The 270,733-nt window shown below is 45.9% G+C and overlaps 4 protein-coding genes across 5 annotated transcripts; 2 read left to right on the top strand and 2 right to left on the bottom strand.

The window, feature by feature from the left end:
• Nucleotides 1-51,814: 51,814 nt before the first annotated feature.
• SATB2 (SATB homeobox 2) lies at nucleotides 51,815-158,005 on the bottom strand. The gene is made up of 10 exons (XM_065637905.1): nucleotides 157,822-158,005; nucleotides 141,083-141,259; nucleotides 112,875-113,001; nucleotides 110,880-111,003; nucleotides 106,130-106,232; nucleotides 93,772-94,244; nucleotides 84,902-85,114; nucleotides 81,111-81,266; nucleotides 72,636-72,833; nucleotides 51,815-52,270 (listed from the first exon to the last, which is right to left on the bottom strand). Exons 1-10 carry the CDS (start codon nucleotides 157,988-157,990, stop codon nucleotides 51,815-51,817), a joined length of 2,196 nt encoding a protein of 731 aa, XP_065493977.1. The 5' UTR covers nucleotides 157,991-158,005.
• A 67,749-nt stretch (nucleotides 158,006-225,754) lies between these two features.
• Nucleotides 225,755-231,393, top strand: C6H2orf69 (chromosome 6 C2orf69 homolog). Its single transcript, XM_065637885.1, has 2 exons — nucleotides 225,755-226,100; nucleotides 227,917-231,393. The coding sequence occupies exons 1-2, from the start codon at nucleotides 225,789-225,791 to the stop codon at nucleotides 228,754-228,756; spliced, it is 1,152 nt and encodes a 383-aa protein (XP_065493957.1). The 5' UTR covers nucleotides 225,755-225,788; the 3' UTR covers nucleotides 228,757-231,393.
• A 2,271-nt stretch (nucleotides 231,394-233,664) lies between these two features.
• Nucleotides 233,665-241,759, bottom strand: TYW5 (tRNA-yW synthesizing protein 5). Of its 2 annotated transcripts, none has more exons than XM_065638168.1 (8): nucleotides 241,678-241,759; nucleotides 240,835-240,989; nucleotides 238,327-238,396; nucleotides 237,401-237,445; nucleotides 236,581-236,718; nucleotides 235,601-235,688; nucleotides 235,178-235,294; nucleotides 233,665-234,036 (listed from the first exon to the last, which is right to left on the bottom strand). In XM_065638168.1, exons 1-8 carry the CDS (start codon nucleotides 241,747-241,749, stop codon nucleotides 233,780-233,782), a joined length of 942 nt encoding a protein of 313 aa, XP_065494240.1. In that variant the 5' UTR covers nucleotides 241,750-241,759; the 3' UTR covers nucleotides 233,665-233,779. The 2 variants fall into 2 exon arrangements, with proteins under 2 accessions (XP_065494240.1, XP_065494241.1); XM_065638169.1 differs by lacking the exon at nucleotides 241,678-241,759 and adding an exon at nucleotides 241,584-241,673.
• Nucleotides 241,760-241,851: 92 nt separating this feature from the next.
• MAIP1 (matrix AAA peptidase interacting protein 1) lies at nucleotides 241,852-247,375 on the top strand. The gene is made up of 5 exons (XM_065638170.1): nucleotides 241,852-242,342; nucleotides 244,172-244,243; nucleotides 244,484-244,610; nucleotides 245,631-245,781; nucleotides 247,278-247,375. Exons 1-5 carry the CDS (start codon nucleotides 242,034-242,036, stop codon nucleotides 247,354-247,356), a joined length of 738 nt encoding a protein of 245 aa, XP_065494242.1. The 5' UTR covers nucleotides 241,852-242,033; the 3' UTR covers nucleotides 247,357-247,375.
• Nucleotides 247,376-270,733: the final 23,358 nt, after the last annotated feature.

Raw genomic sequence — 270,733 nt, 5'->3', positions numbered from 1 at the left:
ATATACAACAAATTAATAAATAAACACGCAAACCAAAGCGGCAGGATTTCCAGACTAAGGCAAAAGGTCTTACCTGGGGAAGACAAGTTGTCTATGGTCGTTCCATGCCCGACCAGGAACTGCTCCCCCGGCTCCAGCTGCTCCATTAGCGGCCAATTTATGAGCTGAGTATTGTGGGGACCCTGGGGGACAAAACCCTGCATGGGGGAGGGCTCAGTTCAGGGAGAAGGGGTGAAATGCTTTCAGCAAACTAAGTTGAACAAAAAACCTTACTAGCTCAAAAATCTTTATTCTTCTCCTGCAGACTTTTAGAAATTTAAAGGCACCACTAGTTTATTTGCATTCTCCTTCTCAGCTAATTACTTTGGGCGTTTCTGTATTTGACCTTCATTTTCCCTGAGCTGTTGTCTGGAATACACATTTACCACCAGCCATGCAGCTTGGTACAATTGCGTTTCAACCGATTTCTTTCTTTCTTTCTTTTCTTTCCTTTCTTTCTTTCTTTTAATATATTTTAAGTGTTGGTTATAGAGAGCAGGGTGGGAAAAAACATTTACTTCTGTTTCAAGTTGAAACTTACCTTCTGTTATGGTTCCAGATGCTGGAAGCAAGTTATAGAAGAAGAATATTTTTCATTTTGAGACAAAAAGCTAATAAAACCATCACCAGTTCCACTCTCACGCCCCACCCCCCCTGCCACCCTTTGTTGGATCACACAATCTTGTGTTGTTTTAATTGCTCCAGACGACTGGAATGAAGACACATTGAACTGGAGGATGAGGGTTCTCTTGGGCCCATCACATTAATCTTAGCAGACCTTGTGGCCTCTTGAAACAGTTTTGTTCCCTTCTTAGGTTTAAAACTAGCAGAAGTGGATCTTCAAAGGTGGAACCCACTGCTGAGAAGAAGGAGATAGGGGTATGTTTGCCATTAAAGGACTATTTTGACCCTTTCACGCTGTCTTATAGCATTAGTAGACACACAAAATTACTTGCTCCCTCAGTCATCTCTAGTTCTCTACACCTTTTGCTTAGATCCTGGTGTTGACAGACTCAGGGTTTAGTCAAATTCTGAAATTGAGAAACACAATTTCCCAGCATGCTGCTTCAGTTCAGAGAAATAACTTGACGCAGAGGGTAAAAAGGCCAGAACCTCATTTTCCATCATGTTTAGCTACACAATACTCACGAAATCTGAACTGAATTATATTACACCCTGTGTCCATTCCCACTGGATAGCAGCGTGGCAACCCCCTTGACGCTGAGTGGTTGTTATTTGAATTTATACCAATGAGAAGTAGTTTGAAAAGTATAATGGGAAATGATTCTTCTAACTGATCTTCTAAAAAAATAAATTAGGATGACTAAAAGTGCTTGAGAATTTAGTCAATTTGAGTGACTTTGTCAAAAAAGGAGAAAATTACTGGAAATACCAAAAGTTTCTGCTTTTAGTTTTGAAGCAGCATTTTCCTTTGAGATAGATCTTCGAAAGAAACTAACTGAAGAGGGGCAAATAGACAAAATGCAACAAAATCCTAGAGCAGTGGGGATGGAAGACTAGAACTGAATTATCTGAGCTTGATCTGAAGAACTGGAGTCCCAAAATTTAAAAAATCCACAGCTGCCCAAGATGTGCTGGTGGCATCAAGCAGCAGGAACACGTGGCTTGAAGGAGAAGGTGCCCGGGGAAGCCAGGAAAGCCCATTGCAGAAACAGGATGTTTCTGCTGCGAGAAGAAACGGACCTTTTTTTCTTCACCAGACTGGCCCTTTCCTCAAGTGGTTTGAGACCTTTTTTATCTGCCTTTGTGGCAAAAGCACACGACTGCAGGTCCAAGAAGATTACAAAAAAACCTCCTCTAAATCAAGATAAGTAGAAGATGACTGGGTAATTTTTCACGGTCATCATTACCACGGGCACTTATTTTCAGAGGAAACACAGCCCAGACGGGCAGGATGAGTGCTGGAGACTTTGTCTCGTTATATACCTGGAGCGCTAACACGCAAATACTTCAGTAGGGGGATAACACCCATTCCTGCAGAGAGAATGTGGGCAAAGCTCCCACAAGTTATGCCTAAAGAAGAGCTGATTAGGGATGCCAAGTTTTGTCCCTGTGTAAATTTACAGTTGGTGGCATTTCCACTGTAAGTGCCATTGTCAAGATTTTAGGATTGGATTGGGAAAAAAAAAAAAAGCATTTGACTGAAACTTGCCATTCAACTTCTCATCATCAGAGTAAAATACCATACTGTACCAAGAATGAAAAGAGAGAGAGAGAGAGAAAACAACAACATTTAGCAGGTTTTAAAATTATGCAGATATTTTTAATGGCTTTGGAGTATTCAGACACTCACTCATATGTCAGAAAACAGATTTGATTTATAGGAATGACATTTGGCAGAGCAATTAATCCATACTATGTTCTAATCATGTTTGGTACAAGGAGAGGAAAAAAAAGTCAAACTTAGGTTTAAAGCTGACTGTGCCAGGAATTATTTTCAAAGGAGGCTCAGAAGCATTTTTAGTAAGCTCAAGGACAAAATCTGGTCTTTTATTCCTTCCCCACTCTACCACCCAACACAAGAATGAAGACCACCCCATTTTCTAGTTGAAAATCAACAACTGAATCTTCTCGCCTCCATCAGATGTGAAATAGGAGTCAGGGTCTCTTTGGTTCCTAAGCAGATAAACCCCCTTCCCACGTTATTCCTCAGCCCCAGTGAGACTGTCTAAAGGAAATCTCGGGACAGAAACTACGGATGGTTCATCCTGAATTCTGCAGAGAGGAAGAACAACCCTGTGTTTCTCATCCAGTGTGACAGACATGGCCATTCAGAAAAGCTTCTCTGACAAATCCGTTACAGAATCCAAGTGCTAGATGGTGGTTTCCACGTGCGGACTTTGCAGAAGCTGTGAGCAGCTCTCACCACATCTGACGCAGCACTAGTGCCAGTGTGCTGGGAGAAATCTCTCTTAAAACCTATTTTGCCTCCAGTCTCTCAGAATTAAATCTGACAGCTGTTCCACAACATTCCAATGTTAGATCCATATTTGAGTTTGTACCATGGACCACTCCTCCGATAGTGGTGGGGCATTCACCAACAAATTAAAAAAAAACCAAAACAACTAATGCTTAATTTGATTTTTCTGTTGTTGGGAGTTTTGTAATAATAATTTTTAAAACCATACCTCCTCCCTCCGCTAACACTATTAACTCTCCTTCACACTCCATCTCCAGAAACTCCTGCTTAATTTATTCACAGATGAAAACATATTCTTCTACACTCCTTCTAGGATCGCTTTTAAAATCCAAGGTTATACTTTAAGAGAAATAAATAATTCTTTTAGCAGCTTGGTTTTAGCACCTGCTATGAAGATTGCAAAACCATTCACATTCTACCTATAACTCAATTTTCTCGTGCTCATAACTCAGAAAATATTCGCCTCTGGGTTTAATAGCTTTCATATTCCTTTCTGTCTGAAGATGTATCATTAAATATTATTACTACTGGAGGTATGTTTGGGCAACGTCTTTCAGGCATATTTGAATTAAAGAGAGAGAGAAGAAAAATTCTGACCAGATGCACTATTTTTGGAAGATGAGTACAAAAAACCAGCTGGCCTGAGCTGGCTTTTGCTGAAAATGATACCTCTAGGAAGGACAAGTATAGAGGTAGGAGAGAAAAGTGCATAGACATTGAGTGACTTCTGGGCCTGGTGTAGGAGCTGCGGACTCTTCCTCGTGCAGCCAAACATCCTCTATGGGTTTGTGCAGCTCCATCACCCAGCTGTACCGGCCCCTCAGCCCACAGAGTGCTTGGGGCAGTGGGGTCAGAGCTCCTTCAGGGAAAGTGGGACACCCCATTCAAAAAAACCAGTAAAATACAATACAGTAAAATATCAGTATTAGGAACCAGAGAAAAAAACCAGTCACAGGCAAAGCCATCGATTTCATGACTTGACATCCTTGCCACAAGTACAGCCACGCTCTGCGAGGGTTGTTCCTCGCCAGCACATGCAGATCTCTGCCACAAACACTGCTTTGGCAGCGTGAACTGGTGGGCTGGCTGAAGCCGAGTGGAGGGGTCAGAGGGAACCTCTCCAACTTTGAAACTAAGTAGAGCCCTCTCTCTCAAAGGAGCTCTTGTGCAGGCAAAACCTCCTACCTACAGGGACTCCCATGGGTGTTAATGGGCAGTTTCTCTCTGACACACACGTATGAGCTTCCTCACTGCCATACCTGAACAACTTGGACATTTTGCTTGGATAAATCTGCCCTCAAAACTCTGCTATGCTGTCTCATGCCTGCTAGAGAAGGAAGAAGGGGTTGGGGCAGGTGCTGAGGTTTGTCCTCAGGCCTCCTTGCCCCATGCCAGCTGGGGGGCAGAGCACCCACGCAAGCCCCCCGAGGCTGTCACCCTTGGGTGACAGTGCAGAGACCGATGGTTACGTCCAGTCTTTCCACTGCCTTTCTGTTCGAAAAATCCCTGCCTGTCCAGACTTTTCTCTCCGAGCATCGAGGGCAGTCCCACGCTCACTTTGGCCCTTTCCCAGCAGCCGGTCGTTATTTAAGCACTGACTTTGATATCGGCATGGTGCTACGAGCTGCTCCGCTTGGGCTACATGAAGCCAGCTGGAGGATGGGTTACCCAGGGCAGGAATTCACAGGTGACTTTCAGTGCAAATAGTCTGACACAAAAACCCCCACAAAATACAATTATGGAATAATAACCAAATGTGGCATCTCGAGTCCCTTGCCTTTTCCAGGGGAGCATCTCAGGCTGTTACACTCCCACACAAGTTACTCAGATAAAACTGGAACAGATCAAGATCCCAAAACAAGCAATATTTCATGTGCAAGTACGAGGTCTGATCCAGTGCTCGGGTTTGTCAAGAGGAAGATGCTTATTTGTTTCCCTAGGCCATAGTAAGCATGCTTTTGCCAGAACACAGAGTCTGATTTACACATTTCCCTATATAACACAGTATTCTGCTACAAAAACTTTCCATTATCCCTGCCTGAAGCTTTATCTCCTGGATTTACTACTAATCGGTGCTTTTTCCCTCCACTGACAGAGACAGACAGTGTCTGAGGAGTCATTATTTCTCATATGAGTACACAAAACCGGTGAGTGTTTCAGGTTTGATGTTACAACTGCTCACTGTCACCTCGGTATCTGCTGCTGCCAGTTATTCCCCCCACAAGCTCTTTGTCAGAGCGCTTACGTTTAAGCTGGAAGGCTTTCAAGTTCTCTTTGCGAGTTGCAATCCGCATCACACACAGGCATGCACACACTGCTTTAAATATCATAAACAAATGATACCACAAGGCTTTTCAAAGCCTCTTAAAGAGCTCTTCTCTTTCACAGGATAATGCATATGGACTTTTCTAAGGATGCTTTAAGCACTGGTTTTGCTTGTGGGCTTTTTTTTTTAATAATAGCAAATAGGTGTTTCCTCAGTGCCTGAATTTTGAAATCTGGAGTGTGGGTTCTTCAGTAGATGTGGCAGCATGTGGGTATTCTCTCCTGTTTTTAGAACTCAAGTTGCTATAACAACCCACGGCATCTGTTCAACCACTACCTAAGTACCCTTTTTTTTTTTTTTTTTTTTCCCCTCTTTCTTTCAGGTCTCCCATTCTTCTGAAGTCAACTGCTTTGCTTTGATTTTTATTTAAGGAGCTAGCTTATGCTCCAATGTCTCTATGCAGAATGAGCTGAAAGAAGATAAAATCTGTGCTGAAAAGATCACAACTTTTGGAGAGTCTCTGGCTGAGTGGAACAAGTTCAGGGCTGGGCCTTGTTCCTGCTGAAGAGAAGATTCACCGGTTCCTGCTGCAAGCCTGAAATTCACGGTTTGTGAAAGTGGGGGGTTCTCTGCTGAATGACAGACAAGTGATGAACACTACCAGGGAGCCACTGACAGAACAGGAATCAACAGATGGACAACCTGTATCACTGTGTCTGTATACTTATTATGGTTCCTCCTTATCAACCGCTTTCTTCTCTTCTGGAGAAAATGCTGATTTTTATTGTTTTTTTTTTTCCCAGATTTGGTGGGGGCAGGAATAAAAGAGACAGAATTTTGTCATTCTTACCAGAGCAGCTGGGCCAGTGGGATTTGGATATCACACCTTCCTCCGTGGGTTAGCTGCCCAGGTTTCATACTTCGTCATACAGCACTGCCTGTGAAAGAGAGAAAAAGAGGAGCTCGTCACTGCTGGGAAGGCAGAGCCCAACCACCAAGTCCTACGAACAGAAGAGAACGGGAACACAGCTGCAGTTTGCATGCAGTAGACAGGACAGCAGATTCCAAGGGAATATTTCTGGTTTAGGATGAGACATTTTATCTGTGCATTTTAAAAAATACTTATGATTTCCTACAGTCTAAATCACTTTCATTAAAACCTCAGTTTTCCACAACAACAAAGATGCTCTTCACAAAAGTATTTGCATTCTCTCTTCAGCCCAGCTCCAAAGTGCTGCTGCTGTCAATCAGCAGAGAGCAGCGCTGGGCATACACTGGTCTGTCCAGCTCGTCAGAAACTGTGAAAGGACGTGATGACATTTCTTCGGGTCCTCAGTCCAAGCACGCTCAGAAATGACGGAGCAACGTTCACAACAACCTGCAGAGCAACCGACTCTCCCATATGTAATTCTGCACACAACCAACTTCTAAATGAACTGAGGTATTAACTGCCCTGTCCTGACCCAAACACACCTCTGGATTCACGGCTCCAAGCCAAGGCTCTGCTGAGGGATTAGATGAGGAGACGAGGCTCACTGTGGGTAGGATCTGCAGGCTTTTGACCGCCGTGTCGCTGCAGGAAGGTGGGAGCCAAGCTCCTTGTTGTCTCATGCTGCTGCCCCTGCCCGCGAGGAAGCTCTGCAGCAAAAGGAGGGGCTGCAGCTGTGCTAAAGTGATGCAGCATGTCACCGCAGCCTTGGACACTCCCTGTCCCTTGTGCCTCAGGTATTGAAGGCAAGAGTTCAGAGGGACTAGGAGGCTCAGCTGCGTGCTCGCAGGCGGGAGGACAGTGGCTCTTGGATCACAAGGAGCAGTCCTGGGGAAGAGGAGATGCTCAGAGCCATGCCGGGGACTGGGAGCATGGAAAGCCTCCAGAGAGCTCTGCCCTCCCGCGGGCTCTCCCCTGTGCCACCACTAGACCTAATCTTAATCTTTGCTTGCAGCCAGATATTGAGCAATATCCGTACCTACAAAGGAGAGCCAAACATAGGCAAGGTGTCCTTCACTTCCAGGGCTAACCACAAGTAATCCAGTGCCATGAAAGCTCTCAAGAGGGGCAAGCAACCTGGTTTCCCATTTGTCTCAGGAAGCATGAGATAATTTTCTCTGAAATCACACCTTTCTCCTTCAAAGCTTCTGTGTATATTTGGTAACTTTTACATATGTCATTTCTGTACAACAGCCACAGCTCCCACCTGGAGTTTTGCAACATTGTCCACATGTTACCTTTCTTGCAGGATATAAATGTGTTACTGATACTATTTTTGCACTACAGAGGGAAAATGAGAGGAAAAGAAAGCAGAAGGAATGAAGTTGCATGCCAGCTGCCAAACCGGGGCTCACCTTGTGCTGCACAAAAGAGAACGCAGGAGAGCCACCTTTTCCCTTTACCTTGCAAATGCGCAGAGACAGGGTCCCTCTCTCTGGGCACAGATTAAAATCCCTGCAAATATTTTGAGCGTTTAGTACTTTGGTACCATTTTGAGCTCTTTACAGGATGGTTCAATGGCATTAAAACCTGGAATCTTCCACGCATGTAATCAGCATTGACAGCTTGTTAAGTAATTCTTCTGCAACCCAGCAAGGTGAACAGAAGAGATTGCCTGTGTTCCTTGGGCAGGCTGGGACCATACACAGACCAAGAGATGTTTAAAAGTATTTTCATTAGGCAGCATTTCCAGCTGTACCACTAACACTGTTCAAAATGGAAAGCAATTCTCTTCCTGGCATCATTTCAGAAGATTTAAAATGCATCATTCTAATTACTGCCTGACAAATAATCCTGGAATGCTAGCTGGGAAGTTTGCAGCACAGGCAACAGATATATTATCACCACACTGGTGTATTGAACTTTTGATGATGTCTAATATCTCTAGGTTCGAAAGGAGTGAGAGCACCCTTTGCCACTGGCAGGGTACAGCCCCCAGCACACCAACTGAAGGTTCAAACGGTGTGACACAGCTATAAGCCCAAGGTCATTTTGTGGTAAAATAGTCTAGAAGAGTTGCCCAATCTGTCTTTGGACTACTCTTGATCACATTTGGTATTTCCAGAAATTCATAGAATTCCTCCACATTAAATTAACTCTTTGCAGTTCCGTTTTTGTTACAGAGCAACTGCCCTCAGGAAAACGGGGGGTTCCTTTCTCAAGCCCACACATAGATCTGTATCTGTTCTAGCAGCAGAGCTCAACTCGAACTTCTTTAGAGGTCTGAATCACTTATTCTTTTCCCCCTCCCCAGCTTCCTAACAGCGACTGGGATATCCAGGCTCCAAATGAGCAGCAGGAACTTTGTCCTGGTGACAGCCACAGCCCCAGAGCGGCTCAGGGGCTGCAGAGACCCCGCGGGGCTGTGGCCGCAGGTCGGGGACGCTCCGTGCCGACGTTCCCGAGCGTTGCCTGTCCCTCGGCTGAGGTGCACTCCGACACGCGCAGCCGATTTAAAGCCAAAACCTAAGCGAGTCCAAGTGAACAAGTGTGATTCACGTGTCGAGAGATCAAAAGAAGTTCCGAGTGGGAAGAGCAGCCGTGAAGAGAGGTAAGAAAGACAGATTAAAGTTCCCTGTGCCCCTGCAATGCCTCGACTGAACTGAATACTGTAACTGAAAATGTTGCTAGCAGTAACCTCTGGCAGTAAGTGCTTATCACCCAGGCTAGCAATGTGGACTGATTTCATGGTATTCGATTAATTTAAGCCCCCCTCATTCTCTTTTTTTTTTTCTCTTCTAAGAAATAGCTATTTGACATAAACATCTTTGTTTGACATATCACTAGGAGATCTGCTGCTAATTATAAAGCTGAACCCAGATGCTGGTGGAGGAAATTAATCTATGTCCTGCGTAGTTTCTTGGGCTTGTTTTAGTAGGTTTGCCAAATATTTAGTGAAACCCTCATATGCATTTTATTATCTGGAGATAGATATTAAAGGGCCAAATACTGTTCTTATTCTCACTGGTGTAAACCTAGACAGCTCCATGGAGGGAAATAAATACAGTTACATTACTATGGATTTACATGATGTTAGTCCAGATTTACAGCGCTGTAAATCCTCAACAGTGGAACTAAGAAGCTAAACCCAAATACTCCATCATCTAAACCTGGGCTCTTGTCTTAGCCGAAAAGCGGTTTTGGTTCTGAGCAAAATGCCAATATTCAACATGTACTTTGCTACACTGGTATACAGAAATCACTTTTAGTTTGCAGGTTGTTCTACAGGAAACACCCATGGATTAAGTGGCATCAAGGTAACTCTGTTGAGCAAAGCAAAAACGTTTCATTACACAGCAGCTCAGGCTATGAGCTGCTCATCCTCCTGCTTGGCCCACCGGAGTTTCCCAGAGCACCCGTCAGCCATCGCAGTCCCCGGAGGCACCAAGGGACACTCGCACTCCCCCAGAGGAAATATGGTCCAAGCAAACAAAAAAGAAAACGCATGTTTCAGCTGCATTGCGAATCTCCCCTTCCCCCACCTATTTTTACAACATAATATTTTCCTGTTGCAAAACTGGGAGGTGGGGGAATCATCAAAATAACTGGTAGCTCCCACACAGAAAACAAATGGAAGCTTTCGGCTCTAAGCTTTAAACTAACTAAAAACCAACCAAACAAAAAAACCCCAACAACCGTTAAACCCGAACTCCCCAAAGTCAGCGTTCCCCAAACAGAAGCAAATCTATGTTGTGAAAAGTGTATTTTCCAGGAGAAACAAAACTGACAGAGTATTTCTTACCCTGCTTACAGACAAAACGAAGCCAGAAGAGCATCCCTGTCTGCCAGCTGACATTTAAGGCAGTAGTATCATTTAAGCAATACAGACCTAAAGACAGGAAATTTCCTAGGGAAAAAAGTAAAAACCCTGCTGAGATGATAAGCTCTGGTACAATGAATGGCTATGAACCCCGGCTGGTCGTTGTTCGCAGGAAATGCCACAGCCCTCAACTGAGGGGTGATGATTTCAGAAAGAAACCAGATTTTAGAAAGTAATAATATACATTTTTGACGTAAACAGATGATGTGGTTTCATCGATGGCATTTGCAGTGTGTCGTCAGTTGTGGTTACCGTGTTGGGAAGGCACCTTTCGGAAGAGCAGCAGGTGCTGTGAGCGTGACCCGGCTGCTGCTGGCAGAGGGCGGAGGGAAGGGAGCTTTGCAGCAAGAGCCGTCGGTAAGACGCAATTTCCCGTTGTGTGGAACGGGCTGCAGAGCGCGGCTCACAAGTTAAGAGATCCTCAGGGATCCATGTAGATCAAAGGAAGTTACGGGAGCCTGAGGCTTGCTGTACAAACCGAGCAAAGTCCGGTTCTCAGCCTGACAGTAATTGAGCGGGACAGATTTTAGGCTAAACAAGTTCCTGCTTTGTGCAGCACTTGGAAGGCCTCCCCGGCTGGTCCCTGCCCACGGACAGTAAGAACCAGCAGCAGCAGACCAAGTTCTCTGGTGAGGGAATCCTCTTGTATTGCATATTTGAAGACACTGCCACCAAATAAATCACTCCAGAACATTTATTGTCTCTCTTCCATCCTTTTGCTCCGATATTCTCTGTGGAGCTGTTTGCCACCTCAGTTTGCTCTGCATTTTCCCCAGACTACGCAGGTTTAATTTTCAAGTGTCTTTTCCGAGCCAGGGGAGAGAGAAGTAATTTGATACATTAGCAGGCAGGTTAAGTATCTTTCCATGCAGCAGCGATTCTTCTCCTTTTTGACAGACATGTCTGCAGCAGAGGGTATGTTCACCTTTGATGTGGCTTTGGAGAGCTCCAGTGCTTTGTGTACTTTTTTTGGGCTAAAGCAACAAAACATAATTTACCTTTCTGCAACGCGGTTCCAACTCAAGCTAGAATTTGGCCAAGCAAAACAATGCTAATAAAGCAAGTGTGAAGGAAATCCGAAGATTCATGATTTGCATGACAGTATCTTCTGCACTCCTTTGGACACTGGAGTGAAAACGGGAGCTCAGATCTGCATTATTCTGCTAAAAGCCCAGCTCCACATCACAGGTCCCAGTTAGCACTACCCACAAACCTCGCTGTGCAGAGGAAAGCCTTCAACCAACACCTCGTGCTGCAAGTGCTCACCAGATAAATGGTTCTGCCTTCACAGGAATCCGGGGGACAGAGGTTTTCACCAGAACACCTCCGAGGACAGCGGTAAGAGCACAAGAAGCCCCAGGCTATTTTAATGTATACCCCATACATTCATGAATGGAGTCAGGGTGCAGAGGATGCAGTTTACAAACCAGTCCAGTTACCAGTCTGCAGGGAAAGAGAGAGCCAGAGACAGCACCACCTCTCCCTTCTGAACTGCAACAGGGTTTCCAGAATCACAGAAATCACAGCAGAAATGTGGTTGCCATACATTTAAGAATCCGATTTCAGGTGGGCAACCTGCTCTGACAGATTTTGCATGAACATGCCAAACTGTACTTGCTAACACTTCACATCCAGAAGCAGGTGCACGCATACATGAGCAAGCAGCAAACCAGGGCTCGGAGCCCCGATCCAGTTGGAGCTCGATCCAGGGAAGCATGGGACACTGCCAGGGCTCCAACACGAGGCTTGGCTCCAGAAAGGATGGGAACCACTAGACGACACACTTCTTTGGCACAGGTGGAGCCCAACCCCGGAGAGCTGGAAGACAACCAAGGACAGACAAGCCACTACAGCCGGCATTCAACACAGCTTCACGCAAGCGTCCTCCTGTAACCTTCTAGCTTCACAAGCATTTGCACAGTGAAACAGCAGCAGCAAACTGCAATAAGAAGAGTAATTCTTTCAGAAATCAGTGTGATATACGGCTCTGTAGGATAATTCTTCATACAGGCAAATGTTGTCCAGTTATTCTTGTGGTATACTGTTGATTGACAGTCAGTCCACAATGAATGCTATCAGTGTAGTAAGGTAATACAACTGAAATGTTAACTAAGATTATTGATAGTGCCCTGTATCTAGTCCATTATAATCTCTGCCTACAGATTGTGGAGTTCATAATAGCTAGCAATAAAATATTTTTGTCCATAAGGGAAGATAACCACTGCACGTATACTTTGTTTAAAGGTACTCAATGACTTAAAATTTCTAAATATAAATGCTCACTCCAACTAATACGGCATTATTGTTTTATAGGGATCTCCTTGCGCTGTCCTTTTAGTTACAAATTCTGTTTTTTTCAAGGACAACCTAATACAGAGTCATTTAAATTGCTGGCATCTATATCTCTAATAAACTGTAACCCGATAATCAGGGACTATAAAGGATTATTTTTTCTCTTACATTATCACAGAGCAGCTGTAAAAGTACAAAATCCACAGAACCGTGTGTACCCAGTCCTGATGACAAACACAGGGCTTCATCCTTCTGGCCTCAGCAAAACCCTACAGAGACTGGGGCCTTGCATGACAAGACTCAAACGGTTGTTCCCCTCAAATATTTACTCATACTTCTTCCTTTTTCAAACCAGATGCCACCCTCCTGCTGCCTCTTCACTTTCAAGAGCATTTGGCTCTTTGCTTGAGCTGTTCTCGGGCTCTGTACGAGCAGAAACGCGGTGCAGATCGCGCCCACTGTCACACGTACACCAGGAAGGGACTGGGAGAAGAGCTGCTGCTTCTGTTTTACGAGCGCGCTCTGGGCGTTGGCATGTACGTACACAAAGCGGCTGTTCTACTTCCTCCTCAAGACGTATTTTATTGACTTATTTATTATGCCTTCGTTTTACTTAGGGTGGACAGAAACACCCTGCTTAGATTCACTTTGATACAGAAATCCAGAGCAGGAGGGGAACTCTGTTTCTCTGTGCTAATACCATGAGAACACAAGGATGGCCTCACTGAGTTTACCCTGTGCCCCTGCCAGACCAGGGATCCTTCTCCAAACATTGCTTTAAATGCCACAAATTCCACACCAGGCCAATGAAAATCTTCTTGTACAATTTGCTTTGCCAACCTCATTTCCACTTACCCTGAGTGCCAGCCATCAACACCATTTCCCCCACACCTCTGTAAGCATCTTTTTTCTTCTTCTTGGATGTCTTTTCCCCCTTCCCTTGGCTAAATTCAAGCTACATGATAAATTTATGAGCTGAAGTAAATATTGGGAGGAAAATACATCATGGCCCAAAATGAAGGCAGGACAGGTTTGACAGCAAACAAGACACATGGTCCTGTTAACCTGGAGAGAACAGTTGCTGCCAGGGCATCTGTGGGCAGCACGGGCTGGCCCATGTGCCACCTCCTCGCAGACGGGGACAGCCCCACTCTGCTACCAGATTCTCCTGGCCTTTCCCTTTTGTGAAGGGCAGGGAAAAGAGAGGCCCATGTACAAGCAGTATAAATAAATCCAAACAGACACATAATTAGACTGCCTTCGCAACAATACAAAAACCAGCAAAAACACAAGTCTTTAGTAATAAATGACATTTTTGGTCTTGAACAAATTATAAGCGCTATGGAATTGAAAGTCAACATTTTCTTTCCATTCACTAGCTCACATTTCTCTTACAATGGAGCCCCTTTAATAGCTAATCACAGCCACCACATCCAAGGAAGGAACAAGCAAACTGGCCTCCAAGTCTTCAGCTCTGTGAGGTGGCAGCTGCATGAGGGATTTCAGAGAGAGGCTGGACCCGGTCGCGGCACATCGGGGGCACCATGGATGGCTGCAGTCCTGGGGACATTTGCTACAGAACACCCCCCAGAACCAAGGGCTCTGGGATCCACAGCCATCTATGAAGCCAACAGACTCATTAAATGCCCTAGCAGATATAAAACACATTTTGCAAAGCAAATTTCTGCACTGAGGTTAAAAGAAGTCACTGCCAAGTTATTTCAGAGGAATAATGTTTATAGATTGAGACCGATTCCCTTCTCCCTGTTGGAGCTACAGGTGCTCAGAGTCAGCGTCAGCCAAAGCAGAATCAGGTTCTGGCTAATTTTAAATTACTGCATTATGGAACCACTAACTAGGTGTGGCAAGCAGGTGGAAAAGCTATTAGTAGCAAACAAATAATTTTGGCTACCTGGGAGTTAGGAACTCAGGAAAGAGAATAAAATGGAGAAAACACATCAAACACAATCAATCACAATAAATGGGTCAGAGTTTAGGAATGCAAAAGCTTGCCATATTCTTTTAATTATACGGGTAAGTTTAAGAATAAAAGACGCAATTACAGCTGAAAAAACACCTCATTTAAAGACCAAGTGAATAGTTCTATGTCCTGCATCCTTCCAAAAGAAACATTTCTAAGCTGGAATATATATATAAAATACCATCAGAAACTCAATAACAATTTTTTTAAAAACTTCTGACCCATGGAGCATTCCCTTCCTAAGAATGTATTCTAGGCATGAAAAATCACTTTGTAAACACATAATGATTTTACAAAGGCCGTGTATCGGAGCAGAAGCGTTCTCCGGTCAAGCAAAGATGCAAGACTCATCTGCAGAGCTCCCCAGGTACGGTCACCTGTCCCCAGCCACAGCATCTCCCGTGGGCCTGCAGAGACGGGCTGAGCAGCACGGTACCACGCACATCCCCCAGGAACAGCAGGCCTGTTAGTTAGCCTTCGCCTTTCCGAGTTCTGGATCCCATTTCTGCTCACGCCGGTATGAACAGACACTAGTGAAAAGCCGCAGACACAATGGCAAGGTTACCCAGTTCCCATGGGAGTCACAAGCCCTTCTACTCCAACCGCAGCGCTGGGTCTTCAGAGCACTGAACAGTTTTCTTTGGATCCTAAGAGTTTTGTAATTTTAAAGTCTGGCCTCAAGGGGGAGATGCCAGAGTTAAGGATCTTCATTGATCAGCATTTGCACGTTGTAATAGTCTTAAAATTCTGGTAGTCTCAAATTGCACTGCCAAGATGATCCTTCTCCTACAATTTCCCTTGGCCTTTGAGCTGTGCTTACAGTGACAACTCCCAGTGACCTTCTGCCGGCTGAACCTGACCATTGCTCATGAAATATAAATCCACACCCGTGACTTTGTCCCAGTCAATTCTACAATCCAAATCTAAACCCCATCTTTGTCAGTGGGAGCCCAGAACTGATCCCATTGGCTGGGTCAGATCTTTGCATCAAACACACACTGCTTATAGGCACACCAAGTGCTTTGCAGGATCGTATCCTTGGTTTCCATGAATTTGCAGTGCATCTTTCCACACATAGCTGAAGCAGTAATCTTGTGCTCAATTTTCGACAGTTGGGATCAAAATATAGCTATTTGTTATCCTGCTCTCAGCAGCGTGGACATCAACCCAAACCCGTCTCAGCTAAATTAACCCAAGCTCTCTGCTTCTTCTTGTCGTGGGTTCCCCATGGCACATTTGGCTTCTCATCAGGAAAAGCTTGGTGCTGTGCATTTTGTGCCATCTATTCCACAGGGCGACATATTTACTGTGTTTACAAAACAGAAAATGTTTGCAGCGTTCATTTCATCAGGGCATTCGCATACTCCACATCTCTAATCACACATCACGCACCACCAGGCTGCATTGAGGAGCCAGAGATAATACGGAGGAGCCTTGGCTCAAGCTGAGGTCAAAAGTCTACAAAGTGCTTTCAGATGAATTCACCAAAGTGGGACAGTTGAGGCTGAGTTTGGTTCAAGGCTGATTTCATCGTTTATCAGAAGATGGACTTTATCCTGTCCATTTACCGTGGCAAAGATGTGCTCCTGCCCTTCAAACTACAGCCACATGGCAAGACCAGCTGTCAAATGGCCTTTCCAAGGGAAAAGAGAGTTCTTCTCAAGCATCTGAAAAGTTACGGGCAAATGTATTGCCTCACGTACATTTCTCCAAAGTCCTTTTCCCTTAAATGTAAATCTGTGCTGTAACCATGACTGGTATTCTTATGCACCTTTTCTCAGGTATCCATAAGCAAACACTTGAAGCGTTTGTATAACTGTGCTCTAAACCCAGTCTGACTTGCCTAGGTTTCACATCGCACAAAAAGCTGAGCATTGTATCTAGCTCGGGCATAACACACAAATTTGTTGGGGAGGAGATTGGCAAGCAATTCAGGGGTTAATGTTCTGGTGCTTTTCCAGCAGCTCCCCACAGAACAGGCAGGTTTTCTCCAAACAAAACCAAAGGCAAGCAGTTCATGGGGAGGACTGGTAAAGCAGCTGAGCAAAGAAAAGTCTCAGTACAGTATCACTTGTCCGTTCAAGCTCTCCACAGATACCGATGGGACAGATGGAATAAGTGATTGGGCTCTAAGTGACCCACCTTCTACTGGCTCGAAATGGAGCTTAAAGGTAACATATACAAACTCTGTAATTCTAAAGGAGTTTGACAAAGCAACAGACAATTTGGTTCCACAAAGCCAAGTTATCAGACACTTGCAAAGCCCTAAGCTCACCGGAAGGCACAAAGAACTCAAGAAAGTATCAAAAAAGTTACACAGGGAAAGAGAAAGAATAAAATCAATTCCCCTAATGTACCACAAATATCAAACACCACACACTACCTACAAACCATATGTTTTTCCCATCTGTTCTGTTATCTTCAACTAAATTTATAGTATTTGGGCTATCAGAAGAATTGTCAAGCCTGAGCTGGGCAGGATTATAAAACCTAGGTGTTATTACACTTTAAAAGACATTTTTCCATCCCCCTACCATTCCAGGCACAAGACTATACATTTCTCTTGCCGCCTTCTGGCTCCGATACTACCGAGGATGCTACGCTCGTTCTCAGCTAAGTGGTAGGGCACCCCACACCCCCCAACAAAAGAATAATTCCTCTGCCTTTCAGGTTTTGTGTGTGTCCATCCATGGCACGTTAGCTCTGTCCTGCATGTGTGGCGACAGCGCTGTTAAGAGCACGCACACGCAGAGGGAAACCACGTGGAAAAACCCAACCCTGACTGTCAAGTCAAATAACAGCCCTTTACACTGAACCCTACCCCCTTCGTGCTCAATACTCTCCAGTTTGTGCACCGCTTGCAGTAGCTGTCTACCTCTCAGCACCTCCATCCAGAAAGCAACGGGGCTCACACAGCTCCAAAAGCCTCCTAGGAAGCCCACAAATAAGTACAGCAGGGAAGATTCCAGGTTGGTTTTTCACTTGCAAAGGATTACGGTAAACGTAACGATTTTCCGCACAGAAGGTCTTTAAAGAGTGTGCAGAATTCCAATAGGTGTCTCATTACTGCCAAGGCGTGGAGCAAATGGTGCCGCACTCCTGCTGTCTGGCCCACCTGCCCGCGCCAAGCGGTTCCCTGCAGCGTTGCCTCATCCTGCCCATCGCCAGGAGCGGGGCTCCTGCTGCCCCCACCCGCTGCCGAACCCGCGCTGCCTCCAGGAACTTCTCTCCTTGGCTAAAGAGCTGATTTCTGAACCGTGCTAAAGCTCAGCGGCAATCCCGGGAGAGTCCAGCTCCCGCTTCGCCCCTAAACAGTGCGCACGGAGGAGGTGCTGGCACAGCACCACGGCCCTTCTGCTTCCCGGGGCGGATGGCAGATTGCGATGCCATTTTCCTCCCAGCCCCTCCGTGTTCGTGGCTTTCACCTGTCACAATCAGCAGTCACTTCCAAGCCTGCCGCTGTCACAGAACAGGCAGAGGAGTTCAGAAAGGAGCGAGAAGTGCTGTTTCATTCTTACAAATGTTGCTGCACAAAACAGGATTGTAGATATCAATTCGAACTGCACTTTTTTTAGATTTTTTTCAGTAAAGGGAAGGACTTGCATCAGGGACTCCCACATACAGGAACAGCAGAGCAGGCTACAGAGTCAGTGCCCTCCCTTTCTTTCTCACAATATTCAAGCAAGTCTAAGGCAGGTGGAGGCCCAAGCCCCCTGGAGTGCCCTGGAGGGTGGTAATTAGGGCAGGTGGGCAACGTGGGGGCAAATCCCACTTCTAGGCAGCAATTTCCCTGGCTTTTACTACAAATAGAGCTGCAGAAACAATGGAGTTCAGGTTTCGGTGGCTGAGCAGAAATACTAAGAAAATAAATTTTACAATAAACAGGAGGATTCTTAAGAAGGTCTGCTCTTGATTTTTTAAAAAAGTTTGGTTTTTAACTCTTTATGAAGTACCATCTAGGTTTAAAAAAAAAAAAAAAGGAAACCGCTCTTTCAAAACATTCTGTCCTTCCTTTTCCTTCCTTTTTTCTAGACAGAATGGAAAAAAAATCCATTCATAAATTTGAGTTTGTAAGTTTGAATCATCACTGCAGGAAAAGTGTCCATCTCTGTGTTACCAATGCCCCAAACTGAAATGCTTTCAGAAGTGCAAAGCAGGTTTTTTGATACAGGTATAGCTATATGCATATAATGCAAAATACTTCAAGCATTATAGCCAAAACTATTGACCGCATTTGATGCTGCGTTCGTTCATCTATATGTTCAGGAGTGCACGTATGTACACGTGTGATGCACACATGCAGCTGTGCGCTCTCACACTCTCTTCATCCGAACCTGCTTCATCTCACAATTCCCGCCCCGAAGTAAAGCAACGTGCGGTGATGTCGCAAGGCAGGACACTCGGCCCGTGATCAGCCAGCCAGCCAGAAAGAACACCACCACTGGGGATGCACAGTTTTGCCTTTTCCCACATTGAATGGGGCATTAACTTCAAAGTCTGTGATCCCTTAAATCTTTAACAATAATTAATAGGAGAAAGATGACTAATATTTGTGTTTACCCTTAAACCCCCTCTTGGGGGAGAGAATAAAAGCTCAAAGAAAGTGACATTTTGTGCAAGCAAAGTCAACAATATTAGTTATTCCTGAAATGGTTTGGCTTAACTCCGGTGTTAATGCTTTACTTGGCCTTGTGCTCCCAAGTGAATTGCATTTAGCACTTCAGTTCCTAGAGCATGAAATATTTCACTGCATCGGCCTCCCAGTGCTGACCAGAGCAACCTGAGGGCTGCAGCAACACCTGCCAGTTGCCACGGGCGTCTGCAGCCCCCAGGAACCGTCACAGCCCAGAGGAAATCAGCTCACACCGTTCTTTCACACCAGCCAGAGCTCTGATGGGCAAAGCCAGGTTTATTCCATCCTGTGTGCAACAGCCATTCCAAAAGACGCTGCACAAATAAAGAGTTCAGAGAGACTACATCAGGGGAAAAAATAAACTCTCCAGTTTTTCTGTGTCAGCTCCAAACAACCCATGGAAAGGAAAGTGGTAAGGTTGACAATTTTTTCCTAAGCTTTCACTGCAGATGCACACAAGGCCATTTGAAGATGCGTCCGTGCGCGCCACAACTGGCTTTGCTTTGTGCCAGGACACTAAGCCAGGTCAGCAAACCCAAGGCCTGCTCCCTCCTGAGCCAGGCACTGAGAACTTGTTCAAGTGCCCTGCAGAGATCACCGGGAAGTTGGGCCATACAGGGATACCCTGTGGTAAGGAGATTTTCCCTTCAGCAGCTCTGCTGAGGGCTCTGCGCCCGCAGTAAATCTACAGTCACTCCAAACCAAGGGGAGCCTGGGCCAGAAGGCATGGAGCTAGCAATCCCTCTGTCCTCCAGCCAGGCAAACTTGCTACTATGTTCATCAACATGATGAGCCTCAGGACCCCAAAACTGGCCAGGTGTGTAAACTAGCCCACATTTCAAGGATCACAATTTCCTTTGGAATTCTGAAGCCCACAAATTTCTTGTTATGTGTGCCTTGTTTTAGACCTCACTTTATGGTGGGCTGCCACTTAAAAATTATTTCAACGGATGTGGGAAAAGGAAAAATTTCATTACATTTTGTCTGACCAATTCAGATTCCTACCAATCAATAACGGAGCAAAACTGACACGGAAAACAAATGTCCCTTATTTCAGGAGAGCTCGCTGCAAGGGCCTGATCCAAAAGCCACTAAGCTAAACGGGAGTCCTTGGATTAGGTTCTTAACAAGTTTCAGATGCTCAGTCATTTCCATCAGTCATTTGCAAAGATGAGAATGAACTTCAAAGAGTTTGATGTAGAACTGAAGTTCCAAGACTTTGAATGCGAAGATCCTGGGACTTGTAGGTGTGTTTCCAATCATCTGCAGATGCAGCCTGCAATGAAAGGAAACAGATCCCTAAAGGTTCTGTATTTTGGAGGCAGAAAGGTCAAAAAAGTGTTGTGTTTGCAGGAGATGGTCAGTTCGTTCTCTCACTGATTCTTATCAAACCCTTACACAAGCCAACCCTGAACCACAAAGACAGGAGCCAAACTACTGGAATTTAATGGCTCGTTCTCCAAAATGTATGGGCTCATAAACATACACTGTGTTCTCATTCAGTGCTAATTTACTTTAACAATAAACTTATTGTGACTTGCATTCCCACTTCAAAGAGAGTTTTTATGTGGCAAATGGGAGGGGCATAAGTGGGAGTTTTCCTCTGGTGAATAAAACAACGAAACAGTAAGGTGAAGAAAAAAGCTCAGTAATTATCCTCGGTAGGGTGTAAGCCTATAAAATAGCAGTGCCTCAAATTATTTGCAGACTTGTCCACATTTGAGAGAAATAAAATCTTTCAGAAGACAACACACCTGTGCCACGGGTAATTGCCCTCGCTTGCAAATGAGAACTGGCCCAACAGATGTTTATTCCACCACACACAGACGGCGAAAGCAGTAGGAGAAGCTTTACCTCTTTGCAGAAGTGGAAAATTATTCTTAAAGACTTTCCTCTGGAAGAGCAACCCAAGAGAAGAACGGTTTGCAGGATGCTGGACGGGACAAGGTTGGCCTGACTTGCACCCTCCATGTCACAGCTGCCTGGAAAAATGCTAAAACAGTTTTTCTTGAAAAAGGTCAATATCATTTTGTGCAAACCAAAATGTTTGGGGAAACCTGTCTTTTATGATAGAACTGTAATGGGTAAATTAGTCCAAACATTCCATTGCAATCATATCATATAGTTAATGCTACAGTAAATATTTACATTGACCCTTCGTAGCCATGCATTTCATATTTAATATGACTACTACATTTAACATTAAATCTAATAGAACAATTCCTAGGGAAATAATCAACATTCCCCTGGATTTGCTTCATGTAAGATGCTGAGATTTTCATTTTTCACTTCGATTACAAATGAATTTTAATTTTTAAACACTTAGACGTCCTGCCAGCCAGGAACGTTGGCTCCTCACCAGCAACAGCCCAAGCTAAGTGCTGGTCACTGGAACTGCTGCGACACCTCCAGCTTCTTGCTCCTGACTAGGAGATAGTCCACAGCAATTTTTTCCTATTTTGCCCCAGTTTGTCAGTCTGTCCCTGAAGATATTATTGTTCCCTTCTACCTGTTGAACAAGCTGGTGATCTCCATGTTGCGTCACATACACTCACATATATCTAACTATACAAAGTATGTATATCTATATATATATATCTAAAGTATACAGATATCCATTGTCATTATTTAGCCCAGCAAAATACTTCTGGCACTTTGTTTCCAGCCTTAGTGGTAAACACACACGTAAAGGTGTTTGATCAGAGGCATGTTTAGAGTAAACACTTGAGGAGCAGTCATTGAAGCCAGCCACCCTCTTTCCTAAGAGCCTGTCACACTTTCTTCCTCTTCCTCGCCTTTTAGTTGACTTCAAGCAATTAATTTTCTGAAATGCCAAGTGCATTTTCTTCCATTGCTCAAACTCGCATGTTCTGCCTGGTGTAACCAGCCTTGTTTTCCCATGAGAAATGCTCAAACTGACCCTGCTTTGCATGTGGAGCTTGGACTAGATGGTCTCAAGAGGTCCCTTCCAGCCTCAGCTGTTTCCCATCGCAACAAAACCAAATCAATGTGGGAGAAAAACCTGAGCAATAAAAATAGTTACTTCCAAAGGAACAAACTCTGTTCTTCCTACTTCATTGACACTCTGCCACTGCCCCCTTTTTCAGAATAACCCTAAAGTTGATGCACATCAATCAGCTGGATGCAACTGGGAGTCTTGCCAAAATATTTAGCAGGAGTCTTGCAACATTTGTCAAGCATCTTACAGCACCACCTGTGAGTCAGGTGAATGTGAGAGAATTTTAACCCGCATTGGGTTAAACCACACACTGTAAGCTGCCCCAGTTCTGGAGGGGAGGAGTGCTTAAACAGAAGCCTAGTGCACCTGGTTTTTACTCTAAAGTCTCATCATTTTTAAGGCTCTGGTTTGGTGCGTCTGAATTTTAGTCTACCAATAGCTGGGCTTAAGAATATTGATATTATCAACTTAGAATGTTTTTGGACATCATGATGTAAAATAAATAGCTTTGCCTTATAACTGTAATTTCTGTATATTGCATACAGTACACATTATAAAATACTTTAACTGCATTAGGAAACCTAGGACTCCAAGTAAGCTGAAAAAAAGATGTAATTAGTTTCCTCATATTTGCAGGGTAACTTCAACAGCTTTTCTCCTCTTGCTTCACCAAAGGACCGTAGCTATGCTAAGATCCCACAAATTCAGTACCCTCGAGGGGATTTCTGACCAAACTGCACATATACAATGGTTTGAGAACCCCAGATCTGCTTTGGCCACACTGAAGGCTGACAACTGCCTTCCGGATTTTTCCAAATCCTACTTTCTTTTGTCTCTAGTGACACTTCGTTCAGGAGAGGAATGGAAAGCACGCCTTTTGATTTACGTTTCACTGCACAAACACCTCTGTGCTACTTTTAGACCCTTTTGAAAACGTCACAGTCACCCACAAGCAGTAGGGGCGCCGAAGAGGGAATCCCTGCTGCTTGTGGGTGCAGTCAGGATGTCAGTTTATGAAGACAATTGGGCTGCAATGGTCTACACTGACCATTAAATGGTATTGCTCATTATTTTCCCTTCTATCTGCACTTCCTACTAATCATGACAATCCACAAGTAAGCGAGGCTTGACACTTTTAATGTTATTATCCCAGCTTTTAGGTTTTCTTAGGAAGTTAGAAATAATAAAATCAAAAGCCTTAAAACAACTGGTGTTTGAACTAATTCCCCACCTCAAAAACACATATAGCCCATTTTCTCCATTAGCAACGACGGGTGAAGTGACTTGACTTAGAAACGCCATTCTAATCAAGAATTTCCCTAAAAGCGTTCACAATCTTTCACTGCTGAGAACACGGAGTGTCTGTTCCTGGCACAAATGGGTGCTGTTTCTCTATAATTTTGACCTTATGGTTATTCCTGTGCCATTGGGGTGGGCTGGCCTGAGCAGAGGAGGAGCAAGAGTTCCTTAATTTGGCAAATGAAAAAAGGGAGACTTAAAGGAGATGCTACGGACACTTCTGCCAGCCCTCTGGACTGAAGACGGCAGAGCGGGCTATCAAGGGGCCTTGCAAGGTAAGCAGCAGCTCCAAACCAGGGGACACAGCCTTGGACAGCAAATAATCTGCATCCAGGTCCCCCTGCTGCTGTCAGTGTTCCCATGTGCTGTCACGCTGTTAAGCATGCCAAGAAGCTAATGAGGGTACATATGTACACTTGTGCTCTTCCCTTCAGCTGCAGCATGGATATATCCTCAGGTGCCCCGTGCCTCAGTTTTTCTGTAAATAAAACCCATCTGTAATAGTACTTCTGTACACCATACCTACATCTGAAAGGTGCTGAGATAGCAGGAACGGGGAGGGGGGCGTGTAGGAATACAGCTGTGACATGTTCTGCAGCTGACCCAGGAACTCCAGGGTAATGGTATGAACCACCACCGACTGACAGAATTAGCTTGTATGTTCAGACCTAACCATCAAGGCTACGAAAAAAAAAAAAAAGCATTGTAGTAAGAAAACAATTCAATTCTCTTACACATTTTCCGCTTCCACAGAAAGCTTTATCTAGCATTAATGTCAGTGATAGGACAAATAGGTGTTTCTCCTGGGAAAGGTCCAGCAGCAAAGGTAAAGTGTACCTCTGCCATTTAAAACGACATGCTGTCTGTAGGAGGAGAAAGGAGCACTTGTTGTACCATCAGGTGAACATTTGTTTGCTGCATCTTTAAACTGTGGCACACTGTATCAGAAGACATCCCAGCCTACCTGGGTCTCTCCTGTCACATATGTAGCTTGCTGGTTAATGAGTTACTTAATAGCTCATAAAGTGTCCCTTGGGCTCCCCTCAAAATACAGCCCCTCCCAGGCAGCAAACCAAGCACTGATCACACTTGGAGGTGTTTTTCATATCAAATGTCAGAAAGCAGAACACAGACTGTGCTAAGAACTAATAAATTCATTCCTGATACTTTTTGCTGGGGTCGTGGGAGGGAAGATGTGCAACCTGCCTGCGTGTTCGGGGACAGAGCCTTTGAGAATGCTCTTCCATTTTGTCACTGAAACGTGGAGAGACAAGAGAACTGTGTGACCACCGCACAACATTTCAGCCCAAGCTTTCCGTCAGGTAAACCAAGACCCAGTTTCTATGTTCCTGGCCGCTGGGCACAGCTTGCGCAGCCCGCAGAAGGAGGTGAGCGCGGCAGAAGCTAAGCTGGGTTTCCTGCTGAGCAAAGGCCACAATCCATTGGCACCATAACCCAGCTAAAGTGTCTGGATGGACTTTGAAATGTGCCAGAAAACGCGAAAGTTTGCAAATTAACTTGGATGTTACATCCCAGTCAGCCAGTGTAGAGTACATTAAATGCTACCAGGGAGTGTGTCATGGAGCATACGCAATGGAGGATGTTTAATGTTAACATCTGTACTTACAGGGTCACTGGCAATAACAAGGGGTTATCTAAGTGACTGATGATCCCCAACCCCAAGGTTGCCAGTTCTTTTGGTTATGTCCTACTAATAATACACAAATCCTCACTAAGAAATCTATTAAGACTAGAGCATCTCATCAATAGTAGAATACAGTACAGTTGCAAACTATAAAAAAATGCATAAGAATTTGAAACTATCTAGCATGTACTCTAAGGGTCTTATCATTCTATCCTAAAGGGTCTTATTCCAGGAGAGATTTTGTCCAAATGAGTATGTTGCATGTAGTGACTTATGGATATGCAATGTGTGCCTGAGCAAGTATACTAAGTAATGAATGACATCTTAGTAGGGAATTCAGTGCACTTACTGGAAGAAGGTTTTCCAGATAACTGTGAATTCAACTGTTACGTTAGATTTATAAAATACTTCAAGAGTCAACACTTCTTTACAGTGTATCCTTGCTATATTTCATAGATTCAGCACTGTATGCAAAGCATAGATTACAAATGATGCATGCTCATGAGCAAGTAGCTTCTATGTAAACATGGCAGTCAACATGGCTTCACCAAGGGGAAGTCGTGCTTAACCAACCTCAGAGCCTTATATGAAGACATAACGAGGTGGATAGATGATGGCAAAGCAGTGGCTGTGGTCTATCTTGATTTCAGTAAAGCATTTGACACAGTCTCCCACAGCATCCTTGCTGGTAAACTGAGGGAGTGTGGTCTGGACAATCAGGTAGTGAGGTGGACTGTGAACTGGCTGAAGGAAAGAAGCCAGAGAGTTGTGGTCAATGGGGTAGAGTCCCGTTGGAGGCCTGTATCTAGTGGAGTGCCTCGAGGGTCGGTACTGGGGCCAGTACTATTCAATATATTCATCAATGACTTGGATGAGGGAATAGAGTGCACTGTCAGCAAGTTTGCTGATGACACCAAACCAGGAGGAGTGGCTGACACGCCAGAGGCTGTGCTGCCATCCAGAGACCTGGACAGGCTGGAGAGTTGGGTGGAGAAAAATTTAATGAAATAGAACAAGGGCAAGCGTAGAGCCTTGCATCTGGGCAGGAACAAGCCCAGGTTCCAGTATAGGTTGGGGAACGAGCTGTTGGAGAGCAGTGCAGGGGAAAGGGACCTGGGGGTCCTGGGGACAGCAGGGTGACCATGAGCCAGCACTGGGCCCTTGTGGCCAGGAAGGCCAATGGGACCTGGGGGGGATTAGAAGGGGGGTGGTCAGTAGGTCAGAGAGGTTCTCCTGCCCCTCTACTCCGCCCTGGTGAGACCCAATCTGGAATATTGTGTCCAGTTGTGGGCCCCTCAGTTCCAGAAGGACAGGGAACTGCTGGAGAGAGTCCAGCGCAGCCACGAAGAGGCTGAAGGGAGTGGAGCATCTCCCGTGTGAGGAAAGGCTGAGGAGCTGGGGCTCTGGAGCTGGAGAAGAGGAGACTGAGGGGTGACCTTGTTAATGGTTATCAATATGTAGAGGGTGAGTGCTACGAGGATGGTTGTCACCAAGAAGAGCCTGGCTGCAATGATAGGACAAGGGGCAATGGGTGCAAACTGGAACACAGGAGGTTCCACTTAAACATGAGAAGAAACTTCTTCCTGGTGAGGGTGCCAGAGCCTGGACCAGGCTGCCCAGGGAGGTTGTGGAGTCTCCTTCTCTGCAGACATTCCAACCCACCTGGACACCTTCCTGTGCAACCTCATCTGGGTGTTCCTGCTCCGGCGGGGGGATTGCACTGGATGAGCTTTCAAGGTCCCTTCCAACCCCTGACATTCTGTGATTCTGTGATATGTTCTCTGAACACCTGCACTACACCTGTGCTTGCAAGGCACGCAGTTTGCAGCATTCGATGTTCCTTCACTTTCTGAAGATCTATGGGCTGTTTTAACAAGGGAATTAAATACCCTTTTCAGTAACAATCTCTCCCTCCTCTCAGCTTTCTGAAGAATTTTGCTGATACTTTTTGATTTTTTTTTGCAACCGAGCCATAAAATGCACACAGTTCAAGGCAGTATTAAGGTGGCTTTTGTCTTCGTCCTTTGTTTCCACAAGAACACGCTCCATTGACCCAAGAACCTTCCAAGCAGTAGCAGTTCAGCCCTGTCAGCATGCACGGCTGTGCTGCTGGAGCTGCAGAGGCCTCCAGGGCCAAGCACTTCAGCGCAATGCCAGCAATGACATCAGCCCCCAGCGATCCTTCGGGAGAACCTCAACAAGTCTGGATTGGGCTGAGCAGATCTGGACGAGTGCCGGTGTGTGGTCAGGCAGAGCTTTCCAAGAGCAAGGCAAGAATCCTGTCCCACCGCAGGCTCACGGGACCGCAGCATGCTGCGTGTCTGCAAACGCAGCCCTGGAGCCCGAGTGCACCCGTCTGGAGAGACACGCACCTCTGGTACAGCTCCCAGGAGTCAATTCTTGCTGCTTCTGCAGGGCACCGTTTCAACACTCGCACTTGTGAGTTCCTTTTACCCTTGTGGTGAGGATTGTCTAGAGCAAGGGTGTCAAACTCATTTTCACCAGGGCCACATCAGCCTCGCAATTGCCCTCAAAGAGCCAAATGTAATTTTAGGACTGTATAAAGGTAACTACTCCAGAGTGGAAGAGGTCAATGAGCTGCAGAACCGTGCCACGCAGAGCTGCATTTCCAAGGAAAGAAGCAGGTTGACTTTGAAAGCATCGCGACACATTTAAGCGAATTGACAGAACGGGAGAAAAGAACAAGCAAACAAGTTCAAGGCAAATGGCATTTGATCTGGAAATTATTAATATTTGAGACAATAAAGACAGACCCCCTGAATACTATTTGCATAGAACCCCTCCTCGGAGCCAAACCACGCTTTAAAGCACTTCATCTCGAAAGAGTACTGCGAATTGAAACAGAACTGCTACCAGGACTAGAGGGTTGTGGTGCCAGAAGATGTCAGATTGAACACGAAACAGAATTTTCATTCTTTTGTATACTCCATAAATATTAACAACTTGACACCCCATAATGAAAGCAAACTGCACTTAAGCACGTGCAGAAAAACCAAACTAGCCAACCATTCTTCTTTTAGGATTGCAGTTAGAAATTAGTTGTAGAGGTCAGAGTTTTCCAGCATCACTGTAGGTTGGGATTAACTCCATGGTCATTGTGAGTGCACAAGAGGAGGATTTGGCCTTGCGTGGTGCAAGAGGATTGTAAACACCATGAAATGGCAACCCCGGCTTGCCGGCCCTTTGCTGGATGGAAGCAGCTGCCAAATCCCGAAGTCAGCCAAGGCAAGAACTTCCACCCTCTAAGACATGCAACAAAAAGAAGTACTAACTGTAAGGGGGGGTGGAAATGGACTGTTTGGGTTTGACTTAGAATATCGACAAATCATGGGATGGTCCGAATTCCGTGTTTTGCTCCAAGCATCTTTCAACAAAACTTTTCTATATACCCCTTGGAGAGAGCTGAAGAGGGCAGGAAATTGCTTCTGCGTGTGGAAAGTAGTGGGGAATCAAAATAGGGATATATTTGTTTCAATTATTCCCCCACCCTGCAGACCAGCAAGGGCTTTTGCACACACTATCAGCAAATAAACATTTATAAACCTTTATGTTATTGCCAAACAGAGTGGAATTCCATTCTAGCACTGAGAAGCGCACGAGTTGCTAAAATATAGCTCTGTAGTACCTTGCTGCTCCTCTTAAAAATAAATCTTAAAAAAAGAACATTTGTATCATCACATTTACCAGTGCCTTCACGTATTTTCTTCCACCAATTTCAGAGCCAACTTCAGGAACCAAAATAAGAATCAAAGGGGCAATGGCACATCAGGCAATAAGAGAACTTCCCAGCCAATCAAAAACTTCTGCAACGAGCCCCTAGAAATTATTTGGGGCCGCAGTTACTGCCATAGTCCTGACTCCTTCTTTAGCATAACCTCGGAAACACTGACCTTACCCACACCATCAAACACAGCCCCCAGTACCACCTTCCGTCCAAGTCTCAGACCCTCCTGAAGGGATCCCAGCCCTGCCTGGAAAGTCCTACCATCTCCGACTGAGACAAATTGTACTTTTGTGCGCTGGTAAATACAAACTGTGGGTGTACCTCCCCCAAGGAAGGGTTAGAGCTCTGCAATGCTCCCAATCTCTAAATTGTTGAGGTAATTTCATTTGGCTTTGCTGATAGATCAGGAATGTATTTTGCAGAATCATTTGCTGATTGCCCATTTCGTTCCTTTTGAAGTATTCCCAGAAAGGGGAGGAAAGGACAGGGACATTTTGTTCTATATTGTCTTTACCTGCAACCATTAAGATATTTGGCTTTAGGTCTTGTTCAAATTTCTTCTCCCAGCAAAGGAGGGTAATTACTCTCTCTTTCTCCACCTCTTGCTGATGACCACTGCCCTTCCTGCTCCCTAGCAGCTGCTTTAGGAAGACATACAGGAGCAGCTGCTGTAGAAGCATCCAGGGGACCCGTGACCCCTGACAGAAGTAACTCTCACCAATGGTTCTGGAAGAGGCACGCAAACCACCTCTTGCACTGTCATCCTTTCAAAACTCCTGCCACAACGATGCTCTGAGCTCCCCTCGTTGCCTGTGCAACATAATTCCATACTGACCAATTCCAGAAAGCGCTTCTACAGTTAAGGCTCAAAAAACCCCAAGAAGAGCAACAAAAAGACAGAAAAAGAGCTGTAGAGAATTTTGCCACAGTTGTGCAGGTACTTTACTGCCCAGCCAGTGACACGTTCAGGTTAGGATCTTCTACCTTAACCCCAGCCACTGGAGCGCAGCAGCCTGTCCTACCCAGCAGATGCTGTTACCAGGGCTCAGGATGACTTTATGTAACTTTTATATAAAAGTACATAAGAACGATATAAACACATTTTATGTAAGAGATAAATGCGTGCAGTTTTAAATTAGCTCGTTCCACAAACATAGGCTATTGAACTGCCCCATGTGCCCACGGGGAAGGCAGCAACGGCCAGGTGCGTGCGTAGGAGTGTGTGTCACAAAAAGGGGAGCTGCATCGATAGGGAATCCGTAAATACTCAGTGCCTGGGCTTTGGGCTGCAGCAAAAGCCACAGGAGGATCTCCTCAGGTCGGTCTGTAATGCTCTACAGTTTCATGATATATACCCTTGCATCATTAAATCTTCTGTCTGCTTAGCTGCAGATACTAGCTGAGCACTCCCTTGGAAAACCTATGGTGTTACACACCCAAGCATTTGAAATTCAATAGATGTTGGTCACTGAAGTCCCACAGGGCCCAGCCCAGGAGCATGTTCTCAATTTCTATGCACCTTCACCTTTATGCATGTGCTTAAACTGACTGAATACCACTGGATTGCATTATGAGTGTCACCAAAAATGATGTGTTAAATATGCTTACCCTGAACCAGCCTCAGACAATCCCAGCTTTTTACCAGAGGAAATTTGAGTAAATCAAATTTTAAAAAGTTACGAAACCTTTTAAATAGACATTCAGTCAAATTATTCTATTGAACCTTTTCATATGTACTAAAAACACATTTTTTAAAAAAATTACAATTTGGTAATTTAATTTAAACCATCCATGAAAACAAAGGATTTAACTGCAGTGCAGTTAATGATTCCAATAAAAAGCCCAACCAAACAACCCTAGCTGTTTACATGTTTGACAGAGACTTTTCCTGGCCCCTTTTAGCTGTCCATACAATACATTGTTAAGTTAACACTTAATGACATCAGATTAATATATAACAGAGAGAGGCTGTATTGCAGTCTCATTTGCCCTATTTAGCAAGTTCTATTAAATTCTGGTTTTCTCTCTTGGAAGATCGTAAATATACCAGTGTTCACCTCTGAGAATGAAAGTCTAAAGTGCAACTTAATACGGGCAAATCATTTTGCAAGTAATTTGTGACCCTTGATTCGAAATCCCATTAAAAGTACCTATTCTGCTAAATGGGGGATGTGAGGCCAGCTGGAGCATGAAGCAGAAGAGCATGTTGCCCACTTCCCCCTCTCCAAGGCTGTGAACCCGACCGAGGGGCAGGCTGGTCCCACACAAACACCGCTGGCCATGAACTCCTTGGCTTCCTGAGGAATATCGCTGTGTTGGCTGGCACTTTGGGGAATCTGCCCCTTGCCAGCTTGTGGATGTTAGAAAATTCCTGGACCGAGGAACGCTCTGACATACTGAAACTGCTACGAGTTGCTAAAGGCTAGAGCCCACATGTGCCAGACAACAGGTAACTCTAACATGGACTAACATAACAACCGCCCCCTTCTCCACATGGGAAATAGGCAGCAGAAAATTCCAAAATGCAGGCTGAAGCAGGGATTTTGGAAAAGATCTGTAAAGGAGACCACGGCTCAGGCTTCTCAGGATGCACAAGGACCCTCCACACAGGAGGGAGGGACTTGCCTTTGCAACAGAACTGTCTTTGCTCACCAGCAGCCCAAAGGTCTGTGCAGGGAGCCAGGCACCCAGTGGGAGCATTTCCAGAGGGACCCGGGGGCATCTGTGCTGGAGGGAGCACAGGGTCACATCACAGCCACACACAGAGCTGGACTGCATCAACAAGTCAAGTCGTAGGTGGGACCTCACCAAACTCTCCATTGTTTGTTACTATCCTTTTAATCATCTCCTCAGGCTGTGTTGACTTTCCACATCCCCTCCCCAAACCTGAAAGGCCGTTGGAGATGAACATTGCTACAGCTGCACTAAGGGCTACCGTGCTGCAGATGTGTCCCCAGCCACCGGGCGCACCCAGAAATCACAGTGCAGCCCATTGGGACCACCCTGCTCTGAGCAAGTGGAGCTGCTCCTGGCTCGGTGGGAGATTTCTGCTAGAGTTACTTGGGAGCAGCTACAAATTTAGGTTCCCAGCTTCATAGTGGTCCACAGGGGTAAGAGTATTTTATGCTTTAGTACAGTCTAAACACTAGTTCTCCTGGCAACTCGCTGACATGCTCAGTCCTTAAGATTTAAATCCCATGTTATAGGAACAGGAAAATCAAATCCCCAAACAAACAAGTGTAAGAGGAGAACATACATGGCTAGAACTTCAGCGCGGATACAGTTCTCTTCTTAATACCTGGAGAAACACCTTCAAATATATGAAAGAACTATAAACAAAGCTACAAATATGTCTACATTTGAGTAGCAGTGAGACAGCAGAACTCCTGCAAGTGCACTCCTGACAGCCCTGACCAACATTCAGTGTTTGAGGGGGTGAGGGGTGCATCATAGCTCCTCTGCTAGCATCCAAACTCTGTCACAAGACTGGTTATTGGAAAGCACTTAGTGCCTCAGATTTGTACCTGAACTCCCACAGAACATAGGCACTCTCAGGTATGAAGTTTAGTTCAGGTCTAACTCTAACATGTATACATTTTTGCCAGTTGTTCAAGGTATAATGTAATAAATCATAGCAATTCAGCAGCAATTGAGCATGCATTTTTACACAATATTATAATAAACACAAATGAAGAGATATTTTCTAGTCACATCTTTTCTTTCTAAAACACAAACATCTTTGTGATCTGTTCTAGATGAGGTGAATTGATACAGTTGCAACATGACCAGACCTCTCCTGCCTCATACTGAGGTTCAGCCAGAAGAACCGGAAGCTTTGCTGTGATAGAGCATTAAAAGCCTCCATGCACTTTAATTCCAGGTGCCTATACTACAAATGCCAGATACAACTAAGCACCCATTGATGTACAGCTACCCGAACACGGGAATACATTTCTAGGCCAGATTCTCCACCATCTCAAAGGATTTGTTTGCCCAGAGATTCCCCAGTGTTCCCAGGTGAAGTTTAAGCATTCCTCCCCTTTGCAGGTGCTACCAGTAAAAGTTAATTCCACTTCCCTCTACACACTGCACTTACACAGAGATCCAGCTCTCCAGAATCTATTAAGCACAGCACATAATTTAACAGGGATGTTGTAGATTTAATAAGACACCGATTACACACAATTGCAGAAGACATCCAACTATAACGCTGATATAGGGTGGATCACAGGGCTGCAAAGTTGCAGAGACATTCCATAATCAATTGGCATTTAACATTACAGCTTGCTGGCCTACAGGACCTCTGTCAAATGCATAACTGGGAGCTTTAATCAAAGGACTACCCACAGCTTTGTAAGGAGCTAAAGACCAAAAGCCTGCAACAACTGAGAAGAGATGCGTTTTGTCACATTCTTATTACCCTCAGATACACTATGAGCAGTAGTCACGTGCCAATTACAGGTCTCTTGCAACAGCACGCTGAGCCGTTTTCCAGGCTGGTATCTCCACTGCAACCAGAGCTAAACTGCAGCTTCTTGGACTCTGACTGTTAACTTTGTCCCTGCTGGAGGTGTCCCCACATCTCATCCTCAGGAACTATAATATTTTCTATTTCAGGCACTTAACAAGTCCTATAATGGATACATTGATGAAGTTGCCGTCCCTCGAGATGCCCACGTTGAGGCACCACACCCAGAGCAAATCTTGTCTTGCACAGGCCACACGAGTGATGGTACTGCCAAGAGACCTAGTTCCACTGTCTAGGTACCCAGTAAGGTCACATAAAAGAAGGAAGGTATAGATTTATCCTTTAAGACATTGGTGGATTTTCCCCCCTCTCTGCCCTGACTCTTCTCCCCGTTTATTTCTCTAAGGCTGGAAATGCAGCATCCTGCCAAGGACAAACACTGTTCAGCCAGCTCTTCTGCACAGCCCTGCCAATTAATTAGCAGTTGCACTACAGGATGGGTGACAGGGGGATGTCTTAGGGTTGTGCCAGGGAAACGTGGGCTGCGGTACACCGCTCACTGGTGAGCGGCACACGGAATACCCCATAGCAGCAGGAGGACAGGGGACAAGGCACACTGTTGAAAGCTGAGCCCTGCTCAGGGAAAAGCAGAACCCACTTCTCGCCATGGCATCTTCAAAAAGGTGGCAAGATGGGGCAGTTCCAGGCATCTGGCATTGCCCTTTCCTCAGTTCTAATATGGCAGCATTGCCAGTGATGGGCACAAAAGATGTTTTGGTGGGGCCAGAAAGCTTCCTGTGTTTTGCAAACGAGCTTGACTTCACGCAAGGGAACGTGCAAAAGTCTCTTCTAATGGCTGTTGAGCCTCCAGAGCTAACACAAAGTAATGGCTCTCAGGCACTTTATTGCTGTCACCCCAAAACATGTCTATCTTTTGCTAGCAGTAATAATTCATCAAGTTTAGAGACATGTTTGCAGTTTACTGTATCATCATAAAAGCTAAAGGTGTTATTTGCCACAGACTCGGAAGGTGTCTCTGAAAGCATTTTTGTTCAGTTCCCTTTCCAGCTAGCAGAAATCCCGAGTTCTCTGCATTTGGCACTGTGTAACGTGTCAGAGGAAGAGAGACTGAATCCTAATGTACAAACCAATGAGTATACATTTATTTACCAGTGGAAATTACATATTAACAGCTGTTAATACACAAGTATAGCTGAATAGCTAATTCTGAAGCTTCCCTGTCTTTTCTTGATTTTCAGCTTGGTCCATATCACCTTAGGCACTTGTGCGCTGCTTCTAAAAGGATCCACAAAAGATCCTCTCAGAAAAGCAAAACATGTCAAATTTCAGTCAGGATCCACAGCTCTCCAGAAAAAGCAGAAAAGCCACTTATCCACATTAATAAAGAAGAGAGCTGAGTCTATGTAACCAGGGCTCATATTTCATATTATTATGTATGCTAAACCTACTGTTTATAGCATAGATGTACCTAGAGCCTTGAGTTCTGACCACTGCACATTTGAAGGCATACGGGTTTAGATTTTAAGCAGTTGTAGAACGAAGTTAATCTCACTCTGGAGCTAAAATATTAATATAAGCAAGACTCTCTCATATCAGAAATCCTTCACATGTTTGTTATTACATGAATCCTCCAGAATATTTTCTAGCAGAAATACTTGGCACAGTAAAAAAGTTCCAATGTATTTGTTTAGTTTAAAAAAAGACAAATCAAGCTAAGATCGCAAGGCTAGTGATACAGTCATATCCCCGAATATAACCCGAGACTCAGACAAACCAGTAGTGGGAGGACCATATATACTTAGCGACTAGGTTGTCAGCGTGAAAACCTCAAGTGGGTTGTAAGTGTAGGGTTGACTGGCTTTGGGTTTTTTATATTTGCTGATTCAGCTCTGACGATCAGGGATGTTGCTCAATTTCACTAAGCAGACTAAATCAACTGATTTCATATTTATTTCAGTTTTGTTTGCTTTATCTCAATCCATTTGGCTGATAACTAAGCCTGGCAAGAAGCACTGGCATTTTCTTTAACGATCATCTTCTCCAAATATGATCGCACTCGTTTTCAACACCCTTGAAACCAGACATGCACAAAACCTGACATAGACAAAAGAGACCCCAACTATATCCATTAAAAGTTAGAAATGCTCTGTATGCCATACAAAGCCAGCACTAAAGGCACTTGGTCCACAGGAGAGACTTTTATGCTAGTGTCAACAGCCAAATGCACTTCCAAACAGACAAATAATTTGGGGGTTTGTTTGGTTGGGTTTGGAAGGTTTTGTTAAGTGTTCATTAATAACAAAACAATTCACCCCATGTTTTCCTTCAAGCCTGGCTGTACGCCACACGTTGACCTTGCCCACAGTTACTGGCCACTATTAATCAGAAACAGCTCCTCTTTTCCCTTCCTTCAGAAAACCTGACCCTTAAGTGGCCTTGGTGCCATTTTCAGAGTGCCAGTTGAATAAACTAGGCACTAGATTTTATTTTTTTAAAGATCTAATGCTGTTTTGAAAGTTCATAAGCAGTCAGAAGTGACATCACTTTTCTAACATAGGTTCCTAACCATAAGTGGTGGGAATTTCAAAGCACACTCAGCATTGGTCTCATTTCTTTTCCCACTGAATCAACAGTCAGACTTTCATTGACCCTAACAGGAACTGAATTTGGTAAGTATTGTGAAAGCCTCACTCAAAGTAGAGCAATTAAGGAGTTAGATGAAAGCAGCAGCCTCTCCTGGATTTCAGGATTAAAAGCAGCACAGGACTCTTCACCTTGCTTGTCTTTCCCCATTTTTAACCAGCATTGCCTGGGCTTCTCAGCCAGAATCCATCTCTGCACAGCAAGCAGGTATAGTCAGGGGCTACAGAAGTCAGAGCCCTCCTGCTTTCCAAAGGCTCTCTCACCTTCCTACACAGTATGAAATAATAATAATAATAATAAGGCATTGTTTTGATAGAGACAAAATGGTTGTTCAAATAGTTCCACTAATTTCACAAAGATGCATGATAATGTTTCACATATGGCTCCTTGCCTTTTAATAACAAGAAATTGAACACACATTTCAAGACACAAGTTTTGTTGATATGCTGCTGATAGTCCAGAGTAACTGTTTGCCTTGTGGTTTTAATTATTCTAAAGACAGCCCAGGGATCATTTATCCAGAGCTAATGGGTTTATGGGCTCTTTAAGAAGCATGATAAGCCCACAGATGTGGCAGCAAATGGCATCGGGTCAGTACTACCACGGGGGCCTCTGCTCTGGAGGATGAGAAGGTGGTAGGGAAGGGTTTATCCTGCAGCCTCGGAGTTATCACATGGCAGTTAGAATAGTTGTGCTCTGTGTAAACATCCCTGTGTTCTCTGGAGGGGACTCTGATCTGGAGAGCACAGTCCACAGCCCCAAGAGCTGGTTCCCAGCTTCAGAGCAGCACTGCCAAGGACAGGGCTGGACGCCTTGAGGGTCAGTCTCCTGTTCCTCCTGCAGCAAAAGAGCCTGGCACTTGTCCCCAGCAGTCACCCCACCTGCGCTAGCTTGTCTCCAAACAGCTAAAATACCCCAGGAGACCACAGCTGTTGTGCCGTCCCGATGCGGTGCCTGCCTTGCCAACACCTCACACCAGCCCTGGGCCTGTCTGAGCCGGGATGGAAGCAGAGCAGCTGGAAAAGGACAGGCTGCAACTAGTTACACCAGCTAAAATGACAACACTTTGGCTGTGAAAATAGGTTTCTGTTGCCATTAAGTCTTGTGCCAGGAACCTGACCAAGATGGTGACAATGCTGTGCCACCAACTGCCTTGGGGGTGTGGGGAAAAGTGCCTGTAGCTCATGCATTTATGAAGAGGGAACATGCCTGGGCCCCTCTGGAGCAAGAGGGACCACCCCTCCCATGGGTGCAGCTTCCCAGTCACAGTGCTTTTACCTGGATAACAAATTGGAAAGATTTTAAACTACATCAGGATATTTTAGGCCCAACTCTCACTTAACACTGACCTAGCACAAAGCCACTATTCCTGGATCACACCAGTAAAAGGTGGGTAGGAATCTGGCTCCTTCTATATAGGCTGTGTTACACAACGTTAAGGAGCATTTCTTTTATAACACTACCTGTTATTCATTCTAGAAAACACTTTTTAGAGATTAAACATAACCAAACTTATTGTATAAACCCTGGAAACATCTTGAACGCAGAAGATGATTTTATCCAGAACACGAAAAGTATAGGCAGAGAACACAGGAAGCCCTAGGAGGCAGAAACCAACAGTATCTTAGGTTTCAGAGTTAACAACACATTTGAAGTGCCTGAAAATGCAACAGGTTGACTCCTCCTGCACCAGGAGAAAGTAGGAGGCCAGCAGCTTCATGGACACCAACACAACTGCCCCTCCTGCCAGGGGCAGGAGGAGAACCAGGCTCCCAGCTGCAAAGAAATCCTTGCAGTCTATATAGACCTTAAGAAAGAGATCAGACCTGCCACAGTAGAAGTTTCTCCTTCTTTGCAAGAGACCCTATCAATTTTGCAGAGGTTTTCAGCCCATTATCACATTACAGGTAGGCAGTTGTCATAAAGCATTAGATCTAAGCGAGGCTGACAGCATAACTGCAGGCTAGCTCCAGGCTTGGCAGTCTGTGCAGCACCTGCAGGCGCAGGACCAGAGCTGCTCCATCAAGAGACAGGCTGGCGTAATCTGCTGTGAATCACTTTGAATTGCTGCCCTTAATTGACAGTGCACTCAAGACCTGGCCTGCTATGTAGACAAAAGCCTCAAAGCCCTAGCACACACACAGTCCTGCCAGGAACCTGCTTGCCCTCAGATGATCAACGGCTTGAGACCCACCTTTTATTTTACTCTGCTCTGTCACTACTGCAGGCTCACCATCATCACAAGAATAAGCAAGAACAATGTTTCTCCTGGGAAGTGTTGAAGTTTCTGGCAGGAGGGGAAGGCACATCAACAGCCTGCTACCCTGAGGAAAGGGAGAGGGCACACGCATACCTGACATAGGGTCACGAAAGCCCAGACCCTGATACCCCAACCGGTATCAAAGTGCCCAAGGCTCTAAGGGGAGACAGCAACTGCTTCCCTCTCTGGGGATACCAGCATTCGGACACATCATTCAGGCTTCACAGCAACTTTCCTTATAGAGAACGTGAGGGAAAATAAATCCGGACAATACAGAACACAGAAGTCATGACTGTAATCCTTGCACTTGAGCATGAGCCTAATCCCGCTCCCTCTAAACCAGCAAGCATCTGCTAGAGATTTAAACAGGCAGCTGCTGAAGCTGCCTTGGCCAGGTGAGGAGGATTCCTCTTTTCCTACTGCTGTCTCAAGTCACCTCCTAAGGAAACTTCCACCTCCTTGTGTGCCAAGCTAAACTGTAAGCCGGGCACCTCCTTTGGCTTTGAGGTTTGTTGTTCTCATTGATGTCAGAATTTTAACGGACTTTTAGAACCAAATTCTTATTTATGCTGTGCTGGAAGCATCAAGAAACTGAAAGTGCTGAAACGCCTAGCCCCTGTGCTGCCAATAGAGGAGGTAGAGAGGCCAAAACACAAAGGGGATTCAGGCCTTAGATGTCTTTTTTTTCTTTTTTTAATTAATTAAAGTTCCAAAAACATTTGCTGAAAAGGTTAGGGGGCAACATTGCAGGGAGGGTGGAGGGGGATAAGTTCTGGCTGTTGAGCCAAGCCCATTCTCTGCCACAGATGTAGTTGTTTGCTTCCTGGTGAGAAGCCAGCTGAAAGAAAAGCCATAAAGAGATCCCATGGCCAAAGGAGCAGTTTCGATGACCAGCCAAACCCTTCTCCTCACTCTTCTAAAGTCTGCACGGCCCAGGCTACAGTACCTGACCAGAGCGAGAGCAGCTTGCTCAGAGCCACAGGACCTACCCAGGGCTGGATACTGCATCCTGCACCAGCTCTGCCTCCCTCAGCACCCCCCAGGACCAGCCCAACCTCTTTGGGATTTGTTCAGCCCCGCACATTCATTTCAAGGGCTGATTTGCAAGAGGGACCACCAGCGACCAATGTCAGATCTGGTTTAGGACTTGGTTTGAAGGCATTTAGATAGAAGAATAATTGCACAGGGATGTGGTTTACTCTGGAGAAATAAAGACTGTGTTTAAATGTCCGAAATTCCTGGTGACTCTAATAATTGCAACCTCCACCCCAATAAAATGCACAAATAATGTTATTGAAACTTTTCCAATCAAAAGGTATTATTTTTGGTTTAAAACAGATGCAGTAGTCAGTATTTAAAAGGAAGACGTCTGGGCGGGCTTACCTCTATTTCAAGGGAAAACTACTGGAACGTTGGTTTCGTCTTTCTGTGTTTTTATAGCATTCTTATTACAACATTATAACCTTCACACAGTTCCTCTGTTGCTTTTGCGAACCAACTGGGGAGTAGCTCTACAATCATGCACTGAAGAGGTTTTATGACGTTAAGGTGTGTTTTAAGAGCTGACCTGGTAAGCCACCACATCCCTGGAGAAGCACTATCTCCACAGTAGCTGAGCGCCCTCAGCACCATCCTGCATCAGCCCGACGGGCCCCAGCACTGCTCCAGGTATGGCTATTGCACCAGTCTAGCAGGCATCAAATTAATTCGGGAATTTAAGAGCCCCCTGCCAATTTTAACTTGGAGGATCACAGGCCTACATGACAATGGCTTGTAGGTTCAAGACGATACTTTCAGCAGCATCTAGATGCTTCAAGATGCATTCAGGCACCTACTAGTAAGTCTGAGAAGGTATAAGCTGGTAAAGTGCCCACCTGCAGCTTTAAGTGCTTAAATATCGAGTGCCTGCATCTCCTCTGAAGAGAGAGCTCAGGATCCCCGGCACTCGTGGAATTTTGCCTTGAGCTCTCTGTTGACCTGCATTGCTCACATGAGCAAAGTCAGATGCATCTCACAGAAGCTGGCAGAAATTGGGCCAGTGTTTCATGATTCATGCGCCTATAGGATTAGCTATAATTAGCATCTTCAAGTAAGACAATAACTGTATCATTCTATTGCACTCCATGGATGCCGTATCAGCACATATGGAAGACACTTATTACTATAAATATTCGGGCACTTGATAGTTCTCCAAAAATATAAAATCAGGTTAATCATTCTATCCTATAATCTCTGGCAAGAGATTTGAACTCAGGTTTTTCTGGCTCAGCTTAAGGTTTTACATATATGATCGCTTTTGCCAGCTGGCAGCACTAAAAATCTTAGGCTGAAGTAGTTCTCCAGCAGCCAAATCAGTAATGTTACAGAGCTTAGCTTTTTGCAAGCCGTATACTACCTAAAGATATCTTGCTGTTGCGTAGATCTACGGAAGTTTATGTAGGACAGGTAGAAGAATTACTTTTCTTTTCAGAGTTAATCATTAACATCTCTTAGGGAAATAAACAACTGTGGCTATTGTCTTATTTCCAAAGGTTGCCCTAGGGCAGATTAAATACTGATTGCATTTGCCCCATAATACAAGGGCAGCTGTACTGTCCCTGCATGCATATGTGTAAAATTGTTTCCAAAAATGAGCTGGAAGAAGAAATCTCTAAAGAATGCCTAACTACCCATCAGAGCAAAGGCATGGGAGAATAAACTAACAAACTTCCCTTTTAACAAAACCACTCGGCCACATCAGCACCAGCGGTTATTCAGCTTCCAGTAACACAGCACACCATCCTGGACTCATCAAGTCTCCACAAATGCAATAAAATTCAATGGTCATTTTACAGTCTCCTATTAGGTGTCATAAAAGCCACAAGACCCATGTATTCCTCCCCAGTCCTGCTCTTCAAGGGAAACTACTGGGGTTTCAGTGCACACAGGTCCACGATTCGTGAAGTTCCAGCAAACAGAGGCCCACGCTCAGCTCCTGGACCTCTCCCAGCCCACCTGCACCATCACCCACATGTGTATAGGACGGAGACACTTCAGAGGCCTGGCCACAGCTCCCGAGCCCAGTCCCACCTCTACATAAAGGGGACAGGACAGCTGCTGTCACGGGACACAGAGTCAGAGCCAAAACAAGCGCTGCTGGACCCGTGCCAGCCCAACACAGAGGCAGGCCGGGCACCCCGCAGTGAGCTGCTGGAGCTGGGAAGCTGGCACGGAGCCATCCCAGGGCTCCACAGGACCCGCACGCAGCCCAAGCCTCCAGCAGGAGCCAAGCTGGCTCTTTGCAGAGGCTCTGGGACACAGCTGCGCCCCAGCCTTCGGCGTATCCCAGAGTGGACGCGCCACCCGGGTTATTGCATCACCCATCAGCTTATGGCCAGCTGACGGGAACCGGAAAAGCCGGTGGGATCTTGTTACAAAGGGAGATTACAAAAGAGGAGGGCAACTAGTAGCTGAACACAGTGATGCTGGTGTCTGTCTGGGATGGGAATTCCTCCAGTCACATGTAGTTGCTCAAATGTTCATCTTTAAAACTTTTTTTTTTCCCTGAGTGGTGTCAACCTGACATCTATGAGGAGCAAAACTTCCCTGTATTACCACAGTACAGGTACCATGTAGATAAAACACCCCATCTTTGAACTGTGTGCAAGAAGGTAGAACACATACGAGGTTTCTGCAGTACAGAACACAGGGCCTCGTGCTCTTCCTTCACTGGGAAACCTCAAATAACACAGTTAAGGAGGTTCAAGTTCCCTTACTAGCTTTCATCTACTCCAGGGCCTACGGCTCACCAGCACCTCCTCACAGCCTTGCTCAAGAAGCACCCAGGCTCCTTCTCCTTACCCTGGCTGCTTCCCAGATGAACTCACCAGCATGCTCTTCCGCAGCCATTCCTGCTCCTCTATGAGAGGGCCGGAGGTACCCAGGTCAGCACTCGCCCACAGGCTGCAGAGCTCCTTGTCCACAAGACCTCCTCTTGCTTTGCATGACACTCTTCTCCAAAGTTCTTCACCACCTGCTAATTAAAAGACAGCCCTCTTAAGCCCGGGCAACAAGACAATAAGCTGAGCTAGCCAACCCTCGCCCCTCACAAACACACCTGGAGGCATTTGAGCAAGTGGCCTCATCCCACACACCCACGTGGGTCAGGTCCCACAGCTGAGCAAACCCCACGCAGAACTGGTAGCGGCTGCCCTAAAATACCTTCACCTCCCAGTTCAACACACCTCTCCCTGCACACCCGCCCATGGTGTTTTGGGCAGCAGCGACAAAATAACCGCAGCAGTATATTGCAAGTTCCTTAGCTCAGTTTGGAAGGCTGGATCACCAACTGCGTGTTGCAGTGGTTCATGTATTTGCTTACATGGCTACATATGCACTATACACTGCATTCCACCTCATACATGCATTTGCAAGACAATATCCTCTATTTATCCACAGAACCAGAACTAATATTGCATCAGGAAAAAAAAGAAAAAATTGCAGAGGGTGAGTGCCTGTTAATCATAAGCTAAAGGGGAAAGGAAAAATTTTAAGTGAGATATAAAGGGAGGAAGTGACTCAGTGGGTGGGAGGGAGGGGACAAGCGTTCCAGACAGATGGGACATGAATAACTTTTCCATCTCTCTCTCTCTTCTCTCCCAAGTACTGCAGGAACTGCTGTGTTGAAATAGTCAGTCATTAACTATTTGATGAGGTTTTAAAATCTGAACTGAATTCTCTCGATGTAACCAACTATTATTACAGGGTCTGCATCACAGCAACACAAGTGTTGGAGCCCTTTGGCAAGCCAGAGCGGTGAAGGCAGGACTGAGCACTCTGGAGGAAAAGCCACTAAATGGCATCAGCTGCTTCATTCCGCAGAGCCCTGGAAATGCCGAGGGAATGGGAGCAGTGGTGATTAGTGAGCCTGCAGACCAACTGTGACCGAGCAACAGGGCATCTATCCGTGCAGCCGGCCAAAAAGCCGCGGTTCAGGCTCTGGTGGCGTTGCTCAGCCCGTGGGAGAACCAGGCCCCGGTGCGCACCGGGTGAAGGCCGTGCTGGAGGAAACCGGTGCGGTTCTCCAAAACCCCTCTCGCTTTGGCTATCCTGCAGTGCGGTCCCTGGGGCAGATTCTCCCACTGAACTGCATCCACCTTTCCAGAGTGCCGGGGCACAGGCAAAAATGCCCTTCGGTGCCAGTTCAAAGGCAGGACTCAGACTGCAAGTGCTAATAGGTTCCCCTGCTGCCCACGGGGAACCTCTCCCACTCAGTCCACCTTATGCTATACAAACAGGCTCTGAGAAAACCTGAATGAAGCATTTCCCTTCCCGGATGCCAAAGGCTAATTGACCAGCACAAGACCTGCTGAACTTGGTGGAACCAGGGTGGATATAATCACTCAAGAGAGCCAATAACCAATTAACTGAATGGCTTCAGCAGTTTCGAAGTCTGCCTCTTTATTCAAGAGCAAAAGAAAGATCAATTTCTTAATAAGCTTTGTAATATCTGCTATTCCTTCCCTCTCATTATTATTATTAGCATTGCAGCAGTGTTTTGTGCACGTAATGAAAGAGTAAGACAAGGGCTGAACGGCCTGGCTGGTAGAGAAGGAGTAGGCAAAGTCTCAAGCCAAAAAAACATATATACACACGTACATATATAAACCAGGAAGGCTGTACATGTCCTCCATGGGCACAGGCCCACCAGGTCATGGGGGGGATTCTGACCACAAAGAAAGAAACTACCCCTGCTGATTGCTTTTACCTGTTTATCAGAGCTTTTGCACACGGAAAAGTGAAAACTCCCGATTACGGTCGGCACCACTGCGATGGCCATGGGCTCACCCGAGCCACCGCCACACCAGCCCCGAGAGACGTGCTCCTCAAATCCCACCCTTGCATTGCCCTGCAGTTCCCCTATGCGTTTTGCTTTTGAAATCGCAGGCTCCTACTCTCTCTGCAGCTACGTCACCAGCTGGAATCACGTTCCCTTTGTCAGAAAGCCTCCAGCACTCCTTGCAGTCTTCTCTTGCAGCAAGGCAAGAAACAGCAGAGCAATGTACACATTCCTCCCAACTCCTCCTGTTCTCCTCCCCTGAAATCAGGGCCGCTTGGAGATAACGACCTCACCCACGAGGATGCAAACGGCATCCTCTACGTTTCTCAGCACGCCGCACGTGCCCCATCGCGTGCTCTCAGGCAGCCTTCTGGTGCAAGCGCGGGCTCCTGTTTGGATGCGTGACCCCGCGCGGCCCTGAGAAAGGCGCCTCCGCCACGGCAGCCCCAGCGCTGCCCTCGCTGCTCTCGGGGCAGTGTTTCACCGGGCTGCACAACAAGCAGAACGTTGCAGGAGAGGCCTCTGAAGGAGAAAGCGAGAACTCAGAGGGAGGCGGTGATGCTGCAAGCCCTATTTTTAAGGAGCTGTAGCTGGATAATTGTCCAAGACAGACTGGCTTGTTGACTTTCTCGCAGCAAAAGGCACAGGGCTGTTTAATTGATTTTAGGCTGTAACTAAGCATATACTTCTTTCAATATAATGAACAGCGATGCTACAATACTGCTCTCCTAATGTAAATTGATCCATTACAGATGAGTGTTTAGATCAATGTGTGATGTCCTGATTGGAAATAAAACTGTTTGCTCAAGATCACTATAAAGACAACGGGCACTGATAGATGATATTTATATGACAAGCAATGGCTCTTAAAAAGGAGATTGCCAAGACCACGTCCATCAATTAGGAAACCAACATTCGCCCAGCAGCCGCACACGCATTTTTGAAGATAACAAGGAAAAGATCCCAAGGCCTTGGAGATAAACCCCGCGAGGCACTGGAACAGCAGAGGGTCCTGTCAAAGGCTGAGGGCTTCCCTGCCATACACAGTCACAGAACTCAGCCGGGGGAACAAAACCCGCTGAAATGGCAGGGGCCAAATCCTCTGCGGCTTTAAATAGATGGGAGCTATGCTCACAACCTGGTTTCTGTCATTCTTGCACGTTGAGAGAAAAGCGAATGACTCCAGCGACATTCCACGCCGGCCGCGATTAACACGTCTGCTTCTCTCGCTGGCAGCTGTTCCTTGTGGCCCTTCCTTACCCCACTTGCACGGGGCATTTTGTTTTTCAAGAGCCGGAGCACGGGCTGGATTGCACCCCAGCCACTCCTGACTGGGGCAGCTGCAGGCACTTCTCCTTCTCCTCGGGACGCGCTCCTCCTTTGAAGCACGCCGCCAGGGCCCGCCGGGGCGCCTGCTGGGACAGGGTTGCCTGGCGGCCTTGTGCAGGCAGGAAGGCTGGGCAGAGCGGACCCCGAGCACCCCGTCCCGCGGCAGCGGGGCCGGGCAGCCTCGGCAGCTTCAGCAGCGCGGCCTGTGGGCTAATTGACGCGCCTAAGATGGCCGCCGGGGGGCTAAAATGGCCGCCACAGAGACCACCTCAGCCCGCCAGCAGCGCGCCAGCCCCGCCCACCCTGGCTCGTCCCCGCCCCATTGGCTGGGGCAGCGGCAGCGCGGCTCCCGATTGGCTGTGCCTGCGGTCTATCTCAGCTGCTGGGGAGGGTGGTGTGAGAGGGGTGCGGGCACCCCGGGGCTGGTTTGAGCGTGTGAGGCCGTGGGGCTGGAGGCGCCTTCCCCGCTGCCCGCAGCCTGGGCTGGGAATCACAGCATCACAGGCTGTCCGGGGTGGGAAGGGGCCTCGAAAGCTCATCCAGCGCAACCCCCCCGCCGGAGCAGGAACACCCAGATGAGGTTACACAGGAAGGTGTCCAGGCGGGTTGGAATGTCTGCAGAGAAGGAGACTCCACAACCTCCCTGGGCAGCCTGGGCCAGGCTCTGGCACCCTCACCATGAAGAAGTTTCTTCTCATCTTTCAGTGGAACCTCCTGTGTTCCAGTTTGCACCCATTGCCCCTTGTCCTATCACTGGTTGTCACCCAGAAGAGCCTGGCTCCATCCTCCTGACACCCACCCTTTATATATTTATAAACATTAATGAGGTCACCCCTCAGTCTCCTCTTCTCCAGCTCCAGAAGAGCCTGGCTCCATCCTCCTGACACTCCCCCTTCCCATATTGATCCCCACGAATGAGTCACCCCTCAGTCTCCTCTTCTCCAGCTCCAGAGCCCCAGCTCCTCAGCCTTTCCTCACACGGGAGATGCTCCGCTCCCTGCAGCATCTTCGTGGCTGCGCTGGACTCCCTCCACCAGTTCCCTGTCCTTCTGGAGCTGAGGGGCCCACAACTGGACGCAATACTCCAGAAGGCCCTTATGTCGCCCCGGAATGATTTTGGTGCAAGAGCAGGAGCGCGTGGGCGGCCAGCCGCAGGTGTCCACGGTGGGACGGGGCTGAGCCGCGGGGCCGACTGATGCTCAGCTGCAGTTCTGCCTCTGAAGATACTGGGCCGCCGGCGGCCAGAGGTCGGGAGGGGACGCTGGGTGGGGGAAAGCAAACGAAAGGACAGTGTTGACACTGAACAAATGATGCTAAATGGCTTGTGAAAATAGATCCATTAAGGGAACGATGCTCTGCAACCGCCTTTAAATACAAATAGAGGAGAAAAGTAGCCTTTCAGTACAAACAAGAGTTGGTGTGTGAAACCAGCGGCTGGACCCTGCGGCAAGGACTGCGTTTGCTGGTCCCGTCCTGCTGCCCTTTGTCGCAAGAGTCCCCTCCGCGGCCACGAGGCCCATCTGCTGCAGCTCGCCCTCCCCAAGTGCCAAACGCTTCTGCTGGCCGCCTGCGGTCAGAAACAGCGCAGCCTGGGGCGCCCAGCACCCCGCGGGACGGACCCCCCCCGAGGAGAACACCTGCACCTCTGCTCCCGCAAATCACGCGGACTGGCCGCTAAAATAGTCTCTTTTCTGAGCGCGCTTCACTGGAGATCGTCACCCCAAACCAAGCGACGGCATTTCTCCTGGTTAATAAGATGAGATCGGGAGCTACAATCGCGTAGCACATATGCAGAATAAAACTACGTAACTTAGTGGCAGGTAGTACCTGTGAACTTGCAAGGCTCACAAGTAGCCTGTTCATTAAAAAGCTTCTATTCATGTCATTGTGCTGCACTCAAAAGGAGTACAGGAGAAACTTGGTCACTAGCCAAAGCAGATTTTTCCTTGAAATAGCCACAGCCAGCCTCAGTTGAACACTAAGGCCTCCGTGCAAGAAAACTCATCAGCTACTTTAGAGGGGAAAAAAAAAAATGCTCTTCATTACCTGGGACTTTCACCCAGAAGAGAAAAGCCTCACAAAACAACAAAGCCAGGGAGGGAAAGCCAGACAAATTCCCATTGGAACGTGGTACAGATTTAGCAAGGAGGGAAGGGTGGCCGGCATCTTCTGCCCCCGGCTGCCTTTGTCGCATTTGGCCAAGTCTCAGGCTGCCAGCGTCTCTCCCCTGGATGACTTGGCTCGTGTTTTTTTGTGTTAAAACCGGTATGTTTTTTTAATGGCTATAAATAAGTTAAAACCGCATCTTTAATTAATCACTGCACTTTATAGTGTAAGTGAAGTTTTTTTTCTGTAATGACTCGTTTATGATTTTAAGATGCCATTTGCTCGCTGTCGAATGTGTCTTAACTTTTATCCCTCCATGTTTAACAGGTTCAGGATAGAAACAAAATTTCATCAATGAACGGTTCTAATCCATCTAGTCTGGAGCAAATAATTGGTTACTAAGTAAATGGGAAGAGATTGAGCGGATACTTTTATCTAAGCAACAATGAACTTCAGGCAATAGTATGTTCTTAATCTCAAACTAATCTTAAAATGTTTATTTTTCACTCACACAGGTTTGAAATTGGAGATACATACGTCTGGATGACTAAAACACGAATAACAAATAGGAGCAGCAGCGTGTAAGTATAGAGAAGTAGAAGCATTAATAGAAATATTTCTACTATAGCAGCTATTAACTGATTTTTTTACAGTTTGGAAGAAAACCCCATATGTTTATAGGATTTTCCCCTCAATTAAAGTATGTGTGTGTCTTTATCTAAATATTATTTAGCCACAGACACACAGAGTGCATGGATAAAACTGTCTGGGAGGGGAGCGGGAGCTGCTGCTCCTTTTTGTTTCTCACCCCCCAGCAGGCAGAAAGGGACCCAATGCAGCACCATCAGCATCCTCACAGAATCAGCATCCTCACAGAATCAGCATCCCCACAGCATCAGCATCCTCACAGCATCAGCATCCCCACAGCATCAGCATCCTCACACCATCAGCATCCTCACAGCATCAGCATCCTCACACCATCAGCATCCTCACAGCATCCGCATCCTCACACCATCAGCATCCCCACAGCATCAGCATCCCCACAGCATCCGCATCCTCACACCATCAGCATCCTCACAGCATCAGCGTCCCCACAGCATCAGCATCCTCACAGCATCCGCATCCTCACAGCATCCGCATCCTCACAGCATCAGCATCCTCACAGCATCAGCATCCTCACAGCATCCGCATCCTCACACCATCAGCATCCCCACAGCATCAGCATCCTCACAGCATCAGCATCCCCACACCATCAGCATCCTCACAGCATCAGCATCCTCACAGCACCCGGGCGCAGTGTCAGAGGCCACTCAGTGGCCTCTGTCACCTCCCACAGCCCTGAGGACCAGCTCAGCGCAGGGATATTTTATATAGGATGTGAATAAGCCATGAAAACTATTGCATTGGAACTACGACAACAGAAAAAGGTCTTAAAAATCGCTCTGCCTCAATTCCTAGACAACTCGAGTCTGACGTGCGGTATATGATCTGTCTGCTAGGATTGAATCCAGGCACTCACCACTTTGTTAGCTTAAGAATTTTGAGCAATTTTTTCCGTTTATCTGTATTCTCCCCAAAATCATTTCACACATTTCTCAGATACATCAGCCCTTCCGGCATTCCTCTAGACACTCAGTAGGATGCCCCGCTATAAATATAATAAAGCCTTTTATTATGTCCATTAACCATGGACATGTGTGCTCCAAAAGTTTCCTGACACGCAGTCATTTGTGGCTTCTTAATTGTAAACAGAAAAGATGTACCAGCGGCAGAAGAGGAGCGCGGGCGGGGAGCGGGTCTTGCCGAGGGTTTGCAGCGTGTTCTGCGCCGGGCCGGTGGCACCCGCGCCCTCCGGTCCCGGCAGGACCCCGCGTGTGCCGGTAACGCAGCGCCGGGCTGGGGTGACACGTGTGCCAGCTGTCCCGAGCCCGGCGGCCGCCGCAGCTTTGCAAACCCCGAGAGCACCGATCGGCTCTTTTTTTCGACCCGCAAATATCCCCCCGTCCTCCATTTGTTCCACTCAAACTCGGCAGGAAAGGAAAAAGGCCCAGTAAATTACTTGACAAATTAAGTCATATTTATTGAATGCGTTTTATTTCAACAACCAAAAAATTCTAACAGCCTAACAATGCACATAAGTTAAAAATTAATTATCACTTAGTGATAACAAAGATAAAGTTGATTTACATGGAAAAAAGAACATTTACAATATGTTAATCCTTATTCACATTGTTGATACCGCAATAAAACACAATTTGTTTTTTTGTTTTTTATTTTTTGTTTCACAAAAAAGGCGGAAAATTGTGCTTTGTTAAGAGGCACTACAAGAAAAGTTTCTTTCTCCAAATAGATATTATATGATGGATATTGAATAAATAGACATATATGCATTGTAATTCGCAAAGTTCTGGCAAGACCACAGGCTAAAATGCCCACAGATTCACTTAGAACCACTGCAGAATTGGCAGTGAAATTAAAAATAAAAAGGCAAGACTCAGCATTGAAAAAATACCTAATAAAATTTTTGGTTGAAGTGTAAAAGATACCAAATGTTGATGCCATCATCAGATGAACAGCCTTACGTAGCTTGGCAAAATTCATTTTCCTCTCAAACGTATGGAGTGATTTCAGGTACAGGATAAGAAGACAGTTTTGGAAGAGTAGCTCTGAGAGAAACATAAAGCAGCAGCCACTGCAATTCTGATTAAAGCTGCAGCATACGACGGAAATAAAGGATGAAGAGCAAAAGGGGCACTAAGCAACCCATCATCATTTTGCAAAGGTATATGGAATTTATGCAGAGATACTCTTATGTTTCAAACATTAGTTTTGAAAAAATCCCTTAAAAACTTCAGAGGTTACTGAGCAGCTAGAATTAGCTTGTATTGCAACGTCTTCTCCCTGTATATTGTCTGTTCTGAGTAAATATCTACACATAGAGGTTTGTTTTTCGCTTTTAACTCCTACCTTTTATACCTTTCAAATATATAAATAGTATTAACAGTTATATTACATTGCCTGGTGTAGTAAACAGAAAGTAACTTTCAGAGTGATATTGCATGAGGTCTTTGTCAAGGTTACGCGAAAAGCCCGTGTGAAAAAGGAAGAAAAACCCCAGAAGCCTCGTCGGTGCGGCTGCGATTGCGGTTTGAGCCGGCGTCCGAAATCGATCCAGCTGGGGAGCGGCAAAGGACAGAGAGGTCTCGTCTGGGAAATCACCGCACGGGAGCGAACGGAAAATGCTACTTGGCGTCTCTGGACACGCTGCCGGGCGCGGGAAGAGTCGGTCGCGGTGGCTCTGCTGGAGGGAGCTGCTCGCTGGGCCCCCGGCACCCCAAAACGCATCATCTCAGCGGCACGGAACGCGCGGCACGGGGAAGCCCACCCAAAACTGAGACACGAGGAGGGGGGCCGGCAACGCGAACCCCCGTCTGTCAGCAACTGCCCCGGACGGGGTGGTTGGGATGGTGGCGTTTTGCGTCCCCGTGTCACTTTACACTTGTGTGTTTCACCTCAGGATAAACAAAAAGCGACAACAAGAAGGAAGCTTATAAATTTGAAGATCTGCAACGGAGAACAGGTAAATAAAATCCACAGTAAAATGTGGTTCGTAGTATGAATTCCATACATCAAACCTCAACACGTTATCTTCTCTTTCTATAAAGACCTCATTAACGGACAAGTCTTCTATGCACTGAATTTCAGTTTTAGTCATTCTGAATCCCATGAAAATTCATCTGTTCACTACGGAAAGGACTGTCTGGAGAGTGGAACATGCTGTATCCTCTTAAGTGTGCATTGTGTTTAAAGTACTTTAACTTACTAGTTTTCATTTTAAGGTGCCCTGATTTGTTTTTCCATTTTTCTCTCTCTTTTTTTTCTTTCTTTCCTCTTTTCTCTTTTTGGCAGTGTTGATTTATGTCTTTAAATACATACCTCAAAAATTACCCATCAAGTTGCCAGATAGGAAGCCATATAATAATTAAAAAAAAAAAATCAGGGATAAACATAGAAAATAAATAGGAATTCAAAAATAGTCACCACACCCCGAGAGCAGGCGGCAGTTTATCAAAAAGCCAAAGCAACTCATTGTGAAGTGGTTTTAATACATAAACAAGTCTCGTCTTTAAAGAACTCATTTCACAGTCTATACTTTCAGGTTGTAAAGTTCCGTCCCATGCAATTTTAATATATATATATTTTATGCAAATATATATATATATATACACACAAAATTGTAAATTTTCCTTCATTGATTTCATAGGACTTTTTCTTCCCACTTACTTGCTAGATGTCCCTTTCATAAGTGCAAGATTAATGAAGGCAGAATCCTACGTGATTACGACGATTACTTCAGTCAAACGGAGGACGTGTAACACTCGAGTGTCCGTGTCAAGGCGACGTCTGATCGGGCAACGCTGAACTCATTCGGTTTGCACATGGACCATGCGCAACGGAAACAAACAAACAAGGAGTAAAAAGAGAAAAAAAAAAAAAAAGTTAAAAATAAACCCAGAAAATCCTTGGATCGGTGTATTGCTTTCTGCGCTCCCATCTCGCATTATCTCTGGTCGATGTCCGCCGGGGCCGCCTTGCTCTTCTCGGGGTTCTCCTCCTCGGGCTCCACTTTGTACATCTCCTCGGAGCCCTCCTCGCTGTCGTTCTCCTCCGACTCGGTCAGCAGCTCCTCATCCTTGTACTCTGCCACGTCAACCACCGTTCCCAAGTGCTCTTTTAGCTTCCCGTGGTGCTTCACGTGGTACCGTTGGTTCTGGAAGAACTTGATGATGGTGTGTTTGGGGAGATCCAGCTGAGCGGAGAGGGTGTGGATGGCTTCCTGGTCGGGGTAGAGCCCCACGTCGTGGATAAAGCTCTGGAGGATGCCGAGCGCTTCCAAGGAGATCTTGGTACGGGACCGCGGCTTTTTGGCACAACTGTCCTCGGCGGGTGGCGGAGGGGCCTCTTCTCTGGGTGGGGAATTCTCCTTGGCAGGCTGGGACTGCTGTCTGTGCAGCACCTACGGGAGCAAACAGACACACACTTCATGGACCTGCGGAGCCCCGGCAGCTCGAGGAAACGGCCTTTACCCAGGCTCTACTGTGCTCTGGTGAAGAGAAGTACTAATTACTGTTCATTTTCCGCTGCCTCGCTCACCTGTAAGACAACTGCACCAGAAACCACAGGCTGAAAGGAGGAAGCCGTCTAAAAGGCAAACGACGTCAAGTAGACACAAACCCACAAAATAAACAAATGCAAAATGTAAGTAATGAGAAGAAATACAGCCAAAATAAAAATGAAGTCAAGAGGTGTTAGTGGTCTCAATGCTTGGCCAGTTGACTCGTCTCAGACCACTTGTTCTCTTGCTTTGCTCCTCTTCTCCCCACTCCGTGATCCCTCTCGGCATTTGAGGCCGGAGACTCTCCCCGTTCCTACAAGATGCCAAGTACCACAAGGGCCCACTCACATGTGGGACTGTCAGGTGCTACTTCATCATAAATAATGGTTTGGCATTAAAATCCAGCGCAGCTGCTTTATGGGGAAAAAAAAAAAGTGTAGGGATCTGTGAAGATTTCCCTTCTGTGAAGAACGACATCGTAGTCGGTTCAGTCGCCTCACAGAGCTTGAACAGATTTCTCTGTATCACATCTGTATTAATTTCACTACTTGAGGAGTTCTGAGTTCCAATAATTATATCCCTCAATTCGCAGAAACCCTCTGGGCAAACAGGCTTTTCAGTCTTGCAACAGATTTTCACCAGCAGTATCTGCTTTTCGGCGAGTTTAAAGAAAGCATATGTAGCTCTTCATTTTCCTAACAGCCACTTAAAATGACTAAGAAAGGGCCTTGTGCAGCCCTTATTCCGGGCGAAAAATACCTGCTCGGAATCGTTAGAAACACAGAGGAGCTCCATATGCTTTCTTTAAAACCAAATCTATACAAGACAGATTGCTGGCAAAAAATCCCCTACAGGATTCAGGGCTGGATTTGCCCAGAGGTTTCTTCAGATGCAGAGAAATCATTATTAGAACTCAACGCTACAGAGCTAACAAAATCGATATGGATAATTTTTTCCTTCCACAAATAAGAGGGAATTCTGGTTCTTCACCCGAAGAAGAAAATGTCTTTGCTGCAAACCGTAACAGCCGGAAAATCAACCCTACATCAAAGCTCTCTAAAGGGAAAAAAATAAAGATAAAGAATGGAAATCTGAGAACTTGTGCTGAATTTTATACACAGACTGAGCCCCTAGCACAACGCTACACTAGTCAAGTTATCCCTGCGAGAGGGAAGCCCACTGTGGAATGTTGGCCTGTTGGCAAATAAATAAAACGGCTCTGTGCCCAAGAGCCGCTTCCTCGCTCTCTGTCACAGTGATTTATAACACCCCTGGTCTCCTGGCACAGGGTATGAAAAGCAGGCGGGAGCCCCCAGCGCTGCCCAGCGCACACCTGTGGCCGAGGAGCCAAACCTGGAGGAGATGCCGCTGGAGCGACCTGACCTGCAGCCCGGCCACCACATCGCCCTTCTCCTGCTGCACATCCATCCGTCCACCCATCCATCTCTCCATCCATTCATCCATCCATCTGTCCATCCACCCACCCATTCATCCATCCATCTCTCCACCCATCCATCCATCCATCTATGCCTCCATCCATCCCTCTATCCATCCATCCATCCCTCCCTCTATCCATCCATCCATCTATCTCTCCACCCATCCCTCCATCCATCCATCCCTCCATCCATCCATCCCTCCATCCATCTATCCCTCCATCCATCTATCCCTCCATCCACCCATCCATCCACCCATCTCTCCATCCATCCATCCCTCCATCCATCCATCCATCCCTCCATCTATCCACCCATCCCTCCATCCATCTGTCCCTCCATCTATCCCTCCATCCATCCATCTCTCCATCCATCCTTCCATCCATCCACCCATCCTTCTATCCCTCCATCCACCCATCCATCCACCCATCTCTCCATCCATCCCTCTATCCATCCATCCATCCACCCATCCCTCCATCCATCCATCTGTCCCTCCATCTATCCCTCCATCCATCCATCTCTCCATCCATCCTTCCATCCATCCATCCTTCCATCCACCCATCCTTCTATCCCTCCATCCATCCATCCATCCATTCTTCTATCCCTCCATCCATCCCTCCATCCATCCATCTATCCCTCCATCCATCCCTCCACGCATCCGTCCATCCAGCCGCTGCCCAGCACTGGTCCCCAGGGCAGGACCCGTTGCCGTGTCCCCAGCGCCTCGATGCCCCCGGGTGCGTGCGAGGGCGCGGACGTGCAGACGCACAACTGCAGGTGAGTGAAAAGCGGGTGCCACCCCCGGTGACACGCAGGGCTTGCCACCCTCCAGGCAAGGGCTGCTGGCGGGCAGAAGTGCTGCAAATGTGTTTTGGTGCCAAAAGATTCCTTTTCCTCCCGAGGAGGTAAATACTCAGGGTGCCACAGCAATGGAGCTGAGCAAGGAGCTGGGGGAAAGGAGAAACTCAAATGGAAACGACAGATACCCTGGTTTATGTTTTACTACATCTCCGGTAATAAAAGAGCATCATGTTCTAATGAAGGGAGTCACTCAGCTGCCCTTTGAGGATTTCTTTTGTGTCTGCAGATTGTTTTCAAAGAGAAGAACTGACGTTTGCAGATCCAGGAGTTGCAGACGAGGCTCAGAGCCGCATGTCAGCCCCGAGCAGCGGAGCCGGCACTGCTGACACCGGCCGAGGACACTTGTCACACAGCCCCTGCCCACATCGTCTCCCCTCTCTCCTGTCCCCTGACATCCTGAGGCCCAGAGCAGCCAAAAAGAAAAGGATTTAACGCCACAAAGAAGCTGGCAGGGAATTTACAGGCGGCGTCGCACGAAAAGCCGCCAGCAGCATTGCTAATCAGAAGCTGAATTCAAGTGGCAGCTAACAGAGATAGAAACGCATCCAGAAAGAGTGCGAATGACTCTGCTCGTTCTTGTCGGAGTCGGAAGGCGGCTTTTTTTCTCCCCTTTTCAGTTGACAAATAGCATGAGAAACGATCCAGCCTGAAAAATGTTACAAGACTTCCAATCAAATATAACGATGAAAAAAACCCAACAATACAGGATCGGCAGCAGTAAAATGTTTAATTTGAAGGAGATGAAGAGATGCCTACAGCATCTATAAAGCAATCAACCAAAGAGAGGGCTGAGAGCGGGAGGGAAAGAATAATTCTAGTTAACCCCTCCTTTGCTGGAGTGACCTCTCCAGAAGAGAAAGCGCATAACCCAGGGGCTACCAGTGTAAAATATTAGAAAAAGGTTGTATTGTATTTCAGTTACCATTTTCCTAAGGAATACAAAAACCTAAAGCTACTCTTATAACAGATAAATCTCATTATTTCACTAACTTCTGGGGGTTCGCTCTGGATTTCCAGTGGCATTAACAAAGGATTTCCACGACACAACATTACCAATCTACAGAAAGATGGATAAATGCACAGAATTTCCTTCAGTTTTAGGCTGTGATCGGTTTTGCATCTCCTTCTGATAATATGGGCTATTTAATAGAAAAGAGCGTTCTTTTCTATGGGAAACAGGTCAACTGTTGAGGCACGTGACACAATCTGAAATCTAAATTACCTTTTTGATAGATATTTGCTTCGGACTACCTTTGTAAAATGTTGGTCCATTTGGGCAATTTGCTGCCGTCACGTCCGGCTCTGCGCACCACAGCCTCGCAGAGGAAACTCTCCATTTCTGGCAGTGGTGGATTTTCCCTTTTTGGGGTCACTACGATCCGTGCCTTTCCCCACCACTCCCCGGCCACCGGTGGGACACCCTCCTCCTCCTTGGCCCCCACCATCTGGAGCTGACTTCCCTTCCCCATCTACTTTCCAATCAAAAGTGAAGATAGAGATTTCCTTCCATGCCCACAGGACTTATTTTTTCCACCCCTTCAAGAGTTCTCGTCTTTAAACTCTCCAGGCACGGCCGCCTTCGGAGCGTTTCAGAACAGAGCAGCTTTGGGCTTTACGGAGGTTCGTTCGCGTAGACTTTAACCTCACAGACAAATTCATTTTTTCCAACAAATTGACCAGCCCTGGTAGAAAACTTGCAAGAAAACAAATATGATGGAAGTTGACTTTAAAAGATAAAGCGACTGGTCTGAAATCGCACTGTACTGAAATACGATTTGAAGGCCGCAATGAAAACCAGCTGGAAGCCATGTGTAAAATATAATAGTACATGCCTACAGGGAAGGAAGTGAGATATTGAATGATTACGTTTAGGAGAGTATATAATGTAGTGTATCATTACGGGAGTGATCGGGATTACTTGTAATAAGCTAAGGGTTTGTGGTCTTTCTAAAATCCAGAGCCAGGAGTTATTGGGGGGAAGGGATCGCCGCCCTGTTTTACACGCATCCGCTCCCCACGTCTCAGGACGCTCCCGCAGGACAAACCTGACTCGGGCAGACACGTTCCCACGGAAAAGAGAGGAGAGCGAACCCAAACTGATGATGAACATCAATTAATTGCAGTCTGTGTCTGCACTGCATTTAATTTTGGCTGGGTTCGCCATCCCACTGATGTTTGTCTCCATTTGCACCCCCCTTTCTAGCTAGAACTAGGCAGGTGAGAAGGGTGAGTGGCCACAGGGGGCAAGCAGGATACACACACCAACTGCAGTGAGACACCGTGAAATTCCACCTTTTATTGCCCCAACAGCCGTTGCAGCCGATTAGAAACAGGAACCGCGTTTCTGCGTGAAAACTCCAAGCTCTTTTGTTTCGTGGCGCGGTTCTGCTCTTCCCTTTGCAGACAGGACTAGTCACACGAGCTCCCTTCTCATGGGCTTTGCTGAGACGATGAGCTGCCCCTTACCACGAGAAACACCAAAAATGTCACATCCTCGGAAGGCAAGACTGTGCGTTTGCAGCAGAGACTGTCCTGGTCAGACACCGCATTGGAGTGAGCACGAGCAGGTCCCTCGAGTGGGGTGTGCTGGCCGGTACATCCTCAGAACCCAAACCCACCAGGGGCGAAGCTGAGCGGACTGGCCTTCTCTTCACCAGGGGAGGTTGAGGTTGGATTTAGGAACAATTTCTTCCCCAAAGGGCTGTGGGGCATTGGAACGGGCTGCCCAGGGCGGTGCTGGAGTCACCATCCCGGGAGGGGTTGGACAGACGGAGATGAGGTTCTCAGGACATGGGGCAGTGCCAGGGGTGGGGGAACGGACTCAATGACCTTAAAGGTCATTTCCAACCAAAATGATTCTGTGATTCTCACCTTTTGGCTTTCCTTCCTCTCGTAGCCAGCCGTAACACTCTATCACACCAAGGGCTCTACGCAAACACAGCAAGTTATTACTCTGCTGAAGGAGCCCAAGATGAAAGCCAGAGAAAACGCAGACACCTTACAAAATATAGGGCCAGTGCTGGTGTCTGGTACACGTAAAGAGTTTACTTCCCCATCGCCTTGCAAAGAAATCTTATATCTAGAAGGAGACGCTGCCCCCCTTAGCAGAGCTGGCAGGAGTATCTGCGGGAGACGATCTGTCCTCCCCAGCTCCAGCTCCTCGCTGCTTCTCTTTTCATCCCAGTGCCTGCAGGAGGAGCAGAGCGAGAGCTGGGAGAAAAACTTGCAAGAAAACCCACAGCCGCCCGGCTCCGGGTACGAGCACTCATTACACACCATCGCTGCGCCAACACGCCTTACAGCTTGCCTAGGAATGTCTGTACAAGAAACTGGGGCAGAACTTACTATTTGCACCTGTGTTCATTTCTTTCCTCTTAAAAATGTGGCTCTTAGACTACTCTTTCCCCCCTGCCGCCCCGCCTTGCAAAAATATATTCATTTGGGCAAACGCTGCAGCACTCGTCGCAGCTCCAAATGAATTATTTTCTTTGGGCTCGTTCTCACAGCAGTGATTTCACACCTCGACACCATAAAGCTGTGTTAAAGACTGTGGTTTAGTTTCCTTGCTTTTCTTGGATTATACAGTATCCTAAGGTCAAAACTCAGGAAAATCCAAAACTGTTATTAGAAAAAGTATCTATGAAGTGATGACAAATTGCAGACTACAGGTGTTAGATTACATTTTGACTCCAGGCAGGTTTAATATACTTCAGCTTCCTTTTACATTTGCCCTTAGCAGGTACCGTTATCGGTAAGGGATTTAAAAAAATATATGGTACTCAATAAAAGAAGACTGTGTCAAAAAAAAAATCAATATGAGCGTGCAAAATGGCAGGAAGTCTGACATGGATAAATATGTTCGCTTTCATCTAACTTCAGCCTGAGCTTCTTCTAATTTCATAGCTCAGATGCTAGCCGCACATCTGCGCATTTTCCAGTGCAGCTTAGTAATGGCTTCACAAGAGTAAACACCATTATTAGAGATAATTATAATACATGTTTGTGATATGACGTGCCCCGTCTGACGCGAGCCAGACCAAATCAGCCAGCCAGAGCTGGTGGCCACAGCCTGTAACCCGGCAGCCCAGGGAGCCTCTCCGCTCTGGGTACCAGTCGCCCTCCAGGCCACGCAGAACTGGGCGCCAGAGAGAACAACTGTGAGCAGAGAAGGGGGTTCCCAGGGCATCCAAAGGCAAGTTTGGTTTCCAGACCGGGACGTGAGCTGGTTGAACGTCTCCGGAGCACACTGGCCTCCCCTGGCTCTACAGCGCTCGCCTCGCTTCAGGGCAGGAGACGGCGAGCTGAAAACACGGCACCGAACACACCCCCAGCCCCTGAAACAGCGGCACAGCCCGCAACTCCCCGCCAGGACCAAGCCGCCAGAAATGGTCAAAAAGGTGACCAAAAAAGACAACAGGAAGAAAAAAAAAAAAAAATTCAAACCGCAAAACTTTCAGCCGTGCACAGCTTTTGCCGCCCCACGCAAAGTGATAAGCATAAGCATTGGCGAAACGCAATTAATCTCGAAGGCGTGGGGAAGGTGTCTCCCTCCCCCGGCGCACACTGCTCCCATTAGTGCTACCAGGAGCTTAGCATGCATCAAAGAGCAAATCGGCCACGAAACATTTTTAAGAGCTATCATCACTGGAGATAAAATATGAATTACAGCCTGATTACAGCGCCCTGCTAAGAGGCTGCATGTGCAGCGCAGCTCGCGGGGACGGCTGGAGGTGACCCATCGCTCCTGGCCAGGTCTGAGGTGGCTGTCAAACCCCTCTGCGGAGGAATCGCTCCTGCTCTTTGCTTTCCCTTCAAGAAGCCGTGGCACTGCTGTCCGCACAGTTGTTGGAAGAATGTTTACAAATCAGCTTGACAAAGAGAAGAAAAAAATTCTGCCATCACTTGACCACAATCATGATCTTATTCTTCAGTAATGCGTGGTTTATTTCCCTTTCCTGATCTCTGCTAATAGACAGCACGTGCCTACACAATAGCCACTATTTTGTCTGTATAATGTTAAAAAAATAAATCACAAAACTCTGACAACGGCGAGCAGCGTCCCGGTGTTTCCTGGGGTAACTGCTCTCCTTCAAATGCCAACTCGACTCTTCCCACAAAGGCACAGGCACAACTTTTCATTGCTGCGCAAGTGCCTGAGAACTGGCTGATTTTATGGGGCCGCATAAATGAGCTCGCGCTGATGAATGTTGGCGGATTAGCTCTGAATTTCCCATCTTTGGCTGGTTTAAGCCAGATTCTTCGGTTTTCGGCACAGTAACCGTGGCTGGCAGCGGGCATCCCCCCGTCAAGCACCGACCTGCGGCCTGGGAGGGCTGACAACGGCGCCGGCTCAGCTGGCAGGTGGAGCTGGCACACACCTACCGCACAAATACGCGGCGGGCAGGATTCATTCCGGCTTCTGCCGGCACAGAGCGGGGCTGGCGGCAGCGCGGAGTTGCACGACAGCGCCGCAGCCTCTCTCCTGACTTCTCCTGACTTCCAACACCCGCGTGTGCACCGAGGGCTGCAAAACCTCCCAGTCGACGCTTAACTCCCTTCAAAACACGAGCTCTGTGGGACTCAGCGTGCCCCTTCCAGGCGTCCTGCCGGCCTGGCCAGGCGCTGGGGTGCTGCATCTGCATCTGGATCTGGGCAGGAGCAACCCCAAGGTCCAGTATAAGTTGGGGAACGAGCTGCTGGAGAGCAGTGCAGGGGAAAGGGAGCTGGGGGTCCTGGGGACAGCAGGGTGACCATGAGCCAGCACTGGGCCCTTGTGGCCAGGAAGGCCAATGGGACCTGGGGGGGATTAGAAGGGGGTGGTCAGTAGGTCAGAGAGGTTCTCCTGCCCCTCTGCTCTGCCCTGGTGAGACCCCATCTGGAATATTGTGTCCAGTTGTGGGCCCCTCAGCTCCAGAAGGACAGGGAACTGCTGGAGAGAGTCCAGCGCAGCCACGAAGATGCTGAAGGGAGCGGAGCATCTCCCGTGTGAGGAAAGGCTGAGGAGCTGGGGCTCTGGAGCTGGAGAAGAGGAGACTGAGGGGTGACTCATTCATGGGGATTAATATGGAAAGGGGGAGTGTCAGGAGGATGGAGCCAGGCTCTTCTGGGTGACAACCAGTGACAGGACAAGGGGCAATGGGGACAAACTGGAACACAGGAGGTTCCACTTGAATATGAGAAGAAACTTCTTCCCGGTGAGGGTGCCCGAGCCTGGAGCAGGCTGCCCAGGGAGGCTGTGGAGTCTCCTTCTCTGCAGACATTCCAAGCCGCCTGGACACCTTCTGTGTAACCTCATCTGGGTGTTCCTGCTCCGGCGGGGGGTTGCACCGGATGGGCTTTGAGGTCCCTTCCCGTCCCTGACAAGGTGTGACTCTGTGCTGTGGAGCGCAGGGCCCTGCTCGGCCCTTCCCACACCGCCCGAGCTCAGCGGTGCCCGGCCAGAGGCTCTGCCCCACATTTTGGGTGGATTCGGAGTTTCCCCACCCCGGCCCTGCCATCCCTAACGAGGAGCTGGCGGAACGCCACAGGAACCCAGGATGTGACAAAAGGCTTTTCGGTTCACTCTTCTGCAGAGAAAATACTTCCAGTACCCCCCCCATTGTTTAATTCACACTACGCGTGTTCTCCTTTCCTCTGGAAAATCAGAAGAGTGTTTGTGGGCAATGTGAGCGAGACCTTCCCTCACGAGCCCCAAGCTACAGCCACGCTTAAAGTCAGGCTCGAAACCCCTAACTACGGTGGCACGATCGGCGCCACCATAATCATCTTGTTTTCCAGTTCCTCGGAGCGGGGCAGGCCCGGCGTTATTTCAGGAAGGATATGTTTGGATTAGACACTGGATTTAAAGGGGGTGGGGGGTAATTATTTGTCCCATCAAACTGTTTTAGGTCCCTACAGATGGCTATTTGGGGTTCCAGGAATACCCAACTGCACTGCTAATTTTTACAACGGGGGCAGTTAGAAGTCAGGAGAACCTGACTGTTATGGTTAGTGAAAATAGTAGATCTGTGCTGATAAAACACTACTCAGCATGTTTTTTTGCTTTCTAGACGTAACCACCAAGGCACTTAATAACAGGACTTGAGCAAACTACACTGTGTGAATCAAACACATAAAAGCACAAATAATTCCTTTTTTTAGAAAGCAAGTCTTAAAAAGTGCATTATAATCAACTACCATGGTAAAAAGCAAAATATCCAGCATTACCACACCCGCAACTGGAATAACGCGCTTTATTATACCCTTCGATTGCAAGTGGGTAAATAAAAATCAAACGACCAGTCGGCCGCACAGATCAGGGCACTGAGGACAGGAGGTCTCAGAATTGGCTCTGAAATCCTTTGCCTTTCCTGATTAGGCTCTGGAAAGGGTGAGGACGGCCCCAGGACGGAGGAAGCTACGCTGCCGTCACCGTTCCCACCTGCACCCACTCTGCAGGTTCTGGAAGAAAAAGGTTTTATGGCAAGTAAACAGCACCTGCAGTTTCTATTCACAGTACTAGAAAATATGCAATTGGGGGGAAAAAATGGTATAATTAAATAATAAAATATTTTTAATAAAACGGTTGAATATATGGCCGGCGAGGCAATTTTCGGAGGAAGCAGAACGAGACACCGTCATGGCCCTGCAGCTTGTGCAGGTCTGCGCGCAAGGACTTTTGCGAGACAAGCAACACATCATTCTGCGTGTTGTTTGGGTTAGAATTGTGTGGCATTTTTCAGTCAAAAATCTTTCTTTCGATCAAAAACGTTGACTGAGCGACGCCAAAGCATTGCCTAAATAAAGACCGCTTTGCCAAGCGGGGGGTGTGTGTGTCTGTGTATTCTGACAAAGTTCAAGCCATCGTTTAGGCGTTTTTCATGAAACAGCATATTCTGATTGCTTCTATACAGAACAACTTTTGCACTTCAAATTCATGCTAGTTTCCTTTAAAGCATTACGTCTAAACTGCCAAAAACCTTTTTTTTTTAATAGTATTTTACTGAAAATAATAATCTCAAAAGCACCAACGTATTTCTTTTCTTTCAGTTTGTCAGAAGTGTAAGCAACCCCTTCAACTCAGCTCCAGCACTTCCATACAACGGGTTGTACTGATGGGAGCTCTGCTAGAACGAAACGTAACGCAGTTTATAAAAGGAGCGGGATGTGAATCTTCCCTGTCTCAAAATCCAATAAAGCTTATGATTTTTATTGCATGTGGGAGTCCTTCGGTCTGTGTAATACTGATTAGGAGCCTGGGCAGCGAGTCTGATAACACCAAAACCGCTTTGGGATGTATTTTGGGCAGAGGCACCTGGGAGCGGCGCGTGTGTGCGGCTGATGGCCCAGGGGCTCACGCGGGCCCTGGGATTTCTCCCTCCGTTCTGGTTGTCTCGCCAGCGTTTTGCTCCGTTCTCTCGCGAAAGAACAACTCCAACCCTCTCTCACCCTTGAATCTTCCTCAAAACTGCTCCTCCTCACCTTTCCGACACTCGTGAACCCAGAAAATTCACAACATGCTTAGGGCCAGGGCTCCGGACTGGACTTTGGTGCATCCTAAGCAGGGCAAGGTGGTTTTTAGTCCTGGTGTCATTGCAGCGAGGGAACAGCAGGAATAACACTACTCCAAGTCAGCAATCCTTCCCTGGCGCTAATCAAGGCCGTTAAAAAGGCACAAGCAGTTTGTTTGACGCAGAGGGACAAAGACAACCAGAGAAACGAATCAAAACCCGGGAAAAAAATTAGAGATTAGAAGTGCTACCGCTCCTGCGAGCAAACCGCAGCCTGAACGCACGATAAGCGGCTGAAAGACACCGTCGCTGCAAGATCTAGAGACGGATAAAAAAAAGTCCGCATGAAATGTAAATGAAAGCGGCTCTGGCACGGGAGCGTTTCCTTCCAGGGCAGCGCTCGCTGCCATCGGGAGATCCGGACCCCGATCCCCCCCGAGGAAAACACACGCGCTCAAAAGCCAACAGCTGGAGGGCAAGGAAGGGAAACCCGAACACCGCAGCCTTGCTCCGCGTGTCCGTGGAGGTTCCCTCCCCGTTATTCGGGGTCAGCGCTGCCCGTGTGGTTTCCTGCCTGCCGCTGCAGCTTAGCGAGGTCTCAGCGAGACGGGCAGTTCGGAAACATTAGGATGGCTGAGTACAGAAATTAGGGAAACTAAAAAAAAAACGAGCCCTGGTTTGCGTTTGTGCAGAGGAGCAGAGGGACTTCTCAGGGCCATGGGTTAGTGCCAGAGTGAGGTTACGGTTGGACCCGATGATCCTGAGGGTCTTTTCGCACCGCGATTATTCCCCGCGCCGGGGAGCAAAGCAAAACCCAACCGGGAACGTACGCGGGAGCCGCCATACGGAAAGGGCGTTCTGAAATGAAACCCCGAAACCCAGAGGAGATCCGAGCGAAGGACAGTTTCACTTAAGGGAAATCTCGGAGGTCAACCGGCAATTAACTGAAAGGTTTTGATTGAATACGCTATTGACTGCGCTCACATCAGGCAGCGCCCTGTTTATTATACCTTATGGGCTGTCTAGGTGCCAAGACATTAAACTGTCAATAATCTATTAATACTAAACAGCTCCTCCCTCCGTCCTCCCCCGTGCAGATCCTCTTAGGCTAAGAAACTGCACTAAAAAGACGGAAATTTTGGAAGTGAGATGGAAATGAGCTTTTTAGGGTATTTCTTTGCTTGGTTCCAGCTGAAAGCACAGCGACATTCATAAACAATATAACGCGCAGTCTGTAACTACATGGAAAAAATTGTGTTAAAAAAAATCAGACATGATTGAGACCATATCCTGAAATCTGGCTTTCTTTTCCAAGCCATCTTTAAAGAGCCTAAGTTAAATTTAATTAACAATTTACAGCAAGGAGAGAGAAGTTATTTAAAGAGAGGCCTACAGGTCCTTAACATTCAGTGTCTGGGAAACAGTTGTATATAAAAAAAAAAAAAAGTTTTAATGAATTTAATAGAGAAAAGCACTTTAATTAAATGCTGTCAAAGAGGATTGTATTAACGACTGCACACAAAGGAATTTAAAGCGAGCCAAGTATATTTAGCAAATAGGAAGTAGGCTTTCAGAGGCTGCAACTATTTATGTTTCTGCCATTGCAATGCATCTAGGAGATCGCGTTGCCAATTGAAAGCAGTTATGTTATTAGATACGATTTTATTTATTACGGATTATTAAAATTTCAAATGCTGCAGGGAATACACTTATTCAACTTCTAAAACGAAAGAACAAAGATATTTCCCGCTTGCTCGGTAGGAGGAGAAATAGAAGAGGAAATAAATAATAAATAATAATAATAACTTAGCGCTCCACTAGTGAAGTGCTGTCCAGACGGATCTTTTCAAGGGGCCCGTTGGGCCCTGGTTTTGGTGCGCGTCTCTTCCTTTCTGCTCTCGCTCCTCGGGCAGCACGCAGCCCTGCCCACCTGCCTTGGATCCAGGTCTAACGACAGCGCAACGCGGCGATCTGGACCATCCAGGGGAGAAAAAGCAAGCGCTAGAAACTCCAAGGGTGTCGACCGCTATTTGGTACCGCGACGCTACAAATAGCGTCACACTAAATTTAATCCCAACTGGAAACCGAGGAATGTTTTTTGACACAAAGTTAACGAGGCGGCTGGGTCTGTAATATCCAGGAAGCGCTCTGTGATTTACCACATCCTTTTTGCCATATGTAATGGTAAGGAGTTAATAATGATTTCAGAAGTTTCAAACCTCTCAGCGCTCCACCAGAGGCACCTTGTGCGTGCTCGGATTCCTTCGTTTCTGAACACCAGGTCCCTTTTAAGCTAGGCACCATCATGTGAGTTAGTTCCAAATTGCTGGGTTTAAAATGGTTTATTTCTACTTAAATATAAGGTTTTTACCTTCTAAAACACGAAGAAGGGAGTAGAACTGAAGGAAAAGACACGGAAAGGAGGCACAAAGGGACACCTACTTCCTTCCACGCCACAGAAATGGTGAAGTCCAATTTTCTAAATGCATTATCTGATTTTTGTTTAAGACTTTAATAGAAGTCATGTGTGATGTGTGTTGCGAACGGAGCCTTTGTTGTTCCACAGCTAGGGATCTTGCAAACAGCTTCGCTTTGTCTGTGCCAAGATATTTTGGAATATTCTTTGAAACACTGTAAGCATAGACGACTGTGAGAAAAAATATGTGCTACTGCACTTGTGGATACTTGACGTGCGAGAATAGTGCGTATGCACAGAACCGTTTCCCGTTTCAACCTGCAAATCACGTAGAAGTCCATGCAAACGTGGAACGACATACACAGCATACTAACCCTGAAAAAAAAAACCCCAGCTACATGTATCCTCGCACATATTGCACAGCAAGGCCAGCTGCAATGATCCAGGGCTCTGACTTCAGCCCAACATTTCTGGAAGGAGCCTGAGAATAAAACGTTGCGTTCGGCCGGTACCCTACAAATATTTACACATCCTGATATTATCATTTAGGTACAAGTGCGAGGGACAGGGGGTGTTTAGGGAGCATTAAAATGAAACTAAAAAGAGCCACGTTTTTAACTGCAAACATTTTCAAAGGTAACTGGAAGAGAGGCTTTTCAGCCTTCTCGTTTGCTGCTGCCAGCCGAGCTTCAAAGGGGATGCGAAGGGCTCTGAACAGAGACGGGAAGGATGTTCTCCTTCGACAAGACTGAATCTGCCACCGCAGAAACAAACAAAACTATCCCCTTTACCTGATCTGCCGTTTGCAGGGTTAAACGGAATAGCACTAAAGCTGAACGAACTTGGGAACAGAAGCAGCTTTGCTTTAATTGCAAGTACTCTCCTCACCATCATTTTGAATGGTTCAGATTGAAAGGAGATAATGAAATTGACTGTTATTGCCTAATTTTATAAGAGGGAACGGAACTCCAGGTAGGAAGACAGATATTCTCCACTCACGGAATTCATAGATCTGACACGCATGGTTCAAAATCAAGGACAAAACGCTCTGAGCTTTCGGAGCGGAATGAAGAACCCGCGATACAAGTATCTCTACAAGTCTGTCGAAGCTTGTTGAGTAGAAGATGTTTCGCCAGCCCTGTCTGAGCATCCAGCCACGGAACAAGGAGCTGGGGGAAGCAGAAAGCGGCGGTTCCAGCTCCGCTCTGCCCTTTGGGTGCACAGAAATGATCGGAAAGCAAAACCGTCAGGGTGCGGCCAACGCCAATGCATCACGGGACACACCAGCCCCGTAAAAAATGTGTCTGGCTAAAGCGGTAAGGACCCAAGTCCAGGAGCTGGCACGGTTTGGGAAGGTGGTTTTGTCCCAGTCTCCCAGACCAGCCGGTCCTGGTTTCCAGTACGTGGAACCCCACACAAACACAGCAAAACGCACTGTGCACATCACCCTGTCGATCACTAAGCACGCCATGTTCCCCTACGGAATAACACAGCTCTGCTTCACCCATCATCTCTGGTTGCCTCAGTATTACTAATTAATATTATTTTTTAAGATAGGAAATTACAAGTCTCACTGATTTTTCCATCTGCGTGCCATGCGCTGTGTGACCCATGAACTCCAAGATGTTGTTTAGAACCAGATATTTCATTAGGAAGCACTACTGTGTGTTAATTCCCCTCTTTGTTACTTCTAGAAAGAGAATACGAAATGAGTTTCATTGGATTGCCATCGCCACTTGCCTTGACCCATTTTTACAAGGGCTCCATGTTCTGCTGGTTTGTGTTTCATTGTCATTTCTAAAATATTTGTTCCCCTCCATCCCTCACAAAATGACAAAATTAGTATTTCATTTACTTCTGCGGTATGTTATTTTCTGCATATTTAAAGACAGACCACAATGTTTGCAGTGAATGCACAATACAAAAGAGCTTCCTACAGCTTTCTGCTACGCCTCCTTTTATTTGCTAACGTTCCTCCAGGATTTACGATCTGAACTATTACAAATTGCCGGATTTCTCCGAATCAAAGCTTCTGCAAAAAAAAAAAAAAATAAAGGGCGGCGGGACGTCATTTTAAAAAAAAGCCACAAAAGTAACGGTGTGATCGGAAAGCAGGTGAAAATCATTCCCGTTGCTTTAAAGGCACCACTTGACTGCTCTTAAATCGCGGCACACCTCACAATTGCGTGCAGGGGAGGCTCGGGGAGGTTCACGGCTCCGGGGAACCGACTCATCCAGCCCAGCGCTCCCCGGACAGCGGCTCGATCCAGCGTGTTCCCAGCGGGGTCAGGTTTCTCTGCCCCAGCAATTAACAACGAATTAGCACTGTATTAAAGCGCCAGGCAAGACGGTTACTCTCTGGAGTGGCCACCTCAGACGAAGAGTGGGAGAAGGGGGAGAAATGAGATTTTACTGCATCCCAGTGTGTCTGTAACAAACGCCGTTCCCGGAAGCGTCTGTAGGCACCTCTCAGCATTCACGCTCCAGCAAGGTCCAGCATTCACGCTCCAGCAAGGTCTAACGCCAGCAAACAACCTGGGCATGGTGGGATTTAGCGAAGGACGGAAAGTCAGAACAGGAGGGAGACAGAGCCACGTCGTGCGCACCTGAATTTCCTGCAAACCCAAGCGCGAGGCTGCGGCGAGCTCAGCCTGCGTGCACAGCGACGTGTAGGTGCGGCGTGGATGCTCCGAGCCCAGCGTGCGAGGGAAGATCCCCGTGCCGGCACGGCCATATGGCCACGGCGATGCTGCCAGAGAACACGGCCATGGCACAGGGCTCCACAGGGCTCGCGTTTTATGGCTCTTCAGCACAATAACAAATAAATCAAGCGCGCAGGGAGGAATTTCTTATGCACCGAGCTTCCACGATAGACATTTTTCATTTCAGAAAGAGGAAAATATTTGATTAAATGGGTTAATATATGGCTGACGGGAAGAATCTAATGGAAGAGAGAAAAAATGAAAATGTTTCTTTTCAAAGGCCTGAACCTAAAGCTAAACAGTGAGTGAGGTACAGGCTAGTAATACCAAACTGAGGGCAAGAACCTGCCACAAAAGAAGCAACAATCCCTTAAACATCCAGAGCCAAGTTGTGTCCAGCTGATGTTCTACAGCACTGCAAGAACCGCCCCGCGGGGGACACAAGCGTACCCAACCGCGGGGTGATGTCCTCACCGACCGTGAACCACACAAACCCATCACGGTGACACCTTTGTCATTTCCAAGGAGCCACGCTGGGGAAAAGGCTGAAATTTATCTCCCTGTTATTTGTTGCCTGGCCATGGCCTCTGCTCTGGGGAGACCCTCCTGCAGCGCTGGTCCAGCTCTGGGGTCCCCAGCACAGGACACACATGGACCTGCTGGAGAGGGGCCAGAGGAGCCCCAGAAATGATCCGAGGCTGGAACAGCTCTGCTGGGAGGACAGGCTGAGAGAGCTGGGCTGTTCAGCTGGAGAACAGAAGCTCTGGGGAGACCTTAGTGTGGCCTTTCTGTACTTAAAAGGGTCCCATAAGAAAGATGGGGACAGACTTGTGATAGGACAAGGGCTGATGGTTTTAAACTAAAGGAGGGAGATTCAGGCTGGACATGAGGAAGGAATTGTTGGCCCTGAGGGTGGTGAGAGCCTGGCCCAGCTTGGCCAGAGGGGTGGTGGCTGAACCATCCCTGGAGACATCCCAGGCCAGGCTGGACGGGGCTCTGAGCAACCTGAGCTGGTGCAGATGTCCCTGCTCATGGCAGGGGGGTGCTGGGGGAGCTGGGAAGGGCCCTTCAACCCAAACTATTCTATAATTCTAAGTTACCATACACACATCAAATCCACTAGCACAGAGAGAAGATGGGGTGGGCAGGGAGGGAGCAGTGGTCAGAGCCTCCTGCCCGCTTGGTGTCACAGAATCCCAGAATGTCAGGGGTGGGAAGGGACCTCGAAAGCTCATCCAGTGCAACCCCCCCGCCGGAGCAGGAACACCCAGATGAGGTTACACAGGAAGGTGTCCAGGCGGGTTGGAATGTCTGCAGAGAAGGAGACTCCACAACCTCCCTGGGCAGCCTGCTCCAGGCTCTGGCACCCTCACCATGAAGAAGTTTCTTCTCATCTTTAAGTGGAACCTCCTGTGTTCCAGTTTGCACCCATTGCCCCTTGTCCTATCACTGGTTGTCACCCAGAAGAGCCTGGCTCCATCCTCCTGACACTCCCCCTTTCCATATAGCCTGCTGCTATTCACAGCGTCGCTGCTTCTGTCTTCTTCAAAGGAATGACACCTCAACACCACGGCTGCAGGTGAGGGCAGGACTCACGCTGCACTTTTCACTAGCAAAGCCTGCAAAGCAAAGCAGCTCGGTGACTGCGGCTCTTGGATGTTCCCACCCCCTGCTAAAAGGGCACCGTGGCAGACATTCCGCACCCGCCACCGCTTTGAGAAGGAAATGAGAGTTGCTCTCCCAGCTGACAGTACAGGGGGAATTTCAGATCGGCAGAATGTAATTACTTGGCCTGGAGCTGGGCCAGGAGCGGGGCCCAAGACCCCTACCCTTATGTAAAGTGTCACAAAATCTCCAGCGACTGCAAGTGCGAGGACCTCAGCTTTACATCTCTGGCTGCTGTCATTGATTCTTCATGGCTAATTACCTAATAGTGACCCTCGCGGCAAAGCCAAAAAACAAAACCTTCCTGCTCGAAACAATTCAAGTCCCGGAGACTGAAAACTACGCAAAAATTGCTTGGTGCAGGGTATCTTTTGACAGCAGGGAGCAGGTGGTCAGCAGGGCTGCTGTGCCTTGCACCAGTAGCGTGCCACTCTGAACCCCACCGGGGTTTTTGGATGGGCAAACAGAGCCTTAAAATGCAGCACCCCCAAAACACAAGCCTACTGTATCTACAGTATCCCGGGGTCTCCAGAGTTTAGTTGTATGTAGCTGCCAGCTGGTTCCATTTATTTTTCTTCATTTTTCATATTTTGACTGTAATAAATAATTAATCCATGGCTTTGTAACTTGCTGACAAATACAAATGCATCACATTCCAATGCACTGTTAACGTGTCACTCACAAAACCCAACCTGCACGACGCAGAAAAGCGATGTGCAGAAGGCTTTGGAAAGTAGGCTAATCATCAAGGTCACCTGCAAGAGCTCAGGGAACCTTCTTCCAACTGCACCTTGGAGGATATTCCTACTTGCTGTGGGCACCAGAACTGGGTTAAGATGTTCGAATTTGCACAGATCTGGCCTTTAGCTCGGCCCTTTACCCTTTTGTAGCTCCTCGCCTCCAAGATCCCGCAAACTTGTGGGAACACGGATGACAAAACTTGCAGCGTTAATTACCGAGAGCACTTCCCCGCTTTATAGCTCTGAGAATCCCAACCCCAGGAAACAGGTTTTTTCTTCCAGGCAAAGACCGAATGGAAAGTGAGGAGGAAGTTGGCAGCAGAAGAGACAAAGGAGACTGAACTAGGCAATAATTAATCTGGGTGAAACCAACGTGTTTCAGAAGGGGCAGGTCCACGAGACAAGAAAAACCTCCCGCCTGTGGAAAAAGGTGACCAGCTAGTTGGCAGCAGTGCCGGCAGCAGCAGGACAAGAGCGGCGAGAAAGAATAAAGGCTGGATGCCAAGGTTCACAGCAAGAGCAGCACAAGCCACCATCAAAGGACAACGGGAGAGCAAAGGTGGGAGGAGGAACCGGGAGATTGTCGGGGACAAACGCGGTACGGACACCGAGAGCGGTCACGCCATGGGAGCGAATGGCACCGAGCGCCCATGGCGATCCCGAAGGGCGGGCTGCTGTGCAAGGCGTCACCTCGAGCTTTTCAGATGGAAAAAACGTCTCCTGAGCCCCTCCTGATCATCAGCAGATGTTTGGGTCTGTGACATGCGTCACAAGTTATTAGGAATACGCACAAGGCTGATTTTCACTTCAAACTGAAGCTGGAACAGCAAAGATGAAAGATCTCGTAGTATTTTCACTTCATTTTCCTGGACGCATGTTTGTATCTATTAATTGCTCGTTCTGTTAAGACCTGAGACAAGGCTAGAACAAGCATGCACAGACCAAGAATTCAAACTAGTCACAAAGGTTGTAGAGAGGAGGAAAACAATCCCGAGGAGGCTGTGAAATGAAGGCCCGTTCCCCACAAAACACTCACCGTGGTCATTTTGGAGATGCTTCTAAGTTTCAGTGAATATATAAAAACCACTTCTCCACGTTACACTCTTCCAAACCCGTGTTACCCATGCACAGACCATCCCTCCTACCCTCCTACTTCTGCTGAAGTGTTATCTTGGCTCCTTGGAACAAAAGCAAATGTAGGGCTGCAGTTGGCCGCTGTTTGAGAGGTTGCTCAGGTTCCGTGAGCGAGTGAGTGATCCCTGCCCCTTCTGCTTACTAAATAACTGCACGCTTCTTGCTGTTGCTTTGTACTCCTCTAAATGTGAGCAGCTTTAGACGGCTAACTTGTGTTCCAGCCGCAACATGAGCACTCTACAACTACCTGAAAGGAGGCTGGAGAAAGGGGGAGGTTGGTCTCTTCTCCCGAGTAGCAAGGGATAAGACAAGAGGAAACGGCCTCAGGTTCCACCAGGGGAGGCTGAGGTTGGATCTGGGGAACAATTTCTTCCCCAAAGGGCTGTGGGGCATTGGAACAGGCTGCCCAGGGCAGTGCTGGAGTCACCATCCCAGGAGGGGTTGGACAGACGGACGTGAGGTTCTCAGGGACGTGGGGGCTGGGTTATGGTTGGACTCCATGATGTGAAGGTCTCTTCCAACCAAAATGATTCTATGATTCTGTGACTACTGACACCAAGAGAGCTCTATCGTAGCACCACTACCGACCGTGCTGTTACCGGCGGCACGACTGTCACATCCCTCCACTTCAGCCGCCACCCCAAACCTGCACACGCGCGCCCAGCCTGCCCTGCTCTTGAGAGCTGCGGCTCGCGTGTGGCCCTGCAGACAGACGCAAACCGGCGTGTCTCACCCCGCGCAGCACAAGGAACGTGGAACCCGTTGCTTGTCTCAGCTCTGCCAGCTGTTCCCCCCTGGGCACCCCGAGAAAGGCATTTGGCGCTCTGACCTGCACGGGCTCGGGAGTGAGCTGGACGACGTGCTGCATGCGCTCGCTGTGGTGATGTCTGGACTCCTCCTCGTAGATCACGTCCCTCTCGTGTTGGGGAAGGTTCAGGAAGCGGCGGATGGTGCAGAGGTTCTCCCAGAGCGTGCGGTTTTCCGGACTTGGGTTTTCTTTCCAGCGAAGCAGCTCGCACAGCCAGCCCTGCAATGAGGGTCAGCACCGTTAATTCCGTGAGCACCGAGGAAACACATGGGAGCGCAAGGTCAGCCAGACCTGAAGCTTTTTGCTGCAGGTTTGGCTGGTCTTGGCTCACACAGAGCACCCTCTTCCCTCAGCTGTCCTTTGGTCTCAACAAATTCTTGATTTATTGTATGTCCTGCAAGTTGGAGAAACAGAAATAACCAGCAGTGCTTAACAGGAGCCAGGATGCACAGCATCTTGTCCCCTGTCATAATCATACCGTGTTTAAAATGCTCGACTATACAATTTTTCCTATAGAAAATCAGAGTTGAAATAAAGGTGCATGTTCACTTCTGTTTCAGAGCCCCTTTGTTTCTTTATCCAAGCCAAGAGAGAAGGGGACAAAACCCCAGAGACTTGCCAACAACCCTCATGCTAAGGGTTGCAGCTGCAGGACCAGAAATTCAACCACTACAGAAAACGTTTAGGAGAATATACTATCAAGTAAAGACTGCCGGTCTGCTGTCACTGCGTTGCATTAACTCCCCCAGCTCTGAACTCCACTAAAACTCAACATTTCTAAATAATCAAACAGCCACTTAGGAGCTGCAACCTCACAGAAAGAGAATCCGCCGGCGTTGAGCAGCAAAGCAGCAAACAGGCTCCTGCAGAAGTTACCAGAGAGATCAAGATACCAGGCGCAGGTAACTCTACACCCAACTACAGCTCACAGTAATGGCAGATTTTATTCCTGCTGTATTGTTTTCAGGTTAGTTTGGAACGCCTTCAAAAAGCTACCGCTGCGTGCAGCCCAGGCGGCGCTCTCCAGCGAGGAGACACGATGCGCACGGCAGAACACGAGGAGATAACGCTGAGGATGCTGTCAACGCGCCTCACCGCCTCCTGTCAAAATATTTTACCTAGTAGCTTTATAACCCATCATTTTCGAGCTGCAGCTCAGCATTGTGACACCATCTTGACAGGCACCTTATAATACCTAGAAGATGGCTCGAGCAACGTTAGAAACAATCAGGAGAAGAAGGAACCAAAACACTATTTTTGCGACCGAGCGAGCTGAGCAGCCAGGGTCATTACCGGCCCACATCGGGGCTTTTTGGTACTGCTCTTTTTTTGGTGTAACAACTTGTAAGCCATCGACAACTTCTCCCGTGCACTCTAAACCCCGCATATAATATCATAAGCCCTTGTTTGTCTTACTCTCCACTGTGTCTTCTGCCTTCACCCCCCTCGCCCTCCAAAAAAGAAGGCAAGATTTGATTATCTCCGCTGCATCAGCCAAGACAGCAACACCAGCTGTTCTCATTGTGCAGCCTCTTCCTCACGGCCTACATGTTAATAACCTGATCATTCCATTTTCTCCTTCAACTGCCGGCTGCAGCACAGCGAAGAGACAAAAACCCAGGCCCATCTGCAGCAGCTGTAGGCACTGAACTGTGAAGCCACCGGGGATTTATAAACTAATCTGTAACACAACACTGCCTTGTTTTTACAAGTAAGAGGCCACATTTGTGCAGACCTGATCTTTTCTTGCAATAAACTAGGAGGGTTGGGGAGGGGGGTAAGGATGAAAAGAAGATATCTAATCATTTACTCGGTAAGACAAAAAATCTATGTTATATTTTCCAAGTATTTTGGCTGGTATTTGGGTAACCTCTGAGCCAGGTGACGCGTGCATTTCAGTGTGGTTTGGCCACATCCCTTGCCCTCGGTTCTCCTTTCTCCCTTTCCTCTGCCCACAAATCCCCCCAAACTTTCTCTCTTTTAGAGAAAAGACAGGAAGAAAATCTCCCCGCTCCACAGTGTTTCCTCAGGGGTTCCTCCATACAAAGGAAATAATTTCTGAAACGGAAAATAAACCATCTGCGGAAAAAACAAGGCTCCCGTTCCTCCCTGTTTTCGGTGACCTGAACAAGTGTCCAGCTGAACTCCTGCCAACGTTTCGAGCAGGTACGTTTAACCTCTCCCGAGGGACCCGCTGCAGCATGAAGACCAGAAAACAGGGCCGAGCACACCGGAGCCCGGCAGGGGCAGACCCAGCTCCCTTCCCAAAGTCGGCCCGTCCGTCCCGCTGGCGACTGCGGCGCTGTGATTTATCTGTCCCGTTATAATCAGCGCTCATTACAATCACTTAGAGCAACACTCCAGGCCTCATTACGGCCTGGGCTCTCGCTGCCATTAGTCTCCGAGAAGGATGGCGCTTCCATTTGCCTGGCAACGTGAGAGGTCCTGACCTTGGAGCTATTACGGAGCAGATTAGACCGCGGTGCGACCATGTGTGCAGACACGAGCAAACCAAATTAATTTCTGGCCCAGGGAGGCACCCGGCGAAGGCCCCGCCATCCCGAGGACACCTGAGAACTTCTCCATTCCCCAAAGGAGAGCAGCTAATGGCACGTTTAAAGGAGCCTGGTTCTGAAGGTGAAGCACATCCGCGGTATTTAGAGAGATATTAATCCACTTTCCCCACGTAGTATTTGCTTGGCTGATCAGATTAAGGGATCCAGCCCTCACCAGCACACCCCCGCCACAGCAGGCCCCAAGAAATCTGTGATACTTCACAGCCTCAGACATATTGCGCCATGTGTACCCAGCTGCTACAATAATTAGCTTATGAATGTATCAGCTGGTTCTGTGATTTTTATAAATAATAACTAACCTACAGAGCAGAAAGATTTTTCATGAGCCTAATATTAGCACGGAATTGCAAGGGGGTGCGCCTAACTCGGAATTGTCATTGTGCTAAATGCCCCGTCTCCTCTCGCGCCGTGCGGGACTGGATCTCCCCCGGCGCCGCTTATAAATATTTATTTTAATGTATTTGTGGCAGCTTTCTCCACGACAGCCATCGCTCCCTCGCCCCCGCACACGCGGCCCCGCGCCGACCCGCACCAACTCCGTCCTTTCCTTGCTCTTTTCCCCCCCTGCCCTTTATTTATTCGAGCGCTCGTGCTTTCGCCCGGCCCTTCAGGACCCCCCCGGTCCATCCACGGGGCCGCTCATCAGGCCAGAGCTTCGGCCGATACGTGAGAAAACGCCGCGATTGCGGGTAACCGCCTTCCCCCGTGCGCAGATGAGAAGTCTGCATCGGATTTTTGCAATTATTTATTTAAATACTCCTAGCACGCCATCCAAGAAAGTTTTGCCGTACCAGGCATTAAAAAAAAAAAAAAAAAGTGTAAATGTCAAATAAAACAGTGACAGATGACAGTATTCTCTATTGAATAGCACCGTTTCTTCGTGCATGTTCAATGAGAACTCATGAATTATTAATACGCAAATCTCCTTTTTCTGTTAAAGATTTCAACTTGGGGGTTTTTGGTTGCTGTTTTCAAAAAAATATTATTTTCTTTTATTTATTTCTTTGGGTCTGTGTATGTTACACAGAGCGTTCCAGGGGAATGATTTCCTTTAAGAAATGCTAACATACAGAAAATTCTTGGAGCTACAGCCATTCACAGTGAATTTCCATCCATAGCTACATTTACTGGCATCAAGATGGAAAAGTGAAGGAGGAGAAGCTCTCTCACCACCTTTTCCCCCGCTCATTCACAACATCTGAGCTCACTGCATCGCAAGCAAATCCCAGTTCCGTGAATGTATTCTGAAAATCTAACAAATCCTCAGATCCGCGGCACCACCGGCTCACCGGGACGCTCCAGATGTGCCAGTGTCAACATGGGTGGCAGGATCCGGCCCCTAATGTCAGCTTCTACGGTTCTCAAACGGGAATGTCTTCCATTAAAAATAAGAGGAGGAAAAAACAGCACAATTAGAGGATGCTTTTGGCTCTGCAGCCGGGCACACCCAGTGCTTGTGGTTACAAGGAATCCTGCTCAGAACTTCCTCCGTTTCACCCCAAAACTTCCAGAGGCATCGAGAACGCAGCCCAACCGAGCTCAGCAAAGAGCGCGGCCGAGAAGTGCTGGCCTCCAGTTTTGCTCTTTCTCAGGAGGCAAGACAAACATTTTTAAGCATTTTCTTTGATAAAACAAATAATATCACATTAATGCCCTATTTTTAACCTCTCTCGCTGTCTCCTAATCAAATACATTTCCACATAGCTAAGCAAACAGCAACAAAAATCTGCAGGAAGCCGGCAGTTCCCATTGTGCTTTTCTGCCGTTAAGGACGTAGCGTGCTCGCCGCACCAAAGCGCTGGCCTTGGCGCACCAGCCGCCTTCTCCGGCACTTATTAATAATAATAATAATAATAATAATAATAATAATAATAATAATAATAATAATAAATAATAATAACGCAGCTGTGCCGACATTTTCCAGGGTCTCCAGTGAAAGCGTGAGTAGGCAAACGAAGAGTTTTTAGTAAGAGTGATTCAGGGATAAACCTCAAAAATAAATGTAAAAGGTCATTTCCTCACCCACATCATCAATGCAGAAAATGTCAACATATGTGACAAAAGGAAAAAAAAAAAAAACCAACCAAAACCACAAACCAGCAATGATCGACGCAAGTCTTGAAAGATTAGGAAAGAAATGCTGCATTCCCCAGAGAAAACTCCCTTCCTACCCGGGATGACGGGACAAATTCCCTCGGCCTCTCTCCCCTCCGCTCAGCCTGCGACTCTGTGCAGTGCCAAATGAGCCAGATAATATTCAGCTCTTGTTCCTCAGTCGCCAAACTCTCTTTCCATGAATCCAATAAGTGTCTATTAAAATAAATAAACCCCCTAATGATTCGAGATAACCTAATCACGAGAGCTGAAATGGATAAAAGAGTAACTGTAATGGAGAGTTCTGTCATGGCTTCAGTGAATTCTTGATGAGGGCCAGGGGAGGGGGACTGAGCACGAGGAGATTTCCTTGGAGCGTTTTCATGCAGTTCAAGGTGAAGTGCTCAACAGCCCGGATTCCCTGAAACGCTCAATACTTTTCCTCCCCCCAAATTCAAGGCACGATGCAAAGCACTTTGATGAGGGCCGGTTTCTGCCTGGACTTATAAAACACGACAAAACGCAAGAAAAGGAGTGAGGTACAAGAGCCATGACGTATCTCAGATGGCAGGGAGCGGCAGGCCTGCTCGCGGCTCTCGGCGGCGGAGGGCAGGATGCTGCGCGCTGGGGATATTTCCAGCACGCCAAGTTCAAACTCGCTTCTCCCCGCGCTGCAGAGGAAACGTGGGCTCGTGGTTAGGGCAAGCGGCCCACCCGCAGCTCCCGGGCTGCCAAGGACTTCCCCAGCAAAGCCCCAGCTCCACAACTGCTGCAGAAAGAAAGAAAATTTAAGTTTTGTCAAGGAGAGAAAAGTTTAGCGCCAGCGCTGGGTTAATGGTTGGACTCGACGATCTTAAGGGTCCCTTCCAACCAAAACGATTCTGTGGTTAAGGAGAGTCTCCTACCCTGGGAGAACGCTGAGAAGACCTGTCTACACATTCATACGAGTTTGCCCAAAGCCAAATCCTGGTGTTCCAGCCACGCTCAGAGATGCTCCCGAGGTGCTGACGCAGGTCCCAGGTTTCGCCGTGTCAAGGCCCAAGGGCAGGAGCAGGCGGCAGCCCCACAGAAGCTTGTGTCCAGTGGGCACGTCGCTAACAGCTGGCAACCACAGCTGGACAACAGCTTGGGAGGCTGTGTTGGGCCAGCGCTGAGCCCCGCAGCTCCTGCCGCCTCCAAAAATACGCAGAGATGCGCAGCACTTCACAAGCAAGACTAAAAATGTCCAGATATAAGTTGCAAGGAATAAAATGCATATTAAGGCATATAAGTGATAAGTCGATGTCTAAAATGAACGGCTTGAGAACTTGAGGAAGGTGGATTCCCTTAAAGAAGTCTCACCATACTACTTCGGTGCCTCCGTGAGGCCCCGTTCCTCGCGTTTACGTTGACTTGAGAGCTCTGTGATTTGTAACCTCATTTTCTAGCAGCTGCCCTTGCCTTTAGTTGCTGAACTGCGACTCTGCAACAACTTAAGAATAAAGATGGCTACTTGTTAAATTAGAGGTCAATTAACTCCACCAGTAGATGATGCCGCTCGCAATAACCGCTCTCAGTGGGTACCGCTCTTCCTGTACAGAAGACGAAATGAAGCCTCCACTGGCTCTGGATGCCTTCTCGAGTACATGACATACAACCCCGCGTATAAAATGTCAAAACAGCCCTGTCGGAGACTCACTGGCTGCTAAAACTGTGAAGATCTCACAGCACCGTGGATTGCTGTTGACAGAACAGCAGCGCCCAACATAACACATGCCTTGTTAGCAAACTGGAAGCCTCTCAGTACTCCGGGGTGAGGGAATAATAGAGAAAGCCAACGCGACGCAAGCCAGGCCTGTGGAGAACAGCAAGTGAACGAACCTTGGCGGACGGTCCAAGCGAACCCTCAGACTGGCTCCTTTTCTCCCCTCTTTCAAACTCTCTCTCCTGCAAAGATGGGCAGTTTTCAGCGAGCACATCCCACCGCGTGACTCAGCGGCTGAAACCAGCAGCATCTTCCCCAGAAACGCTCACAACTGTTGCTGCTGAAGAAACAAAACCTTCGTGTGCAGGAACTCTGCTTTAAACGAGAACATTTGCAGATCCTGGTCCTTAAACTTTTGCATCTGGCTTTCAAAATCTGCCCTGTTTTTCCCCGTGAAAGGCTCCGGAGCGTATTTTTGTTTTGGTGCTGGTATGCAACGCTGCCAGAGAAGCGCACTCGAGCTGGCACGGACCGGAGCTGGTGAGCCACCCAAATTATTGTTGGGTGGTTCAGTCGCTCTCTATTTCAAGAAGCCTCTGGGTATAATGACAGGAAGCTTGCAGGCAATTTGAAGCCAAACCTCAGAGAAACTGGCATTAAACTGTGTTAAACACGCCTTATTAAAAGCTGTCCAGTCCGGATTCTGGGTGGAACTTTGATATCTGCATGGAGTAAAGAATAAGGGGCACGTCTGCAAAATCAATTGTGCAGTTTTTATATTTACTGCACGTTTACCACATATGTCATTTATTACACAGTGGAAAACCGTTAAATGCACAGTAGTTGTGCCAAGTGGCATTATGCTTTTAACAGCTTTATTCGTTTAACAGCTCCAGTTCTCATTATATTTTGCCATGTGGTACATGAGATTTTTATGCATTTAACAGTTTAAGAGGGTTCCATGGTATTTTCCTTTTATGTATTTCATACTGTGCCCGGGATTTTGTTGGAGGGTAGGGGGGTTGTGGACTGTAAACCCTGTACGCTGACAAGAGAAAGCAAAAGCCAAAGAAAATCAATGATTAAACGAGGAAGGAAAAACGAATCAGGCCACCACGTGTCAGGGCACAAATAGGTGTAAGAAAGACAAGGCTCTCCCGCGTGCTTTGATAGCCTTCAATGCTTTGTTTCTATGCCTCTCAGCCTCTTATTTTACATCTACTTCTAATTACTACGATGTCGTTTCCCTGCACAGAGAAGTACGTATTTTGCAGAGCACACGCATCTAGACACTTCTATCCCGCTCTCTCATTGTCAAGAGACATTTACGCATTTTTGCAGCGATTTATGCCATTTTGTACCGATGGCCTCTCCTAGCACAACTGCGGAATACCATCCAGGCCGGGAAGCAGCCCTTTTCCACCGACTAAACAATTCCTTCCAACGGTCTACAAGCCACTTTCTGCCCTTCCTACAAAAAATTCTGTCTTTCTTCCTTTCCACAAAATCCTTTCTGGTGCATTATATTTTTTTAAAGAGTCAGATGAAATTTTTAAATTAATGGATTCTCTTCAAGAATTTCACCCTGAACTAGGTTTGCCCGCATGTATTTTTTACACCCAAGGTGGAAATGAATCCAGGAGAACTCACTGCAGTGCCCTCTCATGCCTTTTTGTAAAAATGATTGGATCTGATGTGAATTATTCACATGGCAATACTGTGTGCGGCGCACACAACATGCAAGAAAAAGGAACCACTTGCCTAATATGTGGTTTCCCATTGCCTTCCCCCAGTTAATCACTTAAGAAAACAATTTCTTTCCCTGCCAGATGAGAAGGATACCATCATTTTGAGAGGTCCTTGTCCCACTAGCAGGGGTGTAAGTTATATACCAGAAGCAGGAGAAGACCTGTATGTTTGTACGAAAGGGTTGCGAGCTGATCCTCTGCCTGTTTTAAAAGGGAAAAGGAAACCACTTGAGCGGGCAAAAGCCAAAAACAGGACAGGTTCCCCAGAGATGAAGATCATTATTATTGTAGGAACAGATGTATTTTTACTGGTGGGAAGAGGAGATGGGTCTAGTTCCAACGCCAGCGTTTGCTTTAAAAACAAAACCCCCAAGAAAGCCCCTTTCCCGCTCACCTGACTTTTATTGGCGGCCACTTTGGCAAACAGAGCCTGCGATACCTTGGCCCGTTTCATCTCCTGTTGGATCTCGTCATAAATGGCAGCTGTGATGTTGACGTTGGCGCCGTCCGCCTTAATGGGGAGGTCTGTTGTCGGTGTCGAGGTTTTGGCCTACCGAGAGACCATGAAAATAATAATTAAAAAAGTGCTGCTTTCAGCCCAGCCATCTGTGCAGAAATTATCAGAGGATTTCAGTCAGCTGATGCCAAACTGCATTAGCTACAGAGGGACACTTCCTGTCCATTATTCTAATCAGGTTAATTGTGATTGGAAATAATTGCGGTGCATTCCTATAGGACACGCAGGGCCCTGTCAGCTCTGCCCCTCTCCCTCTCCCGCCGTGTTTATCCAGAGACCGGGTACCCGGGGCTGAACTTGGCTTTGGCAGCTCCTCCTGGGGAGGCACCAGCCCCTACCTGCTCCCCCCCTCGCTAAAAGTCGCCTACACCTTGGAGGAAGAGCCAATTCTCCCAGAAAAAATGAGTAAATGGGTAGAGGTCTCTAAATAATAAATTATTACTCAATTTAATGCACTCCCTCAAGTCTCCCTCATCCTTTATTAAAACTATACGTATGTCATTTGAGTATGTATGGTTTCCCAGCCTCATCATCATTATGCTAGCCAGACAGTCACCTAATTTCACCTAGGAAATCAGTGGAAATGAAAGGAAAAAAAAAAAAAAACCCAAACCAACCACATTTCATAAAGCTGGGCTTTGGCATGCCTTTGATCTGCTGCCCTCATTCTCCTAAACTCATATTGAGATTTTGTGTATTCCGCTGCACTCCTTTTAATTGAATGATTTCCCATCAGCTTCTGTGACAAATGAAGGACAATAACGGATGCTGCCAGTGCTTTCCCCGGGCTGGACTACCCTGCAAGGCTTCTATCGATAAATAGAGCTGGGCAGGCTGCCGCACCACTCTTCTTTCCGAGCCCTCGGCCGTCCCAGAAGGTCTGTGCGGGTCAGGGATGCTCCTGGTACCCACAGCCCCTTGGGGAAATATGGAGGTACTGGTAGAAAAATCTGTTTTCTCTTGAGATGGCAAGGTTTTAGCAAACAGAACAACCTAGGTGGCAAAGCTCACACTTCCCGATAGATCCAAACCTCCCATAAACCTGGGTGACATTCAGATATTTAGGTCAATTTTAAAGCTTTTCAGCTGGCTCCTGGTTTTGTGCCGGAGTTGAAGCCTGCTAGAGTACATCTAATGTGAATTTTTAACCAGGCAGACATGCCCAAATGCCTATTTGTTAATGGGATGGTTAACTAGGCAAAACCAAACCTTCTGAACGACTTCTGTTTTGCTGTCCTCCAAATCTTCATCTCCCTAATGTATTTTTGTACCAAAGGCCACATCAATAACAGAGCCAAAATCCAATCAAGACAACAGCCTAGACTAATCACTCCTCCTACAGTTTCCAGACAAAAAAATAGTAGGACACCAGGCTGGAAGGGACCACAAGGATCATCTGGTCCAATCTCTCCAGATAAAGCTTTAACCAACCTGTATGTTCTCCCTTTCCTACCCCCAAGCCCAGCAGAGACTCCTCTGGGCGTGTTCCCCGCCTGTCACAGGCAGGACACGGGTAAGAAAGGGATTAGTACTGTGGGTAGCAGAAGAAAACAACAAAGAGATCATGGGAAGGCAAAGGACCGTCCGTCAAGGCTCATTTAATGGAGCTTAATTTTACCAAAGGCCCTGCAGTGCTTTGATGGGCGTAAAATAAACCTTCCCAGTGGCTGCAGCCTTTGGCCAGTGCAGCGGCCGAGGTCACCATGGCCTCAAAGGCCGTTCTGGAAGCCTGAGATCCTGAGAAGAACAAAATTAGCATGTAAGAGAAAGATTTAAAATACAGCTCTGTCCTGCCCGGGTCTCTGACACTGCTCCACAGCCACACAGCGGAAGAAAGGCTGCCCTACACACCCCGAAAGCTGGGCCAGCTTTTATTTCATCACCGAAACAGGTAGGGCAAATACCAAACCAAGATATCGCAGTCACTAAAATAAAGTCTTTTGAGACCTAGATTCAAAAACTGGTCTTGATGTTAAGGAGTTTGCCGTTATTGAAACGCCTCACTGCAAACAGTGGGGGGCAAAAAGAAGCAGAAAGTGTTTGCGGCCCCCGCGCCAGGGGGGTGACCCGACCGTGTCCGCCGGTCCCCTGGCAGCCCAGAGCCTCTTCCCTGCAGCGCTCGCACCCCTTTGCTGGGGCCATCGGCTCTTCTCACCCCCCTGAGCAGGGGACACCCCGCGAGGGGATCTGGGGCTGTTTCAGGGTCAGGGACAGCCGAGCCGGGCTGCTCTGCCTGCGCATCTGCCGGGCTCTGCTCCCACCCAGCATCCTTCCCACGAGGAGCGATCCGTATCTATGGAAACCACATTTCCAAACGCCATTCCAGCCTCTTCTCTGGTACGCAAACACCATTCCCAAAAGAAGGGCGCAGCTCCGGGGTAGGGACCGTACCCGCGCAGGGCGAGGATGCTGCTGGGAACGGCTGCGTTGCGGATGAGGACGGAATTCGCCTCCTCAGAATAATTCCAGGCATGCGGCGAAGCGCGGTCGTCGCGCTGCCTGCCCGGGAGCTGGGAAGGAGCCTCATCCGCAGGGGTGTCCGAGTTGTCAAAACAGCACCGGGGCTGACGGGCACGGCCCCTCGCGGCGCTGGCGACAGGGGACCCGAGCAGCGGGTGACACCAACCTTCACATGCTGCTGCTGCCGAGTAAAAACCTCGCGATGTTCTGCTGGGTTCTTCAAGCCAATATAAGGCTTTATAATTCCAGAGTATGGTTTTCTAGCAATGCTCTTAAAAAGGCAGGTAAAATTTCCGTTATTTTAAACTAGCTGAGGCTAGAACATGGGAAAAATCGTCGTATTTCAACACAGGACTGAGATGAGGCAAGAAATCCAACATTTATTCTCACTGTATGGCATCTAACCTCTCCGTTTCCTTCTGTTGTTCAATTTTAGTTGTGAAGTCTATTGCAATAAATGTAAGTAGGAATAAGCTAATTCTTTCATTAATAAATATAGATGCAGAAAGTGGATACACTACTTAAACGCTAAAATAGTTCCCTTTATAATTTATTTTCACTGAAAGGTAACTACAAAATATAAGAGTTATACAATGAGTTTCCCATGTGATAAAAATTCAGTGTCAAAGCAGGATACGCTTGCTTTCCGTGAAAAGGAGTTCTTTGTGTCATGTGTGGCGGTGAAGCACATCCCGATGCCAGGGTCCAACCCAACCAGCTCAACAGCTCCTACAAATCCAACGCACCTTCCTAAGGACGATGAGTTTGTATGGGACTCCCAGGGGGGACGATATCAGGATGCACTTTGTGGGTCTTCTCTCTTAGTGCGAAGGAACAACCGGCCCGGGGACGTGGGCGGCAGCAGGATGTTAATAACCCCGCGCAGTTCACCAAGGAGATGCCAGCTGGTGTGGAGCTGTAAATCATCGTCTTCCTTCCCAGAGCCCTGCCCATCTCTGCCTTCTGAACTCCAAATAATTACTCGTGTAAACCTCTACCTCAAGGACCGTGACGGAATATGGAGCACGCCGATTTCTAGCAATGTCTATCTAATTCGCTGTCGACCTCTGTTCACTACAAACTTGTTACTGCCACATGTACGAACCTCTCCACGAGCCCAGAAATCCCCTCTGTGTTCTGCAGAAGTTAACGCATACAGATAAAGAGAAGCCCGCACAGCACACGGGTCGGGAGGCATCGCGTCTTACCTGGGGGGTTCTGGAGGAGCTGGGGCTGCTGGCAGCTGAGGACACCATGCTCACGTTGGGGTTCATGCTCCTCTCTCTCTCGTCCTGATAGATCCGATCCCGCTCCGAGTCAGGCAAGTTGAGGAAATTCTGCATCGCCCGCAAGTTTACCAGGAGGGACTGGGAAGCTGTGCGAGGGTCTTCTTCTTTACGCAGGATCTCTGACAACAAGCCCTGGTTCCAAAAAAAAAAAAAAAGCCCAGTCATGTGTTTGCTTTCTTTTTTTTTTTTTAAATTTGTTTAGTGTAACCAGCTGGGTTGCAATACTCAGAACCTACAGCAGAATCTCATGGGCTCTCCCAGAGGGGATATTTTGTAGGGAAGTGTTTGCCTTCTGGGGGCTGGGGTTTATTTTGGGACTGTCCTATTCTGGCACTGTAATAAGCTTCTGAGTATGGAGATGCTGGATAGGAAGGTAGGTGCATTGGGTAGAAGAAACTGCAGTTACCGTCAGGTGCTTGCTGCAAATATTTTAGGAGGTGTTAGATCTCTCTCTTTTTACTTGAAGCTAGGAACACTTGGCAATCCTGTTCATCTTCGACAAATCTGCCAAGGTTGGTAAATTTAGTTTCGACATTTAAACAGTGCGGGAGGTTTATAAAGAAAAACGTTTGGCTGGTTTTTGATGCTACAGTCCGTTCATTTTGGTTTGGACAGTCATTTCTGAGAGGAGAAAAAACGGAGCAATAATAAAGCCTTAGAATCTAGCTTTAGGGATTCAACCAGTTCTTCCGTGCCTCATTTTAAAACACCACAGGCTTCACGTCGCAGCCATGAACGAACGCCATATTGATGCAGTTTTCCCAAAAGCCATTATTCTAGGAGGTAACCGCCACGGCACTTCCACACACACACAAAGGACACGACTGAGCTGCCGCTGCCGCGCACCTCGCAGTGACTGCACGGCCAGAGTCAAGGCTGGCTCCTTGCTTGTGAGAAAACCATCGCTAGAAATCAGCCACGCAGGCAAAACCCTCTAATATCCAGTCTTAGTTTATTCTCTTCTGTATCGGAGAGCCTCCTCCGAAAAGCCTTGCTACAACACTGCCGCTACGCTCGGCCGACTAACCAAGCACCAGCGTTTTCAGTATGTATTCGTCTTATTTACCAGACTTCCCCACAAAACCAACCGACCAGCCGTGCCTTGGACGATACAGCAAGTCCCTATCTTAATTTTCCCTTAAAATCAATGGAAAATTCTCCAAATGCTGTAATAAATGCAACATCAGTTCCACAGATTCTCTAAATGCTTAACTTCCTGGGTCTTCTAAAGGATACATAACTTTTTTTTTTTTTTTTTAAAAAGGATCGGCTTCAAAAATGAATGGGTTTAGGTTGAAAGAAAGGCACCTGGAAGCTACTGGAGCTGACTCGAAGCTTTTCCCCACCGCCCCCATCTTAACCTGGCTACATTTATGGCCCGATTTCAGGATTTCAGCAGCAACACAGGTGGCTGCTCCGTCACCAGGAGCTCCAGCTTCTCCTCCTCGTGCTCCCCAGGGGGAGAACCTGCCTGCAAAGAGGGGGTTTCTGCAGCTCCTCCAAGTGCTTCGGCAGCTCCAGAACCACGCAAACACCAGCGGAGAGTAAGAAAACTGACTCAGAGGCAAAAACCTGCAACTGAAGATACACAACGCTGGTAAACAAGTGGCCAGATAGCTCAGCGATAGGGTAGGACAATAAAAGTATCTCGAGAGCAATAACGTTTCCAATCATACAATTCTGAGCCACCGAAGCCTACACAAACCAACCAGCCAGTGACATTATAAAAGATAGAGTGATATTAAATAATCTGTTCAGCCTTTTCGTCACCTGCAACAAATTAGGCTTCCAATATGCACAACATCTTCCTTCCAGAAAAACAAACCATCGTGATTTCGTTTAATTGTAATTTAATCGGGCGTAGTGTACTTTTTAAAGAGATATACACCAGGTGTGTGCGGAGGAAACCGGCCCAGCCAGACGAACCCGACTGCTTCTATTTTTGAGAAAACCCCAAAGCCAGCCAGGGACTGTTTGCATTTCTGCAAATTATGGTTCTGCTGGAGGGGGTGAGGGAGGGAAACCCACAGCATTCATACATTTGTTATACGATTCCGCTGGCTAAACTGGCTCGTTGCGACTTACATCTCATGGATTTTTTTTTTCTTTAAAAAGGCAGTTTGCAGAGTAACCAGCTCTGCAAACACAGAAGAAGATCTTCAGGGACTAGAAAGTCTCAGATAAATAGCCAAACAGATCTTCTGTACCAAACACAGCTCTCAGGGTACATTTTAGGACGTTTATAATATCTTTGCTTTCCCAAACCCATGCATCATTTTTAAACCAGTTGCTGAAGAGGCGACTGATGAAAAATCCGATGTTCAGGCAGGTCACCCCAAGTTTGCTTCGCCCTTGGAACTCGCACCATTTTTAAAATTACACACGGGATCCAGAACTGACTTTAAAAAAAATAATACCGGTGGTGGAGAAAAGAGCACATGTCCAACCAAAATAAAAAACGTCGTTGGATCTGTTTAAGGTAGGAGCAATTTTGACACTGGTTTTTCAAACTGGCTGAAAGGTTGTCCCTCGAACCAGCAAAGTCCCTGTCACAGAATCACAGAATCGTGGAATTGTTCGCACTCATTCTATGGAATCCCCTTTGTGAACTCGTTTTTTATTTTTGTGAACTACAGCATGAGATCTCCATGGGACAGCAAACTTAAATAAACCTAACTAATGTGCTAAACCTCAGTTTTCACCTTCTGTGTAAGGAGATTATATATATATGAAGGGCTGAAAAAGCATAAACACTTTTTTCATACTTTCGGTTTATTCGTGCCTCTCCATACATCAGCTATTGCCAAAAGCAACAGAGAAAACGCCGAAATACTAGAAAAATATTGCTCCTGCAGTACTTAAAGCTCTAAGTACTTTAAGCCCAGTACTTGTAACTGACAGCCTCAATAGAAAAGATATTCTGCTCCCCATCAGGCCTAAGGGCAACTCTGATCCGGATCAGAAATCAGGGATTTACTCAAATTCAACGTGTGAATCTTCCAGGTCAGCGATGTGAAGCTCTCGGCACACCGAACTGGTTGGGTATTCGTTTGCCTCCCTGCATTCACTCCAGGCTCCCCCTTCAATATTCTCTTCTGGGCCGAATAAGAGACATTCAGCAACTCTACACGCCCTTCTCCGTGCCGCTGAGCGCACAGCGCTCGACAGGAACCTCTGCGCCAAGCACGCGTGGGCTTCGGAGGGCCCCAGCTCCTTTGCTGCTTGCTTTCCATTCCCTGGCATCTCTTCCTGACTCCAGCTCGGATGTGAAGCAGAAGCGCTGGATGTCTCCTAGAAATGCTTCTGCTGGCAGCGTGGCCAAGTCCAATTTTGCTGAGCAAAACTGCTTTAGACAACCGGTGGAAATTTCGGCGCGGTTAGCCAAGCCAGGCACCTGCACATCCACCGCGCCGCAGCTCCCATCGGCCAAAACTGCGTTTGCGCCCTGTTGCCAACCAGCTCTTCACAGGATCACAGGATGTCAGGGGTCGGAAGGGACCTCGAAAGCTCATCCAGCCCAATCCCCCCGCCGGAGCAGGAACACCCACATGAGGTTACACAGAAGGTGTCCAGGCGGGTTGGAATGTCTGCAGAGAAGGAGACTCCACAACCTCCCTGGGCAGCCTGGGCCAGGCTCTGCCACCCTCACCATGGAGAAGTTTCTTCTCAAATTTAAGTGGAACCTCCTGTGTTCCAGTTTGCACTCGTTGCCCCTTGTCCTATCACTGGTTGTCACCCAGAAGAGCCTGGCTCCATCCTCCTGACACTCACCCTTTATATATTTATAAACATTAATGAGGTCACCCCTCAGTCTCCTCTTCTCCAGCTCCAGAAGAGCCTGGCTCCATCCTCCTGACACTCCCCCTTTCCATATTGATCCGCATGAATGAGTCACCCCTCAGCCTCCTCTCCTCCAGCTCCAGAGCCGCAGCTCCTCAGCCTTTCCTCACACGGGAGATGCTCCGCTCCCTTCGGCATCTTCGTGGCTCTAACTCTTCTGTCCCAATGGGCAAAACGTGTGGTGCCACGTTCGCGTCAGTCCGTACGAACTTCAGAATTCCGAGGACTTTGACCGGTTTTCCACGGGTGCGCACGGGAGAGCCGCCGTCCCCTGGTACCGTTCACCGCAGCTGAACACATCACACCAGTCCCTCATTTACAGGAAACCTCCTGCTCTCCAGACCCACAGCCAGAGTATGAGCATCGCTCTTAAACTCATTTAACTAACGCTAAAATACACACCTCTCAGGAGAGAGCTGCTTAGGCACAAAGCACTTAGAGGCTGATTTAAATAAAACTTATACGGGGTGCAACAATGACAATTTGATTTTTATTATTAAGAATGAAGTGTTTAAATCCTCAAAGAAAATGCCTTTATTGCATTAGTTTAATAAAGCCTCTTTTTTATTATGGTATCTCTTTTTATGAGGGAAGACGGGATGTGCGTGCGGAGCCGAATGTGGATGCACGGGGAAAAGGAGGCAGAGAAACACCGACCACCTGCAGCCACAGAACGCCACCATTTATATGACACGCATGTCAAACCTTGGTGGGGAAATACGCCAGAAAATGAGCAAGACGCGGAGCTCGTGCACGCTCTGCGGAGCCGCATTTGCGTCCAAGGCTCCGGACTCGTGAGCATCAGCTGAGCAGGCACGGCCGCCCCCGACCAGCACACGCATCTCAACGCCTGACTCACAGATCTTTTCATTCAGCCGATTGAATACAATTAAGTTAATTGAAACTGAAATTTCGGGCAGCGCAAAACCCACTCTCGGAACAAATATCCCATGTACCGAAAATCTGCAATTTATTAAATCAAGCGCTTCCCTTGCAGACTTGCCTTCTTTCCCGTGAGTACAACAGAACGCTGCTTGCGCCACGTTACCCGCAAGAATAAAACAAGCAGGCAGCGTGAAAGGGTTTCACGCAATAAGAGGGAGTTTTCTATGGGGGAAAAAAAAAAAAATTAAAAAAAAATCCCCCCCCCAAACTAAAGCCCTTGCTAATTGAGTCTGTGCATCACAGCAATGAATGCAGCACGACTGTCTCACCAGGTACCAGGCCGAGAATTAAACCTCCTCGTCTTCCTCTCACTTAAGTCCAAGGCAAAATTCCTGGCAAAAGGAACTCTGCCCAGGATTTGTCTCACAAGCAAGCAGAGATGGAAGAGCTGGTTATTTACAAAAACTGTATTTCTAATCTTGAAGGCTCTCAGAGGAGCCAGCCGAGCTGGGTACACGCTGCCCTACTATGTGCAGGCTGGAAAGGCAACGCTGGCCCCCGGAGCTGCTCCGGGTAGGAGGGAGCGAGCAGAGAGTTACACCAGCCCCAACACACCGGGGGTTTTTTACTCACCTCTCTTTGTATCTGGCACCACAACTGCCTCATTCAAAAAGCCTCAGGTTCATGGATATTTCCCATTTCTGAGGCTGTTCAGGAAAATAAGCACTGGCCACTCGCCCAAACATTTTACTAGTTTTGGCTATTATGTCAAAACATTGGCCAAAAAAAAAAAAAAAAAAGAAGATGCTTAAAGAAAAAAAAAAGACATAAACAGAAGCACTCACTCTATAGGCTTTGCAGTCCACTGGGCACCCCGAGGAGAGCTGCAGCTCCCTGAGCCCGGGACTTGGACCGTCTGGACTTACAAACATTCTGAGCATCCGCCCAGCAAAGCCGGACACCCGGGCTGCAGGGACAGGAGGGACAGCACCTTCATCTTCCTTCTGCGAAGCTGGATTCAAGTGACCGGCTTCCCAGATGGGATTTTGAAGAGCACGGGGTCACGTCGGCACCTCCAGACTTGCTAAAAACTTGCCAGAGGAGGACAAGGTAAATCCAAGAGACCATTTTCATGCGCTGGCTTTAAAATAGTCCCCTTACTTCTGTAACCATCACCGCCTGCCCGTTTCTCAATACATCACAACCTGCGATACACAGTATTTGTCTAAGCGGGCTTGGACAATCCTGGTAGTGTGCATGACCATTTAAAATGTTTTGAAGCTTGTGTAGGAATTTCCTGCTCACTGGAAATGGTGTCATTAAAACCACCTTCAATAACTATATTGTCTTCTGTGTGTCTAAGAACTCTCCGGATTGCTGAATAAATAAGCATTTGGATTCCACAGCAGGGTGAATTCAAATTGGGACATTGACTCTCTAAATAGAAAATAAAAAGAAGGCGCAGAGGTTAGCCCAAGGCATGAACTGAAAATCCGTTATGCACACTGCAAGGGTTTTTCACAGCCAGTTTTGAACACATCTTAAAACGCTCACTTTGGAATTTTGTGTCTGAAGGAAACCCTCTTTGTGGGGAACGCAGCACAAAGGAAGGCGCCTGGTCCAGTCGCACCTCAGACTGGGAGCTCATGGAGCTCACTGGGAGCCCTGCGTCCCAGGAAAACCCTCGGGATCTGTCACAGAGCCCAAAGCGCTTTGTGTTCGTTTGTGCGGGCAAATGTCATTGTCTTACACTGGGAATTCCCAGCTTTTAGAGGAAGACTCGGATGTTCCCCAAACCACGCGCTCACACCTCTATTTCTGCCCCCGCCTCCCCACGCGTACATGTGTCAGCCACTTGTTCCGACGGATTCAGCCTGGTTTGGATCAGAGCTTCCTCTACTTCATTTAACAGATTTGCTCAGATGGAAGGGTCTCAGGGGAGAAATAATGTTCGTAAGAGGAGGGTTTTCAGCATTGAGTATGTAGGTCATTGGACTTTAAAATAAATTAGAGGATAGTTTATCTATTAAACAAGCCTCACAGTACATATTTTATGAAGCTATACTTAATTATAGGCCAATGTGCACCGCAGAGCTACCACAAAGAAAGATTAAGCAGTGGCCCATGATGCAGTGATTAATACAATTATTAGCCGATCGGTGTACGGCATCTATCACCTGGTACCATCAGGAGAAACACCAGACTGCCGGTTTCTAAGGCTGGCACCTTCTGTGAACTGCACCAGCCCCAAACCTTTCCCGACCGCCTTCTTAATACCCCACGCAATCTCTGGCACAGGGGGAGATTGATCTGAGTTGGAAAAAAAAGCTGAGGATGGGGAAACATAAAGATGAACCTACACTCTGGTAGGGTGGTGGCTCCTAGGGACATGACACACTATTTGTAAGACCCGCTGGTCTTCTCTGCGAAGGCCCCGTAGCCTAAGGAAACACAGCTGGGAGATGGGCAAACTTGGCATGGATGTTTAACACTTGCCTGGTCTGGAATCAGTGTCGTGGACTGTATAGCACATCATATTACTTACAATGGAGGGCTAAGCAGCAGGTAATTTCTTGCCTTTTATAAAAAAATACCTGTCTGATTTCTTGTAATGAAGTGAGCGAAATTGGGGAGTTTTTTCTTTTAAAGAAAAGCTGGAGAAATTGGTGCATCCGAAGACAAATGTCAGCAGGAGGACCAACAAAACCAGTGGTACTGGTATCCCGAATTACAGATCTCCTTTTATATACTGAACACACGTGTAAAGGGGTCGGAGGACGGAGCATCGCGTCCCGTTTCCAGGTGCGGTCCTGCAGGCAGCGTTCCTGCTGACCTCTCGCGCCAGTTCAGAGCACGTCGCTCCGTCAATACCATCTACCTGATTACACCAGGCCTTACATACGACGCGTAAAGAGCCTGGAGGGATGAAAAGCTTTTCCAAATTAAAAGAAGCATTTTAAAGAGGAAATACTCATACATTCCCATGTAGCGTTCATTTTATATCCTCCAGGCTAACCCCAGAACTCAAAGTCACATTGACTGGAAGTGAATGTTTTTTCTGAGTGCAGCCATCTTATGAATTTAATGGACTAAAGGAAGTAATAAAAATGTGCTCCATACTTCAATTAGTTTCCCCATAACATGGCATTTCCAAAATGGCAGTGCCAAAGAAAATCATTAATCCAGGAGAACAGACAAAGGCCCTGTGCGGGGCAAGGGACAGACCTCCAGGAGACGCGCACACGGGGCCCTTGTTTTGGCCAGCAAAACCCACCTCAAAGACCAACTCTGACTGCACAAAATAAATTGGTACCAATATTAAATATTAAGCCACTTCCCGTTTCTTTAGCCTCGTTACAGAGTATCCCGACGGAGAGGTGGCAGTTTGAATGCCCTGGGTGGTGTCTGGCAGCAGGACCAATGTCAATGGCCGGTCTTTCCAAACGTGCACCCACCCTGGTCCCCCAGGCTTCACCTGACACTACCACGTTATCATCCCAACATCTGCATTCCACTGCGTGAGTGAGAAAACCCATGTCAGGTGTGTGAAAGCAAACACAACCTGCAGCAAACGGCAGACGCCTTTCCCAGCAGTCGGTCTTCGGGCCCGGGGACACGTGGCTCACAGGTTCCTTGTGGCAGTGGCCTCGGGTACTGGCCGTGGCATCAGCTGAGCCACGGGAAGGAACCGAGGAAGCCACAGGAGCCCCAAGACACCTCTGACTCTCCCAGTCTCTTGTCACCTCTTCCTGGCCATTAAGTGGGAGTAGATGTGGAAGTTTATAACCACGGAGAGGAGCTCAGGGAAGAACTGACACGAGCAGAGTTACTGCTGGGAAACTAAGCTGGGGTAACCATGGGGTGACCACATGCAAACAAACAGCTGTTGTAGGAAGAAACAGTCCTGTGCGGTCATGACAAGGAGACCAAAGGAAAAAACAGAGGGCGCTTTGCCCTGTTTCTGTGGCACATCTCCTGCCTTCATCTGCAAAAAGCGTCCAGCCCCACGAGAGCCACCACTTTGCCCCCTCAGCACTTCTGGGTTATAGAACAGAAAGCGATACCTGTGTGCGGTTGAACGCTACTCTTGCAAACACAGCTTGAGACACGCTGGCCCTCTTCAGCTCGTCTCTGACTTGCTGGTAAATGTCTGGAGAGACTTCCACCGAGGAATTGGCCGGCTCTGGTTTGACAGCTCTGGGGATGGGCGGGTGATTCAAGAACTGCTGGTTGATGGCCTGCGGGTGCTGGTGGGCCAAGAGCCGGCTGACGGCGATCTGCTGGTTTATCAGATGGGCCATCGCTATCTGCTGCCTCACCAGCTGCGGGCTGAGCTGCGGAGACAGGAGCCCAGGGTTTATCATTGTCTGCATCGTTGGCACTTGGTTTCGGATTGGAGTACTGTGGTGAATTTGGCCATGAGGAGACTGCTCGTTAGTTTTTCCCAAGGTTGCCAGCTGGTTGATATTTGGTAAGTGCATGGGACGTTGACCGAGAACACAATAGTCTGAAAGGTTTTCTCTTTCCACTCTTTCCACTGTCAAAAGAGAAAAATCAGGTTGCTGTCATTTCGGATGGCACTCACAAGAGGACTGTCAGGGTCAGGATTACTGCAGGGGCTGCGCTCGACAGCACCCGCTTTACTTGGCAAATCTACAACTGTGTCAAAGCGTCACAGAAACGTAAGCAAAAGCAGCACGAACTAAAAGCAGCACCGGTAATTAACATTCTTTTGGACTTCGCAGGTGTCACCCACTGCCCAGAACACCTCCACGGCAGACTGGTAGCAGATTCCCTCCCATCCTCGTTTCCTAAAGAAACGAACTTGGACATTCCCACTCATGCTGTCACTAACTTTTGAATTTGTCACAGCAGCTTGAATAACTTTTAAAAGGGGTCAATGTTTCAGAATCGCTGGCATCTAGGGCGAGGAAAGAAACCCAAACTGGCATTCACACCGACCCCACAGACACCTCGGCAGCTCCCGGAGCAACTTCTCCCAACAAACGCAGCAACTCTTGTCTCTTCTGACAGAAGCTCTGCCTGGCGTCGTGTGGATAAAGCCCAGGAGGGGATTTTCAAGCCGTGGTTCCTACACACAAAGCCTCACCGCTCTGCCCAGAGCCCTCGCAGCATCTCTGCATGGGTGCCCAACTTGGAAGAAAGTGGCTTCACTCTCTTAAAAAACCCCTTTGTTTAGCACAACAAAGCCCCGTGTTCCCTAAGTGACACCATGCTACAAAAAAGGAAACGCTGCACACAAAATGCACATGCTGTAATTAGATGTATCGATACATATCATCCTTTTAAAGTATCTTCTGTCAATATCTTTTCAATATCAATGTCAATATCTTTTGCAATACCTTTTCACGTAACTGCTAAACTAAATGCACATACCACAAAACCGAATTTCTCCTAAAAGTAGTATTTGATATAGGAAATGAAGTTTTTAAAGCACATGAATAAAACTATTACTTAGATAATGTTAAGTAATCGGAAGTCATTTTACAGTAGGTTGCAGGTTCCACGAGCCTCACTGCATACAAATGGATAGGTGTTTCTATATTGATCTGATACAAAAGTGTTCAGGGATGTGTATCATTCGACTAGAAGACTATTACCTCCTTCTTGTACTGCTCTCGGTAAGCAACAAGACAGGATTGATTTCATAAATGCCATAACGCCATTGTAACTTGTGTAATGATTAACAACTGTACAAGGCTTCGGATTCTTTTTTAAAACTTAATCTCTATAAAGCTTTGAACTCGCCACAGTCAGTGCCCAGGATGACAGCCGCTGATGGATTTCTGGGCTCCTTCTGAGCGGAACGAGAGCTCTTTGCACCTTCGGAGCCGATCTCAGACCAGAGGGCTGAGCTCTCACTGCCAGCGAACCCCTCTGCAATTACTCCGAAGGCGCAGGAGCTCCTTGGCAATCACGAATTAACCTGACGGCAATAGAATAAAGGTGCTGCTCGGTGTACGTGGAGCATCCCACTAGAAGAAAATACAATCAGAACCACTTTCGGTCTTCATTTACGCCCCTGGCAATCTGGAGTCCTTGCCCTGGGGGTTTCAGAAGAGCTGAAGTAAGTTCTGAACTATTTTGTAGTTTAAGAAACACACAGAGAGTAAGTCAGCGAAACCAGCAAATTACTACTTGTTAGAACACAAAAACAGTAACCAAGTGTTTTTTGAAAACTTGGTGAGAAATAAATATAAATAACATTCACTTTCTGGGCTGAACCGCATTTGCCAAGTTTCCACCCACTCCTGACTCGAGTGCCAAGTTATAAACCCCTATAAAAATGAAGTTTAAGATGAAAAGGCTGCCAGGCTGTTAATCTCCGTAGTGCTATTTGGAATTACAATCACACAGAGCCATCACCTGACTTCTATAGGTGTGTTTTTCCCTTATTATCAGTTTCCTTTTTTCAATCACATTAGACTATACAGCCATGCATATACCCCCAATAAACAAGCCAGATTCTGGTCCCTTCAACCACTTCAATAATAAAAGGTTACCATTAACAGTTACGCTGGATGGAAAAAATGTGCATTACTCAACTCCTCAAGCCTCTCTCCTTCTCTAGCACATTGCCCAGACCAGATCCCCAGTCGGTCTCTGGGAAGCACGGGCTGGTAGGGCTCTGTGGGGCTGGACAGGCCAGCTTGCCGACAACGCGCTGGAAAAAAGGGACAGGGGAGTCACGAGGCCGCTGTGACATCCATGTCCTGCCTCCCGTCTTCTTGAGACAGGGTTTCTCCATTTGCATCCTCCATTTTCCACGTTACCACCCCATTACGGCCTTTCGCTTTTCCTTCCCATGTTTGCTATTGCTCCGCTCAAACTGGGGACATCCTTAGAGCTCTTGGAGTCCTGCAGGAACTGGCTACTACTTGAATATATCTGAATATAAAGCAGTGAAGACAGACGAGCAGGACCTTAAACTGGGAAGGAAAGGGCTCCATGGACACGTGTTGAATCCAGGTGCCGCTGACAAACTTCCTCTGCTAGCGCAATCATTTTGGTTGGAAAAGCCCCTCAAGATCATGGAGTCCAACCATAACCCACCCCTGGCACTGCCCCATGTCCCTGAGAACCTCATGTCCGTCTGTCCAACCCCTCCAGGGATGGTGACTCCAGCACTGCCCTGGGCAGCCTGTTCCAATGCCCCACAGCCCTTTGGGGAAGAAATTGTTCCCCAGATCCAACCTCAGCCTCCCCTGGCGCAACTTGAGGCCGTTTCCTCTGGTCCTGGCGCTGGTTCCTGGGGAGCAGAGCCCGACCCCCCCTGGCTCCAAGCTCCTTTCGGGCAGGTCAGAGATCAGAAGGTCTCCCCTCAGCTCCTGTTCTCCAGCTGAACCCCCCAGGTCTCTCAGCCGCTCCCACCACACTGGTGCTCCGGCCCCTCACCAGCTCCGTTCCCTTCTCTGAACCCGCTCCAGCACCCCCAGGTCCCTGGACCACAGCTCCTGTGCCACACTCAGGGCACCCCAGCATCGCATCTGCCCTTCATTGCCCTGCACCCCCTACAACATCTCACAACACACACAGAAACCAACACAATCCCCGAGTGGGAGCAGCAAATTGTCATACTCCGATGTTCCTTTCTCTTCTCGTAATGATTACCACGTGTGCCAATGTATTTCCACTCCATACTGAGTCAGAGGCTTCCTGGATACGGCACAGCCCCAGCCTAGTGCCCGTGCCCTGCGCGATGCTCTCGTCCTCTCCCCAGTCTGCCTTGCCCAGTCCAGCAGCTGCCGCCGTCCGCAGCACAATAGCTTGGGGTGGTCCGTATGCAACCCTCCACTGGAAACAAAACCAGCTCAAAAGATCTAAAATAAGATTTATTTCTCCACCTTCCCTTCCCCTCACCCTTTATTTTCGCTGAGTTGTTAATAGGAACATTGTGACAAACAGCCCGTGGGGCATTTGGGGCTGCAGAGCGGCGCTGCAGTGACTGACAGCCCTGCAAACCAAATTCCTGTGCGCAAGAAGGGACGCGGGGACACGCAGGACCCTCCAGCACCCATGACCCAGCGAGTCCTCAGCTCTTCGGTCCCACGGGCACACAGGCTCTTTGCCCCGGAGTAGGAAGACGCTGTTAGAGAAATGTTTTGTAATAAGCGACTACCCGGCAGAACTGCCATGCTTCAATTGTGAGAGGATGTCACCACCCAGGGCTGTTCTCCAGCGCTTCACAGTTTGCTGGGGTTTTGTTGTTTTATTTATTATTGAAAACCTGGCGATCCTCAAAGCCGTTCCCGGCGGCGGTCACGGCTCTGTGGCCTCCGCTCGGCTCCAGAGGGACAGGTCCCCACAGCTTCTCCTGCCTTAGCACCGCCCTGCAGCAAGGCCTGCACTTCAGAGCTGTGCTCGGGGGATGAAGAACATCCTCCTCCTCCTCACCGCGAGCCTGCGCTCCTGCTTGCGCTACCTAATTATCAATACCGCTCTGGGAACAGCAGAACCACTCCAGAGCGCAGGAGGTGCTTTTAAAGTGGTAATTCTGTATCTTTTCATCTATAATTAGGATAATTACTTATTTCTTTTAATCACAGCCCGCTTAACCACTTCAGTGCAAAGGGCTGGTCTGAGGAGCCTCATTTTCGTTCAACGTCTCATCTTTGTGTCTACCCAAAGTCGTTCCCCGACTTCATTCACCGTCTGTCCCTGCAGTCAGGACTGGAGAAGCAGCAGGTTGGCTGGAGAAGCAGACCTGATAAGGAGTTGTTACTGTAAAACCTTTCCCTTTGCTCCGGCGGGACAGCAAACCACCTCAGAATAGCTCCAGAGCACAGGCAGGGATGGTTTGGCCGCTGGCGGCGGGTAGCAAAGGCCTTTAGCCAATTGGGCCTAATGGAAAACAGACCGGAAAGGCCGTTGTCCGCTCCTCCTTGTGATGTAAACCCTTCAGTTCCCGCCAAAGCACAACTGACTATTTTTGCAATTAGAAGAGCCGTAATTAAAAGTGGAGCTTTGATCAGCACCGGTGTCAGGTGAACGGAGCGGGGTCCCAGCGCCGCTGGCTCCCTGTGCCACCGAGCTGCTCCTTCCCTCCTCCTAACGCCAGGTCCAAGTCATCCCGTGGGGCACAGAGATGCTGCCACAGGAAGTAATCTGTCCCTGGGCTGCAGCGCTTCCAAAGTTGCTTGTCAGAAGAGAAGAGTTGAACCCATGATCTTATTTTTAGCTTATATTTGGGCTACTGTACAGGTTCAAGAGGGCACACAGAGGTATGAACTCGTTTCTTCATAACCACATTAGCGTTGTTTGTGCACAGGACGTGCCAGATCCACGTGGCAGAGAAAAGCGTGATGCTGAAGGTGCTTTAGCGGCCGCCCAATGCAGGAATATCGCTCAGGTGCAGCGCAAGAGGAGCAGCAGGACAAACATGACTCAGAGCTGTCTGACAGAGACACAGAGTCCTGGTTTAGATGAGACTGATGGTCTCATCTGCTATAAAAATATCTCCTTTCCTGTCAAACTGCTGTGACAGAAGCCTGTCCTGCTATTGATGCAGGGAGGTGCAAATGCCTGTGTGGCCCCTCCAGGAGACCCGTGTCATCAGGATGACAGCAGGGTGCCCATGAGCCAGCACTGGGCCCTTGTGGCCAGGAAGGCCAATGGGACCTGGGGGGGATTAGAAGGGGGGTGGTCAGTAGGTCAGAGAGGTTCTCCTGCCCCTCTACTCTGCCCTGGTGAGACCCCATCTGGAATATTGTGTCCAGTTGTGGGCCCCTCAGCTCCAGAAGGACAGGGAACTGCTGGAGAGAGTCCAGCGCAGCCACGAAGATGCTGAAGGGAGCGGAGCATCTCCCGTGTGAGGAAAGGCTGAGGAGCTGGGGCTCTGGAGCTGGAGAAGAGGAGACTGAGGGGTGACTCATTCATGGGGATCAATATGGAAAGGGGGAGTGTCAGGAGGATGGAGCCAGGCTCTTCTGGAGCTGGAGAAGAGGAGACTGAGGGGTGACCTCATTAATGTTTATAAATATATAAAGGATGGGTGTTAGGAGGATGGAGCCAGGCTCTTCTGGGTGACAACCAGTGATAGGACAAGGGGCAACGAGTGCAAACTGGAACACAGGAGGTTCCACTTCAATATGAGAAGAAACTTCTTCCCGGTGAGGGTGCCAGAGCCTGGAGCAGGCTGCCCAGGGAGGCTGTGGAGTCTCCTTCTCTGCAGACATCCCAACCCGCCTGGACACCTTCCTGTGTAACCTCATCTGGGTGTTCCTGCTCCGGCGGGGGGATTGGGCTGGATGAGCTTTCGAGGTCCCTTCCAACCCCTGACATCCTGTGATTCTGTGATCTCCTGACCCAGAACATCCCAGACGGTGACAGGAGTGAGGGAAACGCCACCATGGGTAAGGCAGACACGGCAACTCTTCGGAGGGCTCGACTGAACACAATTCCATCCTGCTCTCACAGTTACGTACCCCATGAAATCGGTCGGATCGCAGACAGCCCCACCGCAGCTTTCATGCCAGGAAAGCTTCTGCCTGGACCTGAGCTTCAGTTTTCCTCCCGGTCCAACTTAATCCCCACTAACGCTTGCTTTCTAAAAATTCCTTTCCTGCTGACCTAACATGTCACAGATGTTGTGGAAGTCTCATGAAGAGGCACATCAGATTGTCCCCAAGTAGTTTTGCTGGCTTTAAAAATTATTGTATTTATTCAGAGATGAATATGTATATATCTCTTTCTAGGTATACAGAGGGGTTTAGATACATGTACGTGTGTTTATATATATGCATATATAGATCTTCACCTTTTGCCTTTTAACTAACAGATTGAGGCAGAAATGTGAAGTTTCAGCAGCACGCAAAAATATATTTTTTAAATATGAAGGAAAATGCATATTGAGACCCTGCGGTTTAAAAAAAAAGCGTTTGCTCTTTAGAAAATTAAGATGACCGTTCTTTACTCAGAATTCAAAAGTGGCCGGGCAGAGGTCCCAACCTCAGCACCCAACCGGTCCTCACTGTCCTTGGAACAGGACAAGGCTGAAAGCAAGGCTGAAATTCATTTATGCTAGATAAAAGCTGAACTTAAGTAAAAACAAAACAAGAAAAAAGCCAAAAAACCCCAAAGGGTGTGTTTTAATTCTCTTTACAGAGCGGATTAGCCAAGAAGGCTACACCTCCCAGAGCCCCGGAACGCACTGCAGCGGGTGGATTGGTTTTTATCAATACACGTGCGCAAATCCCCCAAACCAGCACAAGGTTGAAAGGCAAAATGCTCCCGTGGGTGTGGAAAAAAGCAGTCAAGGGTCTGTAACTCTTGCTGAACCCTGACAACTTTAAACTGATATTTCAAGAGGGACACGGCTATGGGGACGGCTCTGAGTCAGAGCTGATCTTCAGGCCAGGGATGGCAGCTAGATGCTGAAAAGCTTGCCTGGAAATGTTGTTATTTTCTTTGCTTTTTCCTGACGAAAAGTGACGGAAGTCCTATTTTTAGTGAAATAAATACACGGTCAGGAGTCTAAAAGTAAGCAAAGCAAAAATTACCGTAAAGTCAAGAGCCACAGAGCTGACCCAAGTGACCCCAACTGGTTTAGTGCCAGAGCCGTGACTGATATCCAAAAAAAACACAAACCGGTCTCTTCTTAAAAAACTTCACATTTCTGCCTCAATCTGTCAGTTAAAAAGGCAAAAGGTGAAGATCTATATATGCATATATATATACACACGCGTACATATATCTAAACCCCTCTATCTACCTAGAAAGAGATATATACATATGCACCTCTGAATAAATACGGTAATTTTTAATGTCAGCAAAACTACTTGGGAATGATCTGCTGTGCCTTTTCATGAGGCTTCCACAACATCTGCTTCAGAGGAACAATTACAAACGGCTCCTCAAAGCATAGAACGCCAGTTTTCCCCAGACTCGCAGCCCTTGGTCCCTTTAGCCTGGAAGCAGCGAAGCCGGGAGCCGTTCTGAGCTCTGTTTCTGACCTCTTGCATCCCGCTACGTAAAATAATAAAAAAAAAATAAACCAGCAGACAAACAACAAATCAGCAATATTGGAAAAAAAAAAATCAAAGAGCAGCCAAGGCAGATCCTCAGTTTAAGAAAGCTATGGAAGCTTTTCCTTATGTTCCTGATATGTTGAAATAGGAATAACTGAGCCCTCTTCCTTTAAACTGAAAAGCCTCATCATTCCACCAAAACTTTCAGATGGCCACAGTCCCAAACTCCCATCCACACAAGCTATATTTTGACAGGCACCGACGGCAGGAGCAAAGATGAAGCGTTCTTAATATGCAGACAAAGAAAATATGTCTTTTTATTTTTAAGTTCACAACCTATTTATTTCTCCCCTCTACTTTCCCAACTTCCTCCCACCGAGCTAAGTTGGGTCATCAGGCAAAATAAAAAATTCGCACCAGTTACGAGTTTCAGTTGTGAAAGAATCCTGATACAGCGATAGTCCTCTGATAAAAATAGAGCGCATGACACTTGGAAGCGAAATAACTATTGAGAAATAGAGCTAAAGAATCTTCTAAATGCTACGAACCCAAAACGCTGGGCAATGAGTAGGTGACTGGGCCAGGTCTGATCCCTTGACAACGATCTGAGTTGCACGGCAAAGTTCTCTCCATACATACACATATATATGTATAGAGCAACTTACACAGAGTTTTGTGTGCTGTTTTTTTCTGTTTGTTTGTTTTGCTTTTAATAGATCTATTTGTTAATCGAGTTAAGAACCAACGCAAGCCTTTGAAACAACTCTTGAATTTCACCACCGTTGAATATCTCCTCCCAGCTTGGGCAAGTTCAGCATCTCAAGGAACCAGAGACTGAGGAGGAACCCGCTGGTTTGGGAACCACTGGACTAAGCCACTGCTGTATCTTTGTCATCAATTAACACGGAACCTTTATTAAAAAGGGGGAATTCTCAGTCTTCATTGGAGTAGGTTGAAACACACCATCAGGTATGCACAACTCTATACTAAAACGCCTTGCATCCCTCAAAAAGAAGAAAAATAAGAAAGGAAATTTAAAAAAGGCTTCACAGGGTAATATTCAATTGATTCATGGTGCATATTCTGAACAAAACTACCATACCGACTAGATAGCTCAATTACCACCCCAAACGCTTGCAGAATCCATGAGGGGAAGAGACGGTTCACAGCGGAACCGTGAGCTTTTTGTTTCCCAATTCCTGCCCGTTTTCCATGAGAACGGCGTTAACCCGGCTGCTCACAAACTCTCGTGCGGCTGCGCAAACTGCGAGCGCCTTAAAAAAACCATAATCCGCAGGGCTGGGGTGAGGGTGGAGACACAATTCCGGCCGAATTCTCTCCTAGCCCTGGCCTGACACAAGGCAAAATGACCACGCTGAGCTGAACTCGCTGCAAACTGCTGATAAATGACGAGCGTCAATAGTTTAGCTGTCTTTGGGGTGAGTTCAGCAGAATGCACACTGAGAGTGTTTACTTGAGATTGGGTACAATCCCATTTGTGTACAGCTTTTACATCTGTTGCTAATGATATCAAATTATTGATTGTTCACTTATATTTATTTAAACATTAACTATATACTTGGCAACCTGATGCTTTGCCTTTTTTTTTTTTTTTTTAAATTCCAGAGAACTTTGTAGTATTTTTCCCTGGCTTCAGTTGTAATTACTTTGATCTTCCAGAGTGTATAATTATTTTACTGTTTATTTATTTCTATGAGAAAGGAAAAAAGTTTGACCTAGGAGATCTATATGTGGCAATTTGTAACAGAATCACATAGCTTATGTTTAGGAAATCATGGTTTTGATTAAGAAACAACGATTTAGTTCCCACTGTTTTATTAAAACAGACATTAGCAGATAATAGGAACCACATTGAACACTGTAGGCTGCATTGAGTTTCCAACGTCAATAAAGTTATTTTGAAGCCCCTTCCTATTTGGCGTTCACCACAGCTCATGTGAATTTTTTTTTTTTTGCTTTTACTTTCTAATAACCAGCTCTGGCGTTACCCATGGATACGGGTGCTGGCCCCAAAGCCTCTGAATTATGGTTTTACCCAATCTATCCAGATTACAACCTGAAAAAAATGAATCGCTGCATCACCCATCCACCTCCACGGAAAACCTAAGTCCTTCTTCTTTAATTGTCATTAAAGGAGTATGTGACGACAGAAGTGACTGGTTTTGCACACTAACCGAGCCGTCCTGTAGGAATATCTGGCTAGAGAAAAAACCCAAAACACGACGAAACCAGAGGTGACGAGCCCTGGAAAGCGCCCGAGCGCAGCCCCGTCCCCGTGCGCGCTGGATTCTCCGCGCAGCGCCGTACCTGCCAGCGACGCTTTGTTTTCTCTCCCACTCGCAGGCTGGTGAATCAACACGGCTTTAACTGCTTTATAGCAGCTTGTGTTTACTTCACACATACCTTAACCTTCCTTTTTCTCCTCCTCCCGGCACACACACACACACTTCCCAACAGCAACTGGCTGTGCCGCTCCGAGCAGCGCAGATGCAGAGTTATCCCGCTAACTCTTCAGGTTCGGGTCCTTGACCTCTTGATTGAGGTCTCATTCTGCTTTTACTGCACTTCACGATTTAACTGTGCACTTACTAAGTACAAGAAGTGAGAGCTGAAGGCATTGAATGCTCTGCGGATGGAAGCGGGAGGCAGCGGCGCGCTGGGAACACTCAGGGGCTGGAGAGGCATCTCCACGGCTAAGAACACTACACTGAAGGGCCTCAGTGCCTCTGCACAGCACCCCGGCCCCATTTGGGGAAAGAGAAGAAGAAAAAAAAAAAAAAAGGAAATAAATAAAAAAAAAAAGCTCATCTCTGTTCTCCTATAACATCAAGTGAAAGCGAACGGTGATGACCTTGAAGCTGTTTGATTTCTTTGATTGTTTTTCAACCAAGAGGATACGTTAAAGCTCTTTGAATAGAATTCTTTTATTAAGAGACACCATTTAGAGAGAAGAAACACTTCTGAGTCACACAGTGGCGACTTAGAGCGAGAAGCAACCACCCAGTTCATTTGGCACGAGGGTAGTCGTGTACTAAAATATCCAATCGACATTTTTACTTCGGGGCTAAATCGTTTCAGTAGGTGAAAAGCAACACCTCCATTTCCTCAGCTGCATTGTTACCCCACTTCTGCCTGAGCAATCTTCCTTCTAGACACAAATAATTTTACAATAAAACATTCTTTTTTCCCCTCCCCAGTGAAAATCCAACCCCTGGCCTGGTGTCGCACAGGCCGGACGCGCCGAGGAAACCAGACGCCTCCGAACTTGTTTGGATATTTTATGCAGTTTCGTTTCATGTGTTCTTAACTCAAGCAGCAGGCTCTTTATGGTATTATGATGCGGATTTCAAGTCTGTCCTACGGAAACTAAACAAGCAACCTTTCATAGCTGGTGTACGCCAGCCTTTTAAGAGAAAAAGACGGCAGCCCTGCTTGAAAGACGCTGATCTTCACGCCAATAAAAAGACAACGGCTTCTCGAGAAGGACAGGACACGACCCTGTTTCTGCATAATGCTCGTGAATCCCGTTATGATTTTCCTGGCCGCAGAAAGGATCACAGACAAAACAACAAAAATAGAGAGAAAAAAGCCTATGGAACCCCCCCCTATCCCAGGGTGAAGCTGATCTCCAGGGCTGACCAACATCTGGGGAGAGGAGCTGGTCGGTACTTTGGAAAACGCTTTTGACTATCCCCAAACTCCTACTCGAAGCGCATAATCTACTAAAACACACGGCCCAGTACACAGGCAAGTCCCTTCCCAAAGGCAAGGATGAATAAAAGAGCAAACAACACACGACGGGTGCTCGTCCCATCACTTCGCGCGCTACCTGAAGGTGGCTGCAGTGGTGATCAGCTCCGTGCAGAATAATTTCACTGCTAACCAACTAATACAATGCCATTGTAGAAAACATACAAACAATGGGCTATTTCCATCCCCGGTGGGTGCGGCACCTTGTTATTTAGCATTAATTGGGTGTTAAATCCACCAGATGCCCCGGGACGCCCGTCCACCTGGTGGTATCACACACAGAGCAAGGGCACAGCTCACCCACACGTCTTACCTCTCACAGATCAAGTGCAACTGAGGTAATTTACAGAGCGATTTAACTTGTAAATCCAGAGCTACTAGAACATTTTCTTTTTCTAAAACGTTTTAGCTTAATTCAAAACACAGTTGATCTTTCAGCACAGCTAAATGGGATATTTTAAGCGTGTTTTAAGTGGCCTGTGTTTTCACGCCAGCCTTGTTTGTGAAGTATCAGATTTAATTTCAAATGTGCTGTGACTGTGCCCTCTTTGTAGACAAACTCGCTAATATTATTATAGCTTATTATCACTTTTACTTAAAGCAAATAATCTCAAACTGTCGGCAGAAGTTCAAGAACTTGGAAAGTCACAAAAAATCAATTTACCTTTAATCTTCTTGTACTTTTTGTACCATCTCCCAAACTCCTGGCACTTGGTTGCTGACACATTGGCATAGTATGTGCTATTTACAATGGATGAAATCATACTCTGGAAGTACAGAAAGAAAGAGAAAAAGTGTTTTAAAATACCTTGCACAATCAGAAATCTTTTCCAGGGAAAGTGAATAACATGCGATGCACAATGATCATCCATTTGTGACTTTAAGACCAAAAGAAGCGTCTGATGAGCACACTAAATTGGTCTTATTCTCCATTCTAGATTCCCGGTCATAACTAAAATTAGAAAATAACAATTATTGTTTTGTATAATAACGCAAGAAAGGTGCAGTACAAACCCAGACTGAGACCTGCAGCTCAGGTCAGGGGGGCAGCTCTACTTTATTTGGTACCTGTGATATTACAATATCTAAACTTCAGTTGCCGTGCCGGGGAACACGCGCTCGCTGCACCCGGCTGAGAACAGGCGTGATTTAGGAACCAGACCCTAAAGGTAAGATGAGATGCTCCAGCACGCAGAACCCAAATAACGCTGTTCAGACGGCTCTGTGCTGCTTCCAAACCAGCCAGACCGCGCGGCCAAGAACCGAGAACATCCGTGCCACTCGCTGCAGAACAACAGTTAGGCAAATAAGTTAAATTAATATAATTTATAGAAGCGCGTGATTAGCCTTTGTGTGAAAAATCACCTAAACCAGAAATTAACGGTGCCATTCAGAGCGAGGGGAACTACGGATACTACAATACGGAACGGCCAAAACCTACAAAAAAGCTCAGCAAAACTGAAATATCACTTGTTTAACTACCAGCCCTCTCTACTCTTCGCAGATTCTCTCCAAGTGACCCTGAAGCTGTTTTGCACCACCTGATACCCATAAAAACGACAGTTTATATCTGCGATGCTGCTGCCCACGGGTGGGAAAGAGCGCGGTTACTGGTGGTTCTGCCTTTCTAGATTTCTCCTTCCTTTCAACCATTCTGTAGAGGAGGCACCTTTTTAACAACAACGGTTTATTTTCCTTTTTCCCCTCCCTGAACTCTTCCAAGGTCAAATCATTCCCAGCAAGGACACCCGGTCTTACCCCGCTAACACATGGGAGCCAACACACCTCTAGAAATCCCATTTTCCCTCTGCCCTCCTCCTTTACTCGCCTCAAGGCTCAGAAAAAGCTCTGGCCTGTTTTAGGAGCTTTTTGCCCAGAGATGAGGGAGGGAGGACGATCTCGCGGCTCAAACGAGCTCTTTACCGAAGGTTTGAGCTCTGGCGCACCAGCTCTTGTGCGAAATGGGATTTGGGGCATCTGGGCAAAGCTACAAGGCTCGCACATGGGCTTCCAAATTTTGACAGTGCTTTAAAACAAAACCCATCTCTTCCCTCTTCCAGATTTGTCCAGCCTCCTGCGCGGGTCACTGCGGTCTCACGGGACTCCAGCTGCTCCTGAACTCTGGAATTTGGGGGGCTTAAAAAACGTGAGCAAAACAGAAAGACTTCAAGGGACCTGGGTGGTGCAGCTCAGTTGCAGTCTCCAACAGGTCATTCCCCGTTCAGCAAAGAGGCTCTGCTGCCTTTTCGCTCTGAGTTTCCCACTCGAAGGCTGCTCTGGTGCACTGCAGGCTATGAAGTAAGAGCCTTTTTAAGTGGCAGCTTCAATTTCTAAAACTGAGATTCAATTTTCTAATTAAAATCAATATTTTGAGACATAAACCTAGCATTGTGGCAGTCAGCGGCAACTGCCTCCCCATAAATCCTGCCTTGCTCAGGTCATTTTAACAAGCAGTAGTTATTCCGAAAGCTTGACAGGGAAGGACTTTGAACAAAGTTGCCCTGAGACAACTTTTGGTTTTTTTTTAGACTTAGTTAAATTTCCAGTCACTAAGGAAGGGTGGGGAAATTGTATAGCTCTGTCTACATAACAATTCGGTTTCCCCCTTTTCCCCCCCAAATCCTTAGTTCTACAATAAATCGACATCACTGAAATTGCAGGGCTACTAAATATCACCAAATATACAAACCCATTAACCTTTATTTGAGAAAGCAAGGCTTAAACTAAACCATAAAATCAAATAGTGAATCAATCACTGGCGAAAAATCCCAGGACAGATTCTGTTGAGCTGCTCGATGGCAGAGCAGGGGAAGGAACCAGAACAACTTTCAGGCTGCACATCTCACTATTAAATGGAAAGGAATCCTAGGGGTACTTCTGCTAGGAACCTTGGTAAGTCTGCAGAAAGGAAAGATCCAGTCAGAAGAAGAGTGGGAAAAGAAAAAATTACTAATTGCAAATTTCTAAATGATGCATATTATTCCTGGGAAAATCCTTAAAGAAGAAACAGATAATATGAAGTAGCAGATATCATCATGGCCACGTGGAATGAAAACTACTTAGACCAGGAGCTAAGAAATATCCACGTGATGAAAATCCGGTGCGGGGCATGCGAGGAGGAAAATACGGGATGAGCCGACATCCCAAGAAACCCTGGTCCAGCAGAGAGACCAAAGTCCTGGGCCGTGCTGAAATGGGTTCTACAACTCACAGGAAAGACAGAGGTCTCTACGCAAAGATGGAAATGCTGAAATAATTGGATTTCTCTCTGCCACACATTCCCTCCTGCACGGTTAACTGGGATTTATTTGTTTGAAAAGGAGCCGTATGCTAAGGGGAGCTGAGCTGCAGCCGCATCACACACCTAGCAGAAAAAAAAACCAGAACAATTTTCAATCCAAGTGAATGATTCCATTTGGCATTAGCGGCAATCAGAAGCCCCCGTGGGCTGCCCGGGAGCTCGGGGAAGCGGTGGAGCGGGAGCTCCTGCCCCGGCCTCTGCTCTCCAGGCACCGCACACGCATTAATAACCAGCAGCATTTATTTACTCCGCACTTGGGCTCCTAAGAGACCACTCTGCAATTTGCTGCTGCCAATAATATATTAACCACAAGGGGGTTGTAATGACATTTCACATTTGGCACGATATTTTTTTTAAAACTGATTTGGGAGAAGGAATTGTATTAGAGGCGTATTCAGATGATGGCAACAGACAGCTCCTGTACAACCTTCCATTGTATCTTTTGCGTTTTGTGAGCCAAAACAAAAGAGACCGCAAGGTTTTATGGCAATAACAACAATAATACTACAAGCTGCATTCTTGCAGTCCCAGTTCAAGGGTTAGTCACTACTCAAGGTCACTTACACCTGTGCTTAAAACTAAGCAAGCTCAGTTTTCTACAGAACGATCTCCTTTTTGGCTTTGTCCACTAAATAAGTACTCAGGCAAGGATTTTCAGTGCCACAGTCCTGCCATCAGTAATTTCATAAATGTATTTCAGACTGAGGCTCCAGAAGGAGTAAACCAAGTGCAGCATTTCCACCTGGTAGACTTTGAAACTGAAGTGGGAGGAAGAAGACCCAGACAAGAAATGGATTCTGCCTCTGAAATGATGCATAGTTTAGTTATCCTGGATATTGAAGAAACCTGGGCAGAGACAACCATATGCTGCAATCATCATTAGGTGACCAGATTCCACAGATAATTCTATTTAAAGAAATTACACTTAAACTGCGTGAAAAGAAAAATACTTGTGTATTCGAGGCACTTGTGCTCTGTGCATACCCAGAGCCATTGCTGCTCCCCTAGTCAATACGGCAAGTCCTGCGGCTTTTCCTTGCACGGCCTTTCCATTCCTGTCTGTTCTGCACATCCGAAGGAAGACGAGGAACATGATTCCTACCGATTGCAAAGACCTAAATTCTGCTCTGTATCTCACCTCTGTGCTCTCCCTGGAGCTGCAACCGCAACCTGGTGAGGCACATTTGTGCTGGTTCTACATAGAAAGAATTCTCCTGGTTCACGGAGGCTTTGGATCATGACTGGCAGGATGAGCGTACAGTGAGACACAAAACAGGCAACACAGGAGAAAAAATGTTGGGTACAGGCTGGCAAAGCAATGGGTTTAGAGCGAGCAGCGATTACTGATGGTTTGACTTCAAGATACAGCAGACAGATTAATCTATGATTCAAATAAAGTTTTTAGAGGGCAACGTATTTTTCCCTCCTAGCGAAGTTACGGGGTCTGGGTGCTGAAGTGTTTTTCTGTTTTTTCTGAGAGGCAAGAAGGACTGAGTCATGAAAATTTTATGAATCTCTTGTTATGACAATCCGAGGTACAAATAGAACTCACGATAACTTATATCTTAGACATGACTTCACTGCTGTTTATAAAGCAGTCATGGAGAATGAGACTGAGGTTTTGTTCTTTTTTTAACACAATTACATATACATTTTTTGTTGCTGTTTCCTAGAAATTGGGGCACAACTGTTAAAACAGCATAGTTTTTATCACAGGTGGAGGATGATGAGAGCTACGTGTGGGTTAGCGGGGAAGCCAGACCTCTGGAGCGGGAACAGGCAACTCACATCTTGCATTTGAGGATCGTCAGTCCTATTGCAAAAGGTTCGGATAAAGATCTAAATGAAGAATTTACATCTCTGAAATGAAGAATTTACATCTCTGAACGGCAGGACAAAAATCAACCAATTCATTCCTAATTTCTATCTGGCAACCAAGAAAACACGGTATAAAGATACTCTTTTTCATGCCAATTAGGATTTCTCCTTTCTAAAGAAAACAAGGAATTGATTTGGTATTTATGGGGTTGTCTAGTCTAAGCCCTTTACCGAACAAATCTGAGCTTTAGATCTGGCAAAGCTGGCTCTCCCTGAGCCGGTTCCAAACACTGACCTGTGAGAGAGGGCATTCTTTGGCTAGTGTGCTCTGATTCATCTCTTTGAGCAGCTCCTTTAAGGCATTGCGAACTGTGGCGTGGTTCCACTGCTCCGCTGGCAAGTCTTCCAACTTGGAACAGCTGTTAAAGACAGAAAGCAGGTAGAATCGTCACCTTCACAGATGTTACTCGTTGTGTACAAGTGCTACAGACCTTCAAGCAGGGGCACAACCTTGGAGTTCCCTGCCCAGCCAGCCCACCGTGGTGTTTCTCCCCTCCCCACCAAGCCTGGCTCCCAGAAGATGTGCAGTTTAACTAAAAGGATGACAGCACATGGCAGGAATAGCAGCTAATCCTACGATGATATTACATGTGCGCATAACCGTTCCCTCTGGGGCCTGCACTGCGCAAAGCAAGGCCCAGAGATGGCTGGATAAAGCCATCCTCTCCAGACAGAAAGACACTCCTGCTGGGATAGAAAAATAAACAGATATGCCACACTGTCACGAACAAAATCACTCCACAGAAAGGGCCTGCGTTGCGTGGAGGGAAGGCTTGGAGCAGGGAGTCTGTTAGTTTTATTTTATCCCACTTCTTACACTGCCCTCATCGCTGAGGTATCCGGGAGCCTTTCAGAAACCCACGAAGCCACATGGCCAACATCTGTCCCATGTCGTTCATTCTCACTTTCCTTCTAAAGAGCTGCGTATGTAGTGAAGCTTTTGTCTTCGTGTGACTTGTGCCTCTGTTAATTTAACAAGCTGATGGGCTGTGTCTCCGTACACGGGGACAGAGCCCAGAAGCACATCACGAAGTTGGGAGAACCTTGTCATTGAAACCGAGAAACACAATGCACACTCTCCAATCAGCCTCTGCGATGGTTCTGCCTTCTGCCTCTAAGCCCGGCTTTGCCCTTGGAGTTGAAAGTTCAGCCGCGCTCGAGGAGTTCAAGTAGTCAATGACCATCTTTATCTCAAAGTCACGGGCTATCTTTCATTTACACGGCACCCAGGCATTCAAGTACTTTGAAGATAAAGAATGAGACCTTGATCTGGGGTTGATAGCCGCCAGCAATAGGAGGTGAGGAGAGGCTGGATGGACTCCTGGCAGCTCATCCTGTTGAGGAGATGAGTGACTGCACTCCAGTTTTATAGCAGCTACGGGCTCTAGATGCTCTGCTACAACTGTGCTGCAGGGATACGCTCTAGCTGGGAAATGACAACAGTACATAAAACCCAGGAAATGCCTCTTAGTGGGAACTGAAAACCCTGAGCCCCACCAGAGATGTAACAAGAAAGAAATGTTCCTGTTTGGGACGTGAACGTCAATAGGGCACCAGCTACTTCCCAATTCCAAACCAAACTGAGCGGTTGGAGGGTATATACCTGCTGGCAAAGGACACAGACACACGTCCCCATCGTCACCACCAAAAGGGGGAGAAAAACTGGGCGTTGGGGAAGGGAGGGCAAGTAAAAATGTCAAGAGCTTTTGTGTTCTAATCAGGGAAGGAAAATATTTTCCCATGCCAAATGGAGCCGCAGTCACACATCCTTTCCTCATCTTCTCGCCTTTGCACTGGGAAGACCACTGGAGAGAAAAGGAAAGTCAGCAAGCTCCCTTCTCCCCACCTCGGCGACTGGCAGTACAAGACCCGGATTCTCACAATGCAGCCCTTGGGAAAAGGCAAGGACTGTATCTTTTTGAGACAAGAAGGCCTCAGGAATCAATGAAATTAGAAGTTGTGGAAAGGTCTGCCTTCAAAGGCCCCAGATCTTTACTCAACTGAGCTTCTGCCCCTTCCTCTCTGCTACCATATTGCTACTGCAGAAAACACAAAATCAGTGGGAACATGCGCCAAAAATCTGCCAGGCGACCCACCCTTCTCTTCATTTTTCTTTTCACGAAAAGACCAGATATTAATGAAGCCAGGATGTGCTAATCTCTGTAGTAATGCTGTAATCGACAGAGCAGCTCCGAGAGCAGAGAAAAGACAGATGTTCAGAAACACCCACCTTTGTAATTGGATTTTCAATGTCACAACATGATAGACATCTTGTAGCATGTCGGCTACTGTCGCATCTGGTGCATCGGTCACATAACTGAGAGGGAGGGGATTCCACCTCCCAAGCTTGATTATTCCTGAAAAGACAACCAAAAAAAAAAAAAATCATACTTTATATTTTACCAGCCATTTACTAAACCCTTTGATAAGCTTGTTTGCTCCCGAGACCCAAGATCTGCTTTGAGGTTTATTGCAGTCTTGCTCAAAGAGATGTGCTGTACAGACTCCTGAGGGAAACAATGGGGAAGAGCAGGAATAGATTTTAAATTCTTAGCAGAGAGTTGCTGACATGTTCCTGGCGCCTAAATTACTTCAAGGAAGTACAGGAGGCTTCCTCCCTCCACAGCTTTCATCATCCCACTACAGCCTAGTTCTCCAAGTTAGAACGAGCTTTAAATACTCTATAGTCCAAATTTTGCAGTCTGCAAAGCCCTTCAATAAGTAAATGCACAGGAGAATTCCTGCGTGTGGGATTTCAGCACATGGTTACCGTCTGAGCGGGGCAGGATTCCCCGTGCGCTGGACGGCACTGAAATCCACGCTGCACTACGAGTTCAGTCCCAGCTAAAAGTGGCACTACGCAGACAGTTGCTTTTCTTTGCAAAAAAAACCAAGTGCAAGCTGCTGACCGCGGATCCAAAATAGCATTTTGGGGGCGGGGAAGAGCACTGCAAGTCCTGTTTCTACTTCTGTTCATTCTTTAATAGGGATCATCACCTCTTCTGGATGAGTTTGTCACAAAGCCGGGAAACTTGGCTGGTGAGCCGTTTGGTGCAGAGGTATTATTTGTGTTTAGACAATTGCAGAGGGGCCACCCACACCAAACCCAATGACTAACACCCAGGAACGACTTCCAGGAAGGCGCCAAACAAAGAAAAGCCACAGTGCCATCTTACACGAGAGCAAAGCAGTTCAGCCCCGTGCTGCGCTCCAGCAACTGCTTTTCTTTCCCCCTGCATCTCCCAAACATGATCGCGAAACAAATCCCACCTCTGAAACAGGGAAACAAAGCTTCTCGCACGGGGACAAGGACAGAACACGAGCCCAGGAAATAACTGCTACGGAATATTTTTCTCCCCATTCCTGCACAGGTTGAGGAGGAAATAATTTTAGTACGACTCCTTTTTGTAAATGTTTGCATTTACCACTAACACATCGCCTTGCAGGGTGTTCTATCACCACATGCTGAAAACAACTCAAAGCGGCCCAGTTCACCCAAAATGTCACTGGAACACGCTGGTACAGACAGGACGGTATTTCAAGAGCTTTTGCAAGGGGAGATGTTGTCCAAATGACACAAAAAGTTGCTCGGTATCCAACGCTTGAAAATGGGGCATAAACACAACAAAAACATTTAAATGATGCACTGTTTCAGTATTAAGATTGAACAATCTGGTGCTGAATATGCTGCAGTATAAATAGTGCCTGGACTCGGCTCCAGTAACACACAGCTCTCGTTCACAGCACCGTATGGCTCCAGCGCCGGCTCCTCGAGTCACATTCCACTTGCCAAGAAAAGCTGTTTTTCTTAAGGGGATAGTTTACTTCATGTTATCTCTGGTGACAACAAGAAATGCATATAGTACAGCATATATTAGTCATGAAATGAGCATCAAGGGTCCACTGAGTGAAATACATGCTGGGAAAACACAGTTTAGCTGCTGACTTCCTTCACCCCCTTCTGCTATATAATAATTTAAAGCAAAATCACCTAAAAATCCAGAAATCTATACCAGCTTCGCAGAACACTTGGCTTCCTATGTTTAACCACGCCAAGTTTTCATGTAATTGAAAAAATAAGCATCATATGTGCCCCATAAGTCACATCTAAATTGGTAATATTTTACAAGAGGCTGTATTTTTCATTCGCTCCGAGAACAAACCATCTGCAACGAGGGGCCTGGCAACGCTGCCCAGAGACAAACAGACCGTGGGGTCACCAAAGGCGTCCCCAAACTCAAAAAGATCAGAAGAGAAAAACCACAGCGCCATGGGAAATACCGTGCAAATCGCTTTGCAGGAAACGTCTGCTGCTGCTGGAAGTCAGGTAGATTTGGGGATGTTTTATTTAATCCTCCTCTACAACCAGCGAGGAAATTGTTTTGGCTGGATTTAGACAAACACAGGTGTTACCGTGATGCTGAGTGCCTCCGCACGTTAACACCTGCTGCGGGTCCTCTACTCCGAGTTACAGCACCGCTGACATACGCTGTTTTTTCAGCCGGTGTGATACTACATATCACAGGATGTCAGGGGTTGGAAGGGACCTCGGAAGCTCATCCAGCGCAACCCCCCCGCCGGAGCAGGAACACCCAGATGAGGTTACACAGGAAGGTGTCCAGGCGGGTTGGAATGTCTGCAGAGAAGGAGACTCCACAGCCTCCCTGGGCAGCCTGGGCCAGGCTCTGGCACCCTCACCAGGAAGAAGTTTCTTCTCATCTTTAAGTGGAACCTCCTGTGTTCCAGTTTGCACCCATTGCCCCTTGTCCTACCACTGGTTGTCATCCAGAAGAGCCTGGCTCCATCCTCCTGACACTCCCCCTTTCCATGTTGATCCCCATGAATGAGTCAGCCCTCAGTCTCCTCTTCTCCAGCTCCAGAGCCCCAGCTCCTCAGCCTTTCCTCACACGGGAGATGCTCCACTCCCTGCAGCATCTTCGTGGCTGCGCTGGACTCTCTCCAGCAGTTCCCTGTCCTTCTGGAGCTGAGGGGCCCACAACTGGACACAATATTCCAGATGAGGTCTCACCAGGGCAGAGCAGAGGGGCAGGAGAACCTCTCTGACCTACTGACCACCCCCTTCTAATCCCCCCCAGGTCCCATTGGCCTTCCTGGCCACAAGGGCCCAGTGCTGGCTCATGGTCACCCTGCTGTCCCCAGGACCCCCAGCTCCCTTTCCCCTCCACTGCTCTGCAACAGCTCGTTCCCCAACTTATACTGGAACCTGGAGTTTTTCCCGCCCAGATGCAAGACTCTACACTTGCCCTTAATTACACGTGATTTATTTTTTGTTTTGTTCCAGAGCACATTAGGCTGGTCCAAAGGCCAGCCAGAAGCCGTGGTTTCCATCGGCTCCTCCGCAGACTCCCCAGGGGCCTCATTTCATGGCACCGACACTGTACTTGCTGCGCTAGGGAAGACACCGCTGGCTTGTTGAGCAAACGTATTCTCTGCACATCCCTGAATGACAACTCAGTAAAACCGGAGCGGATCGAAATATTCCCCCCCGCTTCTCATCCAGGACTGGGTGTTTCTAGTGTAAGAGCAAGGCCAAGATGAGAGCAGCCTGGTAGCAAGGACTCACTTCCACAGCCACGTGTTTTATTGTCCCTCTTATTGACTCCAAATGATACAGCTCAGGACTTTAAAGAATCACTGAACGAGTTTTTATCCACCACAACCAAGACTTGGGAGCGGGGAGAGGAATGAGCAAAGGTCACTGCGTTATTAATGAATATACTACTGCTTCAAGAACGTCACTCCTCTGTCAGCTCCAGACCTTCTCGAAACGACGTGTGGACAATGCGCAGTAGATCAGACCGCTCAGGAAATCCGAGAACACATTTTTCACGAATTCACACAACTCTTCTGTTAAGAGCTCTGTTTCTGCTTCCTGTGTCAATGATCCTCTGGGACTCTCCTCCTGTGAGAGTTTTTTGAAGGGGAACTTCAAGAGATTGCAAAGCTTGCAGACACTCCAGGAACGGCCGCACACTAGAATAGCTCTCGAGAACTCATCTAGAAATGGCTCAATGAAGCCCAGGGCCAGTTAGGCAACTAAAGACAATGAACAGACCAGTTTTCCCAAAATAATTCTTTCCCAGATGTAGTTTAGAAGAGATTTTTCCATCCACGCTGGCTGTTGGTTCTTGAATGGCACATCCTTCTCCAGACAGGCCTTTTATTAAGTTTAAGCTCCAGCTTCATCCAAATGCAGACAGGGAAAAAAAGACAGAGTAACCTAGTTTCAAATTTGCCAAACCACAAGTTTTGCCAAAGCAAACTGCTGTGAGCTTGAGTGTCAGGTTCATACGTAACAACCACAGCGATTCACCGCTGTCGTTCCACGGAGGCCAATGATCTGCGACTCCACCAGAGCGCCTTCAATGGCGTTTCATTTAAATGCAGCTCCTTTGGAGGAGGAAGTGATAACAAAGTGATAACAAAGAAGAACAATATGTCAAAGAGAAGGCTTGACCAGCTCTACCATGGCTGACCTCTGTATCTAGCAGAACCTGTCACAGGGTCTGTTGTCTGAAAGAGTGATGCAGCCAAAGCACGGGGAGCATTCCTGGCACTTCATCCTAACAAGATGTGAACCGAATAAATGCAAGGTTGGGGCTAAAGCAGAATTAACATGGAATCACAGGATGGTTTGGGTGGGAAGGCCCTTCCCAGCTCCCCCAGAGCCCCCCCTGCCATGAGCAGGGACATCTGCACCAGCTCAGGTTGCTCAGAGCCCCGTCCAGCCTGGCCTGGGATGTCTCCAGGGATGGTTCAGCCACCACCTCTCCGGCCAACCCGGGCCAGGCTCTCACCAGCCTCAGGGGCAACAATTCCTTCCTCATGTGCAGCCTGAATCTCCCTCCTTTAGTTTAAAACCATCACCCCTTGTCCTATTGCAACGGACCCTGCTAAAGGCCGTCCCCATCTTTCTTATCGGCCCCTTTTCAGTACGGATTAGCGTTACCGCCCAAACACTTTCGATTCCTTTTACAACTCCAGGTCGAGACCTCAACAGAACACCCAATACACCCTCACTTCTGGGCCCACCGAGCCATTTATCCATCGCCACGACAGACACGGCCCCTATGAGACGGGTGAGCTCTTGTGATGCCGGTTGCATCCGCTTATCCCCTTCGGAGGCACCCTGCCCGGACGCTGTAACATGTAATTTTCCTTTGTTCAGCTGTACTTTGTTACAGAAATTAAAACCTGCCTGTCCCATGTAATAAGTACATAGAATTATTTATCCATAAATCGGTTTGCAGGAAATCACCACCCTGCGGTCCGTAATAACTCAGCCTGTGTTTCTAACCCGTGCTCTGGCTGTGGTGTATCATCAAACTGTAAAAACATAAAGGCATAATTTGTAGTTATTAGTGTTAATCCAGCAAAGGGAATGACTTTTCAAGCAGAAAGGAGGAAAAAAAAGCAATGGGAGCAATTAAAAAGAAAAAAAGCCTGATTATATTAATTTTGTATTATATTATTGAGCTGACCTTTCTAGCTCTTATGGTAATTTACAAAAACATTATACTGCCTTTGCCCATCATTCTAAGGGTGCCCATATTATTCTATTGAATTTCAACCATGACACTTTGGGGTAATAGATGGGAAAAATAATCAGCGTAATCCTCCCCTGCGCTTCTAAAGCACCTTGCACCAGAGGATCCCAAAGCACTTTAAAAACATTCATTAATTAAGCTTCGTAACATCCCTGTGAGGTAGACTGTATTACAGCAATCGGCATATCGCTGATTCAGTGACGGAAAGCACAGAGTGAACATAATCCCGCGTTTGTGCCAATACAAAAGAATCCCCCTCCTTCCTCATTTCAGCCCACAGCAAATAATCCAAACACCCCAGCCCGGCTCGAGGGCTCCATATACAGACTTTAACACAGACTGCACAGCTACACGATTATATATGATATTTATATGAATCCGTATTAAAATATCTATAGAAACACGGACGTAGCTGTCAACAGAAAGACTGTTATGTTACAAGGTTTAATGGCTGGCCTTCAGACTGATGAACGTCGCTTTGCTGCACGAAACTTGGTCCGAGTTTTTAATTTTTTGAATGCTAGTGCAGCCCATGCCTTTACTCCAGCATGACTGTTCTCAAGTATTTGACTTAAATAACACACACCAAACAGTTTGATGCCTTGTAATTCTACATATCAGGTTTACATTTTACTGTAAGAAGATTGTGCCGCATGTAACAGATGCTGCTTCACATTTGGGAAACGTTATGTGAGGACCCTGACTTTTATTAGATTAATTTAATATAGGCACTAAGTTACTAGACTAAATTAATAAAGATCTTCTTAAAAAAAAAAAAAAAAGTGGTGGGGGGCAGAAGGAGAAAGAGAACAGAATGAACCCACAAATTAAATAAAATTTTCTGAGGCTTGTTATTTTGGAAATCTTTATTTAATTTTCCAACCCCCTATTCTGTTTGAAAAAACAGCCAATAATTGGGAAGAAAAAAAAAAAAAAGGTTAATGTTATTTACTTCGGGGGATTATTTTTAAAACTGTTATATGATAGAACATGAATACCACAAACAAATAGAAGGGTGAGGAAGCACAGGAGGTACAAAATATTTTTTTTTAAAACATTTTTCTGTATTACTTCTAAACCTATTACCTCTATTGAGGAAAGCCACGTTTAGCCCTGCACGACATCCCCCTTTTGGCACTTCTGGGATGAACCTGCACTTACCCTGGACAGCAAGAAGTAGCACATGAATAAAGGGAGAGAAATCCTCTTTTTCTTTCGTCTGAGAAGGAGAACCACTCCTCAGCACCATTTCCATGGCACCAACACGAAGTGTTTTCAGTCCTGCAAACTCCTGGTGGAAAGGCTACTGCATATCGAGGATATGAAGTAGCAATTAGCAGTTGCCCTCCCTAACGCTGTCTGCTCGGCTTTATCCCCACCACGGTGTCCTCTCCCGAGAGGCACCATCACTCCATCAATGCTTTTCTTGGTAGTATTATGAGATCTATTTTTTATATATATATATATATATATATATATATGATTGTACGATTCCTCAGTAACCCAAATGCCCGGAGGGTTGCAGCACCCGCTCCTTCACCAACGTCACCCCCACATAAAACAGAGTAGTCTCTCCATTTTTCCATGAAATTCCTGTCTTTTGGGCAACCCCCCCAGCTCAGCCCTGCAAGGGGAGCTCGCTGAGGAGCACAGGCTGGTGCCTCCTCCCGGGCACCCTTTGAAATCCAGACCTGAGTGTCACGGCTCAGCCTGTCCCTGACCGAAGAGCTGCCTTGGCTGCTCCTGGATCTGGAGACGCTGCAGACGAGTAAAAAGAGCAGAACTTGACACAAACATTGGCCGCGCAACCTCCTCTGTCAGCTCCCTGCCAGCCTAACGCCATCGAGCAACCTGAGCTGGTGCAGATGTCCCTGCTCATGGAAGGGGTGGCACTGGGGGAGCTGGGAAGGGCCCTTCAACCCAAACTATTCCATGATTCCATGACACAAGCGCCTCACGACACCTCCAGCAAGGAGAACAAGACATCCCGGCCCACAGCCTTTGGGCCCTACCTTCCAGAAGCCTTTCTTGGATTTTATATCGTGGTGTTTTCAAGTGGAGAAGAGAGGTGGAAGATGTTTTGAGGAAAACCCTGATGCCAGTGCCCCCAGCTCCTTGAATTCCCCCGGTTTCAACACTAGCCTATAAGCTTCCCAGGGAAAGACAGCCCACTGAGCAGGAAAAAAGCACAATAACGTGGCACTGCAACTGAATACATAAAACACATTTTAAAGGTTACAAAAGAGCAGTGCTAATAGGACATTGTAGAGGCTAATAGGCTTAGAATTAAGCCTACGGACATTGTTTGGCCTTGTATGAAGCTGAATATGCTGCCTACTCACAGAAACGCAGAAAGCCTGGCTCAGGCTGCAGACACGCAGTGGCCAACGGGCTTTGTGCGGAGTCAACTGCAAGGAGATCTGAAAATTCACGGGTCTCGAGTCCAAATTGAAATCCGGACACGCGGCATGCTGTGCTGCACAAACCAAGCCCTGAACTGAATGCACATTCATATCTTGGCCTATGGAGTTTGAACAACTTAATCTCTTTAGTTTAAGATTCGTGTCTTTTGGGGTTTTCCTTACGCTGTATAAAGACTAGCAGAATGTTTCTTTTTCACTAAATTACTACTTTTGGCTTGCCTTCTGTCTTTTCTTTCCTCCCACTAGACATTCAGTTCTTGACTTCCATGGAAAAAATACCAAAAACCAAAAAACCAACATGAACAACTGAAGAACTAGTAGGATGCTAATTCCACCTGAATGCAATAGGTGAGATCCAGTTGCTGTTACCTCTGCAATTTGACTCAGAACCCTTTGCTCTCTGCAGCTGTGTTACTGTAAGAGCATTTCCAGATCCATACAACAGCAAACTATGTCTGTAGGCTTGATCCTCGTAGATTTAATGATGTTCAGGTAAGAACTACATCCACCATGAAGCGGTTAACCAAGGCGGTAAGACTTGTATTTGAGCATTTTTATATCAAAAAATTATAAGGAAGCAAAATTATCCATTTGCAAATGTGTGCACACGCATATATTTAAGAATATGCAATAGAGCAAAGACCGAGGGTTTGTTGAGGGCTCAAGTGTCCCTCACAAACGGGTAAAAGGCAAAGGATCAAACCTTACCCTTCCCTTCTGAACTGATCTGCTAGACACAGACAGAGAATAGGATCTTTAAGGTTGCAATATTTCTTTTCAAAATACATTTTCATAAACTTAGTCCCTAATTTGAGCAGCGTGGTAAATTCAGATACATTCAATTAAATCCAACACAAATTTCTCCTTCACTGACACTCCTTTCAGCTGATGACCCCGATTCTCGGGTTCCTTCTCTCCCTCTTTTCTTCCAAGGAAGAGCAAAACAATTCTGCATTTCCGACAAGTCTAAATAAAGCTTTGCTGGTTACTGAATTATGCTACATTTCCTATCAACAGAAAACAAAGGAGAAAAAAACCAGACTGCAGTTCACCACTAGAGGAGATGACTAAGAGCAGCAGGAACTGTTACCAGACTCAGAAACAAACAGTTTTCCTTTGTACTGCTGATGAGCCCACATGACGCTGAGATGAACCCAGATTTGTTTTCTTAGCCCACATCTTCCTAGAACAGAACCTCTTTCCTTACAAAGCCACCAGATCCTTTTTGGGATCCTGTTAGCATTTTCGTCTTCACGTTAGTCAGTTTGCGAATAAAAGACTGAAAGACAGAAAGAACTATGTTAATTTGCACATGGCAAAGACTGGGAAGAGTTATCCACCTTTTGGATCTGGAGGTTTGCAGCACACGCTCGTCCTACTTCGAAGGATTTCCAGAAGTTTACAGCATCTTTATGTAGCAGCTAAGATTTTGGGGTAACCACAGGAGAGAGAAGCTGCGGAGCTGCTATGAAGAAAATTGTTCAAATGCAAAGAGCTAAAAAATCCCCTACATTGGTATTTCAAGAAAAAAGGGAGGAAAGGCTGTAATTTCTAATCATCTCCCAAAACCCCAGGTGTCTTTGGGCTTCTGCATGAGTGTAAGCAGGAAGAGAACGACAGTTCTGGGGAATATTGTTAAATAAAGATCCAGTGGGATGATGCCTTCTTCAGAACATGGTACCGACACTGCAAAACCTCTGGAACCTACCGAAGATGTATCAGGTATGGCCTACACTGCGCTTTGTACCACAAATGCACAGCAATTGACGGAGGATTTCAACATCATAGCAAAGGATATAATAAGATGTAAATAACATTACTTCCCGAAGCCTCAGGTAGGAAGCTGCAGACACTGCGTGCACACACACAATGACCCTCCGACAATCCAGTGAAGAATCCGGAGCGAACCTCAACGCCTGGGGAGCACTAAGGCAGCGCAAAGAGGTGGCTTTGGGAGGCTTATTGTTGGCACAATCTCCCTGACTTCAAAGGTCACCCTGGAGGAAAAGCCTTAATCCGGACTCCGCCATTTCCCACAGGCAATAACCGTACCCCTCCTCTTGGCGCCCACTTGCCTGGTGGGACGTGGGTTGCACCGTGGGTATCGGCATCTTAAACAAAGCCTGGTTTACTCCTCCAAAGCCTGTTGTTCATTTGGAGACATGGAGTATTATTGCTTGTTCTGTACTGCAGGTCTTAAGACTCGTACAAAATGCAAAGAAATAAAGTCTTTGAGTAAGTAGAAACTTTATTCCCAAAGAATTATCCCCAAAGTCTGAGATGCCTAAAATACTAAAGTAATCACAGAATCACAGGGTGTCAGGGATTGAAAGGGACCTCGAAAGCTCACCCAGTGCAATCCCCCGCCGGAGCAGGAACACCCAGATGAGGTTACACAGGAAGGTGTCCAGGCGGGTTGGAATGTCTGCAGAGAAGGAGACTCCACAGCCTCCCTGGGCAGCCTGGGCCAGGCTCTGGCACCCTCACTGGGAAGAAGTTTCTTCTCATCTTTAAGTGGAACCTCCTGTGTTTCAGTTTGCACCCATTGCCCCTTGTCCCATCACTGGTTGTCACGCAGAAGAGCCTGGCTCCATCCTCCTGACACTCCCCCTTTCCATATTGATCCCCATGAATGAGTCACCCCTCAGTCTCCTCTTCTCCAGCTCCAGAGCCCCAGCTCCTCAGCCTTTCCTCACACGGGAGATGCTCCGCTCCCTGCAGCATCTTCGTGGCTGCGCTGGACTCTCTCCAGCAGTTCCCTGTCCTTCTGGAGCTGAGGGGCCCACAACTGGACACAATATTCCAGATGAGGTCTCACCAGGGCAGAGCAGAGGGGCAGGAGAACCTCTCTGACCTACTGACCACCCCCCTCCTAATCCCCCCCAGGTCCCATTGGCCTTCCTGGCCACAAGGGCCCAGTGCTGGCTCATGGTCACCCTGCTGTCCCCCAGGACCCAGGCTGAATTCAAAACTGTTTGAAATTTCTTACTTTTTAAATCTCACGAGAGACAGGGACACTTGCCAGGCTGGTGGGACAGAGCAGATTCTGGGGACTGCAGAACCCTCCACCAACATCTGCCCCGGTCACAAAACTGCCTCAACCTTCCCGCCAGTCCTTTAGGCCTCCTTCTGTACAAAGAAAACCACTTTAATTTTTACGAATAAATGGTAGAGGGTCCCGGGGCAGATGGTAAGGGGCGCGGAGGGGCAGAGAATTGGACACCATGGGAAGGGAAGGGAAGGGAAGGGAAGGGAAGGGAAGGGAAGGGAAGGGAAGGGAAGGGAAGGGAAGGGAAGGGAAGGGAAGGGAAGGGAAGGGAAGGGAAGGGAAGGGAAGGGAAGGGAAGGGAAGGGAAGGGAAGGGAAGGGAAGGGAAGGGAAGGGAAGGGACGGGACGGGACGGGACGGGACGGGACGGGACGGGACGGGACGGGACGGGAAGGGACGGGAAGGGAAGGGAAGGGAAGGGAAGGGAAGGGAAGGGAAGGGAAGGGACGGGAAGGGACGGGAAGGGACGGGAAGGGACGGGACGGGGAGACACACGGCCACCCCAACATGGGCTGCACAGCCCCGGCCCTCCCGGCAGCAGCACAAAACCATCCCATTTTTCTGCTAAAATAACCCACTTTCCTGCCAGAGCAAATCTCACGTAGCCTCTTCTGGATCGGTTTTCATGTATACATTATTAAATATTCAATGGGGTGACTATTTCTGAACAACACGTATAATACCTTTTAAGTGGCTGCAAATATTCTATGCATAGCCACATAATGGGAGAGAACAGACCAGTCAGTTTAAATCATGCTCCCCTTGCTGATCTGCACAGCAAAACTGGTCAAGTGTTTGTAGGGAGCTCATGCAATAAAATGCAAAGTGAATTTAAATTCAAAGGAAAAAAAAAAACCACAACACTTACTTTAAGGGAGTTATACTTTTCACTCTTCCTGCATATAAAGATACATTTATCTGTACTAATTCTGGACACTATATAGTTGATATATATATACGTATGTAAATTCAGACACAGGCACTCAGCATGTTGGTATAACTAAGAAATTAAAAATGTAAGACAACAAAAAATTTGCAAAAAGATTTTTTTTCAGTTCTTTTTTCTAGTAATAATTTGTATTATTATTAAAATTCTTTGTATTATTTGTTTAAACTTTACTAGTAATTCTCTAGCGATACTTAGATGAGAAGCCCTCAACTACACAAAGTTGGTAAAGTCATTTTTACTATTGCAGAAAATTATCTTTAATCCTTTCGTTCATCAAATCACCACCAAAAGACTATATTATTTCTGGATATTCCCTGTGTAACACAGATCTGTACATTTTGAAAAAGATATTTTGCTTCCGCGGATAAAAATCCGGGGCGAAAAAGGGGGACAATCAGTTCACGAAACCACAACTTGCGCAACTGGTTTTGCTTAAATGAGAAACAAATCAACTGATCGTTTCCTGGCGGATGAAGCATTACATTAAAACAGAATTTAAGAATATGAAGCATTACATTAAAACAGAATTTAACAATTTTATTCCTTAATTATTTAGCCCTCTTGGTACTCCCTATCACCGTGTTCCCTTTTTATTGAAAAACTTGCTTTTAAAGCAGACACATTTTGAAAGGAGAAATTCTGCCTCAAACTAGAAAAAGCTGAAACATGAAAATATCAAAACCAGATCACCTCAGAACATATTTTTAAATCTCACGCCCGTGACTCCTCTGCTGTTTTACTTTCTCTCCCGGCAAAACTATTGAATGAATTTGATAAGACTATTTGTTTGATCCCGGCCCTTCCCAGGCGGCTTTTCGGTGGATTTATGGATTGTCCCGGCCAATGGGTTTCCCAGTGAGAGCCGAGCCCTCACGGATCCGAGTTCATCACCCGCCACATCGCTAATGAGACAAGTGCAGCCCAACACCAGGTTAATTGTCAGAAGCAATAATCTAAATTAAATTGGCCACCATTCAAGGAAAAGGTACCATTTAAAATATCCTTTTCTAATGAAAGCAATCTCAGGAGTTTATTTGCCTACTCAATATAGAACTCCAAGTTTAAAAAAAACCCCACACCTCCCTCTTCCCCTCTAAGGAACCAAAGTAATTATTTTTAATACAGTGACATATGTTAGACAAAAGTATTAAGGAGGGGGCTTCGTTCCACCCCAAGTCTCAGCGGAATTTTCCCTTATGTGATCACACATCTGAGCTCAGATTTTAACCCAACCGATGAAGGGGTTTTTTTAAAATAAGGGCTATTAGCTGATGAGAAATCCTTTCGCAAATAATCCCGAAACATGGAAGATAAAATCAATACAACCCGCGTTTGTGCGCGATGCAGCTGCCCCCCAGGACACCATCAGGGGTCACAGCCCTGCCCGCCAAACAATTATTATCTTGTTAATTGTGAGAAGAGAAGGGCTTAAGTGGCACCTCGGACCGACACGATAACCGGCAGCTTCCAGATAATTGTTATGTGCTGTAATTAAAATAATGCGCATCGTCTAGGCGAAAAGTTTAAAAATACCTCGGGGGAAGTAGTTTGGGATATAATTCCATGCAGGGAATCTGTATAATTTTGGTTGTAACCACAGAGGAAAAAATGTAGAATTTAAGATAGAAATCATTCACTTACCATGCAGAGTTAGTATAAAAAAGCGTATTCAATTAATCAGAATGAAAGTTGTGGGTGTAGTTACGATGTTTTATGTGTATGTTTATCCTTAAGGAATGACTGCAGCATGTATGGAAATGTAGTTTCCAGTTGTATTTTTTAAAATTATTTAATTCTTTGTCATTTTTATGAAGATAAGAAAAGGCGGTAAGTGGATACAAAGCTCCCTTTCAAAGCACTCGGTCACCTGAACCTCATCCCTGCACTAGTGACAATCACAACACCCGGGTTTTCCAAACTCCTTAATTTCAGCCTCAAACATGAGATCATTTTAACTCGGGTAACGCAATGAAAAGCCTCTCGACTGAATAACGATAGGAGGAATAAAGCTGCACAAAATCCCGGGAAAGACAGCAGATTTTAAGTCAAGTAATACGAAATGAGACAAAACTTGGCTCAGCTTTTAACGCTGTTCCACAAGAAGCGCCTTTCTGCTGCTAACACAGAGCTGAACCCTGGAACAAACGCCCCCGTCCAAGAGGTCGCTGGCGCACGCAGCAGCATGAAAAGCATCTCCATTAAGACTTGGCCAGTTCCAGATGAGGATGCTGACTTCAGCTAGCTACAAATATTTTTACATTTCTATTTTTTTTTTTTTTTAATTCCCATTTGGGACACTGCTGGTCCCCCTCCCAAACGTATCAAATCCAATCCGTAACACAGAAGCTTTGTTACGTTCCGTTCCATTTCTTGGATGGATGGACAGTCTCGTGCCTACTCAGGAGCCCAAGGGGAACGTACGACAGTCTCCACGCACTGAAATGAACTCCGGAATTCCGAGAGAAGCTCGTATTTACCTCCCATCAGCAGCACGAGCAACCGCAGCACTTCAGCACAGCCAAAGAGGGCTTCTTGGAGACAAATAGTGGCAAAAGTGGGAAGACTGAGCTTGGATGCAGGAATGAATCCCAGGCTGGCGCCGCGCTCTCGCTGCCCGATTTGTAAGGAGCTCACAAAAGCAAACAGCAGACGGTCAGTTCGTAAGAGCAGCGATACTGGTATAACCACGGCAGAGGAGTTGATCTGTGCCCACAGGCAGCCACCCAGAGCTGATTGATAACTGAGATCAGCTGAGCAACCACCAAAATCCTTGGGCAGCACCTGAAGACTGAACCTGGGTCAGCCCAGGAAGGCTCTTCATGGTCCAAGGGAACTTGTTTACAAAAACCACTTTTCAGTTCTCTTCATGTGTAGTGGTTTGAGCCAGGAGAACCTTTTAAATGTGAATTTCTCTTTCAGGTCTGGGAAGTGGGCATTTTAAGTCTTCACTTCTCCCCCAAACATTACCAAAGGGCCATAACTCAGTCCCACTTAAAAAAATCTAAGGAAATACTGTAACGAGTCATTATTATAAAGATACAGAACTGCCTGGTTTCAGCAGGAAAAGCAAAAAAAATATTTCCAAGCAGCTTTTCTAGTTAGACTAAAAACATGCCAGGCTGCATGCAGTTTACCAGTTCTGTTTCTGAAGTGCCCTCTTCATCCTTTCAGTGGAGATTTGAAGAAGGACACGAGTACAGTAAGGTCGGAGGCATTGGGTAGTCAGGACACGGGGGAAAAAAAAATACAACAAGCAATATAAACTAGCCTTGGGGGTTTCTTTTTCTTGCAAATGAAGTACCCCAGAAGTGTCCTACCTGCCCGAGGCTTTGCACCTCCAGCAGCTCAGGAGCACGAGGCTTGTTCGACAGCTGCAGGAGCCCCGTCTGCACCAAACCTCGTGGCTCCCGTCCCAGCCCAAAGACCCCGGTCCCACCAGGACAAGCGATCCAGCAGCTCCTTGGGCCAGACTGGGGAGGTTCCAGCTACCTGCTTCTGTCAAGTTAAGGCCAAGCTGTAAATGCTTGTTCGGTCTTCTTGCAGCTTTAACAACTCGAGCGAGCGCGATGACGAACACCTTCGCAGGGCTAAGCTGCTGTTTACCACTAGTTAGAATTAAATACAAGCAGAAAGATAGATTTGGAAAACCTAAAGCACTTTCAAAAAGTTACACTCTGCTGCAAGACCTAACGCAGTAGTAGACTCTCACAGGAATAGCTATTTCCCTGGCAAGACAGTGCAGTAATGCAATTACCGACACTTAATTAATTTATATTCTCAAAACCTGTGTCCTTATAATTTCCAAGTGTCTCTCTTTAACATGGATGAAGGGCTGGGAAAGCTTCCATGGATTTTCCTCTGATTCCTTTGCTATAGGAGTATTTGCCACACAGCTGTTAACATCCCCAGCAAGGAACGTGCAGCCTTTCATTTTTTGGTAAGTGTTAGTGTACAGTGCTGGCTGTTAAAGCACATTTTCCACTAAAGAATGAGACCTTTGTCTGTCTCTATTGCGCCGCCCGGGCAAAAGCCTCGACCTCCGGCCCAACAAGGACACTGAGTAGGGCTAAGGGTAACCCCGGCTCCTCCTTGCTCATTCAGTTTCTCGAGCTGTTTGAAGCAATCATTACCAACTCAGCTACATTTTGTGGTCATATTATAAAGTGAATCATTGTTCAAGAGTCCAAGATTGCTAAATTCATTTCATGTGTGGTTTCGAGCAGAGTCGCCGGCTGCTCAGCCCCTCGGAGCTGCGCTCCCCCAGCTCTGGTCGCAGCGGGGAAAGCGCTCGGCCCTGGCACGAGCCCCAGCGCAGGATGGTGTAACCCACCAGAATTTGGCCTCTAGTGCTCGTTCTCACAAGCTCCCCACGAGCTGGCCAGGATTTTTTTAGCCACTTCCTTCTGAAGAGCTTTTACCTCCGAGAGTCTCAAGCTTTTGTGCAGCCTGAACACCACGGCTTCTGGGAATCACAGTGTCCACCCCTCCTTTGGAGGTCCTCCCGTCACACTCTCCCCAGCCTAACTTCTCGCTACGTGTTCCTATAGGCACAGTTTCTGGTTTAGGAGAGCCTGGGGAATAGCTGATGTTGGGATTTGGAAGGAGGGAATGAATGCTCCATTATTCACCAGTGGTTGCTCTGAAGTTTTACAATGCAGCATATGCTGCAATGACATCATGCGACATCATAAATCTCCTACAATTTCTAAAGCTTCTGATGAATGTTCCTATATGACCACCTTGTTAATAAATGAAAAAAAAGAAGTTAATCAAAGCAAAATCTTTGTGCACTATTTGGAAGTCCACAGGCAATTACTAACCACCTTATGCTTTAAAAACAAAACTGTTTACTTGAAGTTCTAAAGAGAAGAAGGCATCAGCTCGATTTATGGATGCAGTTAAGACAGGGAAACCCTGCTTTGACATGACCACCTCACAAAGAAAGCTCCTCTGCAAGAACGTATGAATCTTAATTTCAAGGAATATTTCCAACAAGTTCTCTGAAAACAAAAAGTTACTGTAGTTCTCTTATTACACCCAAGCGGTTACGATATTTCAACCACAAACAGCCCAAATTAACAAATATTTTTCCCTCCTTTTAAAACCTTCCTACACACACATTTGCACTAGCCAAGCTAAAGACCAGCTTCTCAGTCCTTGCCCAAAAGGTGGATATTTGCCATCCCACCTGCCGTCGAACACAGCACTACAGCAGCAGCCCGACCTCCGGCTTCACGGGTCCCTTCCTCTCTGCGGCTTTTTTCTTCCTCGTGTTTTAAGAAAAGTACTCGAAAGCAGGTCAGATCTCACATATATTTAAAAACACATGGCTCCCCGCTTTCAGTCTCAGAGCGCACGTGCCTCTGTCTCCCTGGCCCTGCAGAGGTAGGAGGATCCCAGCGGGGAATTTCTATTTTGTGTTCCCAGTCTAAGTCACCGCATCGCCGGTATTCGCAGAAGCAAGCAAGAACCTCAACCCAAGCTTCTTTGATGTAAAATAAAAAAACCCATCAAATTACCCTGACGATCATGAAACAACAAGTATCCTGCAAAGGGATGGCTTTCACGTAAGGAAAAGTGTTCTGTAGGAAAACGGCTTTGGCCTGTCCCTCCTGTCGCTAAATAACTCACTCCAGAGCAGCCGGGTTGAGTTGGGTTTTCTGTATTAGTGCGCAGCTGAAAAACGACGTGGCCGGAACACCCCAAACAAGCTCTTTGCAAACAGCCAACGGTGGTCACTGATCCTACAGCTAAACGTACCTGAAGCTGGGTTACCTGTGTCCCAACCTGCCTCCCAACTGATTGTCTACTTCTCCTCATAAAACAAGTTGGAAATGTTGCTTGAGATACATCTGGAAATAAAAAACATATTTCAACCTCTGCCCTCAACTGCACCAGCGGAAATCCAAAACTCCAGTGACTTGAGAAGCGTTTCACTTTATTTACGCTGCCGTAACTAAGAATGTGGCTTCATTTGCTGGTAAAGAATTCCTTGTTGAAGCTCCAGCACCCTGGGTTACGAACACTAACAGCATTGTGGGGCTGATTTCGGACTCTGCATCATGCAACGAGATGCCCGCTGAACTCTTGCCTTTCACTCCACACCGAGAAAAACCTTCTAGTTCCATTTCTGGCCTCACTACCGTAGTAGCAGAACACTGCATTTAAGTTTCCACCATTGCAAGGAATATTGGACTCAGACACCTTCCACCTCAGTTTTAAGATGTCAGGACATTATCTCTTCTACTACTGGCTTTTTCACTTCTGTTCTCAATTCTTCTTACATGGAATTGTCAGCCTGGATTCCTCCTGGCCCCAAAAGTCACGTTTACTGTGCGCAGCTCCCGCTTGGGCATCTCTCTTCCCTTCAAACCTCCCTCTTCACAGGACGCCCGATGGAAAACGCTGCTTTTTCACAACCTTCGCTACACCCCCTCAGCTCCCGGCTTCTGCCAGAACATCGGTAAGACGCTAAAGAATAGATGTATTTCCAGGGAAATATCTAATCTGCTATTTTTGCAAGCTCAAATTGCTTTGCTGCCGATAGTAGGAATGGGATAATAAGATATTACTCAGCACTGAAATCCTCTTTATTTCTGGGAAGAATTAGGAAACATACGAACACTCCTTAAATATTCAGTGGTTTGCTGAGCATGACTATGGTCCAGCCACATGCCATAGTGTATATATAGCCTTACAAGTTTATAACACGCTGAGGTTTCTGCTTCATTTAAACCTGCTACTGAATTCTAATACCCAGTTCTCTCGTTTCCCCGGCCCCACACATCCCCCAAAGGCTCAGAAATAAGGAAAGGGCCACAGGAGGTTGTGTTTGAAACTGACACAGACGTAGCCCTTTTTCTATAAATATTATATAAAAGACTTAACGCAGCAAGCACGGAAAGAAGGGATTTTTTGTTTGTTTGCTTCCAGATTTAAACTCATCACTCCTTGCATTAAACAGCATCTCCTTCCCCCTAAATACTACATCACACAAGCAGCTGGATGTAAAAGACATTGAGCGGGTGCTTGATATCGGGGAAGCGGCTGCAACACAAGACCCGACCCAACGGGCCAACCATCCGCACCAAAATTCCAAGAGATTCCATCTTTCTTCCTGCCAAAGCTACAAACTGCGGCTTGCGACCGCTCTGGGAAAATAACCGCAGGTTTTGGAAAAGACAACGAAGTACATGCTGCCTATTAACTGCGCAGGAGTGAGTGCTGCCGTCATGAAATCCTTGGTGAAAACGTGATTTAAAAAAAAAAAAAAAAAAAAATTATATAGATATTATTTTTTGCGATCTGTTAGAAGTCATCCCATTTAAACAGCATTGCACAATTTCCAGACAACTGAATCTGTGAAAAAAGCCTTACGGCTTTGCGTCAGGTCTTTCCACATTATTATGGTGCAAAGGCTACATAAATTTATCTCCTTCTAATTCTGGAATTTTTTAAAATATCATGATACTGGGGGTTTTTTCCCCATCTGCAGCTCAGATTTCTCCATCTCCCTCACATTTACATGCAAAACCAGAGTATACACACAAGCAAAACATGAAAAAAGAGGCTTCAGGAGAAGCCTTGAAGAGGTTTGATGGCAATTTTGGCCTGTGACAGCCCCTCCTTCCGAGATGTCCCTGTCAAACACAAAGCTATGGAAAGGTAAGGGAAAACAAATCTCGTGTTCTTATGGTAATGAAAATATTCCTTCACCTTGTTCTTGAAATCCTTCTGGATTATTAGGCACAAACGTCTGTTAACAGTGCAATCCATGTTTCACCAGAAATGCTGCAGTTTTCATCTCGTGTCACTCAAACCAGACCATGGCAGCTCTCTAGCTAAAAATTATTACGTTTCTTTCCTCCTCGCCTTTATGAAGTGCGGTACGACCCTTTTGGCCCCTTTCTAGAAAAATTCATAATTGCACACATGGGTTGGGATTCAGACAATTTGGCATTGGTTGGCTGGTGCCTGGGAATAACAATCAGCTTAAGGGAAGCAGCTTTGTATCAGTAAACTTCATAATAAAAGTACTTCTGGATAAATAAAAGAACCTATTCTACAGTTCCAAACTAATCCTTGTGATAAATTTATTAATTCAAACCTCGGAAGGTCAGTAGGATATTAATTTAGTCCTTGATAAACACTATACTTGCACTAAATAATGCAATAGGGTTTAATCTGATCCGGTTAAACAGACATTCAGTAACGGCCTCAGCACCAACAGTGACGCAGTTCAGCACAAAATCGTAAATTTACGATAAACCATTTGAAAGTTTCAACGGCGGAATAAAATTCGGGAGAAAATAAAAGTTCAGCATGTGATGCAAGAGGCAGGTCCCGCTGCACCTATGAACGCAGATAAAGTATTTCCTTGGAACAGATGATCCCATTCTGCAGAGGGTTTTGTTTTACGGGCAGGGCTGCTTTGTGTTGATTTGGGTTGCTTCGTTTCGTGGCAATTAGTTGTAAAACACCTTACGATGCATTGCTAGAACAACTGCGCCACAAAGAGCACCCGGTATCTTATTCGAAAATATTCCGACACTCAACCCAAACAAATGGTGTCTGTAATAAAAATACTGCCATGTATCTCCATTTGTACTAGAACAAATCAGTTTTATTTGTTCATTCTGCGCTTTAGTGTCATAGGTCTCTTCGAAAAGATAATTTATAACTCCTTATGCAATTAGATATGAAATTAAGTCATCTTTCTCTGCAAAGAATTTATAATAAAGAGACCAGGTCCAACCAGTTCCACTGAAAATATTTTGGTAGCGTCAAAAAAGACAGCATAAAAAACTTTAGTGTTTTAACAAATTAACACGTGCCTTTTGGGTAAAGTACTGTACATGCTGTTAATCTTTTAATTAGGTTCTCAATTTCACATACACATTCATGGTAGGGGGGATTTTTAGTGATTGGCAAATGCAAATGCACGGTGTTGCTGTGCTCTTTTAGCAGATATCAGGAAAGGAAAAAAAAAAGAACTAGTTGTGTAGCCCTCTATTTAAAAGCTCCACAATAAAATATTAATAAATCTTTGTGAATATTACCAACGAAATACCATTCTTCATTCTTTTACGCAAACACAGCTTCCGGATTGAGAAAAAAAAAATGACATACTCCACGCTCAAGCCACAGAAAAAGAAAGTTTTATGTTCGGAATGCATGTAGTTTTTAGATCCATCCTCAACATTTAAAAAGATGTAACTGATGCTATTTATACACATGGATGCATAAACAGTGCTGTTTGAAACATTCTCTATGGTAGCGGTTCCCAAAATGCCCATTTGCTCCTGCCGACTCCTGCGCAACTCTGCCTGAACATCTCCCAGGGTCCAGAAAAGACGGAGTATTACCTATAGTGAGTATTATCTAGAGCTTCAACACAAAATAAACATTTTTCTCCCCACAGACTGTCCCACAGAAGGTGCCAACAAACCCCTCCTCAGAAAGGCAGACAAGCTGTGAAGGCTCCTGCTGCCCAGGGACATCTTCAGCACCGAGACGTCGCTGGGAAAGTCGGAACTATCTCCTGGCCATCCCACACAACGACTGTTGTTAGAAAGAGGAAAAAGGCCAAAATGTGGCTAAGCAGCAAATATATTATAAAAACAAAGTATGAAAGCAATTTAGCTAAGAATCCTGACTGGCACGGGCGTTCTCCTCGCTCGCTTCTTTGGGTTTAACTCTTTGCTGGGGACTGTGGAGACAGGCAGGTGAACTCAAAAGATGTTGCGCACGCAGCTGGGGAGCGAAAATGGAATAAAATACAGATCCCCGGGCTACTACAGCTTTACTGGGTCATTGACAGCTACTTCATTCAAGAAGAATTACTCTTCTGTTGGAATAAAGCTGAAAGTCAAATCACCCATAAATACCCAGTGAAAAATACCCCAACCTCATCTCGTTCAACCTGCCGCAAAGCCTTTTTTTTAAAAAAAAATCACACCTGTATAAACACATTTTTTTAAAGTTGTCTGGATAAATCAAAGGCAGTCACCTGCCACAAGGAAGACAGACGGAGGTCACTAACATGGGGTCTTTTGCTCGTCCTCGTCCGCTCTGCAAACGGAGCCACTTCACCCCCTGCAGCCCCCATGGGATGTGCCCCCCATGGGACCAGCCCCATCCCTGCTGGGTGCCGGGGGCTCAGCTCCACGTCCCTGCGGGGCCGACAGACGGGGCAAAAGGCCCATGGGGTTAAAATGCTGCCGCCCTCAGCCAGGGCAGGGACTGGGCAAAATGTCAGCAGACAAGAATGCCTAAAGGGAAAGAGGGAAAAGAAGAGGGGAGGGGAAAGAGAGGGGGAAAAGAAAAAGGAAAAAGAAATAAAATGAAATAAGGAAAAAGAGGGGAAAAGAAGAAGATGGGAAGAAGAGGGCAAGAAGGAAGGGAAGAAGGAAGGGAAGAAGGAAGGGAAGAAGGAAGGGAAGAAGGAAGGGAAGAAGGAAGGGAAGAAGGAAGGGAAGAAGGAAGGGAAGAAGGAGAGGAGAAGAAAAGAAGAAGATGAAAGAAAGGAAAAGCCCCAAGTGGTGTTCCCCACCCCTGGCTCTCCTCCCACCCTGCCAGCTCACAGCTGCTAACTGCACCGCATCCTCCTGCTCCAGACAGGGAAGACCCAGCCTAACCTCATTTATTCCCATTTTTCAGTACAGGACTGCTTCATTCCCAGACTCATGGTAGAAAACAACATTTTACTTTAAATTTAAATTAATAAAGACCATTTCCCAATTTTCCTCAAAAATACCAGTGGCTCATGGGCTTGTGGGCTTAGCTGAGAGGTTGGGAAGAGGGCCAAGAAAAATTAGAATTTATTATATGCCCGTCTAAGTTTTTAATTGAGTACACACAGGCCTTTTGAAGTGAACTTGACTTTTATTTTACCCCAAACTACCATAAGGGTTGCTGTGACACACACAAAAAGCCTGTGGCTCAATTTCCCCAGCATTTCTTCATCGGTTTATAAAACCAGCACAATATGAGAATCTTTCCTGGAAGAGCGTGAAGCTTGAAGGAACTTGTGTCCTGCAGCGTCGCCTCTTTACGACCAGCCTGCAGTGTGACATGGATGCAAGTGCTGCAGAACACAGCGCTCACCAACGGGCTGGGATGGTCTCAGCAGTTTGTCGTGTCTCAGAACCAAAGTGGGAGACAGAAGAACAAAAGGTTTCATGATTCCTACCCAGAGCACAGCACCGGTTGGATCTATCGTGATCCTGGAACAAATAAATGACACGCACCACTGCAATGAGTCCAGCGGAGTCCCCGGAGCCATCACCGAAACACAGAATCATGGAGTCATTTTGGTTGGAAAAGACTACTCAGGGTTCCCTTCGGTTACCCTCCTTTAAGCTGTTCAAACACTAATAAATTACCCATTTACTTATACTACCCAGGTGTTTGCCATCTAGACAAAATAGATTATTATTTGCAGAAGGTTTTGTTCCATCACAAGAATCCTGTAAATGATATATTGGGATCAGAAAGCCAATACCACGTGGCAACTTTTACACACAGCAGCACCGGGGGGGTGGCAGGGAAAAAGAAAAAAACAACAAGAGAAACGCTTCCCAGTCCCTGATTAGAAGTTCCAAACTTTCCCAGTGAGCTTCCCAAAGAACCACGTGTTCACTGGAGTTCACGCTGTTGGAATAATGAGGTTAGTTAAAATAACCCTACAGATGGAGAATGAGGGGGACGAGGAACCCGAAAGGTGGGTTTATTAATTGGATTTTGATCTTTTGTTTCCGCACGTATATATAGTATCGTTTTGTTTAAATATATGTTTGTAGGTGTGCGTATGTATAAAATATATGTGTATTTATGTTCTAGATTAAATTATATGTATTTATATGTAAAACAAAGTAAAACAAAATATATTCCTACTTCTGTATATATAAATACAACACCCTGACATTTCCTTATATGTCTCATTTTCCACAAAAAAACCCCACACTAATTTGAGTAGACCCTACAAATACAAGCAGCCTCAACCCCTACCTCTTTTTTTATTTTTCACAGAAGATTTCTTAAGAGTTCCAAGCAACTTTTAAAGAGCACTCTGGGGCTTTAATTGAAATGGTGTGAGATGCTGAACCTTTAACAACAGTGTCTTTCAAACTCTGTGTCCATTATGCACTGAAGTGCCTATCAAAACAAAACAAAGAAGGAAGAGGTTTTCAGCATTCTCATTAAATTCTGACTTTCTCTCACAGCTCCTGTAATTGAGTTTCACTTACAGTTGTCATGAAGTTTTGCAGGGTAGACAAAACGGTGATTTGCTAGTAAATGTCTGTATATGGGGAGGGAAATAAATATCTGAGAAGTACTCAGCCCACTTTCTTCAAGCATCAGGGAGAAAAGCAAAGACTACAAGTCAAGCAATGTCCCATTTAAGAAGGAGCGGCTTTTACGAGGAAAACTTTGATCTGGATGCAAGAAATCCAGCCCGCTCAGCAATCCCTGACAAGTCATCGTGACTTTGCACGTCGGAGTTTACCACGAGATGTCCACCGGAGCGGCACCCTCACACTCACTGTTGCTAAATGATGCCATTGGGGCTTTTGGCAATTTCACCTGCAAAACGGCAGAGAAGAAAGAGCAGTTTACCCATAAAAAGTGCTGAGAGAAACGCAGCAGCTCAGCAGGGACTGAGAACCCTGTTGGGTGAGACCGCTGTGCTGTCTCCGGACAGACCAAAAGAAAAAAAGAGCTGCAAACAGTGACAGGGCCAGGAAACAACGCAACATTTAGTTTGTTGATCGCTGTATTGTCTTGTTATTTAAGTCATTATATCACCGGTGTCTCCCTTATTCATTAAAGCCAGTATAATAGTCAGACACACAAATTCCACCGGGCACTTGGCTGAGGAGTCAGAAGATTGTAGATTTTAGCACCCTTGTAATTTACTGTGCATTACTATAACCTGAACTCAGGCTTCCTCTCATTTTTCCCACACCGCTGCCTTGCACTTGCGTTAAAAATAATATATCTGGTCTTCCCGGCTGCAGCCAACTCAGCTGGACACATCACGCACAGTCCAGCAGGGTTTCACTGCACTTCTACTGCACCCTTCTTGATACAAAAATATAAACCCAGCCTGCACATGTTCAACGCAGCCCCCAGCTGGTACGTTCTGCCTTTACCTGACATTCAACTGGAAGCTGCTGTGGTCCTGGAGACGCACAGATGGGAACATTTCGCAGGTTCTTTCCCTACTCATCATCTGTTCAGGTCCTTCCAGTTGCCCCAGAGCCCTACGCTCTTGGATCAGCTCAGGCAAAGCCATTCCTCAGTGGTACTTACACCCTTCGAATATTTGTACATGTGGTAATAATAATAATAATAATAATAATAATAATAATAATAATAATAATAATAATAATGCAGGTAGCAAACGCAAGAGGCCTCCAATTAGGAGCAGGGAGAAAGAGCTGAGCTCACATATTTAGACCCTTGGGGGAGATGAACTCACTTGGGTCATGGTTCTGTCCCACACCGTGGAGCCAGAGGAGAGCCCATCTGTGTCCGTACCTCGGTTTCCCCACCGGACACTCGGGAGAGCAGGTCCCAAAGCGGCAGGATTGCACACAGGATACTCCAGGTTGCAGCTGCTTCCATACTACTTTGGCCCCGGCACTCAGCACTATAGACTGTATGTAGTTCCCTTCTCTTGCACAGACCAGTTAGAATAACCCACTCACCAAAAAAACCCAAACCAATAATAATTTTTTTAAAAAATTGCATGAGGGCACATAAATGTTATTAAACTACACATAGCACAGGTGCCTCTTTAAAACACGACTCTTTTCCTCTCTGGAAAGCACATGTAGCAGGTTCCCTAGTGTCAGGTGTAGACTCAAGTGATGAAAGAAAAATACATAAATGTTTATTAAACCTTTGTTGCCATTCACACCAGCAGCTTTCACAGCCCAGTGCCAAGCCGCTAACGCATTCCCGTGCTGTTCCAGAAAACTTCTCACAGCTCCTGTCAGAACAGGCAAGTTTCAGGAGGGCAGCGCTCGCTGGGAAAGTCTCTGCTCTCACCACCAGCAACAAAATGTTCACATTCGGCCACAGCGTCACCTCCTCGGCAGCCGGGACACCCGCTCGTGTCAGCGCCCCGCACAGCACACTAAATCTCTACTGTTTCGCAAAACGCACTTGAGGATCTTCAGCTTCTCATGCACACCCTGTAATCCAGCTGAGCAGGAAGCGTAACGGAGAACTAAGCACCTATATATCGATGTATATTGCTAAATGAAATCAACCCCGAGCGCTAGAACAGAAGCAGACTTTTCCTACAACCGGAACGAATAAAGCAAATAGCTTTATTTGTTTTCCTCTTTTTAATACCAGAAAATTGCGTTCCCAATTCAACCCTTACATCAACAATTTAGCAGCATGGTTCTGTCAACCCTAGATGACAGATTATAGCCCAATATTCTCCAAATTTTCTCATTAAACTAAACAATCTCAGAGATCTCTTAGCACCCTGTCTCCGCCTGTACCTCGTCTCGCAGTGAGCACAGAAACAAGATCCTACACAACATGCTGCGTACTTCAGCTTCATATCTTAAAGCCAGCGTGACCTGCAGTGTTTGCCCAGGACGGACAGAAGACCTTGGAGAACTGATCCTCCAGTGTGAAGTAAATAAACTAACCAAGTGAGAGACCTGTTAGCTGATGGATCTTTAAGGTATTTTCTGTTGTTTCTAAATATTAACCCATCTGAGGTTTTCTAGTAGAAGGAAATCGCTGCCTTAAAGACAAAAACGCCAAAGTCTTTCCTTTTAGACGAATCACAACAATTAGAGATGCAACTTTTATTTTCTGGGGGAGTTACTGGAGCAGCACATCAAGCCCCAGATGAGTACGGGACCCAGCTCCCTGTCGCAGCCTGTGGTTCAGTCCCTGCGGTCGCTCCCCCCGCACGGTGACTCATTTCCTCGGTGAGTCAATGTGCTCTCCTCCTCCTGTCCTCACTGCAGAGATGCTGCACAAGCAAAGTTCCCCCCCGTGAGACGCTCAGCCAGCGCGGATCACTGCACCGAGCGCTGTGTCTCCTTGGAGCAGGCTTCTCGCAAAGCCCGCTCCCTTTCCTAAGTGCCAAGAATCAAATCTTGGCCGCCGAACGCGGCGTGTTCCACATGTGAGCTCGCGACGCGTCGAGCAGCCGCGTTAACTGAGATGGATAGCGCTGTCAAACGGGGAGCTGGCTCACCAGGAGGGAAACACTGCGATGCGCTGACCTTTTACAGTCAGGGAAAAAAAAAAACCAAAGTGTCCCTAAAATGACACAAAACGTTTCATATTAAAAAACAGAACAACTGCCTCCTCAAAGTGCTTTTATTACCGTATTGTGTAAATAAACACATGTGCACGAGCGTGTGTGTGCAGAACCTGAGCCTCTCTCCCAGAGCAGGGGCTGGCGGAGGAAATGAATCATTATCACTCTGCTTGGAAAGAAGTTTGTACAAATGAACCACTGCCTGGAACTCCTGGATTCACCCCCCGAGCTCCCTCTGGTCGCGCGCTCAAACACCCCGCTCTACAAAATAACTGAAACCTACGGATAGAATCCAAATCCCCAGGCAAAGCTTCTACCGAACTACTCGAAATGTGCACAGGTTTTATTGATGACGTGGAGATGAAAATGAAACTTAGAGGCTTCTAATCCAAGAGAATAAGCACTGAAATAACCTGTTTAGTACAAAAAAATCCTCTTGAAATGCAAAGTTCATTCTGGAAAGATTTTTCCCAACCCACCAAGCCCTGCCCATTTCCCTTAAGATGATAATTTTAGTGGGTTTTGTGCCTTTTTTTTTTTTTAAGCTGATATTTTGGGTAGAGAGAGGAAAACTTTGTTTATTTTAAGATATCGCTGCTACAGGAGAATCAGCTCGAAGTGGAAGGGGCTGTGGAGCTTTACAACGGGCTTTGCAGCAATAGAGTAGGTAAGCAAGAGCAGAGAAATCAGCCTGCACGTTTAGCACTACGACTACTGGCCATAAAGAGAGCATGCATAGACAGACCCATTATATAAAAATGTATCATTTTAAAGATGAAAGAACTACAGTATGCTGCTCCAAATGGCCCTGATACCAAGCGGAACAGCAAACAGCTGTAAACGCAGAGGTTCCACTCAGCCCTCCCCGAGCTCCTCAACGCAGCGCTGTGGTGCAGAGCGGACGTGTCCCCAACACGCCGCTCATCGTTACCGCCACGTTTCACACTTCAGCCAGACCCAACTAACGCTTTCTGGACCAGGCTAACAAGGCAGGGCTTGTGTACATACCGCTTAAGATTAAGCGGTCAACGCAACCGATAGAACCGCTTCCAAGATTTGCCACCTGTCTCCTTGCTTTCTCCTTAGGTGGAGCAACCTGAGGTGCTGTCTGCTGCCAGCGCGGAGGGGGAAGAACAGAACTTCACCGCATACCTTGTGCCTGAGCCGCAGAGCTGTGGGAATACCCCAGAGCCAGGAGCGCTGTCTCCACCAGCTGGCTAAAGAGCACATCTTTGCGAACCAGAACGAACTCAGCGTGCTCCTCCCGACTGTCGTACTCAAGAGAGGCGTCCGACTGCTCCACCACACAAAAGACTGGAATCATCAAACCTAGATGGAAAAAAAACAGAAAAGGATCAATAAGAGAGGAATAAGAAGTGTGTCGTACATCTCTGATTAAAGCTGTAAATTCAAACACCTCCTAGAAGGCTCATCCTAAGTGGAAATTGGCCTTTCTTCCCTGTGGGATAGCTTTTGTTTTCTTTCCAAGGGAAATACTGAAGTCTCATCACTTGACTCATTTAAAAACCACACTAAAAGCTCCAGAGAATACAATTCAGGAACAGAATCACAGTCAGCAAGAGGACGAACAAGATTTCCTAATAAGACCTTTTCAACATCGCAGAAGCTACAGTTCCATGAACGTCTCTGTTCTTTCAGGTCAGGGCTTCGCCACGTTCAGCCACACGAAAACCTGACACCCAAATGCCGCTTCTGCTTCTCTCCACACAGCGACCTTATGGAGGAATCGGCAGAGGAGAGTCCTCGATGCCGTTTTTGGCTGCGATTGGCTTATCTGCACATTTTCAGACCGTGGCCAGTCTTCTCACCGCGCATTGAAAAATACCCGTGCTTGGATTTCGCTGAAAACTCTGATATTGTCTGGTTTATGGTAAATTTACTTTTGCCATTACGGGATCGAGGCACCTAAGGCAATCAATTGTGGGGGATGAACTTAAAGGGATTCGGTACTACAGACAGGAGAGGAACAAGTCAATGTGCATGGACAGAACAGAGGGAGAACCTGTGGAACCCCATGGCCGTTTCCATCGCCTGCTGCAGGCCAGGCTGTTGTCAGGGCTGGCAAACGAAAACCCATCACCTCCAGTCACAGAAATCCATTAACTGGTTACGTACAATTTGTTAGCCCCCAGATAAACTAGGAAATAGTGGGGCTGAGACAAATCTCAGCCTAAAGCAGTTCTCCAAATGCGCTGTCTAAGGCTTGTGATACCGCCAGAAAGTTCACCCCTCACTCCTGCTCTCCAGAACGAAATATAACCATTTCCAGTAGGTAACAGTTACGAAAAGTAAATGAGTACGTTTATGAAAGGCTAGACACAAATCACCGTACTCCTGGACCGGGCACTCCTTTAGGGGAAAAGGAGGAGAAAGCCACATTTCCCTTCTCCTTCCGTACAAAGTCAGTTGAATATCTTCAAAATCTTCTACTATTGGTAGCTTCAGTATCTACAAACCAACGCTCAGATATTCCTTGGGAGGAGTCACCCTGCCCTGAAATAGATCCAGTCTAACCAGTACCAGCTGCTAAGGGACTTAAATGCTCCTTCTCTTGGATTTGCAGAGAGCAGATTTACTTTAAAACATATTTGGGATCCACAGTTCTCACTTAGTGCCCACTGTGTCCCCATCGGACATTCCAGCTGCAGCTACGAGCCGCGAGATCCAGCTGATGAGGTTTAGTTCTTTGTTTCAAAACACAGTCTGAAGTAACGCGTAAGTAGGTTATGGCATCGCACTGATGCCGCTCCCTCCTCTTCAATGCCTGATTCTGGGTTAAACCAAAGCATTTTGCAAGTTCAAGCAGCCAAGTTCTAACACGCGGTGTTAAAAAAATACTCAGAGGAAAAAAATCTCTAGGAGCTTTCTTGAAAAGAGAGTGCAAGGCTGATCCCGTTCCTCTGAAATCAATGAGAAAATTTCTGTTCCTATCAAAGGTTAAAAACTGAATCCTATTTGTCCATAAATCATTTAACTAGTAAAAATGAAATTTAACCTCTGTAAGCGACAAACTTCCCCTCCTGTCGAATGTACAGTCCATCATAGCACTTTCAATGGGGCTATTAATATCTTAACAAAATATCAAGATACTCGGCCGAACGCTGAGGCTGTGGTGTGGGTTGTGTAAATTACATTTTGGCAAAAGAGAAAAAGCAGGTGAATGCCAAGCGACGAGAGGGATGCCACCACGCCTTGTGCCCTCCTGCTGGACGCCGTCCTTGTCACACCACAGACTCTCCACCTGCTCTCACAGTTCCCCGTCCGAGCACAAACGGGATCTCAGGTGCCGGACCCGATGCCGTCCAGGACGTCACGAAGGACAATGGGATTGTGATGACTGTCCCGGCCCTTCCTGCTGCCCACGCGTGTGGGGACCCCGCTATGGAAAGAGCTTCTGCAAAAACATCCCTGACCGCGCTGACCCAGCGTTACTGGTGATAAGCTGCTGTTAGATCCTGAAAACCCGAGAGCAAAGGGCAGGTTACCACATCTGCCGCTACCCTGCTTCGTGCCTCTAGTGTCCGCAATCTTAACGCCAAACCTATTTTACTAAAAAGCAACAGTAACCCAGCTTATTTCCAAGCACATCTCACTCCAAGGAAGTTCCATCTGCTTTGCCCTCTATCTTGCATCAGAGAGTTAAGCTACGATGTCTCGAATGGATTTATTGCCTCAAAGGTCTCTGTTTCCCGATGTTATCTGAAAACAAACGAGCACCCTCTCAGTAGGTTGGAATCACAAAACATCTGCAGCCAAAAGTCAACAGGCTCCTTCCACACTGATACACACCACGTCTCGCTCCAGACGCACGTATTTCCCTAACGCCCCGCGAGCCGCAGCTGCCGCCGGCCTCCCTGTGCCATTCACACGCACGAGAAAGGGTTTTGGTCCCTTTGGCACGGAATTTCTGTGTGTTCGCTCTCCCAGCATCGCACAGATGCTGCAGCATCACCGCAGGCGACGTACGGCCACCGGTTTCCACACACGGAAAACAGGGCAATCTGAGGGCTAAAAAGAAAACAGTTGGTTTCCTTAAAGGATGAGCATAATGCTGAGATGCACACAAAACATTAACGGCAATTGTGAATTATACAAAAGACTTTTTCTCCTTGATGTTAACTCACTTCACTGACTTATAAGCAGCTTCTCGCAGAGCTTTGACCCCGTATAGATGACATCTGCATGAAACATCAGGGGAGCATACAACAAGATCTACATAAAGGCTTTCATAAGGACACACATACATGGCAAGAACTCCTTCTAATCCGTGGAGGAGAACGGGGAAAGGCTGTTTTCACTATTACTGAGAAGAACAGAATGGTTAGCAGAGACCGGTACCTGCGTGTAAAATCTATTTTTAAAACAAATTGGGACGGGATTTAAGCTCTGCTGTTGCTTTCACAGAAAAGCTGCAACGCACAGAGGAGACCTTGTAAATACAGCCGCATTTTTTTGCTGAAACCCTTCTAAGGAGCAGAGAAATTAAGAAGAAATTAAATATGTATCAAAGAGACCTGTGTCCAAGTGTACATTTTCTCCTCCTTGCCCATTTTAATTTATAGGTTTATTTCTCTGGGGAGCAAATCCAATCTCAAAAATGAAGGACAGAGACACAGGCATTTCATTCAAGAAGTGAAAACTCTGGACACTCAGCTGCATAAAATATCAATTTTTACAAAAACTTGAAGCCAGTTACAAGTATTATCAAACTGCAGTCACGCAGCTCCCCAGAGAACATTTTCCAGTTGCAAGATTTCCAAGTAAAAGCTGTAGATGTCTAACAACCAACAGAAAGACAAGACAGAGCAGATATTAAGAAGCCCTGCACTGCTTCTTTTGTCCATTTGCAAATGCTACTCTGTCCGGTGCACGCTTTAAAGCGAGAAATAAATGTGATGCTGTCAGCACTGAACTTCGATGCGTTGTCCGCACAAAACCATCGCGGGCTTGGCACCCGAAGCAAAAAAGCAAAGGATCCTCAAGCCCAGGAGGAGGTGAAACCATAGCAGCCTCCCACCCATCGCATGGGGAGCAATGCGTCCTCATAACTAGAATATGAAGATCAACCAATAAGAAGAGACACCGATAAAATTCATGTCTTTTTACATTAAAATCTGTTTCCATCAGCCCAAGTTTGGAGCCCCGTCTAGGTGTCATTTGATTTAATCTAATTTGAACAATTTCCAAACATCGGCTTGATTAATTTCAACAGCGCAGTGTTATGGCAAGATTTACTGTACGGGGCTTGTTGAGCAGGGAATTAATAAAGAAGCCAGTTCTCAGCCCTGAGTAACAGGAGGTTTTAAGCCTTCCCAGATTTCTAGTGGGAATACTTCACAGCACAAGCATGTTTTCTTCTGGGAGCAAAACCCACCAAAATTATTAAAAACTGAGATCAAATGGTGGTGTCAAACCCAAAGGAAATCATTCTGCAGTGGAGAGATTTTTATCAAATGAAGAAAGTGGAAAATAAAGTTTTCCTTGTTGCTGTTGTGCTTTGGGTTTTCAGGTTTTGTTTGTTGGTTTCGTTCTTTGTTTCTAAACAGAACACAGACACATGCAGAGTAACCTCCCTCAAAGACAAAGCAAATTTCTATGGCTGGGAGTTCAGAAACGGGCACGTTTATCTGAAAATTCATAAAACTGCTGAAAACTCTTCATTACTGTATACAGAAAACGTTGTTCCTAGCAGAGACTGTAACGTGGGTCATTCTCTAAACTAGTCTTCCCAATACAGAGAAAAAAAAAATTAAAAAGTAAAATAATCTAGGTAACAGCAAGAACAGAATCCACAAATGTTTCTTTGCACGCACACCTCAAAACCCGGAATTACGAGCAACTTCAGCTGGACTTCTAAGGTGAGACCCTTACCCTGCAACAGAGACGAGGCAGCTCAATTAGCAAAGCATGGGTCAGCTTGAGGAAATGATCGAGATAACGATTCCCTATATCTAACAACAAATGTGCTGCCACCCCTGGCACTAACCACAAGAAGCAATCAAACCACCACCATCTCCTCAACCTCATCTGCTGCTGGTTTTTCTGGAGCTGAGAGCCCTTCACCCAGCAGAGGCATCAGACCGCTTTGGTATTTAACTCTCTTCCCCTTTCTTCTAAAGAAATCTGAAAAATGAACCTAAATTGAGCAAACCGTTTCAGAGGCTGCCAGCAGCGCAGGAGAGGTTTGCCGGTTCTCCTCCTCACATCCCGCAGCTCTGATCGAAAAGGCAGAAACCAATTAAGTTTGACAGCTTTCAGTGTCCAGAAATACCTGAATTTCTGCACCAGAGATGGCCACCCTGCATCCCAGTGCAACATCAAGCCAGAATTCCTATTCTGAAAAACTTACCACCGCCAAGGGGGGGGAAAAAAAAAAAAGCAAAGCTTCAGCGTGCCACTTCTTCAAAACGGTGTGAACTGCAAATCCTGAAGTGATCGGAAAGGAAAACCTACTGTACATGCTAAACATCACGACCCGACTAGCTGAGCAAACACAGAATCATTTTGGTTGGAAAAGACCTTTAAGATCACATGTAATGACAGAAGAAAAATTCATAATGAGAAAAGATCAACTGCATTCCAAAACATTTTTTTCTAGGAGGAATGACACCAAATAGTATTAAAAAAAAAAAACCCACACCCACAAAAAACCAACCCAACAAACACACAAAACACCACGGGTTTTTGAAGCAGATCGCCGGTTCTGTGCAGTTCAGTGATGAGGTGCACGGGACCCCGCTCACACAGTGCAGGGGTTTGTCGTGTCCATTAAGACTCACTTCCCAGCTACCCCATAAATTACACACATAATTAAATGGGACAGAATATAAGCTGTTGGCACTTAACTTATTTACGATAAATGCTCGGTTTGGGTAAATGGACTGTGTTTCAGCCTTTTACATATCAAGCACCAGCTTACAACAATCTCATTACGAGGCTGAGAATTCTTGCACTGTAAATCTTTTTTAACGCGGACGGGAGGAACGATTTGCAGTTGTGTGTCCCCAGCCGCTTGGAACCGCGCAAAAGAACCCGTGTGTGCCCGACCCTCTGCTAATCCCTTGCCCTTCAACGCGTCCTAGACAAAACGCGAGGGATCTGATTTTATGTACAACGAGTAACGCGGCGCTGTTAAAACTCCTACTCGTCATGGGTTTGTAAGCCTGTTGCAAATAATTTGTTCCAGGATGCAATTTGGTAAAGAAGAGCTCAGTCCGCAGATGATTTTAATACAACGTTTGCCAAAGAAACAAAGTAGTGTTAAATAACATTACATTGTAGATTCTTTCTTCTTAGGAGGGCCAGAGGAAGTAAAACTGCAGACAGTATCTTTCTCCTCCTCAGTTATTTTTTTCTGGCTTTATATATTCGATAAATCTGTAGGCAGGAAATGCATTTCTACAGATTATATCTTAGCCCGTGGTGAACGCAAACCACAAGATATTATTTACGTCCTGCTTCAGCTTCCAGTCCTTTCTGTGGCTTCAGTCTCCCGACCATCACAGCCATCCCCGATCTCAGGAAATCTTGTACAGAAGTCACTAACGTCTCTGCAGATGTCCCCTGCTTCTGACGGCTGAACCAGCCAAAGGATCCTTCTCCTTGGCTGAAATAACGGCTTCGCTGTTTAACGCCAAATACTCCAGGCCACCGTCCCGCCACAGAAACACGTTATGAAACTCATAACTTGATAATACTTGAGTTTCTCAAAAACCGGTTTAAAAGAAAAGCCGCATTCAGAGCACGTGCTGAGACGAACAAGAAACGGGAAAGAGAGAGGGGTGCGAGGTATTTACGGCTGGCGCAGCCTCTGGGGCCGCGGCTCTGGGAGATGAGGCCTGCTAGGCCCGGTGGGTCACCCGCTTCTGGCGACCAACCCCTTTGCTCAACTAGTTGTGCTAATCAACCCGCTGCGGTGGCCCCAGCGCCAGCCAGAGCCACCCATAGGCCTCCCGGCTCCTACAGCAGAAAAGAAAGAGCCCTAATATGAGCCGGCGTGCGCCCAGGTGGCCGAAAAGGCCACCGGCATCCCGGCTGGTACCAGCGCCGGTGTGGCCAGCAGGCCCAGGGCAGTGACCGTCCTGCGCTGGGCTCTGGGGAGGAAAAACCTCGAATCCTGGGGGCAGTTCTGGGCCCCTCACGCCAAGAAAGGCCTTGAGGTGCTGGAGCGAGTTGAGAGAAGGAACAAGTGACAGGATGAGAGGAAACGGCCTCAAGTTGTGCCGGGGAGGTTGAGGTTGGATTTAGGAACAATTTCTTCCCCAAAGGGCTGTGGGGCCTTGGAACAGGCTGCCCAGGGCGGTGGTGGAGTCACCATCCCGGGAGGGGTTGAAAATACACAGAGATGAGGTTCTCAGGACATGGGGCAGTGCCAGGGCTGGGTTATGGTTGGACTCGGTGGTCTTGAGGGTCCCTTCCAGCCAAAACCATTCCACGATTCTGTAATCATCCGGTGCAACCATTCACATCAAAGCAAAGGTAAAGACACTAGAGCTACACTTTTCCTAAATAAAACAGCTCCATTGTTTCAACTCGTTAAAAACGAAGAAAAAATACCCCACAGCAGTACTTTATAAGATGAACTAATGGAAAATACACCCATTTCGCTCAAAACCAGTGAAGGAAGCAATTTTAAATTAAACTGGCGTTTTTCAAAAAAATCATCTTAAGCCATTAATTTCCTATAAGTTTCAGGTTTTGGTTTCTGTAACTTAAAAACAACTTTAGTGTTCAGGAGGGGTTTTGGTTTGGGGGACTGCTTTCTGTTGTTTTTCTCTCAACTACGTAACAAAAGTTGCCTAAGGGGCTGAGAATCTCTAGGCCAAGTTCCACCCAGAATTAATTTTAATGACCCACGTTTATAAACCCTGAAAACTGGAACCACCAATAAGCCCTTAACTCCGGTGGTGCTAGCAGATGCCACCGTATTATGTAATTTTTAAAGGAAAAAAAAAAAAACCAACATCTTCCAGCAAAAACATTTTAATGAAGGTTCTATTAACCAGTCTCTCAGTACTGGGATAAGTCCCCTGGAATGTAACAGAAAAGCTTTTGTAGCTGGTTTGAGGTTTTATTTCACACATCCAACAACTATCCATTCGAACATGATGATTTCAGGAATATTTACTTTTATCAGCCAGCGGGTCACATTAATCTCACTTTATTTTTTTTTTTTTTTAATAACTACCACATCTTTAACCAACAAGTCGTGAGGTCAAGGAACAAGAGTTCACAGGTACATCCTATTTCTCAGTACACCCGCTTCGTTCAGCCAGTTAGCAATACTTTGGGGAGAGAGTGGATCACATTAATATAATATTAATATAATCAGGAAGGCTCAAACCAGTGACAGAAACATTATATTCATTATTAAGCCAGACCCAGACACTCAGATAACGCCTCACTTGAGCTTTACTGTCGAGCAATGTGCCCATTTACTGCATGCTTGCTCACAGAAGCCCAGACTTCTGGCTGGAGTAACAAATGCTCCTTTAAAAAAAAAAAAAAAATTTTAAAAAAAAGGACAAAATAATTTTTTTTTTTTTTTTTAAAGCCCACACTTCTGTTACTCTGCATTTTCTCCAAGTCTAAAAATTGGTAGAGTGTATGACAGGTCCACCTCATTTTTCTTAATGATGTTTTTATTATTCTTTCACTCAATTAAAACAGAAATGGATATTGCATCTTCTGACTGTATAATTGTTATTGTAATCTGTTTTCGATCACTGCTTGGGAAATGGGTCCAAAACAACATAAACTATCCACAGCTTCAGAATACAAGTCATTTTCTTTTACTACGACACTTAAAGAGACATCTATCATGCTGCTCTGCTAGCATGTTTGTATTATGGCAAAAAAGTTATTTCTAAGTTGGGAAAAGACATTATGAAAATCACCTTTTACTCCAAAGTATTGTATAACTCATAATTTATAACTACATTTCTTAATAGCCATTCAAAATAATAAGGCTGGAAATTGTGCACATCTAATTTTAATATATAAATAATGGAAAAGCATATAAACCAAAATATGCTCAAAATATGATTTTATATTACTCTCAGAAAAAGAGCCTGGTTATAGTTTTGAAAATGACACGCTTCATTTCCAATCTACGCCTGTCAGCTGGATTTATGACAGAACACCCTGTGAGTTCAGATCACCGGGGTGGCAAATACTTCGACGGGAAGTTTCTGTCCAAGCACAACGTCAGCAGCTTTGAGAGCCAAACGTCGGCGACGTGCAGGTACCGCCGCTCAGCATCACGCATGGACAGAACATCCCGGAGAGAGACGGCACCGCTGCGCCTGGGTACAACAAACTCCCCTCGCTGCAGCTCCTGCAGGCTTAGCGCTCCCGACAAGATTTACTGTCGATAAACGGCTTTTCATCTCAGCGTGCGTCTCTGGGGAACAAATAAGGACGGAGGGTGTTGAAGTGGGGCCATTGCTGCTGCCCCTGAGCGGGCGCGCGGTTGTCGTGAGGTGCCGCAGCTTCACATAAAGTACAGACTGACGAGTTGGTTTTATTCATCTTTTTCTGAGCTTTTTTACCCTGCTGACACGGTTACTAACAAGGTACAGTTGTGCTCAGGCTAATATCGCATGCCCGTCTGAGACAAGGACATCAGTTACAGCGAAATGACTGACAATTTTTACCATTACCCAGGTAATTTTCTACTTAGAAAACAAGCAATTTGCTTAAACTCCTCATCTAGAGCTACACCCGTCTCTTCCAGTTCTTTCTGCTCCCTTTGGACAGCTTCTACACATACTGACAATCTTTTTCCTAACATCGCTGCATGTAACATCAATAATCACTTGGCACTTGCCAGGAAATTTAAAATATATCTTGAGTTCAGGCAGGAGATCTCTGCCCCAGCACCCAGCTTACGACACTGGCAACGCCGGGCTCGCGCTCCAGCCTTTAATCAATCCTGTCAATTATTGGTGCAGCCTTATTCCAAGCAGAAATGCCTCCTGGAAGGAGGTTTAACCTGAGTCCTCGGATATTAGCAACGTCAACGTGCACATCTGTAAAAACCACTGTAAGAATTACACTTCAAACAAACCAGCCAACCTTTCAAACATTGCTTGTAAGGGTTTCACAACGTCAGCAGCCTTAAATTGCTAATAGACAAATGCTGACATCTTGCTACGTTCGTAAATCTCCAGGGGATACCAGTGGAGCTAGCAAAGGTATTTAAAAAGAAAAAACAACGTAAAATACTAGTTCGTGTTTTTTTAAAAGTTCTCTACTATAAAGGAAATAAAATCAGAAATATGAAATATTTTTCCCTTGCTAATAGTGGGATCGATGCAAGTGAAGACGGGGACGAAGTGCACGCACATACACACACACGCCAGTTGCAGCACGTGCTGTGTGCAGGGCGCAAAACTCCGGGAAAAAGAAAATTCCTACCTATATAGGGTGGCAAAAATTCCTACCTACATAGAACCGCGACAGTATGGCCAACGCGACTCGCTGGCTGCGAACCCATCACGCGTTACAATTCCCCCCAAAATTAAACAGCACAGCGTGTTTTCTTTTCCAAAGCTGGACAGGGCATCGGTTCCTCGATCTAAAACACATGGAGATGCACAAGGAGACGCTGTGCAGGGTGTGAGAGGACAGGGGTTATCGCCAACAAAACCCCCGTCGCATCCATTCAAAGGGACTCGGGAATACTTTCTACCTTGAAAAAAACGGGTCTTTAATCTGAAAACACAGCGGTGGTTACTAATTTAACTAAATTACGAGGGATGGTAATTAAAGGCCTAACTTATCTATGCCTTGCAATTTGGGATGCGAAATAAAGTCTTCCGAAGTTTTGCAGATTTTTTCGGTTCTTTTGAAAAGTTTAAAAATAAAATTTAAAAGCAGGTTGGGGACTGCTGAATCACAACAACAACAACAAAAAAAGAATTCTCCTAAACAGGTCACCCAGCTGTTTGGCGAATATAAATACACGACTGCAGTAAAACTGCCTTCGTTTTACAGCCTCAGAGATGTCATATCGAATTACCATCTTCTGTGGCAATGGGAGTGACAAAAATCCGACTGGTCCAAGCGTTTCACTGAGGCTCCGAACCACCGTTGTGGCCCTTTCCCTCCCCATTCCGCACAAACAGCTTCAAGGAAAACAGCAAGAATGGAACGTAACTTCAAAAATAACTATTCAGGCGAGCATGGCCATGAAGAGTATGAAACTCAAATACTTTTACAGGTATTTCCAAGCAACTGACACCAGCTAAAAAGCTTGTGCTACATACTAGCGATTTTAAACATGACATAGCTGTTGAAATCACGACTTCATTACAATCACATTATGCCAGGTTTTTTCTACTTTTCCATCTAAATAAAATATTCAGCGCGGTAAAATAACTTAAATAGAATATAAAGACTCCCGAAAATTAAATATTTAGAAAAGGCATTTTTAAACCACACCTTTAAGTGTTTATTCACAACAATAGAAGTTCAACACTAGTTTTCTTCCTTCGATGTCCAAATGCTTCTTCTAAATGCTGAGTTGCTATTTAATTTCTTGAAAATACATTTCCTCACTGGCATCTTTACAGTTTTTAACATGATTTTGCCATCTTCTTCAGGCTTGAAAACGATTCTGGGCAGTCACTGACAGAATCGCCTTAATAGTTTTCAAACAATCGCCCAATAAATAATTGTCAATAAATATACTGCCCTGTCCCAGGGAAACTAAGAGAAGTCAGGACCCAATTTGTAGAAGGGGAAGGGGGAAGAATTAACACGGACTTTTTCGAAGATGTTGCTTTTTCTTTCCTTTGGTTCCTGATGAAACAACAGGATCCAGTTAACAAACGTGGGTACAGGGCAGGGAGGAGACTCCGAACACTTAAAAACCATCGCGGGGAAAACAAACAAAGTCTTCCTACAGCTAATCTTAAATCTCGCATTCCAAATTGTCGGTGGCTTTCTGCAGATGCAACTTAGAGCTCCAGAATTACTCTAAACATCAAATTATGCCTAGGTCACCCAATGGGTGGATACCCTATACTCTGTTTAATGCCTACGTTCAATCGCACGCAGATTTTAACCAACTGTGTCTTTATTTTAATAACAGACCAAGTACTGAAAACACATCAAGAAAGACTATTTTTCTACATCAGCAAAAATACAGCTGATACACTGCCCGACCCTCCGGCAGCGACAGCTCCGCTTATCCTATTTCTGTGACATAATCTGATTGGAAAAGGGGGGGCGAGGGGTGGAAATCGGCAAAAAGACCAGAAACTCATTTTTAACCAGCAGCCATGAAAAAGAAACCACTGTCTTGCTTTCCTTACTGCTCCTGTTGAACTAGAGGTCTCTTCCTCATCATGGATCAGAAACGCGTCAAATCCAAGAATTTACATTTCCTCGTAATCCCTACTGAATTACATCCAAGCACAAGGCAACGTTTTCCAACTGTTCTGCAACAGATAAAACAGAAAATACATTTATACGCTGCTGGTTCCTGAACTAACAAGGGTTTGTGGCTTTCATGCTCCTGTATCCCGAGGCATTTAATTCTTGCCAATGGCTCCGAACTTCTTGCAGGCAGCAGGAAGATATTCTTCATCTAGGATCTCGGCAGGACTACCCAAAACTTAACCTTTCGCTGTACTCAATTGGGAAGGACACGGCAAACACGCTTCCTTACCCTGCTCAGGATGCATTTAGAGCTTAACATTAACTAAGCGTTCAGAACAGAGCAGCAAATCTGATCAGGCTGCGCCCTTTCACCGGCACAGACGTAGATTTTCTCGCCAGTAAAGCACTTTGAATCCTTGTAAAAGGTATGAAAGGTAGCAAAAAGCCTATGACATCGTTTGCAGAAGTATTTAGAACGGGGTTTGACATCCGGCTCTTTAACCTCAGCCAGCATTTCTCTCACCCAGTAAAACTGATTTCAAACTCCACCTGCACAGAGACCACGATACATGAGAACGTTCTGGGGTCACTGCAATCCGCACCCACACTTCTGGTACATCCAGCTACCCATTCACATCCCCATCACATCAGTTACTTCGAATTGTCCAAAAGCTTTCTCCTCCATTAATATTCTGTACGTTAAATCACACATTTTAACAACGAACTGAATAAGAACGTCTTACTACCAGACTGCGTCAAACTAATCTAACCGGCGCATTTTTTTGCAATCCCTTCCTGCTCTGAATTTAAACGTGTTCCCTTGGCTATAGTTTGGTTCTACGTTCCTATTTCAGCAAATCCAAACTTCAGACCACAGCTCATTCTGCACGCTGGCATTTTACGTCGCATTCAGAGGCTTCTGACGCTTATTTTCTATGCCCTCCAAAATCAACGCACACGTGTGCATATATATATATATATATATATACACACACACCCATCCATGCATACGCAAACAGGTTCATGAATTGCAATCAACAATTTTCTAAATCTAAGTTTCCTAGTCATTAATCATCCTTTTTTTTTTTTTTTTTAATCCTTATGGAGTGAATTACTGAGTGAGAGGAGACGCCAATTCTAGTAAGTGAATGTTACCCAACAGGGATATAAAGCTGTCAACACCGCAGGGCTCTTGCTCGCTCGAAAAACCCTCTCCCAGGCTTCGTATGTTCTTTAAAGGAATATCAGCCTCTTTTCTCCCCCCAGGAACTTTTATAAAACCTGCCCCTCTTGAACACCTGAGCGCTTGGGCTTCGCTCCGTACGGGTTTGAACGCAGCGGGTTAGATAAATGTTTCAGAAAGCACCGGGTCAGGAGAGCAGAACTGGACTCTAACACATGGGACTGACGCTAACAACATGGCAAACAGCACCAAAACGTCTAAATCCCCTCTTAAACACAACCTTTTAGACCCCGTTTATCTTTCTAGTGACCTTCGCTAGTTTATTAGAGCTGCCGTAATGGCCCTTTGAATTAAGTACATGCAGGTTAGGAATTAAAAAAAAAAAAGGAGAGTCATAAGGCAAAATTTCTCACGAGAACAATTGATTTTCTGTCTGCGCTACGAAAGTTTATTTTAAAAACACTTTTTCACTCATAAATCTAGAGAGAAAGCTAAAACCACCCACAGCACTGTGACATTTCTCTATTTCTCAGGGAAGTCACTGGAAAATAATTGCAGCAAACACCACGATTATAAAACTTGTTGCCAAAGGTCATCAGTCTCATCCCAGCACCAGTCAGGCAGAGCTTATTGCTCTGTTCTCGGGGATTAAGTTCAGAAACAGATATTATTACACCAAAAAGCCACTTGACAAGTAGAGGGAGGAATTGCAGCATTTACATATCTAGGGCCCAAAATGAGATTAAAAAAAAAAAGAATTGCTAGCATCTGGCTTTGCTTTCCAAACCTTCAGATACACTTTCTAGAACGAAATAAAAACTAAAACGGTCTCTAGTTTCCAGTAAAGTATTTCAATTTTTTTCCCCCAAATGAAGTTCACGCTCAATAAATATTCGTGTTTTTTAAAGCCCGAAAAAATAAGAACGAACCGAAAGAATGACAGCCGAAGCCTCAGCTGTCATTTCACTATGACTTTCCATAGTTTCCTTTTGATCAAACACTAGGACCGATACTAAATATTTCTCTGAAGAGACGTTTTACACTAATTTGCCGGTATATTAGAAATCAGCCTTTCCGCAAACGTCTGCAGCTCATTTCACAACTCCGGCGACAAACAAGGAACGCGGCAGCGCCCGCTGCGGAGGGACAGACCGACAGAACGGCCGGACGGTGAGACCCGCGTCCCAAAAACATCACCTGCTCGCACGGGCTCCCAAAGATCAAACTAGGGAAAGAGCACAGGAAAAGATATCTGGGAATTAGCTAGGTTGATTTATCTTGAGAGCATTTCCAGGAGGAACAAAAAAAAAAAAAAAAAAAAAAAGAAATCAATTTTAAACAGCACCATTATCTTATTAAAAAAATCTGCCTTAACTAATTTAGTATTGAGTATTAGAGAAGCTAGGTAAGTATTCAGACAAGAATAATTCTCTTCTTGCTTTCAGTATCAATAAGGAGTAATGAATAAAGTTTATTATGCACAGCCTAAGACCAAAGAGGCTGAGACTGTTTGAAGAACACCAGCTAAGGAAAACAAAATAAATTACTCCTGCATTTCCTATTCCCCCCCACTTTTACACTACGGTCTACACCAACTTTGTAAATGAGCTGAAGAGTAATAAATGAAAGCGTAAGCTCTTAAAAGTTTGCTTTCAAAAATGCAAGTCTTTGTCGTAAATGGAAGAAATCTCCTATAACTTAACAGGCCAGATCCAAGCTGAGCCACCGATTTCACTCTAAGAGCCAGGGAATTTCTCTTGGCTAACACAGCTGCAATTAAAAAGCAACATATATATTGCAACACACTTAAAAACATTCCTTTAAAGTATATTTCTATAAATGCCCCAAGGAAAAAGATTTCAGCTCCAGTTCTAACATTCTCTTTAAAATCACGCAGCTACAATGCCTCGGTCTCGAGAAAGGCATTCAAATCTACACATTACTTTTTATATGATTAACTAGTTTATTTTTACAATTATTCAACAAATTATTTGTCCGCCAATTTGTCAGTGCAATAGTATAAGCCTTTCACTGCAAATCTGTTTCTTCTTTCTACGTACGTTAGAAGAACGCGAAGAGGTTTAACAAACAGACATATAGTCATCCAAGAAACATAAAGAACTGGTGAGATCTCTTACCCTTCATTAGGGATATAAATGAATCCTACGTTTTTAAAATAAAATAAAACCTGCAGCCCCTTAGCAAACTTCAGCAATTAGGAATCCTATTGAGCCCGAGAGGTCTAAAACAAGCATCTAATGGTAAAATCGCTAAATAAACCTCGCGTAGTAGAGAGTCATGTGACGACCATACCGAAGTATCTCTTGAAATCTCATTTACACAAACTCTTCGTGTGTAAACAACTACATTTGTGTGTCACCACTCCGCACATTTTAAAACACAGATGTTTTTTTTTTACAAAACGGTAAAGTTGCTTGTGGCCTGCCCTGCATTATTTTGCTCGCAACATCAGACTGATTTCAAGATTTTTAAATGCATTTTTCCTAACAGGAGGCTGCACCGCATTAAACACGACAGCAGAGTTAAGGTGAAAAAAAATAAATAGGGCATTTAGGGAAGTGACTGGAAAGTTTAACTGCTTGGAAGGGGGAAAAAAAAAAAAGCAGCCACACATGTCAGTTGGATGCTCTACACACAAAACTGACCAGCAAAATAAGTATGAAAGTTACAGTATTCTACAGAACTGCAGGAATGCTGCAAAACTAACGCTCGGTCACTGTGCTGGAAGAGCAGAACCTCGCACGCGTTTTGTCGTGTCCTCTTTTACAACACCCGCTACAAAATGTTTTTTACAGAAAGCAAACAAGAGTCCCTAAACGCGGACAGAACCGCTGCCGTTTGTGCCACCCCGAGGAGCCCCCTCGGGAGCGCTGAGGGTGGGTGACACACAATTCGTGTCACCGCAGCCCGGCTGTCGTCCCCAACCTGCCGCGGTGCAGCGCCCAGAGCTGGGCCCAGCTCCCCCCCGCCCCAGCAGCTTTAGGCCTGGCTTTTGTGAGCCGCCTCGCTAACGCCCGGGCCTAGGGGTGGCAGCCTTCCACCGAGCGGGGGCCGCACGCCGCGGAGCCGGCGACAAGTGCCCCCGCAGCGCTGCGGGACCGAGCAGCTCCAGGCTCTCCCGGAGAGCGGGCGGCAGCCGCACCAACCTGCCGGCAGCTCCGCGCTCCGTGCCGAACCCCGGGCCCGCCGCTCCCCCCCGCCCCGTCGCGCCGAGTCGAGCCGAGCCGAACTGAACCGAGCCGGGCCGGCCATGCCGCCGGGAGCGCGGCCGCACCGTTACCTCCCACGGGCTTGGTGACGGCGCCGTTGGGCCTCCCACGGGTGCCCATGGGGCTGCCGTTCTGCTCCAGCCTGGCCACCTTCCCGGGGGGGGGCCCTTTGACATCGGGGCTGCCGCTGCCTCTGTCGGGGCTGTCCCGCAGGCAGGGGCTCTCACTCCTCCGCTCCATGCTCGGAGACGCGGCTCCCGCTGGCAGGTCGCAGTAGAAGGAGCAGGGACCTAGGGCGAGAGAAACAAGGGGCGCTTGAGCTGCCGCCGGCTCCCCTCGCCGCCCGGCACCGCACCGCGCCGCGCCCGGACCCCGCAGCGCGTCCCCCGGCCGGCTCAGCCCGACGAAGCCGGGCGCGGTGCCGCCCCGCTCCTGCCCCGCCGAAAGCGAGCGGTTCGGCCCCGACGGCCCCGGCCCAGCCGCCTTTACCCGCCCGGCGTGCGGGTCCCCAACCTGCGGCGGGCAGGACGGCGGGCAGGACGGCGGGCAGCCCGCCCGCCCCGGCCAGGTGCTCCGCCGCGGCCCCGGCCGCAGCCCCGGCCCGCCCCCGGGGAACAGGCGGCCGGTCCGGCCGGCCCCGCTGGCACAGCCCCCCCCGCGTCGGCCAGCTGTGCGGCGGCCGGAGGAGCCGGCTGCTGGCGAGGAAGCCTCTAGCGAGCGGCTCCCGGCAGCTGCCGCCGTACTTACTGCTTATAGCCTGTCTGTAAGTTGGCTGAGTTGGGCTCTGTCCATGGATCAGAAGTAGAGAATCCAGGGTGGAAAGTTTTCTCGTTTCCTCCTCTCACGCCGCTTTCTTCCCTTCTACTCCTTCCCCCCACCCCCAGCCCCCTCCTTGCCCTCCTCCGGGGGTGCCGGGGCGGCTGCCCGCGCTGCGTGGGGCGGCAGGGGCCGGAGCCCCTTCCCGGAGGGTCCCGGGTGGCGAGCGGAGCGGAGCGGAGCGGAGCGGGGAGGTCGGGGCGAGGGGGCGGGAGCCGCGGGGCCGCCGGCTGCGGCGCGGAGGGGAGAGAGAGCCGACTTCTCACACCTTCCGCGGAGAAAATCGACACCGGGGAGCCGGGGGGAGGAGAAGAGGAGGGAGCGCCGCTCTCCCGGGCTCGGCGGCGGGTGCCTGGCGGCGCGGGGAAGCGGCGGCGGCGGCCCCCGGTGTGTCACTTTCAATCGCTCCCTCCTCTGCCAGCGACAGCAGCGGCAGGAGGGACTCGCCACAGAGAGCGGAGAAACGGTTATTAGTTGCGTTGAGTCATGGAGGCAGAGTGAGTCCTTTTGGGGTTGTCCTTGGTTTCGGGTTTGGTGTGTGCGCGCCTCTGTGTGTGTGTGTGTGTCTGCCTGTCTGTCTGCGCGGCGTTCCCGTCCCAGGGCTGTGCATCCCAAACATCGCCACCCCTCCTCGCCTCCGACACCCCTCCCCCTTCCCGCCCCCCCGCAAAAATCAAGTCTCGGTGCTACCTCGGGATCGGGCGGGCAGCAGCCAACCCCCCCCCCCCCCCTCCCCGGCCCGGCCGGCCCCGCTGCGCGCAGGGGTGGGAGGCAGAGACCCACCTGGCAGGAAATTAAATACCAATAAATAAATAATACATCTCGCACACGAAAAGCGAGCGCGGTGCCGCACGGAGGGAGGAGGGCCGGCTGGGTGGGTGGGTGGGGAAGGGGAAGCGCGGCAGGACGAGGCGGTGGTGACAAGAGGGACCCGGGGCAGAAGGGCGCAAAGACAGGGGCGCCCGGGCTGGGGGAGGGCCGAGGGGGAAGGAGAGGAGGAGGAGCCGGGAGAAGAAGGAGGGGGGCAATAGAGGGGAAGCCGGAGTTGGGGAGACCGGACCGACCGGGGAGGAGCGAAGCTGTCACCGGCATCCAGTCCAGGCGCCCGGGTCGCTCCAACGCAGCCGGTGCGGCCTCGCCGCCGCCTGCCCCCCGGGGAGCCGAGCGACGGCAGCGACCCTCCCGCAGCCGCTCCCCGCCGGGGCGAGGCCGCAGGAACTTTTCGGGGGCGCCGAGGGTGGGCGAGCGGCCCGGCCCCAGGTACAGCCCCGCCGCCGCCCTCCTCTCCGCGCCCGGCTCCAGGCAGTTACCGGGCTGGCCCTGAATAATTGATGGCGGGGGCCGGGAAGCGGGGAGGGAAGCGCTGCTGCCGCCGCCGCTAAATTATTTAATAGCGGAGCTCCGGGTAGAGCATGACAGCGCTGGCTGAGTGCAAGCAGCGGGGAAGGGAACGAAGGGACGCGGCGGGGCGGGATCGAGCTCCTGGCCGGTCCCGGGGAGGCCGGCGGTGGCCGGGCTGGCATCCCCGCTCCCCGCGGTGCAAGGTGCAGCCGCGCCGCTCCCCGGGGCCGGCGGCGGAGCGGCCGCTTCCCCCGGCGGGGCCGTGCCCGAGGGCTCGCAGCGCCCCCTGCCCGGCCCGGGGGGCGCCGGGGAATGAGCCACCGGCGGCGGAACGAGCCCCGCGTTAAGGTGGACCCGGAAAAATCGCCTCCGGGGCGGGAGACGGACGGACGGGCGGCGGGGGAGGTGCCCGCCGCCCTCCCTCCTCCCCCGCCGCCCGTCCGCCGCTGACTCCCTGGGGGGTGCCGCCTTCCCCGCCGTGCCCCCTTAAGAGATTTGCCTTTTACGGTGGCGCCGGAGGGTCAAAAAAGAAAAAAAAAAAAAAAAAAAAGAGGGGGCTACGGGGGGGGGTGGGGGGTAGCGCGGAGAGCCCCCCGGCCCGGGCACGGCGGGAGCATCACCGGGCAGCCGAGCCGCAGGTTCCCGTCCCGGGGAGGGGGGTGGGCAGCAGCGGCAGCCCCGAGCCCGCACGGAGCCGTCCCGGTGCGGCGAACCCCGGTGCTGCCCCGGGAAGGGCAGGTTCCCCGCGGGGCCGCCCCTGGAAGCGGTGCCGGGCGAAGCAGCGGATCCCCGGGCAGGGTAAGAGAAATCATCGCTTCCCTTCACATCCGAGCCGACCCCGAAAAGCAGCGCCGGGTGCGGCTTCCCCCGCCTCAGCCGGGGGATTCGTGTCTCTGCCCAAAGCCTGGCCCCAAGACAACGAGCCGTGAGCGGTGGGTGGGAGCCGGCTCCCATCGCCGGCTGGAGTTTGGGGGGCCCAGGAAAGCTGCGGGGGCCGCGGGCAGGGCTGGGGCTGCGGGAGCTGCCGGAGGAGCCGGGAGCGCAGCGGCTGCGCCAGCCGGTCTGCGCCCGTCCCTTCCCAGAGGAGCCGCAAACTTTGGACAAGTCTCGGGTTTTTTTTCTTTTTAAATAACCCGATCTAACTTTTCTCCCTTTTTTTTTTTTTTTTTTTTTTCCCCCTAAATCTGACAAAGCTCAGCGGCGGCTCTTATACGGAAGTTAACATTTTCCACCGGCTATCGAATAATTGAAAAATGTTTTGTTCTTACCTTTGATGTTGAACTACGAATTCCCGCGGATCAATGGCCAGAAAGTTAGAAGAATTGGTGATTTAGGACTTCGGTACTTCTGGAAAAAAAAAATGCCAATGGTTTAGCCAGGATCTTCCCTGTCTGATTCGTTACTATTATTATATCTGATGATGTGGATGGATGGAGAGATTCAATCCAAGCCCATTAATGAGCTATTTTATAAACACCACCGTCTGAAGATCTTCATTTACATTTTGTCAGTGATCCTTTCCTTAACAGCGGAGACGTGTGGCGACAGCGCGATTACAGGACTTTAGTAAAGCTCCTATAAGAGTACGACTGGCTTGTTAATCGATTAATATTTTATTAAGTGTAAATATTTTATAAAGTTTTTAGGAAAACTATCGATTCTAAATTATTAAACTAGTCAGAAGGGCATTTGAATAATGCATACAATTAAATACATTTAAATATATATGTAGCGATTGCTTTATTTGCAATGAATCCCCTGCACCTTTCTCTCGCCTTCGTTTCCCCCCCTCGCCCCCGGCAGCTGGTTTCTTATTTGCGCGTTCACTGGAATATCAGGATCGCTCAATGCGTGTTTATTACTGTATTTATAAACCAAACGTTTACAGAAAATACTCTTAATTTTGAAATGGGGAGCTAGAATCCTTTGAAAATTTCGACGCGGAAGCAAAGGCTTTTGTTAGTAAAACCGAAGGGAAACTGAACCGAGTGCGTATAAATGTTGCTGGTCAGTAACTTCTGTTTTGTAAACATCATTTAATTTAGACAGATTCTATGATACACGATGCTTTTTTTTTTCTTTTACGTATTTTTCCCAATAAAAGCGTTTTCTTTCTGTTTCGAATTACAAATGCCTTGGCTTTTTTTTTTCCCAGTGCATGATTTTCACATGTTGTCCTTATTTCCACTGAAAAAGGGCGATTATTTCCCATTGCTTTCTCCCATCCGTCTTCAATCTCGATATAAAAATAACTGCATTTGTTTATTATTATTAATAATAACCTCTTTTTCTAATACGAACTGCAGTACCGAGAACGTTCTGCTCTCGCCCTCCGGTGAGTCCCCAGTGCTCCCCGTTCCTGAGCTTTATGAACGCCACAAGTGGTCGATTGCCAAAAAAATTTTGAACAAAACAAGCGAACAAAACCCAACACCTCCTTGGCAAGGTTTGGTTTTCATTAACCACCGCTTTTAAAGCCAAAACGCGTGGAAGCGATGGCCGCTCCGTGCCTGCGCAGGCTCCAGAGCCGGGTGGCTGCAGCCGGGGCTCCCGCCGTTGCTGCGGCCGGGCCGCCCTCACCCCTCCCGGATCCGCCGGGCTCCCGTGCGCTCTCCTCGCCCCCTTTCTCCCGTTCCGCCCGGTGCCTCCCACAGGCCGCGGCGCCCCCGGGATACCCGCCCACCCGCGGGGCTCGGCCGGGCTGGGCCCCCCGCCGTGCGGCGGAGCGGGGCGGCCTGGGCCGAGCCTGCCGGGGGGCGCCGGTTCGCCGCCCGCGGGCACCACCTCGAAGCAGCCGCCGCGCCGGGATGGCAGCGGGGTGGCCCCGCAGCCACGGCGGGGCAGGGCCGAGGCCCCGCGTGGGCGGCCGCAGCAGCAGCGCCGGGGCAGGCGGGCTCAGGAAGGCGGCTCCCGCAGGCGAGGGCTCCCGTCTCCGCGCTCCCCTCCCGGCGGGACCCGAGCCCTTGGTCGCTCCCCGGGGCCGGGACCGGACCGCCCGCCGGACCCGTCCCAGCGCCTTCCCCTTCGCACAGCGCCATCGCGCGGGCACCGGCGCCGGCGCAGCCCGAGGCGGCCGCGGCTCCCGCCCGCCTGCGGCCCCGGCGGTGCGGAGCGGTGCGGAGCGGTGCGGCCGGGCAGGGCCAGCAGCACCTGCCGCGGGGGGCCGGCCGGGCTCCTCCTGCGCCGGCCCCGCCGCTCCGCCCTGCCGCTTCGCCCGCCGCGCCACATGCCGTCGAGGCCGGCACGGGAGCAGCCGCGGCGGGCAGCCTTGCGTACGGACCTCCTGCCCGGCTGCGCTTTTTTTCGCGTTCCCCCGAGGCTCGGGAAAGGCGAGGAGTTACCGGGGAACCGGCCTTGCCCAGCGCCTCTGCGTAGCGGCCCCTCCGTCAGGCTCTGGCCGTCGGGGACGAGCCGTCTAACCCCGCGCTGCGGGAGCCGCTCCGCACTGCCGCGGTCCCTCGCTCGGCGCCACGTTTAGAAGGTGAAACTAAAACGAAACGAAAATGTCCCTGATCCCAACGGCGGGACGAAGACGGCTCTGCCCGCAGCGCTCGGAGGGGAGAGCGCTGGCTCCAGCCGACAGTGCCCGAGGGAACGCGGGTCGGGCCGTCGCCGTTTCCCAGCCGCCGGTGCCTTCCCGCCGCCAGCCCAAGCGGGCGGCTGCCCGCTGGGGAGCGGGGCGGCCGCCGGGGCGCCTGGCGACCCCCCCCGGTCCGTCACACTGCGCCTCGGCCCCGCGGGAGCCGGCGCAGGCGGCTCTGCCTCCCCAGCGCACCGCCGGCCGCCTCAACCCCACTCGGGGTCCATGAGGCTCGTTCGTGCTGTGCTAAGAAGATAAAAAAAAAAAAAAAAACAAACAACAAAAAAGGAAAAATAGAAAAAAAAGAAAAGGAAGGAAAAACCTCACCACCACCACATAAAATTCCCCGAAAGCGTCTTTACGGCGTCCGAGCTCCGACTAAACGGTTTCGGGACAGCAGCATCCCTGCAGACGCTACCCTCGCCTTCATCCTTCCCCTCACTGATTTTAATAATAAAAGTCTTTTGCCGCTAACGTATAGAAGGAGCTGCGGACAATAGAGAGGAAATCTCTACGGCCAGACGTATGCAGGGAAGGGAAAGACTCGGCCGGAGCTGTTACTCCGCCGTGTTTCGGTGCGGAGAAGGGAGCGGGCTCGCCGCGGGCCGGGCCGGCGGGATCCCGGTGCGGGGCTGAGCCGCTACGGGGGCTGCCAGGGTCCCCGCTGCCATCTGCAGCTTCCCCTGCTCCTCACACTCAGCCCCGGCTCTGGGCTGTCGCCCTGGGCAGCGGGTTTGCCTTTTCCCGCAATCACACACTGCGGTGCGAGCCGCAAGGGAATTTCCTCCGTGAGATTTCACGCTCATCGACCCGCCTCACCTTAAGAGACTTGCGAGACTCTTCGGTTTTGTAACGGCTTCTCTAAAATAAATCTGTTTAGATTTGTAAACTGTCAGGAGCAGAGAGCACAGACCGAAGCGCCTGTGCCCTGCGGCTCTTCTTCAAATTAGCAGCTCATAGCTGGAAATGAAGGAAGAGTTTCGCCACCTTCGTTGCGATTAAGGAAAATTCCCTAGATCCCAGAAAGCAGTGACTACCAAGTGCTGAGATCAGTCCCGCCACCCGAGCACCAGCTGCGGCTGCTTCTTCGCACCAGCCCAAGGCCGCTCGGGTGCCGCTCGCCCGGGCGGGACGGCGCCCCCGCCGCCCCCACCCCGAGGTGGCCGCGCCGGGAAACGAGCGGGACGCCGGAGTTGCGGCATGAACGAATGCGGGAGGCGGCTGCAGCGGCGAGCCGCCCGGCTCCTGCTTTTGCACCCCAAATGTGTTTGCGGGGCGCGGGGGGGGGCCGCTCTTCCCTCCGGCCGCGCTCTCGCTCGGGGTGGGGGCGAGAGACGGCGGAGCTCAGCAGGACACGGCCAGCGTGCGGGGCTGAGGACTCGTACTCCGAGCCACGAATCGTTTTAATTGCAACGATTTACGTAAATTAGCAAGATATCAGCCTTTTTCCCCGCGCGGTTCCGACCTGGAAGCAAAGCATCACCCGCCCACGTCGGACACCACCGCCTCCCAAACTCTTTTCAAGTTCCTGCGGCCGGCGGAGCCCAGACGGGAGGAGAGACCCCGGTAGGGCCGGGGGACAGAACCGGGGGGACAGAGCCCCGGCCCCGCCGCCACCGCCGCGCTCACTCCCCGGACCGGCGCGGCTCATTAGCGACCGACTTCTGTGCAGAGCAGCGGGGGCATTTTCCTCCTCAAGCCAAGCTTTGCCTCTTTACAGACAGCCCGATTTTTGTAGGCAAATTGCCCCGTGTAAATTAAACCACCGGCAAATGCGCACGGAAAATCCGCGGCACAAGGCAGCAGCTCCCGCCGGCTCCTTCCAGGCGAAGTGATGCTCGGGGAGCAGTGCCCGGGCTGCGGGACCGCGCCGGGGATTTATAGTTTTCTGTGCAAATACAACCGAAGGCTGCGGATCTGCTCAGAGAAAAGGGGGCAGACAGCGCAAGGGATTTCGAGTGAAGGTAAACAGAGGTTTTATTGAACTGTAAAGGCTGAAAACGCCGTTGAACAGATCGAGGAAACGCACCCTAATATACACGAGCAGCAAACGTCCCCCAGCCCAGCTCCAGCGAGCGGCAGGCAGCTCCGCGCCTCGCCGGCCGCCCCACCAACGGGACTTGTCTTCGTCCCCGGCCAAATCTCTGCAGTCGGAAAGCTGCGAGAGGCTGACCGGGCAAATCTCAGCCTTTTGGGGCTTTCATAAGCCCTGTACTGTCACCAACGGGGACACACAGGGGGCATCGGAGCAGGAAAAGGCCAAATACTGTCGCTTTTCCTCCTCCAAACAAAATACCGTCTTTTCTCGAGGCCTCAAAACTTTGCCTGCCTAATATGCGCTGACACTTACAAAGAGCTTTCGGGGCCAGGGTTGGTCCTTGGCCCGCTCAGGGACACCCCCCCCACGCCACCCCGGCTCTGGAGCTGCCCGCCCGCTCCCCGCAGTTGCCGGTGGCCGAGATGTCACCCCCCCCGGCAGCCCTGCAAAGGCAGCGCCCTCCAGCCTGGACGGGGCTTCCCGGCGCGGCGGGACGAGGCAGATTCCTCCCCGGCAGATTCCGAGGCAGCGGAGGCCTGGGTACCCTCCCGGAGCCCGCTGGGTTTGGCGGAGCTGGGCTCCCTCTTGCTTCCACAGCCTCCAGCGGTGCCGTGTCCCCCGTTCCCGGGCGGTGGGCAGGGCACGGAGCAAGACGGCAGCGTGTGCCCGGCGGCGGCTGCCACCTCCCAACCCCGCAGTGGCCCCGGCTGCCACCTCCCAGCCCCGCAGTGGCCCCGGCTGCCACACAGCGAGGACGATTCCGCCTGAAAGCCTCGTCTCCCACCAGCCCAAGTGTTTCCCCGGCCTGCGGCGCCGGCTGCCCCCGGTTAACCCCGCTCTCCTCTGCGAGGGCCAGAGCGCTCCCCGTGACAAATCTCAGGTTTGTAAAGGGTCGGGTTAGTGGTGTCCGCCGCCTGAAATCCCATTACAAAAGTAGACCAGACGTAGTGCTCGTCTGCTCCCCGTCACGGAATCACTCCAGCTAAATCAGCATCTAACAAGCGAGTTTGTCCCAGCGGGGACGGCGGCTCTCGCGTACTCCGCTCCGCGAACGGCTGCACTCCTGCCCCGGGAAGTGCCTTTCGGCCACGCCGTCCCTGGGGTGACCCGATCCTTTCCCCCCCGGCCCGTTCGAGGGGCTCAGCCCGCACCGCTGCCCCCCGCAGGGGTCCCACGCCGCCTCCCTCCCAAAACACGCGACGCTCCAAGATCTCTGCGCTTCGTCAACACGCCGGAGTATTTGACAGTCACAATTACCTGTAAATATTGTGACCGTTTTGTATACGAGACACTTTTTTTTTTTTTTTTAGCCTTAGCCTGGTAAGTCTCACCCGCAACTCCACGGTGGCAGCGGCAAAGCAGCGCTCGGCTCTCCGAACGGAGTGACAATCCTCCCGGCACCGCAGAGCCCCGGAGCGGGACACACACACACCCCTTTTCTGGCCCCGCACCCCGAAATGCAGCAGCTAAACACTTCATTAAAAAATGCTAGCCTTAAGGCGAGAATTCCAATCGGTGACAGAAAAAGAGGTGCCTACCACCCTTTTGGACAGAACAAATGGGTTCACACCCGGGCAGATAAGGAGCCAGATTTTCTAAGGTATTTGCAACTGCAATTTAAGAAAAAAATAATCATGAGATCCGAGGTGGTCACTACTACCTAAACTCCGAGATTTCATAATCGCTCTTCCCAGGTTTTACTTCAACCTCTCCCTTCCCTACCCGTCATAGCATAAAAATTAGCAGCGTGGAATTACCTGTCTGCTTCTTTGTGCCTCCTTCAAGTAAAGGAGGTAAAAGTCACATCACCTATTAGCTTGTATGAGTAATAAAGAGGTGGTAACTTGGAGTTACCACATTTTGAAGATGGTGTCACATGCTTTAGCATAAATAAGGGTGTTATAGCCCTAGCGATTACTAGATCAACTCATCTGTGCAACGACTTGTGGTGCCTCCCGTTCTTGGCAGGTATTTGCTCTGTTCCTGGGAGCAGCTCTGTCGCCGCTCACCCGGACACAGGCAGCACCAGCCCCTCGCTTTCTGCGCGCTTTACCGCGGGGAAAGGCGGTTTCTCAGCTTATTCTGAACCAGATCCGATTCTGGGGCTGCGCCATCTCCCCCCGCAGCGAGGACACGGCGGGGGGCAGCGGCTCCCGTGCCCTCTCTCACTCGTGTCGGCTTGGCTCTCCCCTCGCACAACACGCAGCAGGTTGCCTAACTTTTTGCAAAGTTTCATCAAACTGGGCTTTTTTCTAAATCGTTTGCAAGAGAGGGGCTGCTCAAAAGCCCGGCCGGCTCCGGAGGCTTTTCACGGAGCCTCACGGGAGGGCAGCGCACGGTACCCCCCCGCTTCAGCCCCCAGCCCCGCTTGCTCGGCTCCCAGGCCAGCCCGAAGCTGAGCCGGCTCCTGACCAGCCTGACAGCTGTACCTGCCCGGGTAGCCACTGTTGCTCGTACCGGCTGGGGCCCACAGCCCCGCCGGCGTGCTGGGGTGAGGAGGAGGGGGACACGGAGCCTCGTCAGGCACCGGACTGGCGGGGAAGCTCCGGCTCCGATGGGATGGGGAGAGTACGGACCCGCTCCTGCCACCCCGGGGGGAAGCGTCAGCAGCATCCCGGCTTTGAGACTCCCCGCGGCACCGGGCGAGGGCAGGTGCTGCGGGACACAGGGCTGGAGGGGACCCCGTCCCCGACCCGCTCGCTCTTCGAGGCACCTCTCGAGCAAGACCAGAGGGGTCGGGCGTGGGCCGAGCGTGCGGGCAGCAGCAGAGCCCTTCCCGGCCCTGCCAAGCGCCCGGTGTCCTGCGGGTGGATGCGTCCTGGCCTCCCCGTTTCGTGTCCGCGGAACACCACCGCCTTCTCTGCAGACATTCCAACCCGCCTGGACACCTTCCTGTGCAACCTCATCTGGGTGTTCCTGCTCCGGCGGGGGGATTGCACTGGGTGAGCTTTCGAGGTCCCTTCCAACCCCTGACATTGTGTGATCACACCGTGCCGGCTTCCCCTGCACAGACCGGTCCTCGCAGCGTTGCTAATAACCCTGTCCTTGCGTTTGCCCTCGGCCTCCTCACCCTGCTCAGGGTCCCTCCCTCTGGCACGTTATGGTGGCACCTGCACACCTACAAATGGAGGCTCTTGGCCCAGGTTTTCACTACCGGGTGCTTTCCTCCCATCTGCAGGGATGTGCGGCTGTACCAGCTGGAGAAATTGGGTGGGGGCGCAGGGGGACCTTCGAGAAAGATGGAGGCACTGATGTCTCCGCTACACAACCCGCCAGGGCCCACCGTTTCTCGGCCCTGCTGCCGTTTGTTCTCTCACTCCCCACGCTGTGCCTGAGAGCTGGCACGTCCTCCGGCCTCACTGCCCCTTGCCTGGCAACCAGGAGCCCGGAGGGGCCACCGGAGCACACAGCCGCTGGCCCCCAACCCGGGAGCCCTCCGGGGACCCGAGGGGCGGGGACCGAGCTCCTCCCGGCACATCTGCCTCCGGGGAGACCACAGACAAACAAATATTTGCAGACTAGCGGCAAAGCTCCCAACAAACCCCGAGCTCCGGCTGGCTGCCCCGCAGGGCTCGGGGTGCCGCTGCCCCCCCGGCTCTCAGCCCCGGGACCGCCGGGCAGGGGGTGCTGACAAGGAAGAGAGTCAATTCAATCACTTTCTCGGTTTCCACCTGGATTTTATGGGCCCGCCCGCCGGGCTGTGCACACAGATTTACGTCGCTTTCAAAAGGCTCCGCGGTAAAACCCCCACAAAGCAAACAGGGCAGCCCGGCCCCACCACCTCCCCTCTGCCACCCTCGGGTTTACTGCGGCCTCGGATGTCTTTCAGCTTGGAAAAAAGAGAGGAGAGGAAGTCTGAGGTCTATTTATATTCATATATTTTCAATTAAGACAATTAAGTAACCCGCACAATGTAGCGGCCCCTCCCTCTTAACAGTTTCCTCATTTCTGCCAAGACAGTTTACTCACTGCGGCTTAAACAAGCTTCCTGATCCCTTCACCAAAAATTAGAAACAACAGCTAATAAAGCAGCAAAATAGGAGGTAGGCTTCATGGGAAACCAGGCATGGAAAGTAACTGTGCAACTGCCAGGCTGGATTTCTCTTTCATAGATTCATGACTGACGGATAAAGCACAACACAAATAGCACCAGTGACCGATTTTTCCTTTTTTTCCCCCCCAGTTTCCTATAAATCAAACCATACGCAATCAAGATACATTCACAACTCCCTCCAAAAACATGTAGCTGATGGCTAAAACGAGCCGTGGTTTGAAAGTTAACGAGGGGACCTGAAGAAGTGTGGCAGTGCTGAGATAAATCAGTCCAATTCCTGTCAGTAATGAGCAAAAAGAGCCATCGGGAGATGGGTAGAGGAGAGCGAGCCTGCCAGGGCTGCCCTGGTGGGACCTGCCTGCAGAGAAACCGCAAGACAAACCACCTTAGACAAGAGGGGCAACTTCTCGCTCTGCAACTGCCTGAAAGGAGCTTGGAGCCGCGGGGGGTCGGGCTCTGCTCCCCAGGAACAAGCACCAGGACCAGAGGAAACGGCCTCAAGTTGCACCAGGGGAGGTTGAGGTTGGATCTGGGGAACAATTTCTTCCCCAAAGGGCTGTCGGGCATTGGAACAGGCTGCCCAGGGCAGTGCTGGAGTCACCATCCCTGGAGGGGTTGAAAATACACAGAGATGAGGTGCTCAGGACATGGGGCAGTGCCAGGGCTGGGGGAAGGGTTGGACTTGATCTTGAAGGTCTTTTCCAACCAAAATGATTCCATGATTGTCATAAGAGATTCCAGGGAATACCCGAGATACACAAGATGTAACAGCATTCAGGACCCTATCTCAATAACTGACTTATGTCCTCCATAATTCAATTCCAAACACAATATTAATTGCAAAGGGGGGGGGGGTGTGTACTATTTTTATATTTCTTTTATTTCCTGCTTTAAGCAACAGCTAATAAAGACAACATTAGACAGTCTGCTTCCTTTCCTTTCAGTAGTTCTGCTCAGGAGGAGCTGCAGTGGCCACAGTGACTGATCTGGGGGTCCAAGTCGTGCCCCCGTGCCGGCCTGACCGCAGCCGCCTTTGCCCACAGAGCCTCGCACAGGGACCAAGGGGCCACGCCACTTGTTTGTAGCGCCATCTGGAATGTTTTACGATGAGAAACCACCACAAGATCTTAAGTTATTGTCCTGATACAGCCTTTTTATAATGGTAAAAAAAAAAAAAAAAATCACTGGTACCACAGCATACTGTTGTAGTCTATATTCTCATGAGATGTCTGCTCCAGAAATAGTGCCAGCATTTCCTCAAAGTTCTTGGGTACTGACTGCTTTTATGCAGTTTCTATTGTGCTCCTACAAAAGTGGAGCTGTTGGAAGATGCATTTGGTTTTCCTTATTGCTTTGTAAAAGGTTTTGTGGTTTTTTTTAATAAACAATTAAAAATAGCTTGTCCTCCAACAAGATGTCTTTTCAAAGCACTAGAATGAGTACTGGCAGGGGAAACAGCTTTTGAAAGAAAAATGACTTTGGACAAGTTTTGAATTTCAAACATAGCCTTTGTTTATATTTGACTGACAAAATGCCTCTCCAATATTCTCTGAAAGGTGATTACATTAGGCAGGGGCTAGTTTAGCAATTTCACATCTCCTAGCACTATTGTATACAAGGATCTGTCCACCCACCTCCCTCAGTGCAGCCACAGCTCCTGAGCTTTTATTCAGCCATCTTTCAGCACTTTTCGACTCACGCAAACTTCTGCTTTTCCTGCAAATCAAAGTCAACCTTTCCTGCACCACCAAGTCTTTTCTAGGACTCCTGGTGGGCTGCGAAACTACCTGTGGCCCATTGGTGACGTTGCGTTCAGAGGTTTGTTGCAATACTTGGCTTGGAGCTGGGCAGAAAGCGTTTTCCTGGTTTAACAAAGTTTTCAGGATGACAAAAAAAACCAGCTCCTATTTCACGTCACAACAGAAAGTTGACATTTTGAATGTTTGATACTTTTAAGGGGGGAAATAAAATAACTTGCACCGCAAGTCCTTTCCAAATTGTATATCCTTCCCGTTCTGTTTTATTTTTCCTGTCCTCGAGGAAAAGAGCCCAAAGCCACAACGAAGCAGCAGATTTAGTTATTCCAACCATCAGCTCTGGCGGTGAACACTTCAGTACCCGTTTGAGTTCTGGAGTGCCCGGAAAGCTCTCGCTAGTTTTGCTTTCTGCGTAGTCTCAACACCACCATTATTTTGACATTCCTGCCACACTTGTGCACCCCACACTGCGATCAGAACACCATTTGTTGACACATTTCAAAGTTTTTAAAATACTCTTCAAATATTTTTTAATATGCGTTTATCAAGGCGGGGGGTCTCTGCCAGCTCAGGATCCGTCAATACTGGTAAATACCTCACAGTTTTAGGAACTTTTCTGCGTAAGGTGGATGGAGCAGCATGAGCCAAACATCAGCTCCAGCTCTGGGACTCGAGGCTCCTGCACAGCGCTGTCAAAATACCCACTGCAATGCACATAAACCAGCTGAGGATGAAGAGAAACGGCCACCCAGCGTTGCTGCGATGTGCCTCTGCACCCTTGTACCGGAGCAGAGGAAACCAGAATTTTGTTCTGTGTTGCGCTATCAATATTTAATTCTCCATGTATTGCAACATCTGTCCTTTCTCAGGTACAGCAGCAGCAGGCCATGGTGTGACACGGCAGTGAAAATATCTACCAACATACTTGCTTCTAGGAGCTTTGTGAACACAGGGAGAGCCCCCAAACTGCCCTTTTCAGACAACAAAAAGGCCTTATTGGTCTTCAATCCTCAGTCAATGCTCTCAGTATTCAGATCGCCATTGGCAACCACATAATCAGACTGTTTTTATAAACTGATCAATTCTTAAATTGGCTAAGATTATTGACCTGTTGTTTCTCTTGGATACCATTCTGAAAATCTCATTATTTTAAGGATAAACTCCTAAAACAACTCAGTGACAAAACTTCCATTTGTCTTCAAAAGCATCAGAATTTCCCCCTAAGTGTTGAGACATGGCCCCTCTGATAGCAGAAACCAGCACAGTTCCATTAAAATAAAGTGAAGAATAATGCTTAGGATTTGAAGTTAATGTGTTTCACCTCATTGCGCCAGTGAGTATAAAGAAAATCTTCTCCTGAAGCTAGCTCAGTTACAATGCTGCGAGCAGAGCTTTGTTTAAAAAAATATTACAAGGCAAAAAGCCATAACTATTGATATGATAACTATTAAGTGTTTGGACTCAAGATCACACTCGATAAGTGCTTCTGAACCTGGAGGTGTTCAGACGGACCGGAGAGCAGATGCTTCTGTCCATGCCTTTGGCTTTTCCTCTTTGTTTTTAGCACGCTCATTAAGGCCTGGTCAGAAAGAGCTGGTTTAGCGGTCGCTGCACAGCCTGGCTATGCAGAGGCTTGGCCTACAGACCTGGTTTTGCTCCAGTTCTGCCGACAGAGAGCCCAGGTGGGGTGTTCAGGAGAACAAGCCTAAGACGCATCCTCCTCAGTCACAAAAGCACAACCGAGACCCTCTCGAGTCACCTCTTATTTTCTACACTTGTAAAAGGAAACAAACCTGACCCGCTTGGTGACCTTGGAGAGATCTGTGAGGATCCATCTGCCGACAGCTGTAAAGTCTGAACGCTGCCTTCTTACGGACCAGGCTGCTTCCCCAGCTGGGAACGCGTTTCCAAAACGCACGGCACAATCCCAGACTCTCAGATTTTCTTGTTCGACTTTGGATGATCTGCAAAGTTTCTGCATTTAGAATCATTTTGAACTGTCTGTTGGGACACAAATATTTGGATTACGCATTTTGCCGGTCTCTTTTAATAGTAACATCTAGAAATTCCCTAGGAAAAATAGTATGTGCTTATTATCTCTTCTTTCACACATTTAAAATATTTTAAAACTTCATTTGGCTCATCACCTGGTCTGAATCAATAATCAACTCCATGTGGGAAAGAAGCCTCAGAACAAGGCTGAATCTTTCACATATCAACGGCAGAAGTCTCATCAGGAGGCTTCTGTGCTGTTACGCAAGTAACTAAACTACAACACGCTAACCCTTCGCCATTCAACCATCTGAAGGACCAATTTACTGAAGGTTTATCCACAATAAATGCAGTCGTAAGTATTTCCTTTTCTACACTGACAATTGTTGCTGTAGACAACGTTCAAGCATTGAATAAGCTTTCAGATCATTTCCTTCTCACCTGTTCTGTTCCTGAAGTTTGGGATTTGTGGAGAATGATACAAATCAAGAAAAAAACACATCACAAATCTTGTTGATAAAGTCAACTAGAACTTGGAATAAGTAACACTAAAAAAAAAAAAAAATCTGCCCCATCTTTCCGTCTTCTGTTGCTCTTTGGGTCCCTCCATCAGGCCACCTTGATGAGACTTAAGTCATTTCTGTCTCATAGAAAACTCCTTGTGCTGTAACTAATCCAAAGGAGTTAATGAGCCGTCGGCATCACCATATCAACACAACAACGCAGCCCCTTCTGCACAGGCAAAACCAGTAGCTAATGTCAAAGAGGAAAGGTTTTAAGCCAACTTTGCCAGGCAAACTCATCAGCATTTGCTGATTTCCAGCCGATGTTCACCTTGACTTTGGATGGATGTGACTGTTTCTCTTGCAGATCCTGCTGCCTTAGGGTTTAGACACATTCAGTTTAGACAGGTGGCTATAATTAATTATTCACACTGATTTTTAGGAATTTGGAATTTTTTTTCTCTACTGACAGTGCATTAGTAATAAGCACTGTACAAAAATAAGGCAATTGCATGCTGTTCGGGGCATTTGTGATTAAAAAAACATGCTGTAGCCCATTGTAATGTTTCTGTAGGCTGGCATTCTTTGTGAGGAATTTATTTCTTGTAAGTGCTTTGGTTTTATGTTAGCTGTATATTGCAAGAACAACATCCGCTAAAGCATTTTCATGTGAAAAATGGAAGCGTTCTTACCTCAAGAAAGTGAAACCATAAGTGCATTTAATTTCTAATTTTGTATGAACTGCATTTCTATTTCATCTCCCTTTCACTCTCAGTGGCTCTTTAGGGTTGCTAGGGGAAAACGTTCAGAGTGGTCAACCAAGAAGATTATTAAAAAAACAATTAGGGACCATCAGCAGATGAGGGTGCTACAAAGTACTAGGAGCTAAAACACACACACGCAGAACCCATTATTCAGCACGGATAACATACTATATGCTCGACCTTGTAAAGAAGCAGGCTGAAGCTGGCGTTCAGACAAATAATTTCTTGCCAAGAGAAGACAGAGAGCTGCAATGTGGGGCAGGAGCCATCAGGTTCCCCCAGCAAATACCATTCCAGACGCAACTGTTTCTTCACAACATTTTCCAAGCAATACTTTTCACTCTGATATAATACTGCTTTGTTTTGGTTTTTTTTTTCTTTTTCAGTGAAAACATAACCAAAAACCACTCCAAAAGGTTTTAAAATGAGGCCAAGAACTCCAAGTGTGTGTGTGGGGGGGGAACACAAACAAAACACAAATATAAAACCGAAACAAAAAAAAAACCACACCCAACCGAAACAAACCCAAAATGAAACGAAACCCAAACAACTACCCTTTGATTTCAATGTATGCATTTGGAATACATTTGGAATTACATTCTCCAAGATTTTATTCTATTTCTTTAACTACCACAAAGATCTTTCGGTCTGACCTGAAGCGCTGCTTTTCCTGGATGGGTGGTTTGTTTCCTGATTCTCCAGAAGCAGCCTAGCCTAGCCTAGCCTAGCTAGGCCTGAGCTTAACTAGTCCCTGGGCAGGTGGGGAAGGCCCAAGTGAGGCTGATCAGACCATTAAGGTCTCAGTGCACTCAGCACACTGACAATCATTCATCAAGCTCTAAACTGGGGAAAGAAATGAAAGAGTGTAATTAAAAACCTATCTTTACCCCCAGCATTAATAAATCTAACGGAAGGATTTTCTTTGGTAACGCGGGTGCTGGAGCTTCATCCTGACAGACGAGAGCTGTAAATGCTGGGTAGGCTGAGCGAGACACAGGTCTGTGGTGGTGACGCCCAATACACTGAAAATCCAAGAAGAAATCTTGTGTCACTGAACTCACGCAAGATTTGCCGCTGTTTTCCACAGAACCGGCATCTTGCCTCAGGCCAGAGCAAAACTGCAGAGGTTACAGTATCTGCTCTTCCACTCCAGCTCCCAGTGAGGCTTGAACGGCAGATGTATTATTATTTATTGATACGCAAACTCGCACAAACCTTCCACTCTCAAATGATAGCTCAGTGCTTTCTGAGTCGACAAACCATATTTGAGGAGCTTCTTCAAAGAAAACTCAAACTCTTTTTTCTTTCCTGAATAAAATGGGATGTCAAAGAATGAACTATGGATAGCAAGAACTGTTCTTTTCAGATATACTGGACACACACAGGCTTCAGTTGGTGAAATCTGGTCACCGTTACAAAGCAGATTTTTTCTGAACTTGTACAATGAGTTTGGTTTTTTTCACCCCAAAAGATGCGTTTATTGGTTTCTTGCATGGAACAACAAGTATTTCTGAAAAAAAAAAATCTGAAAGAGCGTATTAGGAATCTGTTGTGACATCAGAGACAGGGCTACATAAGAACTGGGGGATAATTAAAAGAAAAATCAAAGACATCAGTAGAAATAGATTTAAATCACTGCTGAAACTGCCTGTAAAACATAATTCTACCTTTCTTTCTGAAAGATGGAAAATAGCCTGCACATTTGCTCGGCTTAGCACCCTATGCAGTACGGGGCAGATGGGGTGTCTGTCTGTCCCCGGGCTGTGTCTCACGTCCTGCACCGCGGCCAGGACGTTTGTCCTGCCCTGCCCACCCTCACCTGTCGCGGGCTGTGCTCATCCTAGAGCAGCCGCTCCTTTGGTCCATGGTCCCTTTCACCGCCTTCCAAGGACCATGACGACCCCCGACACTCGGCTCTCCTGCACGTACATTCGGAGGAATCCAGATCTAGGTCTTACAAATGCTCTGAGAAAACAATATTCCTCTGCTGCAAGCAGGAACGGAGTCAGTTAACAAATTAACAGCTTTAAGGAGCAGATGAATGTCCCTATCTCATGGCCATGCCCCCTGTCAGCTCCCAGATGCCAATGCTGCTGACAGAAATGTCCTCTGGAGCACCCGCACGGCACAATCAGAAGGTCATCGAAACAGACGCCTCCTCCAATCCTTTTTCACAGGTTTTTTTGAACTTGGCGTCTGTTCTCCCCTGTGTACATGCAGATAAAGGCCACTAGCTCTACCAGCCTCTCTCGGCACATATCTGTGAATCACAGAATGTCAGGGATCGGAAGGGGCCTCAAAAGCTCATCCAGCCCAATCCCCCCATTGGAGCAGGAACACCCAGATGAGGTTACACAGAAGGTGTCCAGGCGGGTTGGAATGTCTGCAGAGAAGGAGACTCCACAACCTCCCTGGGCAGCCTGGGCCAGGCTCTGGCACCCTCACCAGGAAGAAGTTTCTTCTCATCTTTAAGTGGAACCTCCTGTGTTCCAGTTTGCACCCATTGCCCCTTGTCCTTTCACTGGTTGTCACCCAGAAGAGCCTGGCTCCATCCTCCTGACACTCCCCCTTTCCATGTTGATCCCCATGAATGAGTCAGCCCTCAGTCTCCTCTTCTCCAGCTCCAGAGCCCCAGCTCCTCAGCCTTTCCTCACACGGGAGATGCTCCGCTCCCTTCAGCATCTTCGTGGCTGCGCTGGACTCTCTCCAGCAGTTCCCTGTCCTTCTGGAACTGAGGGGCCCACAACTGGACACAATATTCCAGATGTGGTCTCACCAGGGCAGAGCAGAGGGGCAGGAGAACCTCTCTGACCTACTGACCACCCCCCTTCTAATCCCCCCCAGGTCCCATTGGCCTTCCTGGCCACAAGGGCCCAGTGCTGGCTCATGGTCACCCTGCTGTCCCCAGGACCCCCAGGTCCCTTTCCCCTGCACTGCTTTCCAACAGCTCGTTCCCCAACTTATACTGGAACCTGGGGTTGTTCCTGCCCAGATGCAAGACTCTACACTTGCCCTTGTTATACTTCATTAAAATTTTCCCCGCCCAGCTCTCCAGCCTGTCCAGGTCTCTGGATGGCAGCACAGCCTCTGGCGTGTCAGCCACCGCTCCCAGTTTGGTGTCATCAGCAAACTTGCTGACAGTGCACTCTATAATGGGAAGGAGAAGACCCTTTCTTCGGAGAAAAGGACACCACGGTCTAAACCTTCTCTTGCTTGCAGACACCTGCAGCTGTGGCGGAGGTGTGACACTGCCTGGCAGCTAGATTACCCGGCTCCTCACCCTCCTCAACAGGTAACGGCTTCGAAGAGAATCGAGTCCACAGTTTACAAAACACCTCTGGGTCCTTTCAATATGTTGTGTACATCATTTGTACACGTGTGTTTGTGAGATGGGGGAGGGAGGCCTGGGAGAGGTACAGAGCAAGTAGGAATATAATTAAACCTAAAAACTAATAAGAAGAAAGATCTATAGGAAGGTAATATCACCTTGTGGTTTTTGCAAGTTATTTTTAAGTACTGTATAAAATCAGTGGGAATTTGATTGCGGTACTCACAGTTGTGGTACTAATCACTGGGCTCACTTACAACACAAATCTGCCCTCAGGTTTATATTGATTGAACATCTATTCAATCAATAAAAAACATAACCCATTCCTTTATTTCATGTGGTCTCGGAGTCGGTCGTCCCATACTCTACATTGCAATGGAAGGTGAGTGCTGCAGTTGGTCCTTTCAGCTGCAGGAACGGCTCAACGCACAAAAAACCCACCAAGATCTACGGCCTTTGTCACTCGCTGAGCTGAGCCCGCGGCGCCGCCGAACTAACCCGTGCAGACAGGTGCCAAATGAGAAACCCAGCAAAGTTCAGCATTGTGCTCCTGCTCCAAACTTGCAGGGAAAGGCGGTACCTATGTAGAATATTAACAACAATTTTGGCCTCAGAATTTTCAGCAGTTTAAAAACTGTTTCCCCAGCCTTTAACAGATAAAATCATCTATTAAAAAAAAAAGTAATATCATGCAGCAGTGTATTTCAGAGGTTAATTCCACTTTGCCTTCAGAATATCTTCTTTTTTGGGTTTTATGTACGCCTCGAATTCCACTGACTGTACCTTCAGTTGGAAGATACAGCAGGGCAAACAACCCGAGACAATCGGGGTTTCCTTCCACGGGGTATCTCCCCACAGACACCCACAGCGCAGGATTTTTTACAGGAGCACTGCCCAACATTTTCCATCCCATTCACAGGCTGTGTTCTGGAAGGAAGGTATTTCGGAGGCTGCTGCTGCCTCTGCCCTGGAATGTCTGTGTGTGGCAAAGCAAACGGTTGCCCTGGGGGGATTTTCCCACTGCTCATAAAAAATGTCACAGCCCAGCCTTGTCCCATCTGTACTGCACTTTTGCAGGGCAAGAGCTGTGCAAGCCCTCTGGAGAAGCCTGTGCTGTAAACAGTGATGTCTCAAACATTACACACAACACTGGCCCTTTTTTTCCCATTTAAAATGTTAAAAAATGAATATATTAAAAGCAGAACACAACGTGGTGCTTTACCTGCAAAAAAAAAAAAAAAGTAGCAGGGCCAGATCTGTGAAACAGCAGATTCATATCCTGTCACCATTCGAAGTGAAAGGGTGAAAAAACAGAGAAACAGCAGGAGAAATGACACGTGTGCTCGCACACACCCGCACGGCCCACGGAGTCCTGCTGGAATGGCAGGGGATGGCTCTGCCCGTAAGAAAGATGGGGACAGACTTTTCAGCAGGGGCTGTTGTGATAGGACAAGGGGTGATGGCTTTAAACTAAAGGAGGGAGATTCAGGCCAGACATGAGGAAGAAATTGTTGCCCCTGAGGGTGGTGAGAGCCTGGCCCAGGTACCCAGAGAGGTGGTGGATGAACCATCCCTGGAGACATCCCAGGCCCATTCTGTGATTCTATGACATGTGTGCCCTGTGGTCCCTTTGTCACAAAACCCGCTGGATCTAAAGCGTACAAGCAAAATAAGTTTGAGTCTGTGATGTCTTTTCACTTCCAGCAAATTAAGTGCAAATTAAGGCTTCCCCTTAGAACAGCCTGTAGGATATGGATGCAAATGTGGCATAGCTGAGAATGAGAACCACCCCAAAGCTGCCCGGCACTCCCGGGGTGACACGAGAGGCCAAACCCCTCTCTAGCGCCTGCCCATGTAGATCAAGATATTTGAAATGGGACATAGGAGCCCTCGCCCCGGCAGAACCTTCCAGGTCGATCTATCAGCTAACAAAGCGTTGCACCAACACAGAACACACTTGGTAGTCACAAAGCAGCCCGGGTTGGAGTTGGGTCTGCGCCGGTGTGAATCTACCAGTTAAAACTTAGCCATTCGGCAATCGAAAAGCTCAAGGAACACAGAGACCATCACACGCACTCTCTAATCCCTGGGGCCCTTTTTGCCTGGTCTGAAATCCCTGTTTGTCTCTTACTTTCTGCACAGGAGGATGGTTCTCCCTGTAGAAACAGAAAACGGGCAGAGCTGGAAACAATGGAAGCTGACAAGCACACTGTCATTAGAGGTATTTATGTGCTGAGTATCAAATTGATAGAGCCTTCATTTGTAACTTCTGCTCATCTGTTCACTATTATTAACTGAGCTCAGAAACCAGAGGAGATCTGAGAGCGACAGAGGGTAATTACACACTTTAGCAGAAGATATTTTTCGTCGTGGGTTTAGAACATAACAACCTATTCAAAAAGAAAAAGAAAAAGGCAGAAAGAATGTGGGTATTTCAGTTTAGCTGCGTTGCTGTCCTCAGAGAGCAGACTCATTAAAAAAACCCCTACTTTTCGCTTTGGTTCCCACTAAACGTACAAACATTGCAAAGGCTACAAAAGTTTTTCCCTTAAGTATTTAACTCTGCTTAATGTGGACTTTCGAAAATCCTGTATTTAAAAAGTGAATTTGTGTTGCTGATCAACAATCTTAAGATTTTCAATTCTGTGGAGTGATTTACCTGTTCACTTTTGTAACATCCATCAGTACAAGAATTCATCTAGCCTGGCCGTAAAGTGACTCTGGGTGTTTTATTTGATCTAGCACCAAAAAGCTCAATATTTTATAGCACTGAAGTCAGCACTGGAAAATGGGTATATTGAAGATGAGCATCAGCAATAAGAAAAGGTGTGGGGGAGAACCAGCAAGATGTCCTGTCCAGGTTAGTACCTGAAATTACTAGCTCCAGCTTAAGGAGGAAGGCGTCAGAAACTGCTCCCTCAGGAAAAATGTAGCGTATTATCATTCCTGGTCCTGCGCGTGGGGTCGTCCAGTGGCAACGCCCCTTTAGTTCCAAGATTTTGTTTCACCTGCCGAGCAAAGTTTTGCTCTCCAAAGGAATCCCGTGTTTCCATCCCGCTGCAGAGAGCCGGCGTCACCCGGCTGCTGCTTTTCCATGCAGAGGTTCTGGTTGCTCGCCTGCTCCTCCACACAGCGTGCACACAGCCCAGCCGAAACCTCCGGAAAAACACACACCATTCTGCCGGAAAAAGCCACCCAGAAAGCACAGAAGTCCCTGGCCAAGGGTCATTTCACTTGATGTTTTTTTGCTACCCCGATCAAAAGGTTATTGCTGGATTGGCTAATGCCATCATTTTAATCCAAGGAATCATCAGAACCACGTTTCAGATATTTTTATTTTCTACTACGAAATCTTTATCCAACTATTTCTGAGGCAGACATGGGAAACTGAGTATTTCCAAGAGGGAAGGGACTCCTGGGCAGACCTGTGCCCAGTGTGCCTATGGGAACCGGTACGCGAGTGAACTGGAGGGTCCCGGTGCAGAGGGACACCCAAAGCACCCTAGTTTTGGTGTTTTCCTGGGTCCTGCTAATCCTCTGCAAATGGAATAGTTCGTCTTTTCCTCCCTCTTCATCTGCAGAACTCTGGCCCAACCTGATACTGGTAGCAGACTAACTCAATAAGATGGTGTCTATGTTTCTGGATCGAGATAAAGTGAAATGTTAAAAGCATTTATTGTGTTGAAATTTTCTGCGCCAATTTTCTGCTAAGAAGAGGAGATTCAAAAGGTCAGGGATTTTGCAGTACAGAGTTAGTGGTATATTAGTTACAGTAATTCAGCCTGAAAATTCCAGGAGAAACAAACCCGATGGAATGCCATGAATTACAGGAGGAGACCACAGCTTTAATCAGCTCTGGGGAAAAGAGAAACATGCATTTGGTTATTGACAGCTGATAAACTTAGTTATGAGGTTTGAAGAAACTAGGGCAAAGAAGGACTTGTAGGATTTTTTTCTTTAAGTAACTAAGCTTTTGTTTTCTTTTCCTTCCCTGATTACAGAGATTTTTTTTCCCCTGTTTATTATACTGATACGCTTTCAAAACTGTCAGCACTGCTTCAGGTTTTTCAGACCCTCCCTGGACTGTAAAGGCTGGGGAGAGTGTGTCTCTGTCAGTGATGCCTTCAAATAAAATGCCACGGCATTTTCCCCTTTGTACAAAATTCTGCTCCAAAATGTAAATCCTGATTCAAAAAGGAAGATCAGCCTCTTTCTCCACACCACCGTTATCAGCATCATATTAAGCAGACGCAAACAAATCACCAGAATTACAAGCGATTGCATTAATTAACGCACTATTTGAGTTTGCACAGAGGCTGAAACACAAGTTTGGAGGGGTATAAAGCACCCCATTGATTTCCAAGGTTTGATTACAACTCTGAAGCCAGCATGTTGACATTACGTGAAATTGCTGCTGGTTATATCAGAGAATTTCACAACATTGAACAACCTCCTATGACTGTCCAACGTGAAATATGAGAGCTCTAAAGAGAGAGAGCAAGCCAAACCAACCTTGTTTATAGGTGTTCTTAAAAAAAACCTCATTATTTTCAAGCCAATCTAGTGATACTTTTTTTTTTCTTTTGGGGTTTGGCTAGTATTTCCAAATGTTTCATCAACATTTTCTGCCTTGGTCGGCAGCATTAGGAGCTCACACACAATACCAGAAGTGTGTGAGCGCCAGAAAACGAAACAAATAAGAAACTATGGCCAAATTCGGAAACAGCGCAAAGACATGAAATGAGGAAAACGAGTCAGCTTGCCTGTTTTTGTTGGTATTATAGTAGCTAACACCACAGGATAGGCATTTTTGTTTTGAACGCCGTTTCTTTACTTGACATTGCCTTGCAAAACACCGGCTCGTGACAGCTGTCGGGTTTTCTCCTCTTTAGGTGACGCCGCCGCAATTTCCTATCAAGTCATCACCCTCACAAGCAGGTACTGGAATGAGACGGGACAAAGAGTTTTGCCACGTTCCTTTGTAAGACATTTGAGTCAGAGGTTAAAGAAATCACTGCTCCAGAGGCTCTTAAACATGTCATTGCCGTAATATAAAAACTGACTTACTAACTTAGATTATTTGGAGAGTTAAGTGCTTGTGTTATTGCAAATTAAACTAATTAGTATCATTTCCTGACAGCTGCAGTGAGCGATAGCAATTCCATGATTTTTTCTTCAGCCGCTCATGTGGGATGAGGAGCAGAGTAGTGACAGCTTTGTGATTTAATGGAATGGGATCGGTTTATCATCGCAAGGGCACATCGTTCCATTCTCGGCACAGCTCCGCTGCTTCCTCTGCTCCCTCCCGGTTCATCAGCGATTATTGCCCTATTAACTTATTCCGTGGAAGCCGGGGTCGACAGATGGGGTTTGCTGGGAACTTTGCAAATAGCCAGACAAAAAACCGCCCTGGAGTTCGCTTGCAGTACCTCCCGCTTTCGGAACTGCTGTAGATTATAGTCAGCAGCCTTTGAACCCAAATTGGAGCTGCCAGTAGAAGGTACAAGGACTCATTTCAATAACACAACTGATTTAATTGTTATAGAGGCGGATTCACCAGCGAGTGCTGATTGGAGTCTCTGCCTTTTCTGAATAATTGCGTAAAAGGGAAAGTTACAGTATGTAATTGGCAGGCATTTAGCAAATCACTCGCATTTATCATGTGTGGAAAATGTACCAAGCGAGGGGGCAGAACCGCTGGGCTTACTGCTACCCAGAATTTCCATAAGATGACGTGAGGAACAATAGCAGACGGTCCCGACAAACTCTTACAAAATGTCACACTGAAAACTGAAGGTAACCCGATCAGCAAGGAAAAGTCTAAGATTTCTTTAGATGAGCCAGAATGAAATCAAACTCTTGTCCATCTCCCACTTCACAGAAGCCCACACAAATGGATGAAATTACCCTGAATTCAATTATTCTGGAATTCTAACTTTCTAGAGACCATTGGGTCGTGCTTGAACTTTTTCATTAGATCGCTTTGGTCACATTCATGCTCTACTTATGTTACTAAACTGGCTCCAAAGGTTTGCTCTATCTTGGAGTCATTGGGATAGACTGTAGCTTTGCGGTTCGCAGACTGGATTAATGTTTTCAGCTACTAATTAATTGCTGATCACCAGCATGGAAATTGAATTATCTATAATCATATTAAAATATGGGGTTTTGTTCCCCTCCTCCATGAAGCATTTAGCTCAGAAAGCCCCAGTGGAAAGACATGCATATTTTTGAGACAATACAGTTCTTCAGTAAGGAACTAAAACAGTTGGAGAAATGAATCCTCCTCCTCATTACTGAGCAGAAATTAATGCACGATGCCATCTATCTAATGTCCCAACACGGTCTCTGTTAGCACAGCATCTGAGTACCTTCCACTTTTGATGTATTTACTTTCGGAATGCTCCACAAAATGGGGAGTTTCTATGGTTTCAAGCGATCATTTGTCAAAAGAAGAAATAAAGGACAAAAAGACTGAGAATTTATGTTTTACCAAGATAAAGGGCTACATTAAAGCTGCTCCTCCTGCACCCGCAACCTTCCCTCCTCCTTGGTGAGCTACTGCACCTTGCTGACTTGTCAGAAAACTATTTGGCTTTTTATTGTTTGTTTTTCCCTTCACCAAATGCATCCCCACCTCCTCTGTCACCCAGTCCAACCCTTCACTTGAGACAACACGTTCGCTGCTATGGGATCCGCTGGCTCGGGCTCTTCATGAAGCTGAGCAGTCGGCAAATACCTTTGAGCTTCTCCAGAAATTGCGTTTCAGGTCCTGACCTCCAAAATGGTCCGGGTGCTATTTGGAGAGCGGATTCAGCAACAGCGGCCAGCACACAAATACACCACGAAGGATGCAAATCCCTCACAGAGACTGTGCCAGGGGAGTCAGCCAGTTCCTGCTTGATTCAATTTTCCAAAATTCTCCCCACCGCGTGCAAAACAGCTCGCGTTTTCAGAAACACCTTGCGTGGCTTCGCGGTGATGTTCAAACTGGCAGGCTTAAGTTTATCACGGGCCATTTGGCAATTGATTAGTTTGGGTCCAAAAAACTTCAACATGCCCAGGTTATTTTAACAAATACTTGAGTGTAATAAAATTTTAAAATCACACTCCAAAGCCAGCCTCCCGTTAGTGCTGTCTGACTGCCCAGATCTAAACCAAACCTGGAGGGGACGGAAAGAGCTGATCTCTCAGTGTTTCCACTTTGCCTCCTGCCCTGCTCCCAGCCATCATTGCCAGAACGGTGCCAGCCACTGTTTCCAAACTGATCTGCTTTCCTTCGTTTTAGTATTAGAATAAATTTCATTTCTTTTTTCCAAATATCTTTTTTTTTATCAATCAAGCTAAAAGCGTTTTCGATAAAAACTACACCGACCATGGAGCCCTATGGGATGAGTCTCAAAAATGCGAGGACATCCTGAAAATGTTTCTTCATGCAGCTCTGAGGCTATATCATAATCTCTAGTGTTTTGTAACAGGCATTTGGTCAGAGGCACATGGAAGGTAAAGGCAAATAAACAGGTGTAGTTGTTGCTACTTGGGCCAATATGCCCAGTACACCAAGTGGGACAGGTTATGCTCTTTAAAATCTACATTTGTTGAACTGAGTGGGCCAGCTATGAACCGGAGCAATAATCAGCACATTTTAGACATATTTTAAGTTAATTTTTTTAACTGAATATTCCAGGTCTTTAGGCAACTACAGCTCATCTAATTTTAGATGTCTTACATTATTATGAGCTCTAGAAAACAAGCAACATTTCAACACGGTACATCATGGAAAAGCACCCAGTGAGGGTCTGTAGCTCCCAAACTGACCAGTGATTTTGAGTATCTGATGACAGATCTGAAAGGAGATTGATTTTAGTAAGTTCCGGCATCCATCATCAGAGAGGCAAGCTTGCTTAAGGCATCTCAAGACAGTCTTTTGCAATCTGATTTCCAAAAGTTCTTGAAGATTAGTGACTCCATATCCTAGATGGACGCAGGCACTAAAAACACACAATAATTACTTTGAGATCACCAGTTCCCGAGAACATTTAGAGAGCGCGATCCTTCATAGGCTTTTTGAGACACAGAATCTCAGGATCGTAGTCTCAAAAGCAGTAAGATCTGGCGAACACAATGTTTCTTTATGGATTGGAAAAAATAAACAGAATTGGGTTTCCTTACCAGAAGCACATTGCCATTTCTGTATGATAAGAGAAATTAAACTAAAGAAGTCAGCTATTGACTTCTCGGGTTACAAGGGTTACCACAATAGCAAGCCAAAGCTCGCACTGCTGATGTGTTCCGGGGTTACGGCCGGTCCTGTCTGGAACAATAGCCACAGCTCAACCCACACGGTGCAGCAGGGATGTGACGCTTAGCAAAATATTGCTCTGCACAACCCGCCGTGACTCGGTGGCAGACACCCCTGAGACGCACGGCTCCCTCGTGACAAATATTGTCTATTACTCAATTAACACATCTTTAAACTGAGAAGACAGGCTGTTGGCAAGAGGCGCGAGCATTGTGTAGCTCGACAGATCAAATAGTTGTTTGCCTCGCTATAGCAAAATTCTCAGCGGTAGAAGTGGGTGTCCCTGCCAGCTGGGAGCTTCTCCACCCCAGGGTGCTGCTCCAGCACCTCCACACCAAACGGAGCAGGGCTTGCAAAGGCTGGCACAACCGCAGCCGGGTTTGCGCCGCTGCGCTACGCACACGCTTACCAGCTGTAGTAAAGCCAGCTGCTCCTCCTCGGCTTTCCTACCGGCAGCCAACACTGCACCTGCAGCTGCGCAGGACTCTGCCTGTGTCTCGGCACAGGAAGGAACCACGAAAGAACGCTCTGCATCAAGGCATTTGAGAATCATGTTGATTACGTCTCATATAATAAGATAAAGAATCCTCTTCTGGAAGGTTGGTTTCTACCTCCAATAACACCCATGTTATAACTACTAAAAGAACATTTCTTACAGCACTTTGGAAAGCAAAGTGCTGTGTATTTGCGTTCACATATCATGCTGAGATCCTTGGCTATTAAAAATGCTACACCTATTTTTTTCCAAATGCCACCTATTGCACCCTTGAAATACAGCCGGCTTTCTCCAGAGACTTGGGCAGGGACACAGCAAGCATGAGGCATGTCCCACCAAAACGTCTATTCTTAACTGGAAAACGCCGGCTTTAAATGCCAATATTTGCACTTGACACCACACTAAATGCACAGATCCTTTAACGTGATACTTTGCTGAAGTCTGTCTGTAGAGATATAAATGCTGAAACACAGATGTCCCAGCAGTTTAAGAAATGGAAACTGAGTTACTGGTGTGCTACTGGGGTTTTCTGGAAGCAGCTACGTTATGGACAAGCATTCAGCTGAAGTGTCTTTTAAAAATGCTATTTTGTGAATGAGGTATCATCCAGGTATCCAAACCATTTTGCTTGTAAGGCAATTTGGTTACCATAAAAGCGGCTGTTGATGATATTTACAATGACTTGTTCTCAGCACAGACTAACAGGAAAAGCCCAGATATGGAAAACATCTTTCATGTTACTTGAAGAAACAGTTTTTGCATGATTTCACTGCTATTTTGTGGGGGAAACCAAAGCCCTCAATTGATTTCCCTTTTTTCCTGTAAAAAGGTTTTGATATTACACACACACTTGTTCTTTTAGAAAAACTTGGATGCTTTTTTTTTCTAAAAACCACATCTCTTTGGTTAAAAATAGAGGCATTTAACAGACACTGGAAATTCTTGTTGAGCGACAATAGTCCGTGCTAGGTTTAAAAATCTTTCGACGGGACACTGTTGCTCAGCTTTACTCTTAGAAGCTTCTTGGCCTTTTCTTGAGGAAGAATTTGCTGTCTGAGAGGTGCCAGTGGTCTGCAGTGTGCTTTATGGCATAAAGAGGTTTTCCTCGTTGCATCTCAAGAGCAGTGGACAAGAGGAGCTCTGGAATGAATCGATAGGACTATTTACCTGCAGAATTACACATGGCTCTTGACACCTGTGGAAAAACGTCCTTTTCCCCAGAGCATGTCGACATGTTATGCATGTTCTAGTCCCAAATGCAGACAATGATTTTCTCTTTTCTATACCTAATTTTTGTCATCCAATAACTTACTTCACTCCAGTGCTGATGCGGTGTTGATGCTTTTGCTCCCCTTGCGAGCAACATGAAACTGAAAAGCAAGACTTCTGATTGTTGCCAACCGATTCCACTTTCTCTCGGAATAAGAAGACCCCTGCAAGATAGTCCATGCTTCTGCAAATGAAAATAAGCTTACTGCATAGGGGTATAGAAAAAAAAAAGGCTATTTTGGTATGAATGTTTCCACTACCCCATGACTGTGTGCCAGACTGAGTCTCTCCCTAAAACCAAATTAGAGTATCCCCACAGGATGGCACGATTTCTTGGTGGGTTTTATAGCCAGCCACAGGAAAATTAAGTTATGTGCATTTTAGTCACAAAGTTTTGTTTCACATTCAACAAAACTGGGAAGTGATTAATCCTCTTCTAAAATATTCCAGATGAGAGCTGATACATAAAAGCCCCCCATCCCTCAAATGGTTACTCTCCAGCAATGCACTTCATTGTATAACTGCCTGAAACTGCACATAGGTCAGTAAATAAAACTTTTCAGCTCCAATAGAACAGGACACTAATAAAAGAGAAAGGAAAGGTTTAAACTTAGGTGTTTCCTAAAGATAAGACAGGCACTGCCCTATGTGTGAAAGGATATTTGTGGCTGAGAAAGTGCTGCAAAAATTGCAAGAGAGCTTTGATAATTTTATGCTGCATTTTCACCCCAGTTTTTACAGTCAATCCATTTAGTCAAAAGTCATGTTTTCTGCTTATTTTTCCTTTCATATGTCCTGATTTCATGTTTTAGTTCTGGGCTGAATGCCATTTTGTGTGATAAAGGTACCAAGACGCAACTGAGGCAGTGATGCTTTGTGAAGTTCAATTATCCAGCGCTTTGCATGGGAGGGTTCTTGACACAACTCACTCAACAGACACAGCTCTCTGCTCTCTAACAAGGTCTTCTTTCCCCTACTGTGTTAGCTACTAAAGTTAAATAAATATTCAAAACCCAAACAAAACATTTAAAGGGCTGCAATTTTTTCTCTTAGATTATGTGCAATTATTTTATTCATTTCACAATTATAGCCTTGCCTTTCAGGCTGGGTAAGACTTTTTTTTATATATATAAGGAACAAACCAAATCCTTCTGTTTCCTTTATTTTAAAATCTTGCCTTTCCACAGGCCAAACCATCCGTAAGGGAGAAGGAAGCAGGACAAGAATTTATTGTCTGGACTATGGGCTGGGGAAACTGGAGCTTGGTCTCTCTTCAGTGACACGCGGGGACCTGTTCAAAGCTGTCTGTCCACATCAGCAAAGCAGACGTGGTCTCACCTGAACTCTCCCCGTCTCCTGAAGACAAACACCTGAGGCTGGGCTTGCGATACGACGTATTTTAACGCAGAATCACTGCGGTGTGACCCCCAGCGTGATTAGCACAGCTCAGCCTTAGCTGGGATATCGTGGCTCAGATTATTCCTATTAGTTTCCAACTGATCTTGGAACGCAAGTATTACATCTGATTTTAATGAAACTTTAGACTTGGTTGTTTTCAGTCGGCTAATGAAATAGTTGAACCTTCCCATGACTTGCTGTAATTGTAACAAAGGCTGTGCGTTATCGTGAACAACGCTAACCTCTTTACAAGACGCAAAATTAATCCTCCAGTACTTGCATACGGATACGTTTGGAAATGTAAAGCGAGGAGTGAGAAGAAATTGATGCTGCCCTGGTGAAATGTGAACCTGCCTGGCACAGAGGCTTCCACACAGCACACTGCTTGGTTACATGGAACTTTATGTTAACAGGAAAAGTCACTTTAAAATCTGGTTTGCTCACGAAAGCCTCAAGCACACACACAATTTAATCACATTTAGACGATGATTTTAAAGCACTCGTGAAAAAAACAGAAGCGCATTGTAAGAAATGAAAAAATGCAAGGTGGAGATGTCACCAAGGCTTCGAAAGGAATTTCTTGGTTTCAACATGCAGAGAAAATTTGCATTCTCAAGAGCTTTTCCAAAGGCTCTGGCAAGACACTGTACTTTCATGACTGAAACCATTTCCACGGGGTGGCTTGTTTGCTGGCTCCTGTCAAACAGTCTGGCAGTCCCAGGACAGCTCTTACTGGACTCATGTTCTTCACACAAAAGCCACGACTGTAATTGGCATTAACTGTAATTGGCATTAACTGTTCCCTGCTTCGGCAGCCGCGTCTGAGAAACCAAAAATCAAATCCACAATGTGGGCTGAACTGCCCTTAGTGGCCCCTGCACACGAGGGCACAGCGAGGGTCAGGAATCACGTTTGTTTGTGGAGACAGGCAGAGAGCTGCAATTTCTCCCACTGTCCAGTCTGAGGAGAGATGAAAGGGCTACGGAGTGATCAGTCCAGAGACAGAGCACCGTCAGATCCTGCAGAAACGGGGCACTTTAGGAGCAAGAACCAGGAACGCTCTCTGAGCTGCTCTCGGGCACATCGATCGCTGTGCTTCTGGCACACGTCCATCTGTTCTAAAGCACCATCTCTCCGGAAAAAACATCCACGGGCTCTGGAAAGGGCTGTTTAAATACTAGCAAACTCTAATACGGGGTTTCTCAAATTTAGAAATACTTTTTAACTCCCGGAGTGGGGGAAGAACAAGCATCGTCCAACACAAAGTCAGCCTGCTCACAGCCCAATACAAATTTGAAGGGGTTCGCTCCTTCACCTCTCTTCTCCAAGGTTCTGCCACTTTGCTCATGGGCACAGGTAGATGTGCAGGGCTTTCATGCTTTGAAACAGCACCAAGGGTCCACCAAGCAAAGGCTGATATTGTTATTTTTCTAATTTTTCTATTTTTCTTTCATTAAGTTAGTAAAAAGTGGCATTCCTCTCAAGACATCCTGCAGACACTAGCCTACATAATTACAGACGTCTTTTCCCACCCAAATGATTCTACGATTCCGTGAGAGATCCGGGAGTCGAGCGGCTGAAGCCGAGCACTCAGCAGCCTGTTGCTCAGTGTTCTGTTCCCAGTTCATATCGAGTTACTCCCAAAAATATGCTGCAGCGCCGAGCGTTTGGAGATCCCGGGGACACAAGAGTCCTCAGTCCTGTTCACACACACGCTAATTCACAGCGGGTCGTGAAGTGCTGTTCAAACCAGACTGCACCCCTGAAAACATGACGCGTGTGCCAATTTTTTTTTAAATGGTGCTTATTATCAGATTATACAAAATTACATGCAGAGAAAATTACATTTCATTAGTTAATTCAGCATAAATGATGCAAAACTGCTCAGAAAGATAATTCCTAAATAATGCTGCCGTTGTTAGAGTCCAAAAAGCCCATCCAACCCACCTCCAATATTAAAATAAGCCTAGAAAAATTCCGTTATCGTGAATGTTGATGGGTTTTTATATCCAATTTGTTTGCTTGTTTCTTATTCATTAGGCTGTCTTACCAAAGACTCATTGTAGCGTCAAAGCACCAAAATTTAACATTACTTAAGAGCATCATAACAGACAGGTGATGCCCTTGGGCAGCATCTGCTAATTAGAATGGACTTCTACACAAATAGACTTTAACAGGGGAAAAAAAAAAAAAAAAAGGTGTAGCCAAAAATATAGCACCATCACCTATAGACACAGAAGTCACCATGAGCAAGATAAGTGGTTTAGGAAATTAGCAGGGAGCGGAGACATTTATAATGATTATGCCAACTTTTCATCAAACAATACCGGCTTCCTACAAACAACTGGGAAGGAATCTCTATTCCTCACATTTTTGTTAAACTACAGATGGACAACTATACGGCTAAGCTCTTTCTATATATATACATGTTTGAGCAAGCAGCCGTGGGAAGGATCTGGCCAGGTCCCTAAAGTCACCTAGCTAGAGACTGGCTAGCTAGAGATTTTTTCCTCTAGTTTTTAGGCACATCCTTGAGTGCTATGAAAGCAGCTACTCGTGAAACAAAGATTGAAAGGCCCTACACTTGTAAGTGGATTTTCAAGAGACAGAGAAGCTCGACTTCGTTTGAGGGCAACAAAAATGAAGATGCTGATTTGAGAGTTAAATTCAACAGTCTAGGAATATCTGCAGTGAAAGGTGCTGAGCAGCAACACAATCGTTTTTGTGAGCTGGAGAGTGCTTCCATGTGAATTTCTCCTGTGTTCTTCTGAAAAGGGAAGAGACGGAAAGCCATCGCCAGCTTCCATCTAACCTGCCCGTTGTTCTGAACACACACATGCACAGGCTCAAACTGGAGCTCACTCCTGTTGTGAAAATTATTTGAATTTTACCTGCTGAGAAATGTAGCTGATGGACAAGCATGCAGTTTTCCAAAGAGCCCTCTTTAACTGAGAATGGGCAACTTTTGTTTTCTCTTCTAACAAGCCCATCCAAATTGTGACACCAGTATCACCTTCATGCTACAGAACAGGCGACCGCAATACTGCATGTTTAGCACCAAAGCAGGAGATGAAATTTTTACCTATATGATGTGTAAAGTAAGTACACCAGTCATGAAACAAAAGTACATGAGACAATTTTCCAGGGTTCTCTGAGCAATTAGGAACTGATCTAAACTGAAAGCAAAGCAGACGATCCGTTTTTGGTAGTTTATCTGGACTCATTTACGCTGCACTTGGCGTTCACCACACCATCCCCTATGTGACAGCAATGACACTGCGTGATCAGGGAGCAGTGCGTTTCCTAAGGACCATGACCCCCAAACGCAGCAGGAACGCCAGGGCTGGATTGGAGAGAAGCACAGGGACCCGACTGCCTGTCCAGGTGTAGCAGATGAAGATATTTTTCTCTTTTCTTATGGGAGAGAATATGAAATACGGGTGACGCGAATCTACTGTGATGATTTTAAAACTGAGGCATTCTCAAAGGAAGAATGAAAGCTCTTCCAAAAGAGCGGAGGAAGGTTTTTAACAAAGGGAAAATAAGAGAAAACAGGCTGTTTTGATTGGGATCTGGGGATTTAGCGTGTCTTCTGTAAAAACGTGATCTATTACCATCCTCAGAGCAAGAGAGTTCATTGTACTTTAATAATGATACAAATCACAGAATCCCAGAATGTCAGGGGTCGGAAGGGACCTCAAAAGCTCACCCAGCGCAATCCCCCCGCTGGAGCAGGAACACCCAGATAAGGTTACACAGGAAGGTGTCCAGGCGGGTTGGAATGTCTGCAGAGAAGGAGACTCCACAACCTCCCTGGGCAGCCTGCTCCAGGCTCTGGCACCCTCACCAGGAAGAAGTTTCTTCTCATCTTTAAGTGAAACCTCCTGTGTTCCAGTTTGCACCCATTGCCCCTTGTCCTATCACTGGTTGTCACCCAGAAGAGCCTGGCTCCATCCTCCTGACACTCCCCCTTTCCATATTGATCCCCATGAATGAGGTCACCCCTCAGCCTCCTCTTCTCCAGCTCCAGAGCCCCAGCTCCTCAGCCTTTCCTCACACGGGAGATGCTCCGCTCCCTTCAGCACCTTCGTGGCTGCGCTGGACTCTCTCCAGCAGTTCCCTGTCCTTCTGGAGCTGAGGGGCCCACAACTGGACATAATATCCAGATGAGGTCTCACCAGGGCAGAGTAGAGGGGCAGGAGAACCCCTCTGACCTACTGACCACCCCCCTTCTTATCCCCCCCAGGTCCCATTGGCCTTCCTGGCCACAAGGGCCCAGTGCTGGCTCATGGTCACCCTGCTGTCCCCAGGACCCCCAGCTCCCTTTCCCCTGCACTGCTCTCCAACAGGTTGTTCCCCAACAAACGGTACGGTGGGTGAAGCAAGAGACAGAACAACAACACTGCAACATGAGGACATCGCACGGCCAAGGCCAAACCTGCAGATGCTCCCTCCTGTGGGATTGGCCCCACCACAGCAAGCACAAAACTCAATCACAAGCAGGCACGGGATCAAGTTATGCAGAGTCAATGATGAAGGGCAATAAAATGGAGTGCTGAAAAATGGTTGTCATTCATGAAGTCCCACTCTGAAAAAGATTTTCTTAGGCTAGGTGATACTTCTGAGCTTGAAAGTGAGAGAAAAACCCACCTGTGTGGCAACCGTAAGACCATCCAGGTCCTGCCATTAACAGCCTCCTGTGCTGTCTTTTAAAGAATATTATCAGCAGGGTGCTCCCAAAAGGGCAAAACAAAGGCTGGGTTTTAAAATTTAATCCCTTACTTTTAAACGTTTTGTTTTCTGGTATTATTTTTCCTGTCTCCTTTCTGATAGCACCTTTAAAAGATTTGTAGACTTGTCTCCCCAACACACTTAATTGTTGCTTAGAAAGTTTATTACATAGTTGTTAACTTTCAATATGTTTCTAGTAGTCAGTTGGAATTTAATTATAGCAACTACCCAGATAAATCTGACTCTGTAGATTAAACAACAGCTACTCCTAAGTAAATAACACTTGAATATTCTCTCCCTTTCTCTCTCATACACTGGCATTACTCGGAACACTAACAACCTTGGTCTCAGCAGACAGTGTTCCAGTCATTTGGTTTTTTAGAAGCCCAGGATCATTGGGGTTGGAAAGGACCTAGGGAGGTCTCCAGCCCAACCTCCTGCTCGAAGCTGGTGCAGAGCTGATGAAATCAGATCTAGGTGGGCTGATCATCCCCTTTTCAGGGTGACCGGCAGCTGGTTGCAATGAGCATTGTGCCTTTAAGCAGAGTGGGTGTTCTAATTCTGACCACCGTGGACTAAGGAAACTGGTGTTACAGAGCGATCATTTGGGGTTAACGTCTGATATTTGGAACATCTGAAACCCGTTATTTTTCCTAGCTGAGGTTTATCCCGAAGCTTCGTAAACTTTCCATTTTAAATTACAGAGCTTCCTTTTTTCACTATAATAAACTTTTATCTTAAAATGGTGTGTGCCTTTTAATCATTCCGAAGTATTTACTTCAATTAGGTTTTAAAAAGCCTGCAGAAGACAGCCCTGTTCTTAATTCTGGCTGTGAGAGTCGGTTCTGCATTCAGCCAGCAGCAGTTCCTAATACCCTGCTGAACTTCAGCCAAATGGAGCGTTTGAGGCAAAGCAAGATGGCGAGAATTCAAAAAAGATGACTTGTTTTCATGAAAACATTGGTCCAGTTTCATGGCGTTATCTATAATCCACCAGTTTAGCAGAAGAAAAGTTTTCATCGTTCTTTCTCTACAGACATGCAGCATGTGGCATTCATGGAGCGTCAAGAATTTCTTGGTTTTCCCCACGCATCAGTAAAGATTGGAACTGCAGAAGTCCTGAGCATCCCCAGCTCAGCAAAAACCCCTGGGAGCTGCAAACACTCCTTAGCAAATCAGATTCAAACTATGTCCAGCCAGAGGAAGAAAAAAAAAGAAAGCAAGCAAACCAAAATGAGTTCTCAGGTTGCTGAAACCTCCTAGCAGCAAAAACAAGACAACAACTAAGATTTTAACTGAGGGTATCGGTTAAAGCAACAAATAACTGAGGAACCTGGAGTTCATAGCAAGTACTACCCCAAGTTAAAACCCGAGATACTATTTTTTTCTCTAGTGTTTTAAATCGCAGCAGTTACCTTGGCTTAGCCAGTCTGAGCTAACACACACTATGGCAAATTCTGCCGGAGCGTAAGACTTTTCTGTTAGAGCAATCCAGATAGTTCTCTCCAACTACAGAGAAAAAAAAAAGAGAATGTTGTTTCCTCCGGTTCTTCCTGGGAGCATTGCAGAAAAGGGCACCAACACAGTCAGGCCTGTTGGCTCTTACCCTTCTCCTGCTCAACGCATCTGAAACTTCGTAGGCTTTGAAACCAGATTTCCTGTGAACCGGCAACAGGGCGATCAGTGCTCACACACAGAGGGGCAAGCAGCTGCTTTGGCTGGGTCGCAGTCCTTGGCCCTCCAAAAGACAAAATGAGAACCAAAATACCTTCATTTAAGGATCAACTTAATATAAGGGTCACAGAGTAATTGCATTTCTCTGGAGTGCTAGAGCCTGAAAAATAAAGATGCTTATAATATAGATTCCTGAGTTTTAGACTGCCCTATATTCAACAGTATGTAGGTTTTCTGCATTAGCATTAGGCGCTTTTTCAGTTAGTCTTTGTTCCTGTTTGTGCTCTTAGATGTCAGTTCTGCACAGGAATAACAAGGCTAATAAACCTCACAGATGTATACTTGCCTAGTGACATTTAAGAATTCTGGAAAGTGAGTTATATTATTTATTAATCTGGCCTCTAGTCCTAATTTAGTCTCAGAACAATAGACTCTGGTTTCCTACCTAAAATGCGCTAATGTATCCCTTGGATGATACGACTTAAAGTAGACTTGTAACTGAAGAGTAAGAAACAGCAAAGTAAATCAAACATCCTGAAAATGCCAACCTGAATTTTTAAAAATTGTGCTGAGCTGGTGACATTGGGGCTGAACACGATCTCAGTTCCCCTAGTGCAAAGCACCACTTTGCACCAACCTAAATAATATAAGGACACACTGAATTTTAAGCATCCCGCTCTCCTCAGCAGGTCAGCGTGGAACTACTGAAATACACAACACCTGGTATGTACTTTGTAATGTCCCCTTCCCAAACGGGCGCAGCGTATCACTTTCTTTAACGAGGCAAGCGCAGATTGGGAAGACTTTTTTGCCACCAACCAGTACTGATCAGCTAAATTAATTCATGTCAACCAAGCAAAGCTTGAGACAATTGTTGAAAGAATACTGCCATCATGTTTTCTATTGTGGATTTTTTTTTTTTACCCAAAATTTAGGGCAGCCCTGAGTTACTCAACAGAAGGAAAACAAAGAGGAGATGCTGACAACAGAGTGGAAAGAGGCCGAGAGGACTATGGTTTTGATCTGTGCCTCTGAGCATTTTCAACAGAAGGTTCTCAGCTGCAGAAATTAATTTCTTTTCCTTCTTTATTATGTAAATAATCATGGACTGACCTTCAAAATATTTTTTCGGGTTTTTTCTTTCCTACTAATCTTTCCTGGAGAAAGCAACTGGAACCAGAATTGGGTACTTGCTACAAAAGGAACTCACAGATTTTTGCATTAAAAAAAGTGAAGGCTTAGTGGGGTTACAGCATCTTTCACTTTCTCCTTGCGAACATTCATAAGAGTAAAGTTGTGTTCACAAGAACACTGAAAGAAAGGAGCAGGACTGGGAATGCTCAGGCCCTGGAAGTGCCGCGGGTTCAGCAGGTACGCAGTCAGGATGGGGGAACCTCGCCACGTGGCATAAATGCTGAAGAACAGCGTGAAAAATCAACCACTTCTAGCAGTAGTCACGACAAAGAATTCACAAGTGATTCACAGGCTGAAACAACTGAAAAACTAAAATCCAACAGAGAAGTTTAAGTAATTTAAACAGTAAAATCTGCTCTTAGAAACTTCATAGCTGACGTTTCATTGACTGCTGCTTCATTTGTTCCCACTGAAGCTGGACAATTAAAGGGGTGAAATGTCATTTGCATAGTCCTTAACAACTAGAAACTCTCCTGGCTGCAGTGACTTCAGGGACCTCACAGACTCAGAACCGTGCCCATTCAGATCAGCCCATCACCTGCTCTTATGCAGTGGTTGATTCACTGCCTGTTTTCGTTGTGCTTTTCTGAATAATACATAAACACCTTGAGTTGCAAGTAGGCACTGTTTGTTACGCTGAAATAAATAGAAATAATAAGAGCAATTTGGCATTTGTCCGTTTACTACCAAGTACTATATAATTATAAGTCACTGGGAAATTCTAAGAGAAGCAATCTGGAACAAATGTTGCTTAAACTAATGTTTAATATTTAGACTGCTGGGTCAACAGAAAGAGTTACAAGAGTCATTTATGGTGGCCTAATTGAAGCCTAGGAAAAATATATTTATACTCAGTGGTGCTCCCCTTTTTCATCTAATGGGCTTACTGATCTATAGATTTACTATTTGATCAGAGCATCTGGCCCCACAAGCTTCATGGTTTGCAAACCACAACCTCCTAATAAGCACCCTGCTGCCTGTTTGTTAAACAGATCAGTGCTGGCAGGCACCCAAAACTCCAGCCTTTGAAACTTGGAGCTTTTTTAACTTGCCCAGCCTATTGTGTGGAAAGAAAGACAAACTATGAACCTCATAAATGCTGAGCAATTAAACATAAGTTAGTAATACAGTTGTGGTAATGGAGACTGCTTACCTCAATCAATACATGTCTTATTTCTTCTTTGTGTCATCCCTGCTAGAAGCTGAGCAGGCATCCACCAGCAGTTTGTACACACGCTAACGGCCCAGATTTCCTCGTCAACAAGGTGGTGGGTGCCTGCTCAGGGAAACCCGTCCTCCCAGCAGCCACGGCTTGGCTTTCACGGTCAGCAACAAACATCCCCTCCAGCTCACTGCCCCTACGTTTGGGCACACTGAGATGATTTCTGTCGTACATGGAAGTTGGGCCCTGTGAGCCAAACTTCATGCTTTGCTTCTCTAGAGAAAAAGGAATTTACTTTTGGAAACACTTTCCTTCAAAACTGAGCGGCACAAAATCAGCTCCATTTGGAAAAAAAAAGCTGTGTTCTGCCTACGTCTGTATCGTGGTCCTGGATTCTCTAAACTAGGTTGCTCTGGTAGCCTATGGAATATAGTGGGGCCTCAGTAGTTGGGTCCCATGGCCTGAGGAAGAACTTGAAGCAGATCAGGTACCTGAGACCAAGGGGTCAGGAACGGCCAGAGGAGGCTGGGAAAACAAATACATCTAAAAATGTGAGTGATAAGAAGACTGTTTTAGAGGAAGAACTGATACAGAGAGGATGAAGAGCACAATATTCACCCTTTGTCTGTAGATCGTCCATCCACCCACCACACAGGGCCCTTTCAGTCCCATTCACAGCACCTGGATATACCTGGTGCCTGTTTGAGAACTGATCAGACACTGGGTTTTTTTCCCCAGAGTTTAGATCAGATTAATCTGGCTTCATGAGCAGGCACTGCCCTAGCACACAGGAGCCAACTATTCATTTCTGCATCAGTCAGTTACTGTCGGTAGCAAACCTGTTGTGTTTCGGTATAAATAATGTAATAACCCACGACACGCAGCGGAAAGTCAAACTATTCAATAATCGATCCCCAGAGACCTGGGACCTTCCCTGAAGTCTCTGAGGTTGGATATTGCTGATCTAAGCTTTCCTCACAGTACTGATATCCTTATTTTTATTGAGAACAAAATGATCTGTACAGCTTTCCTCTCTCACATGAACTGATCTCTCCATAATGTTAATTGCCAGAATTTAACTATGCCAGCAGGCCAGTCACCAGAGAAAAACAAGTAATCCATCGCTTTCTTTGAAAGCCAGAAGCACATAATGCTTATTAATAAAGAGCATGGTTTACATAGATTTTACTGTTATTGACCATAAAATGGTGTATACTATAAGCAAGGGTGAAATTTCTAACTAATTAGCCCGTGAAGATCATATTTAATGGAATATATAAACTTCGGTTCTTTACAAACCTTTGGGGTCTTATTCATTAAGCGTATACGCATGCAGCCTTCATGCTGAACCAGGATTTTGACACACAATTCAAGGTTAAATAGCCCACCTTGAGATTCACAAAACAGAACAGCTCACGTGTTCCAGCTCTTTCAGCTTTTAAGGAAAGAATCAAGTGAGATATGATGCACCTTCCTTGGCCAAAGAACTCTAAATACACCCAGAAAAAAGCTGCAATTACCTAGACACTTAAGATACAGTCAGCAGCAGAACAACAGTGTTTGCAACATAGATTTTTATCTCCTCATGCCTTGATTCAGGATACAGTTAGTTAACTCCGACAAGAAAAGCTTCTACACTTGTTTTTCCTAGATCACTTATTTTTGTTTCAAAACACCTGTAATTAGAGGGCTGTAGGTGCCATAACCATAACTAAGGTGCAGTAACCGCTGCTCTGAGGAATATGTAACTATAGGAAGTTAAAAATAATATGTCGTTACAGAGACACTATAATGCTCCTGTAATTCTGGATTATGGACTTTGTCTTACTGTCAGAATACAAGCTTGGTCCTGGTTTTAACAAACTTAACAATTGTATTTATGTTACCTTTTGGAGTCTCTCCCATTTAGACTGAAATCCTCAACTTAAATGTGTTCCCCACTTGTTGTTTAGGTTGATGCTGCCCTCTTCTGAATATACTGGATTATGACATTCACTTCCCAGGAATTTCAAGACACTCAAAAACCACCAGGCAATTAGTTACAAAGCAATCACCAAATGAGGAAAAAAAAATTCTTTTCAATTTCACATAGCTCTTCAACTTTAAGCTTTTATTAGAAAGGCCTTGGACAAGACACTATCTGCATTTCAAGAACTTTGAGGACAAGACTTACTCTACTGTTATCATCTCATATTCTGTTACGATAACTTTCTGCACCCCGGTTTGCAATGCAAGCGCTCATTACTCACTTGTTACGCTTCCAGAAAAGACTCCTTGGGCATTTAGTACAGCACAATCTTTGCTGGAGCTCTTTTCTGTTGCCTCAATGCAATTATTGGACTTGTCTCAGAAGGAAATGAAGCCAGTCATTGATTAATACTATTTTTCACAATTAAATCACTATGGGTGTATCGGCAACATTTGCGCTGTGGATGATGAACCTGCATGAGTGAGCTTACTGATTCTTCAGGCACCTAGTTGACATCCATCTCCTCTGGAGCTTGCAATCTGGTCCTAAATGTGTCTGAGTATTTGACAAGTGCAAATTACTAATGAATAAGGGAAATGAGTGAAGAAAAGGAATAGGAAAACATAACATGCCCTTCTTTAAAAAAAGAAAAAATGAGGTCATTTGATTGAAATGTACTCTTAGTTAATCAAGAAACCTACAGTAGAAGAATAAATCCAGTTTCTGGTTGGGATGTCAACCTTTGAAACATCCAGAACCCAAGTTTCTCATTCACTTGCCGCCAGAAATGGAACTGCAGCAGTCTCGTATGGATCTGAAGGCTAATCTGAGTGTGCCTCACTCCGAACTGTGAGGCTTCCCCCTCTTCCCTCCTCAGTGGTCCTGCTGACCACTCAAAGCAGATAATTACATTTTTAGAAGCAATTTGTCATGTCTGTATCATTCTCCATTAAGATGGTACTACAAAGGTTTTATTTTGTGACGTATTTCACTTGCAGACAAGAACAGTATAAAAAAAAAAACTTGGTTTCAGTTCTCATGGGGTTGTACTTACTTTTCTTCTGGTTTTGATTCACATCTGTGTTCACACCCTCCAAGGTTTGCTTTGAGTTTCACATTCAAACAAACTGATAATCTGCCAAAACCACCAAGCCTGTTATGCCCTGGGCCGTATTAGCATGGGAGCTATTCCTAAAGCACACCACGGTTTGCTGTTCAGAGGGCTCGGCCTCACAAACTCAGCACTTACTAATCTCTTCCGAGCGAGCACTTGCAGCATCAGAAGACTGCATTGTTAGGGCAGTACAAATCCAGCCAGGACCAAATGCCTGCCCAGCCCAGTCAGCGCTTGTGGCAACATCAGTTATTTCAAAGTTCATTACTGGTAATCAAGGAAAAATGACAATGTAAAGCTATGAAATATGTTGTATAAGTAAACTACTAATTATGACATCTGGAAATCAGCTATTGTGCTGACAAAATACTAGTGCCTTTTCATACACAGCCCAAGTTATCTTTGAAGTTGTGTATCATGTGCAGAACTGAACTAGGAGGTTATTTGTAACGCAGAGTGTTTAGATAACACGGAGGTGCAAGTTGATCTGCTCAGAAACAAGAACCTTGGGCCTGGGAGGGCTCAAATTCTGAGCGGGACACCAACTTCTGCTCCTTCGGGCACCAGCACTTTGACAAATCATTTCATTTCTCTCAGTTTTCTGCCTGTGAAAGAGCTGATCTTTTTTTTTCCAGGGTCTGGTGTGAATTAACAGTGCGCATACAGCTCGAGAAAGATATAAAGCACTAGGGAGTCCTGCACTGCTGACACCAGAAATTAGATCATGAACCAGGCCCCTTGAATCAAGAGATTCATAAAAATAATAAATCTCAGTTTTATCGATCTTCCCGTTTTGCACCTTCTATGTGCATTTTCAAGATGAATTTAGTTTACTCTGAGAACTAGACTCTTAAGGACAAATGAGATTCTCATGCAAGTCTCTAGGTAAAGAGAAAAAGGGAAAAGTTATCATCATGTTAAATGTTTTTATGTCCCCTGTATGCCTCCCATCACACAATTGGTTCTTGAGCAATGTAGTCAAATAGTTCAGCACTTGCTGCTCTTCTGCGTTTTAAAAACGAAACACTTCTAATTTTTGCTATTTTTCCCAAGATTTTAAGATGAGGCATTATCAGCTTCCTTGAGGACATAAGTTCATCATGGTATATAGTGCAAACTGATGCAATACTTGAAGTCCATTCCAGTGTTAACAGGCACTAAAAACAGTGCTGAGTTGCTTGTGGGGGGTTTATTATACCGATTAATAAAAAAAAGACGACAGAATGATCACAGTTGCTTCACTGCTAACAACAGTGTTGTCCACATGCAAATAGTGAACCATGTCTTACCAGAAATATCTAAAGATCTTATTTGTTGGAATTCCGCAGCAGGGAGCTGCCAAGTAGTAGAGATGGGCCAGAGACATGAAAGGTGTTTGTTGAGCTCTCCGATATGAAAAATAAGTGAAGGCGACAGTGTTTTCACCACTTCCGCATCCACAGAGTTAAACATGGGACCACCCAGACTGCCATAATAAAGCCACCTGATACCTGGCCTAGGGCACTGACTATTCATGTGTTCAAGCTGCTTGCCCCATCAGTAACTCTGTAATAAAGCCGAGTCCGTGGACGCGTCTGCAATCTCACCCCATGTTCTGGCAGAGCCCGTCTTTACAGAGACGCCAGACTCGGGTCAGAGCCCCCACTTATTTCCTTCATCCCTTCTCTCGTACATCTCGGGAGCACTGAGAGATCGCTGTTAAAGTTCAGTACTGATTCGCAAGCCACCTACAGTGTTTGATGCCCAGTTTCTGTTCATCTCGGTGGGACTCGAATTCCCAAAATGCCTTGGAAATCTCAGGAGACCTTCCTTGCATTCCTGTACTAAGCAAAGACGGGAAGAATTCAAACAAACTGGGGGAGTCACAGGTTTCAGCCTTAAGAGCCATCACAACCATCAGCAGAATAATTGCTTCACCGGGGAAAGCCACAATCATGAAAGTCCCTGCAAGGAACGGGATTGTCCACTGACAGAGCAACATCGGTCAGCATTTTCAAAACATGGTTTTGCCCAACATATTCCAGCATCATAAAAATCACTTTGTTTAGAAGTGTTATTTTTCATCGATTACATGAAAACTGATTAAATTTTGTTCAAAAATGTTAATTTGCTGCTAACGGAACAAGAGAAGTGAAAAGTAGTTTTAAATATACTTTAAAATCCTTCTGTAATTAAGGAGCAACATACAAAAATAATAAAATTTAAAGGAATAAAACCAAAATCAAAACAGCACAAAATTTTAGCAAACATTTTTTTAGAAGGTGTGAAGCCAACTTTGAAGCGCTTGCAAAACATGTACACGTTAATAACTTTGGTTCGTTTTTGCAATATACTCTGCTGAGGAAAACAACAGGTGATCTGGAGCAGCTCTAGAATTCACCAGTTTGATTAATAGGCTGGTTTAGTTTATGGGAGCACAGCAGCAGTGGGAGTCAATGGGAATTTATCACTTCCTTCCATGGAAGCAAAGTTCTGTCTCCAGCCTCCTCATTGCCCACCAGCTACTGAAAGAAGTGTTGCTAGAGGCAGGAATACTTTAAAAACAACAAAAACAAGCCCAGTAGATTTCTAAAGTCAGCTTTAAAAGTGTCCTTTAAGAGTTTCCCTGGGGTGTTTATGGCTTATATTGCTCAATTAGCTACTTTATATTGCAGTATTTTCTTCAAAAGCAATCTTGGACTCATTGTAAATTCTTAGAAATATGCTTCATATTTTAAGAGTCCTATTTTACAGCTGCAATAAAGTCCTCCAGGGTGCATATTAGAGGCCATAATGGCACATTTTGGCCATCAAAATCCATTACTGGACTTCACTACCCACCCCATCATCACACTGGGTGTCTCCACCCATTTTGCTTTACCTGGTAACAAGCTGATGTCAGCACCTGTTCTTACAAAATGGATTTTAACAGCAACGGGGCCGAGCTGAAAGTACCCAGGGAAGTTCAGTTCTGCGGGCTTAGGCTCCTCAGAGTCACTTGTGTTACAATGGTGGGTAAATATACTAAAGTATTGCAGGAAAATAATGCTCATCCAAAACTGTGTAATTCCCCTTGTCTAAAGAAAACTTTTTCACCTTCCTTTTTCTACTCACATAAAGCAGCATCGCACCTATGTTGGCAGTGAGTTAATGAAAGATTTGCTTTCACAGAAATGACTGAAATGCTTGGGACATCAATAACAATTTCAGCAGCTCGAGCTGATTCATCAGCTGGTAGAATTCTCTTGTTTGTAGGAACACTTGCAAAAAAGCAACTTAAAACCACTATTCGTATTTCTTTCTTTTAGAAAAAGATGAATAGCACAAAATAACTCAATGATTTGCCTTCATAAAAAAAACCCCAAACCCTTTTTATGAAGTGTAATGTGACTGACATTAAGAAAAACTCTAAATCACTCACTAACAACATACCAACCTCCCAGATTCAGGACTTTTTAAAAAGTTTCTGGATGAAGAAGCTAGTTAATTGTACAGGTTTATGTACACTTCCCCACTGAGGTACCACGATGCCACTTTCTGTGGCAGAGAAGACCAATTCCCGACAGACCACACACTGTGGCCTGGAAGACAACAGAATGAAAAAAAAAAAAAAAAAATCAAGACGCTTGTTCCTCCTGCTCTGGAAAACTCCCAAGTGCAGCGCTAGGGCTGCTGAACACCATGAACAGAGCAGCAGAACCCCCCAGACACGCATTAAGCCAAAGTAACACCTGCCTTCTCAGCTCACATTGGCCTGCACAGCCAAAAAGCTGACATTTTTACCAGCTGAAAACCCACCCTGAACCTTAAAGCAGAACATGGCTGAATATCAGATGCCTTCACTTTAAGATAACTGCATTTGTCCAGCTGAACTCTTTATTAGAAGGTTATATTCCTTTTGTAACTGAGCATTGCTTTATATAGCTAATATTGGACATGCAGTGGGTGTCCAAAGCACAGGCTTTGTGTTTGAAGCCATCTAAATATATTAGCCAATTCAATAAATAGCAATGGTCAAAATGCGTGGATCTCTCCCTGAAGGTAAAGAACACCCTTATAATGAAAAAACTTGCAATAATCTTGGATCCATCTCCAGTTTAGACTTTGTATTTTCAGATTTCAATTGCCTTTGCTCTGTAGATTGAAACCCAGAGCTCATAGCATCAGCCCCAGGCTCCTCATCACCACCATCAGGTCCACGGGGACATGCATTCCAAAACAGTGAGTGACTGGGAGAGGGTCAGCAAAACCCTGAGTGACAAAGCAAGCAGACCAGGTGACCCAGGACATGGGGGATATCCTCAGTATTTAAGAATGCCAAGTAGATCCAAATCCACAGGGGCCAAAACAGTCTGAAGATGTGGATGGGGAGCCCTCCCCAGGGAAAGACATCCACTGCTTCCTTCCAACAAGCAGCCTACAAGCCAGGGAAGACTAAGCAAGGTGAAAAACAAAAGCATCCAGAAGGAGACATCAGAATCATAGGTATATGGAGATTCCATGCATTTATGTAGCTCTAACTACAACATACTACGTAAGTGCAGACAATATGTTAACAACATGCATTACAACAGAAAACACAAGAAGAATAAAGGGCACTGCAAGCAAGGGTGATCAGATCTCAGCTGGCTTCTCTCTTCTTCGAACAAAGGTCCAGGCCCACACATAAGCCCTTGCTTTCCCTGCCTCATGTCTCACTCCCCGAGAAGCCATTTCCAGCCCCAATGTTTGCAGAGGATTAGCACTGTGCTCCTTGGCACCAAACGGCACGTGGCAGCTGCACGGCTCATCGGCACTGAATTCTGCAGCTGGGCTGGTGGCAGTTGGCAAAATCCTACTGTCCAGATGGACATTAAGTTTGCATTATTTATAATATATCAGACATGAATAAACGTATATCAAAGTGACTCATAAGGACGTTTATTTAGGGACTTGTTTCTGACAGTTCTGAAGCCACTTTCATCCAGGCAATGCTTAGATGCTGAATGCTTTACTCGCCCACAGGAAAAGTTCCCCAGGTCTTGATCCCTGTTAACTCTCACATACCCCACACACATGGAAGGAGAGCCAGAAAATCCAGTCCTTTCCAGATTATTACCTTAAACTTCACAAACCCATTTACGATTACAGCACTTGTGTGCAGGAGCATAAATGGTACAAGGATCTGGCCTGCTGAAGTTTTCCTAGAAGAATGAAGAATGGCAAAGAGGCAGGTCACAAAGTAAAGTTTTCAAATAAAAAAAGCAAACGAACGGTGACTGGGGAGGTAAGTCCGCAGGCAGGTTCCCACTGTGTTCTTCCCATCTCCCACCCACCTGGGGAAATTCCCCTTCATCACACAGACTGAGTCCCACAGTGTCCAGCACCCTTCAGAATGCACAGAAAACATTCTTTATATTGTAAGTTCTTCAGCTTTGCAAAACTGGCACAAAATACTGTAACAGAGAATGACCAGGTGTGTCCTTTTTTTAATAACCTGAACTGAGAAATAATATTGTTTGCTTTGAAAATTACAGCCTTTAAAAAGGTCACCTTCGTTTATATCTTCAGTAATTAGCACATCTAGACTGTCAGTATACAATCCATTTTGCTAATATAGCCTTTAAAAATCTTAACTAAACCCTTCTGAAAGCAAGTCACACGAAGATTATTTTTGTTCCTGTGGAGTGACAGAAATTGAGCCTTCCTGAGGTCCAGGCAGCAGAACAAGCGAGCACTTCACCACTTTCCAGAGCTGCTGTCAGACACTGCTTCAGCCCCTTTTCTCTACAGCTGTGCCTGAGTAATCACCATTTGTATAATTTCTATTCTCTCCTCACTCTGCTCAGGAGACTAAACATACTAAGACGACTTTCAAGCAGGTGAACTAATCCTGTAGGGTTTACGACCATAAAACCCCCTTGTATTTCCACAGTGTAAGCAGACAGCACGGCCTGTGGTGTTTTGGCAATCCAAGGTCACTTGCCTTCCAAATTACTCACTCCTGGATTCCACATCATTGAACATCTGATTCTATCCACTGAAAACAGAAGAAGCTTCGGGAGAAAAAAAATTATTAAATCAGCCACGACAGCTTTGCTATAGATTTGCTAATCACATATAGAGTGGCTGTCACAAGTCCAGTAGGATGCAGTTGAACAACATGTCTCACCAGCGGCCATTAATCCCAGTTAACCAGCTCTTTGCTAGAGGTGACAGCTCCAGTCTAACAAGCAGACGAGCACAGCAGTACAGCGGTCGGGGTGGCACGAGAGGAGCAAACTACCAATCAGGAAGGACACGGGTGTCAAGTTTTCATTTCTGTCTCCCTATAGCCCGGGTAATGAGAGAAAATAGCTAGGAAGAACAGCACTAAATTTCATTCCATTAATCACAGCCCAGTGCTCCAATCTGTCTAGGTACCTCTACAAGGCCTCTTGTCCCTCAAGAGAGTCAACAGCACCTCCCAGTCTGGTGTCATCAGCAAATGTGCTAATGGTGCATTGAATGCCTGCAACCAGATTATTGCTGAATATATGGAACAAGACTGGCCCTAGAACTGAACCACATGAAATCACAACGGTGTCCAGTCCAGCGAGATTACAGCCTGCACTCAGCAATACCCAGCACCAAAGCATTGGTAGATTCAACTCCTTTGTTGATGTCCTCACTATTTTCTTTTACAAATGGTTAAAACTTGAGCTGAGTCCAGTGCCAAAGTCCTTTTGAACTAGAGCAAACGTGCAAGTGCAGACAGCTGAAAGAGGGTCTGTACAGCTATAGGCAAGCAACCTGTTGTTCACCAATACCTTTGTTTTGGAAAGCAGGACTTGCGCTTACCTCCGAAAGGAACAATATTACATCGACATGCTTTTCCCCTCAGCCTCAGAGTATTTTTTTCTCTCTGCTCTGTCAATGGAAGAGTTCTATGGAAGTGATTAAGTGTTCATTGTCACTTCCAAGGCACTGGCTATTGATGTTCTCCGTACGGTGCTGAGAAGGGGGAGGGAGTAGTGTATCACATCCAGCTCCCTCTAGAAACTCTATCATTGGAATACAAATAATGTAAACTTGTAAGCAGTTCTGAATGGTTCTTATTAATTTAAAAATTAGTACCTCAGAACATAAGATTACTACATTTGAGATGTTTCTTGGATCTTGCATCTATGCACAAAAGAAATATTTAGTGACCGAACAACCCCAGCATTTGGCATGGCACCATTCTGGGATCACAAAATGCCTCCGTTCCATCAGCTTCATAGCACCAGCTGCACCTCCAGTTGGTATAATCAGAGGAATACACAGTTTCTCACTTGGATTCACAGAGATACTGGATGACCAGAGGTACGTTGTCTCTTGCTTCAAAACTAAACAGTAAGCAGGGTTTATGCATAAGAACGTCCTTACTAAATGCATTGATTGCCGCTTGTTTAACACATGTTTTACATTTGGCACAGCAACAATACAAAAGCGTTTACAAACTGGACCAGAGCCAACAGATGGCTCCTCCAAACCATCAGGCTCCGAATCCGACCCAGTTCCCACTCCTTCCCAGAAAAAGCCTGGGAAAACAGATTGGGAAGTTTCCTAAGTACATACACACAATTTCTACGTGTCTTCCTGTGCATGCATATGCATACATAGACACACATTCAAGTCTCTCTCTATATATAAATGTATATGCATACAGTATATCCTACACAAACAATAGACAGTGCTCAGATGGAAAATGTTATCTGGGCTCTCCAGGTATCTAAAATGCTTCCAAAAATAGAGTTTATGCAAAGAACTTTTTCCCTGTTCAGTGGAGATACTTCATTAAAAGACAATGCTACTTTGAGCAGGGCTGGAACTAAGACATCTGTAACTAGATATTCTGGTTTCTTCCAACAGGGTATTTCCCATTTGGAGAGCAGTTAGTTCCAGCACAGGGACTGCGGTACCAGCTCTGCTGAGCCCCCTCCAAGGACAGGGGGAACGGGCCTTTCCAAGATGCCTGGCAAAGGGAAGCCACATGCTGCAAGGACCATTTTGGAGCTAGCGACTGTCGCTTCCCACGTTTTGGAAAGGAATTCCTCCCTCTGGCATTGCCATGGGGACATTTCCTCATTTTGATAGAAGAGAGCAGAGCTTTTGTGCTTCAAGAACTGCTGTGCTTGAATTGCCCCTTGTTAGGGCTGATCACTGTAACTGTTAATGCTGGAAAAGGAGAAGAAAAGCGGGTGCCTGTGAAGTAAATATTTTAAGCCATAACTTGTTGAGATGACTAGTTGCATGTTTCCAGCTGGAGCCCATTATCTCTCCTAAGTGTCATCAATAAAAACAGGACCTATTCTATACGGCTGATCCTTGCTAGAGAAACATACATATGGTTCTCTTGAAATTGTTCCTTGATTATTTGGTTTTATATCACTTTGATATTTACAATGCTCAACATCTGTAGATAAACACTACAAGTATGCACTGCAGGTAGCTTTCACAGACCAAAAAAAAAAAAAAAAAAAAATCACAAACTCCAGAAAAGCAACAATATACAAGTATGTTTAGAAACAGCTTTGCATTCAGGATCAGTAGTTTTTAACCTGACAAAGGCCCACCAGACCTCATAAACAGACTTTTGCTTCTACAGCTTAGTCTCCAAGAACCCCAGTCTGAGCTGTAGACCCTACAAGAGGGTCCTTCCACAAGGAACTCAAGCTCCTGAGATTCATATACAGTAATTAAAAAAAAGGTATTTCTGACTGGCTCAGTAATGCGGCACAATGTGTAGCCACTTTTCCACAGCCAAAAAGGGGTCTGTGGACACACCAGAGTCCATAGGGTGGTATGGAGCAGCGGGGAAATCAGAGGATGTGCCGCCTGAGCCATTGCAAAACACAGATGTAGAGCTGACGAAGGACAAGGAAGCCACTTAGGTTCTCGCTTCCATGGGAAGAAACCTTTCTGAATCAAAACTCAGAACATGAAGGATTTTTTATTTTACAGAAGACACCAGGCTATGGCTAACACACAGCAGCTTATTAGAAAATGAGATTAGAGCTCTTATCTAAAAAGATATAATCTTTCAACAGAAAAATCTGTGGAGTAGGCAACTCAACAATCCACTCAGGTTTTGTGGACCCTTCATAGGCGACTGCTAAATGGAACCTAATACAAAGTAAATTACTGGAAAAACCTGATATTATTTTCCTACCACATGTAAGATTGAGCAGACTTTCTATTCAACACATTTTCTAGCAAAATTTGCCATTTATTACCTTACTAATACAGAAGGAAGCAAAGAAGGTTTTGTTTTGGTTCTCAACCTTGACGCAGTCTTCTTGAACTGCCTTCAGGACATGTCACCTCTCCGAGCAGCAGCATTGCCACCCGGCAGCCTCAGCAGCGTGTGGAATGACAAAGTGAGTTTGCAAGCTGAAGATGTTTTCGGTACTTTGAGAAGGCACCATAACCTTGCCTAAATGAACACAACCTATTAACACCCCGACTACATGCTTCGTGAGAAGGGATGTCCTTCTGGCAGTCACTGCTGGTAAACAGAAAACCTGTCTATCTGATAATTGTTCTCCAGTTCTCCCTGACAATAATTATCTGAAGCCAGTGTCCAGGTTTCAGTGCACAACTGGGGACTCCAGTTCATATTCTCAGACTGATTAACTGGCACAAATCCCACCAGCCCCACTGCCCAGGTTCCCTCGGTGAAGCCACTTCATCACAAGTAGTTCGGCATCCCAGTCAATAACTCACCTTAAGCTATACCAGCAGCTTCTTATTCGGAAATCAAGCATGAAACATTAAAAAGCTCTCAGGTCTACAATTTAAATGGCCACCTTATTTAAACTGTCATGGGCTTTGAACTCTCAATGACTGCAAAATGTGCATGATCTGAAAAATAACACTAATGCAAACCTAATGTTGCCCTTGCACAGTTCCTTGAGGAATTCAATGTGAAATAGTCCAAGAATAAAGAAAGAGCTACATTTTAATTTCATTAAAAATTAAGCATCATAACAGAACCAACAGCAAAACAGCATTAACTGAAGGCAGCATTTCTGAGCATACGGTGAATAGTTTTCACTGAAGGAGGTATGTTTGAATGTATACCCATAAGCTTTATATTTATATATACACATAAAAAGAGTTCATCTTGGATTACACCACATATTTCATTTTACCACAAATTTCAAAGAACACAACCTTACAAAAATATGGGAAAGCTGTATCAAGGTTTATTTTTAAATTGCATCAAATAAGCATATGTTTAACACTATTCATTAAAACATATGCTATACCTGCTTCTGTAACAGCATCCTTAGGGAAGGGTTAAGGCTGGCATCAGTCAAGGAGTACAACAAATAGCTTATTAAAAACTGAGAATAGACCTTATTTGCCTGGTTAAATAGCAGCTAAAAATTACAAAAAAAAGATAATCTGGTAATAAGAAAACTCAAGAAAAGAGCAAAAGAACGAAATATTGCAAACATTAAGTTTTTAAGAAATATCACGAGAATCCCTGGAACACTTGTCCTAGACTTGGAGAATTCCCACCTCAACTCTGTAGCAACTTTTATTAATTAACTTTGAAGGTACTGATTCACTAGTATATTCTAAAGAACTGAGGGTTGTATTTTAAAAGTAATTTCAAAGCAGTTATGAGAATTTTAAAACTACAGTGGCTGTCATTAAAAAGAAAAGAGCTTTGTAAACTCACCATGTCCTATCCAACACACCAAGAGCTGAAATTGTCCATTTCAATTTGGAGAAACTTGCAGTGTTTCAGCTGCTACTGTGTGGGAGCTGTTTAAAAAAAAAACAGAAAAGGTTTAATGTGACCACTTTATAACACAACATTGAAGTTCTTAGACAGAAGTAAACTTCATATTTATTTCTAATATATTGTCTTATGGTTTTGTGCATGTTGTATATAAGTTTCGTTGTTCAGCACAAGCAGAGTTAGACTCAGCTCTCTGGCACACAGAGCATAGAACCATTAAGCTGACAGAGAGAATGAGCTAGGAAAGCTTTTTTTTATTTCAAGCCGAACGCTTAATACTTTGGACCCCTCTGAAAATTCTCGTGGCAGTATAAGTGATTCACTTGGAGACACAAAAAGCCTAGATTTTTTGGGAAACAGGTAGGATTTGCTCCACTGTGCTCAGTGTAAGCAGAAGAGAGGCTTTCTCTGGAAGAAGTCTTTGCTCTTTACATACTGCAGCCTTCCCTATTTTGCCACCAGGTGGCAAGATGACAGCAAAAGGGACAAGGCAAAGTCCCTGGATTCACACATCAGTACTCAGCTGCCGCCCTCTAACGCAGTCAGGAAAAAGCAACAGCTGCTGAAATGCTGAAACTCCACAATAACACCACACTGCATTTTCTGGATTTGCAAAATGTCAAAGCTGAAAGTGATTAGCGTTCCGCATTGCTCTATAAACCCATTTATAAAGTAACTGACAAACCAGGCAACGGTTTCGTATCACAGCCCGTGTTGCGACTGAAATTTCATGCTACTCTGCCTTCCTGCACACCCTGGGAAGTACTCAGTACTGATTAGTTCCAGAAAAAACCCACACATAAGAAACGAGCAAAATGAAAAGGGGCAAACCCTGATTTTCATGATCTCTGTGAAGTCTAACATACTTTAAAAGAACTCAAAGTCTGAGGCAACGCTCATTTGCACAGATATAACCGAGGAGGCACTGAAGTTAATTCGATTACACAAGTGAAACACGAGGAAAGGTAAATGGAAAGACAAGTGACAAAACAAAAGTCAAAGTTCAGTGTAAAGAAAAAAATTACCAGTGAGTCCTTGCTGAGCTTCTCTAATTCTAAATGCTTACTCTCATATGTAAAATCTGATAGGAAGCCTACATCCACGGGGTGAGATGGGCTCCAGTTTTAAGTGAGACACAAGAACGGATTCATTGTAATTGTAGAGGAGACTGTCTTTTTAAAAAAAGAAAAAAACCCCTCGTTACTGGAAATTAAGATATTTTCCATTAAGAATAATTGGGGGGCATTATTTCAAAGAATTCTGTACTACAAAGTTTCTGGTCGAGAGGGCCATCTCCCCACCTATTCCTCCACTTTCCAGGACCACACAATGTCTGGTACCAACCAACCAACTCCAAGACCTCTGCTACCAGCATTGTTCTGCAAGGTACAACTAATTCAAGTCACAGTGTATTTGACTCAGCTAAGGAATAGGAAGGTCAAAGCCAGGCTCTGCTTCTCTTACTGAAGAGGTTAAAAAAGCTCAAGTGTTCAGGAAATCCCAGGAAAAGAACTATGCTCCTGGTCAGGGTAGTTTTTGAAGACTGACTGGGTTAATAGCAAATACAGATATCCGTGCTGCAAGTATTAAACTGAAACACTACTGACACTAATATGACCTGCAAACAGGTTAATTTTTACGCATGAAATAAAGCTTCCGAAAACCCAGCACTATCTGAAAGGACCAGCACTTGAACAAACTGTATTATTAGAAATTTAAGAGTCATACATCACAAATTTAATATACTGAAAAAGCTCCTCTCATCTTCCCCAGCTCCCACCTTCATTTATTTTCTTCTGAGAACTCAACTACCCTGTACCTTACTTCTAGAATAAGGAGGTCTAACACCAAATGCATCCAGCCCTTGAAGCTCAGGTGATAAAACTCCAGAGATCAGCTGAGCGATAACAGCTCTGACAACACTTTGTCTCCCTGTGAGCTGTTCATACAGATTATGCTGCTTTTCACTCACTTCACGCAAACCTGTCCAAAAGCACAGATCAGCCTTTGTTCATCGGTGGAAGCTTGTCTGGCAGGTGAAAACTATTAAACACATGGAGACAAAACTCCTAAAGTACATGAAGCTGCATGACACCATTAAAAGGCAGTGTTTTTCTAAAAAGCGTGATTTCACTAAGAGGTTTATTTGTCCTGAGAAGATTTTACTTGCCTCCATGAATTTGGAACTCATTCACTTAAGATTCCATAACTTAGATCCATTTTACAGCCACATCCTCAAACATTTCTGATGCTTTTTCATGGCTTAATTTTGGAGTAATCGTATCATGCTATCTGAAAAGCGTCCCAGACAATAATGTTAGGAAATCAAGCTCCTTAATTCATGCTAGTTAAGCACTCAAGATTGCTCCCAGGCTTCAAAAGTCTCAGTCTACAAATTTATCACAAAAACCCCTCATTTTTTGTAGCTTGTTGCACAGCTGCTAACCGAGTTACCAGCAGAAAATATGAGTAGCAACTACACTTAAACAGAAAGGACTTCAGAAAAAATACTTGTATCAGATCTCACAAAGCCAGAACAAACTGGAAGCCAAAACTAGGTTAGAAAACCTCTCTCTTATTTTGGCCTAATTGTTTCAAGTAACATGATAGGAAGAAAAAAGATTTGCAGAAAAAGTGCTAAAGCAGGTAAGATCAATTGTTGTGAACTGGATGACGTTCATCATCACCCCACTGTAGCAGTATGTTTTGGATCAATAAATTCCGATGGTTCTGCTGCGGGGTGCACTAACTTTGCTGGATATTGATATTTCAACAGAAAATGCCATTTGCATCATTGTATCCTTGCTAATACTGTATCCAGTTTGTCTGATCCACTGCAATTCCTCTCTAGTTTAAAAGACTACTAAACACAGGATTATTTACAACAAATTTTTTGTTCATCAGTACATTGCATAACGTTCCCTGCAATAGCTAAATGACAGCAACACAGCATAGATTCTATAAAACCATATTCTTACATGTAATTCTAGGCAAATAAGACTTTTGAAAGGACTTCAGGGCATACAGGGCCTAGGTCTACAGATATTCATACAGCATTCAAATTTTTTAGACAGCAACTCGAAGGTGCTATGCAGCAGAGAAATCAGCATTACTGCGTGAACTGTAAATAAAGAAGGATCAAAAACATCTCCCGAAAGCATGAATTTAGTGCACTGACTGACCATCTTACATCCCACAAAAGTAAAGAATCAAATGAGCATATGTGAAGTAGGTATAACATGTGAACTCCTGCTTTAGATAGCCAGAGGAAATTATACATTACTTACAAATCTGTTATATGAAATCTTCCAGGCCATTGACCCCACTTCCAAGACATGAAACCAATTACTGTTAGTCAAAACATTCTATTCACAGCAGGAAAAAAAAAAAAAACAATCTTCTTTCAATATAAATACATTTTCATTTTGTTAACTTAGTGATGTCCATTTTCTTCTGAAGTATAAGTATCAATATGAAATGTTCAATATGAAAGTATTCTTTCACATTTAACTTGCCTCCCTATATATCTCCTTCACTCCTTTTCCTCTCATCTAAAAAAACCCAAACCAAAAAATCCTAAAGAGGCAAGTTACTTACAAGAAGGTTCATTGTAGGAAAAATATTTACACAATATTTCAGCTCTGTTGACTGCACCATTCTGTAGACTGGTCTGGAAAAAAAAAAAATGTAAAAAGGATTGGGAGACAGGAAATTTAAATGCTCTTGACTACTGATATTCTTTGCTAATATATCTTGAGCAGGTCAGGTATCTTCACTGCTAGTATTTCTAAAATTATTAATTTTATCCATCTCTGAATAATATTTTCATCTCATGCCTTCAAAACCATTCCAAAGAGGACTACACTTTTTTTTGTTACTAAAGACAAAAGATCATCAGATAGGGGCAAATAAATCCAATATTCTATAGCAATGTGACACCATTCCCTAATTAAACCATTGGAACTAAGCACAGTCACTAACATGGAGTGAATCCAGATTCACACTGCTCATTTGTGCTTCCCCAAACACAGTCACTTATGATTATTTAAGTTCGTGTGCTTCAATAATTCAATACAAAGTTCTTCCATGTTGAGATTTAAAATACATATGTTTAAGATATAAGATGTATCTATGTATAATCATGTAATATGGAAATTGCTTCCCCTTTTCCAAAATTACCTTTCAGTAACACACACGATGTGCAATGCTTACAGTGCTCTGGAGCGATTCCAGGTAGTGCCATCCCAGCAGTCACCTTCCCACAGTCACAGGCCAACTCTTCACAGCACGCCTCTGCCGACCCAGGACAGACAGGCAAGAAACATCCTCCAGAACACCGGATTACATATATCCAGTCTTCATGCAAAGATAGTGTGTTGTCATCTTATGTTTAAAGCTTTTTGCACCACAAGTTAATTCAGTTTTCCCATTGTGAGGAATGGTGGCCTCCAACCCCCATGTCCAGCTGCCTCAGGTAGCACCTGCTGTTTGTCTGTGTGTGCCCACACAGGAGCTGCCTCCAATGCCTGTAAGCATTAGAAAAACAGATTTGTCAGAACAAAAATCTCTTTTCCTTCTACATGTTATTTCACACTTATTAAAAAAGAGTGGGTTCCAGCTTTTCCAAAGCTATCTGCTGGCACCCAGCTGAATCAAATAAGAGTTCTGGACTGATACTGCCTCCCCTTGTCCCATTAGTATTTAAGTTCAGTTTATCTTTATTTCTCAAAGTTCATTGTCTCCAACTGACTTCATCACAAATATCCAATATGTACGCACTCAGTTTCCTTTAACTTGGTTTGATATTGCTTCTGTTCCTTTATTTCAGTGTGCTAAAAATAAAGGTCTTCTGCATGGACAGAGAAAGGCATTTATTGAAAACAGACAAGATGTATTTAATTCATCTACTTTTATCCACCTACCTCAGCTTCATTATCCATACTATGAAGTAATACCTAAATAATAATTCATTTTCCAAAGACAGGCCTCTTGGTCTTCCTGCTGAGCGTTCTGCATGAAAGAGCTAGGAAAAAAAAAAAAAAGCGCTGATTTAATAAATACTAAGCTTCTTTCTACTACTTAAAAATAGAGCACAAGATGTATCTACCCAAATTCCTTTCAGAGGTCCGTAGTAATTGGTATATACTTTTCTATGGTCAAGATCAACAATAAATTCTCATATCACTGTGATTTAGAACAAATCTTGAACATGGATTCCAAAACTTTAAAAGATAATTAATAAGCACTTCTCTCTCCAAGCCACCAATGTTTGTTGCTCAAAGACCTTAGCATTCAGTCTGCTGGACTCAACATCACACTGCAGAAAAAAAACAACTATATCTATGGCTTCGGCACAACAGCTCATTTAACAAAACTTTCCCAGCTGCAAACAAAATGAAAACATCTTGCTTGTAACACTCCTTTTAGCCAACACTAATAAGAGTCTCTAGATTATAATCAAACTTCTAAATGAGAGAATAAATGCTATATGAAAAGGGGCACAAGTCAATCACATCTAAATTTTCTGACGTTCACTGCCAGCTATATCAAATTCACACTCAGTTAAATATATTACAAAATAATTAAAAATAATTGCAAGTGTTTACAATACCAACTCAAACTAAAATGCTAGTATGTTAGAAGACCAGATTTTAAAATGATAAAAAAGTGTAAGTGGCTTTATGTAGACCCAAAAATAGTATGCTGAAATTTTACTTTGTTCAGTGGTACAATTTGCAAATACTTGGGATCTCAGGTAACACCATTCCTGGTTTACTTGCCACAACTCTATTGATGAAGGCCCAGGGCTCTCCATGGCACCCAATCCTTCTCAGGTGTAGCTGATATTTCTTTTATTCTGAGCAGGGATTTGACCAGAGTCCTTGCTGGATGTCCTCCGAGCGCTCCCTGGCACTTGGCTCATCATAGCCCTGTTTCCATCCTTGTTTCCACAAATGAGATCTGACCAAGCTTCACAACAACTACTAGAATTTTCTTTGACCTTTCTTATCTTCTCTAACATACATGGAATTTTTGTTGATAGTTCTTTGCAAAGTATGAATGTCTTTATATGAGTTTACTCACGCTGAAGTCCAGCACCTCCCATACAAAATGGAAGGAGGAATAATTATGATGTGATTTTAGCGATCCATCAGAGAACAATGAATCACAACAGCAGCTTTCAACGGTTGATCAGCAATTCAAAGCCTGAATGACCTATGTAGGATTTTCAAGTTTTAAAGCTTATCACTAGAATGCATTCCACACAAAAGCCTCTCCTAGTATTTTTACTTACGGATAAAGGAATCATACAAAGCTTCAAGTTTCCCTGGCAATTCTGCCATTTAAAAACAACAAGCAAAAAAATGGGACAAAACCCCCAGCAATGCAAACCATCCAGCTGGTGATTCTGAGTTGGACCTACAGCTAACTGCTAGTGATGGAAACTCCTTATGGCAGATTGTTTAAGCACAGAAGAAAGCACAAATGCACATAATTAAGATCGGATGTTTGCTTTTTCCTCCGAACACAAATGCAGTATTTGTGTTTGAGCACTGGCAATAACAACTGTGAACTATGCTATTAATGTCTGATTTAAAAATGCTTGTGGCAGGATCCTGTCTGGAGGAACAAAAATAAAAATGTATTCAGACAAAACAACAGTGAAAAGTACATTAAGAAAATTAAAAGCAGCCATTGCAGAAGAAAATCATGTATTCTTCTCCCAGAAAGTTATTCATATATGACTTTTCTTAAAATGGATCCAAACACTGCCATTCTCAATAAAAATCTAAGTTTCTGAGAGGATATATTTTTAAAGTATATGCAAATTCTTGTTTTATTTAAAGGCAGAAAGATAGCTCGGTACCATTTTTGCTCATTTTACTAAACAGGCTGAGGAGTCTAGCTGCATTAACGGCTTCATTTATTAACTCAGGTTTAAGAATTTATTAAGACATCTTTAAAAATAGATCATAGAATTGGGCCTTCTCCATTTCCATAAGGGCTGCAATGGAAATCGCTGGCAGCTCACACCAAACCAACACGAGGCATCCCTTTGCTGGACAGTCTCCTAAATGGCTCTCTGGCTCTAACCCAATATCTGGAGGTGCATCCTTTCACTGACCAGCCATGGAATTGAGCTGCCTATTACAAGTGGCTGAAGTAGAACACCACAATTTTGTTTCCTTGCCTGCTCCTTCCTGAGACATTCTCTGGTGTTTGCTAATGCTACATAAAACCAGCCCTACTGAATGTTGATGGCTCTCGACACTGAGTCAACCTTTTGGGTCTATATAAATCTGAACAGAAGCATGTGCTTAAATACTTTGAATGATTAATGATTTCAGTTCTTTGAGATATCCATTTTTACAGTATTTATAGTACATGTGCTGAAGTCTCCCACACTATGCGCTGACTGCAACAGGATGATTTGCATTAAGAGGAATGAAGAGTTGCCTTTAGAGGCCTGATACTGCAAATGCACAAATGTTGCCTGTTGCATACTTTCCATCATCATTAACTATGGCAGAATATTACTGAAGAATCTCTATCCATTGGAAATCACACAGCTGAATCTGTCCCTTATTTCATATAATCTTATTCTACTCTAATAACACCTTTTTAGACCAGCATCCCATGAACAAATGGACCAGAGTCCTGAGCTTTTGCAGTGCTTCACCTAAGCAAATTTCATCTCTGACAAAGAGCTAATTTCAAGTTGAGCACCTATTTCCTCCCTATTTCTGTGATGTATCACACGAGCAGCGTACTAACAGAGTTTTGGAAAGAAAAACTAGAGCAGAGGACATGGTATACATTCCATAAACCCATGGTGCAAAGATACTGTCTGAGGCCAAATTCTGACCTCATTTTTGTGCATGCAGCAAAGTTCATAAATGGGATGGTGGAAGTCAGTCTCATGTTGAATACATTGCAGTACCCACCCAGAAAGCCAGAATATTCTAAGGAAAAGAGAGAAAGGAAATGGAGATACAAGCATGCACAAGCCAAAAATTTCCCAATTTCACTGCCAGACAAACCTCCAACTTCAGAAGTAGTTAGGGGGCTGAGCTTTGGTCCATTTTTTTAAAGCAAGAAAATCCTCTCCTACTCCATTTCCTGGGCCACTGTGCATTCTTTTAAATCCCAGACAAGATCTCCCAATTTATATTGATTTATACCAGACAGCATACACCTTCCTTAAGCCACAAGTTTCTCTTGTATACTTTGTCTGACAAAACACAAAGCACAGGAACTTTGCCATCTAACTACATGTTCCATGACCAGCAGAACTACCCAAACTTGTTTTATGGACTTGTGCCCTTTGTCTTTAACTTTTCTATTAAAGTAATTCCTGCCCTTCCAATCCACCGTGTCCTCTGTGAGCTGTACAAGGACAGAGACAGCACACGCTGACTCCAGTATGCAGAGCCAACACATACTGAATTTTCAGCCTATTGCCTTCGATCACGCTGTACAAAGGTGAAATTCTCCCAGTTTTCCTTCAGTACAGGCATTAGTTCAAGTCATCCTCACCTACTCACTCAGTGGTTTCCCCAGTACTCCCAGATGATTTACTCTACAACTCCTACTCTTCATGTGAAGTGGGCAATAAGGCCATTGGGAAAGACTGACAGGTAGATGGACTGCATGATTAAACAAAACCAATTTCCACAGGAAAAACAGCACAAGAGACAAAGATGTTTCAAACAGCAGCAGTAGCTCTTAGTTCTTTATATGCCCTATTTTTTCAGCAATGAAAAAAAAACAGAAATAAGATCATATATCCTGTTATTTTAGTAGCTTCTCCACACAGCTGACAGAAAAAGAACAAGGATTTATTTTTCATGCTGAAAAGCTTTTATTCTCACTTTCATGCAACTCAGTAAATTGCCAAGAGAGTAATTTATTCTCCCCTATGCTCTCCTGAATATCCATACACACATAAAAGACGGATGCTGGCAGGCAGAGCTGTCAGTAGGAATTTCAGCAGAAGTAAATTGTTTAGTACTTATAATGGAGCATAATAGCTGTAATTGCATTTGAACTGTTGCCACTAATAAGCTAATAAAACTACGAGTCACGACCTAGCCATTCATCACCATGTAGCCGCTGGGAATTTCTCTGTGCACAGTTCAGCATAGAGACAGGTAACTCGGTCCTTTAAAGTGTTCTGTACCTGGAAGAATGAGGAGCCAGGCCTGGCAAATTCTGCCTGCACTGAAAGACACAGCTGCACATCAACTGCAAAGGAGCTCTCCATCAGTATTTAACAGGTGTTTGCACAGCTATTCCAATCCCCTGCCAAAATGCAAAGTAGCAATTTGAATGCATATGCAGCTCAAAAAAATGTTTAAAAGGAAATTCCAACATGAAATATAATACACAGATATGCAAATATGTATATATGCACATTGCAAATTAGTTGGGCAGGAAGTATGTTTTTTCTGAAGTACCGTGAAATATTGCAGTTGCTACATACGGACAGATAGAAATTCATATATATTAGATATTGTTGTTCTTCACCTAGAATTTTGGTGAAGCATTTATCAAAATGCTTTAATTTAAATGGTATGATTAAAACAAGCTACAGCGTATTTTCTTGGTCTGAGAAAACACATACAATCAAAATCATATTATATTCTGTGCTGTTTGCATATGCTCTGAATGGAAGAACGTATGCAAATGTAGCTGATTCCAGAAAAAGTGCTTTGATTGTAGCACAGATTACTCCTGCAGTGGTACTTTCTACTTAGAAGCTGCGGATACAGTTGCCTCTGATAGATGAAACTAATTAACCACTCTGCAGGCAGCCACAAAGGTCTGTACGGGAGCTCAGAGACACTGAAGTGGTGAATAAGCCATTAGCTCCCTCCAGAGGAATTAGTTTTGATACGAGCAGCTTTCATCACTGCTAATCAACCATGATACACGTGCTTTCTGCCAGATTCCCTGAGATATATGGGTAGATTTGTGCAGAGTCATGAAAAAAACACTCCGCACTCTACCTCCCTGTCCAACCTGTAGTAGGCAGTGAACTGCCCAGTGCAGGCACACAGGACATGGCATTTGGGAGGAAGATGAAAGCCTATATACCAATTTATTTATTAGCTTTAATTGTCTGTTAACAGTTGCATCAAACACACTATATAAGGACTTCCGGGCAGAAGTACCTTTGGTTACCATAAACATCACTGTAATATAAATAAGGTCTATAAAACCTTTTGGACAGGCTAATATCTCACCTGGAGAAGTCAGAGGAAGGCATATAGGCAACAAGAGGACAAGAGCACAGATTTTTTTTTTTTTCCTTCAAGATACTGATAGTAATTATTCACATTTCTCAAAAATAACTACTCAAATGGAAGCTTTCCTTCTCCTAGCCACTTCTCTCACCTGGATCCTGGCAACTTTATCAGATAACATTAATCCTAACAGAGCTCTGCTTGTGTGAGCAAACCTTAGCAATCAAGGTCCAAATAACTATATTTTCAGAGCATGGGCATTATATTGTTTCTATACTTTTCACAGAACAGCTTTTGTGGTTATTTTTTTTTTAAATATCTACTTCATACAAGAAAAGCAGACCACTTGTGGGTTTTTTTACACTTAAACATTTAGCAGCTCCTACCTAGTATTTTCTTAGCACAGTACCTAATGGGGAACAGAAGCGACAAGGTTTCATTAGCCCTTCTAATTAAAAGTTTTAGTGTCAGCATGGACCAAACCACTCAAAATTGGCTTAAGAAACATGAACTGAAATAAACAGTTGTATGGAAGGAGTTACAGATTTTTTTTTTCCTTAATGATTTTGCTTCATTAGCAGAGGCATTGTGGAAGCTTGCACTGAGACTTCAGCCTTAGGGCATGCTCACAGAGAAAAATCTAGAAAGCACAGGTGTAGAATACCCCAAAAACTCAAACCAGAAGGAGGATTTGCCTGGGGAGATTCCAAAGTGAACACCTAAATATTTCTAGCTGGTCCCTGCACAGTAAATTGCACTCCAGCCAAATGCAGGTGCCTCACAAGACTTTTAGGAACCTTAACCCTTTTTCCTAAATTAATCTTCCTTCCATACAGAGCCTACTAACCGCAGCGCAGCCCCACCTTCCTGCCTGTGCAGAAGCGAGGGTGAAACAGGGTCCCACACTTGCAAACATCTGATATCTTTTATTATCTAAGTTTACTACTACTCCTCCAGACAGCTAAGTATCTTTCTGATTATGTGACAGACAGTTTGGGATCTTCATAATTTGATTGCTGATACATACAGGTGGCAGGTTAAATAGCTCAACTAAATCTTTTCAGAAAAATCAAGCTACTGGTTTATGTGCCTCAGCTCAGGAGCTAATTCAGGCAGCCATTTTTACTTTTTTTCCAAACACAGCCTGAAATTTCATCAAGAAGTGTTTTAAGTTCTTACACCTGGCTTATCCTGCAGCTCTTCAAAGTAGGTATTTGGAGTCTGTTATCCTGGTGGCTGCATGAACAGATTAAACATTGACACTTCCTAGATGACGTGTGCTACAGGAAAACAGTAAATATGCAATAAGAGATTAATATACACCTTCCAGCCTCAGCCACTCCATGGTTCTAAATTGCTCAGAGCTTTAAACTCCTGGCAGCACAGGCAGGAATTCCCAGAAGAATTCTAGTTCCAAAGACAGGCTTTGGAACTGACCACTAATTCTACTGTAATGGTATTATAAATACCGCCTGTATCGACCAGCTGCTAAATGAAAGGAAGCATTGCTGAAATGCACCTCTAACAGCAAGCTCCCAAAACATGACAGCGATTATCATCAGATGGCTGTTCTGATGCAGATTTTTCAAACCACACTGCACAGCACCATCTGCTGGTGAGAAAATAGTTGGATTTTTTTTTTCTTTCAGTCTTTCGGAAAAAAGCTCTAACCATATCAAAGATAATTTTCATACAAGAAATAGTAATGTTAAGTTTCAAAATAAGCAATTTAAAATAAAAAAAATCTACAAAACACAGAAGTATATTTTTTTATTAATCCCTGTTGCCCCTAGAAACACACAAAGTGAAAAAATACCCTTTAAAATGTCTTACCCTCTTCATCAAGGGGACCAGGCATCAAATTTGTTCTGATTTCTGCAAGTAAAGAAAAATACGCATTACTCACACAATAAACAATTAAATCTCGAATCATACAACACAATGCAATGTTCTTCTGAGCTTGCATGTAGACCACAATCACAAGGTCTGCTTTCTGGAAGAGCTTTAGAATATGGGAAGTAAGAACTGTTGAGCTTGTTCTGGGACGAGCCCAAAGACAAACCCTTGAAAAACACAAGTGTGCCGAGGAGACCACGAACACACCATTGTTCAAACTGGGTCTCCATGAGTAGGCTGCACAAAAAGTTGCAGGCCTGAATTTATACATGGAAAATAGGCTGCCTTAAAGTACTCTACTTGTCACTAGCTTGCCACACCGACAAATAACCTTAATAAATCCATACCTCCTTTTTATTTGTTGAATCTTCCCTCAAGATAAGGAGTCAATAGTTTGATGCAAGTTCCTCCATTATGCAATCAATTAACTCCGCTTTCTTGCACAACTGACCCAATTAGTAAGAGCCAAACTTGGTATCTGGAGCTTTCCCAGGTTTATCTACAAGCATTTCTAACTAGACTGTGAAAACAAAAAAAGGAACAAATACATGAAATAAGAAAATTCTAGAAAAACCAAGTACAAATTCTTAGGAATAAAGGAAAGGCTGTTTCCTTGCTTTGCTTGCCATGTGAAATGCTGAGTTTCTCACAGTTATAGATACGAAGGCTTCTCCTCCATGTGGTTCACTAGTACAACCAAAGCAAGCATATTTAAGCTCCCCGTTTTTTCTTACTTTAAACACAACACCCTTCAGAAACAAACAAATCCACATACCTCTTTGCTTTGAAATTAACTGCTCCGTGTGGAGTACGGGACACCCCATAGTGCTGTGGCTGCTCGAGCAGCACTCTGGTTTTACTGCCCTGCTGGGGGCCCTTGTGGGCCACGCTGCCCAGAGCAGGGACCCCCACATCGCCTCAGGACCCCGCCTCAGGACCCCCACATCGCCGCCTCAGGATCCCCACATCGCTGCCTCAGGATCCCCACATCGTCGCCTCAGGACCCCGCCTCAGGATCCCTACATCGTCACCTCAGGATCCCGCCTCAGGATCCCTACATCGTCACCTCAGGACCCCCACATCACTGCTTCAGGATCCCCACATCGTCGCCTCAGGACCCCGCCTCAGGATCCCTACATTGTCACCTCAGGACCCCACCTCAGGACCCCCACATCGCCGCCTCAGGACGCCGCCTCAGGATCCCTACATCGTCACCTCAGGACCCCCACATCGCCGCCTCAGGACGCCGCCTCAGGATCCCTACATCGTCACCTCAGGACCCCCACATCGCCGCCTCAGGACCCCGCCTCAGGACCCCCACATCGCCGCCTCAGGATCCACCAGCCCAGCGCCCATTTTCACCCCACAGCGGCTCAGCCGGGACACCAGCTAGGCCTCAGCTCTGTCCCAACGAGGGCAGGACGCGCTGCCGGAGCCCAAGCCGCGTTGAGGGAATCGCCCGAGGACCCGCGTCCCCCACCCCGGGGAGCGACGTTACCGCCTTCCCGCTTCCCGCCACCCGCCTTTTAAAGGCTCCGCTGACGTCACCGCGCACGTGCGACGCCCCCTGGCGGGCGTGTCGAGGCGGAGGCCGGCGGGGCGGGGCCGGGCGGCGCGCAGGCGCAGTGCGCGGCCGGGCCGCGGGCGGGAGGCGGCAGCCGGGGCCGGGGCCGGGGCTGCCATGAGCCGGCGCTGCCCGCCGGCCGCCGCCTCGCTGCTGCGGGGGCTCGCCGGCCCCGCCGCGCTCCGGCTGGGCGGGAGCATGAGCTTGTGCGGGGCGCCGGCCGCCTGCGGCGCGGGGCCTGCGAGCGGCGGCGGCGCGGGGTTCTCCTCAGCGCGCCTCAGCCCGCCCTGGCTGCGGCTGCCGGAGGTGGCGGGCGCGGAGCCGCAGCGGGTCAACGAGCTGCTGCTGCTGCTGCCGCTGCTGCCGCCGGCCCCGCGCGGCCCGGCCCCGCCGCAGCATCACGTCGTGTACTTCCCGGGGGACGTGCAGGTACGGCGGGCGGCCCGAGGGAGCGGCAGGGCCGGGGGGGCGGCCCGCTCGGCCCCGGGGGAGCGATTGCTGCCCCGGGCCGGCGGGGGAACGCAGCGGGTTCCTGAAACCCGCAATGGGGCGGCGGCTTGTGCCACAGCGCTGCCCGGGGGGACGTTTCTGGAGGCGACGGCGACGTCTGACACCGTGTGGGAGGCTCTGAGGGGAGGGGGGACGCGGGGAGGGAACGGAGCTGGTGAGGGGCCGGAGCACCAGTGTGGTGGAGCGGCTGAGGGAGCTGGGGGTTCAGCTGGAGAACAGGAGCTGAGGGGAGACCTTCTGATCTCTGAACTGCCCGAAAGGAGCTTGGAGCCAGGGGGGGTCGGGCTCTGCTCCCCAGGAACAAGCGCCAGGACCAGAGGAAACGGCCTCGAGTTGCGCCAGGGGAGGTTGAGGTTGGATTTAGGAACAATTTCTTCCCCAAAGGGCTGTGGGGCCTTGGAACAGGCTGCCCAGGGCAGTGCTGGAGTCACCATCCCTGGAGGGGTTGGACAGACGGACATGAGGTTCTCAGGACATGGGGCAGTGCCAGGGGTGGACTCAATATCTTGAGGGTCCCAAATCATTCTGAACCTGCGGTGGTGAGTATTCCCGGCAGGCTCAGCACCGTGTCCCCGTGCAGTGGTACAAACGCCCGGACACCGTCCCGCGGGTCTGGCACAGGCACTGAGGCTTTCCCAGCGTGTCCTGGAGGAGACACGTGCGGTCTCTGAGTAAGACAAGGAATTGAAAAGAGAGAATGTGAAGTGCTGTCCCTAAGCGTGTGGCCAACCTCTGTGAGGTGACATACCACAGAATCCCAGAATCACAGGGTGTCAGGGATTGGAAGGGACCTCGAAAGCTCACCCAGTGCAACCCCCCCGCCGGAGCAGGAACACCCAGATGAGGTTGCACAGGAAGGTGTCCAGGCGGGTTGGAATGTCTGCAGAGAAGGAGACTCCACAACCTCCCTGGGCAGCCTGGGCCAGCCTCTGGCACCCTCACCAGGAAGAAGTTTCTTCTCATGTTTAAGTGGAACCTCCTGTGTTCCAGTTTATACCCGTGATACCTTGGGTCGTCAGGTCTTCTCAAAAGCCATCACTTCCCAAAAGCAGGGGCAGCACCTTCTTGTTCTGGGAAAAGGCGTGCAACTTTGTGGATTTTCATTTTAAGGATTGGGATGGCCCAAGAAAACCTTTTTGATTACTGTTCCTGGGTATGGCTTTATTACTCCTTAATAAAATAAACTAATTACTGTTCTCTGCCATTATTAATTTGGAGGTGAGGATCATTCATGACTTGGGGGTTAATCTGTGCCCCACATGGATGTGAACAAGAGGAATAAAGACTCCATGCAGCTGAATGAGAGGGAGGATTTTTTTCTGTATGAAAAATAGAGGACTTATTACAAAATTTTAAGTCTGTTGTTTGTGTATAATAAGACAATCAGTATTTCTGCTGATGGAGATAATACATTAAAATTACATATTCTGTGTCATACTAAGTTGAATAATACTTTAATTTTCTCTTGGAGTGAAGTCAACAAAAATTAGGAATACTCCGATGTGCTTAAAAATGTGTGGTAAAAATATTCAAGTAGAATAAGTAAATCCAAATATGCCAGTTTCTTTAATGCGTTTCTTGTTCTGGAGTCGTAGCAAGTGAGTGCCTCTTTAATGCATGTTTCTCTGTTAATTACAGTCCTTTCTTATGAATGCAAGTACGCTAGACAGACCTGAAGTATTTTCACAATGCAGTAATTCATCTCTTATATATACATATATTTTTTATTTTTCAGAACTATCACGACATCATGTCTTGCCACCCAGAAAACTTCCAGTGGGAGCAGTGGAGTTTTGAAAACGTTGCTACCATACTCGCTCGCCGGTTCCCTAATAGCTTTATTTGGGTTGTAAAGTGTTCCCGAATGCACCTGCACAAGTTCAGCTGTTACGACAACTTTGTGGTGAGCAACATGTTTGGAGCACCAGACCACAGCCCTGACTTTGGAGCTTTCAAGCATCTCCACGCGCTGCTAGTTAATGCATTCAGACTCTCTCAGAATATTCTGCTGCCCCAGAAAAGTGTGCATGGTGTCAGCAAGGATGCGAAAATAGCTGCTTGTAAATCACAGCTGCAGTCTGCTCCTGCAACAAATGGCTGCTCAGCCACAGAAGGAGCGAGAGCTTGTGAATGCTCTAATAATTCTGCTATGAACTTCATTATACCGTCTGCTGTAGGTGCCGCGTCGTTTACTTTGATTGGCTTCAGTAAAGGCTGTGTGGTTTTGAACCAGCTGCTTTTTGAGATGAAGGAAGCTAAAAAAGACAAGAATACTGATGCCTTCTTGAAAAACATAAAAGCAATTTACTGGCTGGACGGCGGCCACTCGGGAGGAAGCAACACTTGGGTGACGTACCCTGACGTGCTGAAAGAACTCGCGCAGACGGGAATTGAAGTTCATGCCCACGTGACCCCGTACCAAGTGTTTGACACAATGAGGTCGTGGATTGGGAGAGAGCACAAGAAATTTGTACAGACACTTGAACAATTTGGTGTGGAAATAGACGATCAACTCCATTTTGCTGATGACGTCCCCTCCTTAGATAACCATTTCAGAGTTCATGAAGTATTTTGAGACTGTATGTGTCTGAGTAGTATATTCCTTGTAAAAGCACTTTTGACACTGTCAGTGTTGTCAGCTAGATTTACAAGTTGGAGCAGATGCTTTCTGCAGAGCGTACTCATCCGGTCCTGCGTTGCTGATAGATGCTATACATACATTTCAGTAGCTTACAAAGGAGGATTGGGACCCCACACCTACAACACGTGTTGTCATTTGATTCCTGGAAAAAAAAAAAAAGTGTTATGAAGAATTCTCCTATACAGGGTTTTGGGGTTTTTTTTGATAAATGTGAATGTTTATTCTCAAAACTGTTGGCAAAATTTTTAGTCCTGGATGTCTAACATTGTATACTGCCTTTGATGGGAGTTTAAAGTGCTTGACGCTTTCAAATGTCTGGATACTTCAATTTAGTAGCTTCCAGGGCTAAAAACATTGTTTCTTGTCAATAACAGATGTAACATTAGTTTTTCAGCTTAAGGAAAGTGGTGATTGTTAGAACAGTCTTAGTTATATATTTTGGTGAAAGTTATTTTAATTAGTTAATTAAATCTTCCAGTTTCGTAGCATTTCTCCTATTGAAACAAAGTCACAAATATTTACCTTTGGAATAATAGTGCCAATCCATTTTTCTTCCTTACGTGCGCCTGTCCTGTCGCTGTGAAGTGTCGTCAATTCATTGTGTAACATCGCTGGTGAGTAGCCGTTTCACCTGAGGCTGGAACATTTTGTGATAGCTGTGTTCAGTGACCAAGAATGTTGATGAGGATGGAGCTTATTGCGGTTTCACACACCTTGCTATTGCTCTGACTTCTATAAGGACCAGCAGTAATATGTGTATTTTCGAGTCAAGAGGTGTCTTCATCCCTGCCTTGGACTGGGGAGGTTTTTCTTGACAATCGCTGTGCTGATGTTGATCTAAACTGAGCCGTAAGTACATAATGTATTACAAGTTGCATACAAATTTTTAGACTATCTTGACTGTAGCTGTCTCAAAATGCTTGTGCTTTTAGAACTATTATCTCCTTTAAATGTATTGCGGTAGTTGCTCCTAGAGCCACCCAAAAATCTATTTTCAGAGCCTAATTTTTCATACAGAAGAAAAACCCCTCTAACTAAATACAAAGCCAGACAAATCGGATACAATAGTTAGGGCCCCAAACCTGAATGTTCTTCAGAAAGAATTCCTGAAAGATGGACAAACGAGGGTATTGGCGAATCTTTTCCACTGTTGTAAGTAACTTTTTCCATTTAACTATAAATAAATCTTAGAATCACTCCTAAAGACAATTGCAGCTATTAATGAACAAGTAGCTTAAGATGATTTTGGATTTCCTGGAAGTGTAGGAATACAAAAGCAAGTTAGCAAAACACTGCAAAGATTAAACAAATGTGGCTCAGTTCTGAAAAAAGGCATTTTATTCCACTTTGTTGCTACGTTTGGTGGCTTAGCAACATCTTCCTCCTGCTTCTTGCTTCCTGTGACTCTCACGCTGTGGAAGCAAAGTCTGGAAACTTCTTCGATTGGCATCATTAAAGCTTCCAAGGTTCGCTGGAGACAGGATTTTCACGAGTACTGCAGAGGTTGTGCACATCTTAGTGATCACCAAAGCATGAGAAGAGTGTGGTGAACTCTAAGAAAATTTTCTTAAGGCAGAAAACATTCAGGGCAGTAGGATTGTGCCTACAGTGTGCGCCTGACAATGTGAGCTCTGTCGCTGATAGTGAGACTAATATCCCTAGCTCATCAAAAGGGGAAGGATCTATTTTAATTGATGGAGAAAAGTGCAACATGCAAACTAATTCTAACATTTTATAGAATATGAAATCTAGTTCCATCAGCTTTTTTCCTAAAACTCTTCCTTGGAGACTTTGTTCAGCCCTGTTTATTGCTTACCTTTTAATCGGCTTATCACAACTTGCTATGTGTTCCAACGCGGCTATTTCCTTTTTTGGCCCCTTTGCTAACACTTGCAGCATACTGTGAGGTCTTTTTTTCTGGAAATGTGGGTTACCTGACAAAGTGGTTTGGATAGAAAGCCTACAAACTGCTTGAAATATCTTTGATAATCCCCCTGAGGATGCTACAACTTGCCCTATCCAGTAACAGTGCAGATCGCAGACCCATTTCTAACCAGTTCTGTGCCAGCCCAACTAGCAGGAGTAGGTTGCTGCAAGCTTTTGGAAAATGATATTAAAATATGGACATTGTCTTCAGAAGCTCCTGGGTGGCTGCCCTACGGAGATATTAATAATTTTAACCTGTTTGATGGAGGCTGCATACAATAGCTGTTAGATAAAATAGGCTCAAGTGTTCATGTATTGATTTGAAGAACAAGCACTTTGTTGTAAAACTGATCTTGTTTTGGGGACTTCATGTTGTGGAGGGAAAACGAACTGGTAGGTTTTCATTCTCTGAACAGTTGTAATAGCCTGTTGGAATGTGCCTCTGTCATTCACTACAAGGCATGCTAAAATAAATCTTGCAAACAATGCAGAAAAGAAACTATTTCTAATGGGTGAAACCACTTTGATGTGAATGTAAAGCCATTAAACACGGAATGTGTGTTAAGTTTGGTGGATGAAGCTTTATCAGGTGTTTGTGGAGACCTAGTTTAAAAAAAACCCCTTTATTTGGTAACTTTTCTTCAAGGTGGGGTTAGTGTTTGTTCAGTCAGCATCTGTGTCCCACACATCTTCCTGGAGTCTCCCAAACACGGGAGAGCTGGTGTGAGGGACTGATCATTTCTGTGGGAGGATGAAATGGGTCCTGGTTTGTATATGCCTGCTCTTCCATATCAACTGTAAAGTCGGATTTTAATAAGCTTAGACGTAAATGCCTAACGTTAAGCAATTCTCACGCTTCCTTACGGCGGTTTAGGTCAAGATGTTTCTGGTTTTGAATGGAGTGAGCAACATGACACAGTCCTTTCGTACAACCCAGTGTGTAATAGCTGCGGTTCATTATATTACACGCTTGTTTCTTGTACAATCGACAATTTTATTCGGATTCTGAGAAATACTAAAATGTTTTAGGCTGTGCCTGTTAAGTTCCTTTAAAACAGGGCTTGATTCTGTGAAATCATCCAGATTCTATATGGCTTAAAGTGATTTTATTTTGTGTGCATCTTAAATACGTGAAACTTTAGTAACCTTCCTGTCACACCACTGTAAATGCTACTGCATTTTAAATCAGTATCGGCCCCAAATTTTGAAAGGTGATTCAGGGTCCAAGCGTTGCTGAAAGGAGAAATCTTTTATGTTTTCCCATCAATCACATCCTGCTGCCTCCCTCGTGTGGGCACAAGCACTTTATGGTGAGCTGTTCTATCCTACTAAATGAACATTATTGCTGGATCGAGGTAACCAACAGGAGTGCTATGTATTTAAATAGTCGTAGAATTATTTTAAATAAGACTGGCAAGTCAGTGAAGCTGCGTGTTTTACATGGTTGAGCAGTTCTTTTAATGTTTTCAGCCTGCTCTTAGAAATGTTGAGTAGGAAGAGATCCAAACAATTGGAAGGGAAATAATCTGCTCTGGTTGCTCTCAGGAATTCCCGCGTACAGACCTCAGAATCCATCCCCACTCCTGGAGTCTGACCCAAACCAAACCAGGAAATCTTAACACATGACTTTGCCCCAAACTTATATAACTGTCAAAAAAAAAAATTTAGAAATTTCATCTGTTTTTCTAGCAAGACCGGAATCTTTGATTACTGAGTGACACTAACTTACAGAGAATCCCTTGTAAAACTCCCCAGCTGAGAACGTCCATCTTCAACACCCGTGTTGACTGCACCGAAACGTGGACGTGTCTCTGGTTTTGCAGTGTTTAGTCCTGGACACTCTGCGTCACCAAGCCTCTGTCGAATACACTCCATCAAGTGGCTGTTTTGAATGTGTGGGATGGTCAGTGTTTCTTTTTCTAATACCTGTTACCACAACTTCACCTGGTTTATTGTGGCATGATCCCATTTTGCTTTAGGTCTCTAGAGGACAAGCTCCCACAAAATGTCGTGGCTCTAGTTTTTGTGTTATTTCAGTACCAGATTTTTAAGTGTGGCCACGTACATTCTCTCCCTATGTTAGCTGGAAGTTATTCCTTCAATGCTTTCACTATTCAGCACTTTATGGCCTGTTTCACACCATGTAGCACAGTGGTTAGAAAGCACCAAGTTGTTATTTTTTTATTTTAAAGACAGTAACTTCAAGGTTTTTATCACTAGTTACGCTGGCCTAAACAAGTGAATTACTGCAGCTTTCCTGCCAAGCTACCTCGGCACTAATAACTGCGACTGAGGGATGGCTTTCGTTTGGCCTGAGGTGTTATAGTTTAATAGCCTCCCTTACAAAATAAGAAAGGGTGATTGAAAAACATCCCAAACGGCATTAATTACCAGCCCGATACAGCCCCGACGCTTCCCCAGCCGAACAGAGCGAGGTTGTCTCAGCGGCACGCACAAGCAATCCTTGTTCCTTTTCGAACAAGAATTTTGGGAGACCTATTTGTGCTCCCGCGTTGAAATGCTGCCCTCAGAGCGCACAATGGTACCCATCAGAGCCGCTCGGCTGGCTCCATTCACACCGTTCACGGCGGTGGCCGGGTGCCCGTTCACATGGCCGCGGGCTGTTTGCACCGCTTGAACTGCCAAGAGCAGGTTCAGACCAATAATCTGCACCGTGGTGCCAGATCCTGCCCTTCAGGACGAAGTTTTTTCTCCAGTGCTCAAACGCCGCTCCCAGCAGATTCTACATCTACGAGGAACTTGGCGTCAGACAGCAGGACTGCGGCTGGATGGGTTTGTGGATGTGTTAGTGGCAGGTCCTTCGCAGCTGCAGGAACAGCGACAGACTGTATGCTCACTGCATGTGAAGAAAAACAAGAAAAAACCTACCAGATAAACATTCACCTATAACAAAGCTTATCCGCATCATTTTTATTAACCTTACAGAAAGCGTATGTACATACACACAGCTTCTGCTTTAACATATGATTTTGTATTTTCCCAGGAGCTTGCTGAATTGCAATGTGTTATTTTATCCACAATCATCCCTATAGGCTTTTTGTTGGATGCGTAACACCATTCTCCGAGCATAAAAATCCCTGTATTCCTCAGGGAGCTCTTCCAGTGTTTTCAAGGCCCTGTCCAAGATCTGTAGAGCTCTAGAAGCTGCTGTGGGATCTTTATTTCCGTAAGTGTCAGTCTTATCGTAGGACTCGGCAGGAAGGTGCTTCCAAAAGACATTCAGTGCCACTCCAAACTCCTCAGAAATTACATTGTGGAACCACAACGCTGTAGAAAGAAGAATGTCTAAAATGAAAATTACTATCTGAAACTTCCATGGGACTCATTACAAGTGTCACAACTGCCCAAAACTACAACTAGTTGAGGAAAAGCCTCAAATACTGTCTTTTTTGTTTGCTTATAAATATTCATCCCTGAATATACTGCATTGTACCAAATTTAAGAAGTTCTTCAAGACATTTATGTCAACCCACAACTTCACACAAAAGCAACAATGCTGAAGTATAGAGATACTCAAAACTATGTTTAACGTGGTGTATTTACCCTGTTTCAATTTGAAGCCAAAAGACTGAATGCCGTGCTTATTGCACCTTAGTTGCTTATATGTGCTGAAGACACACAAAAGCTTATTCTGATAAATGAATAAGTTTCTTTTCGGTTAGGAAGAGAGGCTACTTCAACCTTCTCCATAATAACCACACACATTTCTCCAAGAACATCTCATTTTTTTCAGCAATACACATTCCTGTTTGTATTGCCCAGGTAATGTGAAAAGCAACAGAATAGGTATCTGCCACAAGCTCATGATGAGTTACAAAAAAAAATTAATAATAAGTGGGAATAGTTCAACAGGAGCGATTCAAATGCCTTTCCCTGATCACCAGAATCATCATCTCAGCCCAGGAAGCAGCTTTGTATCTTCTGCTTATGCAGAAAAATTATTAGGGCTTGTCTTTCCATTCCTCAAAGGTGATTATCGATTCCTAGAAAGTCCAATAACTCTACCATCCAGAATTCTCATCAAATCACGTGCCTCACAGTTCTCGGGTGCCAGAGCTACAGAAGAACAGAAATGGTTCTTTGCTCAGTTCTGTCCTTGGAAAACTCAGGTCACCCAAGTGATTTCAGATGTCATGAGTTGATTTTATAGTGCTGATCTACTAAGACATAAGTTCAGAAGCATACAGTGTAATCTTGAGGGAAGAGAAGCTTTGTAGGTAGATATAATACCTTTTATTAGGCTAATTAGTACAGTTGGAAGAAACAGTCAAGTTTTGCTGATGTCTCTAGATGCTCCTACTTGACAACACAGAAATGCTTTAGTAACTTCTTACCGTCCCTAGAAATGAGACATTGCAAACAAAACTGTTCAAAACCACAACGTGCTCTGGAACGATTTGTTACTTACCCGGAATAAATAAGACATCTCCCGCTTCCAGAAAACATTGATAGCGCTTGGCTTTTACAAACAGGGGATATTTCTCTAAGTCTGGGTTATCCACATCCAGCACCTCTGACTTGGTACCTAGGAAAGTTTCCAGAAGTCACGACTGAACGTTCCTGCTCTTCCAACAGCACCAAAGCATTACCACGTTGCTGGAAACAGCTGTTCTGGAATCAAATTTAATCCTGGTTTATTGTTCTGTAACTCTTCCAACAACCAGGCAAACCTGATGGCCCACACATTTACTGACCTGTTCTCTGTATTTCTCCTGTCGCTGCAACATCGAGCTGTTAGGGGTTTTTTTTTTTTACTACAATGCAACACTTGTGAGCTGAAAAGGCAGCTATCATCCCCAAACTCCAAACTAGATGTATGTGACATACATACCTGATAAATATAAATACGGTGCATCTTGAGGACTGTACAAAACAACTCGTTTTTTCCCTGTTACTTGGATCAAGAAGTTATCCATCACCTGGAATGGGCACAGGAAAAAAAGATGTCAGCCAAGAGGAGAGAATGAATATGTAACCTGCAACTCATCTAAAATATCATCGGCTTAAAAGAGGGAATTATCAAAACCTTCATATGCTAAGAATTAGCTAAAAGAGCTTCCACATGTAATCTAAAACACTCAAGAAGGGGAGTTACTTCATCCCTTAGCTGCACATTCTTGACAAATGGTATATGTGGAAACACAATATTGCTTTCCAACAACTTTTTTTCCTTAAATAAGAATCAAGTTCTTCCATCTTGAAACACGAAGACATACAGTACTTTAGACATATAAACAAGCAAAATATAACACAGGATGTATGTGGGATTCCTTTCAGTGTTACTCCCACCTCATTTTGCTGACCTTCTCTTAATAAAGGATTCTTTTTACTAATTATGGTGCAAAAAGCTACATTTCTGGTAAATAAATTTATTCAGAATTACACCACACAGTATTAGAAGAGAAATTTATTTGGAATCTACTGCATTGCAGCAACAGGACACCACAATCATTGGACAATTACCAACAATCTGGCTATTAGAATTTAAAAAAATAATCTTGAAGACAAAAGTATTGAAAGTTACTGTGTTTCAGATATTTAACTGAAACTCAAAACAGTTAAAAAAGGGGGAAAAATACCAAAACATCATTTAATCTTACAAGTATGGAACCAGACATAAAACCTATAAGATGTTATGCCCACACAATACATCTGTTTCAAATTCACTGTACCACCAAACGTGATTCATTTCATTATGTCAAGATATCTGAAGTTTGTCATTAACTGATCTTTGTCAGACATTTGCACCTTAATATCTCAACACCATAATGCCACCTGCCACATTTTATGCTAAACACACCTATTACCTACATCATAATGTGTCCATAACTGTAATCCAGCCGAGCTGATGCGGAAGACGCTGGAGAAAAATTGTTCCTTCTCAAAATACTCTGGAATCTGAACATCTTCTGCCAAAACAGGAAACTGCTTTCTGATATCTGCAATGTCCTGAAACAAAAAGGACAAAACTCTTAGAGAACCATAACTGCACATTAAAATAAGGGAGAGCTTCGCTGTCATTTCCCATCGTACGGAACAGGGGGCCAAAGCTTCGGCGCTGGCTAAGAGCTGAAAAGAGCAAATCGTTTTGGTGGTTGGCCTTTTGGCATCAACTGGGAATATAACGGCAGACTGGCGAGGAGAGGAATTCTAAATATGCTCAAGTGACTGCAGCTGGGGTGTAAAAAATATCCCACTAATTGGTTTTTGGCCTGTGTGCTTGACAAGTAGAACCTCTGTGTTTAGAGAACATAGGCCTGTGAGAAAGTCACAGGCACCTTATCGAATATGTCAATGATATTAATAAGAGCCAAAGAGTTGCTTCGAACCATGGCTGCTAGAAATCACACCGAAAAAGCAAGAGATCGTCAGAAATCCGTTTATATTAGTTTACCGCAAAAGCTGGAGAATGGGAGGTGAGGAATGTGCTCTTCAGTGATGAGCTAAGCTCTTGTGGAACAGCAACTATTTTAGACACGTAGGTTTCAATATTCTGACCTCCATCCAGTCAGACTCACAGGCCAGGTGACCATAATCAAGTTGTATGCCTGTCCTACACAGCCAGCAGAGGATTTTTAAAATATTCCTAAACCAGGACTTTATATTAGAACTGTAATCTCACGTAACTCACCTTCCTAGCATCTTCACCCACCGATCGCAGATAGTACTTTTCATCCTGAAAAGAACACAAGAAGAGAATTGTTTGGGGTTTTTTTTTAAACAAGAATTACAAACACAAAGAGCCTGTATTTTCTCATTAATCTAACGCAAGGCTTCATGAAATACAGTACAAATAACTACAAATTCAGCTACTTCGTTGTACTGCCTTTACTCTGCTGCTCCCTGCTGTTCACCTCCAGAAACAGGAAAAATGTGTTCACTGAGAACAGAAAAGTGGGGTGAGACTTGTCAACTGCTTCAGCATTGCTGTTACTGAACGGCTTCAAAGCAAATGAAGATTATAGTTTAAAGTCTTCAGAAGACTGACGCAGGAAGCTATTGCATTTGGCTTCAAAACTTCAAGCATCCCATGTAGCGTAAAGGGTGAAAAGCATGTCTGCATTCAAAGCCGTCTGCTTCCTCATCACGGCTGTCTGAAAATCCCCCCATTTGAACACTGACGCGTAAAGGCAGCCACACGTTTGCCACTCACAAATCACGTTGCAATAAATCCATATTTGCATTTTGTTAGCAGACGTAATCAAACCCTAAAATACCTTCGTGACATTGTCTTGCAAAACACATAAATGATACAGTTGTTATTCTAAAGCAAGGCTTGATTTCTCAATTTTATGCTGGAATTTTTGCTCATGTAAGCAGTTTTTGGTAACAGAAACATGACCACTGAAGTTAACCACACTGTATGCATACAAAGCTATTTCCAAGAAAAATTCTCTTCTCCCCACATTTTTTCCCTTGGCTTCAAGCCACACACAACGGTTAAACCTAAGATCAAGCCCTTTCCTGGAGTAAGACTTTAAATTATAATTAATTACTTTTCCCTCCAAATAGTGGCAAAATAACTAACAGAAGAACCTGTGACACTGAGGAAATTACCTCCGAAAGAAAGTACTCCTTGTGTTTGACTTCAGCTGCTCTTCGTACAAAGGTGTCAAAAGGCAGAGTTCTGAAACAGAAATATCTACATTTATACAGTGAACCAGTGTGACAACCCATGGTCTAAATGGCAGGTTTAAAATCACAGGCTCTCTTACCGCACCTAGTATGACTGAGGATGCAATATGCTGCTTTTTGGGTTTTTTTTAACATGGTGCCTAATCGGCATTCGCAGTGGATGTTTGAAGGGCTGTACTGAGACAGAAATCCTACGCTTACAAACCTCTCTGCTTTAGTAAATGTTCACATGTCTAGCCAAACAACAGCGTACCATTTTTAGGCTTGTTCACTGTACATTTTTATACATTTGCAGAAAAGTTCAGCATCAAGAAAACTCCTGCAGGTGTTATATATGTTTATAAATAAATGCATTTTCTGCTTTGAATTTGCGCACGAACACAGATACCTATCTTAATCAGTAGATCTATAACATTTATTTCAGTTACCTGATTTTTTTAAATACGTGCTACTTCAGCTGAGCAGAACACAGGAATATTGGTATTTTCAAATGTTTCTTTACTGTTTTTCTTGAAGTTATTAAACACAACTTCAGAAGATTCAAAAAGAATCACTGGGCATTAGAGCATGTCCCTCTGAAGTCAATAAAAATGTTACCTATTTATTTAAACAATGGGAGCTTCTCATAAGGATTACAGATTTTGGCATCAGTTGACAGCTGAATGGCAAACCAAGCACAAGCAGTAATACAACATGAGTTCACTGTTACGAATATTAATTCAATGTCATGTTCATTCAACTCACCATCTCACATTAAGTGTCAGAGGATAATGAATATATTGCATGTAAATATCAAATTTCAGAACAATCACCAAGGTTTGGATGAAAATATCCTCGAGCAAAGTTTTTTTGCGATCCTCTTATCCCTCCTACCAGAGTGTGACCTGCATCTGACAGCACACAGACCACTTCTCTAAACATTTTAGGCTTGGTTGTAAGAGCCAAATACAATCACCACTGAAGCCAATGGAAAAACAAACAAAACCCAACCCTCGGACTTGAGCTGAACTGTTACATCTTGCCCGTTTACATTTGCTGCTGAAGAAAGCAGGAGCACAGATCCACAACCGCTTCAACTGGAGCTGCCACAGCCCTGCCCTTGCTGTCTGCCCTCATCAGCCCTTCTGCCAGCGCTCATCTGACTCCACGGTGAACCTGCTTGCAAAGCTAAACCGGCAGAAAAACATTCCGATTTCTGCAGCACATCACATGGCTGAACGAGTTCCAGAACCAACACAAAGCCAGGGCAGGAGCGTGTGGCTTGCAGCAGGACGGTGGCACCGCTCACGTGCGTCCGTTTACAGCCATGGAACTGAGCGGTAAGCCCTCAGCGTTCCTGTTCCTCTAGTTCTACTTATCCCCGCCTCGTGTTAGAATGAGGAGCTTGCTGCGGAAAGGGCCAAAGCTTCCTGAATTTCAAGTGAAGCAGGTGGAAGTCCTAACGCCTGCTGTAATGATGCACCATCGCTGGCTGTCTACAAACTGCTGGAGGTGAACTCACAGCAAGAGGTATTCTAACGAGAAACAAAACAGAGCAGGGAAATGGAAATATGGAGATAAGGCAAAGTCATTCAAGAATAACCTCATTTCAAAGACTCAAAAGTTCATTATGCAGGGAGCAGGTTATAGCATGACTATTAGGTGTTTTTTTCCCCTAAACAACAGGCTTGTAGCTTGTTTACACCTACAGCATGTGTTTCTGCCTTCCTAAAATTCTAACAGACTGAACACATCTTGTTCCCACTTAGGGAAAACAAAGGACAACCAAAATAAAGGCCTTTACCCTTGAAGAACAATGCCGTGACTGAGACTGGATGAACTCCGAAGAAATGTTTTGGCAGCTACATGAGAGAAACTTCAGAGGAGAGCAAGAGTTTATGGGACCCACATCAGGATTAAAGAGCTGGTGAAATGTGTGATATCCAGTAGTCTGAACATCCTGAGAACTGCACGGGCTGACTGAAAGGAGCTCAGTTTTAATTAGTACCATCTGGAGTGCAATGGCGCGCCTGCCACATGCCAGCACTTAGAGAAGTTCAAACACACGGTGAGCCCAAAACTAGCATTATTTAGCAACATGGAAAACACACCATATAATGAGAATAAAATAGCGTATCATCTAGTATCAAGGGTGGTTTTGTTTTTTATTAACACCAGCAAACGCCAGGCTCAAATTTCCTACAAGAGTGCTTCATGCCGCCACTTCTAAGGCCCCATTTGGCTCCTCCTTTCACCCTTGTGGTATTTATTCAGCGTGTTGAGATATTTGTGGAATTAAGAGAGGGAAATCAAGGACAGCACTTTGGTACGTAATTTAGAGTTTTCACAAAGTATCTTCATATTCTCACCCTCAGCTTCAGACAGGTGCGCTGTATGTCTGAATGTTACAAGCATACGACATGAAATACAAGAGCCCTTGGGATGAAGTACCTATACACAAAGTTCTTACTGAGGAAATCCATCTGTGGCACCGCAGAGACATGAATCTTTACTTCTTTAGATCCTTCGGCTTGGCTCAAGTAATCTACTGTCCACTTGGTCGTGCAAGTGCCCAGTTCCATTCCTTTCAGCACTACTGGCTTTCTCTAAGGAATTAAAAAAAAAATAAAATAAAAACGATAGTGAAATGATCATAGCATCCAGCAGGAAAAAAACAAAACAAAACAAAACAAATGACAAACCAAATAAAAAAAAACCCACAATAGATTACACAATAGATTTAGTTTTTTCAAACTAAATACAGGCATCAAGTCAGTTGAGTATCAGGACCCACTATGCAAAGTCATAGAATCACTTTGGTTGGAAACGCCTCTCAAGTTCATCGAGTCCAACCATAACCCACCCCTGGCACTGCCCCATGTCCCTGAGAACCTCATGTCCGTCTGTCCAACCCCTCCAGGGATGGTGACTCCAGCACTGCCCTGGGCAGCCTGTTCCAAGGCCCCACAGCCCTTTGGGGAAGAAATTGTTCCTAAATCCAACCTCAACCTCCCCGGCACAACTTGAGGCCGTTTCCTCTGGTCCTGGCGCTTGTTCCTGGGGAGCAGAGCCCGACCCCCCTGGCTCCAAGCTCCTTTCAGGCAGGTCAGAGATCAGAAGGTCTCCCCTCAGCTCCTGTTCTCCAGCTGAACCCCCAGCTCCCTCAGCCGCTCCACCACACTGGTGCTCCGGCCCCTCACCAGCTCCGTTCCCTCCTCTCAACCCGCTCCGAATCCTGGCCCCAGACTGGCGGCCCGGCCTCCCCGGCGCCCGGCGGGGCGCAGAGACCCGTACCCGTGGGTAGATGTCCCTGAGGAACCGCTCCCGGGTCAGCCCCTCCAGCCGCTCCACCGCCACCACCGCCATGGCCGCTTCCGCCCGCGTCCGCCGCTCCCCCGGAAAGCGGCGCCGGCGCAGAAACGTTCCCCCCGCTCCCGCCGGCGCGGCCGGGGACAAGCGGGTCCCTCCCTCCTCCCGCCAGTGCCTGCGCGCTCCTCGGAGCCGGCGCCATCAGAACCGCCGATCCCGGGGGTCTCCGGGGGCCGCCCCGCCGCGGGGGAACCAGCAGCGGCGGCTCCGTTTTCCCCCGGACGGAGCGGGGCGGCGCGTTGAGGTGGGGGTGGGGGGGCGGAACACGCACCGCGCGGGCCATGGCGCTGCGCGCGGCCCCCGCCCGTTGGCTGTGGCGCGCGCTGGCGGCCCCGGGCGCCCTCCGGGTCCTAGCGCCGCCGTCCCGCGCCGCCCCCCCGGCCCCGGCGCTGCCCCCGGCCCGGCCCCGCTGCACCGGCACCGGCACCGGCGGGCACGGCCCGGAGAGAGAGGGGCCGCGGCGGCGAGTGCTGGTGGTGCGGGTCACCAGCCCCCTCGCCTGGCTCCGCACCCGCTTCTACTACCTGCTCATCCGCCTCTACTTCGACCAGGAGTTCAGCGTCGAGGAGTTCACGCGGGGCGCCCGGCAGGTGCGGGCGGGCTGGGGGCGGCGGCGGAGAGGCGGCGGGAGGCCGCGGGGCGCTTTCCGTGCTTCGGTGGGGCCCGTGAGAGACGTGGGGACAGATGCTGACGGGAGCGGAGCGTCTCCCGTGTGAGGAAAGGCTGAGGAGCTGGGGCTCTGGAGCTGGAGGAGAGGAGACTGAGGGGTGACTCATTCATGGGGATCAATATGGAAAGGGGGAGTGTCAGGAGGATGGAGCCAGGCTCTTCTGGGTGACAACCAGTGATAGGACAAGGGGCAATGGGTGCAAACTGGAACACAGGAGGTTCCACTTAAAGATGAGAAGAAACTTCTTCCCGGTGAGGGTGCCAGAGCCTGGCCCAGGCTGCCCAGGGAGGTTGTGGAGTCTCCTTCTCTGCAGACATTCCAACCCGCCTGGACACCTTCTGTGTAACCTCATCTGGGTGTTCCTGCTCCGGCGGGGGGGTTGCGCTGGGTGAGCTTTGAGGCCCCTTCCAGTCCCTGACACCCTGTGATTCTATAAAGGAGGGAGATTCAGGCTGGAGTGAGGAAGGAATTGTTGGCCCTGAGGGTGCTGAGAGCCTGGCCCAGGTTGGCCAGAGAGGTGGTGGCTGAACCATCCCTGGAGACATCCCAGGCCAGGCTGGACGGGGCTCTGAGCAACCTGAGCTGGTGCAGATGTCCCTGCTCATGGCAGGGGGGTGCTGGGGGAGCTGGGGAGGGCCTTCCCACCCAAACCATCCTGTGATTCTGGAGGAACTGAAAATAATCGGATGTGTACTTTTCTTCAGACTTATCTTGTTTCCCTTTCCGAGATTCCAGAATTAAAATGAGCCGGTTTAGCCGTCCCCCAAAGTAGTATGAAGAGAGGTGCTTCCAGACGTTTTAGAGACTTTAAGGGGAAATGTATCTCCTCTTAGCAGACTCTGCTAAAATGAGAGAGCTGGTGCATGTATGTTTCTCCAAATTTATGAAACCAACAAGCTCTGTCAACACAAGATGTCAGAGAGGTAGTGACCTCAAAGCTGATGGTGTAAAAGTTACAGAGGTACCTGCTGTGAAACTTCAGTTGTTGTATTTAACTAAAAAACAAACAAACAAAACTCAGAACGAGACAGCAGGGAACAGAATGTTAAAATGCTTAAGATCAATTTGAGAGGCAAAGAAAACCTACACCGAATTAGTTGCCCTGTGTGCAGAACCACCTGTTTTACCTTGCCCTGTATTTTGTTTTGTTTAGGTTTTTTTTTTTACTTGCTGTAGAGTCCTGAACACTCTGTCAGCATTTCCCAAGTGCCCTGTTTGAATATGTAGAGGTGTTACTGTATGAAAATACACCTGCAAAATTGAGGGGAAAAGAGCTGTTGAGTTTCCCAAAGTTTAGAGACTGAACGGGATTTATAAAGAAATTTTATAAACTGGAGCTTCTGTTTTGACCCAAACCAGGAGATGAGCTCAGAAAAGGGCAGCGGAAAAAATATTTACATGGAAAGACACAGACTGTTTGAATTCTCATAAAGAGAGTAAAATCAACTTATATAGATTATCGTAATGCTTTTTTTTTTTTTAACTAAGCTATGCATTCACTTCCTTGTTGTCAAAAGTTTCAGTGCTTTAAATGAGAGGCTGAAAAGAAAACTTAGATTTTTATCAGCTCACAAAATCACTTTTTTAATGCTGGAGAGCTTCCATTTCAGTGGTGATATACTCTGCAAACGGTGAAATCTTTAATCACGGAATGTTTAGGTAGCTTGTCACATAATGATGGATTTGTCCAGAAAATAAGCCAACCTAGTCTTATTTGTTCGTGTATTTCTCTCTTTTTTTTTTTGGTAGGCCTTTTCGGTGGTTTCGAAGCTCCTATCTCAGCGTAAACTTGACCTGCTGGATGAACTTGTGTCGGCAGAAGTAAGTGCTTTCCACCTCTTATTCTCACAATTGATTTTCCCATTATGAATTAACAGGTTTCCAACGTGTAGTTATCTACAAATACCGTCAGTTTCGTTTAACTTGGGAAAAACAGCACAATATGGAACAGGGCACTTGTTTGCCCTGCAGCTTTTTAATGTTTACTTTCAACCCCGAAACTTAATTCGCTACTTCAATTTCCTAATGAAAAGCTCACGAAAACAGTTTTTGTGAATGCAGGTGCTCCAGGTGCTGAAGGAAAAGCTTTCTTTGCTCCCCGACAACCACAGGGACGCTTTAGCCGCTGACATTGACGCCATCATGTACACAACAGAGGGAGATGTTCGCATTTACTATGATGATGACGGTATGTTTGGAATTCCAAAACGTTTCAGCAATGGGCAGCCTTGCATTCTCCTTAGAAATGTGGTTTTGAGTACTGTTTCTCGTTCCTTGTTCTGCTGTTTATAGTTCATCTGTGTATAATTCCCTGATTTCCTTTTAAACCAGAAACTGAGAGATTATTGTTAGTAAGACTTTGTACTGTGTTGACTTCTGTTTAGGTCTTGCTCATTCCTCTTCTTTTGTAATTTCAGCTTTTATTATTCCTTAGAGATCTCAAACCACTCAAAAACTATTATTCTACTATATGCAGAAAGCTGTTACCTCAGCAACAAAAATATATAGTCCAAGAAGAATAGTGAAGGCTAGATAATGAAATCAATTTTGCTGTTTTCATTTCTGTTCTGGTTTTGTGGAATATACTTTGTTCTAGGACTTCTTGATTAAGTGATAACCTTGAACAAGTTTTTCTTTTGGTAAAATACCAGCATCATGTGCTCCGTTCACTATCAGACACAGTTGCGATGGTTTATAATCTAACCATGGGTCTTTGAATGAGCATTTCAAGTTGTCAGCCCCGGTGAGCTTTTCTCCTGTTTAGTGACATAGGGAGATGCTTTTTTCTCTTAACTTGCTCCTGATCTTCAACTACTCTACATACTTTTGTGTAATATCAACAGTTGGCTTTGGGCCTTGTGATAACCAGGTTTTCTTCGTATGGTGTGATTATGCACGATGTCACACCACACTCATGGTGAAATACAGGGTGTTTCAAAATATGGACCTAATCCGTACTTGTGGTGCAGCGCAAATTGAGTCCATCTTTCTGAAACACCTTGGACATACCCTTCTACGGAATGCATTTTTCTGTTGCTAAACAGCATGAATATGGCTTTAAATAGCTTTATTGTTCATTATTCTATCGCGCGTTCTTTATGGCTGAAGTCAGCTGCCCTTCCAGGATCTCACTAGAATATATGCTAGATAGCAAATAGGAGTATTTGACCTCCGAGATCCACCTTATGCTTTGATTTCTTTCCAACAGGAAGAAAATTTGTTAGTATCCTGATGCGTTTCTGGTACCTGAACGGCGCTAACCTACCTGATGAAGTCCCAGGTGAAACCAAAGTTTTCCAGATTGTGTTTGGGGATGAAAGCATGAAAGAAAAAAGACATCTTTTAACAGCAAACTATGAGTAAGTTTGTCTTTTTTTTGCGTGTGTCCATGTACATGGGGTAGCTGTGTGGAAAGCAGTTTGGGAACTGAAAGCATTCACTCTGTGTCATTGCAGAACTTGGTGTGTTTTAATTTACCTTGATTCTAAACTAAGTTAGTTCTCATCCTTCTTATCCAAGCGTGATCTGGTGTTTAGACGATTCATACGACTGATCCAAGCCCTCAAAGCACATGTTAGTAAGATGGGTTTTCACAGAAATGCTTGTAAATAATGTCTCTGTTAGTGCAGTGATCTCAGAGCAGTGCAGAAACATCTGCACGGTTGGCAAAATGTACTGGAAATGACATTCTCAGAAGCTGGAAATAGTGAGGATTTTTATGAGAGAAATGCAGTGTAGTCAATGACTTCCACACCCACGTTTGAAGTGGGGAGACTCCGGGGTCTAGAGGAGCAGGAGCTCTGAAATAAAGGAAACATTCTGAGGACACCAGTGCTTTTTGCTGGAATGAATTTTTGTGGATCCCTCCCTTAGCCCAATTCTGCATGTTTTTCGAGTTGGACACTTCTGAGGCTCCATTAACCTCAAGAACCTCCCCGGAAAGCCTTAAATATCTGTTCCTAATCCTCAGCAGGGAGATCTTTGCAAGGGTGCGTTCCTTCTGCTATTTACAGCGCTAACCTAAACCCAGATGGGTAAAGATGCTACAGGCCTTGGAAGCTTAGTATTGTAGTTACTGATATTATTAGTATTTGGGTGCTGGAGAAGGCGGTTTCCAGGGGTGGATTTGCATGTAATTGCAGAGCAGTGAGGTTATTTATGCTGTTATTTATACTGCTTTTGTCCACAATATGCAGGTTACTTGGGAGCATGAATATTCAGCTTGAAGCTCAGACTGGTGTTTAGATGACAAGCGGTCGGAACTGATGTGCTCAGGGAGGAGGGCACTGATGACTATGCAAGGAAGACTCTTTGAAAATAGGGGTGGATGTTTTCATTTGCCTAACAACGGTGGAACTTTCTTTCAGGGAGATTCAGCACTGTTAGCTTGATCTTCGATGTATTTCTGAAAATATAATACTTTTTAAAGTATAGTTCAGTAAAAATGGCAATTCTCAGGTAGAATGCGTAGCATGTGATTTCCTTTTACAATGCAGTTATATCATGCCATTGAATTAAACCCTTTATTTAGAGATTAAGATCTGCCACGCAGCGATGTCCATAGTTACTGCTATGAAAACCAAGTGCCTTCCTGATATCCAGGTCTTTACTTTTGCTGCCTGAGCCTGTCTGGGCAATCTGAACCCAAACTCTCGGAAATCAGTGCTCTTTGTTTCTTACTTACTGAATTAATTTTGATCTTCCATTTGGGGGCATAAGCATCAGAGTCAAAGGAGCTTTTACAGGAATAACTTGGAAGTAAAATACTTCTTCATGATTTCTTGTTGGTGTTAGTAGCTCTTTAAGGATCAAATAAATTTAAACAACTCTTCACTTACTGTCTTTCCTTTTCCAGGTTCCAAAGGGAATTTACAGAAGGAGCAAAACCAGACTGGACAATTACACGAATTGAACATCCGAGGCTATTAGAATAAAGGCCTTCTAGTCATTTTATGTACTGTTGTAAATGTTCTGATGTAACAAATATCAGGGTCTCTTTTGGGTCTCTCTTTTTCCCTTCCTGCCTTCTCCTCCAAAAGAGGGATGAATTTTGTATGTCTGATTTCCCAGGACGGTTTCTGAAACTCACACTGTGCTGCAGCATGACAACAAAGCCTTTTCCCTGGAACAGGCTAGGACAAGTTTAATTAGTACTAATTAAGGCATTTGCACAGCGCAGTTTCACACAGGCCAGTATTACGGGTGTGTCGACTTCTTCAATTCTGAGAAGAAGTGGTACAACTTGTAGAAAACAGCACTTTAATGGCTGGTGGCCCTTCTGAGTTATTTTCATATGTTTCTTTTTCCCCTAGGGACTGTACAATATATAACTGAATAATATGCAAGATGAGAGAGAGGTAGATGGACTTCTTAGATTGTCTAGCCTCAGCAGTTCACTTTGAGGTAAACTTGCTTTTGAATATATTTGAGATTAGGAAATTTAGAGCCGTTACGAGTATTCGGTACAGGATTTGAGTAAGAAAAAAATTTAAAAGAGGACCTGACAGTGAAACTAAATTAAGGCCTTTTTTTGAAATGCTTGTTGAAGAAGTGAGCAAATCATTAAAATTAGATGTTGCAATATAACAATTTCCCAGTCCTCAGATTATCTCTGTTTCTGGAACATGAGATCTCTGATGTAAGTAGCTTGAGATTTTTATATGGAGATCAACACATCATCATAATAGGGTTTTTTAATCCCCTATTTCAACTTCAAAGTTAACTTTCTACCCAAGTGTGTTGTAGAGATTCATGCAGTGTTTTTGAAAGTGTAAAATAAGTATAATTACTGTGATTCACAGTAGTTGTGATTGAAAAGTATAAATTACATTTTCCGTAGTTCAGCTGTTTTGATGCAGTGATTTAATGAGGATAATGTTTAAAGCTCATCACCAAGTTTTTATGTCAAACCTTGGCAAAATAATGACAGTATTTTGCTCTGCAGCAGCCTGCCCTTATAATGGAGAATTTGCAATTTGTCCTCTGGGCAAAGTTCGATGGTGACACAGAGCCCTGTCTTCAGGGGAGAAACAAGATTCTGTATTTAAAATAAGATTTTTTTTTTTCTTTCTTTGCTATAAAATTGCGTCTTGGTATAAATATGCTCCAAATTGATGATAACACAGTTTTGCTTAAAAAAAAAAAAAGAAAAAGATATCATTGGAAATTTACATGCACCATTTTGTTCTTTTGAAGTTGTGTTTGTCTTGTCGGTTGGAGGGGCTGGGGTGGCTGTTGGATGTCTGGGGGGTTTTTTCCCCTCTAAATTTTAAAAATTATCCCTAAGACTGCAAACCTCCATCAGATGCAGAACTACCCCTGGCCTTATTGCACCAAAAATAAATCAGAAAGGCACATAAATTACAAAGCTTACTGTACTAGACAGTGGTTTGCTTTCACAGTGAATAAATGTGGTGTAATTAAACTGGATTTACAGTCTAATATTGGCTTCAGAAGGAAACTCTACCACCTCACTCCCCCCAAAAAAACCCACAAAACAAACGCACACCCAACCTGGAAGAAGTGGACCGATATGCATCTTCAAGAAGAGGATCTTGACGTTTGCAGGAAGCTTTGCCTCCTTTTTATCTGCCATCCATAAATTCTGTGCCGTTCTTCAAGCTAGCTCCTAATGAATACATTTCTATATGCTATAAAGGTGGTCCCAAATTCTCATGGCAAAAAGGATGAGTAAAGGGTTAAGTTTGCTTCATCCCGATGAAGACAAAGATGGAGGAGAGTATTGTCTTGTAATTCGAAGATTTCCAGTGCCGCCGTTCGAACACTTTAAAAATCATAATACTACTTTAAGTGTTACTGAATTTAAAAGAGGAGGTGTTTTATTAGAAGTGTCTTCATGTTTTAGGGCTAACACTAGAACGATGCTGGGTTCTCTGTGTCACACTACGCTAGCGCTCCCAAATTCTCTTGCTGATTTGTCCCAGACATCACCTTAGAAATCACAGCGTGTAAGGTTTGGATGTGCTTTATTTCCATTTCTGCAGCTGTAAACCAGGGGAATAATGACAATTGTAATATGGTGTACAGCCTGTTAATCCCCATACATACCTGTCTAAAATATTTGCCGTTTTAACCTGCAAAATTCTTCATTCAAACCCCAGTAAGTCTTGAAAGCAATGTTACCAGGTTTGGTAGTGATTTTTAGGGTAAAATTCGTATCTCTATTAGCAACGCCGATATTTCCGATTCACGTTGCACAGAACATTAGGGTCACAAGGTGTCTGGACTGGGGATGGAGGTGCAAAGTGCCACATTCTTATTCTTTCTTCCTGGGTGAAATCGTGTTTCTTCATGTGGAGTTTGGGAAGCCTTTATTTATTTATTTGTTCGTGCAAAACCGCAGTCGTGTTTACTAATTAGTGACAATGCTTGACGGAAAACATCTGCTTGGACAATTTCAGTGCGTGTGGCTAAATCTCGACAAGCGCCAATTAGATGCGGCCGACAAAAGCCCCGTTAATTTGCACAGCCCGCTCACCAGCAGATGGCCTTGGTCACCAAGTGTTGTGGCTGGGGAGTGACTGGCGTTAATTGAGCATAAGAGAGTAAGTGATGAAGTGGCGGAGGCGTTGATTCTCATTTAAGTGCTACTTAAATCATTTAAACTTGTCTTATTAAAGAGTCTTGATATTCTTACTGGCTTTCATTGAATCAAGATAGTGTCTTGTGTTCTCTGCAGTGCCTATTCATTTTAAAATTGCAATTTATCAGTGTTCTTAGTAGGGGAAAGATGAGCTGTACGCAGGTGCCTCAATGTCTGACAGTGGCAAACCTTAGCTTTGTATTTGTATTTTAAAGTACGTTTATCATGTCAGTTGTGGTTTCTTTCCCTCCTGCCCCAGCATCGTCTGATTAATTCGGGGGGCACATTCAACTTTCTCCAGTTTTTGAGGCATGTTCGAACTTGATCTTACCTTGATCTTACCTTCGCTTCAGGTTATAATACACAGAATCACAGAATGTCAGGGATTGGAAGGGACCTCGAAAGCTCACCCAGTGCAATCCCCCCGCCGGAGCAGGAACACCCAGATGAGGTTACACAGGAAGGTGTCCAGGCGGGTTGGAATGTCTGCAGAGAAGGAGACTCCACAACCTCCCTGGGCAGCCTGGGCCAGGCTCTGGCACCCTCACCATGAAGAAGTTTCTTCTCATCTTTCAGTGGAACCTCCTGTGTTCCAGTTTGCACCCATTGCCCCTTGTCCTATCACTGGTTGTCACCCAGAAGAGCCTGGCTCCATCCTCCTGACACTCCCCCTTTATATATTTACATTATATTTATTATATTATTTAGTTAATTATTTTCAGATCTTATGTCTGGAAGGCTGTTTAGTAGTAGAAGTCGTACTGTTTGTCACGATAGCGATCGTACCCCTTCAAACCCTCACGTGTCCCGTGCTGCCCTTTCTAGTGGTGTGGTGCGTAACGTAAAGTCCTCCTATTTTAAGTTGATGGGAAAACTCACGGTTCTTAATGGGAGGCTGGATGCAACTTTTTTGTTGTCTTTGTGATTATTGTGTTAGAAATAGAGATGAGCTAAAATCAGACATGCCGTAGTTTCTCTTGCGTATCGTTTCCTCCTTGCTCTCTTGCGACAGAACAAGACGTGATAGTGAGCTTGGTGCTGTGGTACTCAGGATCTATAAAATGAGGGAAAGGAGCAGGGCAAGCAAAGCAAAGCGCACGTGTAAGGAAGGTCAGATCACCGTCGTTTCAGGCTGTTAGGAGGGGATTGTCCACACGGACAAGTCTGCCTTTTTTGGTGTTGTAAGTCTCCTGTCCCCTATTTTCTGCTGTTGTGCCTGGCAGAGGAGATGGCATTTCACCAAGGGTGCAGCCCTTTGCCTCGAGGACCTGGGAGAACTGATAAATATAAATGTATAATATTTTAATATAATATCTGTTATCTAAAAATATAAATATTTCTATTATATAATATAAATATGATGTTTATAATTTTTATAAACCATAAATAATGGTTTGGGGCATTTTTATGTATACTTTCAGAGGGAACAATGCTGAGAGACTGCAGTGTAAAGTGAAGAGCAAGCTAGTGCAAATGAATTTGTGCAGTCGGTAACTTGTGTCATACGAGGCATTGACCATGAAACAGGTGAACATCTAACCACTGCTGGCTTGATTGGGGTGGAAATTAAGTAATGAAGAGGTCTGCCTTGGATGGGCAGCTGCCTGAAATGGATTTTAAAAGGATTAGATTAGATATGTAGTGTTGCTGGCATGCTTCTTAGCTGCTTTGCTGGACCTTGTGGTTTGCGAGAGCTGTTGTGGGGAGTTCTGAATCGCTTTCTCATCTCTCTTAAAAAATTCTTGTTTGCATTCAGCACAGGCCGCCTGTTTTAGTATTCTTCTCTATTTCTCCCAAGTGGATGATATTTCCTGTTTTCTTTGTGAACAGCACCATATGTAATTGTTTTACCATTCTTGCTTTCTTCCTGAATGATCTGGGAGCTATTTCGGTGCTCTTATCCAGATATACATCCCTCCCCAAGTGTGCCAGCTCTCTGCGTTCCCAGGTTAGTCCTGAACAAGACTGGGTTGCAATCCACACGTGCGCTTCCACATATTCCCCTTTTCCTCACCCACACCTTTGCAGTTCATCTACATATGTGGTCTTTGTGGGTTTTGATTGGATTGTTGGTTTTTTGGTTGGTTTGGTTGGTTTTTTGCCAAATGCTGCATCCAACATAATGTTTCATAAGGTAAATGGCTGACTAAATTTGTAACTTCTGTCGTCAGGGCCGTGAATACCTCAGGTACTTCCTGATTCATATTCACAGGGCTGAGGTTGCGCATAATTAAAATCCTGTCATTTCAGCATGAATTATTTTATTGAGTCATATTTTATTCACATTCCCTTTCTCATGCAAGATTCTCTGGTATGCATCAAACACTTGCACATTAGTTCTACCGTCTGCTGTAGCAGCTTAACTTAGATTAATTTCTTATGCTCCTTAGTTTGTGGAACAGCTCTCGTTTTCGTTTTTGCTTCTGTGTTTTCCACACTTTCTTGTCTTCTGTCTGTGTGTTTTGGTTTTTTTCCCCCCCACTAGAAACTGGCCAGAAGGATTATATTTTCAGTGCATATTTGAATGTCTGGCCCTAAATGCAGATTAAAGATCCTAAATAGGAAACACTGTGTTGAGGGGATTTAAATGTAGCATGTTTATTACCACTTGTTTAAATAGCTTTTTTATAATTCCCATCCCATTATTCTCAATGCCTTCTTCCATCCTAGTGTTCTTAATGGTGATTTCCGCCAATGCAGACAAGAGCGACACCAACTAAATGTGGAAGAAAAGTCACTTTGGGAATACAGGAGTATTGACCTTGAGAAGAGAGATGGATTCGAAATGCTTCCCATTTTGTTTTGTCTTCGCAGGCATAGCGGACTGTGGGTATGGAATTCCTTGAGACAGCGTGCGAGCTGCTGCGTGACGAATGTCGTGCTGGGATGGATCTGCCCAAATTCTGAACCCGTGCACTGTGAGCTGTGTGTGGGTATCCTTAGGCAGATTTTAAAATAAAAGGCACCAGGGGAATTCCCCATGTGGCATAAGGCACAAACACTTCAGAGGGGTCACAGGGCGTATATAAATACATGACATGCTGGCAAAATAATCCTGGTGTTTAAAGTGTTGTTTCCATTTCGTTCACCTTCCTCATGCTTAGTTCTCAGGTGTAATGAAATTCCTAAACAACAACTGTCTGCTATGCGTACTCCACTGCTTCCTATTTTCGTGGCTCTATGGCTGTTTAACCAGCTCACAACCAGGGCTTAACCGTGCGTATCATGTGCTGACCCCTCGGTGTATTTGTCATGAGGGTACGGTACAGAAACCTAAGGTTTTGAGGGATGGCTCTGTTTTTACAAAGGCCTGAGTACCCAGGGCTTTTCAGTGACTTAGTGACAACTCAAAACATATTCAGTCTTATAAATGGCTCCTTTTGGTGCTTCAGGATAGGCTGGGGTTCACAGAAGAGCCTGGGCACTCCATCGTGTAAGGTGCTGCTGAGTGCACTAGCGCCAGTCCTACCAAATATTCTGTAGAAGTACCACGGATTGCGTAGTTATGCTTTTTAAGTTTTGTGGATTTCTAGGAATTTTTGTTTGGGGGTTTTTGGTTTCGGTTGTTTGTGGGGTTTTTTTGGTGAGAATTATGACCAGAGTGCCTGTCACATTACAGACGTTATCGTTCCAGTTTTACATTCCTTTTATAAAGTCGAGCCTCAGTTTCCCAGTTCGATAAGTTTTCTTGAGAACTACTCAGAACACGTTCTCGACCTGTGCTGTGCACGTTGCTTTGTCACAGAGCAGGAGCAATGCCTTTCGTCGCTGAGCGCCGTCCAAAGCCCGGCTTTGTGTGAAACCAGACCTGGTCTGCCCTAGCGTGGGTCGGAGCAGTGAAATATCCTCCGTGGTGGTACGGGGGGACAGCCTGGCTGCCCACAGCAGCTCTCTGCTGCTTTTCTCTCCACGAATCCTCATGTCTGTGCTTCAAATACTTCCCTGACCTATATACCAGACTAAAGCTTCCTGTTCTAATATTGATTTAAGACTTGAGTATCAGCAGCTTATTTTTCTACATTATAATTCTCTTTACTACTTAGCGGTCCACTGGGATATGCAGAGGGCCAAAGTCCAACCTTCCTGGCAGTCACGATGAGGCTGGGGGGAAAGGCATGTGTGGAACATTGATGAGAAGAGGCAGAGCTTGAATTACAGCGCAACACGTAGAGGATTTTGGTTCAGCAATCCAATTGTCTGCTGTACTACTTGCCAAAACAGAAGAAGCACAGCTCTCCCTCTCTTGCAAGCCCTCTCCTGTATTCGTTAGCTTACCTTAAAGCTTATAAGCTCTGACCCAGACTCCTGCTTGACTGTTCCCAAAAGACTAGAAAAGGAAAGTAGGAGTTAATTCCTGCTTTGTGTAGCTCTCTGATTAACAGCTGTGCCTCTTAGAGAAAAGACGAAATAGCCAGTGGTGATAAAAACTAGACCAGGCTCTCAAAGGAGTACAGACTGCTCAGAAGCCATTGGGTTCTTTGCTCAGATACCAGCCTGCTCCAGCAGTCACGAGCTTTGTGGAGGTGTGAGACATCATTTGGTAATATACTCTGCCTCTGTACGTGATCAGCCCTGCAACACTGAGTTGCAGGATTGTGCTGGTTCTTCCTTGCGGAGCCTCGTCTCTGCGGTTGAACCGGTGCTTGGGCAGCACACTGTCCCCTAATTAATCTGGTTACGTCAGACCATCATCTGCAGAGCTGTTGGCATCCTGGCATTACGTACTAATCTTTCCCCTTAGTTTTTGTCAGCAATCTGATCCAATATTGCTGACTGCAAGCAGTCAGAAATGATGGTAGTGCCTTAATATTTGTAAAACAAACTAAACTCTGACATCTGACTGCTTTTGGTTGGTTTTGTTAGGGCTCTCTGAGCTTGTACGCTCATTAAAGGCATATTTACTTGAAGCTTTTCCCTGTGACGTTGAAGACCAGGAGTGCGTAGCTTCCAGTGCCGCTGAGGCTGCTCCCCCTTCGCATGGAAATAGGGCTTAGGATCCACGTGAGGCATGGAAAGAATCAGAGGAGCCGATAACGGTGCTTGCTCGTGTTTGCAGGCGGAGATGATGCACGAGCTAGCTGACCAACCCTGCCTGTGAAAGCAAGAGAGGCCCTTAGATCTTGTCATCTGTGCGTTGGCGTTTGAGATTCTCTTTTCCTTTTCATACATGTGCCCGCTTTAAGGAGGCGGTGGTGTGCTTGTCCAGGCTGCGCTTGGTAACTCAGAGCCACCTAAACGCAGTTCTACCAGCTGCTGTCACCTGAGGCTTAAACCTTTCCACCTTTTCTGGTTAAGGCAGGTTTTAAAGTACTATAAGTAGTTTACTCTGTGTGCTTTCTTCAGTCCTATTTAGGAAGGGAAAGCAATTTCTAATCCTCCCAACCCGGGAGAATTTGAAAGCACCAGGAACGCTGGCAGTCTCTCACTATTCAATATATATTTTATATATAACTATTAACAAAATTCCCCACTGCTCTCTAAAACTACATCTTCCGTAAGGCTCAAATTCATAATAGTCCCTTGGGTATAAGCAACATCAGCACCCGACCGTTACTTTTTCTGGTAGGAAGCTCAGAGTGCAGGAGGATGTTCTTGTATGGCAAACGACTCCTCAAAATGTTTGATGTGTGTGCGCGTGAAAAAAAGGGTGCCTTTGTATTTAAATTACCCAGTTTGTATTCACCTATCTGGAATATTCTAGACAGTTTTTGTAATCATCAGAGAATTTACTTCTCACTCTACAAAAAGTAGGCTATGCAATGGAACTGGATCACTTTTTTTCAACGAACAGAAAACCTTCTTGAGCAGTTTAGTCCCTGCCCTAGAATAAAACCTGTATAGTTCACCTCTACTCACATGTGCATATACACTTAGATCTGTGGAAGGCTGGAGGAATTCACAAGGATTCTGAAGTAATATAGGGAATGTTAAAAAATAAATTCCTAACCCTCAGCTTGCCTGTTACCTGGAATTTGGTACCGCTTCTAGAGATTTGACTGAAAGAGGCAGGCCCCAAACTGAAAAATGGTTTGTTCGGGATGGCTTAAGGTAACTGGGATCGAATTATTACGAATGTTATTACCAGTTAATGTGATGGAAGGGGTTACCTTGATGACTGTAGGGCTGTGCTCCTGGCTACCCGAATAAGTAAATGTACCTATGTGGAGGTCCTTGTGTCACTGGTTTAATTGCAGTTGAACTTGCAGTTGGTAAATCTCTTTGGTGTCTCTCTCTTCAAAAGCCGTCTTACTGTCTTGTATTTATTCCTTTAAAAAAAATAAAAGCTCCTTTTTTTTCTTTATTTCTACAAGACAGCCACAGGGGTTTTTTTTCTGGCCACTAATTTTAGCGTTATCCATTTAAGATGCTCATGGGGAGGATGTTGCAGAGAAACCCTGGGTGGGAGCGTTGGTTTGAAGCTCTCCGCCAGGCGCAGTCCTGGGGTTTGAGATGGGAAGTTTCAAGCTATGCCAGACCCACACTCTCTTCTGACCTCTACCAGTTTGGTTTGTGGTAAACTGGGTCAGAACAGCCGTGCTGTGTCTCTCCTCCCTGCTCTTCGCACGGTGAGGCAGCAGATGCAAGGAATGGACTATTTTTTGCATGATTCTCCCAAATGACTCCCCGTAATTAGACCGCGTTGGCTCAGGCTGAAGGAGAAAGAGAATCTTGCAAGCCAGTTTTGGAAAGTTTTTATTGCTTCTGTATGGATAGCATGTGTTTTTCCTTAGCATCACATTTCCATTCTGTGAGTCTGCACACCCTAACTTACCAGAGTGCTCATGCAGCCTATGAAATGCTCCCTGGTGGCAGCGTTTACTCACTCCTGTTTCCTTCCAGGGAAATGAATTCCCTTTTTAGTAAGCATTATTCCTGGAGTTGGAAGTATTGGGGGAAAGGAGTTTGTGGGTGGGCCCTTTAATATTCCCTGAATCTGCAAAATATCTTTGTGCCACGCGTGTAAAACATGGTACTTGTGTTCTTGCTCAGAAGGGCACCCTGGAAAATACCTTGGAAATGTAAGACCTGGCACTGAGGCACCGTGGTATTTGCCCTTCGTAATGTCATGATGAATTGCACAGGATGATGGTGCAAAGCTGGAGTCTATCTCTCTGCCAAGGCTTTTCCCTAATATTTTTGTTGTTCCCAGTACAAGCAATTGCCGTGAATGCTGCACAGTCACCCGTCACTTCAGACTGAGAGGCGTGATTGTCCGTAGTTCTAGATATGAACGGTGATGCCAACATCGTGAACTGTCCAATGCTAACTTGTTTTGTTCGTTTGCTTGCATTAGGAGCTGAGCGAAGTTCATTTCCATAATAAAACATTTATTTGAATCAGGCAGAGGGCACCAATCACTGTCTTTGACTTCAGATTTCAAAGATATCAAACTCTGGATGAATGGAAGTGCACATGACTCTTTCATTACTTTGTATTAATATTCAGGTGGTTTTAATTTAGACCAAAATAAGCTTTGCTGTACCTTAGAGATAACTTTAGCCTTGTGTATTTGTGGAATTAGCCTGTAGCTAATTCATGCTGATGCTAGGAAAAGGTATGCAAGCACTGAAGTAGCTTAACCAAAAATAGGTAACCTAGTTTGCTGGTTTGATATCCACCGTCCTTTTCCACCACAGTGAAGAATCATCTTATGAACCTTTGATGTTTGATGGTCACAATGTCAAAAGCCTCGTGGCGTAAGTAAAGCAGACGACTTAACTTTCTTGTAGCATTTTTTCACTTATCAGCATGCACTTATTATAGAGGAAAAATGTAACTTGGCTAATATTTTAAGGTTTATCTCTGCATGCTTATCTCTGCCGATCAGTGTGTGAAAATTAAGAAACCAGTTAAAGGAAGGGAAATTGGTTCATTGTTCTCTTGCCGTACCAGCCACTTTGAAGTTCTTTATATTGCTTCCATTACACAAAGCTGCAGATACCCAGAAAACAGAAGCACAATCATCTGCTTTATTGAGTGACCTGTCACGGATGACAGATAATTGTTAGTGGTCTTGTTACCCTGAACTAAATGGTTTTGTACCTGCGCGATGGTGATAATTTATTTCTAGAAAACATATTTAATTCAGAGAAAATTCGTTTAAAAAACTCTGCGTTTTTTTGTTTTGTTCCAAGTGACTTACAGCCATAGACATTTACAAAAGTGTTTGTAAATACCTACAAACTAATACTTTTCTCACAAAATTTGGTAAGGATAATCTTACTTTGACCTTGGAAATTTTTTGTAATCACTAAAGTTGAAAGGGATTATTTCATCCTTCTGTGTGAATAATATTAGAAACAGTTTCATGAGGCAATGCAACTGTTTAGAAAAGGAAATGCTGCGTCATTGTAGAAATCGTAGGCAAAATGTAAGCTGGCAGACAGCTCTCGCTGCAGGTTGAAATGTGGCAAGGTCGCTATGTCCTTCCTGCCTGATACTTGCTGAAAGAATAATCTCTGGAATCCTTGATTATGATTAGAAACATGTGCTCCTTATCTGAAAACCAACATGTGTCAGCGTGATGCCTTTACATTGTGTTTTGGGATTAGATCTTGATGAAAAGTGAGAAAGAGCTCAAGACTCATCCTAATAAAAAGGTTTCATTCGCCTTCTTCTCCCAGCTATTTGGTGAAATACATTTCAAAAATGTGTCTTTAACTAAAACTCATCTGCTTGTAATAATGCATTATAAATAAGTTTTAAAAACTCAAATGCTAGGGAGGAAGAGTAGGCTCGAGCAATGACCAAGTGTTTTTCCCTTTCTCTGGGTTTATGTGGAAGAAATATATCTATTGCTGTGGATCCATATGCCTGAGAGCAGTTCATAAACGTTTTCTAGGAATCCTCTTCAGAATTGCGTGTTACACACTGGTCCTGCCGTATTCTCCAAACCTCCCAAGTACAAGAAATAAAATGTACTTTACCAGTCCCTGGAAGTTCGTGAGCAATAACGATTTTAGACTAGTACGTTCCATCCCCAGCCAGAGAGCAGCTCTAGAGACGGGCTCTGGGAGGAGGCTCAGTGATTTTGGAGCACACAGTGCCTCTTTAAAATCCCTTCTCGGAGAAGAACGATTCTTAAAATAGACTCCTTTTCTGTAGCGCCATGTGTAAGCTATTATCAATCAAAACTCTTCCAAACTCGTCGTTCGGCGCTCTGTAAAGGGAACTTTCTCAAGCAGCAGAGCCCCCGCCTCACAAAACACAGAGGAAATGTGCTCCCAAGGAAGGAGTTTTGAAAGCCAGAGAAGGGTTTAGAGGGACAAGCAAACCCTCAGGTCTCTATAACTATTGCTGCTGCATTTTTTCCTCGTGGTCGTGGTGGCGGTGTTTGTTTCTATCTCAGAAGCTGGCTGCAGAGGAAGCAATTTTAAAGGTATCAGGTAGATTAGAGTGGGCTCTCACAGTGTATTGCATAACCATCGCTTATCTCTTCTTGACAAAACTTGCTGTGCAAACACAGTATTACCCTCCTCAGCGTTAGGGAAGTTCCTTTTCCCCAGGTTTCCTGCAACAGACACTCAGGCATGGATTCCAGAAATTCTTCTGAAATAGATAATTCACCAAGGCACAGCACAGAGCAGCTGGAGCTGGTGCCTCCTGAGGAGGGACCCTCAGCAGAAAAAACCTGGGACAATGACACCCCCCAGTCCAGGCCCCCACCGCCGAGTGGCACTCGGGGCCAGTTGCAAAGTGAGAATCTGGGGTCTCCCCGTTCTTCGTTGCATCTCTGCATTGTTGTCAGGTGGCCATCAAGTAAAGTTCTGACATTCAGTTGCTATTTTGCACCCACGGCTGGAGAAGACAAGTTCTTGGTAGTGGCCAATAACATTCTTCCGTTCCGTCTTCTGTTCCGTCTTCTGTCGGACCCGTTCCGGCCCTTCACTCATCTCCAGGGCCGCAGCTCCTGGATCTTCCAGCTCGGAGACTCTGAGGCCTTTTTACTGAACAAAGCAGAAAGTTCAGAGGTTCACAGCTTGCAGAAGTTATGCTAAGCACACTGACTTATGCTGAGTTCTATATATATAAGCAGTCTCTAAACAAGCCCTCTAAGAAGCAGTATAGCCAATAATTCCATAAGCTGAGGCAGTCTGTTCCCGAACAGCAGAGAAATGGTGGCCGAGTTGCAGGTCTAGACTTCAGAAAAAACCCAAGTGTTTCAGACCAGCGTTCCTTCTTTCTGCTTTCAATTGTGGCTTTTTTGAAGGTACGTAAACCTCCAATACATTGAATTAGTGTCCTTTAAAGCACCAGGAGCAGTCTGCTTGGCAAGGCCATCTCCCGAAAGGGGCCTCTGATCACACCTTCCAGGTTTCTAGGTAAATACGAGATTTTGGATGTATTTTGCATTTAATTTCATGGCTGAATGACCTTTTTTTCCTAGGGACACTAGGGCTTCTAGGAACGTTCTCTCAACAGTGTGGGTTTTCTGGCATGTATTTATTCTTCAGTATGAGCTCTGTCCATGTTGTACATTGTGTAAATCAATGAAGAACAACAGACGGGGTTTCTCCGCACCAAATAGTATGTGCTTAACCCTCAGACTCTACAGGGCTGGACTGCGCTGGAAAATCCGGTGTGACTGTCTGCTGCCTTCTCGGGACAGCAACATGGGTTTGGCTTTTACCTGCGAGACCTTAAATTGGACATTACACAGTTCTTGGTCACTGAATGAAGCCGGTGCTTGCCTCGCAAATTTTTCAGATGTACTCGAAAATCCAATTTTTTCCACCCAACTTTAAGTCCCAAACCTGCCTAGGTGCTCTTGGAAGCCTCGGTAGATACCTAAACAGCTTTATGTGTCAGAGCCCCTGATCTTTGGATAGAAGCGGTAAGGACGTGTGCTTCTGTAGTTGAGGATCCTGGGCTTAGTCTTGAAATGATGTAATCCAGGGCTTTGTGTCGTTCCCGTGAAGTGACTAATGGCTTGAGACCTTTTTTATTTTTTTTGTAAAAAGTTGATATATTGAGAATTGATATGCCAGTTTTCGGCGCTTTGATATCGTGTTCGGTTGAAGTGAAGTGAAGGTGCGAGTGAAGGTGTGAGTTTTATAAATACTACGTCGGCTCTAAAATGCCACACGTAACTCTTCAGGATGTATTTTCTGTAACTGCTCAGTGAGAAATGCCTTTGAGACTGGTCTGGTTTATGAAGTGATCTATGCGTATCAACTCGCTTAGTTCTTTCTGTTCTTGATAGCTGGTGACTCACCTTAGTTATATGTGTCTGATGATCATCCAGGAGATATGTCTCACCCAAGAAGAGGCAGAGAGAGCGACGTGAGAGGCTTTGTCTGAAATAATGTACTAAAAAGCTTCTGTCTGAATTCTGCCGTACTTCCAATGCAGTGTCCTGGAACGCACTGAAAACTGATTCCACTGCAGCCGGGAACAGCATTTTTAAAGTAAAATTCTGAGCTTTGCAGGTTCTCATCAATGATTGACTGATTTAATCAGGAATGCATGATGGTGAACTGAGAACTGAACAAAGTTCACACTCTGCTCGCAGAATTTGATCGGTTGCAAATGGAAAAAATAAATTCACTGTTGTGAAGAATCAGGCTTTAAAGCCACCACTCCACCCTTGAAGGGAATAACATTTCATTACTTTTGGAAATGGTGAATAACAAAAATAACAAATTGTGTCAGTGGAGAGAGTCCACTTCCAGAAAGCTGAAATGGGAAAACAATTTGAATCAAGGAAGTTCTTTAATACGTTACTTTGGACAGCAGCCCAGTTAAAAAAAATTGGATCAGATTCACAAATCAGAGTGTTGCATTTTTCCGCAGAGCTGAATCCCTGCAAAGAGGCGCAGTGACAGCTTGGAAGAACCTGCGTTCTCTCAGACCCTGCCAGCCTCCTCAAAACTCCAGGGCGTGCTTTATTTTAGTGCAGATTTTATTGAGCCCCTGCAGGATTTCGCTAAATTAGGAATCCCCCCTCTAGGGAATTTTTTCTTTTGGATCCTTGTTCTAAGCAGTTAAACGAAGCCGGGTTGGTGATGGGAGCTCAGGACGGTGGTGGAGCGCGTTGTGGAGTGAGCTGGAAGGGGGAAGCCCAGATGTTTGCGAGTCGTGCTGTGAGTAGGTTGGATATAATTGGGCAGTTCAGAAAATCAAGCTCCTGTCTTTTTTTTTTTTTTTTGGTCTTCCAATCCTGTCCTTGTTGGAGTTGCAAACAATGTACTTAAGGGAATCTCGACAGACTGCACAGGCAGCACAGCTGTGCTGGGGCTTTACAGCCAGAACCCCAGGCTGCGATTGCTGAAGGTTTTGTGGCAAGAAGTCACAGCTGGTTTTGCTCACATAACCCCCGAGCCAGTTGGGATTTTTAACAAGCTTTCCCTCATCCCTGTTTGTCCACTGTAAATTAGAGCAGGTCTGAGGCTGGTTTGAAGGTACGTTTGCTGCCCACCTATGGGCTGCATGTCTGGCTATGGTTGGCTGGGACATTTCTCCTCTGGACTTGGTGGGAAATGCTTTGAGCCAAAGCGAGTAGGCTGGGTAAATCCCAGCCTAAAAATGTGTTGATAGTGTTTGACTAAGTAGAAACTGTCCAGAGATCACCTGGCTCTCCTGACAAGAGGTGTCACCAACAAAAAGTCACCGTATGGTCCCTGTTGATGTGAACATTAGAAATACCAATATGACTCGTAGCATTCCTTCCAAGTACACACATTTTTCTGTGTTTCAAAGGGGACTGTTACTGGCTTCTAATATGCACTGAATGTTTAGATCAATTTATGCTCACCAAAAAAAAATATATATATAAAGAGGCTGAGAGCACTAGCCAAGAACTGCATAATGCAGCCTGCTTGTCCAAACACAGTCCTCCTAACTTACACCCGTCCTTTTAGTCCCTTCCTGGAGCTCGTATGAATGAGTAAAGCAGGTTGGAGGTCACCAGCACCCTAAGCTTTTTCTAAAAGTCTGGTCGTGAGTAGACAAGGCCTGGGCTGAGCTGACACGTGTGCTGAGACGGGGAGTTACGATGAAGACAGCAGTGGCAGCTGTTTAATCAGCAGTCATTTCCACTTTTCATCTGTCAGAATGTATTTCCATGGGCAGGCAGCAATGCCCGTACAATAGAAATGAGACGTGTCACCAGTAAGCACATGGCAGGAGTTTTGGTTAGGATAAGGAGAGCAAAAAACAAGTTCTGCTCCAGTCCTTAGAAGTATGTTTTAGACTCGTTCCTCTTCTCTCCATTCCCACCCTTCCCCTAATTCAGTCTACGCAATCCCATGATGGTTTATTTCATAAATAATCGTGCTTCTTTTCGCATGCTTTCTCTTCATTCATTTTCAGACGTAACCCTCAGATTGTCACAGAGCTGTACGTATTGATCATTGCGGCATTCGAAAGTATGGAAATGACTTGCAGATGCTCTACCACACTGTAACCAAACTTGGCCGTGTTGGTTTTAATATACACAAAACCACATTGGCACTTAACAGGACTCCGCGTAATAAGGTCTCTAGGTTCTCCTTCTATGTAAACACTTTTATGTCCTTGCTAATTAGAAACAGGAGCCTGTTTCTTTCAAAGTTCGTGTGATAGCAATCAGGCTGAAGAATGAGGCACATGCAATATCTGAATGGTTTTATGATAATATTGTCAGGGATCCGAAGTTTATTTTTTGGGAAATATATGTGTGTATGTGTATACATATGTATATGTGTGTGTATATATATGTATACACACACCCATATATAAAAATTAAACGAGCATAACCAGTAAAGCTTCCTGGAATATTTAATGTGGTACATTTACAGTTCATGCATTTCAGTATATGTTTCACATGGCATGTTGTTGACCTTAAGTGAATATTTTCTTGCCCTTTTGTCTTAATGTCTTTCAGCATGAGCAGATCTTGAGGCTGTGACCTTGTCATATTCCTCTAAATTGCCCAAACCATAAAATCAAAGCTGATTGACTCTTTTGGTATCCTTGTAACTCATCTTAAATGGCAGTAATATTACCTAGAGCAAGAGTCGACAGCATAAAGGAACAATTTAAGAGCTCTTCTGATAAAGAGCTGCACCAATTTTTGCCGTGTGAGAATCTAACCCATTGTATGGGAATGTTCTGTGTTTTTCTAGATGTACCATAAGGCCTGGGTCCTGTGAACATGTACATGTGCAGAATTTTACTTGCTGGTTGGTGCCATCGTTCTGTGATTGTCTGTCCCCTTAGTCAAACAGAACAACATTACAAAAAGTGTTGCTGAATAAAGAGCTGTAAAATCTGTGGTAAAAGGGGCATTCAAGCTCTATCTCCCCCAGAATTATAGGACCCATCCAAGTCGTCTAGAAATGCCCATGGTCATTGTTATTGTGTTGAGTGATCTGATGGATGAGCACACACAGAGCTATGTATTCTGTGCTTTTAAATAGTCTCAGTTTACCACAACTTTTGTCCATGGGCACCAAACGTCATTGTCTCAAGAGGCAGTTTATATTGGGAGTAATTAAAAAAGGTTACTGTTAGTGTTGAAATCGAGTTGATTATGTTGTAGCACAAACCAGATTTTTCTTCTTGTGGCAAGACCCATCCAGCTTCAGATTTAAAAGCCTTCGGCCCTGATCTAGTCTTTCCAGTACTTTTGCTGACAGCTGGAATGGGCCATCAGAGCTCACGTCTTGGCCCGCTACCTGCTAAGTCCTTGGCTTCTCCATTTTCTGGCATCTTCTGCGATAGATTAGATGATACAAAAAATGCTTTGGCTTCTAGTTGCAATTTCACATATGGTAAAGTGAGCTCAGCATTTAGGTTTTTTTTTTTTTTCCCCTCGATCCTCCCTCCTGGTGACAATTCCAAGAGCATATTTGGAAAATGGAAGCGGAAAATAGGAAAAACTGAAGCAAGTAGTGGAGATCTGAAAGTATGGAGGTCTTGATATAGGCATGATATGTCAAACGGAAAAAGCTCTTCAAAACATCTCTGCAAACTCGCAGAAGAAAATGTATGCATGGGGTTTGTGCAAAAGTTGAAGAACCTGGAACGTTAATGCTCTGAGCCAATTTGGAAGTGCCTCTGCTGGCCTGGTACAGAGGCAATAGCACAAATGTGAAGGATTAAAGCATGTTGGTTAGCCAGCACTTGTTGGAAATGTAGACATTGAGGGAAGCACTAACTGAGCCAGCAGGACAGGAAACATCTGTCATGCTGGCACAGTCAGCACTGTAACCGAAAAAGACCTTACCTTGCAGTCTTTGCTAGGGCAGAATTTTAACTTGAACTATATAGTTGTGGTTTAACCCCAGCCAGCAACTCAGCCCCACGCAGCCGCTCACTCACTCCCCCCTGAGGGGACTGGGGAGAGAATCAGAAGAGTAAAAGTGAGAAAACTCCTGGGTTGAGATAAAGACAGTCTAATAGGTAAAGCAAAAGCAGCGCACGCAAGCAAAGGACAACAAGGGATTCACTCCTTGCTCCCCATGTCGGGCTCAGCCATCTCCAGGAAAGCTGGGTTCCATCACGCCCAACGGTGACTGGGGAAGACAAACGCCATCACTCTGAATATCCCTCCCCTTCCTTCTTCTTCCCCCAAAATATAAACTGAGCACAACATCACATGGGATGGAAAGTCCCTTGGCCGCTTTGCTCAGCCTTCCTGGCTGCGTCCCCTCCCAGCTCCTTGTGCATCTGCAGCCTTCTCTGGAAAGTCCTTGACTTGGTATAAACATTGCTTGGAGACAACCAAAACATCAGTGTGTTATCAACCTTCTTCTCATACGAAATCCAAAACACAGCACTACACCAGCTACTAGGAAGAAAGTTGACTCTATCCCACGCAAAAGCAGGACAACAGTTAACATTTTAAAGAGCACATTCCAACTTTTTGAATCCACGGCAACTCTGTGTTATTTTAAGCTCATCTTTGGTGAAGCAGAACTTATTTGATTCTGAATATTTGGTGGGATTTTTTTAAGCTATCCTCTTGAAAAACCACTACTTAAAATCTTTCTCACTCATACACACATTTTCAGTTCAGCCACTGACTTAAAAAGAAAAATTCGTCAGTAGTCATGACCATTGTGTCTAAACGCTAATCTCTTTTTAAATGCAGTATTCCTGAAGCCAACAGGTGTGGGTCTTTTTAAGTGACAGAAAAAGAAGAATAGCTGCTGAAAGTCAGGCACCGGATTTATAGTGATACGTTAAAGCGAGTCTGCGTCCGTCATCAGTTCCACTCTGGGGCAGTCATAGAAAGGAACTTGCTTGTTAAGCCCATCGGCAGGTGGGATCACCAGATCGCTTTACGCAGGCTTACCGAGCAATTATCTCAGCTCCACATGTAATTACCACTCATCTGCCAGGACGCCCGTGCTTTTGACAAAGCTTACAACAGACAAGTATCTGCCTCTGAGCCCGCTCTTAATTTCCTTTTCTTGCATAACCGCTGCTGCTGCTTTATACTTCATGATCATATTGCTGGAGCTGAACGTAACAAAATTAGCATCAGGATATGGTTTGGAAGAATAAAAGAACTTTTCAGATGACAAACATCGAAATGTTCCCTAACAAACACCTCTGCTATGAAGCTTTGTTTACATGTTCCATTTAACGGGCAAGTGATTAACCAGCGATCTGCACCAAAGACCTTTTCGTTCGGCTTGCTCCTCCTGGCTTTGGAGTGATTTAGGAAAGTGCTGCTGGCTGTTCTGCAAGGCTGACGGGACAACAGAGCCGGGAGCTCTCAGAGATACCAGCAAGCTCCTGGTAGCTGTAAATACAAAAAGTATTATAACATCTTCATGTAAGGTTGTGTTTAGAGCTCCAAATATATCCCTGTGTGGGAGACGTGCTCCTCCTGCACATCTCCCTGAGGCCTCACTCATGAACGCAAAGATCAAACGGCCATGGATACCAGCTGGGCAATTCTTTGGCATCCCTAAACTCACTTATTGTGAGATCAATACCTACGTTTCCTGGAACTCCTTGGCAATGATGGCTGGGGATTTCTTGAAATTGAATCCCATCAGCCTCAGGATTTGCTTTTCCTGGGTTAGTATTACCTAGGTGCATCCTGGGACTGTGAAAACTTACTAATGCGAAAATTAAATTGGGCTGATGCTTTATGAACCAACATTTTTATCTGCACGTGCCCACTTCTTTCGTAGTATAGCACTAGCGTGGGCAGCGTGATTTTTATTAATTTTCATGAGGAGGATGGGCTGGAGTGCAGTGATCTGTGAGACTTCAGCATGACTTTTGCATACAAATGTCTTAAAATACAGGAATTGTTGTTCTTGAAGCTTATGACAGCTGGAACTGCTGAGACTGCCTTAATACTGAGTTTGTGCCACACTTGTGCAGCAGCAGAATGAACTCTTGTTGTCTGTTACCTAGCAAAAGTTCGTTGTTTTAAACAGGTGCCATGAGCATCTAAGAATTATTGAAGTTTCATTAATTATTGCAGATTCAGGTGGAAAAGAAAAATTTTGTCCTTGCAGGTTGTTCTTTGGAATGAATGATATATTTGATACTTACTGCGACTTAACCGAGTAGTTTAAAGTATCGGTACTGATAACACGAGAGTTGGATTATTTTTATTGTGGCCAAAGTGATTGAGTTTTAAGCTATTTATTTTCCTGTTGTGAGCACTGTTGGTATGTTTGATGCCTCTGACACCCTATTGAAACCAGTCCAGACTTGTTGGGGTACCAGGCTGCGTTTAACGGGTCACCCAGTAAGTTGCTGTTCCCTGCAGGGACTTGGCGACAGGAGAAAAGCTTTTGTTGCGTGGGTTTACACAAGGTATCTGATTTTTTTGTGGAGAACTGTGCAAGAACTCTGTGAAATGAGCCGCTAGTGAAATGAGTTCCGAGAATCTATATAACTGAACTGCTGAGAGCTGTAAAACCACTGTGTTAAAGTACAACATGTACTTACTGTAAAGGAGGAGCTGTAAAGTTTCTGGAATAGAATCTAGCTACAAATTGCCAGTAGTTTTTTTAAACTCTTATGCCAAGTGGCTTCATATTTGGAAATTTTCATAGTTTGGGGTTGGTAGTAGCTTCCTTTTGAAAAATGATGGGTCTGTCCTCTCTCGATACAACCTATTCATTTGCATTTATCCAGTGGAAGTTAAAGCTATTAAGCAAGACAGGGATCTGAGATTGCTTTTCTTGCTTCTAATGTACCAAAAGTTTTTGGTACAGCAAAACAACAAAGTGTTAACTTACAACGTGATGTATCACGAAGTATTTAAAGCTTTGTCACGAATTTCTGTGCCCGATGTTCCACGATGCAGGTCTCGGAGGTGGATTTTTGCGGGTCTGTAGGGAAGGCTGTGGAGACAGGGGAACCACGACTACTCAGCTGCTCAGCAAGTGGCCAGGAGGAGGATTCCTCCTTCCAGCACCCTGATACAAACTCATACTAAGCTTATTCCAGTTTTTACACGGGGAGAAGAAACCTGAATCATCAGTACCCATACAGCAGCATTTTATTGCCTTTAGCGACTGAATTTTGCCACCTTTACCTGTCACCAAACAGTAATAAATCCCAGGTTTCCAGTAAGTCAGCTCATGGACCAGGACACAATCTAAGATGTGTGCGTTATTCTGAATCCGGCCACTAAATGTTTAACAGAGGTTTTAGATAAAAGGTAACGCGTAGTGAGGCTGCCTTGTTTTTCTTGAGCCACAGAGCTGGAATAACAGGACATTTTTGTCAGCATTCACTGAGCTGCTGGTTTGCATGTGGAATTCATTTGCATGCCATTGACATTTGGGGGAGAGCGCTGGGAAGCGTCGGGAGGATCTGCGCTCCGTGCACAGCACAACCCCGGCTGCGGTTGGATGGGAACAAAACCAGCTTGGCCTGTGGGAAGAACTGACAAATTAAACTTGGCTTCACAAAAATGTCTCTCAGTTGTACATTTTCGTTCGGAAAGATGCAGCAGTGCCACGTAGGTACGGCATAGATGTTTAGGTATAGGTAGGAAGGAGAATTTCATTGCAGATCACTTTCTGGGCTGCATAGCCACCTTTGGGAAGTTTTGGGGATTCGCTTTTTCCCTCTTCAAAACGCTTTTCTGGTTTGTTGAAAGGCTCTGTGGAGTCCAAAGTTCTGTTCCTTACTGTGCCGACCTGGTTTGTGATCTCGTATGAAAGAGACTTTTTCCCAAGCTAGCCTGTGAATGCTTCCTGGGGCTCTGAAATGCTCCAGCTACACACTTGTCAGCAAAACGTTCCTTTGGTTCAACAACTGCAGGAGCCAGGAAAACTCGTCTGGTGTTTACCAGGACCAGTCTGGTGGAACATGAGTATTCAAGGTAGAGAACCGTGGCTGGAGTGAATAAATATGTGCGGACACTCTCAAAGCTGCTTTTTTGCTTGGGGTGAATGTTAGTGACACTTCTGTGTTTCCTGATGGATTCATTCAGATGTTAAGTCACTGGAAAAAATGCTCTCTGAAAAATATGCACGTGTTCCTGCTGAGTCAAAATCTTGTAATAGCAACATGCTTAGGGAAAAAAAAAAAAAAAAAAAAGTTGTAGTTATTTTGTGATCTTAACAATCAAATTTTGCCAGAAAATGTCCTGGATTCTGACTGAACATGTGGTTATTTCATCTTGTCGTTGGGCACCACTGAAAGGAGGCTGGTCCACCCTCTTGACACCCACCCTTGAGATATTGATCCCATTGATCAGATCCCTCTTGGCTTCTCTTCTCCAGCTGAACAGGCCCAGCTCTCTCAGCCTTTCCTCGTCAGAAGGATGAGGCCCCACATTCTGCAGCATTACTGACCAAAATGAGCTATTTGGCTTCAGAGACGAGCAGGGCTACAAATACAGAAAAACAGTGCTGGAAATGGAGTTTCTGCCAAATTGGAAATTAGCAACTGTGAGTGACGATTGTTAGCAGATGCCACATTTCTATTTATTTACTTGTTTTCTGGAATGTTTATAGGTTTCCTTTTCATCTTTTTTCGGCGTGTTAGTCTTTCAAATTTTCTCATGTGAGGCGTGGAGGATTTGTGTGCCAGCTTTCGAAAATGGCAGCATTGAAGCATCTGCATGAGATTATACCCAACAAGGAAAAATTCTGTGTTTGTTGCTGCTGTAGATCTTGCTCATTTACAGACTGAAATGTGGGTCTCTCCGCTGATTCTCCACATTTGCAAGGAAAGCACGAAGGAAAAGCAAGAGCTGTATAATTTTCCTTCCAAGATAGTCCTTTCGCTCGTGGCTATTGCTGCTGTTCTTGGTCCAGTGAAGGCTGCAGAATCCGTGTTAGCAGCTGGTTTTCCCTATCAAAGCGTTTTCCTTGCATGACAGTGTCAGCTGGCCGCTTGACTTTCCAGTGGGGGTGTTACTTTTATCACCAATAAAATATGAGACCCTTTGGATGTGGTATTACCTGGCTTACTCACACGTCCTGGTAACATTTCCAACAGCTTTTTTTTTGGTGACTGTCAGCTTAATTTGAATCTCTTAATTTTTCTGTGCAGGGAAGTCTGCAATACAAGCTGAAGGGTGGATTTTCAATGTGCTTCTTCCCCAAAAGGGCATGTACTTTATCTCCTGAGCTGGGGGCAGGTGGAATGGGATGGGACACAAGCTTCTCTGTAGTTTCAAAAGGCATTTGAAAATTTGATCTCAACTTACGTGCAACTCCTTTGTGTGGGCAGCTGAAGCCTTGGCAAGGACTTAGTGTCCTTCTTCACTTCAGGAGTCTTGAGAATTTTACGTG

This window comes from Caloenas nicobarica, chromosome 6 (assembly GCF_036013445.1).
Source record: "Caloenas nicobarica isolate bCalNic1 chromosome 6, bCalNic1.hap1, whole genome shotgun sequence".
In the NCBI taxonomy this organism is placed as follows: domain Eukaryota; kingdom Metazoa; phylum Chordata; class Aves; order Columbiformes; family Columbidae; genus Caloenas; species Caloenas nicobarica.
Note: the sequence above shows the minus strand (reverse complement) of the source record. Positions and strands in the feature narration are given on the sequence as shown.

What these genes read in the sequence shown, in the direction of transcription:
- C6H2orf69 (XM_065637885.1), top strand. Translation starts at nt 225,789, where the DNA reads ATGAGCCGGCGCTGCCCGCCGGCCGCCGCCTCGCTGCTGCGGGGGCTC. An exon ending in ACTTCCCGGGGGACGTGCAG is followed by an intron (nt 226,101 to 227,916) that starts GTACGGCGGGCG and finishes TTTATTTTTCAG; the next exon opens with AACTATCACGACATCATGTC.
- TYW5 (XM_065638168.1), bottom strand. Translation starts at nt 241,749, where the DNA reads ATGGCGGTGGTGGCGGTGGAGCGGCTGGAGGGGCTGACCCGGGAGCGG. An exon ending in AGGAGTACTTTCTTTCGGAG is followed by an intron (nt 237,446 to 238,326) that starts GTAATTTCCTCA and finishes TGTTCTTTTCAG; the next exon opens with GATGAAAAGTACTATCTGCG. An exon ending in AGTTATGGACACATTATGAT is followed by an intron (nt 235,689 to 236,580) that starts GTAGGTAATAGG and finishes TGCCCATTCCAG; the next exon opens with GTGATGGATAACTTCTTGAT.
- MAIP1 (XM_065638170.1), top strand. Translation starts at nt 242,034, where the DNA reads ATGGCGCTGCGCGCGGCCCCCGCCCGTTGGCTGTGGCGCGCGCTGGCG. An exon ending in TCACGCGGGGCGCCCGGCAG is followed by an intron (nt 242,343 to 244,171) that starts GTGCGGGCGGGC and finishes TTTTTTTGGTAG; the next exon opens with GCCTTTTCGGTGGTTTCGAA. An exon ending in ATGAACTTGTGTCGGCAGAA is followed by an intron (nt 244,244 to 244,483) that starts GTAAGTGCTTTC and finishes TTGTGAATGCAG; the next exon opens with GTGCTCCAGGTGCTGAAGGA.
- SATB2 (XM_065637905.1), bottom strand. Translation starts at nt 157,990, where the DNA reads ATGGAGCGGAGGAGTGAGAGCCCCTGCCTGCGGGACAGCCCCGACAGA. An exon ending in CTCTGCGGCTCAGGCACAAG is followed by an intron (nt 113,002 to 141,082) that starts GTATGCGGTGAA and finishes TTGTCTTTTCAG; the next exon opens with GAATAATCAAGCTTGGGAGG. An exon ending in TCACTCCCGAGCCCGTGCAG is followed by an intron (nt 52,271 to 72,635) that starts GTCAGAGCGCCA and finishes TTGCTCCCGTAG; the next exon opens with GTGCTGCACAGACAGCAGTC.